This window comes from Vulpes vulpes, chromosome 12 (genome assembly GCF_048418805.1).
Source record: "Vulpes vulpes isolate BD-2025 chromosome 12, VulVul3, whole genome shotgun sequence".
Classification (NCBI taxonomy): Eukaryota; Metazoa; Chordata; class Mammalia; order Carnivora; family Canidae; genus Vulpes; species Vulpes vulpes.
In genome coordinates this window covers 133,614,888-133,829,592 of record NC_132791.1, presented here as the reverse complement: position 1 = coordinate 133,829,592, position 214,705 = coordinate 133,614,888, and the positions used below count along the sequence as shown (strand labels likewise).

Sequence of the window (214,705 nt, the reverse complement as noted above, 5' to 3'; positions counted from 1 at the left end):
AAAAATGTACCAGGGATCCCTATGGCTCAGCAGTTTGGTGCCTGCCTTCAGCCCAGCACGTGATCCTGGAGTCCCGGGATCAAGTCCCGTGTCAGGGTCCCTGCATGGAGCCTGCTTCTCCCTCTGCCTGTGTCTCTGCCTCTCTCTCTCTATGTCTATCATGAACAAATATATAAAATCTTTGGAAAAAAAAAAAAGAAAAATGTACCAGACAGATCAAGAAAAATGATGACAGTAGAGAAGCAGAAGTAAGAAGATAGATGAGCCATTTAAATACAATAATTAGGGGCACCCGGCTCAGTCTGAAGGACAGTGTGGGACTCTTGAAATCAAGGTCATGACTTCAAGCTCCACATAGGGTGTAGAGATTACTTAAAAATAAATACATAAAAAACTAAAAATACAAAAGTAAGTCTACATAACCGGACAGATTATATTTGTAGAAAGAAAGAAAATATTACAAAGCCTGACAAATTAAAAAAGAGAAAAGCCACAACCTGCAGGTAGGATGTCCATAACAGTGGTCTAGATATCCTAAGTAACTGTCCTAATTGAAAAGACTATCATCCCAGGGGTCCCCTGACCTGCTTAATCAGTAGAGCAAGTGACTCTTGATCTCAGGATGGTGAGTTCACGCCCCACGTTGGGCATGGAGCCTACTTAAAAAATAATAATAAAATTTAGAAAGAAAAGACTACAATCCTGGATGAGATATTTTGTTAAAAAACACTACTGAGCTGGCACAATTAGAAAAGTATTCCTACAGAGGCCAAAATGAAGTCAAATCAGGAAGCCTAGTGGATAAATGTAGGCCAAAGTCAGCTTTTCTTCCCAAGGGTTTCTGTGAAACACAAAAGATCTTGAGTTTTGCCTAGATTATTCTTGGATGCGTGGGACAGGGGATAAAGCCCAGGGCTCTGCCAAAATAGTAGTACCTTTCTACATACGGTGGGGACCTCCTACAACCTCAGTATAAAGGCATACAAAAACCAGAACCAAAACACATTACAGGGGACACCTGGGGGGCTCAGTGGTTGAGTGCCTCCCTTCGGCCTAGGGCATGACCCCAGGGTCCTGGGATCGAGTCCCACATCGGGCTCCCCACAGGGAGCCTGTGTCTCCTTCTGCCTGAGTCTCCTGCCTGTGTCTCAGCCTTTCTCTCTGTGTCTCTCATGAATAAATAAATAAAATCTTAAAACAAACAAACAAACAAACAAACAAACACATTTCAGGAAAGGAAGGAGCAAGGGCACTCGCCTGTCTTAACTTTGAACGGAAACAAACAAAAAAGGTCTCTCCTGAGAACCTGAAACCACAACCATATTGTCCTATGGTTTGTCCTCAATTTCATCCCACCTAACTAACCCAAGGAAAACTTTTTTTTTTTTTTAAGATTTTATTTACTTATTCATGAGAGACATACAGAGAGAGGCAGAGACACAGGGAGAGGGAGACGCAGGCTCCCTATGTGGTACTCAATCCAAGGACCGGAGTCATGCCCTGAGCCAAAGGCAGACACACAACCACTGAGCCACCCAGGTGCCCCTACATATAAATTTGTCTTTGCCGATATTTTCAAGTAATCTCTACACTCAACGTGGGGCTTGAACTCACAACCCCAAGGTTAAGAGTCATGTGCTCCACTGACTGAGTACCCAGGCACCCCTCTTTACCAATATTTTCTTTTTTTTTTTTAAGATTTTATTTATTTATTCATAATAGACATACAGAGAGAGAGGCAGAGACACAGGCAGAGGGAGAAGCAGTCTCCACGCAGGGAGCCTGATGCAGGACTCGATCCCAGGACTCCAGGATTGCGCCCTGGGCCAAAGGCAGGTGCTAAACCCCTGAGCCACCCAGGGATCCCCAATATTTTCTTTTTTATTTAATTTTTTAAATTTATTATTTATGATAGTCACAGAGAGAGAGAGAGAGAGAGAGAGAGAGAGAGAGGCAGAGAGAGAAGCAGGCTCCATGCACCGGGAGCCCGATGTGGGATTCGATCCCTGGTCTCCAGGATCGCGCCCTGGGCCAAAGGCAGGCGCCAAACCGCTGCGTCACCCAGGGATCCCAATATTTTCTTTTTTAATGAGACATTGTCATCATGCTTCCTTTTACTTCCTTAGCATAGTTTCCTTAAGTTTTTAATAACATATTTATATTGGCCACTTTGACATCTTTTTCTGTTAATGAAACATCTGGGGCTCTCACAGGCAATTTCTGTTGCCCACTTTTCGTGCTCTGTGCATGGGCCACATTTTGCTGTTTCTCTGAAAATCTTGTAATGTTTTTCTTGAAAAGCGACATTTTAGATAATATTGCAGCAACCATAATTCCCCTCTCCTCTCTCGGGGGATTTTTGTTGTTTTTTTTTCCTGGTGTAGTGACTTGGCTGGACTGTTCTAGGGAATTCTATTCCCACCCCCACCTCCCAACCCCAGTGCAGAGGCTTTGGTGTCAGCCCTTGGAAGGCGCAGGGCTGATGGGTTCACGGTCACCCTGGGATCACAGCAGTTTATTATTTTTTTTCAAGGATTTTATTTCTTTATTTGAGAGACAGAGCATGAGCAGGGGCAGAGGGAGAGGGAGAAGCAGACTCCGATGAGCAGGGAGCCCAACTCTGGCCTCTATCCCAGGACCCCAAGATCATGACCTGAGCCCAAGGCAGAGGCTTAACCAACTGAGCCCCCTGGGCGCCCCGAAACAGCCAGTTTAGCAGAGTGGTCTTTGGGTCTTTCCCCAATCTCTAAATTAAGCTGACTACCCCATTTGGTATCAGATCCGGTTCTTAACCTTCAGGTTAACCAGCTAATTGCTCTATTGTTTTGGACAATGTCCTGGGGGTATAAATGGATCCCAGGTGAGATCCACCAACATTCTAGCTGGGGTAGTTTCTGAGGTGAGTGGTTGAGCTTTGTTTGGAACCCCAGAGAGCTTTCAGCTGTGTTTTCCCCACCCTGTTCTCTCGGGAGAACTACCTGGCCCAGGGTATAGCTCGGGGCTCTTAACTAAAAGGAACTGCTAGACTCCACCTCGTATTTGGTTACTGCCAAAAGGCCCATTGTTGTATTTTTTTTTTTTTAAGAGATTTTATTGATTTATTCCTGACAGACAGAGAGAGAGGGGCACAGACACACAGGGAGAGAGGGAGAAGCAGGCTCCATGCAGGGAGCCCGACGTGGGACTCGATCCTGGGTCTCCAGGATCGCGCCCTGGGCCGAAGGCGGCGCTAAACCACTGAGCCACCGGGGCTGCCCCCATTGTTGTATTTTTTATCTACTTTTTATTTTTTGAAGCAGGCTCTACACCCAGCCTGGGGCTTGAACTCATGACCCTGAGATCAGAGCTGCAGGCTCTACCTATTGAACCGGCCAGGCGCTCCCAAAAGCCTCATTGTTTAAGAGACTGTCCTTAGTCTTGCACATTCTGTTTCAGATAAAGTCAGTTCTGGGCGCCTGGGTGGCTCCACACCTGAGCATCTGCCTTCAGCTCAGGGTGTGACCCCAAGGTCCCAGGATGGAGTTGCGCATTGGGACCCCTGCAGGGAGCCTGCTTCTCCCTCTCTCTGTGTCTCTCACGAATAAATGAATAAAATCTTTTTACAAATAATAAATTAAAAAAAAATCTCAAAAACATCCAGAGAGGGGAGCCTGTGTGGCTCCATTGGTGAAGCGGCTGCCTTGGGCTTGGGTCATGATCCTAGGATCCTGGGATTGAGCCCTGAGTTGGGGCGGGGGGAATCCTTGCTCAGTGGGGAGTCTGCTCCTCCCTCTCCCTTTGCTCCTTTCTCTGCTCATGCTCTCTCTCTCTCTCTCAAATGAATAAGTAAAATCTTTTTTTATTTAAAAAAATTTTTTTTTATTTAATTATGATAGTCACAGAGAGAGGGAGGGAGGCAGAGACATAGGCAGAGGGAGAAGCAGGCTCCATGCACCGGGAGCCTGATGTGGGATTCGATCCTGGGTCTCCAGGATCGCGCCCTGGGCCAAAGGCAGGCGCCAAACCGCTGCACCACCCAGGGACCCCTAAAATCTTTTTTTAAAAAGATCCGTTTAAGAGAGCACAAGCCAGGTGGGGAGCTTCAGAGGCGCCCCTGAATAAATAAAATCTTTTAAAAGAAAAGGCATCTAGAGAAAAATAACATGAGGAAGTAATGATTCTGCAAGTTTATCAGAAACTATGAAAGCCAGAAATCTAGGACATCTTCAAAGCCCTGAAAGATGATACCTAAAACACAAGCGACAAAATAAAATACAAGTGGAACCACATGAACTAAAAGCTTCTGTGTGGCTAAAGAAACAATCAGCAAAATGAAAAGACAGCCTACAGAATGGAAAAAATATTTACAAATCATATTCCAGGGATGCCTGGGTGGCTCAGCGGTTGAGCGTCTGCCTTCGGCTCAGGGTGTGACCCTGGAGTCCTGGGATCAAGTCCCACATCGGGCTCCCCGCAGGAAGCCTGCTTCTCCCTCTGCCTATGTCTCTGCGTCTCTCTGTGTGTCTCTAATGAATAAATAACAACTTTTTAATTTTTTTTTAATGATAGTCACACACAGAGAGAGAGAGAGAGAGGCAGAGACACAGGCAGAGGGAGAAGCAGGCTCCATGCACCGGGAGCCGGACGTGGGACTCGATCCCGGGTCTCCAGGATCGTGCCCCGGGGCCAAAGGCAAGCGCTAAACTGCTGCGCCACCCAGGGATCCCACAACTTTTTAAAAAATCATATTCTGATAAGGGGTTCATATCTAAAATATATAAAGAGTTCATACTCAATGGCCAACAAAACCAAACCCAAATAGTCTGATTAAACAGGGGTAAAGACCTGAATAGACATTTTCCTGAAAATATATGCCTGGCTGATGGGCACATGAAAAAGAGCTCAAAAAAAAAAAAAAAAAAAAAAAGAAAAAAAAAAAAGAAAAAGAAAAAGAAAAAGTGCTCCATATCATTGTAGAGGAGAACTGCAAATCCAAACCACAATGAGTTATCCTGCCATTCCTACTGGAATAGCTATCCTCAAAAAGACAAGAAATTAAAAAAAAAAAGACAAGAGATAACAAGTGCTGGTGAGGATGTGGAGAAGAGAAATCCATCCATAGACTATCGATTATTATCCTTCAGTATCTTCCAAAAGCTTTATATTTGGGATTTCACATCTAGGTGAATTGTAATCTACCTAAAATTGACTTATTTGGTGGAGGAAGTGGTTTCCTTGTTTTCCACATAGAAAACCCATTGTTGGGACGCCTGGGTAGCTCAGTGGTTGGGCGTCTGCCTTTGGGCCAGGGCGTGATCCTGAGTCACGGGATCAAGTCCCACATCAGGCTCCCTGCATGGAGTCGGCTTCTCCTTCTCCCTCTGGCTGTGTCTCTGCCTCTCTCTCTGTGTGTCTCTCGCTAATAAATAAAATCTTAAAGAAAAAAGAAAACCCATTGTTCTGGCAAAATTTATGAAATAACTCATCCTGTTCAAATGACCTTCTCTGACCAAGTCATGTTCATATGTAATTCTGTATGTTTCTAGGTTCTTCTGTTCCTTTGGTCTATTTTCTCTTCCTCTGTTACTACATTATTAATTATTATTATTATTATTATTATTTTAAATTATTTTTGTTTTTTAAAGATTTTATTTATTCATTAGAGACACAGAGAGAGAGGCAGAGACATAGGCAGAGAGAGAAGGAGGCTCCCTGCAGGGGGCCCGATGTGGGACTTGATCCCAGGACTCCAGGGTCATGACCTGAGCCGAAGGCAGCTGCTCAATCACTGAGCTACCCAGGTGCCCTAGGCAAACATTTTTAATTTGGGCAAAACCACTTGAAGAGATTATGAAGTGAATGGGAATTCTTATCTACTGCTGGTGGGATTGCAAACTAGGAGAATCATGTTGGAAACCAATATGGTACCTGGTACACATCCAGGGAACCCGTTGAGCAACTGTATTTCCAGAATCCACCCTGGAAACCATGGCTGTGTGTGCATTGGGCAGGGGCAGGAGCTTTCATGGTGGCAGTGTTGGTAAATAAGTATCTACCACCAGTAGCATGGATAAAGTATGTATTTATTTATTTTTTTCAAATTTTTATTTATTTTTTACTTTTCTTTTAAAGATTTTACTTTTAAGTAATCTCTTAAACCCTGTTTGGGGAGGTTAAGGGCCAAAGGCAGCCACTTAACTGACTGAACCACCCAGGCGCCTGATACAATTGACCATCATCACTATGGTGTGCCTTTCATCCTCCAAGACTTACTTGATTACAGGAAGCCTGGATCTCCCACTCCCCTTCACCCATCCTCTCCTCCCTCTCCCTTCTGGCAACCATCCTTTGTTCTCTGTATTTATGGGTCTGATTTGCTTTCCATTTATTTAATGTTTTCATAATGTATGTTAATGTTGAGGGACCACCTGTCAGGATAATTTCTCATAGAGAAATATCAGTGATACACCACTTGGAATATTTAGGAATTCATTTAATTTTTTTTGTCCTTAAAAAATTATTGCATCTATCACATAGTACGTACGTGCTATGGACTTAATCTTTGTCTCCTCAAAATTCCCATGCTGGAAACTAATCTCTAATGTGATATTTGGAGGTAGGGCTTTGGGGAGGTGCTTAGGTCATGAGGGTGGAGCCCTCAAGAATGGGATCAGTACCCTGATAAAAAACCCCAGAGGAGAAAAAAAAAACAAAACCCAGAGGGAGATTCCTTGGGTGGCTCAGCAGTTTAGCGTCTGCCTTTGGCCCAGGGCGCTATCCTGGAGACCTGGGATCATCTCCAGGATTGAGTCCCATGTCGGGCTCCCTCCATGGAGCCTGCTTCTCCCTCTGCCTGTGTCTCTGCCTCTCTCTCTATGTCTATCATGAATAAATAAATAAAATCATCTTAAAAAAAAAAAAACACCAGAGTTCCCTCACTCCTTCTGCTCTGTGAGGACTCGAGATGTCCATCTGTGAACCAAGAAGCCAGTGGCCTTGACCTTGGATTCCCCAGCCTCTAGAGCTGTGAGAAATACTTGTAAAAAGTATAAACTAGTATAGTATAAACTAGTCTATGATATTGTTATAATGGCCCAAACTCAAGACCATATGCAGATAATCCCATTCTTCTTACACTTTTTTTTTTTTTTTAAGATTTTACTTATGAGAGACATAGAGAGAAAGAGGCAGAGACACAGGCAGAGGGAGAAGCAGGCTCCATGGAGGGAGCCCAACGTGGGACTCAATCCTGGAGATGATCCCAGGTCTCCAGGATCACGCCCTGGGCTGAAGGCAGCACTAAACCGTTGAGTCACCCGGGCTGCCCAATCCCATTCTTTAACAATTTCTAACCTATAATTCTATACGATCAATGCAAGAGATGTCTGGAATTACATTCACCATGTTGATGCTTGTTTCTTGGTGGTTGGATTTGGGAAGCGTTGATGTTTCTTTCCAAAGTGTTTGGGTCTTTTTTTTTAATTAAAAAAAATATTTTATCCATTTATTCATGAGAGAGAGAGAGAGGGAGAAGCAGGCTCCCATGCAGGGAGCCCGATGTGGGACTCAGTCCCGGGTCTCTAGGATCAGGCCCTGGGCTGAAGGCGGCACCAAACCACTGAGTCACCAGGGCTGCCCTGCTTAGGTCTTTTATATTGAACATATATCCTTCTTATCAAAACAAATAGTTTCTTCTTATTTAAGATTTTTATCTATTCATGTGAGAGTGAGAGAGATTGAGAGAGAGGCAGAGACACAGGCAGAGGGACAAGCAGGCTCCATGCAGGGAGTCCAATATGGGACTTGATCCTGGGACCCTGGGGTCACGCCCTGAGCCGAAGGCAGATGCTCAACTGCTGAGCCACCCAGGCAATCCAAGTCATTTCTTTCAAAATAATTTAAGGTGAGTGTTAAATACAGCAAAATGGAATCTATAACCCCCATGATATTAATAGTAACTTCCTATTCTTTGAAATGTTTAAATTTAAAAAATTAGAAACATCCAAAGTAAAGCAAAAAAAACCTGCAGAGAATGGAGAAAGTGGATACCCACATTAAGAAACTAAAGAAAGACAATATGGAATGGCCCCAAACCACAAATTATCCCCAAATCCTTTAACGTCTGCTTTCAAACACACTACTAAGGGCATCCGGAACCTTCTCATGGTTGGTTTGAGGCCAAAACAGAAACTGGTTAGAGGGGACTTGAGAAGCATGTAGGAAAAATACCAAAAGAAAATGTGCCTCCTGGTGGTGGTGTGAAGGACGGTCACGTTCCCGCTTCTGTAGGACACGGATCCTTCCAAACTTTTCCAGATCACGTATTATGAAAATAGAAGTTTAAAAAGCTGTTGTGTTCCACGTTGCTTTAATGAAAGGCAGGGGCCATTCGGGTTTGACCACAAAACTAGTGAAAAGCCACATGTGGCATCTGGTAGGTACTTGTTCAGAGAAAAGCTGTGCGGTCTGCTCTGGGTTGCCAGCCTCTGGCAGGGGTCAGCGGAGGCACCATGGGAGCAGCACCCAGGGAGGTGGCGGGCCACATCTGCCTGCCTCTCAAAGAAGCAGTAATGTAACACGCGTTTGGCCAAAATTAGTAAACTTTATTTAAACTTCAAAAAATAAAATAACAGACGAAAGGCAGCTTTAGCTTTGTTCTCGAGGATCAGATAGATCGCCCCAGAGCAGGAACTACCCCTGCCAAGTTAAAACACCCTTCACCCCCAATCAAGCCACAGACAAGGAGGGATCCTGTATTCGGGGACAGGCCTGGGGTGGGTGGAGTAGGAAGAAGAACACCACAGCCAGGTGAGTGGGTTCTGAGATAGCACAAGTGAGGAACAAGACAAAGAGCCCCAGAGGGAACGGGCCCAGAACGTGGACCAGAAACTCTGTCACAGGAGCTACAGGCAAGGGAGGCGGGCTGGGGACCTGGGCCCCGCAAGGGCACCACCTGGGCTGTCCTGCGCCCCGCTCACCCTCAGTTCTCCTCATCACTGTCATCTGGGCTGATGGCTGGGCTGGTGAGGCTGTAAGTGGGGCTGGTGGGTGAGTAGCCAGGGGAAGTGGGTGAGTAGGTGGAGCCTTTGGGGGAGGTGGGCGAGTAGGTGGGGCTGGTGGGTGAGTACTTGGGGGAGGTGGGCGAGTAGGTGGGGCTAGTAGGCGAGTACTTGGGGGAGGTCGGGGTATAGACTGGAGAGGTCGGCGAGTAAGTAGGAGATGTTGGGGAGTATTTTGGGGTGGTAGGTGAGTAGGTGGGGCTGGTGGGGGAGTACTTGGGGGAGGTGGGGGAGTATTTTGGGCTGGTGGGGGAGTATTTGGGGGAGGTCGGGGTGTACTCTGGGGAGCTGGGGCTGTAGGAGGGACTGGTGGGGGTGTACTTCGGCGAGGTGGGGCTATAGCTGGGGGAGCTGGGGCTGTAGCTGGGGGAGCTTGGGGTATAAGTTGGAGACTGTGGTGTGTATCGTGGGCTTGATGGGGAGTAGCTTGGTGAGGTTGGGGAGTAGCTGGGGGAAGTTGGAGAATAGCTCGGAGACGTTGGGCTGTAGTTAGGGCTCGTGGGCGTGTAGTTGGGACTAGTTGGGGAGTAGCTGGGTGACGTTGGACTATAGCTGGGTGACGTCGGGGTATAATTGGGACTGGTTGGAGAATAGTTAGGGCTGGTTGGCGAGTAGCTCGGAGATGTTGGGGAATAGCTTGGGGATGTGGGCGAGTAGCTTGGGGATGTGGGCGAGTAGCTGGGCGAGGTGGGGGAGTAGCTGGGCGAGGTGGGGGAGTAGCTGGGCGAGGTGGGGGAGTAGCTGGGTGAGGTGGGGGAGTAGCTGGGCGAGGTGGGGGAGTAGCTGGGCGAGGTGGGGGAGTAGCTGGGCGAGGTGGGAGAGTAGCTGGGAGAAGTCGGGGAGTAGCTGGGAGAAGTTGGGGAGTAGCTGGGAGAAGTCGGGGAGTAGCTAGGAGAAGTTGGGGAGTAGCTGGGTGATGTGGGACTATAGTTGGGACTAGTTGGAGAGTAGGACGGAGAGGTGGGGGAGTAGGAGGGCGAAGTAGGGGAATAAGAGGGACTCTGGGGTGTATAGCCCCCAGGGGAGCGAGGCTCATAGGCAGGCGATGTCGGTGAGTAGCTGGGAGACATAGCGCCACCTGTGGGGAAAAATGCGGGAAGGAGTTAAATGATGGCAAGTCAGCCTAAAGGAAGGACCTGGAAGAATTCAACTCAGCCGGCTGACTGACCAGACAGGACAGCTCACCTGGTGAGGGGATGTAGGGGCTGGAGGGGCCCGGTGAGCCCGGTGAGCCCGGTGTGGGAGACCAGGCAGGAGAGTAGCCTGGGCTGAAGCCACTGGCATCTGACGCAGCACTGGGAGAGAAGCCGGCCGCCCCCGGCGTCATTCCGCTTCCTAGGAAGCGAGACAAAGCTCAGTTAAAACTGGAGCTGGAACCTGGTGCTAAACCATTCGTAGACGACCTGCCTCTGGGTCAGGGTCTTGTACGTAGCAGAGTAGCAGAGCAGCTCCCTCACGACACAAGGGTTTGTAAAACAAACAAACAAACAACCAACCAAAAACCTGGAGCTGGAGCCCAATACCTGCTCCCAAGCTCCCCGCCCCTTCAGTGCTCCATCAGGATAACCCTTCACCATCGAGCTCACCCCACCACGCTTGCCCTGACCACCCAGAGGGCCCTCTTCCTGGGCTGGGTCACTCACCGACACTAGGGGACCAGGCACCATAGGCTGGAGTTGCCCCCTGGTTCCAGGGAGTCATGGCAGGAGAAATTCCTCCCATGGGACTAGGTGCCGATCCAAAGAACATGCCAGTGGCTGCAAAGAAGCACAATGACTCGGGACGTGCCCTGGGGACCAGCCCCCCACCCCCACCCCATCATGCACCCCAGCCAGCTGGCAGCAGCCGAGGCCCTCATACTCACGTCCGGCAGCCCCCAGGCCAGGGATGTTGGTGGGGATCTCCATGCCATACTTGCACTTCTCAGCATCAAGCAGGAGATCAAAGCAGCCGGTGCCAGCCGGGGCCAGCTGACCCAGCATGATGTTCTCAGACACCCCCTTCATGGGGTCACTCTCTCCGTGAGCAGCTGCTTCCATAAGCACGTCCACCTGAGCAACCGGGAAACGGGGAAATGGGGAAGCCCCATAAGATGCCTCCACACCCAGTGTTCCAGGGCTGCCTCACTACAGGTGCACCCACCCCACCCTGGCGCACCCTCATCCCACACCTCCCCCACCTCCTTCCACCTGCCCAGTTCCATCATTACCGTTTCCTCAAAGGAGCACTTCATGAGAGGCCCAGTATCCTGACGGTTGACACCATGGCGGGTGATGGCCATCAAGTGGCCCCGGCAGGTCATGGTATCACACAGGAGTGCCAAGTGGCGGTAATTGACGTAGGAGCCATCAAAGGAGATGACGTGGTACAGCTCCCGCTCCAGGGCCTTCCGCACAGCTTCAATGCCCAGCACCTGGCATGGAGTGAGGGGCGAGGTGCGAGGGGTGAGGGCCGAGGAGCTGTGCTCACTCCCCAGCTTCTGCCACACAGACCCACAGAGGGATGGTCGGGAGGCAGTGCCGCCCACGCTCGACAGCAGACTTGGGCTTGGAGAAACCAAGAAGGCAAATGCCAGGAAGGAGGGCAGACGGCCACCACCAGGCAGACACCCAGGGGTCCTGGCGGGGCTCCGCGCACTCACCGTGAAGATCTCCACGATGTCGTTGGACGTGGTACGGACAGGGTCCACGTCCTTCTCGCTCAGCACCCGCATCAGGCTCACGCCGTCCGTCTCAAGGATCCACTCCTGCAGAGCCTTGAATTCCCCGTCCTCAGTGATAATGATCTTCTTCTTGTTGTCCGTCTGTGGCAGGTGCATATACACCTGCAGGGGACAGCATGAGCTGGGGGGGAGGTGGGGCCAGGGGAGAGGACATGGGGGGGCGGGGGGGCGGGGCTGACCTTGCTAATCTGCTCAATGCCCTGCAGGGTCATGTCAGTCAGCATATTGGACTCGATGCAGCGCAGGAAGACGTCATCGTCCATTTTGTCCACCACCTCTTCCTCCTGAGCCAAGAGCAAGGCCAGAGTCCTAGAACCTTCCCCTCTTCCCAGACTCAGCCCAAGTCGCAGCCTCCCCAGGGACCAAAGGGTCAGGTCAGGCCCCAGACTCTGTCCTTTGTTCCTCTGATGTTACTTTTTATCACATTGTTACGATCCTAAAAGAAACCTAAGGGAGGCACCTGCACCCCACCATCCCAACACAATTTCTGCGTGGGTGCTCGCATGCTCCCAGGGCCCCCGACAGCGCCCAGCACCTCCCACACTCGTTCTCACGGACGACCTGGCCAGGCTGCCACTTCCCACACCAATGAGCTTGTTCACAGAGCCGCCTGTACTCTGTGGAGAACCAGCAGTTTCCACATCTACACTCCGACAGCTCAACAGTAAGCTGCCACCTTCTGTCTTGAGTGCCCCAGGCACCCCATCCGTGAAACACATTTTAGGAACCATGCCTGGGAGTGAAGTCACCGGTCTGGCATGGCCTCAGGTCCTGTGGCACCTGCTGTCACACCACTTCCCAGAGGACATGCCACTTCTGCTCTCCGCCCTCCCGCAGGAGCCTCACAGGGGGAGCACCCTGGGATCCCCCACGTCAGCGCCACCTGTGTGTTCCACATAGCTACTTCTTCAGTTTTCAAATGTTTTTGCTGCTCAGGGTTCTGAAAATCACCACTAGCCGCCACTCCCCATGCCCACCCCAGCCGGTGTGACGGGCACCTCAACACTGCTTTTGCTTCAACTTCCTTGACTTTTTCGGTCCCAAACAAGGTTTAACAGTGCCCTACTGTGGACTATCCATTTCCTCTTGGGGTCCCTTTACCTCTTGCATTTTGTTTTCATCGCTGTTCATGATGCGGATTCGGAGCACCAGCTTCTCGGCGTTGTCGTCATTAAAGATGCAGTTCAAGTCATCGCCGAAACCTGCGGGGAGAAGGAGCCATGAGAATGATGGCGGTGGCTGGTCACTGCTCCTCTGCAGCTCTCCCCAACGGGGCTCTCCTCTGGCTTCCCTTCCTTCTCATAGAACCCTCTAGAAAGAGAGGAATTGCGGAGAAGACAGGCAAGGAGCCCAGGCAGGACTTCCGAGCTGGGCCCACCTGCCCCAGCCTCACCAGCATTGATCTTCTCAGCAATCTGCTCCATGGTCAGCTTCCGGTCTGTCATGTGCTTCCGGTCCAGCTCCACCCGCAAGAGCCAGGGCGAGATTCGGGCCACGTCAAAGTCCGGCATCTCATAGTAGACATTCACCCATTCCTGATCCTCTGCCACGACAGTGCTCTGGGGGTTGGGGTCGTAGTAGATGGCTGTGTTGGCAGTCACCTTCCTCAATGTTGTATGTTCCAGACGGCACAGAATGTCCTGGGACAAAGAGGGATTGGGGACACAGGTATGTGGGTGGCTCTAAAGACCTCTCCAAACCCTCCTGTAGAGAGAATTTATTCAAGGGGAAGAGATCTCCTCCTCTTCCTTCTGCCGGGAAGCCCACCGACCCAGGCTCTACCTTGGCTCTCTCAGCATCTCGAGCAGACTGGCCCAGCAGGAAGACAGTAAGTGAAGGCGTCTTTGGCTTCTTGGAAATGTTGATGAGTTCCTTGAGTCGGGGCACACCCAGGGTCACGTTTTTGGCAGACACACCAGCATAGTGAAAGGTGTTCAAGGTCATCTGGGTGGCAGGTTCTCCAAGGGACTGTGCAGCCAGGGCTCCCACCATCTCCCCAGGATGGGCCTACAGAGTAAGGAAAGCCGGCGTCAGAAAAAGCAAATGTGTCCTTTCTGGCGAGTAACAATGAGCTGCCGTCAGGGCAGCGACAGATGCATTGGGGCAAGGCAGAGACTCAACAAAGCAGAGCCTGATTTGTGCGTCCCCTCCTCTGCTTCATTTACGATCCCACATTTGCACCCGGTGTGCTGCACACCCAGGAGGTCCTCTACCACCTGAAACCCTAATTCCTAAAGTTACAAGCTAAGTATTCACATTGTAATTGGTGGGGAGCTCCCCATGAAGCATTATTTTAACTGCGATTACGATCACCTACCGTAAGACCTGACCTCTCAATGAGACTCCTACAGTAACGCGGCTGTGAGGGCAGGCTTCCTTCACTCAGTACTATGTACCAAAGGTTCATTGTGGTCCTCTTACACTTCCCACCTCAGTATCTTTACCAGAATATTCCTTTGTGTGGCTGTAGCAGTTTCATTTCCCCCTCTGTCAGTGGATGGGCATCTGGCGGTTTCTCCACAGCTTGACTGTTACGTGAACAACGGGGCCATGGATATCCCTGTGCCAGGTTTTGTGTGTACAAACCTCCCAGTCTCTTGGGTCTATTCCTAGGAGTGGAACTGCTGGTTCAAATGGTACCTGTGTCTACCCCTCAGAGGAACAGCAGACTGTGACGCCCAGTGGCCCCCCAGTGGCACAGAAGAGTTCCAACTGCTCCATCCACAGCCTTCCTAAACTCAAGGAGCACAAAGCGGTGGCTCACTGGGGCTTCATCTGTATTTCCTGGATGGTGAATGATGCTGAGCATCTTTTCTCATGTGTTTACTGGTCACTTACGTATATTCTTTGGGGGAAGAGGTGTATTCAAGCCCTTAGACATCTTTCTGTTGTCGACGTGCAGTAGTCCTTTATGTATTCTCTACACGTGGCCCTTATCACATAGATGATTTGCAAATCTTTCCTCCTCCCATTCTGGGTTATCTTCTGACTCTCCTGCTGGTGTCCTCGGAAACACAAGTTTTTAATTTAGATGAAGCTGAACTCATCTGTTTCTGTGCTTTTTAGCGTATGCTTTTGGTGTCATACCGAAGACTCCACAGTCTAATCCCAGGTCGTGAAGAGTAGCCTTTGTCTTTTCTTCTAAAGCTTTTTTACAGATTGAGCTCTTATATTTAGGTCTTTGATGCATTTTGAAGTAATTTTTGTATATGGTGTGAAATAGGGATCCAACTTCAATCTTTTGCATGTGGATGTCCAGTTATTCCAGCACCATTTTTTCCCCCAAGATTTTTATTTATTCATAAGAAACAGAGAGGCAGAGACACAGGCAAAGGGAGAAGCAGGCTCCCCACAGGAAGCCCAATGCAGGACTTGACCCTTGGACCAGGATCACGCCTTGAGGCACTGAGCCATCCAGGCATCCAGTATCGTTATTGTTTTAAAGATTTATTTATTTGAGAAAGAGAGCAGCCACGTGAGCATGCATGCTTGGGGGAGGAGCAGAGGAAGATAATCTCAAGCAGACTTCCCACTGAGCGCAGAACCCAACTTGAGGCTCTATCCCACAACCCTGAGACCATGACCTGGGCTGAAACCAAGAGTCGGATGCCTAACCAACTGAGCCCCCCAAGAACCCCTCAGCACTGTTTGTTGAAAAGACTATTTCTAAGCCATTAAGTTCCATTCATCTATCTATGCATCTTCATGTGATAGCACACTATTCAGAGAACCAGAGCTTTACAGAAAGCTTGGAAATCAGTTAGGTGTGAGCCCTCCAATCTTGTTCTTTTTCAAAACTATCTGATTCTTCTGGGTCCCCTGCATGTACATATGAATTTTAAGATCAGCTTATAAATTTCTGCAGAAAAGGCAACTGGGATTTGACAGGCACTGTGTTGGATCTGTAGATCACCTTGGGGATTACCACCATTTAGCAAGATAAATCTTATAATCTGTGAACACTGGATGACCTTCCACTCACTTAAATCTTTTTTCAATCACATTTTACAGCATTCCCTAATGCATTTTAATTATTTAATTAACACAACTGGATTTACATCAAAAGTATTCAGAGGCATGCCTATAATTACAATGCTTCTCTCTTCCTACTACCTTCTAAAATCCTCAAAGACAGTGATGGGGGCACCTGGGTGGATCAATCAGTTAATTCATCTGCCTTCAGCTCGTCATGATCCCAGGGTCATAGGATTGAATCTCATTATTAGGCTCCCCACAAGTGGGGAGCCTGCTTCTCCCTATCCCCCTCTGCCTCTCTCCCTGGCTTTCGGTCTCTAGCTGTCAAATAAATGAAATATTGTAAAAAAGAGAGAGAGAGAGAGAGATATCATTAGGGAATGAAGCAGAAATCCCCCCACATACAGGACTCAGCCCAGAGCAGCCCCTCAGTGATCAAGAAGCATTATGCGGCAGGCGGTGGGCAGAGGCAGGCTGTGCTCAGAGCCCAGAGAAGCCCACAGGTCAAAGGAGGAAAGCAGGGCTGAGGCAAGAACACTACTCACAATGGCTTGATTGAACTTGGACTCGATCTCTCCAAGCAGCCAGTCGAAGGCCTCCCCGCTGAGCCTGAACTCCTCAGCCATGCGGCGGGAGCACAGTGTGGAGCGCAAGTGGATGTTGAAGAGAAGTGTGGCATTCTCCTGAGCTTGCCTGCTCAGGGGGTCATCCCCGTTCACAATTACAAGTTTCTTGCTCAATTCCTTGACTCCTGGGGACCAGAGGAGGTATAGAGATTCCAGAGTGAGACCCCGACCACTCCCGTCCCGCAGCCTGGCCCCAAGGTCCCAGAGCAGCTACTCACCCTCTACCACCTTGATGGGGTGCAAGTCGGAGGGAAGGCGAGGGTTGATGTGGAAGATTTTCTGAGCATTCCAGATCATGCGCAGCAGGTTACAGGGGAGGACGACCTGAGGCGCGATGGAAACAAGAGGGGGTCATGAGCTGGGCACAGCCACTCAGGGACAGCAGCTCTCCAGCCCAGCCTTCTGCCCACAGGCACCTTGCTGTCGCCAGTCGGGAAGATGACCCTGAGCACCTCCCTGTCCTCACGCATGCGCTCGAATTCTCGCTCTAACTCGTTCTGAATGTGCGCATTGCTCAGCACGTCCTTCACCAGGTCCTCCTGCAGAGTGCGCCGCAGGGCCCTCTCGTTTGTGTAGTCAAAGCGGAACCTGAAGGTGGCAGGAGGGAGAGTCAAGGGGCCGCTGGGCCCCAGGGCTTGATCCCTGCAGGCAGCAGAGCAAGGCTCCCAAAGGTGCACAGCCTGAACAACAGGGCTTTGAGGCAAGAATCTAGGGCAGGGAAGTTCAAAGTCTACGCCCCAAGACTGCCTGCCCAGCTGAGCTCACTTTGTATGGTCACCAGGGACAGGGTGCGGTGGGTCTTGTAACTGCTCTACCCAACTGCCACGGCACAGCTGCTGCCACCAGGAGTGGACAAAGGGCTCTAAGACAGAAGGCAGACTGCAAGGTATGCTGTGGGCGAGCAGGGTCTTGGTGCAGGAAGGGGAGTCCTAGGAGGCTGGTTTTGAGCCCCAAGGGTGAGATCCACCCGCCTGCAGCCTCCTCACTTCTTCTCAAAAGCCTTGTTGGATGGCTTAAGGGTAGCCAGGTTCTGGAACTCGACGCTCTCGCCAGCCAGGCCGTCCTCGCCATAGCGCAGCTGCACCACCTGGTTGATGGAGTTTCGCACAGTAGCATCATACTTCACCATCACCGACTCCATGGACTTGATGAGCCGCCGCTGGATGTACCCTGCGGGGAGGTGTCCAGGTTTGGGCCCCAGGGCAGCACGAGCCTGACCTCAGAAACAAGCCTTGCCAGCTGCTCCAGGGCTTTCACCCACCCAAACCTTGGAAGAGCCAGCTACTGCCCTTGGTCCCCGAAGCCCCTCAGTGAAATCCATGCCCCCCACCAGCTGGACCCAGGGCCAGAAGAGTCCTCTAGGAAGCTGCCCCTAGGTGACTTTGAGGATCTAACCCCGGAGCAGGAAGCATTGCCTGGCATTTCCCAGCTTCTGAGCTTCAGCTCCTATTCCTTCCACAAGAGATAAGTTCAAACCCCTGGGATTGGAAAGCTTTAACCTGAGAACCCCCCACCTCACCCCAGGGGGATCCTTGGCCTGCGGCGCCCCTGGCAGCAGCACGAGGGCCTGAAGGCCTACCAGTTTCAGCAGTCTTGACGGCCGTGTCGATAAGCCCCTCGCGACCCCCCATGGCATGGAAGAAGAACTCGGTAGGCGTGAGGCCGGCCAGGTAGGAATTCTCCACGAAGCCTCGGCTCTCTGGCCCATAGTCATCCTTGATGAAATGAGGCAGGGTCCGGTGCTTGAATCCAAATGGGATCCGCTTGCCCTCCACGTTCTGCTGCCCGACTACAGCGATGACCTGGGGAATGAAGGTGGGGTGCACCTAACTCCCTTTGCACTAGGAGTCAGAGCTCCCAGCCCGTTCCCTGCAAACACTCCCTTCTCCCCATGCTCCCAGCCTTCTCTGTGGCCCGCATCTGGAAAGACCAGGCTCCCCACCTGGGAGATGTTGATCTTGGAACCTTTGGCCCCAGACACGACCATGGACTTAAAGTTGTTGTACTCAGACAAGGACTTCTGGGCAGAGGAGCCAGTCTTATCTCGGGCATCGTTGAGAATGCGGTTCACCTGGTTCTCAAAGGTCTGCCGCAGAGTGTTCCCCGGGGTGGGCTCCAGCTCATTGTTATGAGCCTTCTCAATGACCTGGGTGTAAGGGAGGCGGTGGGGCTCAGTGTTGGCTCTGCTCCCCCTCTCCGACATCCGCTCTGCGGTCACCGACATTCCACCCAATGTCTCTGAGCGCCAGTTACTCAGTCTCGGCCTGGCCTTCCTGCTTACCTCTATCACATCCTGCTTAGCCTTCTTAATAGTGTTCTGAATGTCCTGGTAGGTCTTTGAGTCCGCAATGGAGTCCCCAATGCCAATGGTATGACCTAGAGAGAAGAAGCGTCATCAACACCCTCTTCAGGCTTCCCCAAAACCTGCGATGGAATCACAACCAAGAGTTGTTGGAAGGCCCCCAAATCCAAGGAAGAACGAGAAAAGGATGGAAGAGAAACGGTAAGTGGAGGGAGAGGCAAGATTCAAGGAGCCTCTAACTCACCCTCGATGAGAAGCCAGTTGTTAATGACCGTCTGAATGTTGGAGTAGAAGAGACGAGTGACGTCATGGCCCATCTCCAGGTAAGAAATGTGGACCAGCGAGCCGGCTGACGTACCCAGAGATTTCTTACACAGGATGCCCATGATCAGCTCCCCGTTCTCCACCACGACCTGTGCACAAAGCACCCCAATCAAGTCCCCTGCGGTGGCACCCCTGTACAAATCCCGTCCCCACAGGCAGAAGCCAGGTCCTACCTTGGTGTCCCCTGGAGAGATGTGTTTGTAAGGACCACTGTCCTCGTCGTCAGGATGGGTGCTGTGGGTGCGGATGCAGTTGATGTGGCCTGGTATGATGAGGGAGAAGATCTGTTTGCCTGTCCACAGGGGACGAGGCTTCAGGATGGCCGGCTGCGGGACCTTCCCATCCCACGTGGACAGGAACATCAAAAGGTTCATAACTTCCCCCTGTGAGGCGAAGAGCGAGACCATACCTCAGAGCCGCAGGCCTCACTGGGCAAGGTCACCTACCCATGGGTGAAAGCCAGGTTGGGGAGGCAAAGAGATGCTAGGGAAAGTGTTTTCCAAACTTTTTTTTTTTTTTTCCAAACTTTTAATTAAAAATTTATTATGAAAAAAGAAAAAAAAATTTATTATGATAGTGAGAGACTTTGGCTTTCTCTTCTTTTTCTTTCCTATCTATCTATCTATCTATCTATCTATCTATCTATCTATCTATCTGTCTATCTATTTATTTTTATGATAGTCACACATAGAGAGAGAGAGGCAGAGACACAGGCAGAGGGAGAAGCAGGCTCCATGCACCGGGAGCCTGAACGTGGGACTCGATCCGGGTCTCCAGGATCGTGCCCTAGGCCAAAGGCAGGCGCCAAACCGCTGCGTCACCCAGGGATCCCTCTTCTTTTAAATAGTAAGTACAAATTACTTTCAATAATCATGAAATTAGTAAAATTATAACAAGACCACTTCTTTTTCCCTTCACCTTCCCAGAAGTAGCTGAAATTATGTGATGTTTTAAAGCATTAAATGAGGGATCCCTGGGTGGCGCAGCGGTTTGGCGCCTGCCTTTGGCCCGGGGCGCGATCCTGGAGACCCGGGATCGAATCCCACGTCGGGCTCCCGGTGCATGGAGCCTGCTTCTCCCTCTGCCTGTGTCTCTGCCTCTCTCTCTCTCTGTGTGACTATCATGAACAAATAAATAAAATCTTAAAAAAAAAAAATAAAGCATTAAATGAGGGGAAAATAAAATAAAAAAGTAAATGGGGAGCTAAAGCTTTACATAAACTCTTTCGGTCGGACCTCCCTAAGCTCCCCTCTCCTGCCTCACACATGAGTCAGTGTGGAGCAAGTCAAGGCAGAAGTTGTAGCTCTTCCCGCCATCTTTCACCTCACCACCCCAGGTCACTCTGCCCGTCCACACTGGGCTCCCTCCCCAGGAGCACACACCCGCTCCAGGAAGACATCTCTCTTTGTGAATTTGCGCACTGCTGTGAGTGTGTCCTGCACGATGCCCATGACGGGGCGATTGCTCTGGGGGGTGACAATCATGCGCGGCACCATGGCGAGCTCCTGGATCTCTGCCCGAGTCTCCAGAGACTGTGGCAGGTGCAAGTTCATCTCATCCCCATCAAAGTCAGCATTGTACGGAGTTGTCACACTGCAGTGACAGAGAAGCCGGGGTCAGGAAGATACCACAATGACGCGTCAGGGAGTGGCTGGGCCCTACCACCCTCCCTTGGCCAGAGGACTAACCTCAGATTTAAGCGAAAAGTAGACCAGGGGAGGATGCGGACCCGATGCCCCATCATGGACATCTTGTGCAAAGTCGGCTGCCGGTTGAAGATGACAATGTCTCCATCGCACATGTGCCGTTCCACCTAGGGAGGGAAATGAAGAGTCTCAGAGGAAGGAATCTGCTAAGAAGGAAAGTATGACAGTGGAACTGAAATGCTCTACAGATAGAAACATGATAGAATGGTGCTACTTCACGTGGAATACAGATCAACCACTCCCTTCAGGCCAGATGCCAGGTTAAGGCACGGTATCCACCAGTCTCAGGGAACTCAGCTGCAGGAGACTCTACACGAGACCTTCTGTTCTCCTCCCTCGATCTCCCTTCCCTGCCATATACCCTTTGGTTTGTGGGACCCCCACCCTGCAGGCCCATGGCTGGCAGCTACAGCTTGCTTAGGACAGCAGTGGTCTTCTAGAAAAGACCCTACCAAATAGGACAGCATCGGATGGCCTCCTTCAGCTGGCCCGCCCCCGCTCCGGGGAGCTTCCTGCTCGGGGCAGGGAGAGAGGCCCCGGCCTGTTACGTGCCTTATAGCCAGTCTGCAAATGAAGATCACTGGGCTTTGGGTGGAAACGCAGGTCAATGCGATCGCCATTGTCTCGGATGATGTACTTGGCCCCTGGGTACTGGCTGTTCCCCCTGCGCACCAATTCCTGAAGTCTGGGAAGGGCAGAGGCACAGTGAACAGGTGGCTCCCCAGAAGCCCTTGTGGCCACCCTCACCCCCTAAGCTCCAGGTGGAAGCACTCTCTGCTTCTCACCCATTCTCACATGCCCCCCAGCGGCTCTCCAGACAGAGCTCCTAAGGTGAAGCCCACCTGTCGATGTTGAAGGGTGTGACGATCTCTGCAAAGGTCATGTTGGCAGCAATGGAGCGAGGCACACCGACCTGGTCGATGGAAAGGTTGGGGTCGGGAGTGATGACGGTGCGGGCTGAGAAGTCCACTCGCTTGCCCATCAGGTTCCCTCGGACTCGGCCTTCCTTGCCCTTCAACCGCTGCTTCAGGGATTTGAGGGGACGCCCAGACTTCTGCATGGCCTGTGAGGAAATGCAGGGTGGGGGCACCCCCATGGTCAGCACAGGCCCCTCCTCCAGAGCTCAGGAGCCTCCCCCTGAGGGGAGCGCCCCCTCGACCTGTACCATTATCGCGGCCTCGCAACCTGGCCCGTGCCCCCCTTCATTCAGGTGCAGAGTTGGGGGCACACGGACTCACCCGGGGCAGGCCAGGCAGCTCATTGTCCACCATCGTGGCCACATGGAACTGGAGGAGCTTCACATCCTCTGCGATGACGTGGGCCGCTGCACCGTTTTGCTCATTGCGCCGCAACTGATTGTTGATCTTCACGATGTCCGCCAGCTTGTGGGTCAAGTCATCCTGCAGCAGGAAGTCACAGCATCGTCACAGTCCAGCCCCCACTGGGCACTTGGCACACATGTGCCAGCCCACGGTGCCTCCCTCATGCTTACGGCACCTGGCAGACAAGCCCGGTCTCTCACTTCCCACCCACAGAAGAACCTCTGTGATCTTCGACCATGTCAAGGGCCTCGTTAGTAGGCATGGGCACCCAGGCACCCTGCACCCCAACATGGGCTCCTGCACGCCCTACCCCCAGGCAAGGAGCTCCCCACCTCGGCCAACCAGCCTGCTGGCAGGCAGGGTCCCAGAGCCGCTGACCTGGTTGCGGGCAGAGCCCTGCATCACCACGGCAGGCCGCACAGACAGTGGGGGCACGGGGAGCACAGTGACAATCATCCACTCAGGCCGGGCATAGCGGGGCTCCATGCCCAGCACAAAACACTCCTCGTCTGAGATGCGCTTGAAGATCTCATGTACTCGCTCAGGACTCAGCAGGATCTTCTTCTCCTGGGAGTCCTCATTGACGTGCTTCCACTCGGCATACAGCTCCAGGCCTGAGCGCCGGATGCGGGGCTGGTATCGTCCGCAGCCCCCATGGCCCTTCCAGAGACAGAGGGGCCATCAGAGCCTGGAGACACTACACGCGCCCACCCTCCAGCAGTCCCGGACCACCGGATACCTTTTCTTTGGTCAAGTCCTCATCACCCTCGGGCTGCTCCACCCCGAACTTGTTATCCATCTCCTCGCCGCCTTCGCAGATGTTCTTGCCCTTGCACAGGTCATACACATGGGTGAGCCGCTTCTTGGGCTGCCCCTTGGACTTGGCCAGGATGTCCTTGATCTTTGGGTTGTTCTGGGGGCAGACCAGAGCAGGCTCAGTCAGGCCGCTCCTCTGTCCACCCCTCCAAGCCACCCCACCCCCAGGCCAGGGCCCAACTCCACTCACAGAGTCCACAAGCAACTTGGAGCAGAAGAAGCAGACACAGCGCAAAACCTTCATCGTCTTCACCAGGAAGCCCACGTGAAACACGGGCTTGGCCAGCTCAATGTGGCCAAAGTGGCCAGGACACTCTGTCATGTTTCCTGTGGGGACACACACTTCACGGTCTTGTCCCTACTCACACCTCAGAGACTAGTCCCCAGGTGTCCACCCTCAGGCCTGTGGGGACCCAAGCCTCCTGCCCTCCCACGGGCATCCCAGGCCAGGCACTCAGCACTCACCTGCACAGGTTTGGCAGCGGCCAGTCCGCTCAATCACCCCCTGCCTTGGGTCCATCAGCCCCCCAAGCTTGGGGCGGCCTCCCTCCGTCGTCTCGGGGTATTTGATACCGCCCTCTGTCACAGACATTCGTTTCTACAGAAAAAAAGGCCAGTAACAACTAAATTGGATTCCTAGTTTCCAGCCTTCACATACTAAGCCCTCAAAGAACCACAAACTACTTAGAGCAGGACTACACAGGTCTAGCCTGGGGCTAGGGGAATGGGAGGGCTAGAAGCCGAACATCGGGGGTTTTGGTCACTGTCGGGGTCCTGGTCACTGTCTGACTGGGAGAGGGTGCTCAGACTAGCGTGCAGCTGACCCTGGCCTCGATACAAGCTGCCTACTTCTTGGACTCAAACCCCACACGTCCCTCTGGGCTCAGTTCCAGGTCATTGACATCCATAGGATTTAATCACAAAAAGAAATAAGGTGTTCCAAGAAAAAAAAAAAAAAAAAATCCATGCCTTGCTTCTTCCCCAAAACTGAAATCAAGCCCAGAATCAGAGTCTCTGGCAGGGGACCGTACCTCGCCCCACACTAACCCAGCTCCTGAAGCCCGGCACTGCTTGCCCCTGTCCTTGCCACCTCCCCCTTCCCAAGGCCCCAGCGGCCCGAACCTGTCTGTGTTCAGGTGGAGAGCCCAGGCTAAGATGGGAGAGGCAGGTGCCAGAGCAGAAGGGCGCCCAGTACCCCAGGAGTTGGAGGCAGAACCCTGAAAAAGGTGGGGCCAGGACTCCAAGGACCCCCTGGGGGAAGGAGCTGGCAGCGGAAGAGCTCAGAAATAGGAAGGCCAAGGGGTGGGCTGAGGAAACCCTGAGTTTTTGCACACTAAAACCAAGGCTTTGACATGACCTGCATCTGGCCCACTGACATCCCAGAGGGAGGAACTTGAACTTAATAAAAGCTTTGGTCCAGGTGTCACCCTCATGCCGGGCACCAAAAGCACTAAACACACCTCATTTTTCTAAACTGAATCACTTCCCTTCTAGAAATGAGGTCTTGTCACTTAGATGGGAGAAACCCAAGGGGAAGTGACTTGTCCAAAGTCTCCACCATCGGGAGCCAGAAGTCAAGCCCAGCCCTCTCTGGGCCTGAACACACGCCACCCCCCCCAATTCCGGGCTGCAGCACAGATGCTACTCTTACAAGTCTGGGACACAGCCTCTGGTGCCAAGTGCGGCGCTGGCTGATTCGCCCCATCTTCACAGCTCACTGATAAAATACACATTACTGTACCCATTTCAGATTACAAAACCGAGAGGCCCAAGGATAGGCAGCTGATAGCAGTAGAGCCAGGATCCACAAACCCCTGTCCCCGGCATTCTTCCCACCGCTGAGCAAGCAGATGCGGGAGTTGCCAACAGCACAGCACAGCGACTCTCTCACAGTCCCGGAACCACTCCTGATAGACCAGGAGCTGCTACGAGGCCATCTGAGCTGCAGAACTGGGGCACACGGCAGCTGGGGCACTGAGGCTCTTGCACACCCACCTCTTGGGGTACTGTCCTGAAGTCTCCTTCCTAGGCTCCTCTGCCCCTGTCTGCTCTTCCAGCTCTGCTCCTCCCCTGGGGTTTAGCACATCCACATCCTCACCGCATCTCCCTTGCCGCCCCACAATGCCTGCTCTATCTCCATGTCGCCCAGACCTCTGCTTCCAGGCCTCTCCTTTTGTCTGAACTTGGGATTCACTACTGAGCTAGCTACTGCATCAAATCCAACATGTCTAAGAGTAAACTCCCTTCCCCTCACAAATCCATCCTTTTCCCTCGCCCCCACCTAAGATCACGGCACTCAAGTCCGAAAACCACACCTGCCCTTCCTCACCCTTAGGCACAAAACCAAGTACAGGCTGGACCCAGGGCCCTCTGCTCTGCAATCCCAGCTCCATCATTTACAGGCTCTCTAACTCCATCTACCTGCCTAGGCCCAGGACATAACAGGTGGTCAGGAAGGACACCATGATCGGACCATCCATGGGCATGGGCTGTGGCTATCTGCACCTCCTCAACCCCTTGTCTCCACGCCTCTAGCGAATGCCTTAGGCCAGGCCTTTTACTTTTTTTTTTTTTTTTTAAGGTTTCATTTACTTATTTGACAGAGAGAGAGGGAGGACAAGCAGGAGGAGTGGCAGCCAGAGGTAGAGGTAGAAGCAGGAATCTGATGCGGACTCAATCTCAGAACCCTGAGATCACGACCTGAGCTGAAGGCAGACACTTAAAACAACTGAGCCACCCAGGTGCCCAAGCCAGTCCTTTTCTCTGGGCTTCACCACAGGGCATTGCTTAGGTGGCCAGCCTGTCTCTCTCTCATCCATCCACACAGCTGGGGCGCTTTCTAAAATGGAAATCTAGGAGGGATGCCTGGGTGGCTCAGTGGTGGAGCGTCTGCCTTTGGCTCAGGGCATGACCCCGGGGTCCTGGGATCGAGTCCCACATCAGGCTCCCCATAGGGAGCCTGCTTCTCCCTCAGCCAGTATCTCTGCCTCATGAAGAAATAAAATGGAAATCTAATCTTCATGCCCTCTTGTTCTCAGAATGACATCCAAACTCAGCAGGACAGCTTACAAAAAGGGTTTTAGGATGTTTCCACCTTCCTTCCTCTCCCCCATCAGAGGAGAGTCCCCTGCGGTACTCCATTCCCCAGAGCATGTGCTGCCCTCCCCCCATGTGGGCTCTCTCTGGAAAGCACTGCCCCCAAGGCTAACATGCTGTTTTAAGACTCAGTGTAGACATAGCTTCTTCCAGGAAGCATTTCCAGAGCCTGCTCTGTGCTTCCATAACTCCTCTCTCACTGCACATCTCACAGTGCAATGAAATTATCTATTGGGGGGATGTGCCTTCCCTGAAGATTACAAGCATCCCTCGGCAGACAGCCTTTTTCCGTCGTCCAGGATCCCATGGCTTCTGACGAACACTGGGTAGACTGAACTCAACTGCTTAGGGCCCTCGGCGGCAGGGAAGTGCTTTCAAAGACCTTGGAAAAAAGTGAAAAGGCTGTCCCATGCTAGTCGGGCCAGGAACCCCCCCAATGGGTCTGACTAGCCACTGCTGAGCAGAAGCCAAATGGTCGATTGATGCAAAAGGTTCTGAATACCGACAACACTCATCAGAATGACCTGGTAAAGTCTCAAGAAGACGGGGTGGGGGTGACTGAATTTGCAAAGCTGGAACCCCATCAGCTGCATTGTGACTTCCTAGAAATGCAAACTGCTCTGCTCACCTCGACTGAAACTGAAGTGAAGCTTGAATGTGGCTGCCAGGAAGGCCACCAGAGAGGGAGCAGAGGGAAATCCCACTCAAAACTGCACGTCCCTCTGCTCGGAGTCCAAGCCACTCACCTGCCCAGGACTACTCTACTTCTAGGTATTGACGTGGGGCCAGGGGGTGTCCTGGAATATACTGGACTATCTCCCTACCGCAAAGTAATGAACTGTCATTTTGGATTATATATAAACTATGTTAGCCCCCAACCCTTCCTCCAACACTGGTTCTTGCTACCTTAAGAGTATCTTGCTGTTTTAAAACCTTCTTGGCCTGGGTGGCTCAGTGGTTGAGTATCTGCCTTCAGCTCAGGGCGTGATCCCAAGGTCCTAGGATGGAGTCCTGCCTCAAGCTCCCCGCAGGGAGCCCGCTTCTCCCCCTGCCTGTGTCTCGGCCTCCCTGTGTGTATCTCATGAACAAACAAACCCTTTTTGGAATAAGAGTATAAATACATAAAATTATGCTTTTCACAGTAGACAATTGCTTTAAAAAAAATTTTTTTTTTTTTTTATTCATGATAGTCACACAGAGAGAGAGAGAGAGAGAGGCAGAGACACAGGCAGAGGGAGAAGCAGGCTCCATGCACCAGAAGCCCGACGTGGGATTCAATCCCGGGTCTCCAGGATCGCGCCCTGGGCCAAAGGCAGGCGCCAAACCGCTGCGCCACCCAGGGATCCCGACAGTTGCTTTTAAGAGTGGTCAACTTCTTCAAACGTCATCGAGCGCCCATCTCCACTGATTTTGTACCAGCTCTGCATAAAGCTCTAGCACCAACCCTCCTTGCTGCCTCCCTCCTGACTGAACAACATCCAAACCCACCACCGCGTCCAAACACAACAGCTCTGTCTCGCAGCCAGTTTTAAGAGCTCTCAGTACCTCGAAACACAACTTACCCCAAGACTTCTGGAAAACATTCCGCTCTTAAGTACTACCTGTTCCATGAGAGGCTCTTTACCCACCAACCCTCCTACCCAAAGCAGAATTACCTGTTATTCCCTCAAGATATAGGAAGCAGCATAGTATAAAAGGCAAGCAACGCAGGGCAAAATGAAAGCCTCCCATAACCCTGCACACCAGAGACGACCTCTTTTGTGAACAGTCAGCCCTCCACATGTTTTAATAATGCAAAAATGTTCCTGTTTTTACATGAACAGGGCCTCACTCTGCATTCTGGTCAGTAACATACTTATCCAGATCCCTAAACTTCATCAGTCCACGGTGCCCTTAGCATCTCAAGTATGTCAACAACTTTCCCAGCCCTCACTGGGCCAAAAGAGATTCACTTACAAAGCACCCAGGGCTAAACCACTGCATAAATACCTACATCCTATCAACTCAAAGGCCGTGTATAAAAACACACGTACATTGAGAAAAAGACTCTGATATTTTTAAAAAATGTTTTTATTTCCCATAAAACCACAATGACTTATGACACCTGTTGGACCCTGTGCAACCTGACAGGTCATGGGAGTAGACTGGACAGCACCACCCCTATTTCTTGCTCTAGACTGATTTTTTTGCCCTGTAATTAGGAACTGCTTAAACCCAGCTCCCCAAAGATATGACGTCACTGAAAGGGATTTGGCGCCATCTAATGCTGAAAGGCAACTATCAGGAACTCCTAGCTCCCCAGCCATCAGACACAGAGCTGAGCTTCTCTATCTCTTGATAATTTAAAATCTTTCCCTGGGCCCCTGTGAGTTTGCTGCGGTGACTCGGCAGGGCTTCGGAACAGGGGATTCAGCCTGTTGGGAAGATGTTGTCCTAACCTAAGCACACACCCTGAATTACCACCATAGAATTCCTATTAGTAAATATCTGGGCAAATTATAATTTCAAACAATATCACTTTCAGACAATGATGTGTTAAAAACCCTTCTACATTAAAAGATGTACAAAAGGGCAGCCCTGGTGGCACAGCGGTTTAGTGCTGCCTACAGCCCAGGGCGTGATCTGGAGACCCTGGATCGAGTCCCACGTCAGACTCTGCATGGAGCCTGCTTCTCCCTCTGCCTGTGTCTCTGCCTCTCTCTCTCTGCCATCTCTCTGCAACTCTATGAATAAATAAATAAGATCTAAAAAAAAAAAAAGGGGGGGGGATCCCTGGGTGGCGCAGCGGTTTGGCGCCTGCCTTTGGCCCAGGGCGCGATTCTGGAGACCCGGGATCGAATCCCACGTCGGGCTCCCTGCATGGAGCCTGCTTCTCCCTCTGCCTGTGTCTCTGCCTCTTTCTCTCTCTCTGCATGACTATCATGAATAAATAAATAAAATCTTAAAAAAAAAAAGTACATCTTTCTGTACTTTTTTTTTTGAAGATTTTATTTATTTATTCATGAGAGGCACAGAGAGAGAGAGACAGAGACACAGGTAGAGGGAGAAGCAGGCTCCATGCTGAGAACTCAACGTGGGACTCAATCCCGGGTCTCCAGGATCACACCCTGGGCCGAAGGCAGCGCTAAACCACTGAGCCACCTGGGCTGCCCTTTGTGTACTTTCCAATTACTTCATCTACTCATCTAACTAATTCTTATTACATCACGATCATGTGCCAGGCCCAATTTGAGATGCTGAAATTACACAGGTGAATATAGGGTTCCTCATAAAAGTTACATTCTCCTGAAGGAGCAAGAAACAAAAAAACTAACCCTTTCAGACAGTGACAGGCTATGAAGTAAAACAAAGTCAAGACGGAGTAGAGGTCACCTCGCTGGCTTGGTCAGAAAAGTGTATATTCTTGATCTTGGGGTTGTAAATTCAAGCCCCACATTGGATGTAGAGATTACATAAAATATAATACCACAGCAGGGATTAGAGAATGCAGGAGAGATGCTAGTCAAATACAGTAGTCAGGGGACACCTGGGTGGCTCAGTGGTTGAGCATCTCCTTTCAGCTCAGGTCGTGATCGGGGGATCCTGGGATCGAGTCCCACATCGAGCTCCCTGTAGGGAGCCTGCTACTCCCTCTGCCTGTGTCTCTGCCCCTCTCTCTGTGTCTCATGAATAAATAAATCTTAAAAAAAAAAAAAAAAAAAAAGAGTAGTCAGGAAAGCCCTCCTACCAACATGACATCTGAGCAGAGAACGTATGGATGCTAAAGGAGGAATAAGCCTCAGTAGGTCTGGGCAATGTTGTTCTAAGCAGCAAGAAGAATAAATACTAAAGTCCTTGAGGCAGGAATGAATTTGTAGTGTTGGAAGCACAGGCAGGTTGGTGTGGTCAGAGAAGAGCAAAAGAGTTTGGTAATGAGCTGGAGAGGCAAGCAGGGGCCAGATAATGGAGGACCTTGATGCAGGTCAGAGTAAGCAGTTTGGATCCTTTGGAGAGGCTTCCCTGCAGGGAGCAGACAGGATAAAATGAGCTCTCTAGCTGCTCTGCAAAGGGAACTAGGGGCTAGTATTCCCTGGGAAAGATGCTGGTGATGGGGAACATGATGGTCCAGATGGAGATGGTCATAAATGGCTGCATTCCAAGCACATTTTGAAAGCCAGAGCTGACAGACTGGCAGATGGACCAAGTGGAAGTTGTGAGAAAAATCAGACAGCCTTTAGGTTTTTTACTGGAGTCAGTGGATGAATGGTATAGCCACCGTGTGCTTGTGGAACCAGGCAAGACCTGGGGAAGAGCTTGCTCGAGAGGAGAAATTAAGAGTTTTTTTTTTTTTTTTTAAGGATAAATTTTTAGAAGTGGTAATGCTGGACCAAGGAATATGCATTAAACGACTTGAAAGGGCACCCTGGGTGGCTCAGCAATTTAGCGCTACCTTGAGCCCAGGGCCTGATCCTGCAGGCCAGGGATCGAATCCTACGTCGGGCTCCCTGCATGGAGCCTGCTTCTCCCTCTGCCTGTGTCTCTGCCCCCCACACCCTGTGTCTCTCATGAATAAATAAAATCTTTAAAATAAAAATCAAAAAATAAACGACTTGATAAAACTGTCCAACTGTCCTGCAAAAAGGTTATACCAGTTTATTCCTCTACCATCATACAAGCATGCCTATTTCCCAATATTTTTGCCAGCAGAGAGAAATCAAATAAAGGGAAAAACTTTAATTTGCATGTTTTTATTAGTAAGCGGAGTATTTTATTGGCCATTTGTACTACTTCTGTGAACTGCTTACTTGCATCCTTTATCTATTTGCCTAGGTGTGTGATGTCCTTACTGATGAATAAGTGTCCCTTGTGTTTTTTTTTTTTTATTTTTATTTATTTATGATAGTCACACACACAAAGAGAGAGAGAGAGAGAGGCAGAGACACAGGCAGAGGGAGAAGAAGGCTCCATGCATCGGGAGCCCGACGTGGGATTCGATCCCGGGTCCCCAGGATGGCGCCCTGGGCCAAAGGCAGGCGCTAAACGACTGTGCCACCCAGGGATCCCGTGTCCCTTGTATAATAAGAAATCTAACCTTGTCCATTACAGGGCAAATATTGTTTCTCAATCTGTTTTGTAGCTGTCCATGGTGCCTCTGATAAAGAGAAGTGGCTCTGATTTTTACATACTGAAATGTGCCCTGCTTTTCCTTATATATAAATTGCTGGGGCGTCTGGTTGGGCTCAGTTGGTGGAGTATGTGACTCTTGATCTCAGTGTTATGAGTTCAGCCCCCACATTATGGTGTAGAGATAACTTAAAAATAAAATCTTGAGGGCAGCCCCTGGTGCCTCAGAGATTTAGCGCTGCCTTCAGCCCAGGGCATGATCCTGGAGTCCTGGGATTGAGTCCCACATTGGGCTCCCTGCATGGAGGCTGCTTCTCCCTCTGCCTGTGTCTCTGTCTCTCTCTCTCATGAAAAAAATAAAATCTTAAAATAAAATAAAATCTTGAAAGAAAAAATGCTTAGCTCAGTGCCTAGTACATGATAGGCACTCAATAAAATTCACCTGTAACTCATTCATTACCCTTAAAGGGCTCTGCCCCTGGAATTGGCCCCCATAAGCCTTCTATATCTCGCTGGTGCTTTCTAGTTTTGTTTTTTAGATTTAAACCTTAACTCCAGGGATCCCTGGGTGGCACAGCGGTTTGGCGCCTGCCTTTGGCCCAGGGCGCGATCCTGGAGACCCGGGATCGAATCCCACGTCGGGCTCCCGGTGCATGGAGCCTGCTTCTCCCTCTGCCTGTGTCTCTGCCTCTCTCTCTCTCTCTCTCTGTGACTATCATAAGTAAATAAAAATTAAAAAAAAAAAAAAAAAAAAAAGCCAGGGACTTTAAAAAAAAATAAATAAATAAAAATAAATAAATAAACCTTAACTCCAGGGACGCCTGAGTGGTCCAGTGGTTAGGCATCTGTGTTTGGCTCAGGGTGTAATCCCAGGATCCTGAGATTGAGTCCCACATCGGGCTCCCTACAGAGACCTGCTTCTCCCTTTGCCTACCTTTCTTTGCCTCTCATGAATAAATAAAATTATCAAAAATAATAAAAATTAAAAATAAACTTTAGGGCAGCCCTGGATGGCTTGGCGGTTTAGCGCCGCCTTCAGCCTAGGGTGTGATCCTGGAGACCCGGGATCGAGTCCCATGTCGGGCTCCCTGCATGGAGCCTGCTTCTCCCTCTGCCTGTGTCTCTCATGAATAAACAAAATCTTTAAAAAAAAAAAAAACAACTTTAACCCCACCTAGAATTAATTCTTTCGTAGGGCACGAGCTTAGGAGGGCCTAACTCCTGACTTAACTTTTACGTGGCTGTGCCTTGTCCTCCAGCAAAACTCTCCACAAACACAGCCATTGAACTCCATTCTCTCCAACCAACTGGTTCCCTCTAGTTCATCCCACAGGAGTCAGGTCACCAAGAGCTCTGCCCCAGAACTACCCTCCTCCCTCATCTCTCCTGCTCCCTTTCTCAGCTCTCCCCCACAATCAGTTCGTCACAGGGCAACCAAAGTACTCATAGTTTGGGTTTTTTTTTTTTTTAATGTAAACTTGATGTCACTCTCCAGCATATAATTCTCCAAAGGCCTATTAAAAATAGAATTAAATCCAGGGTCCTGGGGCACCTGGTGGCTCAGAGCATCTACCTTTGGCTCAGGTAGTGATTCTGGCATCCTAGGATGGAGTCCTGCAGTGGTCTTCCTGCAGTGGTCTCCCTACAGGGAGCCTGCTTCTCCCTCTGCCTATGTTTCTGACTCTGTCTCTCATAAATACATAAAATCTTCAAATAAATTTAAAAAAAAAAAAAGAAACAAAACCCAGACTCCTTACCATAACTTACAACACCCCACCTGGCCTGCCCCAGTCTCCTGCTTTTCCAGGCTATTTCCGTAACTCTCTTCACCCTTCTAAACCCGTCACACTGGCACTTCTTCCAATCCTTGGGACACATCAAGTTCATGCTTCCCTCAGGCCCTTGCACTTGCTGCTCCCTCTGTCTGAAAACCTCTGGTCCTGGAGCTCTGGCTGCCTCTTCCTCACCCAGGTAATGTCACCTCCCCAGAAGGGGCTTCTCGGACCCTGACACCACCCCGTCCAGAGGAGCCTCACACCTCCTTGGCAACTCCCCTGCGCCCCATTCAAAGCACCTGCCATTAACTGAACTGTCTCCTTGGCTCCTTTGTTTGCATGTATACTGTCTGCCTCCCCTCCCCTTCCCACAGTGTGTGCCAACAAGAGGCAGGGTCCTCCTCCGCCTCGTCCAGCTCTGCAACCTCAGCGTCTGTCGTGCCTATCACACAGCAGGTGTTCAGTTAATATTTGTGGAAGGAGAAAAGGCGGGGAAAAGATCTGGGGTCCGGCTTCGCATCCGAATTTGCAAAGCCCCCCACCCCATCCCATCCCATGCTCAGGAATCATCTGCTTCCGTTCGGCGTCGGTGTCCCCCATCCCACCCCCCCATTCCCGTCCCGGATACAGAGCCGCAGCACCTGGCTCCGGCGGCCTGTCACCCAGGCGGCCACCGTCGGGCCCTGCCCGCGTCACCGCGGGGAGCACGGGGAGGGCAGGGCCGCTTACCAGTTCATCCGGACTGAGGACTCCGAACTGCACCCGCTTGATGGTGCGCAGCGGGCATGCGCTGTCCCCGGAGGGGGGGCCACCCCCGTGCATCGCGGAGGCCGACGCGCTGCGCAGGCGCAAACCTCTCTACAAAAACCCTGCGCCGCCTCCGCCTAGGTGCTCAGACCCCGTCGGGGCGGCCACCGGGAAGGACCTCCCCGAGTGGGGAGGAAAAAGCCGGAGGAGGGAGAGGTGGGGGAGGGAAGGAGGCGGGGAAGCGAGAAGGAGCGAAAGGAGCTCTCCTCCCCCCTTCCGGAAATTTTTCGTCTCCCAAAAAGGAAAAAAAAAGAGGGAGGGGGGAAGGAAAAGGTTTCGGGGGTAGAGGGGGGAGGAAGAAGAAAAAGGGTAACGAATAAATAAGTAACCAGGCTCCTGAACGGCGGAGGTTACGGCAGTTTGTCTCTCCCCCTTCCGGGAGCCGCCTTCTTCCCAACCGTCCCGGCCGCGCTCTCGGCGCTTCTGAGGAGCGAACTGGCCGAATGACGCCCTTTATAGATTCGCCCCTGCATCCCCGCCCCTTCCTTTCCCGCCCTCCCTTGCGCTACGGGGTCGACTGCGCCGGCCTGCACGGAGCGCGCGCTGGAGTCGTTGGTCGGCCCTTCCCCGGTTGGGCGACCTTCCGAAGAGACACGGGGGAGGGGAGCGTGTTCTGCCCCGCCGCCTCCCCGCTCCGGCTCCCGCCGCCCCGAGATTTAAGGTTTGATGGATCGAGGGGAAATACAGGCCGCTTTTATTCTAGTTCGGGCCGTGGTTTCGTCCTCAGCCAAAGTCTCCCTTTAGCATTCCGCACTCCCCCGCCTCCCCCTGGAAAATGGTCTGTCCTGAGAATCGGTAATGAAGGAGGAGGGGCCAGCCAGATCCTCCCTAGAGGGTTCCCGGAGGTGGGGGGGGGGGGCGCTGGGGGCCGTCCCCTCTCATGAATATGCAGTAGTCACGTTGAATATGCATGAGCCGATCAAGATGGCGAGGCCAATGGCTTGTCCGGAAGTAGCTGATGTTTGCCGAGCGGCCTCCTGGGAGTGGTGGGCTTCTCCCGGTCTCCGAGCGAGCGCGGTGCGGAGCTCTGGTCCTGGAGTCCACCCACCCACACACGCCTTCCCGAGCCCGAGCCGCGCTCCGAGGGGCTTCAGCTCGGGGATCCCTCTCCAGAAAGAGGCTGGCCACTGTCTCCGGGAGAGATCACGGGACCGGACAATCCAGGAAAAGCAGATTAGCCATGGGGCGGGACACACGAGTCCTGGGGGATTCAGGGTCAAGGCGGCTGTACGTTAAGAAACCCTACCCGCTTATAGAATATTTGAGATCCAAGATTTGCGGTGGCGGAGGTGGGGGCGAGGAGCGGGGGTTGGGGGCGGGGGGCAGGGATCCCAAGGGATTCTCCAATGAGAGCGGAGTAGGACTTTCACTCTCCTTCCAAAGCAGAGATGACACCAACGGCACAGCCACATTCAGAGTGATCCTTGTTTGATGTCAATGTCACGTCACCACCCGGGGTGGGGGTGGGGGGAGCATAACCGTGAGGGAAGGAAACTGTCGGGGAAGAAAAGGCACACTCCCTCGCCCCAGCTGCTCGCTGTGTGCTCTGTCCTCTTGCCTGAAAGCCCCCAACACTTCATCCCCCATGCTTGTCTCTCTAGGGGAAAAGCCTCCCTTCCGGGGCCGGCATGGCGTGAGGCCAGGTTTGCTGCTCGGATCTCACTTAGCCCTTACTTATGATCCCCCAGCCCCAGCCTAGACTGTACATCTCTGGGTTCTCACATTTGTTCCAGGTCTTCTAGGCAGCCCCTCTCTGCCAAGTCTCGGGGTCACCCTCACCTCCAAGGGGTGTCCTTCTTCCGCACCAGTTCTTTCCAGTCACTTGCTCTCCTAGTGTTTGTATTCCAGTCTCTCCTCCTCCTATTTCCCCCTGCCCACCCCCCCAACCCCCAGGCTCTCAAGTCTGATCTCACTCCTCCACCTGCCCTTCCCTCTCACAGCTGAGGTTCTGGGCGGTGATGATGGCGATGCTGCCCAACACCACCCCTGCCCCCATGATGTCAGAAGGTGCCACTGTCTCATAGAGTACATAATACTGCAGCATGAGGGCCACCACGACCTCAGAGTGCAGGACGGCGCACACCAGGGCTGGGTGGGCCTTAGTGACTGCGTAGCTCACACACACAAAGGAGACCAGGGCCAGGATCCCCACTGCCCCCACGCAGCTCCAACTCAGAGGATCATTGGGCAGCACAGGCGTCTGCAGGACAAAGAGGCCCGGCACAGAGCCCACCAGCCCCACCAGGCCAAACAGGAAGGCCACTGTGGGTAGGCAAGAAGGGAAGTCCAGGGAGCGATACACCAGAAGCCCCAGCGACAGTGCCAGGCCGCCCAGGAACGCTAGCACGTAGCCCAGGGCGGTGTAGAGGCCTGTGGTCCCCTCCTGCAGTGTCCCTAGTCCAGGTCCCACAATGATGATGAGTCCCAGGGTGCTGCCCAACAGGCCACACCAGTCGTAGCCGCTGAGGCCCTGGCTCTCGAGGCAAAGGGCGAGGAGGGCAGAGCAGACGGTGGAAGAACCTTTGCGGACCGTGGCCGCGTTGCCAGCAGGCACCACCTGAACCGCGCTGTAGGCGCATCCAATGCTGAGGACGTTGAGCAGGGCGTGGAGACAGGCCCGGCCCCGGACATCAGGAGGCCCCAACAGTGGGTCACCACGCAGTTTAAGTATCAGGGCAATGGGGAGGTGGAAGAGACAGCGACAGATGAGCAGCTCCAGCGAGGGTAAGTGAGAAGCCTGGTAAGCCATACGGGAGAAGGGGCCCACGAAGCCAGCGGGCAGGCCCCCACCCAGCAGGGCCACAAGCAGGCCCTTGGTGGCATCGGAGGGCCGGCAGCGCTGGTGCGAGGGGAGGCTGGGTGGAGTGGAGGGCGGCAATGGCTGGGTGAAGTCGGGCAGGTTGAAGTAGGGGTGACTGCCAGCCTGTGAGGGAGAAAGGAGCTCGGGCAATAGGGGGACCCGGGCAGGGCGGAACCCAGGCTGGGGTCAGAGACCTTGCAGGACAGTAGCGGGCCAGGCTGCCTTGCTGAGGAGGGCTCCCAGCAGCTAGAAGGGGCCTGTAACTGGATGAGGTGGTACAGTGTGGGCCTTGGGTCTCTCTAAAGCACGAAACGGGGTGAGTGGTCCTGGAGCATCGCGTTTCTCTGGGTATGCTGTCCAGGGGAGAAGAAAGAGAGGACTCAGGGGTGTTCTGTCGGTTTGGGGAAGGGGAGGCAGCCTCAGATGCTGCGTGTCTGTGTGATGTCACAGGTTCCTGTGGGGGGACATCTGGGTACACCATTGTGAGTTTCATTTGTAGGTGTCTCCAGGACAGCCGGGAGGTTTAAGAGGAAGAGACAAAAGGGAGCGGCCAGGAGCTACGGGGAAGGGGGCTCTGCCTCCCTGACCCCCACACTCACCATCTATCCTTGGACTTCCTCCTCGACTCCTGGCTCAGGGGGCCTGGGCCCTTCAGAGCTCCAGCCCTTGTGACCTGGTTGGAGTGGGAGTGGGGTTCTTCCCTGGAACCTTCCTGAGGTGGGGGTGGGAGGTTCTTCCCTGGAACCTTCCTGAGGTGGGGGTGGGCCTCGTTTCTCATTGTTTCCAACCTGGCTTGCTTTGTCTGTCTCTCCAGCCCCACAGTTGGTCTTATTCTCTTTTATGAGTAGCTATGTGATGAGACTCCTTTGGCTTCATATTAAGTTATTTACTTACGTCTCACCTTGTTTCAGAATGCTTTTGCGGGAAGGAGCTTGAGGCCTGGCTCCTCTGTCTCCTGAGTTTTGAATTTTTGAACGCCAGGGAGGAGTCTCTTGGACTGTCCCTCTGGAGTTTCAGGAATGTGTGTTTCTTGTGCGTGAGCTTGCACCTGGCGTTTTGTTGGTGCCCTCCCAGGAGGCACACGCCAGGGCCTCTGCATTTATGCAGAAGTACATAGATGTGGATATTCCTGCCGGTGCGGACAAAATAGGAAGCTGCGTGTCCATCTGCACTGGTAGTCATTTACGTGTGCTTGCTGTGGAGGGCTGGGGCCTGCCTGGCCGCCAGCCTGCTGGGGGGCCCTGTGCATATCTGGGGAGGGAGGGTAGGCATGTGCGTGGATCCAGGGCTGCCCCCTCCCCCGCGCCCCCGTGAGAGTGCTGAGCCCGGGTCTGTGGGTCCCCCTGGGCCGGATCGGATTGTGAGCCTGCCATGTTGTGTGTCTGCGAGAGGGTGTGCGTGCTCAGGGACCCGCCGCCGAGTGAAGGGCGTGCAGGGGGCGGGGGGGGGGGGCGTCCCTTGCCCGGGAGTGGGGGGTCGTGAGGGCCCACGGGGCTGCGGCGGCCAGGCCCACTCGCCCGGTGCCCAGCGGTCCGGCAGCCCCGCGCTCCTGCGCCGTGCCGGTATGGGGATCGGTCTGGGCCGAGGCCGTCGGGCGCGCTTGCCCCGGAGCCGGAGCCCGGAGCCCCGCGTCGGTATCGGCTGCGCGGCGCCGGCCTCCTCTCCGCGGCGGCGGCGGCGGCGGCGGCGGCGCTGGGGGGGGTACTGTTTCCGGGGGTGGGGGTGGGGGTAGGACCGGGGCGGGGGGGGAGCCGATGATGTCAGCGGCGGCGGCGGCGGCGGCGGGGCCGGGCCGGGGCCGGGCGCTGGGGGGGCCGGGGCAGGAGCCGGAGCCGGAGCTGGAGGCGGGCGAAACCGGAGCGGCCGGGGGCGGCCACGGGGATGAGCCGGGCCTGGCGGACGCGGCGCCATCGCAGTCAGGTGGGCCCCGGGGCGAACCGGGCAGGGCCAGGGCGGACCGAAGCCAACGGCCGGGCCCCCTCCACGCTGCCCGGCGCAGCGGGGGCCCGAGCCGCGCCCCGCGCCGGCTCCCCTCCGGGCTTGACCTGGGGGCTCAGGGGTCGGGGGCTGAGCTTGGCCCCGCCTCCAGGCGCGCGCGGCGCGGGGGGCGACTAAGGGGGCCCCGGTGCGGCGTCCGACCCGGCGGCGGCCGGGGGCGCGATCGGCCGGGCCCGGGGAGGGGGCCGCGCTCCTTCCCCTCCCCAAGGGTTAATTCTGCAGCCGGGTGCTCCCCCCGCCCCGGGGGGCAGGTTGGGGGTGGGGTGGGGCGGGTGTGAGCCCGGGCCGGCGCTGCAAAGCTGCTGGGAGGGCGATGGCGTAGGAGCCAGGCAGAGAGGGGGAGGGGTGGTCCGCCCGGCGCCCCGGAGTTGGGGTGTGCGGGGTGCGCAGGGCGAGCGGGGGCCCCGGAGCCGTCGTGCCGTCGGGGCAGGCTTGTGGCTGCGAGTCCTGGAGATTGTGTGTCTCCTGCTGAGTTGTGGGGCAAGGTAAACCTCTCCCGGACACCACTGTTTGTTGGTCTGGCAGTCAGGGGGTCCGGGCAGGGCCCTCCCAGAGCCACGGGGACAGAGAGCCTGATGGAGGGGTGTCCAGTGGTGCGGGGCAGAATTACAATATGTGGCCCCGTGGCTTTGGGTGACAGGTCCGCATTGGAAAGCAGGGCACAATCCATGCGGAGTTTGTCAGATGTGTGGTTTTATGTATGTTTTTTGCCAGCATGTGTTTTCTTGCACGTATGTGTCTTTTGCTGCGCACATGAACTATTTATGAACTGTTGTTTTTTGCATAGCTGGCGTGGTTAATGTGTGTGCTCTGGAGGGCACCAGAGTGCAGCGTGTATGTGCCTCTTCCGAGGGGCCTGTTGTGTACCTTTGGGTGGGAAGGTGTCACGTCCGGGTCCCCTTTCCGTGGCCCCGCCAAGGTGTGGTCTGGTGTTGGCAAGGATGGCCCACAGGATGTGTCTGTGGGTCTGTGTGTTGAGTGAGTTGCATGGAGGCAGCACATCTGTAACTCAAGTCCTGAAGATCTGGGGCCCGGGAGAAGCCCCAGGGTGTGTCCCAGGTACCTGTAGGGCAGCAGGGCACTGCCGTGTGAGGGGCTCCAGGTGGAATGTGCCGGTTGTGTTTATGGGATCGTGGGCAGCTGGGCGAGGGGAAGGTTGTGTGTCTGTAACATTCTCTATGGGATTCTTTTGTGACGTTGTTTGTGGGAGCCTGTCCGTGCTCTTGGACTGGGCAGCGAGCTGGTCAGAAAACACTTGTGGGGAGGGAGGTGGCGTGACAAGGGCAATGTGGGCCTCAGACTTGGGAGATCAGCCACTAGCCGTGTGCGTGCCTGTCTTCTGCGCGTTTCAGTGGCCGTGTGGGGCTGCTGTGGGGCTGTGTTACGAAGGAGGCAGGCAGATAAACATGGGGCAGAGCAAGGGCAGCAGGCGGGAGGCCTGGGTGGTGGCGAGGTGGCCCAGTCAGGCTCTGTTCGGGGTCTGAGTGCTTGCCCCCCTCGAGGCCTGCCCAGCGCGTCAGGGTCACCGAGAGGAGAGGCCTGGTGGCTGCAAGGAAACCACATTTGGACAGAGTGGCTTCTTGGACATGTTTATGTAAAGGCCGGGTGTGACTCTTGTCACTGAAATGGAAAAAAGAAACACGAAGTTTTCAATCCCATCCTCCTGCTTCACCCTCTCTCTGCCCCCCTTCTGAGTACCTCTGCTTTTCCTGCTCCTCTGTGACGCACACGGTACTGCTTCTACCACTGTGGAAGGGTCTGGGAATGGAATTCACTCACTAGGCAGATTGCTCAGAACAGGTTTTCCTCACCTTTACTGCCTGGGCCCTCATGTAGGGGTGTGTGTGTGTGCGTGCCTGCGCACCGCAGTGTGCTGCACCTGGCCTTGCTGGGGGAGGGGTTGGTTATGTAGGGGGATGGGGCTGAGTGAGCCCTGGCTCCCCGTCTATAAAATGGGGCTAAAAAAAAAAAAAAAGGGATCCCTGGGTGGCGCAGTGGTTTGGCGCCTGCCTTTGGCCCAGGGCGCGATCCTGGAGACCCGGGATCGAATCCCACATCGGGCTCCCGGTGCATGGGGCCTGCTTCTCCCTCTGCCTGTGTCTCTGCCTCTCTCTCTCTCTCTGTGACTATCATAAATAAATAAAAATTAAAAAAAAAATGGGGCTAATTCCCTGCCTATCTTCCAACAGGGGTGCAAGTGGCGCCTGGAGTACATACCTGGAAATTAGGTACAGATTGGGGGGCCGTGCCTGTGCCAGCCACTGCGGATCCCCTTCTCAGGGCCTGGCTTGTAACAATAGCAGTAAACCCTTACTGAGCACGTACAGCGTACCAGACACTGTTCTCGGTGCGTTGTATATATATGATCATTCATTTACTCTCTACAGCACGCCGTGGAAGTAGGTGTTCTAATCATCTCCCTTTTTCAGATGAGACAGCTGAGGCCCAGAGAAGTTAAGTAATCTGCCCAAAGCCACTTAGCTGGGAAGAGGTAAAGCTGGATTTGAACCCCCGCAGTCAGGCTCTAGATCCTGTGCTCTCTGACGCTGTTCTCTGTTGCCTTTCTGAATGAAGCCTTGTGTGGGCCTCTCTCTGCACCCACCCCCATGCACACACACTTCTCCCCAGTTTCTGCAGAACTTAGCACCCAGTACCAACCTGTCTCAGAAGACCTGTGTGCTTAGACAATGACTTGGGGAATCCCAGCCTAGGGAGAGCTGGCCATGGGGGCACCAAATGTTGACGAGCCAGGCGCAGGAGAGAATCCCTTGTCCTGTGAGTCAGGGAGAGCCAAGAGGGGGGTGGCACTGGAGTTACATTTTAGAGGGTTTTAGGAAGAGGCTAGGAAAGGTTGCATTTCTGGCAGAAGAGCCAGCACAGGCAAAGACAGGGGAGCTGTGTAGCTGGTTGAGGTGGGAGAACCCTGTGGGTGCTTGAAGGGAGTCTAACTCAAGGCAGGATTGGGAAGGAAGATTGGAACTGGACCCTTGAATGGCTGGCAGAGCGATTTGAATTATATTCCCAAGCGAGTAGGGACCAGGGAAAATTACTGAGCCCAGAACTGATACTGCCTGAGGTCTCTGCAGACAGGGACCCTCAGTGAGTGGAGGGCTAGGGGGTGGGAGGTAGGCCTAAAGGCAGAGGAATAACCTTGGGCCAGGCAGGTGTTAACCAGGGCTTAAGCTAGTCCAGGGGCCAGAGGCTGGTTGGAGGGAAGGCTTCCAGGGCTGTTCCCAAGCTGGGCCACAGATCCGACCCTGCCTGGTGAGAGCTGGCCCTGGGAGCGAAGGAAAGGGCGGAGTCAGACATGACACAGTTAAGGCTTAGCACGTGAGACCTTATGTGGTGATTTCTGTAATCCACCGGCAGGCCATAGGCCCCTTCAGGGCAGGATCTGGTGGTCTGACAGAGGGAAAAGACTTAGCATCTGGGTTCAGACAAGTCTGGATCTGAATTTTGAGCCTGGTGCTCCCAAGCCGTGTGACCTTGAGCAGGGTAGATCCCTCTATGAGTCTCAGTTTTCTCATCTGTGAAATTGGAGTAACATAAATGCCAACTCTGGGTGGCCGTTCTGAGAGACATTCAGCGAGACCATTCAGCGAGACAATCCATGTCAAACCCTGGAAGTATATGAGGCAAAGCGTGAGCCCCCCAGAAGTGGTCATGTCATCCTGCTCTTCCCCAGCTGCTGGCCGGCTCTGTCCAGCACTAAGGGTGGCTTCTTTCCTGAGGGTGGACAGACCCCATGAAGGCTTTGAAGAAGGCAGGTTCATTCGTTCACCAAAATATTTTTGAAATCTCCCATTATGGGACACGTGGGTGGCTCAGTTGGTTGGGCATCTGCCTTCAGCTCAGGTCACAATCCTGGGGTCCTGGGATCGAGTCCCATGTAGGGCTCCCTACTCAGCAGGGATCCTGCTTATCCCTTTGCCTCTGCCTCTACCTGCTGCTCCCCCGTTTGTGCATGCTCTATCTCTCCATCAAATAAGTAAATAAAATATTAAAAAAAAAATAACAGAAATCCCCCATTATGTACCAGGCAGTGGTCTAGGCATTGATGAGAGCAGTGAGCAAAGCAGTGACAACCTCCCTCCCTTGGAGCTTACGTTCTCGAAATAAATGAACACTATGCTTTGCTAAGTGCTAAGGAGGCATCATAGAGGAGAGGCATAGGAAGTTGAGGCATGTGGGGGCAGCCAGGAAGGCCTCCAGGAGAAGGCACCTTGAGGCAAGGCTTATAGGAGGTGGGACGCCGAGGCATGGGGCCATCTGAGGAAAGAACGTTTCGGGGGCAGAGGGAACAGCAAGAGGCAAAGCATGTCTGGTGGCGGTGCTCAGAACCCCAGCTCAGTCACATCTCTCAGATCACATAGCCAGTCAAGGGTGGAGAAGAAACTGTGAAAACAAATAAAAAACTTAAAAAACACAGAACCACCAAACCTACCATAAACCTGATTTCTGCCCCCTCTTCTCTATACCACTTCCCTCCACCGCTTTCCAGGACTGAGTTTCCAAGATAATAATAAGAGCTAGCATTTCTTGGGCACTTAACCAAGTACTCTTTTAGGTACTGCTGGTTAGGAACTGGTTTAATCTCTACAAACAACTGTGCCATGCAGGAACTACTCATTATCCACCCCCCCCCCCCATAGACAAAGAAACTGAAATATAGAGAGGTTAGGAAACTTGCCCAGGATCACATAACTAATGTCTTTACCTTTGTAAAACCCCGTAGGGTTATGACTGTCAGTGATGGGCAGCTGAACTCCGGAGAGCTGGTTCCAAACCCCAACTTGGTTAGCAACGAGACAGGTTGGGGGTGGGGGTGGGGAGGCTGGTCACCCCACCATTGCGTCCTCTCCACTTTCAGGGGAGGAGTTTGGCATATTGAAAGCCTCAGTTTACTCATCTGTACCGTGGGGCAGATGACGGCCCCTGCTGTTGCTTATCTGGGGTTCTTTTGAGTGGTTGAAATGAAATGACGCAGATAAAATGCTTAGCACTATGCTAAGTATTTCATATGTGGCAGCTACAAGGACCACGATGGTGATGCTCCCTGGTGATTTCTAAGGGCCCCGCTGGCCTCGGACCCCCGCAGTTCTAAGGAGCCCTGACAGGCCTTCTGCAGGTGCCTTGGCTGTCAGCATATGGCCACACAGCAGTAGGCGCCAAGCCTAAGCGCCTGTGCAGGTGGGCAGGCCTGGCCAATGGGAGGGGCGGGGCGGGGCCTGGAGCTCACCTGCACAGGCCTGCTACCTGTGGAGGAAGGGGGGCCCTCCTCGAATTTTTTTTCCCTTCCTCTGATTTTCACAAAGGTACTAGATGGGCCAGTGGGCCCCTAGTGGATGCTGTTGAAAGAAAAACAACTGGTTGAAAGAAAAACAACTGGTTTTCTATATTATCTCCTCACAGCACCTGTGAGTGCAAATGGGGGGGGGGGGGGTGAGTTTTGCACACCAATTCTCTGACACCAGCAGGGGATCCTACAATTTGATCTGATCCTAATATCATCTACCTGGGGATACAGTTCGATCCCACAGATTAAGGGGACTCACCCCCATGAGACTGCCCGTTTCAGATGTCCTAAGTCTGGGCCTCCCATACTGCTGACCAACCAGCTGTAAATGGAGGTTTCCCATGACCCCCTCTTCAGCTCAGAGAATTTGCTAGAATGGCTCATAGAATTGAGGGAGATACTTGCTTAGGTTTCCTGGTTATTGCATAATAAAGGATACGATAATGCAGGGGAATAGCCAAATGAAGAGATACATATGAAGTCTGGAAAGGTCCTGAGCACAGGACCTTCTGTCTCTGCGGGTTGGGGTACACTGCCTTCCGGTCACATGGTCTGACCCAGAAGCTCTCTGAACCCCATAGTGTAGAAATTTTTATGGAGATTTCATCCTGTTGGCATGATCGAGTATTAACTCAGTCTCCGGCCCCTCACCCCTGCATGGAAGATGAACTGAAAGCCCCAAGCTTCTAAACATGGTTTGGGCTTTCTGGTGACTAGCCCCCAACCTGAAGCTCCCCAGGAAAACCCCCAAGGTCACCTCATTAAGCACAAAAGATGCTCCTGTCACCCAGGAAACTCCAGAGGATTTAGGAGTTCTATGTCAGGGACCAAGGTCAGAGACCAAATATTAGCACAAAAGATGCTCCTATCGCCCCTATCCCTTAGAAAACACTAAGAGTTTTAGAAGCTCTGTGTCAGGAATGGAGATGAAGACCAAATATACATATTTCCTATAGTATCACAGTACCACAGCTATAAACCTGCTCTTCATCCTGACAGAGCCAACGACACAGGCTTCTAAGTCAGACTTGCTGGTATCAGACCCCAACCCTGCTACTAACCAGTCACACGTCCTAGGGCAAGCTACCTGACATCTTAGCTTCAGTCTGCCTAATTAAAATGGGGAAGCTGGGGCGCCTGGCCGCCTCAGTTGATGGAGCACGTGACTCTTGACCTCAGCGCTATGAGTTTGACCCCCATGTTGGGTGTAGAAATGACTTAAAAATAAGATTTGTTTTTGTTTTTAGATTTTATTTTTTTAATTTTTTTTTTAATTTTTTTTTTTTTTTTTTTTAATTTATGATAGTCACAGAGAGAGAGAGAGAGAGAGGCAGAGACACAGGCAGAGGGAGAAGCTGGCTCCATGCACCGGGAGCCCGATGTGGGATTCGATCCCGGGTCTCCAGGATCGCGCCCTGGGCCAAAGACAGGCGCCAAACCGCTGCGCCACCCAGGGATCCCTGTTTTTAGATTTTATTCATGAGAGACCCAAAAGAGGCAGAGAGAGACACAGGCAGAGGGAGGAGGAGGCTCCTTGCAGGGAACTCAATATCGGAGTAGATCCCTGGACCCTGGGATCATGCCCTGAGCTGAAGGCAAACATTCAACCCCTGAGCGTGTCCCTAAAAATAAAATCTTTTTTTTTTTTTTTTTTTTTTTTTTTTTTCCTAAAAATAAAATCTTAATAGGGTAGTGATGAGGAGCAGAGGAGGTCATACAAGTGAAGCATTGGCTCTTGGGGACCCCAGCAGGAAGGACTGTGCTTATGGGGGTGGGGGAGCTTTCCCTTTCTCCTCACTTTACGACCTGAACTGGACACCAGTCCGCATGAGGTGGTGTTGGGGATGCTTCTGCAGGATTCTCACCCCATCTGTGATCCAGCAACTAAAGGGGTGACACTTGGCCCCGTACTGGTGTGTGCCTACCAGTTAGGGTTGTTAGGACTTCTGAGTATTACCCCTCTTTACCACCTTCCTCCTTCTCCAGGAGAGGAATCAGAGCAGTCTTTTTGGGAACATGAAACAGGCTGTGGCAAGGAGGCCTTCCAGCCCAGATAGTGTGAGTCATAAGCAGGAAAAGAGCATGGTTTTTTAGTGGAGAGGGATTCGTGAGGAACTCCTGATGCAGGGTACTGCAGAGGACGTGTGGCCTGGGGCATTGGGAAGGAGAGCATTCCCAAGTTTCATGAAACGTGGACAAGAGGGGTCAAGAGCCCAGCCCCACTCTGTGAACAGGCACCCCCCTGTTATTACCAGCTGTGTGTGACTGTGGCTCTGGAACTCAAGACCTTCTGCTGAAAAATGGGACCTCAAGCCCTGACTATGCCCACAGGGGAAGTGGCTGTGTACTTTCTGTAAAGTGACCAGCACAACTCAAACTTGGGTTGCCTGCTATTTCTTTCGGATGGGGCCTTCCAGCAAGAGATGAGGTGAGGGGTTGCATGTCCCTTCCCCCTTGTCAAGCCAAAGTCTTAACACCACCAGCTTTCAGAGTAAGATGTGGGATGCAAGCTTCATGCTGGGTCTGGCGGCCTTTTCAGTGCCCTCCAGAGATGGGAGCAAGCTGTCGTGTGTATGAATCCGTGGTCTTTGGTGGTCACCTGGCACCTCCTCTAAGATCTATGGGGCTAGGGTGTGTGTGTAAGTGTGTGTGTGTGTGGGGGGGGGTTCTCTGCTGAATTGACTTTCTAGCAGTTGGGTCCAATAAAAAAGCTCTAGCAAATCTATTTTGATATGTAAATGAGACTATTATAATGAAAGACAACATGCAAATCTTTGATTTTCTTTGAGCCCCGAAGATTGGGCCAAAGGGACTGTGAGAGCGATCCAAGAGGCGTCCCTGGACCTATGGGATCTAACTACGCCTGCTATGTTGTTTTGAGGTGAATTGGGAATATGCAAATCATCTTGTTCTTATACTCCTCTGGCCTTCTTATACTCCTCTGGCCGCAGAACAAGGCTTTGCAATAAAGCGTGTGACCTCCAAGGTGCAACTGGATGCAGCCAAACCAAGAACCCAGCAGGCCCCCGGGAGGGGGTCAGGGTCTGCAGAGCAACTCGGGCGTCCTCTCTCGGACCTCAAGTGCTGTGCCAGCCCCACCTCCTGGAGTCCCTTCTCGCCAGCTCCCTTCCTGAGGACGCGGTTTGTTTCTTCAACAGAAGGAAGAGGCCCCGCACCAGGGAATCACTGAGGCACCCCCGCTCTGCTCCATGTTGGCTGTGCTCTCAGGTGAGACGTGCTGCAGCTGCGGCTGCGGGAAGCTGGACGTGAGACAGGGCAGCCGGTTTCCTGAGACTGGGGAGTCCTGCCAGGTGGTCACTAGTCATCGTCATCCTCATCATGGGGAACTGCTGCTTCCGTCTCTAATCTGTGACTTTGGAGGCTCTGACCCCTTGACCTTCATTGTGACCTGAGCTACCCCTGGCCACCTCCAGTCGCAGACGTTTGACATGCTAGGGCTGGATGCTGGCCAGATTGGTGTGGCTAAGGTTAACCCCTGCCTTCTGTGGCTGGCAGTTTGTCCCTCTGCCCCCAGCCTCTGATCTACAGCCTCCAAGGCCTCTCCCCTCCACCTGGCCTCTGACATGCTCCCCTGGCCTCTTCTCCGTCTAGGCCTGCGCCATGCCCCCCCCAGCGGAGGTGACAGACCCGTCCCATGCCCCCGCCGTCCTGCGCCAGCTCAATGAGCAGCGTCTCCGTGGCCTCTTCTGTGACGTCACCCTCATAGCTGGAGACACCAAGTTCCCTGCTCACCGCAGTGTCCTGGCTGCTTCTAGTCCTTTCTTCAGAGAGGCCCTGCTTGCTTCAGCTCCACTGCCCCTCCCACCAGTTACTGGGGGCCCTGCCCCCAACCCCGCCACCACCACAGCTGCCTCTTCCTCCTCCTCCTCCTCCTCTTCCTCCTCCTCCTCTTCCTCCTCCTCTTCTTCCTCCTCTTCTTCCTCTTCCTCATCTTCCCCACCTCCTGCCTCACCCCCTACATCCTCCCCACCCCGGGTCCTGGAGCTGCCAGGGGTCCCGGCGGCTGCCTTCTCCGATGTCCTCAACTTCATCTACAGTGCCCGGCTTGCTCTACCTGGCGGCGGAGGGGACGGGGCAGCGGTGGCAGAGATTGGAGCCCTGGGCCGACGTCTGGGCATCTCCCGCCTGCAGGGCCTGGGGGAGGGAGGTGATGCCTGGGTACCTCCGGCCCCTGCCCCCATGGCCACCTCGCAGTCGGAAGATGATAGCTTTGGCCCAGGGCCCAGACCAGCCGGGGAGTGGGAGGGGGACAGGGCTGAGGCCCAGGCCTCTGACCCACAGCACCCCCTGCCTCGGCGGCCCCTCCCCTGCCCACGATGCGGGAAAAGCTTCATCCATCCCAAGCGGCTGCAGACCCACGAGGCCCAGTGCCGAAGGGGGGCCGGCCCTCGGGGGCCTGCAGGGCTGGGGTCGGGGGGCCCAGGCCCCAGCGGCCCCGCGGGAGTGGATGCCTCAGCCCTGCCTGCCCCGGTGGGTTTCCGAGGCGGCCCTGAGCACGTGGTAAAGGTGGTGGGCGGCCACGTGCTGTACGTGTGCGCAGCCTGCGAGCGTTCCTACGTGACCCTGTCCAGCCTGAAGCGCCATAGCAACGTGCACTCCTGGCGGAGGAAGTACCCCTGCCGCTACTGTGAGAAGGTGTTCGCGCTGGCTGAGTACCGTACCAAGCATGAGGTGTGGCACACTGGGGAGCGCAGGTGAGTGGCCTGGGGCCTGGAGGTGGGGCCGTGGCTGGGTGGCAGTGGTGGTGGAGCAGTCAGGATCACCCCGCAGGGACCACAGGGGGAAAGAGGGGGCAGGGGCAGGCAGAGCATGGGGCCCAGGGAGTTGCCCCGAGACTGGCCTGCTGGCCCCTTGAGGTCACTGGTGCAACCGCCTCCCTCCAGCCTCGGTTCCCTTCCCCAAGTACCCCTGGGTGCCCAGATGGGGCCTGGTGCCACGGGGAGGGCCAAGGCCGGCGAGGAAGTTGCCCTGCTAGGAAAAGACGGTGGGGGAACACAGGCATGCCCACTGGGTAGTTGGAACATGTATTTCTGCAACATGCCCTTGCTTGTAAACCATTTCCCAGATTCATCCCCAGAGCCCCGAAAGGCGGCTTCATGAGTTAGGCAAGGTGTGTGATTACTCCCTGGTTTGCAGATGGACCAGCTGGGGCCTAGCGTCTCACAGCTGATGGGGGGGCACTGAACTAGCACTGGTATCTCTGGCTGGCAGGATGGGACAAGCAGCATGAAAGGAGGGTGAACGAACAGCTGGGGGAGTCATAGGTGTGAGCGGAGGACATGGGAAGCTGAGGCCCTGGCTCCAGGGCCTCTGACTCAAGTGTCTCTGTCCCCGCCTTGTTCCCTGCTGTCCTGGCCCAGGTACCAGTGCATCTTCTGCTGGGAGACCTTTGTCACTTATTATAACCTGAAGACCCACCAGCGAGCCTTCCATGGCATTAGCCCGGGCCTCTTAGCCAGTGAGAAGACACCCAATGGAGGCTACAAGCCCAAGCTCAATACCCTCAAGCTGTACCGCCTGCTCCCCATGCGGGCAGCCAAGCGGCCCTATAAGACCTACAGCCAGGGAGCCCCTGAGGCTCCCCTTTCTCCAAGCCTCAACACACCGGCCCCCGTAGCAATGCCTGCCAGCCCACCGCCCGGACCCCCACCCGCCCCCCAGCCCGGCCCCCCACCCTCAGTAATCGCTTTTGCCCACCCGGCTCCCTCTGTCATTGTTCACGGGGGCAGTAGCAGTGGTGGAGCAGGGGGTGGGCCGGCCAACACAGGGGGAGCCCAAGCCGCCTCGGTCATCACTTACACTGCTCCCCCGAGGCCCCCCAAAAAACGTGAGTACCCACCTCCTCCCCCTCAGCCTGCAGCCACACCAACCAGCCCGGCCACGGCGGGCAGCCCGGCCACAGCCGCAGGCCCGGCCACAGCCACGGAGGAGGCCAAGGGCCGCAACCCACGGGCTGGAAGGACTCTGACCTACACGGCCAAGCCAGCTGGCGGGATTGGCGGGGGTGGGGGTCCCCCTGCGGGGCCTGGCCGGGGCCCCTCTCAGCTACAGGCTCCACCTCCACTATGTCAGATCACCGTGCGGATTGGAGAGGAGGCCATTGTCAAGCGCCGCATCTCAGAGACTGACCTGCGCCCAGGGGAGCTGAGCGGAGAGGAGGTGGAGAGCGAGGAGGACGACGACGACGAAGAGGACGACGACGACGACGACGACGACGAGGACGACGAGGCATCGCGGGCTGGCGGGGAGGACCAGCTCTGGCGGCCCTACTACTCGTACAAGCCCAAGCGCAAGGCGGCAGCGGGCGCGGGCGGCAGCGGGGTTGGCGCGCTGTCCCGGGGCCGCCGGCCGCCGCGCTGGAGACAGAAGCCCGAGCGTAGGGGCTGGGAGGAGCCGGCGGCCGCCGAGGGGCCCGCGGGCCGCGGCCGGGCCGAGCGGAGGCACCGCTGCGAGGACTGCGCCCAGACCTTCGCCACCCTGCGGAAGCTGCGCAAGCACCAGGAGGCGCATGGCGGCGGCTCGCACGGCGCCCGCGGCGGCCGGCGGTCCTCCAACCGCTTCGCCTGCCCGCACTGCGCCAAGGTGTGCAAGACGGCGGCCGCGCTGAGCCGCCACGCGCAGAGGCACACGGCCGAGCGGCCCGGGGGCGCGCCCACGCCCGTCATCGCCTACTCCAAGGGCGGCGCCGGCACGAGGGCCGGGGATGTTAAGGAGGAGGCTCCTCAGGAGATGCAGGTCTCCTCGTCCAGCGGGGAGGCGGGTGGCGGGAGCGCGGCCGCGGACGGGGCCTCCAAAACCGCCTCCCTGCAGGACCCCGTCATCTCGGGGGGCGAGGAGCCCCCGCTGGTGGCGGCGGGGGGCGCCTACGCGTACCCGCCGGTGCAGGAATTTCCGCTGGCTCTGATCGGGAGCGGCCGTGAGTCCAGCGGTGGGAGGGGGAAGGGGGGTGGCGAGGGGCCGGTGGGCGCCGGGGAGGGGGACCGCGTGGAGGGGATGGGGGCTGCCAAAGTCACCTTCTACCCGGAGCCCTACCCGCTCGTCTATGGCCCCCAGCTCCTGGCTGCCTACCCTTACAACTTCAGCAATTTGGCCGCCCTCCCGGTGGCCCTTAATATGGTCCTACCTGATGAGAAGGGTGGCGGGGCCCTTCCCTTCCTTCCGGGGGTCTTCGGCTACGCAGTCAATCCTCAAGCAGCGCCCCCCACGCCCCCAACCCCGCCTCCCCCCACTCTCCCCCCACCAGTACCCCCTAAGGGAGAAGGGGAAAGGGCAGGGCTGGAGAGAACCCAGAAGGGAGATGTGGGGTGAGCTCTGGGCCCACCTCCCCCTTCACCAGATGCCACCCTCCCTGAACCCCCTGCCACTACCAGCTCCCTGGCTTCCCTGCCCCCTTGGGAGCCCCTCCACACTCTTGTGCAGGGACCTGGGGGCCCCTGGAGCTCAGGGGTCAGGCTGCTTTGTGTGAGATTATAGTTTTTCCCATCTCCTGGGAAGGGATCTTGGGCGGTTCCCCTCTCAGTTCTCCTCCAGGGAATGGCCTCCACGAGGGGCAGGGCCAGCTCTCATCCCTTCTCTAGCCCTCGGGGCAACTGAGCAATATACTTATATGAATCTCTACTCACGGCCCCCACCAGCTCTGAATGTCTAACCCACCCTCCTGATTCATAAACCCCGAGGGGAAACCATCTCTTTCACCTAGTGATCTCCCCTCATTCTGAAGCTTTCTCTAAGCCCCTGCCTAGATGCTTCCTACCACATTCCATTCTTCATGGCCCAGGGCCTGGACCAGACCATTGTGATACCTGACACCTGCCCACCTGGGAGCATGGCTTGGGTTTCCATTCTCCCCAGAAGTGGGTTTCTATGTCCCTCTTTCCTTCACGTCGAGATGCCATGCCTTCCTTGGCTTTCATGCCTTTGGATCTTCCATATTCCTCCTCATTCTCCTGGACTCTGGAGATGGCCTCTTCCAATCCAGGTCAAGGAGGTGTTGAGGGGAGGGCTACCCATCTGTTCCACGGCTGAGCACTTTCCCAGCCCAGGGCAGCACTAATCTTGGCCCTGTCTTGACCCCCAAATCCAGTGAGCCCCAGATTCTTCCAAGGCAAAGGGGTGAATAGACCGCACCTCTTCCTGCCTCTACCTATGGCCTCTTCTGGGCTGAATCAGATTTGGGGGCCAGGATGGAGAAGTTCCGTATGGAATGGGGAAGGGAATCTAATTCTCCGTTTTTTCCTGATGGTTTCTCCCAGACTAGACCAAATAGCCAGAAAAGTGATGGGGGTTGGATGGGTGGGTAAGCCCAATTTGCACATGACCTCCCATCCTTACCTTTACCTCCGTCTTCCCCAGTGTCGCTTCCCTCACCGTTCACTCCAGGTGGTTTTTGGGGAACCATCCTACTCCCTTGGTGGGCTTTGGGGTATCCCCACCGACTTTTCCTCCAGAATAGCACCTTACACCCCATCTTTGACTCAGTTCCCCACACCCAAAGATCCCAGCCTAGGGATGGGGTGCAGGGACCATCAACAGTCCCTAATCCCTAATTTGCACTAGTTAACCCTGGTCAGGGGTCCGTATGTTTCCTTCCAGTGGGGGAGTTGAAGAAATGTTTGCTCCTACTTCTCTTTGACGACCGGGCATCCCCACTCTGTGATTGGATGAATATTTCCTATCCCACCCACTTCCTGCCCTCCCCCCCCCAAAAAAAAAACAGCTCACAAGGGGAGAGCCAGTTTGGGGGAGCAAATCTGATAAATGGGAATTAGAGGAGTGCAGTTTAAAAAGGGGAAAGGCTGCCACCGTTTAGATGAGAGCTTTATCCCATCTACTGTTTTCCGGGGCCGAGATGGCTGCCCTCTCATGCGGCTGAAAGGGCAAGATCATGGCTTTTGGAGGGAGGTGAGCTTGGGTGGGGAAGGACCAGGCATCCTCCTGCCTCCTCTTACCCTCCTCCTCTATAGGAAGGGGGAGGGTTTTGACAGGCTCCTGAATGTTAACCACGGAGGAGTCACTCCTTTACTCCTCCTCTGTCTCTTTGCACTTTTCTTGGTCTTGGCCACAGTCCGAGTGAAGAGTTTCCTACTGAATGTACCAAGTTCCAATTTTTAAGGGGGTAAAAAGCTTAAAACGGGAAAAATGCAAAAAAAAAAAATCACTAAAAAATTCCCACAAATCTTGTTTCTGGCACTTTAGAAAAACTGCGAAAAAAGAACATAATAAAGAATACATATATATATATCTACACACAAATTTTATATATATATACACACACACACACACATATATATATACATACACACACACACACACACGCACGCACACGGCGGAACCACAAGAGACAGAAGCCTTGGAGGCAGGGGGCAGATGTGATGACAGCTCCCCTATATCCTTAACCTGCACTCCTCTGAGGCAGAAAGAAAGGCACAGGGAACAGAAGGAGTTGAGGATGGACCGGGGCATTTGAATTTCAGAACAGGTCAAAATTCCAAAACCATGGACATTTGGGGAGAACTGAGATTGCAGACATTTATTTTTCTCGGGGAAACATGTTTTAGGAAGGTAGTTTCCAGAATTTGGTGGTTCTGGGCAACAAACGAGATTGTGGCAAATTGGAGATTAAAACATATGTATCCAAAGCTGGGGAACGTGAATATTGTGAATTTCAGATGTTGGAAATTTGGGATTTTGCCATTTCGTCTTTTTGAAAATTACTCAAGTCTTGTCAGTTTGTGCCCTTCTTGCCCATGTTCCCTGGGGAGAAGGGTGATGGTGGAGTGGAAAGGCCACTGGTTCTGTGCCACAGCACGCAAGGGTTAGAATTCTACAGACTGTAGCTCTATACGTAGTGAGGACCCAGATTTAGAGAAACTGACCAATATTTATCTCCGCATTTGTGTGTGTGTCCAACTCTAGGCCAATAAACCAACAAGACAAACAAACTGTGCTCTGCAGTGGGATGCCAAGTGCACTTCTTTGCGTGGCTGGTGGGTCGGCTGGACAGGGACACGCTTCCCTTGTCTGCCAGGGATCCTGGGGGCTGTGGCTGTATGATCCCTCTGAGGGCACAGCTTCCAGCAGCTGAGGAGGTGTGAGGGCTTGGCAACCCTGCCTACTTCACGGTAATGGCTGCAGCCACCAGGGCTCAAGCTGACTTTGGTCTGACCTCCAGGCTGAAACATTAACTCAGTCCAGTTCACACAGCCTGCTGGGCCCAAGAGCCTCATGTCCCCCTGCGCCTTAAACCTGGTGCAGCCCCCTCTCCAAATTGAAAAGAAAACAGGTGCAAAATGAGCCACAGTCATGAGACAGTCACCTGTCTTTCTCCACTCCTAGCCTCTCATTGTCTTCAACTCCTCATCCCCCTCTCCCTTCCCCTTGATTCTGTATAATGTTATGGAGAGGCAGACAAGTAAAATGAGAAAAGCTGGTCAGGTGGGTGGGGGCTTGGAGAAATTCTGGTACAAATACCTTGACAGCGTGGGCCGCCACTCATCAGGGGAATCAGGCCTGGTGTCACGTAGTTTAAAAAAATTTTTCTTTTCCCCAGAGAAGCCAGAAATCCAAATTTCTCTGCTCAATATCCAAATTTTTAAAGTGGCTAACACACTAAAAATTGTGCAGGCCAACAACACAGGCCAAACACGCACACCAGCTTACAACCTCTGATGTATACTCTGTACTGCTTTTATTCCCATCTTTTCACATGACCCTCAGACTAGAGGGCAGATACTATTATTAGCCTCATTTTTTTTACAATGGTGGAATCTTACCCCAAGAGTGGTTCAGTACCTTATACAAAGTTTGAGCACCAAAGCTGGAATTTGAAGTTTGTTTGTTTGTTTGTTTGTTTGTTTGTTTTTTTAAAGTGAGCTCTCATTACAAATGCATCCTTTTAGAAATAACTTTTTTAAAAAATCCTATGGATAACACTTATCCGAAAACAATACGTTACAAGAAGGTAAAAACAAAGAGAATGACCACTAGTCCCAACATGCAAACACAGGCACTACTCATTGGTGCATTTCCTTCCCAGAAAGAAAGAAAAGAAAAAATTCCCTAATCACTCAACAAATGTTAAGCACCTGCTATCCTATGGGTCAGGATCCGTGCTGGGCGCTGGGGATATTACAGTGAACAAAACACAGTTCCTGCCCTCATAGGTAGGGCGTACAGTCTACTCCTTGATCTTTGTTCCATTCTACCAGCAACCTAGTGTTACTCTCCAAAGGAACTTCTACAAGAAACCAGAAAACAAACAGTGCATTTCTGGAGGGGCCACGGCTTCGCCCGCCCCGTCCCACTTGGGCGCTCTCCCCACCAAGGCAATGGTGTGGGAGGACTGGATTCCAGGTGGAGCTGTGAGAGGTCCTGGCTCTTGGCCCTCTGTCCTCAAGGAAAAGGGTCCGCAGGGGGCAAGTGATAGGAGGCGTCCAGGAAGATGACGAGGGTCCCAACGCTAGTGAAGATGATGAAGATCCACAGGAAAAGGCGATCCACTACCATAGCCACAAATTGCCAGTCTTCTTTCAGCTGGGGGTAGGCAGTGTAAACTCTTTTTGAGCTCCAGACCCCCAGGGGAAGGCCTGCCCTGTACCCTTGCCCTCGTCCTCCTACGGATCGGATGCAGGGGCCGGCCGCTGGGTCGAGGAAAACGAAACTGCGGCGGATGGACGGAGTGAGGAACCAGTCGGAAGACAGGGGCGGGACCAAAGAGGCAAGCTTCCAATCAGAAGCAAGATTGGGCGATGGGGATGGGGGCGGGGCCATGGCCCCGCCGGCCCCGCCCCGCTCAGCCCTCAGGGACTTACCGCGTCGTGGTCCTCCTGTTCCTGCAGCTGCCGAGCGATATAGCTAATCGAGGAAACGACCTCCCGTAGCTCGGGAGGCAGGCCCACAGCCGGGTTTGGACCATCGACAAGTCGCCGCAGGTCCGGGGCAGACAATTCAGGCTGGAACCTGGAAGAGGCGGGACAGTTTGGCCACGCTCTAGGCTCCGTTCCGACTCCCTCCTCTGACACTCTTAGTAGTTTTCAGAACGTAAGAAGGCCCTTTAGGCTCTCCCCGCCGGCGGCGATCTCTCCTGCCTTCCGCAATTCCTCCCATCTCAACACGTTCCACTGTCCGCCTTTCAGCAAAGTTGGCGGCGGAAGGGATACTACGATTCCCATGATGCTCACGGGCATCTTCCGGGACCTTAAGCCGCCTGCCTCTGCACAGGCTTCTGGGAACTGTAGTTCCCTCTCTCCTTTCCTCGTAGGCGACTGGGAGGAGTGGGTACTACCTGTTGGGTTTGGGGAAGAGAAAATCGTTCAGTGGCTTCCGGATGAAATATTCATCTGTTCCCCGACCCCAGCCACTTCCTGGAGAATCCCTGAGGGCTACGGGAGGTGGCTCCGGCATCAGGTCTCTCTCAGGTTTGGGCCTCTTCAGACCCAGGTATAGAGGGAGTTTGTGGATGAAGATCTGCTGAGTAGAAAGGCGTGTTAGCGGGGGCTCTCATGCTTTCCGACGGGAAGGGAAGCAGCCCACCGGTCCCATCCCCGCACCTGCGTGCGCGCGTCCCTCCCAGCTACCCAGACAAGGAAGTGCAACCACACATCAAGAGCTCCTGAGTGGCCTGGGAGGCGTCCGGGCTGGGGGGGGAAAAAAAAGTCCCGAAGGCTTCCACCCTGATAGAACCTGACCTGAGAATGTTTCCCTGTAGCCCAGGATGGGCAGTATGGACGAAGAAAATATGGGATCTGTGGCATGACAAATGTCAGGAGGGTAAAATTAACTGTGCAAGGTTTCAACACCCAACAGGCCTTAACACTTGAACACTCTACCAGGAATTGTAGTTCTCCCTCAGGTCTATGAAGTTGGTAGGCAGGTTGCAGGAGCCACACCTGCGCAAAAAGACAAATGCTAGGACGGAGGATTAACATGGATTGGAGGAGGACATCTTACCTGGCGGACCCAAGTGGGCATTTGGTGGGTGTGGGGTGAACGATGGTGCAGGTTGAGGACCACAACGCTCAGGATAACGGAGAAAGTGACGAGGATCATGGTAAACATGAGGTACTTGATAATGATGGGGACAGACAGGGAGGTCTCAGGAACTTTGTCTGCCAGCAGCAACAGGAACACAGTGAGGGTGAGCAGGGCAAAGATGGAGAGCCCCATCTTTTCTCCTTGCAGGGCAGAGAAGAAGGCGGAAACATTAGACTTTGCCAGAAGGCAATTTTCGTGGCACAATCGGTGACCGTGTTTCCAGCCCACTCAAGGACAGGCTTCTGGAAGGGCCAACTGCATGCAGATGACTCCTACAATTAAACCTCCAGCCCAGATTTGTTCTCCTAAACTCCAGATTTATAGCCACCTGCTGATCTAAACTCTCCGCTTGGACAGCCAATAGACATCTCAAATTAACACATCCCAAACCTAATCCCCTGATCACCAACCCTTCCCACTGTCTCCCCCATTTCATGAATGAGAAATCCATCTTTCCTGGGACTCAGGCCAAAATCCTGTTAGTCATTCTCCACTCCTCTCTCTGTCTCTCTCATCCCATATCCAATCCATAGCAAACCCTACTGGCTCTATCTTCAAAATATATTCATACAAACAGCCATCACCTCAGATCTGAGTTAGGATGAAGCAAAGTGGAGGCCTTAATAATATTTCCTCCTGCTTACTGTTCTCAACAGCAGCCAGATAGATCCTGCTAAAATGTAAATTAGATCATATCACTTCTCTTCTCAAAACCTTGGAGTGGCCTCTCACGTTCTTTAGCATAAAAGCCAAAGTCCTCAGTGTGGTTGACGAGGCTTTCCCCATTATCTGTCTGACTTGATCTCCTACTGTTTTCCTCTTGCTTATATCACTCAGTTATCCTGGCTATTTCCTGAGTATGTGAGGCTCACTCCCCCTTGAGGGTCAGTGAGGGTCCCTCTCAGTGAGTGCATGCACTGTTAACTCCAGCTGGTACATTATTCCCCCAGATTTCTGTCTGCCAGGGTCATTCACTTGGTCCCGCCCCAAGCAACTGCCAATGCTCCCTTCAATTCTTTATTCAAATATATGATATCTATTTTAAATATTTTATTATTTGTTTGTTTATTTATTTGAGAGAGAGAGAGAAAGCATGAGTAGGGGGGAGGAGCAGAGGGAGAGAGAGAAGCAGGCTCCCCCAAACCCAGGACCCTGAGATCACGACCAGAACCAAAAGCAGATGCTCAACAGATCGAGCCACCCAGGTGTCCTCTTTGTTCAAATATTGATCAAATATTTCCTTTTTATTGAGGCATTCACTGACCACTTTTTTTTAAGATTTTATTTTTATGTAATCTCTACACTTAACATGGGAGTTCAACTTACAACCCCTAGAACAAGAGTCACATGCTCTATGGACTGAACCAGCCAGATGCCCCTGACTATTCTATTTTAATTAATTAATTAATAATTAATTATAATAAAAAATAATTAATTATAATATATAATAAATAATAAATAATTAATTAATTAATGAGAGGGAAGGGGTAGTGGTAGAGGGAAAGAGAGAGAATCTTAAGCAGGCTCCCTGCTGGTCATGGATCTCACAACCCTGGGATCACGACTGAACTGAAATCAAGAGTTGGACGCCAAAAAAAAAAAAAAAAAAAAAAATGTTGGGCGCTAAACCAACTCAGCCACTCAGGCACCCCCTGACTTCTATTTTAAATTGTAACCCTTACCCCCATTCTAATTCTCTATAACCACTTTTCTTGCTTTATTTTCCTCCTTAGGACTTGTCCTCTTCTAACATACTATCAACTAGATATATTTGTTTATTGACCGTCTCCCCGCTAGAATGTAAACTCCACAAGGCCAGGATTTTTGTCTCTTTGACTCACTGATGTATCCCAGGGCCTAGCCCATTACAGATGCTAAACAAACATCATTGCATGAATGAATAGACCAACCTTGAAGCTTTTTTTAGGAACCAAATAGCAATCTGAAGGATCTAAAAATGAAACAAGGTATATAAGGATATGCCAGGTGGCTGATTATTCCTGTGACATACAACAGGCACCACAAACTTCAAGGAAGGTATTGAAATAAAAAAAAAAACAACTTTTATGCTCTGCTCTACTTAAGTCCTATAATATTGAGTTCCAAGATTTGCCCCACTCTGGGAGGAAGTAAAAGTTACATTTGGAAGTGTGTTCTAGAGCTGGATCACTTTCCTTCCCTAGACAGAGAACTTGGTGCCAGAGAGGAGGAAAGCAAGCTTTAAATACCAGAGTTAAGGATTTCAGTCTCTGAATCAGACTGGCACCAACCAGGGTTGGAATGGCGACACAACCTGTCTCTAACATGGGGCAAATGACTTAAACTCTTTCAGCCTGTTTGTCTTCCTCTGTAAAGTGGGAAGACAATTCAGTACACACCTCACAGAGTTGTTGTAAAGATCACAACTGAGTTAACATAGGGGTGCCTGGGTGGCGCAGTCAGTTGAGGGTCTGACTCTTGGTTTTGGCTGGGGTCGCAGTCTCTGGGTCATGAGATCAAGCCCTGCTTCTGGCTCTGTGCTCAACGCAGAGTCTGCTTGAGTGTCTCTCTCTCCCTCTCCCTCTGCCCCTCCCTCCCCTCAGCTCTAAAATAAATAAATAAATCTTAAAAAAGGAAATAAAGGAGTTAATGCATGTAACATGTTAATTGTACTACTTATCGCAAGTGCTCACACATAATAAAACTAATACCAACACTTATATAGAACTTACTTGGTACCAGGTGTAGTTCTAAGAAACTCAATTAATCCTCAAAATAATCCTATTAAGTAGGGACTCATAGGAAGGAATTTGCCCAAGGTTACTCTGTGACTACATTATGCTGCCTCCTGGAAAAATGTTGCTATTATTTCCAAGGAAGATAGGAAGCTAAGGGACTAGCAGGTGGCTGAAAAAATGGGGGAGGCGGGTGGGGAGGCTACCAGGAATGGGGAAAAGGAGGGTGTTCTAACTCCAGGAGTTTGTTGGTCCCAAGGATGAGATCTTAGGATTCTGAAGGGAAGAGTTCAGGAGCTCCCAGGATGGAGAGAAGAGGGCAGTAGAGGGGAGGCCCAGCGTGAGGTGGGAGGGGAAACCTGGATCCCAGGAGGAGACCCTGGTTGAGGGGAAAACCTGGGCAGGATGGCTGAAGCACCACCCTTGATGGCCTGTGTTGGCCAAAACCCTTGCCTGGATTCAGGGTGGAGAGGAAGAAGCTGTACAAGCAGTGAAAAGGCAGGGCTGGGGGCCCCTCCCTCCCTTACCTGCATCTGGCGGCAGGTAGAAGACGAAGATGGCCAGGAGGGTGATGAGGATGCAAGGGGCAATGACGTTGACCAGGTAGAAGAGAGGCTTCCTGCGGATGATGAGGTAGAAGGTGACTTCTTGCCGCTGTCCTTCCCCGCCCCGCCTAGGATCCACCGGAGGCTGCACTAGCCGGGAAGGCTTGTGGATAATTTCCCACTGGCCATTCTCTGCGAGGAAGAAGAGGGGAGGAGGGAAGTCAGGGATGCACATGTGAAACCTGTCCTTACTGCTGCCAGATCTGGCTTTGTTCTGGCACATCCTTGACTCGAGGGGCTGATGTGATGAGGCGTTAGCCTGTGGACACTGGGCTGGGCAGCCCATCTCTGGTGAACTTGAACGAGTCTCCATTTCTTTTTCCCTTTTTAAGATGTTATTGATTTATTCACAAGAAACACACACAGAGAGGCAGAGACACAGGCAGAGGGAGAAGCAGGCTCCCTGAGGGGAACCCAATGAGGGACTCGATCCTGGGACCCCGGGGTCACGCCCTGAACTGAAGGCAGACACCCAACCACTGAGCGACCCAAGCACCCCACATCTCCATTTCCATATCTGCAAAATGTAGATTCTCATCTTGCCCACACCACAGGGTTGTCCTGGGCATTGCTGAAGGAGGATATTTGTCAGCCTGTTAGAAACTGGACATCATAAAGCCCATGGACGTGGGAGCCACAGCCACTCACCAATGAAGGTCCCTTCATGAATGTGCACTTCCTGCAGCTCCTGCCTGTCAGGACCCAAGCTGGTGTGCAGGCTGACCTCTGAGCTGTCATAGCTGTAGGAGCTGAACACCATGGTGCAGTTCTGCCAGTCGAAGGGGAAGTAGGTGACCTGGATGGAGCGGGGAGTCACCAGAGCTGCCAGAGAGATGTTCACGGCTGGGGGCTTTGGGAGGTCAGTAGGCAGGTCACAGGGAAGTAGGGTCAGAGGAATTGGAAGGTTATTAGGGGAGCCCACGGGCAATGGAAACGGGGTGGCTGAGAAACACTGCATGTCAGTGACAGTGGACAGAGAAGATGAAATCACGCAAAATCAGGAGGGCGAGAGCGATGGGAGGCTTATGGGGTTACTGCGGAGTCAGTGTTTCAGGAGAGGCAGGGTGCCCCCCGGGGCACCTGGATGCTGCAGCTGCTACGGTAGAGGCCTGGAGGCTGCCAGCGCACGGAGCCCTCGGAGGACACCACGACGTTCAAGTCCAGAGCAACGTCGAAATTGCCGTCGTTGCTGCGGGTGAGGAAAGGGCTCGGCCTGGACCCGGACCCTCCCCCTGGAGACCCCGCCCACTCCCCCAGTCTCGCGGAGGACCCACTTGTTCAGGAGCACCACGTCTGGAAGCCACACGGATCCAGCCGTGATGCGGAGTGAATCGATACCCTCGTACTCTGCAGGGTCCCAGCTCAGCCTGTAGTCAGTCCACTCCTGTGGAAGCAGAGGCTGAGGGGCAGTCCAGGCTGGAGCCTGGGAGGGGACGTGGGATGTCCAGAGGGAGCTGGGGAGGGAGTACAAAGGAGGGGAGCCGGCAGGCTTGGGCTGTGTGGTTCTGGAAGTCGGAGTTGTGATTCCGGCTGCACGTTTACTCGTTGGGATCCCATCAGCTAATTTCCCCTTCCCTCGAGCTGGGCCCCAAATTTTGGGTCTAAAAACGAGGAGGGTGCACTAGTTAGCCACGAAAACGGTGTTTTTCAAACTGCAGTTCGTGACCCTTAAGTGGGTAGGGAATCAAATTAGTGGCCCCCCCAAAGTGTTAAAGTAGAATAAGAAAAGCATGGGATGCAACTCTCATAGTAAAGATAGGTATTGTTTCCTGAAGTTTCTGTCTCTCTTATATTTTCCGAGGTCCTGGTGCAAGAAAATACTCTTACTGAGGCGGACATTGGAGGAAATTGTAAAGGCAGCGGGACGCCCTTTCCCACCCCGCGGGGGTCTGCATACCAGGTCTAAGTACACTTTTGTGCTCATCTCCTCATCCTTCTCGTTCTAGAAGGGAAAAGTTTAAAAAGAGTAGAGGGGATGTGAATAGAAAGAAATGAAGGGGCTCCGCGGGTCAAGCTCTCACTGGAAATCCCTCTTTTTCTGAGTCCCCCTTTCTTGGCTCCAAGCCCCGCCTCCTGGATGCTGCATGGTGTAAGCCCCACCTCTATCTCAGAAACTTCCGGCGGTCTACACCGCCAGCCAATCCAACTACCAGGCCGCCCGTCCGCACGGCTCCGCCCCGGGCCCCACCCACAGCCCGTAAATCACCCAACCCTGCATCTCCGCCCGCCGTTATTTCCCGACCCGGTTTGGCCGCAAGCTCCGCCCCAGCCTGCGACCCCGACCCGGGACCCGCCCCCCAGCCAGTCCAGGGCGGCAGCCCCGGTTCCACCCGCGGCCGGTCCAGAAGCCACGCCCACGGCTCGTCCATTGGTCCGACGTCCACCCAATGGGGTCTGCTAACGGCCCGTCCATCTCCCGACCTGGCCCCGCCCCAGGCCCAGCCACGCCTCCGCCACGCCCCCCGCCGGTCCTAGGGCCCGAGCTCAACCCCCGCGCGCGCCCTCACCAGGCTGATGAGTTGCGCCAGGCTGAGGCCGACACTGACCCCCACGCTATCCCCCACCTCCCGCGCCGGCCGCACGGAGCTGTCGTAGCCCAAGAAAAGCTTCTCGCGGAGCCGGCCCTCCACCTCCGTGCCGCGGGCTCCTGGAGAAGAGCAACCAGTAAAGCCACAGTACCCGGCCACGACCCCTGCCCGTCACTGCCCCCCGCCGCCCGCCCCGAGAGGCCCAGACGTACCCGGGGCGAGTGGCACCCCCAACGCCCCCAGCAGCAGCAGCAGCAGCGCCCCTGCGGTCATAGCTCAGCCGGTTGGTTGCTCAGTGAGTTCGCTCGATTCACCAGCGGAGGGTGGGGGGGGGGGGAAGTGACGAGGCGCCCAGGAATGTGCACCTGTTGTTGGGGGGCAGCCGCCAGCCCACCCGCCTCGCCCCGCCCCTAGGACTTGGTCCCGCCCCAAGCAACTGCCAATGCCCGCCACCCACAGATGACAGACAACATTTGAGTTGTATAAATCATCTTTAATGGAGAGAGCATGGAGTGGAGACCCTATCATCCCCTGGGAGCGAAGCCAGGAGAGGGGGTGGGGCCTAAGGGGTCTGTGTGGGTGAGGGGAGTAGGCACCCCTCTTGCAACAAGCCAGAAATAAAAGAGCCTGAGGAAAAGTGACTTGCTTCGGAGCCTGAGCCCTTCCCTTTATGGTCTCCTGTCTACCCTGCCCAGGTCTCGAAGCCACTCAGAGTCTCCCTCCTAGTTGACTGGTGGGTTCCTGATCTTTTTCAGGCCTGCCCCTAGCTCTCCATGCTGTTCAGAAAAATCTAGTCAGGCCCCTTTTGGGTACCTAAAACTTAGCTCAGGTTATAGCTGTAAGGTAAAGCAAATTCTATTCAGTTAGAAGCTCTGGGGATATATGAGGTCTGGAGCCCAAGAAGCCCTCACCCTCCTTGGCCTGACTTCTACGGGAGAGGGGTTAAACTTATTGCTGAATTGGGGTCTCTGCATGGGGGGGAGGGGGAGGAAGGTCAAGGCTGTGCCCTGTTTGTTCTTTTCATTTGAGATCCATTACCTTAAAGACCTCAGCTTTAGAAGGGACCCAGAAGGTATTCCTGTGGAGGTAGCTAAGTGTCCATGTCCCTACAACCCAGGCACAGCCAAAACATGCCGTGGTTTGGGCCCCTTGGCCATCCCAGCTTCTCTACTATGAGCCAAGGATTTCTTCCCGGACTCCTCTGCCCTCCTTCAGACTCCGTTTCCCTGGCAGGATCCCAGCTGAGCTGGAGGAGCTAGAAACTATGTGTAAAAATAATGTTAGCATTCTATAGGAAGACTTGAGTTTTTAGAAAATCTAGGAAAAACAAGAGGTGTTTCTTGATTCATCAACAAAGCTCCCCATGAATCAGAACTGGGTTCTTTCCAGAGCTCATCTTTCACAGGTATTACTAGAGAAGGTAGGAGGGTGGGTCTGGAGCTCACTCTATATGGGCATTTTTTTTTTAAAGATTTATTTTTATTTATTTATGATAGACATAGAGAGTGAGAGAGAGGCAGAGGGAGAAGCAGGCTCCATGCCAGGAGCCCGACTCAGGACTCGATCCCAGGACTCCAGGATCACACCCTGGGCCAAAGGCAGGCGCGAAACCGCTGAGGGTTTATACAGGGATCCCCTCTATATGGGCATTGATACGGCTATAGAAGCCCAGGTTCCATCCTGGAGGGAAGGGCTGAGAGTCGTGGTCTATGTCCTAGAGCTGATTCAGAAGGAAGTATGGCTCTGTATGTGTCTAGAACACTGTGCTCTAGAATTGGGTGTCTTTGGGATAAGAAAGTTAAAACTGTGGTGATCTGAGACTGTTCCTAGTTCAGGCCAAGGCCAGCAGCTGGACAGGGCTCAAATCCAGCCTCTCTCTACTTGGAAACCGGGGGTCCAGCTGGGTCAAGGACAGAAGCCTGATGGATCCAGAGCAGAGCCTGGCAGCATGCCAGCATCCCAGCACAGAGCCTTAGTGCAAAAAGGGCCCTGGCTAGGATGCCTGGTATTCCAGAATCTCTCCAGAACAAGGCAGAAGGTGGAGTGGGGCAAAAAGGAAATTAATCCTGAGCTCCTGTAGGGCTATAAATCTATGGCTCAGTGGCAATGAAAAGGGCATAGTGCTCCCGGGATGCACTGAGCCCAGCATGGGGAGTGTTTGTGTCCTGGTTCTTTCTGTCAGTTTGGGAACCCCCCAGCGCCTTCTCAGGAAAAGGCTTTTGCGGGGGCTGTGAGTGTGGAAGGAAAGAAGTGATTGGCCAGGACCATTTTCAGACATCCCCCTCTCTGAAATCCCAGGAGCTGAAGCCTGGAAGAGGCGAGGGGTCACAGCCAGCCCCTTGGCTCCTGCAGGATAGAACATCTGCTGGGGCCTGGCTGCTCAGGGCATGGGTGGTGGCGGCAGGGCTGAGGGCAGGGCTGGGAGCAGGGCTGGGAGACAGGCTGTGGTGCTGGCTAGCTCAGTGCAAGTGCAGGGAGCCTCCAGTCCACAGACTACATTTTAGGGGGCAGGGGGACTGGGAGGTGAAGTCTCAGGGACACTGTGGAGAGAAGGCTCCCGGTACATGGCCACTGTAAAGGGAAGAGAGAGGAGCAGGAAGGAGAATTAGGCACAGAGAGATCGAGAAGGAATCAGAGGCTCAGAAAGGGAGCCCTTCTCCTCCCCCCATCCTCTGCGAACCTCAACCCACAGGAGGAGGGCTCCCCAAACCCTCAAAGGCCAAAGTCTTCTTAGCTTGACTTGTCATAACAGGTGTCCCCCGTCCCCCCCACCATAAGACAAGCAATATACCAAGGTTGTGACAAGGTGTGAACATACACACAAGCTTCGTGCTTGTGAACGAGGAAAGGATCAACAGGTGTCCTCTGTTAACGCCTGTGGCCTCTGACTTGTGTGTCTGCTCAATGACCACATCTAGGTCAGCACCCTCCCATGTGGCCCACCTTCTCTGGCGTCCATACTCACCCTCCAGGAGCTTGGGCACGAAGTGGGCGGCGGCCTTGGTCTTCTTGACTCGATTTCCCTTCATGACTCTGCCCTCCTTGTCCAGGCCCAGGTACCAGGCCCGGCCAGAGCGGCGCTGGCGATAGAGAGCAGAGGCGTACAGGACATAGTAATTCTCAAAGACGCATTCCTTAAAGCGACACTCAGCTGTGAAATGTGGCTGGGGAGACAAAGACCCAGAGAGGCACACACACAGAGACAAAAAGACACATCACTGGACAGAAGGGAGCCCTGGGAAGAATGAGCCAGGACAGAATCAATACATTTTGGGCTGGGAGGGCCCACTTCTCACGCTACGCAGAAACTAGGAGAAAGGGAGCATGGGGGAGAGTGTGGTCACCCCCCCCTACCCCATGGAGGGTTAGAAACCAGATCAGGGTGGTGGTGGTGGAGCAAACCCCAGGCCACTCAGCTTCATCATCTCACCGAGCTATAGAGCAGCCCCTCTGCATTCATGGCCATGTAGTGACCCAGCTTGGCACTCTGGATGGTGACCACACGGAGCCCCACGGGGATCAAGTTGAAGTGGGCTGGGGGTGGAGAGAGGCGGTGTCAAGCCCTGGGGCCTCAGACCCCCAGCCTGGCTCCCCACAGCCCAGTTCTAAGGCTTCCCTTAGGGGGCAAAGAGCCAGAGAAAACAGCACCTGAAGCGGGAACAGGACGGCCCCTTCCTAGCCCCACTCTGTGTCCCTTCCCACCCAGCAGCAGGGTTCCCCTCTCACTAAAGGAGCTGGTGTCCTCTGGGGTGCCCTGGATGCTTCCGTCAGGATTTGCCTGGAGGTAGAAGCCCTGGCGGCAGAACAGTTTGGTGACAATGCCTTTGAGCTGAGGCTCTGGAGAGAGAGAGAGAGAGAGAGAGAGAGAGAGAGAGATTCATCTTTGAATATGACATCTCTTCCCCAGAAACATTCCTACACTTGGCGGGATCAGAGGAAAGAAAGAAGGGAGAATGGGAGGGGAAGCCAAGGGTCCCAGGCCCCCAGCTCTCTGACTCTCTAAGCAGGCTCTCCTCCACCTCTCTCTGCCTCCGGAGGAAGCCCGGGTGTGGGTCCTTGCCGCTTCCTCTAACCCTCAGCTTTCAGTTTAATTTATTGAAATTTTATTTAAATGGCTTAATTCCTACTCCACAGCTCCACCAGAAGTGGGGGAGGGGAAAGGAGGGGAGAGGAAGGGGAGAGAGCCTCCAGGAAGCAGAGGATGGAGGGAAGTGGGCAGGACCGCAGAAGGGACAGGGGGCTAGTGACTGGGGCGGAGGGGCGGGGGGCGCCCCCTCAGAAGTGGGGACGGGAGCGGGCCCGACGCTGACTCAGCACCTGCTGCTGCGGCTGCCGCTCGCTTGGCGCGGGCCTTTGCCTTGGCCCAGTGCCGGCCTGTCTGACACTGACCCATCTGTCTGTCTGTCAGTCTGCGGGCTCGCAGGGGCCCGGCCCTCCGCGAGGCTCGGCCCCTCCCCTGCAGCCAGGTAACCCGCCGGAGGTGGGGGACGCTCCGCTGCACTGAGGGGGAATGGGGGAAGGGGGCCGGGGAGCTAGTGAGGCGGGCGGAGTCACGTGGGGGCCGGGGCCGGCTCCGAAGGTGGGCTGCGGACCGTACCACCTCGGAGGGCCGGCGGCGGGGGGAGGAGGGCACGAGGGGGCTACCCCTCGGGGAGCCGGCCGCAGGCGGGAGCCGGGCCAGAGGGACTCCCGCCGCCCGTGCCTGGACGGGGACCACGCGCCAACCCTCACAACTCTCCTCCCCTGCCGCTGGCTCCCGGCCGACTTCCTCGTACCCCCTCGCAGGTGGTACGACCCCCCAGTCTTGGAGCGGGTCTCTCGGCCGGTGCTGGGTCTGAGTTCCTCGTGGCGGAGGGTCCCCCGAGCGTGTGCTAGGGGGTTTCGGAGTCGCCGGGAGAGGGTGGGTTCTGGGGGTATGGCCGGCTCCCCTCTTAGAGCGCAGGTCACCGAGGAGGGCGCTCGGAGGGGCGGGCTGGCGAGGTGGCTGCAAGGACACCCGGGGGAGAGCTGGGGAGATTGGCGCCCAGCCAGGCGGGCACGGCAAGCAGGAACGGAGACAAGGCGTGGAGGAGCGGGAGAACCGGGGCGGGGGCGGGGCTGCCGGAGCTGCAGAAACCCTCGGGGTGACCCAGGCGTCCGGAACCCCCAGGCCCCTCCGCTCGGCTTTGAAAGAATCGCGAGAGCCGGCACGTAGGCAGAGGACGGTGGGGGTGGGGACTCCTGCGTTGGGTGGGGGGGCGAGCCGGGGCCGCGAGGCTCGGGAGCCCGGACCTAGCCCCTCAAAGCTTTCCCCTTGTCTTCGACAGCAAGGAGACTCGGGGTTATGGGCAAAAGAGAAGGGAAACTGAGGCACCGTGTGGCAGATACTGTGTGGTCCCGGCCCACCCTCCTTGACTTTCGGGGACCACCCCCTCAGTCGGGCCCCATCCTTCGGAGTCCCTGGCCTCAACCTCCCAGGCGGAGAGACCCCAGGCCCGGGGACCCCGCTCCAGCCACTCACCAGGGCCGCGGTCCGGCCGCGCGGGCCGCCCCCCGCACAGTCGCACCTTGGACAGCAGGATGAGGAGCTGCTTCTGGCAAAGGGACTTGGTGCCGCGGGGACACACGCGCCGCTGCGCCGACACCGGCCGGCTGCCCCCCGGCTCGCGGACCTCCCGCTTCTGCCGGATCAGGCTACTGGCCAGAGCCGCCATGGCGCCCCGGGAGGAGACACCCCCAAACTGGCAGGCGCCCGGAGCGCGCTGGGCTCCTCGAAGAGAAGCCCGCTCACCAGGGCATGCTCTTGACGCTGAGGTCCCAACTCACCGCCTCACCCACAGGACCCGAGGATAAGCCCCAGGCCTCCCCACCCTCCAGCCGCTGGCTCCCACCCTTGGGCCCCGTTCTAGCTCCACTCTACCGAGCAGCCTGTAAATCTCTGTCGACCCCACCCTCGACTTTTGGCCCCTACCGAAAATTACTCCCTCTCCTGTTCTTTCCTTCCCCGTCCCCAGATCCCTTAGGCGAACGTGAAGACCCTCAAAATTCCCAAGATGTGGTTCCACTACCCCCCAGGCACCTTTCCACCCTATTTTGGGGACCTGCACTGCCAAAATCCACTCCTATAATCTAAAGGGTTCAAGTCCTTAGCTTTGAATATATTAGCTCAACCCCATCCCTACTGGGGCACTGTCAATGTGAGGGAGGGACCCAACCTTCGTGCCTTTGCCACCCTCTAAATAGAAAGGATCCTCCACTTTTTTTCCAGTTAAGTCCCCCAAAACTATGTCTGGGAAAACCCAGGCTGTCCCCGTTCAGCGACTAGGGGTTCCTGGGCCCTGTCTCTGGACAATACCTTGTTTTCACCAAGTCACCCCCATTTCTAGTGGCACATGGTACAGCTGCTGATCCCCTTTCCTCACCTTGTTACCCTCCACTCCTTTTGAAGTCACCTCCAAATCCACCCTTCCCAGTGGATACACCAGGTGGTTGTCTGGAGGGCCTCTGTCACCTCGAAATAAGGAGCATCCGTTTTTTTGTTTTTGTTTTTTTGTTTTTTTCTTTCCTGATTGCCCCTTAATTTCCTCGGGGACAGCTGGTGCTGTTTAGATCCCACGCCCCCTCCCAGAGGAGTGCACCCACGTTATTACCAGTTCCCGAATGTGAACAGGCCCCCTACGAGTCAGAGTGCATCAGAGCTTTCTGCGACAGGGCTCCTCATCTTCCCCGGGACAGCCTAGAGCACCCCCTCTTCCTTCCCCGACGCCCCTCGACCTGTCCTGTCTCGTTGATCCGGCGACGGGTGGCGCTGGCTTCTGTTCCAGGCTCCTCCCTCCCTGTCCCTCGCCAGCCGAGCTTCCCCCAACGCCGGGCTAGGCGCCCCGGACCCCCAGGAAGGAGGAAGGATGTCTCCGCAGAGCGCCCGGGTCCGGCGAAGTCAGAGCACTGGGCCGGGCGGCTGGACCAAGCGGCGGCAGCGGCAGCGGCAGCGGCAGTGAGGAGCTGAGGCGGCGGCGGCGACAGCAGCTCCCCCTCCTTCGAGAGCCGGCCGGGGGCGGGGCAGGGGGCGGAGACGCCGGGAAAAGGGGAGTGCAGCCGGGCGGGCGGAACCCCAGGGTTCCTCGGAGGCCGGGAGTGGGGACGGTCTCGGAGGCGGGCGGAGCCGAGGCAAAGCCGCCCGTCTTGGGGGTTCAGAGGAGGAGACAAGGCGGTGACTCCACTGAACGGAGCCCTAGATGGGAGGGGAGGTTGGGCTTCGGATAGATGGAATGGCGGACGTTGGGAGAATGGAGAGAGGGTCCCTCCTGCTCGGCTTGGGAGGGCAGAAACGAATGAGGTTAACGGGGTAATAACGGAGTAGGCGAGGGTGGTGGTGAGAGCCAGCCCTGGGCGCAATCCGGCCCTCTCAATCTCCGATTTTGCGTGAGCCAGATTGATCAGTCCCGGGTCTCCACACCTTCCTTCTGCGTCTTGTCAGCAAATATACACCCCCACCCCTTCCCAATTGACTCCTAAGAGAAAAGACCAGAAAAATTGGGGAAGATGGTTGCCAGAGGATGCGCCGGGCTGGGAGGTGTGCTGGCCGCAGATCTGAGTAGAGATGCCAGAAATGGGACGACCTGGGCCAGGAACGGGGCAGGAGGATGGGGAGAAGCCCCGAGGAGGCCTTCCGGGCTGTGCTCTTCGGGCCCAAGGCACTCAGCGCGTGACCTCGGCGAGGGGTTAGCAGCCCCCACCACATCCCCCTGGTCAACAGAAGCACTTGTCCACGCGGGTAGGAGCAGCGCCTTTAATGGGCCCCGCCTCCGACGCCGGCCAAGCCGCCCCCCTTGCGTGCAGCCTTAGCCTCCTCCACCGCGGCACGCAGGGCCCCGGCAGGGTCCCCGCGGAGCCGGGCCAACGCCCCGAGCAGCGCGGCAGCGCCGTCCCCCGCGCGGAGCTTTCGGCCGCTCAGAAAATAGTGGGGCAGTGTCCCGGCCTCGAGCACACGGCCCAGTTCATCCAGCAGCCCGAGGCAGCAGGCGCCCGCGTTCTCGGGCCGCGCGAGATAGAGCGCGGGCAGCCGCTCGCACGCCCAGTAGAGCAGCGTCCGCAGGAGGTAGGGCGCCGCGGCCCGGGTCCCGGCCACCAGCGGGCGCAGCAGCGCCTGGGCCGCCGCGTGCGCCTGCAGCAGCGGAGCGGGGATGCGCGCCTTGAGCGCCAGCTCCTGGCGGGCGAAGCAGAGCTGCCAGCCGCAGGCGCCCGGCGGCTCGGTGTGGCCTCCCGGCACCAGGTAGAAGGATGCCGACTCGGAGGCCAGCGGCCCGGCCCACGAGTGGCTCCGGGCTCCCTCGGGCCAGCCGGCCACGGACACTACGGGAATTAGGTCGAAGAGCAGGAGGTGGCGCGGGGGCCCCGGCGTCGCCAGGAGGACGGTGGTGAACCCCGCGTGGCGTGCTGCGTGGACCAGACGTGGGGCCCCCGGGACCGGGAACAGGGACTCTGCGACCGCGGCCAGTGAAGCGAAGAACCACGCGGCCACCTGGGCGGGGCAGAGTGTGGGCCACGCCTCCCAACGCTCCGAGGGCCAGGGGATGGGGCTGACGACCGCTTCTTTCCTGAGGTCACCATTCAGGGTTTTCAGTGGGGTGGAAAGCTCCAGATCGATTACATCTTGTCCCTCTGGTCCAGATGATTGATCCAAAGACACAGTTGGCTCAGGCTCAGTGCCATCGTGCGGCTGGTCTACCGGGCTTTGCCGGTCCTTGGGACTTTCTTCGCTTTGGGTTTGGTGGACTGAATCACGTCCTCCTGGGGCTGGGGGTCCCAGGCAGTCCTGCCAAGCCTCGCGGACTGAGGTTCCCCGTATCTGCTCTGGGAGGCGTAGCCGCGCGAAACAGGACTCCGCATCCAGTTGCAGCTCCTGCCCAGAGCCGTCTAGCGAAAACACGGGCACTAGTAGTGTAAAGCCGGCATCGTAATGAGGCCCCCGGATGTAGGGGCCTAGGGGTGCAAGTCCCAGATCCAGGGAGCCCTCGCGAATCCCACCACGAAGCAGCAAGAGCTCTGCTTGGGGAGGAAAGCGCGGGTCCCGACGGTGTACGAGACCTACAGGATAAGACGGGTTCGGGAAGGCGTGACTCAAAGCCCGGGCGGGGTGGGGAGGGGCTGAAAGCTGCGAGCTCCCAAAGGCAGGGAGAGTTACTCACCGAGCAAAGAGAAGACAAAGTCCTTGGCCCGGAGGAGGTCTGGCCCCGGCTTGGGCGCGTCACTCCAGCTTTCCTGGACACCCAGCTCCTGGATCAGCTGGGTGAGTTCCTGCAGCTGCGCCCCGGAGCAGAAGTCTATGTCCGTGAGCGGCCGGGCTGGAGCTGGGGGCGGCGGCCCCCACCAGGGCGCACTGCCCCAGACCGCGGAAGCCATGTGGTTCAATCGTTTGGGGGGTAGGGGGACCACGGACCGGGCGGGGTGGGGGGGAGAGACGTTTAGACGGCCGTTCCTCTGCTGCTAAAAGATAGCCGGCGTTCCTCTCTTCCCGAGGCCGCGAGAGTGCCCCAGGCACAGTACGTCAGTGGGTCTGCAACTGAAGGGCTGTGAATAGAGTCTTGAAAACGAACAAATAAATGCTTCCTCCGTCGTCGCCTTTTACTCAAATGCTGGTCCCCGCCCCCAAGGAGCGGCTCACCTGACTCAGCAGGTGTAGCTGTTGGGCCCTTCCTACGGGACGTGAGAGCCAGTCTCCGCCGCCGCCCCTCGTCTCCCTACCCTTACCTCTTCTTCGGAAGAGGCTTGTGGTCTGCGGCTGCCCTCTTCGGGATAGCTGCAAGGGCTGGGAAGGGAACGGACCGAACGATTCAACAGGTAACTTCTTCCTGTAGCCCCAAGGCCACGCTCCCAAGTTGCGGTCACGCCCCTTTCTGGCGCCGGGGGGTGGTTCCGGACCCGCCCCGCCTCCCGCCGGAGCCCGGGCCCCCTCCGCCCCGCTGAGATCTCGCGCTGTCCTGGGGGTTGTAGTTTGTCTTCTGAGCTGCCGGGGCTTTCAGGCCACGCCCTCGCCTCCTTTCCTGTTCCGCTGAAGTAGTGCCTGATGGAAGTTGTAGTTTCTATGGAGATCGCCTGTTCTCTGGCTTTCATGCCCAGGTCAGCCCCGCGCAGACATTCCGTGGGGTTGGAACAAGATGGATCTGAATAGCAACTAATAATGGGAGACATGATTAGGGGCCTCCGCATCTCGTGTGAGTAGAAGAGCCCCGGTCATTTAGATCTAGGAGAGGGTTCGGCCATGCCATCATTAACTTCATTTTAGAGGTGATACTGCAGCCTGCAAAGGTTGCACATGGTAGATCCGAGACAGAGAGGCATTGGAAAGGGGCTCCCAGCTAGGCGGGGAGGCATCTCTTTGGAGTCCGTGTCAGGCACCGCCTAGTAGGTGGTGACCCAAGAATAAACCTCTGCCTCAGGGAAGGGGCATACATCTTGGTGATGCCCACGTCAGACACACAAGCGCTGGCAGGGACACACTTTGGGATCTGCCAGCTCATGCATGGACACAGAAGAGTTATCAGGACTGAAAATCAGGTCCAGGTGAAAGGAACATGATTAGGAGAAGGACATTGCTTTCAGTGATCGCTGCTGTCTGGACACAGCTTTAGTTCGGGATGAGACTAGGAGCCAGACTGAGAAGATGGAACCATAGGAAACCAGGGAGGCTCACAGATCAGACCCATCCACTGCTAGACCAGGATGTCTCACAATCCCTTCCCACACCCCTTCCCTACTTCCGAAGCGAGACAGGCTTAAGTCCATGGCAAAGGACTGCAAAGGAGGGGACTCCCAGAATCCAGAGCTCAATTTGGGAAGCCCTGATCTCAGGGGTTTCTAGTCACTGTCGAAGAAAGCTATTTTCCCTCAGCAACTTCCAGCCCCAAAACACAGCCCGGAACTGAGGAGGCAGGTTTCCATATACCTGGTTGTGACACAAGAGACCAGATGGGGAGAACTGAAGGTTGGGCTCATTCTCACAGTCTGGGGCATCCCTGCATCTTCCCACCTCCCCAGAGGGTGGTCCCTCACGCACACACACCCTGGGTTCTGTGGGAGTTTTGAAGGTGCTGGGTTTGAGTGACAAGGAAAAGGAAAGTTTCTCTAAACTCTAAAGCGTTGCTGTCCAATAGGATTTTCTGCAATGGTGGAAGTGTCCTTAATGTGTGCTGTCCAATATGGTAGCCACACATGGCTATTGAAGACTTCACATGTAGATAATGAGACTGAGGAACAGAATTTTAAATTTCCTTTTTTTGGGGGGCACCTGGGTGGCTCAGTGGTTGAGCATCTGCCTTTGGCTCGGGGTGTGATCCCGGGGCCCTGGTACCAAGTCCCGCATCACGCTCCCCACAGGGAGCCTGTTCTCCCACTGCCTATGTCTCTGCCTCTCTCTACATGTGTCTCATGAATAAAAAAATCTTTAAAAAAATTTTTTTTCTTCTTTTTCAAAGTAGGCTCCATGCCCAATGTGGGACTTGAACTCACAACTCTGAGATCAAGAGTCACCTGTTCTACCGACTGAGCCAGCCTAGTGCCCCTACATTATATTTAATTTAATTTCCATGTTAACAACCATATTTGGCTAGTGGCTACTATATTGGGCAACGCAGCAGTAGGCCTTGGGGATGATGGGTTTCGCCAAGCAGTAATGCAAGAGCAGCCAGGGCAGGGCTAGTACGAGTCCCCATCAGGCCCTGTGGGTGGCCAGCATTAGGAACGGGGCTGGGGTGCATGGGGTCCTCAAAACAACCACAGAACACTTCTATTGACTCTTTATTCCAGATGCACCTTTGTCCCCTCTTTTTCCAAGTTCCGCATCACACACTGATACCCCCACTCCTTGATGGTCTCCGGTAAGTTGCTGGATGCCTCTTGGCGCATGCGCCTGGGAGACAGAGCTTCACACTTGTCCCTGCCCACCGCGAACTGTCTCTGGCGAGCATCAAAGACCACATGCCCTACACGGGTGCCTGACCCAGGGCAGTAGGGCTTCCAGCTGATTTTCGGAGGCACTGACATCTGGCGATAGTTCTGGCAGGCTGAGGAAACTATATCCACAGGACGGTATACCCAGTCTTGGCTACCTGCTCGCCGGGAGGACGGCTGTAGCTCTATCAGCACAGGTACCTCAGAGAAGGTTTGCAGGTCATTGTAGATCATCACCTGAGGCTTAGTAGAGCTGGAGTTCTGACTAATGGGGACAGAAGTCCAGGGGAGGTGCTGTTCCACATCCTCCTTCTGAGGGGCTTCCTCAGGTACAAATGACTTCATCAGGCTCAATGTTGACTTTGGGTTCTGAGGTTGACCCAAGACTTGGACTGAGTCAGTACCTAGAACAAGGCCTGGGTTCCTGTGGTGGCTGGGATTCGGGATGAGGCATGAATCCTTGTGGTGGCCTGATTCCCCAATAGGGCCTTGAGTCTCGGGGAGGCGATGGTCTTGGGTAAGGGCTGAGCCCTTCTGAGGGCCAGGATCTTGATTCATTCCTGGGTAGTTATGGAAGTTTGGGTCTTGGGTATATTCTGGGCTCCTGTAAATTCCAATGTCTTGTGTATGGCCACATCTCCTTTCGACTTGAGTGGCTGATGCAAAGTTTGGATTCTTATGGAGATCAGACTCTTGAATAAGGCCTAGGCCCCTGTGGACTCCAGATTCTTGGAGGAGGCCTGAATTCTTATAGTCTCCTGAGTCTTGGGTAAGGCCTGAGCCCTTATGGAGACCAGAGGTTTGAATCAAACCTGGGCTCCTGTTGACTCCACAGTCTTGGGCAAGGTTTGGGCTCTTCTGTGGGCAAGAATTTTGGGAAAGGCCTAGACTCCTAGAGACTCCCGGCTCATGGACATTACCTGTACTCTTATAACCTCCAGAATCTTGAGAATGGCCTGGGCTATTATGGAGACCACTTGTTTGGGAAAGATCTTGACTTTTATAGAGTATAGCCTCTTGGTTTTGTTGTAGATTCCTATAGACTCCAGAGTTTTGCATAAAGCCTGAGCTCCTCTGAATGTCAGAAGTTTGGGGAAATGGTATGTTCCTGTGGAGGCCAGAAGGTTGGGTAGGACATGGGCTCCTAAAGATAGCTGAATCTTGTGTAGGACCTAGGCTCTTTTGGGGGCCAGAATCTTGGGTAATGACCAGATTCTTGTGAAGTCCAGAGTCTTGGGAAGGGTCTTGAGTAAGGCCTGGGGGCTTGCTTAGACCTGGATCTTGAACAAGGCCTGGGTTCTTACAGAAGTCTGGACTTGGGGTAAGGCCTGGGTTCCTGGCAACTCTCAAGTCCTTTGAAGGGCATGAAGTCCTTTGGAGGCCAGAATCTTGGTTGAGGCCTAGACTCTCCTGATGTTCAGGGGTTTGGGGTTGGATCGGGGGTTGGAAAGTCTTGGAGAACTGGGGAGGGATGGGGAACTGGGAAGAGGGGACAGTTTGAGAAGATGTGGAGGTCGGGGGAAAGGCAGGGGTCTGCATTGAGGTGGAGGGCTTCTGGTGGCCGGAGGGTTGATGAAAGACAAAGGACCTGGGAGACAAGAGAGGCAGAGACAAAGTGCAAGGTGGAGGAATGGCGCTCAGTGAGCTCTGGGTACTGGTTGGAAAATGAAAGCAAGGTTGAGAAGGTGTGGCATCCTTGGAGGAGACCAGGAATTTGGGGTAGACTGGGGTCTGAGAGTCTGTGTTTCTCCTCTCAGAACTGCAAGGATGGAAGCTGAAATAAGGGAAGGTCTTGGGCTGTAAGAACTTGTCTTTGGCATCATTTGAGATCTTCCATTCCACATTCCCCAACTCTAGGTAACCCAGTACGGAGCCTGTGGAGGGCTTGGCACTGTCCCCACTATGGTGTTTTAACGTTGGCTCAGCTGTATCAGAGCCACACAGACCCTGCCCCTCTTGGGGCCTGGGGAGGGTGCCTCCGTCCTTTCTGGAATACCCAGAGTTTGGGGGAGGGCACACATGGCACAAGTTCTGCTTGCCCCTACGGGCATTGTAGACCACATGGCCAGTGGAGAGGCCTTGGCTGAAGGCAGTCAGGGTAGAGGGAATAGGAGTTATGATGGGGGTATGGGTGGTGGCAGAGATGGGAACTGGGACAGGAGTGGTAGTCAGGGTCATGACCAAAGCTGGGGCAGGAGGTGGGGCAGGGGCTGGGGCAGGAGCTGGGGCAGGAATCCTGGCAGGGGTAGACATTGGAGGAAGGGCTGGGGCAGATGTGGGAGCAGGGGCCAGAGTGTGAGGGGCATGGGTATAGGTTAGATGAGCATGGGACAGAGTGCAGGCTGGGGCATGGGCTATTACATGCTCAGGGCTGTGACCCAGGGGATGGGCTGAGGTGTGCTCAGGGCTGTGGGTCTGGGCAGGAGTGTGCTGCTGAGTGTGCTCAGGGGTGAAGCTTGGGGAGTGGGTGTGCACCTGGACTGAGGTAAGATCAGGGACGTGGACCTGGGCGGGGATGTGCTCAGTGGCATGGGCTGGGGAGTGGGTCTGGGCTTGGGGGGTGGTGTGCTCTGGGGAACAGGTCTGGGCCTGGAGAGGGTTGTACTTGGGGGCTTGGGCTGGGGAGTGCATCTGTGCCTGAGGGAGCTTGTGCTCAGAGGCGTGAGCTGGGGAGCAGGTCTGGGCCTGAAGGGTGGTGTGCTCAAGGACATGGGCTAGGGAGGAGGTCTGGGCCTGGGCCGGGGCCTGGGCCTGGGCCTGGGCCTGGGGGGTGGTGTGCTCATGGCGATGGGCTGCGGAGCAGATCTGGGCCTGGGGCTTAGTGTGCTGGGGAGTGTGGGCTGGGGAGCAGGTCTGGGTGTGGGTGGTGGTGTGCTCAGGGGTGTGGGCCAGGGAGCAGGTCTGAGTCTTGAGGGTGGTGTGCTCAGGTGTTTGGGCCAGGGAGCAGGTCTGGGTGTGGGTGGTGGTGTGCTCAGGGGTGTGGACCGGGGAGCTGTTCTGGGTCTGGGCCAGGACATGCTCTGGGGCGTGGTCTGGGGTCTTGGTCTTGCTCTTGTGGGGCAAAAGGAGAGGGGCCATATCCAGCTTGCTCATCCTGGGTAACTGGGAAGGTGCCTCGTGCCTGGAAATAAAGGGGGTCCGGGCCTTTAAAACCGGGACCTGAGGGGCCTCCCCTGCTGCCATCGCCCCCTCCTTCCACAGTCCCCAAGGAGGGCCCAGGGGAGCCCCAGCATGTCCACACTGAGGCGGCATCCAGCAGCACCCAGAAGCCTTCTCTTCATTCATGTCTGGTACCCAGGAGTCAAGGTGGTTAGGGTGCCCATGCAGGAAGCCCGGGCGGCGGTGGAAGCGAGAGCAGACCCCCGAGCACATGTTCTTGGTGTCCATGGAGCAGCGCACGCACATGGGACGGCTGCCTCCGCAGCTGGGTTGCTTGTCTGCCGGGAAAGGCGGGACGGGACCAGGCCTGGGTTCCTGAGGGCCGGGGAAAAGGGGACAGGTTCCACACCCCCCTTGAGGCCCTGGAGGGTGGGGCCCGCTCACCTTTGGGGAAGAAATGATGGAAAAGAATCCGCAAGGAGCTCTTCAGGTGCCTCCAGAGCTGAGAGAAGCAGGGGAAGGGGGAGCCCAAGAGTGGGGTGAGCCCCGAAGCCGCCTGTTCAGCCACATCCCAGCAGCCCTCCCACCTCAGCCTCTTCCAGATCCCGGGGCGCCCCCAACCCTGTTGCCCGGCCACCGCCCTGACCAGAGTCACCACATTGATCCCCACGTTGAGCAAGATGAAGCTGCCCAGAATCAGAAGAATTGAGTCTCCTAGGTCCTGGCACTTCCTGGGGTTGGTGCCAGAGCACACTTGGGCTCCGTGGTGGGCTCGCTCACCCATGGCTGGGGGTCCCAGGATTAACTGGGCCCCCTGGCCCCCACATACTCACTAGGAGCCAGACTTCTCTGGTGCGGGAGGGGGAGAGGGATGGGTCATAATGGGGTGGGTGGTTGGGGTCACAATGAAGGCGGGGAGGAAACTGGAGGGCCTGTGATGGTCTGCCCTGGGAACTGGGAAGATCTGGCCTCAGAGCCCCGGGGGAAGGCCTGGCCCATTCCAGAGCCCTGGGGCTTCTTCCTGCCCTCCTGGCTCTGACCAGACGTTGGAATCTGACCTCACCGTGTCACGTGGGGCTGAGCCTCTGAGCCCGTTTCGAATTGGGGATGGGGGGCAGACCCCCAGAGCCAGTGCTCAGAGACCAGTGGCTGGGGATCTGCAGCCTTCAGATCTTAGAGCATGGTGCAGGACCCGGGGTGGGGGTGGGGGGACGGCCGTGCTGGTGGGATGGTGGGTCCCCATGGCCAAGAGGAGCCTCATGCCAAGGAGGGACGCTGGCTTCTTGCTTCAGGGAGCCAAGGGCCAGGGCCCAGGCTGGCAGGAGGAGTGCCGCTCCCAAGCCACAGAACAGCACAGTGTTTCCTGGACTCTGCTGCTCTTTATTCTTCTCTCCAAGCCCGACCCTGCCACCCGCGTTCCCCACTGGTCAGTGAAGCTTCCCGGTCCGGCTCCTGTGCAGGGAGGGCCTGGAGGCCGAGGTGGAAGGTGGAGGCAGAGAGCTGGCCCTCGCTCGGCTCTCCTGCACCTGTCGCTTCAGCTCCAGGCTGTCATACACCTGGTAGCCTGCATTGCCGCCTGGGTTCCTGCTGAGCGGCATGAAGGTGGGCTGGGCTTGGGGGGGCTCGGGAGCCTGGTCGGCAGACAGGGGCTGGGAAGAGTGGGGGAGCAGGGCCGAGCTGGGGGCTGGGGCCCGTTGGTATGAGGTCTCACCCAATATAGTGAGGGAGGCAGAGGCTGTTAGGGGGTGCCGAGCTGGTAGGGCCTCTGCCCATTCAGCCGCTCGGCGCCGAACCTCGTGGGGATCCCGGGAGCTGTAGCCCAAGTGGCCGGTGGATGGGTGGGGGCTGCGGTTGGGCTGGCTGTATGCATGGCTGGGGAGGCTCCGCCTGTGGGCCTGTGGAGAACAATGCTCCTGGGCCTCGGGCCGGGAGCCCCGGGGCACCAGGGCAAAAGGAGGCTCAGAGCCCTCGGTGCCCCGCCGCCACTGGTCCCAGGAGTCATAGAGCAGCTGGGCAGCCGAGGTGTAAGGGCTGTACCCTGTGGGGGCCCAGGAAGGGTTTGGGGGCAGCCGGCGGAGGGGTGGAGGGGAAGAGCCCCACTGTTCAGCCTCCAGATTGCCCCAGATTCGGGACTGGGAACAGTGGGGCCCATAAGACTGCAGCCTCAGTTCTGACTTGGCCTCCACACGCTTGGGCAGGCGGCGCAGCTCAGGGGAGAGGTAGAGAGAGGGAGGTGGCAGGCTGGCCAGGATCCCCCCCTGGCGGCCCCACAGCCCCAGATTGGAGGGCAGGCCCCTGTGCTGGTAAAGCTCTCTCCAGCGCCCCCAGGGGCACTTGGGGTGTGGGAAAGCCAGGTCATCCTCCTCCTCCAGGTAGGAGTCCAGGTCTTCCCCATCGAAGAAGGGCACGGGCCGCAGCTGTGACATCTTGCGGCTGTGATGGTGGCTATGGAAGCCTGAGCGGTTGTGCCGGACGTGCCTCCCGTTCTTCAGCCCCCACTGGTGGCTGCAAGGGTGGTGATGGTGGTCAGGGCCGCGGCGGGGGCTGGGGCGGCGACTGCGGGGGCGGCGTCGGCTCTGGGGGCGTTGGCAGCAGCAGCGGGAGTTGTGACGGAGGTGGTAGGAGGAAGAGGGGTAACAAGCAGGCGGGGCCATCTTCACCTCTACAGGGTCCAGGGTGCAGTGAATGTGGACATCTTGGGCCTTGGCTGAGAATTCTTTGGGGGAACTTTCACAGGCCTTTAAGATTTCATCTGGGGGTGACAAGAGTTCATGAAGCCCCAAGGCAATTGTCAGAAGATCCCAGGGTGGGGAACCCTGCAGCCTGGGTTGTGCTGATGGCATCAGGGGATGGGGGGACCCCTACCTCTCTTGCTGCCATACTTACTTTTCTGATTAATCCAACAGATCACCTTCTCTAAGCCATTCTGGAGCCCGTGCCACATCTGGGGGTAGGGTAAGGTGGGAGTGAAGACCAGGGGGCTCTCAATCCTTCCCGCCCCTACCCCTACCTGGCTCCCAGCCAAGACCACTCCTGCAGGTGGAGGTGGGCCCCCACCCTCCGCCTTCTTCACCCCTGGGGGCGGTCCCCCGCCATCACTGACCACAGTCACCACGTTGATCCCAATGTTGATAAGAACGATGAGGCCCAGCAGCAGGAGCAGTAAGTCTTCAGGATCCTGGAGATGTTCTTGGTGTTGGTTGCAGCACCCCACGTTGTCATACCAGAGCTGGTTTTCCATGGTGGGGGGGCCCTAGGGCCGCCTGGGCCGCCGCACCCCCCCACCAGCCCGGACCACACTATACTCATCCAGGGACCTAGGGACACCTACCAGCTGGTGAGGGTGCTGGGTCATAATGGGGCACATTGCGGGGAGTCACAATGCAGAGGTGGCAGGTCTTTTATCTGCTAGGCTCTGCCTTTCTATGGTCTTCGCTGACCTTGGCTGCCCCTTGAGGGGGGTCCCGTCCCCAGATAGCCCGGAGCTCAATCTGTCCCTGTCTCCACAGGGGGGGCTTGCTCAAATCAACACCTGATTCCTGATTTGAAGATACAGTAGCTATAGTCTTAAGATGGTCTTCTTCGTAGTGACTGAATCATCCATAAAGAAATTTCTCGGGATCCCTGGGTGGTGCAGCGGTTTGGCGCCTGCCTTTGGCCCAGGGCGCGATCCTGGAGACCCGGGATCGAATCCCACGTCGGGCTCCCAGTGCATGGAGCCTGCTTCTCCCTCTGCCTGTGTCTCTGTGCCTCTCTCTCTCTCTGTGACTATCATAAATAAATAAAAAAAAAATTAAAAAAAAAAAAAAAGAAATTTCTCCATTTCATTGTTCTTTTTTGAGACATTAAGGCAGCTTGTGGGTACTCTGCACCCATGCCTACCTGGGCCAGCAGCTAGGGTGACAGCAAGAGTCCCCTCTGGGGTCTCCCCACTCTGCCATTCCCTCCCTGGCCTTCCTATCATAATTCCTCTAGTGCCTATCCTCCCTACCCCTTCCTGGCAAAGGATTGCAGCCCTATGTGGTGTGGCCACCAAGGCCAGAGCAAGGCTGACTTCCACCACCCAGGTGCTTGCCACCCAGAATGTGCTCCCTCTCCTTCCTAACTACTGTCCTCCCACTGACCTAGCCCTCCCTGTTGGAAAACTGTCAGCTCCCTCCTTAAGAAAACCTCACAAGATGCACAATGCACAAAATAGATGTAATTGTTGATAGGACGAAAGGAGCCTTCGTTCTGAAGCAGATGCATCACTGGGGTCTGTGGACGTGGCGCCCTGGGGACCTCGAGTCATCTGTTTGCACCGGTGAGCAGCTTGGCAGAAATCAAGGAACAGCCAGTGCGCATTTCCCTTCGAGCCTCCAAACACACATAGTAGGTGCTCAATATGTACTCACTGAAGGGAATCAGTCGACTTAAAATTATCACTACCGGTGCTTGCATATAAGGGAACAGAGAAGCAGGCTGATTCACAAAAGGCCTGTCTTTCCACATTCCAGGAATCCATCTGCTACAGAAGGTGGGGTCCAGTTCCTTCGGCCCAGGCACACTCACATGGCTTCTCACTCCCAAGTGCACACGTGTGTGGACATGTGTACACATGGGTGCATGCCCATGTGTGATGCCAACTATCTAGGAGTAGGGTAGGGTCTGTGTATCCCTGCTGTCCATGGATGGAATATTCTGATGAGTTCACACGGCAGACTGAGGAAGGTGAGGAGTCTGATGGGCCGAGCTGACTCAGTGCCCAGAGCGTCTGAGACCATGAAGCTGATGCCTGGTGTCTCTGTGACCACGAATAAGTCACTTGCCTTCTCTGAGCCTTAGTCTCCTCATTGGTGACAGGCAGGTACTAATCAGAGGAGTTGAAGTCACAGAGGGAAGCCCTTGAGGATGTGCTTGGGGTTTGCTCCTCTGCTCCGACCCTGTACCTGCTCATGGGCCCTGGACTGGGGAATTGCGAGGGCCTGGATGCCCTCACACTCCACTAGCCCCCCTCAAAGAAACCAGGGCTTAGTGGAGAAGCACACCACGCCTTGTGGCTGCAGCCCAACTCCGGGCTCTGGCCGAAACCGGGCCACCAAGGGGCTAGGACCACGGGGCTGCTGGGATCTCTGTTCTAGCGCAGGTCTGCCTGAGGATCTGGAAAAGGATTTGAGTGTGGGGCTGCTTCAGGCATGTAAGAAAACATGAGAGTGCCAGGTGGGAACCTCGGGACCCAGAAGGGGCTAGGAGCTAGGGGCAGCTGAGAGGTTGATGAGGGTTCGGAGGGCCCTGGAGGCCCCGTTGCCAGAGGGATCCTTCTCTTGGCAACTGGGGCTCCCTGATGCTGTGTGGGCCCTGGCACCCCCCACACCACCACAAAGCACCTCCTCTCTTCCTTTTATTGTCGTCCCAGTCACCTCTCTGTCAGGGAACGGTACACCCAGTCCTTGCCTATCTCTTCAGCATTGCTGGATCTGGAGCCCAGGGGGTAACAGTGAGACAGGGCCTCCACCTCTCGGGTCAGCTCCTGGAGCCGCCGCCTCACATCACGGGCATCGTACACTACACGGCCCGAGGAGCGGCACCGGGGGATGTCAGGGACGATTGCTGGGCCCCGGGCAGGCGGCGGGACAGGAGGGGCAGGGGCGCATTGCTCCTGCTCGGCTTGGGCCCTGGGCCCTGCTCCGCTGTTCTTGTGGCTCTGCGTCTGAGGGCTTGGGGGCGGGGGATTCACGGGGTACACATAGGCCTCTAGGCCCATCTCTGACTGCATCTCGCCTTTCAGGGGCCTGCCTTCTATGGTCTGCTGGAAGCGAATGGTCTGGGGAGTGGGCTCCACAGCATCCTGGGGCCAGGGACCCCAGAAGCCCTTTGTGGACTGGAAGCCTTCCCAATCTGCGGGGTGATCCCAGTTGTGGCAGCAGGCTGCAGGGTGCTGATGTGGGGACTTCTCCTCGTCGTCAGTGTCAGGGGCCCAGGCTACTGGGCGGTGGGCGCGGCGGCCTGAAGAGCCTCGATGGCGGTGGCGGCGAGTGGGTGGGGGAGTCACAGTCATTTTCACAGGGTCCATGGTGCATCGAAGGTGGACTGCAGGGGTGCTCTGCTTCGGAGGCTGGGTCTGCTTCCCAGGTGAGGATGACTTAGAAGCTTCTGCAGATCAAGGAGAGGCGAGAGGCTGGAAGAGAGGCTGGCTCCTACAGGGATGGAGGGGTAGGGTGCCAGGTGTTGGCGGGGGAGATGCTGCAGCACTATGGTGTCTGAGAGGGGAAAGCGGGAGGGGAAGGGGCTAGCTCAGGGTCAGGGCTAGATGGCCTGGCCTGGTTTCTGCCTCTCTGGTGTTCCTGGCCCCCCACTTACCTTTCTCATAAACAATATGGAACACTTGGTGCAAGAAGCCACGGAGTCTGCGCCAGAGCTAGGTGAGGGAGGACACAATGACTCTGGGCCGGCCCTGGCCACCAGGCCTCCCGCCACCACCGCCATCTGGCCAGCACCCTCCCACTTGACCCCACCCTGACCAGTGTCACCATATTGATGCTAATGTTAATGCAGATGATGAGGCCCAGCAGCAACAGGATGGAGTTGCCCAGATCCTGACAGTTGTTGGTGTTGGAGCTGTGATATGAGGCCCATCCGGGCCGTGGCCGCTCAGCCATGGCCATGGGGGTCCCTAGGGCCACCGGGGCCCCTAGGCCCCCGTCCCACACTGCACACAATATTCACGAGTCTGCCTGCCTGTCCCAGAGGCTCCTGGGGGCAAGCGGGTCACAATGATGCCAGGGTTCTCCCTCACAATGTGCCAAGAGGCAGAGTCTTGGGCCCCTGTGGATGACCCTCCAGCCTGGGCCCAGGCCTTGGCAGAGGCTCAGCCCTTCACCTCGAATGCCTGTCCTGTAAGCCAGTCACTTGGACTAGCCCATGAGCCCTGTGGCCTGTTTGTTGGCCCCCATGAGTCCCAGCCCATTCCTTCGCACTGGGCTCAGGCCCCGGCACATACCTGGGCCCTGATCAGAACTTCCCACACGACCCTGCTACCGTGGCAACCTGACCCCAGCACCCATTCCCCCCTTTCCCTCGGAGCTCTAAGCAGCTCCCAAAATGGGCTGCAGGCTCGGATCACCTCCCTCTCCTCCTCACTGGCTGGAGTGGCCCAAAGACTCGTTTCTCAGAGCCCCCCCACTCCCCTTCCACTCACCCCTACGCCACCCCCATCACAGCAGGCACAAGCCAACAGTTAAATTTTTATATTTACAATATTCTCTTCATCTTTTGCCAGGTTTAAAAATGTGTACAGAGCCGCAACGGGTTGGAGTTAGGGACATGGGATTGTCAGGGGATTGTTCTGGGGAGAGGGGCTGGGCATTGGAGTCCGTGGCTGAATCATGGGGTCCCCCAGCCCCCCTCCCATGCCCCAGTTTGGGGGGCATCTGTCTACAGGGTTCAGGGCCCAGGTCTCTAGCATTTAGAGGGCATGGCTGTTTGGAGAGGAGCTAGACAGGCAAGGGAAGGGGTCAGAAAAGAATTTTCTGTGGGGTAGGTGGCAGAAGGGACAGGAGGCAGAGTTCTGGGGAGCCAAGACCAGGGATTCTGGATCTGGGTGTCAGTGGAAGACAGCACCCCACCCCCTACTCCAGTTTGGCACTAACAAACTCACAAAACACCAGCAGAGGAGGATACTCCCTCACTGGCGTCCCTTAAAACCCTTCCTGACATCGTCCTTCTCCCCAGAGGCCCAGACCCTTTCTCCTCGGGTGGTGTCCTCTCCAGTCACCTCACACATGTCCTTTCAAACTGTCCCTGCTGCTGTCCACCCTAGCCCCGTCTCCCACCACCCCCGCCACCTGTTCCTCGGCACAGCTGACCTCATTCCCCAACCTGTCCTGAGAAGCCTTTGTACCCCCTGCCTCCTCCCCTGTGCCTGCCCTGTGCCCTCCATGCCTCTTTCCTTGAGCTCAGGCAGCTGAGGGATGGGGGCCCGGCAGGGTCCAGGCAGGGAACGGCGGGCTGAGGGGAGAAGGCGTTCTCACATTGAGAAGAGGGAGACAGACATGGGAAGAGGGACACTGAGGCAGAGACGGGAGGAGTGAGACAATGTGGACGTAGGAGAGACACAAGCGAGACCCCCTTTCACTGCCACTTGCCTCCCTGGTATCCCACCTGTCCCTACATTTACCTGCCCTGGCCCAAGACTGGAAAATCCTTGGCACATTTGGGGGGTCTTCCCCCCCATACCCCTCAAACCCACCTGACCCAGTTTGGCACGGATGAGCAATGGTCTGAGAATGGAGGGAAAGGCTGTCCTTAGACCCCAGTGAGGGCTTTGGTCAAGCATGCATGGCCTCTGTGGGTGGCACACCACGCCCCCAAACTTGGCATCTCTTTGGGGAAGAGAGGGGCACCCCTCCCAGCTTCTTCAAGTCTGTTCCCACCTGCTGGGTGGGGAGGACCTAAGTGCTAGGCCTCAGGCCTGGGGCTGCCTGGAAGTGCTGGAGAGGAAGGGACTGTCTTCATGGGGAAAACACACATCCACACACAAGAACATGTTTGCACTCAGAGTGTGTCCTGGACCCACGAGACAACACTTTCCCAGGCTGCACAGGGATGCACGGATCTCCTCCCTTCCCCCCACCCGGCAGGGAATCTGTGTCTGTCTGTCTTGTCTGTCATCTGTGGGAGACGAAGCCTACCCAGAGGACGTGCTTCATCTGACATGGGCCACGGGGGATAAACATGCTTCGCTGGGGGCAGAGGGGGCGGAGGGCTCTGAGCGGGAGGGGGGGGACGGCTGATTTCATCGCTACCTTCCCAGGCACCACCCTGTGTCGTCTGGTGGCCCAGGGTCACTGTCCGCCAACTACGCCACTTCCAGGGTCTCCATGGGGTGTGGGAGGGGGAGGAGGTGAGAGAAGGCATGAGGGAACAGGGGTCTGGGGTACAAATCCCCGCAGAAATTCTTTGAGGGGGCCAACATGTGTCCAGGGGGGCAAAAAAAAACCCTCACCCTGCACATGGGAAAACACACCCCCTTGTGAGAAAGCACACCTCCACGCTGCCACACACCCAAGACTGGTGTCCCAGTGGAGGGGACCGAGTGCCCCCCAGTTGTTCCAAGGCCCAGGTCCAGAGAAGAGAATGGGCCTCTCGGCATGGGAAAGACACCCGTGGTGGTGAGGACGCCCATGTCCACCTGGCGCCCCTCGCCACTGGAGCCACACCGCGGGGTGACACGTCCAGCGCGGTGGCCAGGAGCCTGCGGCGGCCAGTCCTCCTCCCTGTCTTCCGAGCGGCCACCGCCCGCTGGCTGGGGGCGCGGTGGGGGGGCAGGGGGCTGCGGAGAAGGGCCCCCGCCCCCACGCCGCCCCCTATACCCGAGTGGTGGAGTGGGGGTGCGGGAGCGTGTTGTTGTGGCCGGCGGCGGTGGGGGGCGGCGGCGGGAAGGGCCCGAAGGGGTGCAGGGAGGGGGGCGGCGGCGGCGGCGGCCCCAGGCCGCTGGGCAGCAGGGTCAGCGCCCCGGGGGCCAGCAGAGGCACGTCGTCCGGCGCCCGGCGCAGGGCCAGCGTGTAGTCGGGCGGGCAGGCGGGGCGCAGGGCCTCGGCGGGGTCCGCCCCGACGCCCCCTGCGCGCTTCAGCTGCAGCGACACCAGCTCCTCCTCGGGTGGCAGCTCCCGGCCCGCGGCAGGCAGCAGGGGGCCCCCGGCCGGCACTCCCGAGCCCGAGCCCCCCGGGGGGCTGAGCCGCCGGCACCGCAGCTCCTGCCGCCGGTCCCGCTTGTAGTAGAGCGCAGCGAAGGCCAGGATGTTGAGGAAGAGCAGCGAGGCGCCCACCGCCACCGTGACGCTGAGCTCGGTGGAGTAGTCCCGGGAGTCCCCGGGGAAGCGGTCGTAGGCCCGCGGGCCCGGTTCGGGCTCGGGCTCGGGCGGCAGCGTGGCGGGCGGAGGGGGCCGGCGGGTGCCAGAGGCGCCGGGAGGCGGGCGCGGCGGCCAGCGCGTGGCGTAGGGCGGCAGGCGCGTGGTGGTGGTGAAGAGCTCCGTGTGCAGGTTGTGCAGGTGCGGCACCAGCTCCAGCCAGAAGGCCACCTTGTTGGCGCGGTAGTTGTCGCGCACGCGGGGCTTCAGGCCAATGTGCAGGTACTGCTTCTCCTTGCTGTTGAACTTGCTCCACACCACCTCCTCGAAGCGGTTGGGCTTGGTGTGGATGAACTTGGTGTCCTGCGGCACCGGCTGGTTGGGGTCGCTGCGGGCACAGGAGGGTGGGGAAAGGTGGAGTGAGGGGAAGGCTCCGCAGGAGGGTGGGGAGACCCACAGAAAGGAGGCCCGAGAGAGAGAGCGAGTGAGAGCGAGAGCGAGAGAGAGGGAGAGGGAGAAACTGCCAGAGGCAGGCAGGGATGAGGGCAGAGGGGCAGAGATGAAGAAGGGGCAGAGATAGGCAGAGATGAGGGCAGAGGGGCAGAAATGGGCAGGGATGACGGAGGCATAGAGAGAGGCAGAGAGATACCAGGTGAAAGAGGCTGCCTCTGAGATTGAGTGAGATAGACACATTTAGGAACAAAGAAACAAAGGACAGAGACAGTCAGGGGGAGACCAGCAAGAGAAAAGCAGACACAGGGGCAAGAGTCAAGGGAAAGGCAGAGACATCAGTGGATTTGAAGAGAGAGACGTAGAGAGAGTGAGAGACACAGACACAAATCCTCACAGATACACAGCCCAGAGCATCAGATGCAGAGCAGAGTGCCAGGAGAGACAGGGGAGGGAGGAGGGCAGGAGAGACAGACCTGGAGCCAAAGCTACCCAGGGAGCACCCCTCCCCCAACAAGGACAGGCCCCTAGGATCTGACTGCTGAATCTCCAACAGGAAGCTCAGTGCCTGGCACAAAGAAGGTGTCCAGCAGGTATCTGGGTCAACAAGGCAATGATGGAGGAGTGACTATGAGGAGTGAGGGATGGGGCACTGAGCATGGAGGGGGTGTGTGCCTTGGCCTGCAAGTGGAGGGGCCCACCCAGCCCCACCAGCCGCCCTCACCCAGTCTTGGCGAAGTTGGTCCAGTAGGTCATGACCACAGCGCTGAGCATGACGTCATTCTTGGAGAAGTTGCAGGGGAAGAGGTCGGTGGCACCCACCATGGGCACGCCAAAGACATAGGGTAGCTCGTCCCCGTGTGCTGCGTCTGCCCACTCGGGCCGGCCCTCAGCCTGGCAGTGGTGGTAGAAGGTATAAAAGTAGACGGGGGACTGGTAGTCAGCGTGTAGCTTGGCGGTGGCCACAGCTGGTGCCACCCACTGGTGGTCTGTAAAGAGCGCCAGCAGGGTCTTTCTTCGCATCTCGCCATTGTCCCGGTCGGCCCAGTCTGTGTACATGAACTTGATGGTCTCCCGAAGCACATCCTTGCCCTCAGGGTAGCCATACAGGTTGTCCACAAAGTTGGAGACGGTAAAGTCAAAGGCGCTGGCAGACACGCCGTCCTCACTCTCTGCGGAGTCCTCCACAAACTTGAGGCCTTCTCCTTGGTTGACGCCAATAAGCATGTCATAGTTGAGGAACTCTCCCTGCTGCATGAGGATCTCGGGGTCATCGGGGACGACATCACCGTCCACCACGGGCCCAAAGGCGATGTGGTAACTGGGGAAAAGGGGTCAGGGTCTCAGCACCTGCTCCCCGGCCTCCTCTCAGTGCATGGCCTGCCTGGCCTTCTGCTCAGAAGATCCTTTGCACCCCTCGGTAAAATCTCCTGAGTCCTCAGGGTACCTGGCCTCCTGGGAAGTCTTCCCAAAAGTGCTCTGTGGCATCTGCGTGCACTTTGTCTGGGCACCTCCACTCAGGGAAGGCTTCCCAGAGGAGGAGGCAGGGCTGGCAGAGGGACCCAAAGCTCACATCTCCTTACCAAGCGGAATGCCTGTGGGCACCTCTCCCCATTAACCTCCTGGGAACCAGCAAGGGAAGGGAAGGCCTGGCCCCAGCCCTCTCCCACCCCCATACCGGGCGGGCTGTACATCCTGGTCCACCAGCTCCCGGGAGGGCTTCCGGCGCAGACACTCCACGGCTTCGGTGCTGTCCTCACGGTCGCAGCCCACTTTGGCCGCCAGCAGGCGCGTGTACTTGAGTGGCTGGTAGTTGACAGACCAACTGGAAATGGCAGTGCCGCTCTGGGCGATGGCCTTCTGGAACAAGCCTGGCAGGACAGGCAGACCTCAGGTAAGGCCACATCGTTAGCCCAAGGTGGGAAGAGGGACCTGGGAAGGGCCAGAGTGTGGGAAAGGGGATGGGAGGAGGGGCAGGCTGAGGGGTCGCAGGTACCTTCTGAATGGTGAGAGAGGATCAAAAGGTTGACACAGGAAGCCCCTGCCCCAGATCCAAAGATGGTGATGCGCTCAGGGTCACCCCCGAAGTGGGCAATGTTTTCACTGAGCCATCGCAGTGCCTGGATCTGGTCTAGGAGTCCATAGTTGCCTTTTGCAGCCTGGTCCCCGGTGCTGAGAAAGCCTGGAAGCAGACAAGGGAAGGGGCTTCCTGGGGGTGGTCAGAGCACCCTCGCCCCCTTTCTGGGCAGCTCAGTGCAGCCCAGAAGCCATTCTGCTTCTGCTGGGTCTGGAGGAACACCACCCCTCAGGGCCCCCTCCCAGGCTCCAGCCCCGAGGGTTGGCGGCCCACCCTCACCGAGCACCCCAAGCCGGTAGTTGAGCGTGGCTACAATGACGTTGCCATAGGCGGCCAGGACGGAGCCATCAAACATGTTCCCGGTGCCCTCCATGTAGGAGCCGCCGTGGAGAAACAGCATCACGGGCTTCTTCCCCGAGTCCCGGATATCTGCGTGGGGAGGGGGTGGGCGGTGGGCCAGGGTCAGGGGACAAGAATATAGTCAGACCAGAAGCAGCACCACCCAGCTCCCAGGCCTGTGGAGGACCAGCCTGGAGCTCAGGGGACATGTCACTCCCATCCCTGGGGGGCAAGACCGGATTCCCCTCCCTCCCTCCCCATCTAGCCCTGGCCAAAGGCCCCACCCCACCTCCTGCTGGCCTGCCCGGCACTTCCTCAAATGCCAGACAGACCTTCCAAGAAGCTAGAGGTGGGGGGGACCCTCCCCAGGGCATCTGCTGGATCCAGGGGACTCCCTCCCCACACACACACAGCAAATCTCCTTCCTGCTCCTAGGTAGAGCAAACTCCCAATGCTGGCACTAGTGCTAGAGATGCTGGAAGGGTCCAGGCAGTTCCTCAGACTTGGGTCTCAGGTCCATGTGGTGGCCTGGTCTGTGGGTGAGGGGGTGCCAGCCTAGGGTCCCTGGGGGCTTGGTCTCCTCCCCGCCCTAATTCCTTTCTAGGTCACCTCCCCAGTTACCATGGCAACCCCAGCCTAATTACTGTGGCAGGAGGAGACAGGGTGGGAAAGAGCCTGCTTGATAAAGCCAGGGTACAGTTCTTTAGTCTCAGACCCACCCCCCAAACTGGCCTGACCCTGCACTGGGAGCCCCTCTTGCCACGTCCCAAAAGGATCCCATTAATCACTGCCACTGAGGAGTCACAGATTCCAGAAGAGGGTGGGAGTCTGAGTGGGCTTGCCAGGGTCCCCAAGGCCAGTACCCTTTGTTACAGCCCTCCATGATTCAGCCATGGCGCAGGGCTGGGGTCACCCTTGGCCCACTGCCCCTCCTCTTCTTTGACACTTGCAATCTCTGACTAGCCTGGGCATTCAACAAACCAGAGCCAGGCCTAGGCCTCCACGGCCAGTCCCCAACGGCTCTGCTTGCCTCCCTCCTCCCACTAGAAACTTTTCTCCTGCCTGCCTGCTGGGTGAGCCCACAGGATACTAAGACACTCGCCTCCACCCCTGCAGGCAGCTTGCAGCCTCCAGTCTCTTAGGACCTTCTCTGCCACCTCCCTCCACTTGGTGGGCTCCACCCTCTCTGTGTCCTCTCCAAATCCTGCTCTTCCCCTGGTTTCAGAACCTCTGATGGCCTTCCAGCCAGACTCAGGCCGGAGTCTCCTCCCTGCCAGGCCCTCCTTTTGCCTCCTTACTTCTCCCCACTCCTCCCCACCCAGCACCTCCACTCCCGGTGTGGGGGGAGGGGGGGTCGGAAAGGGAAGGAGCAGGGAGGGGACCCTCCCGGGCACCAAGAATTCAAAACCAACAACAAAAAACAGGATCAAGAAAGAAGAAAGAAAGAAAGAAAGAAAAAAAAAAAAAACCCAACAACAACCAAAAAGCCAGAAGCTCTCGGGGCAGATTCAACAAGAAAAGAAAAAACCAAAAACAAAAAAACCAAAAACCAAAAAGATCCGTGTTTTGTTTTGTTTTGTATTTTTTTGTTTTTTTGGAAAAAAAGAAAAAAAAGAAAAAAGTTCTTTGCATTTATTTTTTTGTTTTTCAAAATTTTGTGGTGAAACTTCAAGATATTGGGCCCTGTGTTCAAAAATTTCCGAATTCTTTCATTTGCTCCAAATGTTTGTGTTTTCTGCATCTGACAGGCTTTTGAAATTGTAGCAGGTTTGTTTCTGATGTTTCAATTAGGTCATCAATTTGCCAACTTAAGATATTTTTTTCGAATGTAGTTTTGCTCCGAATTAAAGTTGTTTTGTTTTGTTTGTTTGTCTCAAATGTTACATTTCGCAAGTTTCCAAACAGTCCAAATTGCTGTCAAACTCTAAACATTTTATCCAATTCTTTGGTGTGTGTGGTTTTTGTTTTGTTTTGTTTTATTTTTTTTTATCGGACATTTCCAATTTCTTTTCTCACTTATATTTTTGGCCATGTTTAGCTTTTCTTGTAGATTTGCTAGTGGGTCCAACATTGTGTTCGAATTTCATTTGAAGTTTTGAAGTTTTCGTAATTCTTTTTTCCAATTAGTACAAATTTTTCTTTTCTTTTCTTTTTCATTTTTAGTTGGGAGGGAGAACAACTGAGGGGGGCCTTGAGAGCTGCAGGGGGGCATTTAGTTAGGGGCAGGGCCGTGAGCATCCTCTTTATCAGCAACCACATGCAGCAGCGGGATTTTTAAATCTACCTGTGTCTGGCGGATTGAGCGTCGCCTCGTCACGTTTTTTTGTGAGCGGACCTAAGACCGGGAACACAAAACAGAGAAAAAAGGACAATTTTGTGGGGAAAGATGGGGGTCGGGGGAGAGGTGGTGGATGGGGAGGGGAGGACAGGAAGCAGAAAAGGGGAGGGTGGAGGGCAGAAAAAATAAGCCAAAAAAAGCAAAATTTGTTTGCAAGAAAAAGAAACCAAGAAAAGAGAAAAACGTTTCTACAACCCAAATTTGTTCCCCTCCCCGGAAAAAGTCATGCCCCAAAGAAAAGGCTGGTTTTGGGGGGATGGGGTGCCTGAGTGGGCTGAGGCCTGTTTTAAGACATATTGGCTTGGCTTGTCGAAGTGTTTGCTAATTGCTGGAAATGAAACGGTGTTAGAGGTGGGGTGGGAGGGGAGGGGAGGCCCACCCTGAGCCCTAGGGAGACCAAGGCCAGCTGTGCCACCAGGGCCACCACTCACGCAGGCCCTCTTTTGGCCAGCCCAGTACCTGCCTGCTCCCCCAGGCTGAGAGGGAGGGGCTGGGCAAAAGGACCCATCTGGAGGGCAGAGCAGAGCGCAGGATGGAGTTGCCCCCCCGCCCTCCGCCCTGCAGCTCACAGCCCCTGCTTGCCCTCTGCTCCCCACTGGAGGGCTGGGGCTAGGCCAGCTAGGGCCGCCTGCACGCCCACCCGCCCAGTCTCTCACCCCAACAGCATTCCTCTTCCATCCGCACTCAGGGGGCCTGGCTTCTCACCCCACCTCCCCGATGTGGGGCGAAGCAGGGAAAGGGGTCATCAGGTCTTGCCCTCCATCCACCTCTTCCCTCTGCACCCCCAACCTCATCCCCTACCCATGGCTACTCTCCCCCCACCAAGAATGGTCGGTCAACTTCCCACCAGGGGCATGAGCACCTCTTCCCGACATTGCTCTAATGCCAAAAAGTCCCCCTCCCCAATTTGGGGTTCAGTCCACAAAGAAGGAACAGGAAACACAGTGCCTTGAGCGAGGCTGACACATAAGGTGTCAGGAGCTGCTGGGAGGCACAAACTGTTCCTCTTGTCAAGGAGAGGCCCCAGGACTGGGCTCAGAGTTTGGTTCCAGGCTTCTCTCAGAAGGGGGAATGGGTCAGGGGCCGATTCTGGAACCCAGAAATCAGAGGGGGTCCCTGCTGCAGATTGGTTTCTCTCACTGGCATGGGGAGGGATGGGTCGGCAAGGCCCAGGCCAACCTCTGCCAGGCTTCTCCCAATTGGTGAGGATAGTCCCAAGGGACCATTAGGATTAGGGTCTGTTCTCTACAACAAGATAGGAATGGGGATGAAGTCAGGAGGGCATGCGGTGAGCGTGAGAATATTGTGTGTGTGTGTGTGTGTGTGTGTGCACGTGCATGCACGCGTGTGCGTGTATGCACACGTGCCTGCCTGAGTCAACCTCTTCCTTGCAGAGTTGGTGTGAAGATTTAGTGAGATCACCTGAATGTGTCAGGCCCCAAGCAGGTCTGTGATAAGCGATGGTTAAAAATATAGAAGGTGTGGGCATAGGTGGTGTGGGGGCAGGGTGGACATTGTGTGTGGAGGTGTTGGGCTGGACAGCCCGCTAGGGGGAAGTCCTGGGAGGATGTTCCACATGAACATAAGGGTCGAGGAGATAGCCCCCTGAGGGGGACACAGGCATGAAGAGCCTACATGGAGGTGGGAGGGTGGGTGGAGAGCCCATGAGTGGAGAGCATGGTGATGGACAGTCTGTGTGGAGTCCCTGGGGTGAGTGATTCACCTGCCATTATGAAGCGCAGGCTGTTGGGGTAGGTGGCCCATGAGAGGGCAGGGGGATGTGGAGTGGATGGCTCTCACCTGGAGGGTATGGTGGTACTGGGGAGGCCGTGTGGAGTGTAACGGAGTAAATAGTCTACTGGGGTACTTGGAATCTGGATAGGATTGGAGTGGATGCTACTTCTGTGTGTTGTGGGCAGGAGTTGCTAGGAGGCATGGTTTCCATGGGAGGGGTATTACTGTGTTAGGGTGCATGGCTGGTATGGGGAAGAGAGGGTGGATGGTTGGAACGGGAGGTGCTGGGAGTGAGGCGTTAGCATACTTGATCTGCGGGTTGGGTGTAGGGTTGCTAGGTGTGTTGTCAGAGCATGGGCTATGATACAGGTGATCTCCAGGTAGAGTTGGGTAAGTGATGCTTGGGAAGCGTTGAGGGTGTTGGGTACTGTGGTATGAGTGGCCACGTGCAGGCATTATTGAGGCAAAGGTCTCTGGGTGTTACTAGGACACACAATATATATCTATGGACACTGGGGAGCATGGGTCTATGTGGTGAGAGGGTACACAATTTCAGAGGCACTGGGAATTTTGATACATGGGATGATGGAGCACATGGTCCGTGCATAGGTTGGTTGGGTACATGACCCGTGTGCTGAGAGGTTGAGATTCCCAGTGCGTAGTGGCCCTTTTGTGGTGGGTATTGGGTGCGTACAGGGATTCCTGGGTACCAGGCCTGTGTGTGCAGTTGGCAGAAAATGGCCTGTGGGAGGTGCTGTAGTAGAGGGTCTCTGTGGAGATGTTGTGTTCTGGGGGAGTGATGGGGAGTGTCAGAAGCATAACCTGAGGCCATTTATGAGGCTGGGCTTTGGGGCCCGCTAGAGTCCTGCTGAGTACCTCTGTTGTAGACATCTGGAAGGTACCCTGAAAGATACTGTGTGCTGAAGGTTGGCTAGTGAAGAACTTTCCGGGGGAGTGTGCTGGGGGCCGTGAGCACCGTGGCAGTGACCTGGGGAGAGCTCCTTTACAAGGACAGCGGCTGCTGAGCCTCCTGAAGGGAAGATGTCTTCAGGGGGATGGGCGTGCTGTGTTGTGAATGGAGGGGCCCTCGACAGGGAGCTTCCTTGATTCTTCAGGGGTGCTCATGGGGGCCTAGGGGTCAGAGCTCTCCAAGGAAGAGGTGCTACACTCGGGTGAAGTGCCCTGAGCACAATGTGACAGATGGAAGTGTGCCCATGCACACTTGGAGGAAAGGTGGAGTCTCTGTTGTCCAGCAGGTGTAGAAGAACCAAAGTGTCCCTTGGGGACAAGCCAAGGCCTGGGGCTGGTAGGTGGGGCAGGGCTGGAGCAGGTGTCTAGGCAGAGGAGCGATGCTTCCGGTGCCTGGTGGCCCTTGGGGCCACACCATGTGTGTGCCTTGGCGGGAATGGGGGTCTACACTCCCAGCTGGGTACCTATGGCTCTCTCTGGGGGTGTTAGTCTGTGGACGGGTCCCTGGGGCTGTCCGGCAGACCCCAAACTGCCCTGGGAGGGACTACATCCCACAAAGGCTGGGTTCCGGGTCTAGGCCCTGCAGAAGCCTGGGGGGTCTGCGTGTGCGTTTGTGGGCAGTGTCCACGGGGCCCGGCCCAGTGCCCGTGCCCTTACCGTCCTCGGTGGGCACGTAGAGGTTGAGGTACAGGCAGTCCTCGCTCTGGTTCTGCACGTAGGTGGCGGCAGCTTCCAAGTTGTCGGTGAACCACACAGGCAGCATGATTGAAGGCAGCGCGCCGTGCAGGTTCTGCGGGCAGGCGGGCGGCAGGGTGGTGGCGTTGCGCACGCCGGGCCACGAGGCGGGGGCCTCGGGCGGCTGGAAGCGGCGGGCGCCCAGGGGTGGCGTGGCGTAGGGCACACCCAAAAACTGCACGACCGGACCCAGGATCTCGTTGTTGAGCTCGCGCCGCACGCCGCGCACTCGCCCGTAGGCCGTGTTCACCACCGGAAAGCGTTCCTCCCCGAGGCTGCTGAGGCCCAGGCCTGGGCTGCCCGGGGTGCCGCCACCGGGACCCCCTCCCCCCCGTTGAGCCCCTGCCAGCCCCACCAGACACAGCGCCAGGAGCCACATGCTGATCGGGGGACCCCCCCTCCCTCCCCGGGACCCCCCCCCTCGGAGAGAGAGAGAAGGGGGGGAGAGGGAGGGAGGCCCCCCCTCGCCCCAGTAGGGAGGAGGGGGCGGGGGGAAAGGAGGGAGGAGGGGGGCCGGGAGGGACCTGGGTTAGACTGGACAGAGAAAGGGTCTGTTCCTCTCCATGGAGGGGGCAAGGGGTGGGGAAGGGGAAGGAAGTGGGAGGAGGTGAAGGTAGGCCCGACCTGCAGGGAGGAGGGACAGGAGGAGGAGGGTAGGCCAGAGACAGACAGACGGACAGACAAACAAAAATACAGAGAAGTGGAAGAAGGGAAGGGGAATCGGACAGGGCAGACAGAAGGGAGCGGGGAAACAAGAGACAAGTGGTTAGTGACTTGGAATTCAGACCAAGTTGCCCTCCCTTCTTCCTCCCTCAGGTCCCCTGGCATCCCCCCCATCCCGGAAACAGCAGCCAACCCCCAGCCCCAAAGCAGGGACCCAGATAGAAACATCTAAGGCCAGGGAAAGGGTCAGGATGTGGTAGACATCCAGAACAGAGCCGGAGGAGAAGGAGGACCAGCTCTCCAGATCCATCATCCTGCCCCCCCAACCCTTCCAGCTGCTCTATCCCTCCCAAGCAGGCTCCCCTCCAGGACTCAGGAGTCCCAGTTCCCACCTCTCTGGGAGGGATGAGATAGACAAGGAAGAGAAAATAAAAATACCAAGTCATTAATTAGCAGGAAGTGGCGGGTTTGTTGATATGTGTTAATTACTCCAGAGCTATAATTTCACAGCACTGAACCCCCACCCCAGGCCAGACTCCGGCCTTTCTTGGGACTACCACAGCCTTCCACCTTTTCCTCCTGGCAACAGCCCATTCCCTAAGGATCAGTGCATCAGGGGAGGGGGGAACCCCTTCCCTCCAGGTCTTCCTCATTTCTTCCATTAGAATTTAAGGTGCCTTGAGGCAGGGGCTAGAGTAGGGAGGGGATGCTGCTGGAGGGGCAAATCCAGGGACAGATGCGTGATCCTGCAGCCGGTTGCCGGGCGACAGGATGCTGCCCCGCAATGTTACCTCGGCAACCGGCTGCAGCTTTAACCCTGGAGGGGGGTCTGGAGGAAGAGGGGAAGGGGCTGGCTGGGTTATGGTGTACATTCCGGGCAGGAGGGCAGAGGCCTGAGTCAGAATGCTAGAGTTTTTCCCAACCTTACCATAGAGAAAGAAATGTGTGTGTTGAGGGGAGCGGGAGATTGGGGCATAGAAAACCCCTAAAAGATCCGCCTCTTACTCCTTGTTGGCCAATCAGAGCCTAGCCCCAGTGACCAGGCCTCTGGCTGGGGAGAAGGGGTGCTGAGGTGGGTTTGGAGGGAATCAGATGCAGCCACCGGCTGCCCCCCCCCCCCGCACACCCCTCCCCCGCCAGTCTCCAACAGCCTCAGACCCCAGATGCTTCCTGCACGCGTGGCATTCTGACCCACGTCCTGGGGGCAAGCCTCGGCTTTCTTCTCATCCCATCCCAGCTATTTACCTCTCCTTCCCCGTGCCAGCCCCCCACAGTCGCTGCTCTGATGCCTGGATGCTCAGGACAGCAGGGGCAGGACAAGAGACAAGATCAGACCGAAGGGGCAGACACCCAGGTCATTTCGGCAAGCCCCCCTGCCGTCCCCCCCCCCCCCCCCCCAGCCACCAGAGCTGTTTGCTGACGCGGGGTTTTCAGAGCCAGGCGCCAGCCCGCGGGTGGCTCTCTGCAGGTGTCAATTTATTCCAGAGATGAGGACACAGGAATCCTTACCACACACACCCAGTCATGCCCTCCCCCTCTTCAGGTCCTCTTAAGCTCCTGCCCCCCATCAGAAGGAGGGGGCTTGGGGCTGGCTCCCTCAGGATCTCCTCTGTCCATGCCAGGCTGGGTTCGGCTTCCATGGCCCCCCACCTCTCCCCCTCCTACTAACAGGGTCTGCCTCTGCTTCCCCCCTTTAAGGTACTTTGGGACCCTGGCCTCCTGGCTGCCAGCGTCTCTCCCTTCTTCCCTCCCACTGGAGCCCTCCCCCCATCTCCCCTCCATAGCGCTCCCTCAGAGCATCTTTCCCGGCCTCTTCCAGCTTGCTCTGGCTTCTGCCTTGTCTTTTTCCATCTCTCTCTTCTCCACCTCCCTCCTCGCCTGTTCCTCATCTCTCTCTCTCTCTCTCTCTCTCCTCTCTCTCCTCCAAACCTCTTCCCCACGCTTCTCCCTTAAGCCCCTTCTCTGTCTCCCCTCTTTCCTACCTCTGTCCTCCCCATTTTGTCTCCCCATCTCTGTCTGCCACATCTTGCTCCCCCCTCCTTCTCCCAATCCCTCTGCCTTGCTCTCCCCGTTTCTGCCCGGGGCCTGACTCCCCCAGCCGGGGAGAATTGAGGGAGGGGGGCTCAGGCCGCAGGCCCCCCCTTCCTGCAGTGGGGAGAATGGCTTGGCCAGGAAGGGGAGGAGGAGGGGGAGGGGGAGATGGGAACACACGGGGTCTGTGGGCCCATTCAAAGGATCATTCATGGGCTGGGGAGAGGCAGAGACAAAGAGACCGAGACGCAGAGACACGGCGAGAGCATCCCTAGGCGGAGACACGCAGACAGAGCAGGCTGGGAGGAAACCAGGCTCAGGGAGAGAGATGGGGGAAAGGAGACCCCAGTGGACCACCACGCACCCCACCCCCTCCACCCGGCCCGGCTTAGCTCCTACCTGGCTCAGCCCTGGGGCCGTGGTGCCTCCATCCAGGGCTCCGAGTAGGGGGCGGACGGGCTTCAGGAGGGGGGCGGCGGCCTCTGAGCCCCCGCGGCCCCGCAGGCCCAGCCCCCGCCCGCAGCGCCTCACCGGGCGGGGGAGGGGGATCGCCCCAGCCCCGGGGGGCGGGGCCGGGATCCAGTCGATCCCCGGGGAAAGGAGAGATAGGGGATGGGGTCAGGAGGAATCGAGAACAGGGAACCCCGCAGTGGGGCCGGCGGAGCGAAGAGGGGGCAACGAGGAAGGACGGTATTGGGGATCCACAGGCTCCGTGGGCTGGCTTCGAGGGACCAGAAGGCGGTAGAGGCAGAAGATCCTAAGGGATCGGGTGCGGGAGGAGGTGTCTACGGCAATCCCCAGGGGCCCAGAGCCCGGGAGCGCAGGATCCGCGGTGCAGGGGCAGGGATCCAGCCGGAATCCTCGGGAGGGGGAGGGATCTAGTCGATCCCGAGGGCGGGCGAGAGGGGGAGGTCCAGGGAGTCAGAGGAGGGCGGGAGCCGAGTCTAGAGCCCCGGAGTGGGGGTCGGCAGGGCTCCTAGGAGGGGAACCGGGGGCACGGGGGAGGCTTCGGGTGCCGCTCAGCAGCCGGGAGGCCCGGACTCCTGGCTCCGCGCGCCAGGGCCCGCCCGCCCCGTGTCCATCCCAGCCCGAGAGTGATGATCCGCCGGCGGAGCAGCCGCAGCAGCCCCGCGCGTCACCGCGCGGCCGCCTCCCCCGCCCCCTGCGGAGAGAGCGGCGCACACCCCTCGCTCGCACCCGCCTGCCCGCCCGCCCTCCAGTGTGGTGGGATTGGAGCCGGTGGAAGGGGGCGGGCGCGGACAGGCCAACGGCTAGCCGGTCGGGGCGGCCGGGGCAGGGGGGAGGCCTCCCCCCTCCCGAGGTCGCCCACCCTCCAGGCTCTGGGGGTTGGTGGGCTGGGGCCGGCTTGGAAGGGGGTGAACTCTAGGGGGCGGGGCATCATGTGAAGAAGGCGGGGCCTCGGGTCGGTGGGAGGAGCCATCTCGACAGTGGGCGGGGTTTGCCGGCGGTGGATGGGGCTTGGCTCCCCGAGCGGCCGCCTCTTTTTGGGAGTGAGTCTGGTTTCAAGCTGTAAAGGAGGAGCCAGTGGGGAGAGGGGCGGAACCTTGAGTGGGGACCGGGATCTTTGGAAATGGGCCGGAGGTTGGGGGGGTTGGTGTTCGAAGCAGCGATCAACTTTGAAAGTGGGCCAATCCGTGACGCAAATCCTCTAGTCCCGCCTCGCAGCCCCGCCCCTTCTGCTCCTCTCCTCCGCCTCTCATTGGCTGTCGTTTCTCCGCCCGCCAGACCGCCTCGCCACTCAGCAGAGGTTTTACAAAGGCGCAAGTACCCGAGTGAGGACCTAGACGCCGAAATGAGCGCGGCCCGGATTGGGCACCTGTGGACCTTATTTGCATGGGAGGCCGGGATTGGCTTGAGTCTTGGGCGATCTGGGCGGTGTTGGGCCGGCGCGTGACCGTCCGCTGCCATGGCCGGGTTTGGGGCAGCTTTCCGCCGTTTGGGCGCCTTGTCGGGAGCCGGGGCCTTGGGCTTGGCCTCCTACGGGGCGCACGGTCAGGGGGCTGCGGACGCCGCGGACACTGCGCTTGTGACGACCGGGGTGGGGGGTGTCCAGTGCAAGGGTGGGGTCTGTGGGAAGTGCCAGACAGCCCTCGGAGCCCTGACCCTCTTAGAGCCCCCCAGCCGGGTCCAGTCAGGTTTCCAGAAGTGCCCATGCGCGTTTGCACCAGCCGGAAGCCTCCCGGGGACGTTCCTTCTCTCCGGTGTGCCCCCGGGTCCCGTCGGGCGTTGGGGCGGTGGAGGCGGGCGCTCGGACTGGTAACCTTTGCTTCTCCTTCCACAGGCGCCCAGTTTCCGGATGCCTACGGGAAGGAGGTGAAGTAACTGCTCTGGGGCTTCCCAGCTCCCGGGGCTCCGGGCGCCCAGAGTTCGGGGTCGCCGCAGGGAGTAGGGGCGGGACGGGGCGCGGGGCTCCGGAGCGTGGGTGCCCGTGGGCGAGGCCAGCTGGGACTCCAGCTGGGGGACGAACGGGGTCTAGGCTCCAGCGTTGCTTAGGAAGTCCCCCCGCACCCCACCCACACCCCCACCCCACCTTTCTCTTTTTTCTTACAGCTCTTTGACAAGACCAACAGACACCACTTCTTACACAGCCTGGCCCTGTTAGGGGTGCCCCACTGCAGAAAGCCCCTCTTGGTAATCCTACCCTCGCCCAACCTTTGTCAAGCCCCGCCTTGCCCCCTTTTGGTCCCCTTTTCTGACTCGCCTGTATTCTTCCCTGTGTATCCTTCAGGCCGGGTTACTGCTAGCCTCTGGAACCACCTTATTCTGCACCAGCTTTTACTACCAGGCTCTGAGTGGAGACCCCAGCATCCAGACTTTGGCCCCTGTAGGAGGGAGCCTGCTCATCTTAGGTTGGCTGGCCTTGGCTCTTTGAGCTTCCTTGTATTTGATCTGGGTGCTTCTTTGAGAGTTGGAGCAAGGAGGGGATTAAAAGAGAAAGGCAAATAAAGAACTTGAGTCTTTGTTCATCTTGGAGGAAGAAGGGTAGGGATTGTCAACCTCTGAGCTCGCTCCCTTTCCTAAGACTGAATCTTGGCTCTGGGGATACTGTTCACTTCAAGTTAACTTTTTATGAAGTTCTTAAATCGATGGGCAGAGTCAGAGAGAGTGCTGGAAATAAGGCAGAGTCTCACTGAAGTGCTCTTTGGAGTCTGGGATTCTGTGTTCTGATAAAGCCTATCATGTGGTTCTGACGCCCGCTAGAATTTGAAGATGACTGTAGGGTAGTGGTTTTCAGCTTTGTCTGTCCACAAATTTATTGAGAACTTACCCTAGAAGTCAGAGTGAAGGCTAGGCAGCACAAGAGGAGTGCCCTTAGTTCTAAAATATTTCAGGGTTCAAAAAAAAATATTTCAGGGTTCAATCCAGGGACAAATCAACATGTATGGGGGGGGTCAGGAAATGCTTCACAGTGCTTGAGACGATCCTTAAAAGAGCTCTATTGCATGGAGAAAACTGAATAGAGACAGAGGTGGGGAAGGGAGGAGTAAGGGGCTCCATGATCTTCAGTGTGGGCGGAATTTCTGAGTTAGGTAGGAGAGTGAGAAAAGATGGCAAGGCGGGCTGGAAGAGCCCCCACAGCATGTAAGGAGCTGGAGGTGATATAGGGGGTGGTGCTTTATGAAGCCAGTGCTCATCAAGTGTTAATCGTGTGTCAGACACATGTTACAAGGAAATTCAACCGCGAACAAGGCAGATGCCATCATTTCCCTGTGGCGTTTCCCATCTAGTAGTGGAAGCGAACAACTCAACATACAAATGTGTCATTATGAGTTGTGCTTTGTGCTTGCAGGAAGAGAACAGGGAAGCAGATGGATGGTGAGGGTAGTGGGGGGGTGTGCTCCCTTAGATGGGAAGGCCTCCCAGAGGAGGTCCCACTGAAGCTGGAGCCAAGCATATACAAAGTTGGAGGGGAAGCATAATCTAGGCTGAGAGAATAGCTGGCAAATGGGCTATAAAGGAGCAGTTCAAAGTCCTTGAGGCAGGAGAAAAGCCAGCGAGTTGGAGAGCAAAACCAGTGTGGGGCACCTGGGTGGCTCAGTTGGTTGGGCGTCTGCCCTCAGCTCAGGTCAAGATCCCAGGACCCTAGGATTAACCCCCACATTGGGCTCTCTGCTCAGCAGAGGGCCTGCTTCTCCCTCTCCCTCTGCCTGCCGCTCTCGGCCTACTTGTATTTTCTCTCTCTCTCTCTTTAAAAACCAAAGCAAAACAAGCCAGTGTGGCTCAATGGGTAGTGATGCAGGGCCCCAGATGCTCAGTGCAGGCTTTTGCAGGAAGTGGTAAGCACATGGAATTCATCTGTAAGTCAACAGTAACTTGTTGAAAGGTTAAGGTAAGCATGCTAGGATCTGTTTTATGCATTTCAAAGACTTGGAGAATGCATCAGAGGAAGGCAAGGATGGCTGTGGGGAGACCAGTCAGGAGGCTCAGGTAGGAGATGATGGTGGTGGCTTGGCTTAAGGTTGAAGAGGTGGTCAGAAGGGCCCAATTCAGAATATACTTTGAAGGTAGTACTGATAGGACCCGCTGATGGATCAGATTTAAGGGGTGAATGATCAGGAGACTTCTGGTCTGTACCCCCAGCTAGCTGGAGGCACCATTACTCAGATAAGAAAAACTGAGGGAAGAGATGGGGGGAGGCAGGTGTGCAGGGCAGTTTTGGGCAGGGTTGCTTCTGAAATGCCTGGGATGCATACAGACATATAGCTGGGGAGCTCAGGGAAGATCTGGACTCAGGTGTCCTCAGCACCCCAACTCTAGCCAATCTTCCTTCCCATCTCTTCGCCATAATCGCCCTTGGAAGGATCTCATAAGTCACTAGGGCGTCCTAGTTGCCCGATCCAATGGGTGACTTTCCATCTCGTCTTCTTTGGCCTCTGCAGCATTTGACACAGTTGGCCACACTGTCCTTGAAACACATTCTGTTGCTTCTCTGATGCCACTCCTGGTTTTTCCTCTCACTGTGGCCGCTTTGCCACCGTCTCCTTCACTACCCAGTTTAAATCAATGGTTTTCAAATTTTAATGAAAAAAAGTAAAAAAAAGAGAAAAAAAAAGAAAAAAGTTAGAATATATATATATATATATATATATATATATATATATATATTTTAAATGTCAGCCTTGTTACTTTCCATTTCTGTGTATGTTTCATCAAGTGCATATCTGTGATTTGTTGGAGGTGAATGCTTAATTTTTCTGACAGTCTGCATTCAAAAAAGTATGATTATTTCTCTAAATGAGAAAAATTTTAGGTAATCTCATGGAGCCCCGTATATTTACTTACAATCAGCATACTTTTAAACCTAGGATTTCGGGCAGCCTGGGTGGCTCAGTGGTTTAGTGCTGCCTTTGGCCCAGGGCGTGATCCTGGGGTCCCAGGATCGAGTCCCACGTTGGGCTCCCTGCGTGGAGCCTGCTTCTCCCTCTGCTTGTGTCTCTGCCTCTCTCTGTGCCTCTCACGAATAAATAAAATATTAAATAAATAAATAAATAAACAAACAAACAAACCTAGGATTTCTATCCCACCCTACTGAGCTCCAGAGTCCCATAGCAGCGGCAGTGTTGGCAGAATGTTCTGGGGGGGGGGGGGGACCTGAAGGATGCGGTGATGTGGAGGGGGAGGGCTGTGTTCCAGACCCAGGCAGGAGCTTTCCAGGCAGCCCTGAAAGCAGAAGAGAGCCCGGTGCTTTTGAGACCTGAGAGAATTCCTGGTGGCTGGGCTTGATGGCCAAGAGGGGGCAGTAGTGAAAGATGCGCAAAAGGACGGGCCAAATACTGGATGGCCTTGGGCTGAGGTGTTTGTTAGGCTCTCTTCTGAGGGCAGTGGGCAGCCATGGAAGCATTTATATCCAGGGAGGAGGCATGATTTGAGGTGTATTAGTAAAGCACAATATTTTAGTGAGGACCACAATAGAACCGCAGAGGGAACCTCCAAAGTGGCCCAGAGTGCCAGTGGCAGAGCCAGCACTGAACCCCAGGCTCCAGGCTCCCAGTCCAGGGCTCTTGCTGCATTTCCATCCTTCACCCCAGCCAGAGGGTGTGGGACAGGGAACAACCAAGTGGAGGAGACCCCAACATCCAGAATGGCCACCCTCTCTGTAATGTGATTCCCTAATACCTCAGCTTTGACCCTGCTAGTGGGCAGGGTTCCCGTGGAGCCAGGGTAAATAGGCCTGCTTGGTAACTGGTCCCTATTATTACTGCACAGTGCCTCCAGTTCTCAGCAGTCCTGCAACGTAGGGGGAAGTGAAGCCAGCAGAGTTGGAGAAACTTGTTCTAGATCACAGCTGGGGCTGGTGCAAGCTGGGATTCCAACTTCTGTCCGACTCCCGAGCTAAGTTCTTTCCTTTTTTTTTCTTTTCTTTTCTTTTTTTTTTTTTTTTTTAAGATTTTATGTATTTATTCATGAGAGACACACAGAGAGAGGCAGAGACACAGGCAGAGGGAGAAGCAGGCTCCCTGCGGGGAGCCCAATATGGGACTCAATTCCAAGACCACAGGATCACACACTGAGCCGAAGGCAGACGTTCAACCACTGGGCCACCCAGGTGCCCCAAGTTTTTTCCTTGTTGTAACACAGCAAGACACTCCGACTTGAGCAGTGAAGACAGACCCTGGTAAAAAAAAAAAAAAAAAAAAAAAAGATGATAATCTGATACCATGGGATCAGTGTTACAAGGAGATACTCTGGTGGGCTCCTTTTGCTTCTGGGGACTGGTAAATGTTTCTGTCCATCCGCTGGGTGTCAGTGTGAACAGTTCACCGGGAGAAAAGGGACACACCATAGTGTTAACATGTCAAGAGGGAGAACAGGATGGAGTGGTAGGCAGGAAATGACGAAACAGAAAGAGCAGAGGCTGACTGGGAAGGGCCTCCTGGGCCCACCCTAAGTCAACTTTAGTTTGACTTTTTCTCCCAGTCTGTCTCCAGGCCATCTCCAAGGCCTGTTGGCTGAATGTGTAACCACAATTAACCATTTCTCACCACCTGCATTGCTACCACTCCAGCCCCTGGCCTAAGCCCCAGGCATGTCCAACCTAGCTTTTTGCAAGAATGTCCTTCTGCCCTTGGCCTACCTACAGCCTACTCTGGACAAAGCAGCCTGAGAGAGAGAGAGAGAGAGAGAGAGACCGACCGACTGACCCTGTAACACGGTGGTCCCTCAGCCTTTGCTGCACAGTAAAATCTTCAGGGAATTCTCAAAAAACTCTACTGTCTGCATCTTACCCCGGATAATTGACTTGATTCTAATTGACTTGATAGGACCCGAGGCCCATGCAGAGGTATTCTGTAAAGCACCCAGATGATTCTATCTTGTGGCTGGAGTTGAAGGCCCCTGTTTGAGTATGTAACCCTGCCCAAACCCTGCAACCCTTCCCATCTTACTCAGAGTCCAGTCCAGTGGCCTGCAGGGCTGTATGTGATCTGGGCTCCTGTGACTTCTCCCCTGTTCATTCCATTCCGGCCACACTGGCCTCCTTTTTGTTCATTAAACAAGTAATGCACACTTCTCCCTCAGGGCTTTTGCCTTTGCCATCTTCTCTGCCTGAAACATTCTTCACTGGAAGTCGGCCTGGCTCCATCCTTGACCTCCTTTAGGTCTTTGCTCAACTACCATCTTCTTGGTGATACCTTCCTCATCCATGCTCTTCCGAATTGCGGCCCCCTGCCCACCACTCTGTATCCTATCTTGTTCTATCTTTTTTTTTTTTCATAGCACTTGTTACCATCTGACTTCCAGTGTATTTTACATTATCTGTCTCTTCTCTACTAGAATGCAAGCCCTAGGATATCAGCAACTTTTGTTAATGTTTTTGTTGTTGTTCATTTTTTTTTTAACTGCTGTATATACCTGGGCACCTGGCTGGCTCAGTGGGTTAAGTGTCTGCCTTGGAGTCAGGTCATGATTCCAGGGTCTTGGGATGGAGCCCTTAGTCCGGCTCCCTGCTCAATGTGGAGTCTGCTTCTCCTTCTCCCTCTCCTCCTCCTGCTTGTGCTGTCTCTCAAATAAACAAATAAATATTAAAAAACAAGCAAACAGGGGGATCCCTGGGTGGCTCAGCGGTTTAGCGCCTGACTTTCGCCCAGGGCACGATCCTGGAGTCCTGGGATCAAGTACCATGTCGGGCTCCTGGCATGGAGCCTGCTTCTCCCTCCTCCTGTGTCTCTGCCTCTCTCTCTCTCTCTCTCTCTCTCTCTCATAAACAAATAAATAAGTAAATCTTAAAAAAAATAAAAATAATAAAAAAACAAACAGGACCCTGCTGTATATTCCTATCAAATGCTAACATATAGTAAGTGCTCACTAAATCTTTTTTGAAGAACTGAATTTCTGTATATTTATATGTTTGGGTGGATGCTGGTCCATGGTTTGGGCCACATAGAATCTGAGGTACTGCGATGCCTGGGTGGCTCAGGGGTTGAGCGTCTACCTTTGGCTCAGGGTGTGATCCCAGGGGTCCTGGGATCGAGTCCTGCATTGAGCTCCCTGCAGGGAGCCTGCTTCTCCCTCTGCCTGTGTCTCTGCTTCTGTTTCCCTCATGAATAAGTGAATAAAATATTAAAAAAAAAAAAAAAAGAATCTGAGGTACTGAGGGAAACCAGCAGAGAGGTCAGGCACTTGGGTCTGAAGCACATGATGAGTGAAGCTGTGGGAGTAGGTGACCAGCCCAGAGGAACATGGACATGGGCAAAGGAGCCCCGTACCCCCCAAATTTGCTTTTTCTTGCATTCATCTTGATGGTGCCTCCACCTGCCTAGTCACCAGACAAGTACCAGAGGTCATCCTGAACTCCTCACCTCCACATCTCACCCCTCAAACAAGTTCTCTATTATTGTCTAGGTCTGCCACTTGTGTCTGTACTAATAACACAGCATCCTCTTCTCCTGGCTACCATCAACGACCCAGACCATTGTTCTTCACCTTGCGGCTTAAATGGTTTTTCTAAAACACAAATTTGACCTTCTTTTTGGGTCTTAAAATCATCTTTCGGGGCAGCCCCGGTGGCTCAGCAGTTTAGCGTCGCCTTCAGCCCAGGGCATGATCTTGGAGACCTGGGATCCAGTCCCACCTCAGGCTCCCTGCATGGAGCCTGCTTCTCCCTCTGCCTGTGTCTCTGCCTCTCTGTGTGTGTGTGTCTCTCATGAATAAATAAAATAATTTTAAAAAGAAATCCTCTTTCAGTGGGCTCCCGGCGGACCCTGGCGCCAAGTCCCAGCTCCCACCTGCCTTGAGCACACATGGGCTGGCCTCCGTCTGTAAGGTCCTCTCTTGCCCCTCGGCCTGTGGGTCCCAAGGCTCAGGACCGCCTCACCCCTGCGGGCCTCTGCTCGGGACCCAGCAGAAGCGACTCCTCGGGGAGCAGGCTTTCCTGCTAGCCGCGCTCCTCCTCTGCACCCCCCCAGCCCCACTGCGCGCACACTCATTGTTGACACCGTTTGGCGGCCTGTCACCCACGTGGCCGGGGGCTCCTGCAGGCAGTCCTGTCGTTGCAAGGTGCCCGCGTGGGTGACTGCGGCGTCACGGAGAGGAGCCCGCCAGGCAAGCCTCCGGGGACAGAGGGGGAGCTGGGGGCCAGCCCTGGAAGCCAATGAGGGAGAGGAAGAGTGTTCCGCTGCGTCAGCGGGGCCCCGAACCGCCCTCGAGAGGAGGAGCCTGGGGTCCAGCGCAGCGCCAGCTGCCCTCGCTTCCTACCCAGGGACACGGAGCACTCTGTTCCCGGGGACCTGGCGGGGTGGCAGGGCCAGGTCTTCGTCGGCGGCCCGCCCCAGGCCAGCTCCCCCTGATCCCCCGCGGCGGAGCAGAGGTGGCGGGGACGCCGACCGCGCCCGACATCCGGCGGTCAGCGGTCAGCCGACCCGCAGAGCCGGCTCCCTTTCTGCGCAGGCGCGCCGCCCAGGCCGGGAGGGGCGGGGCTCGGACGGGTCGAGGGGCGGGGTCAGACCCCGGGCCCGCCTCCTCGAGCTCCTGTGAGCCACCGAGTGCTGGGCACCCCAGCTATCCCAGGGGCTTCAGGTGAGCGGGGGAGGAGGGGGCGCCGAAGGGTCAGGAGGCCTCCCTGGAGGTCGGGCCGTCGGTCGGGCCACGGGTCCACCTGCCTTGCCGTCTGTCAACCGCCGCCTCCACGGAAAATGGGAGAACAAAGGGAGGGGGCGGTTCTGGGGCCCCCGAGGGAATCCAGGGTCCCAGGTACCCCGCCCTGCCCGCTGACACTTTCGGTTTCTTCCTGAGTCAGAGGCGCCGCCCGAGGGACCCTGGGTCGGCGCCGGGCGCAGCTGCCTGTCCGCGTCTGCCTGTCCGTCTTTGTGTCTGCCTCTGTGTCTGTCTGGCTGTGCCCGAACTTGCCTCCACCTCTAAAACTGAGCGTCTGGGACCCCGCCATCCCGCCATCTCTCACCCCTCTCCCATGGCAGGTAAGTGGGCGCCGCGCTGAGAGTCCCCGTTATCCCCCCCACGGACTGGGGAGCTGGGCATCGAACACATCCTCCGGGAATGTGCTCCAACTGGCTGCGTGGGGCCCCTCCCTTCCTCCCGGGAGCCGCCGCCTTGCTCCCCCGCCCCATCTTGCTCAGCCTCTGCCCATCGCATTCTCCCCCGCAGCCCCGCAGCCCGGCCATGGCCTAAGGGGCGGCGGGGGGGTGGGGGGAGGATGAGGCCGCGGGAAGCTTTCTGATCCCCCCTCTTTCCCTCCCCATCACAGGCTACTTGCCCCCCAAAGGGCACGCCCCTTCACCCCCGCCTCCCTACCCTGTGACCGCTGGGTACCCGGAGCCGGCGCTGCACCCCGGGCCTGGGCAGGTGCCTGTGCCTGTGCCCACCCATGTACCTGCCCCCGCGCCCGGCTTCTCTCTCTTCCCCTCGCCCGGCTCCGCAGCCCCAGGGCCTGCTGCCCCGTTCTTGCCATTGCCGGGGGTGCCTTCTGGCCTTGAATTCCTGGTGCAGGTGAGTGGGAAGGAGGGGACAGGAGCGATGAGGAGGGGACCCTGGCGTCCAGGCCAACCAGCTAACATTGGCGCCGACCCGACTCTTTCCAGATTGATCAGATCTTGATTCACCAGAAGGCCGAGCGAGTGGAAAGTGAGTGGAAGGAGGAGTAGGTTGGGCCTCATCCCGGGGGCAGAGAGAGAGGGCCCTCGGGCAGGTGCCTGTGCCTGAGCCTCGGCCTGTCACCCCTGGCAGCGCTCCTGGGCTGGGAGACCTGTAACCGGTATGAACTGCGCTCTGGGGCGGGACAGCCCCTGGGTCAGGCAGCGGAGGAGAGCAGCTGCTGTTCACGTCTGTGCTGCGGCACCCGACGGCCCCTGCGTGTGCGCGTGGTGGACCCCGGGGATCGTGAGGTGCTGCGACTGCTCCGCCCCCTGCACTGTGGCTGCGGCTGCTGCCCCTGCGGCCTCCAGGAGGTGGGCGGGAGGGCTGGGGCCAGGGAGGGGTTTGGGTGGGCGGCAGGCCATGATGGGGAGGCCCTTGGGTGGAATCTGGACCACCCAAAATGAGGCGCGGGGTCCAGTGTAGCCCCGGTGGGCGCGGGCAGGTGGAACGCGAGGTCAGCGAGGGGGGTGACAGGGAATGGGAGGTCTTGGCAAGGCAGACGGGTGACAGAGCCCAAGCGGTGAGAGCTTGGGCGAGGGTGCCCTGGCTCGGCAGTCACCCTGTCTGCCTCCCACTCCAGATGGAAGTCCAGGCTCCACCCGGCACTACCATTGGCCACGTGCTACAGACCTGGCATCCCTTCCTCCCCAAGTTCTCCATCCAGGATGCTGACCGCCGCACGGTGCTGCGCGTGGTGGGGCCCTGCTGGACGTGTGGCTGTGGCTCAGACACCAACTTTGAGGTATTGTGAATAAGGGGAGATTCCTGGGACCTTCATCAACCAAGACGGTGGCTTCTGTGAATGAGGCAGGATGGCCAACACTAAGGTCCCTGAGGTCATCAGTCTGAATCCACTGTGACTCCTATCCTGTTTCCAGTGTTCCTTCATTCAGAAAGGGTTGCCCCTGTGGTCTTAAGAAAGGAAAGCTTGGTAAAGAGGGTTTCATCGTAAGGACCAAAGCTGATTGTTACCTGCAACCCTATGTGGAAGGGGGCAAAAAACCTAGGCTCGATTCAGGGCAAGTCCGCTGTGGGCTGGACCATGTGGCTGCTATGCATGACTTTGTGAGCCCCAGACTCTGGAGTAAACAACAATTTTAATTGCTAACATCCTGTGGCTTGCCCTGCCAACCTATGATCCAGTGTGATGTATATCCTTGTCAACATGCATTCTATCACCAGCCTGGAGCCTGGAGCACCCAAGCAGTGACAGTTTCAGGGTGAGGCGGGGGAAGTGCTTTCATTTCTAGAAGACAAAGGCATCTCACAGACACTCGGGTTCTTTAAGGGACCATCAGCAGTGCAGATAAGGGCAAAATAACAGGTGGAAGCCCATGAACTTTCCGAAGCTTTGATGAGGTGTCTGGCCTAAGCCTACTTTTAAAAATCACCTCATCTTGGTAGGTGGGTGGAGGTTCAATGATGGGAAGATCACTGGGTCTTCTGCATGGGAACCCGTAGACTGTGGGGCCCTCCCTTGTACATAATCAGGAAGGGTCCTTATTTGGGGCTCCACTTGGGACCGCAGAGGGCTGGCTGGGAGAGGCCCTGCCTAGCTTGAGACGCGTGGGCAGGAAGTGCCACAGAGCTGTGGGACAGTGGGGGGAAGGGCACGGGAAGGGCATAGTTCTAACCACGGAAGAACAAGCCTAGGAAAAGGACCAGGGAATCCTGTGAATCACCACCTACAGCGGCAGGGCGTTTTGCTGCTGGACCCAGAGAGGCCCATGGAAATCATGGTCCTCACAGGCCACTGACTGCTGCCCTCTCACCCCATTGATGGGTTTGGATCCCCTTTGGATGAAGCTTGCATAACAGATTAGAGGAAAGATTCCTTCCAGGAGCCACAGTCTTCCAGGAGCCTGGTTGGCTGATGGAGCGCAATGCCCCCCATCCCCCCGCAGCCCCCAGGCCCTTTTGACCAGGCTACTTTGTTCAGGGCACCAACTGTACCAACCATGCCTGGCGAGTACTCTGGTAATGGAAACAAAGCTAGCATGCAGCCATCCACTGTGATGAGTCCATTGAGCTTCCATTTCTCCCATCACTGATGATCAGTTCCCATGTATGGCCTCTCAAGGACAACACAACAGAGTCCAAATTCTGAGTTTTGCTATACACATGCAGCGTGACCTAGGGTAACTCAGTTTCTCCAGGTGTCACATGGAGATCTAAGGCTGTTGGAAGGATTAGGTGTACAGACTAGATGGTTCATCTACTCCCATCCACTGTGGGAGTGGACTGGGAGGCAAGGGAGATCAGTCCATCCCCCCCAGCTGGGTCCTGCACCCTCCCACCCCACCAGGTGAAGACCCCGGATGAATCCCGCAGCCTAGGCCGCATCAGCAAGCAGTGGGGGGGGCTGCTCCGAGAAGCCCTCACAGATGCTGATGACTTCGGCCTGCAGTTCCCTCTGGATTTGGACGTGAGGGTGAAGGCTGTGCTGCTGGGAGCCACATTCCTCATTGTGAGTTGGCTGCCCCGCCTCCCCTCCTGCTACTCTGCTCTCACTCAAGGCTGTGTGTACTCCCTGGCTTCCAGCTCAGAGAGGGTCAGGGACAGACTCTCTGGGGGCTTGCGGTGCCTGCCCTGGGTGGTGAGAGCTGAACTGGGCCAGCCCAGGCACGTGTGTTGACGGCACCCTCTCTTCAGGACTACATGTTCTTCGAGAAGCAAGGCGGTGCTGGGCCCTCAGCCATCACCAGTTAGAGGCCACCCGGGGTGAGGAGACCATCACCTCAACCAGGACCCCAAGATGGCCACCTGTCCTGGCCCCTTCTCAGAGGCAGCTCTTTCCCTCGATGTACACCGCAAAGGACAGACAGGGATGCCCGAGAGTCTAGGGTCCACAGTGTCCTGCCGCTTATCCTAATTCTCTGGCCTACTTCACCTTGGCCCCCACAGAAGGGTATGTATGAGAGCCCTTCCCCTGCTACCTCCCAGCACTGTCTCTGGAGATCCCCCAGCACACAGGCATATCAGCTTTCCAACTTTCCCTGCCCTCCCCTTTCTCCTACCCCTCCTAACCTCCCCCCCTGCCCTTTCCAGGGTCTCTGCTCCAGACATGGTCCTTGGAATCCAGGGCCCTGGGGTTTGCTGACAGAGCTGGGGTGGGGAAGGGTACGCAGCAACCAAAGATGCCAGGTATGACTGTGCTCTCCCCCCCGAATCAGCTTGGCCAATGAGTTCAGCCTCAGACTGTGGGGGGCTCCCCACCTCCCCATGAACAGCTGTAGGGCCTATGCTCCAGTGCCAACTTCCCCCCTCAGGCCCTGCCTGCAGCTGGCACTTGCTGCAGCCCCTGTGCCTTACATAAGCACCCCATCCTTCCCTGCCCTAGGAAGGAGACTACATCTTTGTATGTTATATTCATATAAACTTTGTAACTTTTTGGATACTGGAAGATGTATGTAATGGGAAAGAGTAGAAGAGAGCTGGTATGGGAAGAAACCAAGGGATGGATGACGGCTGGGCTGGGTGGGGGCTGGCCTGTTTCATCATCCATGCTGCCAAGACCCAGTGTCCTTGATTTCAAGAAGGCACCTTCATCCATTATGGCTCTGGACCAAGCCAGGGCAGTCTGGGCCACGCACCCCAAGTCAGTACAGTTGCTTCTAGCATCCAAGATGGCTGCGCCCACAGAGTCTGTGTGGGAGCGGAGGGCAGTTCGCAATGGCTGTTCCTGCAGTCCAGCGTGCCCGTTGGCTTGTTCTCTGTAGCAAGTGGAAGCTTCCTGCGAATGTGATGTGTGGCAGCTCTGTCCCTCCAAGTTCTCTTGGTTGGGAATGTGGTAGGCAGACCAGACTAGATCTTTCTAGGAACCAGCCGAGGGAGCTGGAGCCCTCAGAGGCCCAGGGGCATAAGGGCAGGAGCCACTCGTCAGTGCGCGACCCTGGGCTCCTCCTGTTTCTGCCAAGGGCACCATCTGCCCAGGTGGGACATTCTGCCTCCTGACAGGGCCTGTTCTGGTTCTGCTGGTCCCACGCAGCCAGGCCCTTGATCCAGGCTGGTATCCAACCCCCAGGGGCAGAGCTCAGGGCCGGGCTAGGACATAGCGACTGGCAGCCGAGAGATCCCACTGGTAGTGTTCCAGAATGCGTCGGCAGTCAGCTCGGGAGCGGCTACTCAGATGGAAGAGCTGGTCTACCTGTGGAGGTGGGAGGGAGGGCGGTGGCTGCCAGAGGGGAGGGGCTGGAGGGGTGGGAACCCCAGAGAAGGGCCCAGCCTTACCTTGAGGTTCTGGATGGCAGAAAGCACGTCTCCCCCGGTGGCCCTCAGCGCGGCCTGGCACTCCTGGTGGGTGACTCCATGCACGCTCAGCTCCACCTACGGGGCACAAAGCCTGGCTCGGCCCACCGCCCTGGTCCGGAGCCCCCTCTGGACACCAGGCCATGTTGGAAAGCTCTCACCTCCATAATCTGCCTCTGCAACTCGGAGTCTGGCGAGAGGCCTCCAGAGGGGACGGTGGCTTTGCTAGCTCCAGATGCTCCCGAGGGGTGACCGTGAGGGGGTTCTCTTTTGGGCCAGGGAGGCCGCTCCCTGGGGGGCTGGCTGGGCTGAGAAGGGCTGCAGGCAAAGGGAGGTCGGGATGGCAGGCCTGGGGGTCCCTGGGGCACAGCTCTGGCATGGCGAAGTTCGGGGGGGCTTGAACCACCCCCTGTGGGGCGGGGGCCCAGGGACAGAACGGACTCCAGACTCTTGGAAATAACTGTACAGTTGAGAGAAAAAGAGCTTGAGAGGAAGCCAGGATGTGGGGCCCTGCCTTCTCCCCTCTCTGTGGGCGGCTCTCAGGGTGGCCCCCCCGCAAGGGGCCCAGGAAGATGCGCTGAGCAGACGCCAGAGCCCAGGTGGCAGAAGCTGCAGGGAGAGACGAGCTTCAGGAGAGCAGGCAGCTCGTCTGTCAAGTCCTGGACACAGAGGTGGGGGCTCAGGGCAAGGGCAGAATTGGAGGGTTCTAGATGTACTCAGAGACCGAGGAGGCCAGGTCCCCAGTGCCACACCCACCTTTCATCTTCTGCAGGGGCATGTTCCTTCTCTGGCCCCGAGCTGGAGGTAAATCCCGAAGCTTTGCCTTCCCATGGTCCCTGGTGCAGGGAGCAATGATCACCGTCACTTTCCACGCCTCCACCCTACCCACCTGCAGCAGTGTCCCCTTCCCCAGGGAACTCTGCGGGGCTCTCCCCGGGGCAGGCCGAGACCCAGGCAGGAGGCTCCAGCTGGGAGGCAAGTCCTGGCCCCCTCCCTGAGCTCCCCTTCCAAAGCAGTTGCTGGGCTAGCCTCCCCCAGCCCGGCCGTGTCCCCTCAATTCTTTCAGGGGCTCACCCATCTATGTTTCCCTGGCGCCGCTCGCCCTGGGCCGGGGGGAAGACTCTGTGGAGTAGGCGGGGAGCTGGTGAGCCCCCTGAGTCTGCCAGCGTCACTGCTGAGGCTGGGAAGCTCCCCACTTTGAGGGTGCGGCCGTTCTGGCCCTTCCAGGTTGTGGAATCAGGGCTGTGGGAAGAGGGGATAGAGGGGGGCTGGGCTTGGCCCACATTTAACTCACAAGCTGTGTGCACAGAGCTGCATCTGCCTGGAGGAAAGGAAGCTTCCCCCCACCCCCGGAACACAAAAGGGCTCTATGGGCTTGGTGGGCTCCAGTGGGAGCGCTCGCTCAGGGGCCCAGCGGGGAAGATGGGAGGTAGAGGGTCAGGGCTCAAGGAGCTGGGGAACAGCGCATTGGGAGCAGGGTCAGGGAGGCTAACTGGGAGTCCTCATCCTGCGGACATGCGGGAGGCATGAGGCTCTCACCTGCCCTCGATGATGGTGATGGGGTCACCCGTCTGCATTCTTAGGGCACCTGGCTCCATGACATCCCTCACACAACGTCCCTCGGGAGGCCAGGCCTGCAGAGACAGTCAGACGGGTAATCTCGTGGGAGCAGGGAAGGAAGGACAGATGCTTCCCTATGTACCCACCTATCAGACCCACAGCAGTCATGGCCTGTGTCCTGGGCCCAGGGTGGGACTCTCTCCCCCGCCTGTAATCCAGCAGGGGAGGCCTACCTGGAGTCCATGCCACACTGGACACAGCCCAGGGGCCAGGAAGCAATATAGTAGGTGTCCCTGTCAGTATCTAGAACCAAGGGGAGAGTCATCCCATATGCTGCTTGTGCTCCACAAGCAGTTCTGCCACTGGCCAGTGCCTCTGAAATTTTTTTATTTCTTTCCGGCCCCACTGCCTTGACCCTGAGCCAGACATCATTTCCTTCCTGCTTTGCAGCCACCCTCACCTACCTTCTCTTCCCACGTTCAGTATCCTCCCTCCCGTCCCTTCTTGCACCAAGCCAGAGTGATAGAGCATGTAAAGTTGGCTCGTCACACTCCCCTGCTCAGAACCCTCCCATGGCTCCCAGGTGCCCTGGAAGTAAAGACTATGCTTCAACAACAGAGGTTAATGATTTACGGGACAGGGCTCTTAGGTCAACTGGTTCAAATCCCAGCTCCTCTGCTCGCAGTGTGGAGTTAGGCAAACCACTTAAACCTTAACTGCCCCATCTGTAAAGTCCATGTAATAATGGCCTTCCTGGGTTGTGAGAATGAAGTGGGTAATCGTGCAAGAAGGATACTCTTAGTACAGTCCGGTCCACAGATCAAGAGCCTGGTGTAAGCTCTGATTATCTATGGTTCCTTCCATATCCCTCCCTGGGACATCCCTGAGGTCCTGTGCTCTCTGCCCCCCGGCTGCCCGCTGACCTTCTTTACCTCTGCCTGTCAAACACCTGCAGCAGCCTGCTGTGCTGTGTGCCCCCTTCCCTGGCCCAGCCCCAGCTCCTCACCATTCAGCCTGCATCTGTGTACCCCAGGTGCCTCCCTAGGGCTCTGAGCATCCTGCAGATGGAGCCAGAATCTATAGAGCCTTCCCAGACCCCAGCCCAGGAGTATGTTAGTCCTGTGCGAGGGAATGGGGCAAAAAATGGGGAAATGAGTCTGTGGGTCCGTGGGGATGCAGGGGCTCCCACCTCTTGGAGCAGCCCCTCCAGGTTGGAAAAACTAGGCCGGTCGGCTGGGTGGGGGGCCCAGCAGCGCAAGGCGAGGGCGTAGAGAGCTCTGGAGCAGAGAGGAGGCCGAGGCAGCCGGGCCCGGTCCTGCTCCAGCCGCTGCAGGATGAGGTACGGGGAGAGCCTGGCCCAGGGCTCCTCGCCCCCAGAGAACATCTCCCACAGTGTCACCCCAAACATCCACACGTCCGACGCAGAAGAGAAGGCCCCCTGGCGCAGGCTCTCTGGAGCACACCTGCGGAAACGGAGCTGAAACCAGTCCCTCTCCCCCAGCGCGCGATTTCCGCGGCGCCACCGCCCTCAGGGACCTCCTTCCTGAGCCCTTCCAAAAACCTCGTCCCAGCCTCCCGAGAAGGACCCTAGATTGCGCGTGTGGCCCCGCACCGCGCCGAGCCTGCCACGGCCCTCCGGATCCGCCCTCCTCCGCTCCCATCGCCCCGCCCCAGGCGGGGCCCTCACCAGGCGTAGGGGATGGGGCGGGGCCCGCCCATGACGTAGCGGCCCCGGGCACCGCGCAGCGGGCGCACCAGCCCGAAGTCGGCCACCTTGACGGTGCGCGGGGATGCCAGCAGCAGGTTGCGCGTGGCCAGGTCACGGTGCACCAGCCCCCGGGCCCCCAGGTACGCCATGGCCCCCGCCAGCTGCCGCAGGAAGAGGCAGAGCAGGGCCACGGGCAGCGGCGGTGTGGGCGGCGGGGCGGTGAGGCGCGCATGCAGGGAGCCCAGCGGCGCCAGCTCCATCACCTGCCGGGAGCCTGGGCCTGAGCGGGGGGGGGGCGGCGGCGGCGGGGGCGTCCCCGCTGGCCCGCCTGCCCTCCCGTCGCGCAGCCGCCCTGGGAGCCGCTGTCCGGCTGTGCTCACCATCTGCAGAGGCTGGCCCAGGACCAGGCCGTGTAGACGCAGCACGTGTGGGTGCTCCAAGCTCATCATGACTGACACCTCTCGAAGGAAGTCCCCCAGCTCTGTGCCCATGGGGCCTTCAGGACCCACCCGGAGGGACTTGACAGCCACGGGGACCTGGGGTGGGGGGCGCAAAGGATGCTATCTGGTACCCTAGGGAACAGCTATGCAGGCCCAGGGCAGAAGTGGCAGGCAGAACAGGGGGGCAGCTGGCCCCAGCACCCAGGATGAAGAAGGCCCCCCAGATACTCACACTCTGGCCGCTGGGCAGTGTCCATACCCCCCGGTTCACCACTCCAAAGCAGCCAGAGCCCAGCAGCTCCCCTCTGCACACAGCACTGTCTGGGATCAGACACTTGAGCCCCCCTTCCTGCTCAGGGAGGGCCGGGGGGCTGTCTGAAGGTGGGATGGTCTCCTTCTGCTCAGGTGTAAATCCCCCAAGGATCTGAAGCAGGGGTGGGAAATTGAGTATGTAGAACTCTGTGCACTCCTCCCTGACACTCGGCCCACCCCAATCTGGAGCCTGAGCTGGCCCTTTGAGTCCATCGCCCCCACCCAAAAATGCACACCTTGTACACCCAGTTCTTAGTCTTGAGTCCTGAACGGTGCCTCTTCAGAGCTTCGGTGAGTCTGCGCTGGGCTGGGGAAGGGCAGAACCAGGGGAGTGGGGTTACATGGTGGGTGGTGAGGGAAAGCAGGGGGATGCAGAAGGATTTACAGGCAAGAAGAGGGCTGGTGTGGGGGGTACTTAGGAAGTACCAGGCTGAGGAAGAAGAGACCAGGGCTTGTGGGCAGGGGCCTCTCACCAGGCCGGCCCATGCCAATGCCGTCCAGGTCCTCGGGCCTGACAAAGTCGAAGTGCTCTGGCCGGGTAACATTAAGCTCCTCGAGGATGGGTCGGTAAAACTGGGCTAGCTGGATGTCCCGAAGCAGCCACAGCAGCCACAGCGAGCTCGCCTCAGGGAGCATGTCTGCAGAAGGCTCCCTTGAAGGATGATGCATAGCCCACGGTAAGCACCTGAGACCCCGAGACAACAGAAACACGGCCACCAGCTCCACCCACCACCTGTCAGAAACACTCATGTACAGAGGGTGGGACACATCAACAGCCAGGAATCCTGCCACTCACACAAACCCCAGGAAAATGCTCCCCAGACTTGAGACCTACATGCTGTACCCCCCGCACACCTGTGACTTTAGCACTCTGCAGACTTCGGAGTGTTCCTCTGCTAACTCTTGATATTTGATGGCACACTGCTCCCATACACCTAGACACCCGGGTACCGCATACCTACCAGAGATGCCCAGATATGCTAACCACACCATACCTCAGCCCTGCAGACACACACGTACACTGCCTCCCACACTGGAAACGCTGCTACACACACACACACACACGCTGAGACCTACAGACATGCTGCGAAAGATGTCTAAGACACCCAGATACATGGCATTTCAAGTCTGAGACATTCCAGAATGCTGCCATGAAACACCCAGGCTTACTGCCACACAACCGGTGCACTGCCTCCAAGATACACTCCTCCCCATGTCTGAGATGTCAAGGTCCACCTGAATGCACAGCACACGAGACAAGCGCACCGTGCACACACGTGCCTGGACTATGCAGGCCTACTGCTCCTTAGCGCCACTGCCTAGGGTCATTGCCTTTTCTATACCTGAGACAGCAACGCCTGAAATCACATGGGGCAGCTGTGATTGGTGGTTAGGTGCAGGCTGAGCCGGCTCCCAGCCTGTCTACAGAGCCAGGTGCTGTTAGGTGCACACTCCCTTCCACACCCACCTGAGCTCAGCTCCAGGTACCGCGACCCCGCCGGCACACCTGACTCACTCGGTCTAACTTGGCTTCCTGGCAACTCCAATCTTTGCTAACTAAGGCCCGGTGCCCTGGGTGCCAGCTGCCTGCGTGACGCTCTCCCTACGCACACCTGGACCCCTCCCCCTCCCCCCACTTTAGTTTAACCAGGGGGAAGGGTTGAGCACGGGCTTGGGCGCGGGGAGGGGCGCGGAAGGAGGAAGGCCAGGACGCAGGCCCACCCGGGACCGCTTGCAAGGTGAGGACGGGAAAGCACGCAAAGGGGGTCGGGAGCGAAGGCGGCCGCAGAAGGGAGAGAGCGGCGGGCGGTGGGGGAGGCAGGGGAGACGAACAGAGGCCCGCGGACGTACCTCAAGCGGCGGCTGCCCGACCAGACCCGGCCCCTGCCGGCCCCGCTCCCTTGGACCCTCACCTGGCGGAGGCGGAAGCGGCGGTTGCGGAGCCGCCCGGGCCGTCAGCCCTAAATCCCGGGGAGGGTGGGGCCGCAGACCGAGGGGCGGGGCCAGGGGCCGGGGGCGGGGCCTGGCGACAGTCCAGGTGGGCCCCCGCCACGCCCCCTTGCCCCCCCCCCCCCCCCCCCCCGCCCCGGCCTGGCCGGCACTCAGATCTCGCCTGGCCTGCCCTCTTCCCCTCAGCCAGATCCCGAGAACCTGTTCTCCCCTTATTTCCCTCTCTCCTCCTCCACACCCTCTTTCCTGCCTCTCTTTTTTAGGTTTGTATTTATTTATTCACGAGAGACACAGGCAGAGGGAGAAGCAGGCTCCATGCGAGGAGCCCAACGCGGGACTTATCTTACAGGACCCCGGGGTCAAGCCCTGAGCTGGAGGCAGACGCTCACCCGCTGAGCTACCCAGGCGTTCCTCCTGCCTCTTTCAAAGAATCTTTCAGCTCTTCCAGGCTTCCTCCTGGGTGTCCTGTCCCCTGTGACTCCCTCTTACCAAATCTTTCATCTCCCTTGGCCAGAGCCCCACCCCTGAGATGAATAAGCACCAGAATAAGCCTGGGAATAGAAGGCTAAACGGGACATCGTCCCTGCTCCCTGGCAGGGGAGACAGTACCCTAGCCCTCGTATGGAGGAAGGCTGGGTGGCACAGGGCACTCTGAAATAGAGCCAGGACATGGAGGTGTTGCTGGTGCAGGAAGTCAGCCCCCAGCCTAGACAGAGTCTCAGATTGGAGCTGTTGTCGGTTCCCGGCTCCCAACGTTGGTCCAATGTGCTGCTGCAGGAAGGGATCTTATGGGAATCTCCCCAGGGTAGACCACGTGGGAGATATGAGTGGGCTCCTAAGCCCCATCCCCACTTGGTACCTGGCCTTGGTGGTCAAGGACAGCACCCCATGCTTCAGGGCACCCCTCCCCATCACTGGCATTTACCTGGCCTCATTCTGACCCAACCCTCCTTCCCTCACATACACTGCTTCCTTCTGTACACTGCTACCTGGATGGTGGCCACAGGGCAAAGTCCAGAACCTCAGAGAAGGCTCTGAGGAGGAGCATCCCTCTCCCTTTCCCTCAGGGGTCCCAAGGAGGAAGTCACCAGTCTTAGGACATCTGTCCTGTCTCCTTCTGTCCCAAGGAAGGATATGTGATCTGTCCCCAGAGTCCCTTGGAGGAAAAAGCCTACTCCTTCTTGGTAAACACAAGGGATATTCCAGCACTGATGGGAAATTTTTCATAGTTCACAGTTCTACCTGTTTGGTTTCCTTGCCAATTCTCTTGCCCTCCAGTGAGGCCAGTGCATCACACTATTAATTGCTCCCTCCACATCTGTCATCCCTGACAGACTGTGGCTCCATAGAGTGGGGGCTGGATCTGTATTGGTCATCCTGGTTCTTAGTACCTGGGACAGTGTAGGCAGGTAATAGGGGCAGTGCATATTATTTGTAAAGAAATCTGCTTAGGGGGGGATCCCTGGGTGGCTCAGCAGTTTAGCGCCTGCCTTTGGCCCAGGGCATGATCCTGGAGTCCCAGGATCGAGTCCCACATGCCTGCTTCTCCCTCTGCCTGTGTCTCTGCTTCTCTCTCTCTCTATGTCTCTCATGAATAAATAAACAAAATCTTTAAAAAAAAAGAAAAAAGAAATCTGCTTAGGGGATGCCTGGGTGGCTCAGTCCATGAAGCATCTGCCTTTGGCTCAGGTCATGACCCTGAGGTCCTGGGATCAAGCCCCACATTGGGCTCCCTGCTTGGCAGGGAGTCCGCTTCTCCCTCTCCCTCTGACCCTTCCTTCTGCTCATGTATTCTCTCTCTCACTCACAAATAAATAAAAATTAAATTAAATAAAGAATCTGCTCAGTGTAATTATCATTCTTCTGTAGGTGATCTGTCTTTTCTCCCTGCTTTTAAGATATCATTGGTCTTTTGTAGTTCTATTGTCAGTTATCTGGTATCAAATATCTAGGATTCTTTTTTACTTATTCTGATCGGTATATTGTATTTTCTGTATCTATGAATTCATGTCTTTCCTCAGTTTTAGAAAATTCTCGGCTAGTATCTTCTCAAATATTATTTTTCCTCCATTCTTTGGTTCTTTTGGGGACTCTGATTAGAAGTATGCTAGACCTTTTCACTCCGTCCTCCATGTTATTTAAGCTCTCTTCTATATCTTTCAATCTATGTGTCACTGTGATGCAATCCACATCATCTCCCTAGGCATATCTTCTAGTTCACCAATTCTTTCTTTGGTTATGTCTGATGTGCTGTTTAATCCATACACTGGGGCGGGGGGTGTTTGTCATTGTATTCATTTGAACATTACGATACTCTGCATGCTGATATTACTTTATGGAGGTATAATTTTCATTCAGTAAGAAAGACGCTCAGGTTTAACTGTAGAGCTCAATGCATTTCTTTCTCTGAGGAGAAAGATTTTTTTTTTTAAGATTTTTATTTATTTTTTTGAGAGAGAGAAAGAGCATGAGCAGAGGGAGGGGGAGGGATCCCAGGACCCCAGGAACATGATCTGAGGCAAAGGCAGACACATAACCACTGAGCCACACAGGCGTCCCTCACATAATGTTTGTAATTCCATTTGGCTTCTTTGATTCAACACCTTTTTGAGATTCGTCTTGGGGTTGTCCAAGTCCTTGGCAGGAATCATATGGCTCCATGAGCTTCTTTGGGGAAGAGCATGTGACATCTGATTTTTCTCTGAATGTCCAGTGTCTTCGCAGATCAGGGTGCACTAGAGGTCCTCTCGGAGTTGAACACATGAGTGTAGAGCCCGTGAGGATATATGAAGGCAGATGCAGCCAGAGATGTTGGCAGAAGCCAGACCAAGGCATCAATTCATTCTTCAGCAAGCTTTCACTGCCCCAGGTTCTGGGGACCCAGGCGAACAAGCAGACATGATCCTTGCTCCAGCTGGATTCACTCTACAGGGCCTTGGAGAACATAATCAGGAGCGTGGACCCTACCTGAAGGCTCTGGTAACCATGGAAAGATTTTAGGAGAGGAGTGGCAGGACTAGCCTGCTGCAGTGACAAGCTGGGAAGAGGGAAGAGAGAAGGAGCAGGGAGCCCAGAGAAGAGGCTCTTCCCATTGGTCCAGGAGGCTGGCCCTGCTTAGGCCTTGGCAACGGGATGGAGAGGAGGTGAAGATAGGGTGCGTTATCAACTGGACTCTGGGTCGAGATCCTCTATGCTCCAGCAGGAAACCAAACACAGAGATTTTCCAGCAGGAAACCGGACGCAGAGGCTCAGCCCCACCTTCGTCTTTAGCTTGGAAAAAATCCGGGGAATCAGAGTCCTCTTTATCTCTCCCTTCCTCCCTATTCATTTCATACTTCTGGAGTAAGGTGGGAGGAAGCACGGCCTGAGCACCCTTGGAGAGCACCCCTTCTAAGCTGAGATAGGGCATCCTGCTAACCTAGAGGCTGAGATCAGGCACCAGTCCCACTCTGTCTGCCACTCGCCAACCTCTGCCTTGCCCTGAGGGCTCTGCATCCGAGAAGGATGAGCACATTCAGGCCACAGAGCCAAGTCTTTCCTCACAGGACAGGGAACCAGAAGGGTAAACAGAGAGGCCTCCTGGTATCTTCATCTATTGCCTTGGGTTTGGGTGGAGGGTTTCCCTCTGCAGAAAACTCTCCTATTGGGAGCCAGATTAGTGCCCCCTTAGGTCCTCCTTTGCTATTCCAGTCCCTGAGATCATGGGGCTCTCCCCTGCCATCTTGCCTATGCCAACCTCTCAACAGGGGAAAGTACCTCTCTCCCTCTGGGCCTTCCTGTGGCTGTTCCCACTGCTTGGAATTTCTCCCACCCTTATCCCAACCTGGCTAAGTGCAGGAAGCCTCTCCCTCCCTGGTCAGGTCCATTCCCCTGAACCCCAAGATCCCTGTGCTTTCCTGTTATTGCACTCATTGCTGTTGTAGAAATTGCCAGTAACTCGTCTGTCTCCCCTGCTAGATTCCAAGCTCCAGGCAGAAAAAGACTTTATCTTGCCTGGGTATTGCTGTGTCCATTCTGCCCAGTCTAGTCTAGTGTCTAGCTCATGTGATAAGTGCTCAGTAACTTTTGATGAACATATAGGTGAGACTGCATCATGTGGGCTGGGTGAAGCCAATGAGATTTTTTGACATCAGGAGCTCCTTTGTTGGGAGTGATGTGGATGGGAGTGCCCGAACCTCACCATAAGCATTCTCTGGTGAACCCATCCTTATACCTCTCCCTGTTTGGCCCCACATGGTTGGCTCTTTATAGACCCTTGGGTGAAGTCCTCCTGTCCCATCACCCTATGCCCACCCCCCATCTCGTGGGGTCCCATCCTTTCCCAGTTTGGATTTGCCTCGCTAGTTTTTAGAGTCACCAGCCCACCATCCTGTATGTATCTTTTGGTTTGCTTTCCGAAGTGGAAGCACTCCTAAATTCACTCTATTCCTTCAGGCTCACAAAGGAGCCACGAGCCTTTACAGTGTGGTAGTTTAGACCACACCTTGGGAGGCCAACTGCCTGAGCTGGGACCCCTGTTCATCACTTAGCATCCTGTGAATCTGAGCAAGTTATTTCCCATTTCTGTGCCTCTGTTTCCTCCTTTTCAAGATGCCTCTATTAGGAGTATTTACCTTCACTGTCATTGGAGAACTAACTATGTCCACGAGTGTGGTAGCCAAAGCGGAGGCCAGTGAGTCCCTCGCTTGATAGCCTGGCATTAACACCTATGAATTAACTGCCCTGGTGAAGAGGACTGATCTGGGTAATCAGAGGGATATTGCAGAAAAGATGGTGACTTCCGAGCAAGCTCATACACGACAATGTGGCTCCTGCCTTACCCCCTCAAACTCCTCACTCTGGGGAAGCCCAGCCACCAAGCCATGAGGACACTCAAGGAGTTCTATGAAGAAGCTCCACATGCCAAGGGACTGAAGCCTCTTGCTAGCAGCCAACACCACCCTGCCAGCCATGTGAGTAAGCCATCTTGAAAGGTGATCCTCCAGCCCTGGTCCAACCTTAGATTTTTGCAACCCTGAGACATCTGAGTGGCGTCCCTGTGGGAAACTGTGAGCCAGAACCACCCCGTTACTGCTCCTCAATTTTGATCTACAGAAACTATGAGATGTGTTTTGTTTTAGGCAATTAAGCCTTGGAATGATTTGATGCACAGCTGTAGCTAACTGATACGGTGCATGAGATGCTTGGAAAGATGTCTGACACATCACTGCCATACATGTTGGCTATCATTAACATTTGTGTTACAGGTAGGAGAATGGTGAGGGACACACAGCTAGGAAGTGGCACGGCCAGTTATGTCATGAGTATAGGCCCTTAAGTGGCAAGTCCTGGGCTCCTTTTTCTACCCCACTTTTTCAGTTATCTACGGCTGATCAGTAATATCTAGTGGCATAAACCAACCATTTCATCATGCCCCTGGAGCTTGAGAATCTGGAATTCCACCAGGACAAAGTAGGGATAGATTTTCTCTGCTCTACTGGGTCTGAGGCCTTAGTTGGAAAAAGTCAAAGTCTGGACGTGACTTGACAGCTGGGGGCTGTATTGTCGCTCACATGGTGGCAGGAGATGCTGCCTTTTGACCAAAACTGTGGACATGGACTCTCCATGTACCTTGGGGTTCTTCACACCACAGCATCTGGGTTTGTTTCAGAGTGAATATCCCAAGAAGCAGAGGGTAGAAGTCTCCAGTTCCTTTAGGACTTGGCCTGGGAAGTAGCCCAGTGTTACTTCTACCACATTCAGTTGGTTGGCCAGTGATAGAAGGAAGAACATATGGACCCTACCTCTTGATGGGACACATCTCAAAGAATTTAGGGGCCTTTGTTTAAAACTGCCAGACCCCTTTGTTTAAACTGCCTCTCCTACTTGGTGAAGGGCTCAGTAAAACCAGCACTGCCCTGGCAGGTCACACACTGGTGGATTGGCCTTATGGGCACAGAAAAGACACAAACGCCACCAGCCTCCAACACTGCGTGCTCATGAAGAGCTCACATGAGGAGGGCGTATCACAGAACTGCAGAGAAGGGGCTGGAGTTGCCAGGGATGCCTCCTGGTGTCTCCATGTTCCAGGCTCTGGGGGAATGAAGATGAAACCTTAGGGAGTAGCTTTCAAGGGTAACGCATGGTCTAGAGAGAAGATTTTTAAGGACACACCACCATCCGATGTAACAGGTACCACATGAGGGATGTCTAGGGAAGGGACACCCTACTCTGCTTCAGGAGCTCAGAGAAGGCTTCTTGGAAGGGGTGACATCTGGGCCAAAGAAGGGCATTAGGGTATAGGGAACAAGCCCAGGCAAAGGCAAGGATCCAGGAGCAAACAAAATGTTTAGGCAACTCCAAGTGATTCAGTGTGGCTGTGGGGTGGGCAGAGCTGAGAAACAAAACTCCAGAGGAATGTCCACCAGACTCTTTGCACTGCTCTTAGCCCTGAGGGAGATCTCAAGGAGGAGGTGGGGGCAGGGAGGGATGTGGGTTTGGAAATGTTGACTCTGAGAGGCTCATGGGGCTTTGAGGGGGAGATCCCACTTAGAGCTGTGTCAATCAGCTCTGGCATGAGGACCAAATAAGACGTGGGGAGCGGCTGGTGAGAGCCCTGAATATCAGGGTCAAGGGCCAGGTCTATATTCCGTAGGCAGGGAAGAACTGGGGAAGGGTCTCAAGCAAGATAGTGATGGTTAATGCTTAGGGAGGGGCCCAGCGCACGTGGGGAACCGTCCCAAGCCTTGTGTATGAACTTATTTGGACCTCGCAGTAATCCTTTGAGGTCAGTGCTGCTACACCTCATGGAAGTTAAGAGATCACCGACTTGGGACACCGTGTGGCTAAGTGGTTGAGCATCTGCCTTTGGCTCAGGCCTGATCCCAGACCTTCCCCCCCTGATCCCCTTCCTGCTTGTGCTTTCTCTCTTACTCTCTCCCTCTCAAATAAATAAATAAATAAATAAATAAATAAATAAATAAATAAAATCTTAAAAAAAAAAGAGAGATCACCAATTATAATATGTAACATTCTTCTGGGACACATCTTCAACTTAAGATGGATTCTTCAGAGCCATTAAAATGTAAACAGGAAAAAAAAAAAGCCATAGAATCAATGAACTGTATGATTTGCATTTAAAATAAGAGGAAAAAGGAACAGAGAAGTTAACTTGCCCAAGGGCCAGTGAGATGTAGAGCCAGGATTCCAGACCCGACAACCCAACTACAAAGCTCAAGTTCTCAGCCATCCTATGATGCCAGACAGGTGGTCATCAATGATATGGGGTTCCACCAAGACCAGTATGGCCACTGAGGGCTCAGTGGGCGGGAGGGCAGTGGGCAGTCAGGTGGCACCCTTGGGAGACAAGTCCACAGTAAGAGGGTTGTGGACTGGCCTGGGGGTCATAGGATGGGAGGAGGGGACCAGGTAGGATAGAGGTCCTCCAAGAATGGGCTGAACTGGTTGATCCCACTGCATGTTGGGTGTGAAAATAAGGACAACTCCAATGTGTTGAGTCTGGAAAGAGGGTACAGCATCAGGGGGTCCAAGGCAGCTACCACAGACCAGAGGGCAGCCGTGGGGTCCCGGGACTCAGCAGAAGTGGCTTGTCACCCCAACTTGGGCAGGAGTGCTGCCTGGTGCCTGCTGGGTGCTCACCAAGCAGCTGTCAAATGAATGGATAAGTTGTATGAACTTCATGTATGATCTCTGGGTCTCTCTCTCTCTCTCTCTCTCTCTTTGGTGTAAAATGAATGGATTGGACTTGAATGTGCAAAATAAAATGGAAGGTACTTTCCCTTTTAAAATATTTTATTTATCCCTGAGAGACACAGAGAGGCAGAGACACAGGCAGAGGGAGAAGCACGCTCCCTGTGGGGAGCCTGATGTAGGACTCAATCCTGGAACCCGGGGGTCACGCCCTGAGCCGAAGGCAGATGCTCAACTACTGAGCCACCCAGGTGTCCCTGGAAGGCACTTCCTTAGAAGGGGCAAGTATCCCTCTCTCCATCCCCAGGCCCTTCACGGCACCCCAAACCGCGGTTGTAGCCCTGGCTGGCTGTAAGTTAGATTAACTGAGGCCCCATTTGACACCACTGAATTCAGAAGCTCTGGATATAAGGCCCAGAGATGGATAGTTGTTTTGTTTTCTTTTTAAGATTTTATTTGAGAAAGAGAGCATGAATGGTGGGGAGGGGCAGAGGGAAAAGGAGGAGCAGACTCCCCGTGGAGCAGGGAGCCCCATGCGGGACTTGATCCTAGGACCCTGGGACCATGACTTGAGCCAAAATCAGACACTTAATCATTTCAGCCTCCCAGGCAACTGCCGGGATGGATAGTTTCTGAAGCTGCCCAGGGGACTGTCACGTGCAGCAGGATGAGAACTTTTGCCCTGGAAAACCCCAGGGCTAGGGGCAAGTGGGCGGCTCAGTCAGTGAAGCATCTGCCTTCAGCTCAGGTCATGATCCCGGGGTCCTGGGATTGAGTTCCGCATGGGGCTCCCCGCTCAGTGGGCAGTCTGCTTCTCCCTCACCCTCTGCACCCCCACCCCCCGACTCATGTGTGCTCTCTCTGAAATAAATACAATTTTAAAAAAAATTACCCTTGAAAACCACTGGGCTCGATGCAGGCAAGATCCCTTCCAACCTAGGCCCTTGACCTGAGGCTTGTGGTTGGTGACCGGCTAACTCCTTTTATGCTTCATGTTCCACACACCCAACCCAAAACTCCTGAGCGCCAGGGGACCGAATGCTGGGGTTTCTCAACCACACACAACTGAGGTCCTAGACAGGAGAACTCTCTGTTGTGGAGGACTCCCCTGAGCATCGCGGAGGCCAGGGAGGCTGTAGAGGCCCACACCCCGGGCCTCCACCCGCTAAATGCCAGCAGCCCATCCCCCAACCAAAGCCATCAAGAATGTCTGCAGATGTGGCCACATGTCTCTTGGGGTTGAGAACCACTGTGCCACAGCGAGTCTCCCCTTCCCCCTCTGCCCTCCCCAGTCACAGACAGAGGCTAGGCAGGGTGGAGGCCATTTGACAGCAGGTTTACTTCGTCTTGGCAGGAGGGAAGCCTCCCTGGGAGGCCAAGGCTTCACAATGTTAAATGGAGAGATAGCCTGCTAGCAGGCTGACTGATGTGGTCTCAACTCTAGAGGGAGGGCGGCTTCCAGGCACTTATTCCCGGATTCCCAATCAGTCATAAGAGCCCCAAGAGTAGCTTCTGGGGCAGCCAGCCCCCGCTTTCCGAGAATAGACAGGAGGGGGTGTGGGAGGGGTGGTGCCTGGAGGGGATTCTTTCCTTCTGTAGATATTTTCCTGGAATCAGTGACTGCTCCCATCTGATTCGTAGAGGGCTGAGGCGGCGGGGCAGAGGAATGTTCCCCCTGTGGGTGCCTGGGTCCCCCGAGGCCGTCTGCCCCCGGGACCTTGGGGACATTGGGCTTCAGGGTGTGGAAGGCTGAGCCTTCGGGATGGGAGCTAAAGGGCTGGCTGATTCCCTCCAAGGGGAGTGGAGGTGGTGGGCTCCTGCCCTTTAGGAGTGGAGGCTGGGAGGCTGGCAGTGTCTTCACAGGTCTTCTTTTGGTTTGAAGTAATTGGACCTGAGGGGAGACAGAGATGGGAGGCCTGGGCAGGGCAGGGAGGATGGTGGGAGGAGGCAGGAGGGATGGTGGTGGAAGGTACTGCAGAGAAGGTGGGGGGCGCTCAGAAGTGGTGAGGCTGCTTCCACCCTTAGCCTCCCCGCTTTGGGGACTCACTCCACCACGAGGCTCAGGATGCCCAGCAGCAGGGCAGCTATCAAGACAGAGAGGAGCAGGATCCTGGCTTCCCGAAGATCGTGACTTCCTGCAGGGAGCCCAGGAAGCAGTGAGTGATCCTGGGGACCTCACCAGTCATGGGGGGGGGGGGCGCCACCTAATTGCTCAGAGATCATAGCCAGGGGAGGCCAGGGCCAGGGCTTCAGGGGTCCAACCTGGGAAGCAGCGCTTTTTGGGCCAGCAGCGCACCTGGGTGCTCTGGCAGGTGGAGCAGTTGTAGAGGGTGGTTCTGCCCCCTGCAGGAGATGACAGGAGCCGAGCTGGGGCGGGGCAGCCCCAACTCCCTCTGGGGGCTGCCAGGCTCCCCTGGGGTACCCCCGGTGCCCCCGGCCTCACCACCCCATCCTTTCCTACTCACGGCAGGCAGGCGCGCAGAGAGCTGCAACCAAAGACAAGGAGGGGTGTGGGGACAGGAGACGCTCAGCCACCACCACCCACCCCCTGCCCCAGAGCCCCAGCACCCCATCCCTGCCACAGCAGTACCTTCCCGGGTGTACTGGGGGAGCTTGATCTTTTGCAGCCAAAGCTGGTACAAGGGGAGGGAGGAGAAAGACCCTTTGATCTCTGGGGAGACACGGGAGCGATATTGGGGGCGCCTCCCCCAGGGAGGGGTGCACCTCTACCCCTCACCTCATGCCTCCAGGGTCCCACCTTCCTGTATCCACCCCCCTGATCCCTAGCCTCCTCCTACTGCCCCTCCGAGCCCCCCAGGGGCTGCCTTGCCCCTTGACCTCACCCATAACCCTCAGGACTCGGTGAGTCTTTTCTATGACTCTGTTCATGGACACCTCATCTGTGGAGACAGCAAGGATGTGTGAGTCTTTCCCGGCTTCCCCGGGGCCGAGGCAGGTCCTCCGAGGGGAGAGGCCAGTGCATCCAGAGAGGGCTGCGGACCGGGGGTGTCCCACTCGGGGACTGTCCCTGGATGTCTGAGCTCACCTAAGGCAAAGGCCGGAAAGTTCCAGGAGGCCCCACAGTCCTTCCACTTAGCCTCCACTTGGCCGCACATGTGGGCCAGGCGGCCTGACAGGTCTCGAGCTGAGAGCTGGCAGAGGATACAAGCCTGGGTGGTCGCCAGGAACACCCCACCTAATGCCAGCACCCACATGAGGCCTGCTGGGGAGTGGTGGGGGAGCCCACTGAGGCTGGGAAGGCCTCTAAATGCTACAATCTTGGCTCTAGCCCTGCCCGGGGAGTCTAGGGTGTTCCAGAACAGTTGGGGATTCTAGAACATTCTGGCACAGTGCCACCATTCTGTCTCTGGCTGGGGCTAAGGTGGGGCCCAAGGAGCTGAAGACCCGAAGATGACCGGCAGAGAAAGCGGGGCTTGCGCGGCAAAGAGGACAGCACCCCCCAACCTGGCCCGCAGCAGCCTTGACAAGTTTGAGGTTCCAAAAAGCCATTTTATTTTATTTTATTTTATTTTATTTATTTATTTATTTTTTAATTTTTTATTTATTTATGATAGTCACAGAGAGAGAGAGAGAGGCAGAGACACAGGCGGAGGGAGAAGCAGGCTCCATGCACCGGGAGCCCGATGTGGGATTCGATCCCGGGTCTCCAGGATCGCGCCCTGGGCCAAAGGCAGGCGCCAAACGGCTGCGCCACCCAGGGATCCCTATTTTATTTTTTTTAAGGATTTATTTATTTATTTTTATTTGTGATAGACACAGAGAGAAAGAGGCAGAGACACAGGAGGAGGGAGAAGCAGGCTCCATGCCCGGAGCCCGAAGCGGAACTCGATCCCGGGACTCCAAGATCGTGCCCTGGGCCAAAGGCAGACGCCAAACCGCTGAGCCACCCAGGGATCACCACCATTTTATTTTTCTTCTTGTAAATCGTGACCAGTGATAAATAATGAGTGACTTCCCCAGTGGAAGAAGTTGTGCATGAGTACCCCACCCCTCGGGGACCCAGAAATCCCATCCCTTCCCATATCCTCCCCTGCTCTCTCCACCTCTTCTGTTGGTCTCCCCTCTGCCCCAGGCAGCCTGGGGCCTGCCCAGCTATCTCCTAGCAACCATGCCCATGGTTGCCTTGGCAACCAAGAGTTCTATAGCGGCCTCCAAGGCCCAGCTGGGCCCACTGATTCCTCTTACCTTTCACCAGGAAGATCCTAGTGACTCAAAGATCAACGGGCTCCTGCCTACGTGGTGAACACACATGCGTGCACACACCCCCCTACTTGATTACACTACTAATTCTCCATCTACTCACATCCATACCACAGACATACCCAGTGCCAAACACCAGGCAACCACAAACAGGCCTGGACATGCAGAGACCACAGAAAGCCCAGCACACAGATGCTGCCTCCAGCAATAGATGGGAGTCAGGAAGGCGGAGACCCGCACGTCAGTCAGACACACAGGCTGACACACACATGTACGTGAGCAAAGTAAGGCCAAAACCTGCGAAGATGCCTCCTCCACCATCAATATGGGGTCCTTTACTATGGACTACGGGGCTCCAGCCCTATAGTAAATGGGGATTCTCCTAACTCCCTCATGCCAACCTAGGGTAGAGTGTAGCCTTTCCGTCTCCCTAAGTAAGTAACGTGAGAGTGTGAGACCCAGTAAAGGATCCCCTTTCCCATAGTCAAGAATGTTCCAGCCACGGTTTGGTCAGGCCAGGCCATCCAGCTGCAGGAGAAGCCACAGTCCAGGAGACCACGTCACAGCAATCCAGAGTCCTTCACCCACACTTCAGTGTCCCTCCAGGGTCCTGCTAGGCCTAGCCTGAGCATGGAGGGGTCACTACTTCTCTAGAACCTTGAATACTGAGCTCAAACAAGGAGACACTGGAGGCCGCCAGCCTCAGGCAAGAACAAGCCTGGGAACCTTCCCCACCCCTCCCAGGATTAGCACCAGTCCAGACCCTCTGCATGGCTTTTGAGCCCTCAGCGGGCTGGGATTTGGGAATTCCTGCCCACACCTGGGCTCCAGTCAGGTGCAGTGGGAGCCCTGACTCTCACAGCTCCAGAGGCAGAGCTAAGAAGAGGCTTCAGGGGGCCCTTCGTCCCTTTTGCTGTCCGTTCTCTCTCTGCACCCCACTCAGATGGGAGCGCCATGCACTCAGTGCCGCACGAAGCGCAGAGATCGCGAGTTGAGCAGATCTTCGGGGTCAGGGAAGACGGAGTCTAGACGGAAGCCGTGCTCCAGAGCGACCCGCAGCACCTCCTCTAGGAAGCCTGGTGTGCCCACCACCTCCCGCAGCTCTCCCGGCCCCCCAGTCCACAGCGGCTGCAGCCCCAGTCTCCTATACTCCACCTCGGGGAGTTCTGCGGGACAGGGGGCCCACTCCAGACGGAAGTGTGGGCCGCCCTCAGCCCTATCCTCACTGGCCACACCAAAGCGGGCCCGCATGGCACCCAGGCACTCGGGGTCCGTGCAGAAGATGTTGGCTCGGAAGGTATCCACCTGCACAGAGCTCAGCTCATAGTGGTGTGGGCCCCGGCGAGCAGAGAAGTGCACCAGGCGGGGGCTGGCATCCACGTCTGCGTGTAGCAGGGCAGCAGTGGGTACGGGGGTCCCCCGAGAGGCCTCCAGGTCCTGCAGGGCATCCAGGAGGGGCTGGATCTGGTAGAAGTCGGCCTCTGCCCTGAGAAGTGCCGTCTCCCCATACCCACGGGGCAGGTCGAGGCGGCCCAGCCGCAGGAAATTGAGGATGTGCCGGAAGGCCTTGCCATCTCTGTCGATGAAGTAGTGGCCACCTCCCTGGGGGCTGAGGTTGGGGGGTATGGGGGTGCCGGCCCTGAACATGGCCCCCAGCATGGAGTCCGGGAAGCGAGTCAGGGTCTCCAAAGTGGTGGAGTATAGTGTGCCCCCAACATTCAGGGTCACGGGGCCCCCAAAAGAGGGGGGCGAAGAGGGCACAGGAGGCGGCGAAATTTTGGGGACTACGGGAGATACCGCAAGAGAAGAAAAGGCAGAACTGCCTGGGTGTGGGCAGAATTGGGTCATAAAGTTGAGACTGTCTCCGGATTCACAGGTGGGAGCGCACGGCGGTGAGATGCGGGGCTCGCCCAGGCTACGTCGGTAGCGGGGGGTGGTTTCCAGGGACAGACGCGGCCGAAAGCTCGAGAGAACAGCTGAAAAGCGCAGAAGCCAGAGAGGCGGGGAGATTTTGGTCCAGGCGCTCTCGATTCCGGGCGGAGGGTCAGCGGCTCCTCTCTGTGGTCTTCACACAGAGGGTTTCCGGAGTCCCACCAGCAGGTGACGGTGGCGAGCACAGGCCGGCGCTCGGAAGGACCCAGCTTCCGAGTTCTCGGCAGATCGCTGTCGCCGCGGGCGAGTCCACGCAGGGCCCCGGGGGCCAGTCGCAGGCCGGGCCTGGCCCGGGCGCGGGTCTCGGGCGACGGAGGCGGGGCGGACGCGAGCGGGCGGCGGGGGCCCCTACCCGCCGGGGCGCAGGGGATGCACGCTCGACGCGAACCAGGAGCCCCGGAGGACTCGGATGGAAGCCGCCGGGAGTCTCGGGGCCCGGGTGTCGCCGCCGCCGCCGCAGTCCTCTCCGCCCCCAGGAAGTGGCCTCAGGGCAGCGGCCGGGGGGCCCTTTAAGGGAACGCCCCGCCCCCTTGGCGCCCCGCCCCCCACCCCCGCGGGGCTCGCGCGGCAGGAGCGGAGGTGGGAGCCGAGAGTCTGGAACCCGAGAGACGGGGCGAACGGGCCGGACCAGGAACGCGGGCGGGGGTGGGGTCTGGAGGGTGACTCAGGCGAGTCGCTCCGGATGTGGCCGCGACCGCCCCGCAGGCGCCCAGGAGTGCCCGACCTCACGTCTGCAGCTTCGCGCGGGGCCCTAGGCCCCGCCGTCCCGGGCTGGGGGCGGTGCTCACCAGGGCGTTCGCGTCGGGAACTCCCGAGGGGGCGGGTGCTGAGCCGCCGCATTCCGGGGATGCCTCAGGGCCCGGGTGGCCCAAGCCAGCCTCTCCGTCCCGGCCCGACGCCAGCGGCCCCCTATGGGAGGCCGGCCCCCCAGCCCACGCGGGCGGCCTCTCCTCTGCCAGGCCCGCCGCGTCTGGCCATGTCGCCCGAGCCCGAGAGCTCCGCCCAGAGCCGCCGGGTGCTAGGGCTGCGGCCTCCGCCTCGCTGTCCCGGAGTGGCCCCTCGCGTGACTCGAGCTCGCAACACCCCCCCGCTTCCGCAGCCCCGGTCCCGGCCGGAGGGTGGCGCCCCGCAGAGGAATGACGACGGGAAGCGCAGAGCACAGAGGCTTTAATGGCCCAGGGACCGGCGGGGTGGGGCAGAGGGGGCCGGGATGCGGGATCAGAGCGTGTGCAGGTCGTGACTGCGCCGGCTCAGCTTCTCTGGGTCGTCCGACGCCATGAGGGAGAAGTCTCGGAAGATGTCCAGATACGTCTCGTCTCCTGAGGGGAGGGAGGGAGCAAGGGCTGGGCTGGCGAGGCGCCGGCCGGGCGGGATTGGAGCGCGCTCACCGTGGGCACAGCGCCCCGGCCCGGCCCTCTCGGGGTTCGAAGACGTGCGCTCTCACACGCACTCAATACACATTTGTGCAATAAGTAATGAAATTAGTCTATGCAGCCGGGTCCGCGAGGCAGGTCTGCGGGAGCCAGAAGCTCAGCAAGGAAAGCGCGTGGTGGGGCGGGAGGTACTTTACCTGCCTGGCCCTGGGCCGCCTCGACCTCTCTCATCTTTGCCAGGCGTAGCCTGAAGGGGAAGGATTCAGGCACGAATGACTTTCTGTTCAGGGCCCCACTCCCACTCCCCGTCCTCTGAGCTGGGGTCGTTAATTCATCTGTCCCCCTGGGATCCAGTGCTTAAAGGCGTTTACCAACCCCGAAGTCTGTCACTGGGGACGAACTCACCATCCGTGCTCCCTACCCGCCCCCCTTCCTACTCCCCGTCCCGGGTCTACACTCGGAGAACCCTTCCTCTTGCCGGGTCCCGCAGCCGGCCAGCAGCTCCCAAGCCCCGCCCCCAGGTGGGTAGGGCAAGCACTGGCCCCGCCCCCAAACAGCCGCACAGGGTGACGATGTCAGCGTTGGCCGTTTCCATGGCGATCGTCAGGGGGTCTTTGTCTTCGGAGTCCCTAGCTCCCAGGTCGGCTCCTCGTTTCAGGAACAGGCAGGCCAGCCTGGAAAGGACAGACAGGTTCAGCCGGCTACTCACCATATCCGGGCCCTTCTTTCCCGCAGCCATCCGCCCCGCCCGCCCCTACCCGGTGTGGCCCAGAATGGTTGCGTGGTGCAGCGGCCCCCGGCCGTGATTGTCCGCCTGGTTCACGTTCGCCCCGTTCTGGAGGAGAAACTCACAGGCCAGAAGAGAATTCTGCATGGAGAGGTTGAGAACGGGAGAGAAAGTGGCATCTTTAGGAGCAGACTAAAGAGGTTTTGGGCTGGGGTGCAGCTGTGTCAGGCTCTGCTCCAGCCCCTTCCCGGTATGCATAGGTTAAGTCCACAGTACAGCGTCATGCGGTATGTTATCTATTCTACAGACGAGCACACTTGAGGCACAGAGGTTCACAACAGTGAGTGGTGTGAACGTGGATTCAAACCCAGGTTGCCTGCCTCCAAATCACATGACCCCTTAGCAACCCGTCTCTATTGGTCATCATTCCCTAAGGGGGATAGGGGTAAGAGCGGGTCCCTAGTCGCAGTCGGTACGTGGGCAAGACTCACAGCAGCCGTGGCCTGGATCAATGGCGTGGCATTTTCCCGAGCTGCGTTGACCCAGTTGACATCAGCTCCATGGGCGAGGGCATCGGCCATGGTGGGGAGGGATGGAGGGTGCCCAGCAGCTCGAAACAGCAGGGCCCCTGGGTGGAGGCTGCCCAGGTCATCGGAGGGGGGCTCTGGTGAAAAAAATTGGCCGTGGGTCTGGTAGGAAGCCCTAGGCACAGGCCCCAAATGCTCTGATGGGTCATTCCTCAGTTGTGGGGAGGCTCCGTGTGTGTTCGGGACTCCGGGGACAGCAGTGGGAGGTGGGGGTGTGTGTGCGTGCAGGGCCCGCAGGGCAGGGGGCACGGACAGCATCATTCAGCTCCTCCTGTTCACTTACCTGGACCGGCTGGACCGTCACAAGGGAGCCAACAGCCTCAGTGGCTCTGGTTCCCTCTGCTCCAGCCAAGCTCCCGCCCCCACAGTCCTTTTCATTCTCCCTCCTGACTTTTCTTGTGGTTGAGACCCTCCCTGCCTATCCCCAGCCCCATGCTCCTCCCCAGTCTTCACTTAGCCCCTGAAACTCTTGCCTTGTAAAATCAGTGCTAGTGTGGTCCGCCACCAGCATTGGCAAGGGGAGGGCTGGGGCCCCATGCTGTGTGCCTCCTCACCGGGTGTGACATAGTGCTGGGCATGCAGCCCGGCTGCCAGAATGTCCGAGCAATGGTATACCTGGCCTGGCTCTGCAGCTTCCCAGCTGGGACCTGATGGAAGGCTTGGGGAGCACAGGAGGCTGCCCCCTGGAGGGCCCCCGGCCACCTCTTCGCCCTCGAATCTCAGGAAGTTTGGTCAGGAACTTCTTCTCCACATATTTGGCATGAATCCAGGCCTCCTTCTCCTGCCTGGCAGAGTATGGCAGGGAAGAAGGGGGATAGTCTTCCCTCCTCTGGTCCCAGACCCTCTTTCTTCCCCGCCAGTAGGCAGCCCCAGCACTTCCATCCCAATCTCACCGGGAGCAGGTGGGCCCTGGTTTTTTCACTGCCATAGCCTCCACGCGGGCCTCATAGATCTGGTTGATGACGACATTCCCCAGCTCGCACATAAGCTTTGGGTGGCCCAGACAGAGACACAGACACAGACAGACAGGTGGGAGGGGAGGGAGGTGAGTGTCTGAGCCCTCAGGGCGCTGCCGTCCTGGACTCACCCCACCCCACCCGCTTCTCATCATGACACCCCAAGTCACCTTCACCAGTTCTGGCTCCCATGAGTCAAGTGTCAGAGACCTGACTTTGGAGAAGTGAACCCCGAGGCTCCTGGGGGGTCAGAGTGGGAGTCAGGCCCTCTGTGGGGCAGCAGCAGCCAGATGAGCACAGCAGGCACACAGAGGCACTGACCAGGAGGCGGCAGGGCAGCGGGCTGCGTGGCCTGGCTCTGTTCATCCTTCCCTCTTCCCCCTTCTCCTACATTTCAGTGTCAGGGCCTCATTCTCTTCAGCCACCTCCCTTCTCTTGCCCTGCCATTCCCCTCCTTGCACCAGACCGATTCAGATGGAATGCCTCACAGACTTGCTGAGGCCTGGTGACCTTTCCTCTCTCTGCTCATTGGTTCCTTTACCCTCAAGAGCCCCGACCCCATGCCTCCAGTCAAGCCTATAAATCCCTCTGGCCAGACCAGGACGCTGTGCCCAGTGACAGCAGGGCAAGGAGGAGGGGGGAGCCCGCAGGAGGAACTCTATCCTGCCCCCTCCCCAGACCCCAGCCGGAAGGAGTAGGGCCCCACTGGGGTAGTGGGGAGTGACCTGTGGATGCCCGAGCATTGGATGCACAGAGTGACACCCAGGTTGATGCTGGCCCACTCTGGGGCTGGCTCTCGGCAGTCACAGCACTGGGCATTGCCGTCTACGCTCTGCACCTGGGCTGCCACGTGCCCAGCTCCGCCTGGTTCCCTGCCCCTGCTCATCCCGCCACAGCCCAGGGTAGCGGAGGAGCTCATGGCTGGGTATCCTGAGCCCTAGGGGAGACAGAGGTGGAAAGGATGGCTATGGGGCTTGGGGAAGGGTGCCTCATCTCCCTAGGCAGCCCGGCCCTGTACCCTCAGATTAAGGCACCTGGCCTGGCCCCCGGGGGCTGTCCTCGAGGCGAGCCTGGCTGAAGGCCGTGGCGATGCTGCTCTGCACAGCACTGATCCACAGCTGCAGGAGACGCTCCGAGTCAGCCTGCAGGAGGCAGGACCTGGGCAGGAGGGGAGAGCAGAGGGGCGCGTGTGGTGTGAGGCCCCGGGGAGGCTCAGGATAGGCTGGCTTACCTCCAGCTGCTATTCAACCGGTACCCATTGTACTGACATACGAAACACCAGCTGAATAGAGATTTGGCACCAATGGGTCAGATCTTTCTAAATATCCCCCATTGCCTTATCCTTTCTCACCAGGACACCTCCCGGTCTGTCCCCCAATCCAGCCACCAGAAGGTTAACGCTCTATGATCAGCCCTGCCTCCCTGTTGGCAAAGATTTAGACACAGGAATGCCTGTGTGGCTCAGAGGTTGAGCATCTGCCTTCAGCTCAGGTCGTGACCCCGGGATCCTGGGATCAAGTCCCACAATAGGCTCCCTGCAGGAAGCCTGCTTCTCCCTCTGCCTGCGTCTCTGCCTCTCTCTGTGTGTCTCTCATGAATAAACAAATAAAATCTTTTTTTTTTTTGGAACAAATAAATTCTTAAAAAAAAAAAAAAAAGATTTAGACACAGAGGAGCATTAGGAGCATCAATCACCCCTGACTTCTGCACTCACTTGCTGGGGGACACAACCTCAAAGCAAAACCGCCTTTCTGAGTCGGGGCAGAGCTTCACAGTGCAGAGGCGAAGGTCATCCACCACCACGGTCACGGGGTCCTGGAAGGGGAAGGAAGGTGATGAGGGGCAGCCATCCACACAGTTGCAGCAGGGGCAGGGGCAGGGTGTCACCAGGCCCCGGCACCCAGTGCCCAGCCCACCTACCTTGTACTTCTTCTGATAAACCAGTTGGTTGCTCTGAATAGTGAACCAGCGTCTGGAGGAGGTGGGAACAGAGTTGTGGACATGACACTGGGATGCACTTGGGACAGGGACTGCTGAGAGGCTGTGTGCCCTTTGCTCCATGAGGATCTTGCCTAGAGAGCCGTGCTGACCACCCCATCCCGTCAGGAGGGCGCACGGCCTTGTAGGCCAGGACACCCAAAGCGGCACTGCTCACACCTCAGACAACCTAGATTTGATGCATTCGTGAAGACAACTTTCCAGAAGTAAAATGCTTTTTCCAATAAAAATACTCTACTATAGGGATCCCTGGGTGGCGCAGCGGTTTGGCGCCTGCCTTTGGCCCAGGGCGCGATCCTGGAGACCCGGGATCGAATCCCACATCGGGCTCCCGGTGCATGGAGCCTGCTTCTCCCTCTGCCTGTGTCTCTGCTTCTCTCTCTCTCTCTCTCTCTATCATAAATAAATTAAAAAAATTAAAAAAAAATACTCTACTATAATTTTTTAAAGATTAAAAAAAAAGATTTTATTTATTCATGAGAGACAGAGAGAGGCAGAGACACAGGCAGAGGGAGAAGCAGGCTCCCTGCCGGGAGCCCAACGTGGGTCTCAATCCCAGGACCCCGGGGTCACGCCCTGAGCCAAAGGCAGACGCTCACACGCTGAGCCACCCAGGAACCCCAAGGTTTGTTTTTTGTTTTTTAAAGTAATTGCTATACCCTCGTGGAGCTTGAACTCACAACTCCCAGACCAAGAGTCATGTGCTCTCTACTCATTGAACCAGCCAGGCGCTCCTATAATTGTTTTTTATAAAGATTTTATTTTGGGACACGTGGGTGGTTCAGCGGTTGAGCGTTTGCCTTTGGCTCAGGTCCTGATCCCGGGGTCCTGGGATCGAGTTCTGTATCCGACTCCCTGCATGGAGCCTGCTTCTCCCTCTGCCTGTGTCTCTGCCTCTCTGTGTTTCTCATGAGTAAATTTAAAAATCTTAAAAAAAAAAAATTTATTTTTATGTGATCTCTACACCCAATGTGGGGCTCGAACCCAGAACCCCGAGATCAAGAGTCACAGGCTCCACGGAGTGGACCAGCCAAGGCGCCCTGTGTCTCTTGCCACAATTTTGACAGAAGCATCTTAGGGAAAGGCTCAATTTTCTGACTTGGGCCAACGTCCCCGATGGGCTGGCAGTGGCCCTGGGACAGGAAGTAGAGTCACAGTAAATGACCAGCCCGCCCCATACCTGCAGGGGCTCCTAAGTCCCTACAGAAGCTGACAAGGCCCCATGTCGCTGAGCACACCCCCACTAGCTCCAACTTCTCCTTGCCCCACATCTTCCTCCCTCCCTCAGGGCTCTGTCACTGGCTCCTCCTTCTGCCTAGAATATTCTTTCCCCCAGATATCCTTCAAGTCTTCACTCCGAAACCACCTGACCACCCCACCTAAAACCATGACTCACGAAGCCTGCCCTGACCACCCCACCTAAAACCATGACTCGTCCCCAGCTCTTCACACCCTCTGCTTTAGTATTTTTTCTCCTGTGCCGCTCTTCTCTCTTCTCATAACAGAATTCACTGTGGGTCTCTGCGGTGGTATAAAATCTGCGAAGCTGGTGGGTCTTGTCTTTTTTTCTCTGTGCTTAGCACCCTATCTCAACAAATGTTTAGGTGATTTGGGTGGGTGGGGGTGATGGGGGTGCCTTCCCCTCACCTGCTCCAGGTCTTAAATGCGTTGCTGGCCCGTTTGAAGAGGTGTCCTTCCATCACCAGGCCACCAGGCCCTTCCTTTAGGCTTGGCTCTGGCTCCTCCCCACCCAGCTCCTGGGGAGCACAGGAGGGTCAAAGGGCAGCTGAAGTGGGCAGAGGCCTAGGCACCAGGCCCTGCTGCACCCCAAGGATCTCACCTTCTGCTTCAACAGCACGTGTCTCTGCTCCATGTCCCTCCTCTCACGAGCTGAATTCAGGACCAGCTGGTGCAACTGGGCACACCATGGGCATTTCAGATGTTCCCCCCCCCGCCTTCCCCCACTAGGCCAGGACAGGTATCTTAGAGGCCCCTCCGCCCCCACTGGCCTGCTCCCCGGGGCCCCACCTGGGCGCCCAGCTCCCTGCGATACTGGGCCAGCTTGCCCAGCTCCTCGTGGCCCTGCTGGAAATGGATAGCTTGGGCCTCCACCAGCCGCAGCACCTGGGTGACAAGGTGGGCAGGGGGTGGAGCTGACAAGGCACTCTCTGTCTCTCCTTCTTCTCTACTACCACCCCATCAGCAGGCTCCCCTCCACCCTGCCATCACCACCACCGCCACTGCAACTCACAAACTCCATGATGTCAAACTTCCTCTTGTCCTCAATCACGTTGATCTGAAGGCCCCCAAAAGCCCTCAGGTCAGTCTTGCAACCACAGCGCCCCCTCCCACTGCACAGGGGGCCCTTTCCAGCCTCTTAGGGGCCAGAGGCCCTGGGATCCCGAGGCGGGATGGGTTGGGGTGGGCACCTGCAGGGCATAATCCAGGGCTCGTCCCTGGTACCCAGCCCTCGCAGTCTTCAAGGCAGCGCCCGCCTCTTCTGCCTCCTGGGCCCGGCGCCTGGGGACCTCGGCGTTGTGGATAAGAGCAGCCTCCAGGCTCTCAGCCCCCTTCCAGAAATCCCGGCGAGCCTCTCGGAAGCCCCGGAGACCTCTGTGGAGGAGCGGAAAAACAACCCAATAGCTCCCCCTACTCCCAGCAGGGTCCCAGGGAGGCCCCTGTGGGGACAGGAAGAAGGATGGAGGCCTGGTTCCCCTCCCGACTCACTCTTTGGCCAGGGTTTGGATCTGCTGCTGCAGCGTGTGCTGGGTGGCATCTAAAAGCTCCTGAGGAAAAGCAGAAATTGGCAGGCGAGGCCCAGGCCACAGAGGCCGGACACCGGTCCCACCTGCTCTGCTCCCTTACCGCATGGCTGTCCAGCTTGTGGCTGAGGCTCGTGGTGAACTTGTCCAGACACTCCTGGGCACGAAACGGCAGAGAGAGGGTAGCAGACATGGGGCAGCAGCACCTACCGTCTACACCCAGCCCGCTAGGTGGCCTCTGGCTGTGGCCCCAGCCCAGGTTCACCCTCCCCTCGCAGAGGACGTCCATGTTCCAGACTCCAGCCCAGTGTGGCTTGGGCCTCCACCTACCGCCATCATGGGCTCTGGTGGACCCAGGCGGGCCAGGTCACAAATGCCAGCAATGAAGGTGCGGCCAGCGGCCAGGTAGTGGCGCCCACTTTCCAGGAGGCCATTCCCCAGCTTGAGAAGCTAAGAAGCAACAGAGTGACAGAGAGTTGGGGGACCCCACCCTGGTCCCCCTGCTCTGCCCTTCCCCAGGGCTGTGCCCCTGCTGCCCAACCTCACCTTCGCCTCTGCAGCCCAGCTGGGCACCCCCAGTTTTTAACACACCCCTGGTGCTTAACTGCTCTATGCCTGGAAGACAAATCTCCCAGCCTCTCACCACAACCGGTGTCAGCTTCACCTTTGAATTGTCTTTCTCTGTCCCTTGACACGCGTAGCCCCCCAGGCCTGCCCCACCTGCCCGGATCCAGTGCTCCCCAGATACCCCTCCCTTATGCACTATTGGGTCACAGGACAAATGCTCTACCTGGGTGGCACTGAATTCCCCAGTCCTTCCCAGCTGGAGCTGTCCCATTCTGTGCTCATGGCACATTCCCTCGCCAGATTAATCAGCTCCCCTGGCCACAGGGTCAGGGCAAACAAAGATGGCAAGTTAGGGTGCTCCTAGGTCTGATCCGAGGAGGGTCCCTCTGGAAGAGCCAGGCAGCTGAGCCGGAAACCAAAGCGAGGTCTCCTGATCTCAGGCCCTTGCTTGGGAACTGCATTGCCTCTGAGGTGACACCACTTGGTTCGGGCCTGAGTCAACATAGCTGGGACAGAGCGAGCGTCAGTGGAGCCCTTCAGCTCAGCCCAGGGGACAGGAGACCAGCAGGGAAGTTCCATGTGGAGATTTGGGGTGGTGGGGGATCAGAAAGCTGGGCCCAGAGGTTCTCCATTAACTTTTAATGAGTAGAAAGACTTTTGAGGGCTAGTGAAGGCTGCAGGGAACTACAGCTTGCCTTGAAGGTGGCTGACAGGGTCACTAATGGTCAGGACAGCGACCATGATCCAATCTCATATCAGATGTCACCACGAGGTGTCTGTGATCAGGGACCAGGACGCAGACACTCACAACTTCACTTCATAGTGCTGGGGCGCTGAGTGTCCTTTTTTTTTCCTACCCACCACCCTTTCTCCATCTGTGAGCATTCACAAAACTGAACTCATGACAAACTGGCCCATCCATGCGATGGAACAGTGCTCAGCAACACAAAGGAATCAACCGTCCATATGGGAACTACTCATACCAATAGGCAACAACCTGAGCAGACCTCAGGGGCATTATTCTGAGAGGAAAAAAAAAAGAAAGGGCCAATCTTGAGAACTCGCCTACTGTATGGTTTCACTTGTGTAACGTTCTAGAAACGACACTTCGGGAGAACAGAGGGTGGTAACTGCAGGTTCGAGAAGGCAGGGAGGTATCAGGATAAAGGGTAACTCCTTGTGGTGATAGGAGTTTCATCTTTTTTTTTTTTTTTTTTTTTGAGAGAGAAACTGTCCAAGAGTGGTGGTGGGGAGGGCTGAGGGAGAGGGAGAGTCCTTTTTTTTTTTTTTTTTTGTTCATGAGAGACACAGGGGAGAGAGAGAGGAAGAGGGAGAAGCAGGCTCCATGCAGGATGCAGGGAGCCTGACGTGGGACTCCATCCCGGATCTCCAGGATCATGCCCTGGGCTGAAGGTGGCGCTAAACCGCCGAGCCACCTGGGCTGCCAGAGAGGGTGAGTCCTAAGCAGGCTCCATGCTCAGCACAGAGGTGGACAGGGGCTTGATCTCATGATGATCCTGAGATGACTTGAGTTGAAGCCAAGAGTTGGACGCTTGACCCATTGAGCCACCCAGGCCACCTAGGAGTTTTGTCTTTTCTTTTTTCTCTTCTCTTTTTTTTTCCCTTTTCTTTCCTTCCTTCCTTCCTTCTTTCTTTCTTTTTCTTTCTCTTTCTTTCTTTCTTTCTTCTTCCTTCCTTCCTTTCTCCTTCCTTCCTTCCTTCCTTCCTTCCTTCCTTCCTTCCTTTCTTTCTTTCTTTCTTTCTTTCTTTCTTTCTTTCTTTCTTTCTTTCTTTCTTTCTTTCTGATTTTATATATTTATTCATGAGAGACACAGAGAGGCAGAGACACAGGCAGAGGGAGAAGCAGGCTCCACACAGGGGCCAGACATGGGACTCGATTCTGGGCTTCCAGGATCACATCCCGGGCTGAAGGCGGCGCCAAAGCGCTGAGCCGGGCTGCCTGAGTTTTGTGTTTTCAATGTGATGCTGGTTATAAGAACAGAGGCTTGTGATGAAGTGCCACTGAATTATACACAAAGACTTTTTGAAACAAGGGTACAGTCAACCCTTGAACATGGGTTTGAAATGCGCTGGTCCACTTGTAAGTGGATTTTTTTTTAACAAATACACTACTGTACCATAAATGTGTTTTCGCTTCCTTCTGATTCATGTTTTCCAAAATTTTGTTTTTTTATTTTCATTTTTTTAAAGTAAGCTGTACACCCAACATGTGGCTTGAATTCACCACCCTGGGATCAAGAGTTGCGCGCTCTACTGACTGAGCCAGCCAGGAGGTCCTCTTCCTTATAATTTCCTTAATAGTACTTTTCTCTAGCTCCTTTTATTGATGAACACTATATAATACATACACTACACAAAAATGTTAATCGATTATTTATGTTATTGGTCAATGGCAGGCTATAAGTAAAACTTTGGGGGAGTCAAGAATTATATGCCAATTTTTGGCTGGATGGAGGGTCAGTGTCCCTAGCCCCCTTGCTGTTCAAGGGTCAACTGTAAATGCAAACAGGTAAAATCCAAGTACGGTCTGCAGATAGTTCAACGTGCCAACATCAATTTCCTGGTTTTGGTGACGTACTAGTTTTTTATGAGATGCCACCTCTGGGGGAAACTGGGGCATGAGGACGTGGGACCTCCCTGCATGATTGTTGTAACTTCTCCTAAAGTCTATAACTCAAAAATCAAAAAGCTTAGGGGCACCTGGTGGTTCGGTCATTTAAGTGTCTGACTCTTGATTTCTGCTCAGGTCATGATCTCAGGGCTGAGGGACTGAGCTCCACACTGGGGTGGGGAGTAAAGTGGGGGGAGGACCTGTACTCAGTGGGGAGTCTGCTTGAGATTCTCCCTCCCCCTCTGCCTCTCCCCTCCCTGCCACTCGCACATGTGCGTGCTCTCTCATTGTCAAGTAACTAAGTCTTTAAAAAAGAAATTTAAAAAGTGAAAAAAAAACTTTTTAAAAAGATTTTATTTATTCACAGAGAGAGGCAGAGACACAAGCAGAGGGAGAAGCAGGCTCCCTGTGGGGAGCCCGATGCAGGACTCGATCCCAGGACCCCAGGTCAAGAACTGAGCTGAAGGCAGATAGATGCCCAACTGCTGAGGCACCCAGGAGTCCCAAAAGTGAAAAAGTTTAAATAAAAAATATGTATTTGTGAATTGGTCACCTGCTAACCTTCAGACTCTGGTACAGGCACTGGGAATTGAACAAAAACAAAACATAAAAGTCCCTCACAGCACTTAACGTTCTCGTGGGGGAGAAACAAGAAAACAAACTGGCAGATGTGACAGACACACTCTAAGGTGACCCTGAATGGTTCCCTCTCTTGCATCATCCCCACCCCCCTAAGCGTGAGACATGTGACCTGATCCTACCAACAGAACGCAGCAAAGGCCACAGGACAGTGCTCCCATGGTCAGGTTATGCCACGGGGCAAAGATGACATTCTCTGCACCTGTGACTACATTTCGACGTAAGCTGATGCCACGTTGGCGGCACACATGCGAGTGACCCCCCGACCCCATCCCCAACGACAGGCTTGAAGAAGCAAGCTGCTATGATGTGAACTGCCCAGGGATGGGCCCCATGGCAGGGGACTGGGGGGTACCCTGGGCAGGTGAAGGCCTTAGTCCTACAAGGAACTAGCGTCTGCCGACGACCATGCAAGCTGAGAGAGGACCATGTGCTTCTGATGGGACTGCGGCATATGACCCCATGAGTAGAGGACCAGCGGAGCTGTGCTTGACTGCTGCCCCTCTGGCGCCATGCTAACAGGTGCTGGGCTAAGTCAGCACATCCGCAAGGACTCTTTAGGGAGCAGTAGGAAGCTAGCAGGGCAGATAAACACATCACACGTGAGAGCAGGGTAAACGCTAGAGAGAAAACAGAGAAAAGTGAAGCCAAGTAAAGGGGCAGGAGCTTGTATGCGTGCAGATGCACGTTTTATACAAAGTAGCCAGGGAGGGCCTTCCTGTATCATGTTTAAGTGTCTGGCTGGCTTATCTCCCCAAGGCTGTCTGTGGGCTCCCTGGGGGCAGAAGAGTCTTGCCTTCCCCAGAGGGCCCAGCTGACCCAATAAGCCCACAGGGTGTCTGGTCTTCCAAGGCCCTGTGTGCCCTGGGGGTATGGAGCTGCCCCTTCCTTCTCTGCAGCCCCGTGAAGTATTTACCCCGCAGGATCAGCATTCACAACACCTGGAACAATTTCGCCAGCTCCCTCTCTCTCCCTGGCCCCGCCCCTCCCACCTCAAGGCGATCCAGGGTCACCTCTCCGTGTCACCTTTTCTAGCCGGGCCTCCAGCTCTGACACCTCGGCTTCCACCAGCTCGATAGAGGCTCTGGGAAGAGAGGGATGGACGGATGGGGTCACAGGAGCAGAGCTGGGGTCCATCTGATCCGTGCACCCCAGGAGGGCCAGGGTTGGGGTTGGTGGGTAAGGGGACAGACAGAAGGGCCGACCAGTGAAGAAGGCCTGACCACCGTCCTCTTTTGCTCCCTTCCTCTGAGCAGTGTGGGAGCCACAGGGCCCAGGCCACAGCAGGAAGAGTAAAAGGAGGGTGGATGTGGTGAGGGCAGGAAGTTGCTAACCGCCCCAGCAGGTGCTGGGGGAGGGGTAGGGGTCCCCAGGAGCGGGAAGTGGGAATGTCAGCTCTGGAGATAGAGGGGCTCCAGAGACTCCCTGGGCACATAAAGGGGGTGGAAAGCACCCAGGCCTGGGGTTGCACAACAAAGGTGCTACTTTGCCCCCCGCCCTACACCCGCAGGACGTCTGGACAGAGAAAGGTTGTAGGTGTGTAAGTATGTGCGCTGGGGGAAGGGGGTCAGGCCTCACCTCCTGTGCTCCCCCAGACCCGTGCACTTACCGGAAGCGGGGTGAGTCCTTGAGACACTCCTCAAAATCCAGCTTGACGGTCATCTCCACTTGATTGGCCCTGAGGCCAGATGGGTGGTGGGGGGTCCACGTGGCAGCGCTCCCCGCCCCAGGAGGGGTTGATGAGGAAGGCGGAGGGGGTCCTCTCCCGGGGAAGAGCCGGGGTGGGGGTGGGGGTGGGGGCTTGATTCCTTCCCGGAGGGTCAGGGGTGTCCAAGGAGGAGCTCTCACCTCACACTTGCTGGCAGCTCTGGGAGGGGCAGAGGCGGGGCCAGGCGGGAAGCCACAGCCCCACCCACGGAGACTGAGCTGTCCCCTTCCTACTGGGAGCTCTAGTCTCTGCTTCTTTCTCCTTTAGTTGTGGGGGTTGGGGAGGCACATAAGGGGTCAAATACTCATTCAGTCACTGAGAGAGGCGAGGTAACCCTGGGTGAGCTCTCTGAGTCCTCAGGTGCATCATCTGGAAGATGGGGTTGGTAACTTGCTACCCCTCCCCCCGCTGCCCTCCCAGGGTTGTAAGAATTCATGGTGCTATTGGTAAGATTAGGATTGGTGGGTTGGCGGTGCCACACCAATCACCGTCACCCTGCTGCAGATGGGTCTTCTGGGCCTCACAGACCCTTGCTGATCCAGTATCCCAAGCCGCTCCCAGCTCTCTTCTGGGCTCCGCCTGCTGTGGTTTCCTGTGTGCAGAGGTCCCTCGCTCCTCCTGTCCTCACTGACCCAGCAGGCCCAGTCACAACTCACGGCACCCAGACTCCTGCGTGTCTCTTTATTGCCCACCTCAATTGTGGTGAGGGCTGGGAGGGGTTGGCCCCCACCCCATCCCCAGCTGCCTACATTTTCCATTGTCTGGCTTCCTCCTCTTGTGTCCAGCGAAGCCGCAGGGTTTCGTCTGCAGAGAGAAAGGACTGGGCTACTGGCTTTCTTGAAGTGGCCAGGAGATCCGGCCCACGTTACTCCGAAACTCCCGGGAACCTACCCACTCAGGCCCTCTCCCTCCCTGGCCAGCACGGGCAGCCCCTCGCCCTTGCCCGGGCTCACGTCTGCATTGGTTTTGGTGTGGGGAGTTTCGGTTGCTTCCAGGTTCTCTCTCCAAGCTTTCAGGGCTCTGCCAGTTGAGCCCCTTGGATACCAGCCACTGACACCAGCCAGACTCTGCTCTGTCTTTGGAGGACAGGCCGGCTCCTGGAGGGGGGCGGGTAGGAGAGAGGAGTCAGGGAGCAGGCGTGGGGCCAGTGGATAGTGCCATGCTGGAGAGGGCCCCAAATCCTTTGGAGCCTCCCTGGTTCCTCTCTGAACAACACAGGCCTTGCACACCAGGATGCTTGGGACCATGCTTAGTAACCACTGCTGATCCACCGGTATGCAAAGAAGGGGAGCTGGGGGGCTGAGTGCTTGTCAAGAGCTAGACATTGTGGCCTGGTGCCCTCACCAGGCTGTGATGTCACCACTGTCCCCGTCAGGCAGTCTTCAGTGGCCTGGTGATCCTGAACAGGGTTTCCTGTGTGGTCCAGCAGACGGACCTCTGTGCTTATGGGGTTCTCAATCACCCAGTTAAAATTTACGGAGCCTGCAAGCATCACGGGACCAAGATTGGGGCACCCCACTAATCTGCTGGCTACCAGCACCCCCCATCCCAGGCTGACCCAGCCGAGCTCTCACTGTCCTGCTGGTCATGCTCATCTTCTGTGTCCTCCTCAAGCTCCGGGTGTGGGGAGCACCTCAGGTACCTCCCTTTGCTATAATACTCTTTGCGTTGCAGGCCAATCTCCTTGTCTGACATGATGGCGGCTGAAACTGGGCACTGATTTTGGAAGCTACGGGAATCTGGAGAGTCACCCAGATGATGAGTCACTCAATGATCTGAGTCTTCCAGCCACGTCAAGGGTCTAGGACCCCCAGGTGTCCATAATGCCCTCCCTCAGGGGAGAAGCTCAGGCCCCCAATTTTCATCTCAATTCTATGTCCTCCCATGTGAGAAAACCCTGGTGACCTATCCATTCCCCAAGCCTGTCTCAGGCTTCCCGAGGGCCGTCATGCTGAGGACCCCACCTCCTCCACCTTCTATCTTCCCTGGGGGTGCCTCCCATCAACTCCCTCTCGGGCACCACAGCTGACCCTTGACTTCTAAGAGGTGGTTCCTGGTCACCAGGCCAATCTCATCTTTGACTCCTCTGGCCAGTCCTCCCGGCCAGCCTCTCTCCGCAGGCCTGGGCTCTGGGTCCCGCATCATGCCTCGACTGCTACTGCCCATGCTAGTGCTAGCCCCGTCGCTGTGCTTATTACTGGAAGAAGGATTTTTCTGAGCCTTAAGGAACTTTCCTTCGTCGTAGTGTGACTTTCGGTGCTTTTCAAAATCACTGGAGTCTGTGGGCCATTGTGAGAGCTTGGCTTTCCTGCCAGGCTCCCATGGAGGGTTCACTCTGCCTCCCCTTTCTCCTCAGTCCCGACCCCTCAGCTCACGTGTCTTGGAAAAGTTGTCTGAAGACCCTGGGCTTCTGTTCTCATTGTACTGTAGGACCTTGGGGTACAAATTGTCCATTGTTGCAAACCTGAAGGGGAGGGAGACTAGTTGGGGGCACCAAAGGGGAGATCACAAGGGGGGCCTAGCTGGGCTGACTCCCCGATCTTGACCTTGGTCAGTCCTGATAGCAGGGAACTGTACCACCTCTCATTTTGGTGGCCGAAAAAGCAGAACTGGCTCTGACCCCAGGGGTGAGGTTAGGAAGAGGCCTCACATCTCTTCTGATCTCTGGCTGGACTCTCACCTCTCAGCCAGCGCCTCAGGAGTCACTGTGTGAGAGGATGCTCCAGGCAGGTCCTCATCACCGTCCTGCAGCCTGCAGACGAGGGAGGAAGCAGTGCTGGGATGCAGGCATCAGGCTGTTGGGGTCTCTCTGCCTCCCCCTTACCCTCTCTGAATAGGGAAGGTTCTGGGCTGAATGATGCGGGCTGAGGGCTCAGCACCTGTGGTAGGGAGTGCTGGGCTCATCCACCTTCATGAATCCATAGTCCTTGTCAGCAGGGTGGTAGGTGGCCAGAATATTCATCTCATCCCACCGCTGAGACTTTTTCCTGGAATAGGGGTAGGAGCCAAGAGAGGAGAAGGAAACCTTCCAGTGACCTTCCCCTTCACAACCCTCCCTCGTTCCTTCAGTTATTCAAAAACCTTTCTCTTGTATCCTCTCGTGGTCTCAGAGGCGCAGGAGCCTGAGGATGGCGAGGCGAGGGTGCCATACCTGATGATAATCAACATACTGGCCTGACAACGTTTACTGGGCCCCAGCTGCGGCCCCAGAGAGCCTGGAACCCGAGATTTTCCAGCTCACAGCCCTCAGCCGCTCTCCTTCCCAGTTCTTAGGACGCCACCCTCTCCCCTAGCTCCGCCCCCTCCAGTGTCGGGAACCCCGCCCTCCGGGCTCCGCGCCGCTGCCCCCTGAGCCGGGCTCCTTACTTGTCCGCATGGAGGCACTTCTGCATCAAGATGGAGCTGCTGTTTTTTAGGATGCTCCGGGGTCGGTCCTCACCAGGTTTGTGGGAGTGCGAGCAAGTTGACCCGGAGCGCGGTGGACTGCATCCCGAGTTGTACACCCCAGAGCCCCCAGACTCGAGGCCGCAGGTCCCGGATACACTGGTTCCAGGGAAGGGGGCATTGAATCCGTCAGGGTTTGGGCAGGACCCGGCGCTCAGGCCCGCCACCTCCCCAGGGTGCTGGCTGGGCCCGGAACCGGGGACCGATACCCCCGCCGAGGGCCGGCTAACTCTAGGACTGCGAGTTACGATCCCTCCAGAGTGCAGGGGGGGCTCAGAACCGTGAAACAAGGCAGCACCGGAGGGCGGCCCGGCGTCTGCCTCGACTCCTCCGACGCCTCCTAGCGCCCCCCTGCTCGCCCCTCCCGGAGACTCCCCACCAAGGCAGCCAGCGGCCCCCACAGCCTCCAGCTTCTCCATGGCCCCTCCCGGGGGCCCCTCTCAGCTGCCCCGCCCCCACATAACCCCGCCCCGAGGCCCCGCCCCCACCGCGCCGGGCGGGGGACGCTCTGGCAGAGGCCCGGGTCCACTTCCGCGCCGCTCTTCGGGGCAGCGATCCGGGGTTCCAGACTCTAAGTAGGGCCCTCGGGCTGGGGGGTTGCCCTCTGGTTGCCTCTCTCTGTCCCACCCAAAGGCCTTCTTTCTTTGTCTCTGGGATTTGTTCCCGCCCTTCTTCCCCATCACCGCCTTCATCCGAATTATCCAATCACAATCGGGGGTCCCGGTCACGGGCGAAAAGCCTTGTGACGTCACAGCCTTTCAGCCTCAGCGCGAGCTCGCAGAGTTGGGCTGGGGGCTTGTTCCTAGCTCGGGGGTCTTTTTTGGGGGGGGCGGGGGTCAATTCCTCAGCGCCGTTGCTGGAAACCACCTGCCAAGGTTTTACTGGACTCTTTATCCGTGGCTTTAAGATTTAAGGGTCTGGCTGGATGGGAGTTCAGGGTGGGCTTATCTGGAAGTACTGCCAGCCCCTTTAGCCTCCCCCGGCCCTCTCCCCAAAGTCGGCCTGCTGTGCCCCTCACGAGAGGTGTGATACAAAGCGACGAGGTTGCGACAGTGTCGCAAAGACGTAGCCGCTCTCGGCGGGGTGCGGCGCCGAGGTGTTCATTTATAAAGCGCCCAGCTCCCTTCCCCAGGTCCTACGGCCGCTGTTCACCCGCTGCGAAGGCTGTGGCGCGAGGGGAACACACCCCCTCCGCCCGCCGTAAAGCGGCTTCCTAGAGGGGCCGCGTGCCTCGGCGAGGGCGGGGTCGTCGGTGCCGCTGTTGCCAAGCTGAAGATGGGGCGGACCCCCTGCGTCGTAAAGGTGCCTGCGGCTGTCGTTTCCTCTTCTGTCGCAAAAGCTCCCTGTCCCAGCCCGCACGGCTTTGAGAACCTCGCCGTCACCCCGCCGTGCCGTAAAGCAAACCTGTCCGACCCCGTCGTCCTCCGTTCCCACCGTGGTGGGTTACTAGTTCCCTAGCCCGGGATGCTTCCTTGCCCGGCAGTGCCGTAAAGCATACCCGGCCCCAGCGCGGAATCCCGTTCCCTCTGGGTGTCTGTGCGTCGCGGTTGCCACGGTGCCGCCAAGCGCGGCTGTCGCGCGGCTGTCGCGCGGCCCCGGTGTCAGCGGCGATGGCGGCGGGGTCGGGTGGGAGCGGGGGCTCCGGGGGCGGCCCCGGGCCGGGGCCGGGCGGGGGTGGGGGCCCCGGCGGGAGCGGCGCAGGGCCAGGGTCCGGCGGGGAGTTGCACCCCCGCACCGGGCGTCTGGTGAGCCTGTCGGCCTGCGGGCGTACCGCGCGGCGGCAGCAGCCGGGCCAGGAGTTTAACCACGGGCTGGTGTTGAGCCGGGAGCCCTTGCGCGATGGACGCGTCTTCACCGTCCGCATCGACCGCAAGGTGTGGAGCCGGGCCCGCGGGAGGGAGGCGGGAGGGGGCGAGCGGGAGACGCGGGGCGGGACGGCCGGGCTGGCCTCCGCCGCCCGCTGCCGAGAGCGAACCGACACACCGTCGGGGCACCAGGCGGCGGGCGGGGAAGGGGAGAGGGACGGCGAGAGCTTGAGATTGCTCGAGACCCCGGAGCAGGGAAGGGACACAGGACGCTGCCACCCCAGGGGTGGTTAGGGTCCAGATCTCCCGGGATGGTTTCTGGGGAGGTGAAAAGATGGAGGGATGTCGGGGATGTGGTAGGAGCGCAGAACACAAGCCGGGGAAGGACCGGCCGTTGGAGGATCAGCTGGGGCGAAGAGGTGGGTGAGGAGAGACCCTCAGGGGGGCCGAGGGGAGGTGTGCCTGCTTGTGTGCCCCTCGGGGAAGAGGCCAGGTGCACACAGATGGAACTTGGGAAGAGAGAGAACCTGAGTGGAGCAGGAGCCCTGGAGAAAATGAGGCTGGGGGTGGGGGGAATTGGGAGGGGGGAGGAGGGTGGTAGACAGGAGCTAGGAGGATGGGCATGGAGAGCTGGGAACTTGGGTGCTGGAAGGGGGGGGGGGCTGCAGCCAGGGCATGGTGGTGTTGGGGACAGATCCCAGAGTGGGGGCAGAGTTGCTGGGGTACAGCGGGCCCAGCAGCCCCTGAGACAGTCCAGATGATTGCTCACAGGACCACCTCTCTGGAGTCGTGTCTTGGGTCTCGAGAGAAAAGCCAGTTAGCTGTTAGGGGTGTGGAGAGAGGGGGACGCGTGGTTTGTGAAACGTGGTTTCCTAGTGGTTGGGGACCCACGGTAGCCCATCCTGAGCCTCTGTCCACCACCCTTATCACAGGTCAACTCCTGGAGTGGCTCCATTGAGATTGGGGTGACGGCCCTAGACCCCAGTGTTCTGGACTTCCCAAGCAGCGCCACAGGGCTGAAGGGGGGCTCATGGGTAGTGTCAGGCTGCTCGGTGTTGAGGGATGGACGCTCTGTGCTGGAGGAGTATGGTCAGGACCTGGACCAGCTTGGTGAAGGGGACCGTGTGGGCGTGGAGCGCACAGTTGCTGGGGAGCTGCGGCTCTGGGTGAATGGGCGGGACTGTGGTGTTGCCGCCACGGGCCTCCCCGCCCGGGTCTGGGCCGTGGTGGACCTTTACGGCAAGTGCACCCAGATCACCGTGCTGCCCCCCGAGCCAGGTTTCAGCCCCCCTGCTCCCATCCCCACACCTCCCCTCGAGCCCTCTGCGCCCCCTGAAGATTCCGCCTTGACTGAACAGGCGACCTCTGGGGATGAAGGTGAGAACCCAGCCAGGGCCGAGGGGAAGAGGTGGGACAGGGGGAGTGGCAGAAGGCATGGGTGACTAGTGACCATGGAGTCTGGGTTCGGGTAGGGCCACTCAGACCCCAGTCTGCTGAAGGGGAAGCAGGGGCTACAGGAGGGGTGTCCTGGTTGTGGGCCCTGCAGCAGGGGCTGAACCCTCATTCCCCTCCCACCCTGCCTGGTCCCCAGCCTTCATGGTGTCCCCAGCGCAGCCCCGGCCGGAGACGTTTCCTAACAGCCTTGAGTCGCATAATGGTGAGGGCACCCTGGAGGCTTTGGGAAGGGGAATGGGAAGTGAGGCGGAAGGTGAGGGGAGGGGACCCTTAGGAGAGGATTAGGGGGAGGGTGGAGGGCCTGAATGTGTAGAACCTCATTCCGGCTTCCCTCCTCCATCCTGCTGCCTAGACTTTGCCAGCATGGAGCTCTCTGAGGTGGTGGGCAACGCCATCCTTTCTGCCTACAACGGGGGGCTCCTAAATGTGAACCTGAGCTCCCCGCCAGCAGGGGAAGGACTGGGGTCTGGCGGGGCTGCCACCTCGCCCATCCTCACCTCCAACGATGCCCTGCTCTTTCACGAGAAGTGCGGGACTCTCATCAAACTCAGCAACAACAATAAGACAGCTGAGCGCCGCCGGCCCCTGGACGAATTCAACAACGGGGTTGTCATGACCAACCGCCCTCTCCGGGACAATGAGATGTTTGAGGTGTGTGAGGTCCTGGGCCCTGGCTGGTGCCTCACCCTCTGGGAACCAAAAATGGGGCTCGATCCCTGACATTGGAAGGGTGGGGCCGAGGGTCCTCTCTCCACGTTGACATGCCCTCCTCTCCCTCCTGCTGTCGCTCCCCTCAAGATCCGCATTGACAAGCTTGTAGACAAGTGGTCGGGCTCCATTGAGATTGGTGTCACCACCCACAACCCCAACAACCTGGAGTACCCTGCCACCATGACCAATTTACAGTCAGGTACCAGCCCTGGCAGGGCGGGGACACCTTCCCATGGTGAAGGAAGGCCTGGCCTGATGCCGGGCGTCTGCCTTCCCACAGGCACCATCATGATGAGCGGCTGTGGGATCCTGACCAATGGCAAGGGTACCCGCCGGGAGTACTGTGAATTCAGCCTGGATGAGCTGCAGGTGAGGGGTGGGCATGCAGTCTGGGCTGCGCTCTGGGGCAGCCTTGTTACCCAGCACCCCTGCCCGGGCACCCCAGTCTCCGCTGTGACCTGGAACAGGGTCTCTGATCTTTCTCCAAGAGGTTCCTTCTGAGAAGGCACGGTTGCCTGGTAGTTAGGCACTCAGATTTCAGAGCCAGAGGTTTTCTTTTTTTCTGAGGGGTGGTGTGGGGTCATGACTACAGTCAAGAAGCTTGCTCACTATGTTTGGTATGGGTTTCTTTTTTTCTTTTCTTTTCTTCTCCACGCCTGAGATGAGCTCATGAATTGCTTGGAGAGGTGGCTAAGGTGCTGTTTATGAGGTGGCTTCACCCTGTGCCAGACTTGCTGTGAGGGAGGGTTCAGGGGCTCAAGACTCAGGTGCCTTTGGGGCTGTTCCCCTGCGGCCTGGGCCAGAGCCTGATTGGGGGAGGATTCCAAATCTTTGTTTTTCTGCTCTGACTAGGAGGGTGACCACATTGGTCTCACAAGGAAATCCAACTCAGCCCTGCACTTCTTTATCAATGGCATTGATCAGGGTAAGGAGATACCTGAGGCAGGCCATTGGGCTAGGGCTTTCGGTGTTGGGCAGGGGTCTGTACCTTACTGTCCTGTGTCTCTCTGATGCTGGTCTCCCCATATTCCTTCCCTCTCCGCCTTCTCCCCGGCAGGCGTGGCTACCCCACTGACACCCCCAGTGGTGTACGGCGTGGTGGACTTGTACGGGATGGCTGTGAAGGTGACCATCGTCCACAATAACAACCACAGCGACCGGCTGCGTCGAAACAATGCCATCCTGCGGGCACTGTCCCCCGAGGGCGCCCTGCGTCGCGCCACTCCTGCCACCCAGGCAGAGCCTGAGCGCCTGCTCTTCCACCCCAACTGCGGGCAGAAGGCAGCTATCACCCACGAGGGACGCACTGCCCTGAGGCCCCAGTATGGCCCATGGTGTGGGGAGAAGCCTGCTGCAGGGACTCTAACAGGATCGGAGGAGGGGTGGAGAAGCAGGAGGCAGGCGGGGGGCGGGTGGCTTCTGGCCTGGGGAGTTCTTGACAGTATGGGGGGTGCCTCCTGGAGAGTGAAGTTCAGCCATGTGGCTCAGCACCACAGGTGTGAGGTGGGCACTGACGAGCTAAGCTTTGGTGTGCTCAGAGTTACCCATTCGCTGTGCCCTCAGTGCCACAGATGACTTCAACCATGGCGTGGTGCTGAGTAGCAGAGCCCTGCGGGACGGAGAGGTGTTTCAGGTGCGCATCGACAAGATGGTGGACAAGTGGGCTGGTTCCATTGAGATTGGTGTCACCACCCACAACCCTGCCTACCTCCAGTTGCCCTCCACCATGACCAACTTGCGCTCTGGTGAGCTCCCAAGGAGGGCGGGGCCAGGATCGGGTCCTAAGGGGGAAGCTGCCCCCACAGCCCCGACGGAGCTGGCTTGTTCTTGTTCTGCTGCGGCGGCCTGCCACGGGGGCGAGGAGTGCTGTGGGGGCTGCAAAGGGCAGGGGTCCCGGGGCTCACTTATGTCCTCTGTGTTTCCTCGTCCCCTAGGGACCTGGATGATGACCGGGAATGGGGTGATGCACAACGGAACGACCATCTTGGACGAGTATGGGCACAATCTGGACCGCCTCAAGGTGGGGGAGCAGGTGTGCCGCCCAGGCCTGGTGATGGGGGGTAGGCCCAGCGGGGCTGCTATAGGACTAGCCCAGGCGGGAACTCTGCCTGACTCCTCACTCCAGCCCCCCTTCTTCCAAGGCAGGGGACACGGTGGGCGTGGTGCGGCGGGAGGACGGGACCCTGCACTTCTTCGTCAACGGGATGACCCAGGGCCCTGCGGCCTGGAATGTGCCCCCAGGCGTCTACGCTGTTGTGGACCTCTATGGCCAGGCAGCCCAAGCTACCATTGTGGACGACGTGGGTGAGGGCTGGGCTGGGTAGGAGCTGGGGGGTGCTGGGGTGGCCTGGGGGGGGGCCTTGGAGACCACTGGAAGCCTAACGGGTGATGACCACTCTCACAGAGGTTCCCCCGGCCCCTGAGCCCCTCCCTGAAGGGAACAACCAGGTGTCTCCCAGCTCCCCATCATCAGGGGCTGGGGGCTCTGACCTGCGCTTCCACCAGCTGCACGGCAGTAATGCAGTCATCACCAACGGGGGCCGCACTGCACTCCGGCACAACTGCCGCAGCGAGTTCAATGACGCCATCGTCATCTCCAACCGGTCAGTGTTGGCGCTGTCACGGCCCCAGCCTCCCGCCGCCCAGCCTCGGCCACCCAACTGGGGCCTGATTGCCGCTGTCTCTGGCAGGGCCCTGCGGGATGGAGAGCTGTTTGAAATCGTTATTCAGAAGATGGTGGACCGCTGGTCAGGCTCCATTGAGGCTGGTAAGGGCACCTGTGCATTTCTGCATGCGTGCATGCACGTGTGTGACAGACTGTGTGTGCTGGGGGTGGTGCTGGCTGCCCATTGCTGGAGCCTTGGTTCTGATCCCTTGCTGCTACCTCCTAGGAGTGACTGCCATTCGGCCGGAAGACCTCGAATTCCCCAACACCATGACAGACATTGACTACGACACATGGATGCTGAGGTTAGGCTGCCTGTGGGGACAGCCAGCCTGGCAGGGTCAGGTGGAGCTGGTGAGGATGAGGGAAGCCAGCTTTGGGGCCTTCGGTGGCCCTGGACAACGACAGGTCCAAGGGATCGGGTCGCTCTTTTCTTTCCATTCTGGGAAGTGCTCCCATGTCACCACGCACCCCACGGTGGCCCAGCTTCCTTTTCTTCTCTTATGGCAGCTCCCGCTTTTCTCTGGGTGGGTCCCCAGAGGTATGGGAGACAGGATTGGGTCTCAGACCCCAGATGAAGATCCTGATGCAAGGCACTGGAAGGTTCTGACGATCAGAGACTGCTCAGAGGCCTGTGTGGGGAAGAGGCAGGAGGCTCAGCGGTCCTTCTGTCCTCTCTCCAGTGGCACGGCCATCATGCAAGACGGGAACACGATGCGCAACAACTACGGGTGTGACCTGGATGCCCTGGGCACGGGTGCACGCATCGGCATGATGCGAACAGCAAAGGGTGACCTGCACTACTTCATCAACGGCCAGGACCAAGGCGCCGCCTGCTCAGGCTTGCCTCCGGGTAAAGGTGACTGCTCTGTGCCTTTTGGCCCGCCACCCTCATGCCAGATCAGCCCGGGCTCTCGGGCTTCTGATCCCCTCCTTCTCCATCCAGAGGTGTACGCAGTAGTGGATCTTTACGGCCAGTGTGTCCAAGTGTCCATCACCAATGCCACCGGCCCCATGGACAACAGCTTGGCAACCAGCAACACCGCCACCGAGAAATCCTTCCCTTTGCACTCCCCAGGTTCAGCGGGTGGGGAGGGCGGGTGGACTATGCTTGCAAGCTGGGGGCTGGAGGGACGCGGTGACAGCGGACGGGGATCTGCTCAAGGACAGGGCAGCCCCCTCAGCTACAGACCCAGGGGAGGGAATAAGCCAGGGTAGGAAGCCACCAGGAAGAGGTTGGAGTTGGGCCAGGATGCTGGAAGCTGCTCATGTGCTTGGGGATTGGGGCTGGCCGTGGTGACCAGGGTGGGAGGTCGCACGGCAATGGCAGTCGGGGCCTGAATGGCAGCTTCACAGTTCATCTGAAAGCCTTGACCCCAGTCCTGCCCCTTCCTTTCTCCGCAGCGGCTGGCGTGGCTCACCGATTCCACAGTACTTGCGGCAAAAATGTGGCCCTGGAGGAGGATGGCACAAGGGCGGTACGTGCGGCGGGCTATGCGCACGGCCTGGTCTTCAGCACCAAGGAGCTCAAGACGGAGGAAGTATTTGAGGTGCGCGGGAGGGCCCTTGTGGCAGGGCCAGGCTGCTTCCCATCCTCCTGCTCCTGCTAGTGCCGGCTGCTCTGCTCTCTCTCCCTCTCTTTTACCCCCTTAGGTGAAAGTAGAGGAACTGGATGAGAAGTGGGCGGGCTCCCTCCGGCTGGGGCTGACCACACTAGCACCCGGGGAGATGGGGCCTGGTGCAGGCGGGGGCCCAGGGCTGCCTCCCTCCCTCCCGGAGCTCCGGACAAAGACGACTTGGATGGTGTCCAGCTGTGAAGTGAGGCGTGACGGGCAGCTCCAGAGGATGAACTACGGCCGGAGCCTGGAGAGGCTGGGGGTGACACTGTTGGCTCCAGGGACAGGGTGGAGGTGGGCACGTGGGTGAGGGGGGTGGGGGGCTGAGCATCTGTGCTCGTGTCACCTCGATCCTAGGTGGGGAGCCGCGTGGGCATTCGTCGGGGCGCAGATGACACGATGCACATCCTGGTGGATGGAGAGGACATGGGGCCCGCAGCTACCGGCATTGCCAAGGTGGGTCTGAGACGTTTCTTGGGTTTGGGGGTGTAGGCTGGAGGCCCCCTGCAGGTGTCTAACTTCTGCATCTAACTCCTGCCCCCAGAATGTGTGGGCCGTGCTGGATCTCTACGGACCGGTACGGAGTGTATCTGTGGTCAGCTCCACGAGGCTGGAGGAGCCCGAGGGCACCCAGCCTCCATCTCCCAGCTCAGACACGGGCAGCGAGGCCGAGGAAGATGACGATGGGGAGGAGCACAGCTTGAGAGTGAGAGGCTGTGTGGGGCACACAGGGCATGTGGATGGCCACTCAGTGGGCCGTCGGACACCGGGGTGTTCTGGGGTTCTCTGATTCTGCCCCAGGTCGCAGGGGTGTAGATGCAAGCTCTGTGTCAACGCTGGGCAGAGGGCGGGGTGAGGCAGCTGGGCCTCGCATGGACAACCCCAGCAGCCCATATCTGCTCCATGCCAGGGTCAGAGTCAAGTGGCCATGATGTCGACAGCGCTGGAGTTCCTGGAGAACCATGGGAAGAATATTCTTTTGTCCAACGGGAACCGTACGGCCACACGCGTAGCCAGCTACAACCAGGGCATCGTTGTCATCAACCAGCCCCTGGTGCCCCAGCTCCTAGTCCAGGTGGGCTTTTGCTCCTTAACCTACTGCAGCTCTTTCTGTGTGGGGTGACCCAGGGCCAACCCTCCTGGAGAAAACCTTTCCATTTGAAGGCAAGGTGGAGGCAGCCCCCTTGGATGAGTTTCATGGGCTGTGATTCGTTCATACCCCGTGGTGGGGTTCGTACGTGGACTGTGTGGAAGGCCCACCTGGTAGCTGGTGAGGGAAGCAGTGGGGATGGGCTGGTGGGGTCCCAAGAAAGACACTTGGTACTATGTGTGGGTGCAGAGAGGGCTTTCCAGTGGAGCAGGCCTTCCTGCTACAGGAAGGAAATAAACGAACCCGCCGTTTGCAGTCCCTCCCTGCCTCAGAAGGGGGGCATTGCAGGGCTCCCCCCCGGGAGGTGCCAGCCTCCGTCCCTGGCTGGGGTGGGGAGCCTCTTCCCAGAGGGCCATGATCCCGGAGTGGCCGCCTTTCCCTTCCAGGTGCGGATAGACTTCCTGAACCGGCAGTGGACATCTTCCCTGGTCCTGGGAGTCATCACCTGCCCGCCTGAGAGGCTCAACTTCCCTGCTTCTGCCTGTGCCCTCAAACGGGCAGCCTGGCTGCTGCGGGGCCGCGGCATCTTCCACAATGGTCTCAAGGTGGGTAGGGAGCAGGGGGAGGGGAGAGGGCCAGGACTCAGCGTTGGGCGGGGCTGGCCCACAGGTTGAAGTGGGGCCTCCAGCCGTGGTGGTGGGGCCACAGGTATAAAGGTGCACTATATGGGAAGACTATGGGGTGGGGGACCAAGAGCGGGAGCATCATCATCGGAATTCTGGGGCGTCCTGTGTCTTTTTGCGTCCTTGCCATTGAGAATGTTGTAGGGGAGGGCAAAGGGGAGCAGACTGTAGGTATTTGAGAGATGGGGTGGAGCCTGGGCAGACGGTGAGCATGGTGTCAAAGCCCTGGCATTGGCAGTCCCAAGTAGGTGAAGGGCTATGTGGACTACAGTGGGCAGTGGACAGCCGTGGCTGCCGCCGGTGGGAGTCTGATCTTTGGGAAGACAGTAGGTCTCTCTTCCCAGATTTGTGAGAAGTTTGGGCCAAATCTGGACACGTGTCCTGAAGGCACCATCCTGGGGCTGCGGCTAGACAGCTCTGGGGGCCTGCATCTCCACGTCAATGGGATGGACCAGGGGGTGGCGGTATCAGATGTCCCCCAGCCCTGCCATGCGCTTGTGGACCTCTATGGGCAGTGTGAGCAGGTGAGTGGCAACAAGGGCCCGGCGTGGGGCAGTCTGTGATCTGGGAGCCAGTTAGCAGGCCCTGGGGGCTCAGTCACACTCATCACACCCTCTCCGGCAGGTGACAATCGTGAGTCCCGAACCAGGGGCAGCCAGTGGGAAGAGTGCTGGAACCCAAGGGGACATGGAGAAAGCGGACATGGTGGATGGTGAGCCAGCCCACAGGGCCGAGCCCCTCCCCAGCCCTGTCCCACCCCATCGCCCCAACTCCCGTGACCCGTGTCCCCCTTTGTCCTGTCAGGTATCAAGGAAAGTGTGTGCTGGGGCCCCCTGCCAGCTGCCAGCCCTCTCAAGAGCTGCGAGTACCACGCCCTCTGCTCCCGCTTCCAAGAACTGCTGTTGCTTCCTGGTGAGTGTCTGGGTGAGTGCCCAGTCGTCCAGAGCCTGCCTCACCCCTTGGACCATTGCTGGGCTGTGCTCAGAGCCCCGGGAACCAGCAGGAAGGGGCTGTGTGCTGGAGGCCCAGGGCGGGAGCTGTAGCACCCACACTGCTCCTCACTATTCCACAGAGGACTATTTCATGCCTCCGCCCAAGCGGAGCCTGTGCTACTGTGAGTCTTGCCGGAAGCTTCGAGGTGACGAGGCCCACAGGCGCCGTGGGGAGCCCCCCCGGGAATACGCGCTGCCCTTCGGCTGGTGCAGGTTCAATCTCAGGTACACGCAGGGCAGGGTCATGCGTCTGCTTTCGTGCTCTTTCTTCCTTGACGAAGGAGGCTCCCAAGAGGGTGCGTGGAAGAAGCCACAGAACCTTTTCTGGTCGAGGGGAGGATCTTTGTCCAGTCTGCCCGGTCTACACCCTAGGGTGAATCCCCGCCTGGAAGCTGGAACGATGACTAAGAAGTGGCACATGGCATATCATGGGAGCAACGTGGCAGCCATCCGGAGGGTGCTAGACCGAGGAGAGCTGGGAGCAGGTCCGGGGGCAGGGGCAGAGAAGGGGCAAGCCAGGCCTGGGCCAGGAGGGCGGCCCTGACTGGCTCTCCCCGCAGGCACTGCTTCCATCCTGAGCTGCCGGCCCTTGAAAGGCAAGCCTGGGGTGGGGTTTGAGGAGCCTGGCGAGAACTGCGCCCCACCCCGGGAGGAGCAGCCCCCTTCCGTCTTGCTGTCCCCTTCCCTCCAGTATGCTGGGGCCGAGACCCTAGCGTCCAAAGTGCAGTGAGTACATGGGGGCTGGGGCTGGGGTCTCCATGGCTTGCCATTGGTGTCCCCACTGTGACACTTGGGTCTTGTCTCACTCTAGCACATTTACTGTTGAAGGTGACTAGTACTGTGGAAATAAAAGTAGAGTGGGACGCAGTGGGTCCCAGGTGTGCTTGGCACAGGCACACAGTAGTCAGGGTGGACATGGTGACGAAGGTTAGGTTTGGGCAGAGGCCTGCAGAGAGAAGCCAGGGAGCGCCCTGGAGAGACCCCAGCAAGCAGGGGTGCGGCCAGAGCCAAGCCACCCCTCTCTGGGAGGTGGGAGTGACACCCCCCCCCCTGCAGGCAGCCTAAGGAGGAGCCCTGGAGGCCTCACGGCTGGCCGCCTTCTTGCCCCACAGATTCCGGGATCCCAAGTCCCAGCGAACGCACCAGGCCCAGGTGGCGTTCCAGGTGTGCGTTCGCCCGGGCTCCTACACTCCCGGACCCCCTTCGGCCACCCTCCGAGAACCTCCCGACCCTCACTTCAGCCCCGCAGAACTCGAGTGGGTAACCAAGGAGAAGGGGGCCACACTCCTCTATGCCCTGCTGGTGCGGGTGGAGTGAGGGCTGGCCTCTGGACGACAAGCACAGTGGGGCCCCCGGCCCTGGCTCAGCATCCCCCGCCGCGGCGGGTGCTCCCAGAGCCCCCGGATCCCCCAGAGCCCGACGCATCTCCGGAGCAGGAACGCATCTCCGCGTGCAGGGCCCACGCCTCCCACTCGGGGCCGGCAGTCTCCCCTCATGCACTGACTCGGGGAACACGACTCCCTGGACTCCCTCCCCCGGATCACTTAATTTATTTCCGTTTTCGTTCCTGTTACTGTGAATCCCGAGGAGCCTCCCCGGGCCGCCGGGCGGAGTGGGGGCGGGCGCGAGGAAGGTGGGCCTCTGTACAGTTGTTACGGACGCGGGTTTCCAAGGAGCCAATAAACGCCGTCCCAGAGCGCGCGCCTCGGCCTCTCTTTCTCATTCATCCCCCTCTCGCACCGCCCCCCCCCCCCCCGCCACGAGCCCCAGGCCTGCTCAGCTGGGGGCGCCCGGCGCGCCGACGGAGTTTGGCCCCCTGCGGCACCCGTCGCAGCCGCTTCCGCCCTTCCCTGCGCCCGTCCCGCGAGGCCGCCGGCCGCCCCGGCTCCGGAAGGACTCGGCCCGGCAGCCGGATGTGACGCGCGGCCGAGGCGCACAGGAGCCGCGGAGAAAGCGCAGCGAAGGCGGGTAGGGAGGGGCGGGCGGCGCCGAGGCCGGAGACCCCCAGCCCGCCGGCGCACGCTGAGCACAGGCGCACCCGGAGCACCCGGGACCGGCCGGGCGGCGGAGGGTGGGCGCCGGGCACGTGACCGGGGCGGCGGCGGCAGGCGGGCTTCCGCCTCGGCCCGCGGGCGCGACCCTCCTAAGCGCCCGCTTCTCGGCAGGCCCGGCCCAAGGTCTGGCAGTCCGTGACAGAGCCGGGCGCCCACGGCCCGAGCGTCCCCCGTGGCACCATGCCCGCGCTCCTGGAGCGCCCCAAGCTTTCCAACGCCATGGCCCGGGCGTTGCACCGGCACATCATGATGGAGCGGGAGCGCAAGCGGCAGGGTGAGCGCGGCCGAGGGGGAGGACCCCCAAGCCCCGCACCATGGGCACAGCGCCGCGCCGCGGCCGCGCGGGAGGAGGGGTGGGACGGCCCGCCACTGGTGGAGGGAGCTGCAGGCTGGGTCAGGGCTCCAGAAGACTCGGGCCGGGAAGGACCTTGGAGAGCACCTGACATACCCTCCCTCCCAGTCCCCTGGGAGGAGGGGAGCAGAGGGAGCACTGGCACCGGCAGGTTTCCCCGCTCCTCCATCTGTAACGTGCTAGTGTTTTAACCACCCTGCGTTCTTCCCATTCTACCTGCTTCTTTCTCCAGAGGAAGAAGAGGTAGACAAGATGATGGAACAGAAGATGAAGGAAGAGCAAGAGAGGAGGAAGAAAAAGGAGATGGAGGAGAGAATGTCACTAGAGGAGACCAAGGAACAAGTAAGCAGCCCCCTGCTCTGTCCCAGCTTTTTCCTCCTTTGGCTCTCCTGCCATCAGCTCCTCTCCCCTGCCTTCTCAGATCCTGAAGTTGCAGGAGAAGCTGTTGGCCCTTCAGGAAGAGAAGCACCAGCTCTTCCTGCAGCTCAAGAAAGTTTTACATGAAGAAGAGAAACGGAGGCGAAAGGAGCAGAGGTGGGATTGGAGAGCTAAAAATAAAATTGAGCCCCGCCTCAGCCCCAGCCGGCCTGGGGAGGGGGGCAAAAAAAATAAAAATAAAATTGAGACAGTAACTGGGATGGGTAACACCAGATGGGTGTCTGATGGCAAAAGAGGGGGCACTTGTCTTCTTTCTTGGTTTTGACCTGCCTGCCTTTCACTGCAGTGACCTGACCACTCTGACTTCAGCTGCGTACCAGCAGAGCCTGACGGTCCACACTGGGACTCACCTCCTCAGCATGCAGGGTGAGGAATGAAGAACTCTCTTGTTAGAATGCACCCTCCCGGGGGTTGCAGCCACCCCACTGCAGCCTCATGAAGCCCGTCTCCCTGTCTAGGGAGCCCTGGAGGACACAACCGCCCAGGCACCCTCATGGCGGCCGACAGGGCCAAACAGATGTTCGGACCCCAAGTGCTTACAGTAAGACAAGTATTCAAGTCACCAATGTCCAGCACTTGACCAAATGGTGGAAAATGGGGCACATACAAGGCGCTTGGGGTTCTGCTTTGGAGGAGTTTCCAGCAGCAGCCAGCGCTCCTCTTCCTTCCTCAGACGCGACACTATGTGGGCTCCGCAGCTGCCTTCCCCGGGACCCCGGAGCATGGCCAGTTCCAAGGCAGCCCCGGCAGTGCCTATGGGACCGCGCAGCCCCCGCCTCACTACGGACCCACACAGCCGGCCTATAGCCCCAGTCAGCAGCTCAGAGGTGAGCCGTGGGGAGGGAGGGGGGTGCTTCCTCCAAGACCCAGAGGCCGCTGGGCCCAGGCAGGCCCGAAGGAGGCTCGACAGGCTGTGCCTCCTGCCTCCCTCAGCACCTTCGGCGTTCCCGGCAGTGCAGTACCTGTCGCAGCCGCAGCCACAGCCCTACACGGTGCACGGCCACTTTCAGCCCACCCAGACAGGTGAGGATGCCCCCGCCAGGGCCCCAGGGCTGAGCATCCTCCCCGCCTCCGCGTTCCACACACCCGTCCTTCCCTTTGTAGGCTTCCTCCAGCCTGGCGGTGCCCTGTCCTTACAGAAGCAGATGGAGCACGCTAACCAGCAGACCAGCTTCTCAGACTCTGTGAGTACAGAGCCTGGGCAGGGCAGGGGCAGTGCTGGGCCCAGGGGCGCCCCAGGCCACCTTGGACCCTGACTCTCTTCTCCGTAGTCCTCCCTGCGCCCCATGCACCCACAGGCTCTGCATCCAGCCCCTGGGCTCCTCGCCTCTCCTCAGCTCCCGGTGCAGATGCAGCCAGCAGGAAAGGTAAGGCCAGGGGTCGGACCCGGCTGGGGCCCTACCCTTCCGGGGGGAAAACCGGGCTGTGTAGGAGAGGCGGCGCCCACCCCTCCTCTCCCATTTCCTCCTGGGGTGGGGATGGCTGGGAGTTCGGGTGTAGATTGAGGGGCAGGGTACACACCAACGAAGTCCCCCCACTTCTGCCACCAGTCGGGCTTTGCAGCCACCAGCCAGCCTGGCCCTCGTCTTCCCTTCATCCAGCACAGCCAGAATCCACGATTCTACCACAAGTGATCATCAGATTTTATCTTCAGCCTCAGCCCCAGCCCCTGACGTGGGTGAGGGAACTCGGTGTCCCAGTCTAATAAAATTTACCTGCCTCTGCCCCTCTGCTGCCGTGTGCGTCACCTCCCTCCCGGGCTGGGCCAGGGCTGTGTGGAGGGTGAGGGGTGACAGGCAACTAACAGGCGAAGCTGGGTGGGTGGGTAAGAGGCAACTCTTTGGCATAGTTGTTTATGTGTAATTTCTAAGTTGACTTTCTAGTCAGCAAATACCCATTTAATTCAAAGAAGCAACTGAGTTGGGGCCTTCATATTAAACTTGTAGTTTTATTCAGGTTTGATTTTAACAAATGTGTCGGGGAGAGAGCCCACAGGAAAGGGTAAAGCCCATGGGGGCAGGGCCCTCCCAGATGCCTGAGGAGGGGGCAGGTCCCCTCCCCTTCTCCTCCTCTTCCCTCCCCAGGATAAAGGAGAGACTTAGGCAGGGGAGGGGGCTGGTCCCCAGTCTGTGGGGTGGTGCTGGGGTACAGGGCCATGGGGAACAAGGGACCAGAGCAGGGATGAGGGGGAGGGCACAAGGACCAATCGCCAGAATCCACAGCTTTCTGATTCCAGATTGAATTTAAAAAAAAAAAAAAAAAAAAACCCACTAAACCACAAGCAGCACCCGCCCCTTCTCCCCTACCAGGGCTGTAGTGCGAGGGGAGAAGAGGAGGGCAGCTTCACCAAGGCCATGGACCACTCACTCCTGGCCAAGAGAGCAGGATGAAGGGCAGGGGCTCCCCGACAGATTGAGGGGGTGTGGGGGAAACCAAAATAAAACGTCAAATAAATTGTGTAGGAGGAGTCCAGCCAAGCGCTGGGCCAGAGCTGGGCCAGGCTGGGGGAGGGGGCCTCTGCAGGCTGAGGATCGCTGCTGCCACCACCGCCACCCTGGGGAGGAGAGAGATCAGTGAGACCAGGAGATGCCATCAGGACAGGGTGAAGCCCACGCCGCAGCCAGAAGCCAGCCGAGAACCATCAGGGGCTAAAGCAGGGTTCTGATGGGGATGGGGCCGTGTCAGTCACCTGGGAGCCAGTTATTTTGCCATGGCCTTGATTGCAACAGCTGCCTCCTCTGTCATGGCGGACAGCACCGTGATCTGAGGGCACAAAGGGCAGAGTCAGAAGTGAGCCAGAGGCAGGGACACGGAGTAGGGCTGTGCATTGGGGGCAGGAGGGTATGTACCAGGATCTCTTCTCCACAGTCATACTTCTGCTCGATCTCCTTGCCAAGATCTCCCTCAGGCAGACGAAGGTCCTCTCGCACCTCTCCGCTGTCCTGGAGCAGTGATAGATACCCATCCTGGATGCCGATCAGCTGGGGGCAGAGAGAAGGGAGCTGAGGGTGGGCCCAGGGGTGTCGGGGACAAAAGAGTGGCCAACTGACCACACCAAACTCCTCGCCATCTCCCTACTTCTTTCAGCACAAGCTCTTCTGGTCAGCCTGTGCCCCCTCCCCCACCACCTACCACCCCCACTAAAAGGCTAACCCGTCTCTGTACCTGGAAGTCATTCCTTTTGATGTTGGGGACATCCATATTATGAGTTGACGGGCAGATATCTTCATATTTCTTGCCAGTAAAGATGTCAATACCAACCAGGTGGACCTACACATATACATCACATGAAAGAGACACCCGACCAAACTCTAGGATGAATGAAAAAAGCCTCAAGGTGCCCCTAAGCAGTGAGGGAAGTCAAACTAGGTGGTTTGGGCAGAACCAGGGGAGGTGGAGCTGAACCAATGGACTCAAGGAAGAATCCTGGAAGCCTCTGGCATCTAGCAAGGGCAGAAGAGTCCCACTGAGGCTAGGGTGACCGACAAGGGCAACAGTAGTGAAGGCTTGCATTGGCCAGTTACCCCGAGCCAAGGGAACACTGACCAGTGAGCCTGGGGAGCGGGAGGCGGCCAGTAAGAGGTTTCAGAGAGTGTCTGGACACCCACAGGAAGGGTGCAGAACTTGGGCAAACAAAAAGGAATGAGAGGAAAAGAGCTGAGAAGAGGAGGACTTCAGGGAGGACTATGCAATAGGAAAGAACGCAGACAAATACCTAGATGACCCAACAAGACAAACCAACTAGGGAACAGAACCGTAAGATATTCAACAAGGATGAACCAGGTCAAGTTTGAGGGGAGAAAAACCTTAACTGACCTGGAAAGCACTAGCAAGAATGTTAAGAGTCCAAGAAAGCGAGGGAGCGGCTCAGGGAGCCAAGGGGAGGGGCAGGTAGAGACGCAGCCTGACGCCGCACAGATCCAAGGGGAAAGCTGGCACGGACTGTGGGGCAGCAAGGTGATTCGGAAGCTCAGAGGTCTGCTAGCGCCCTCCAGGGAAGGCTGCCTTCGGGATGCGGCCTGGAGAAACCCCAGCAGCTAAGACTCAAGGGAGAAGAGAGAGAAAGTGAGAGCCAGGAGAAAGGACGGAGCAGCTGAACAGAGCACCAAAGAAGTTAGGGGCTCACACCGGGTGGGGTGGGGTGACCAAGCCTAAAGGAAGGGAGGGGGCTGGAGACACCTCGCTGCCAGGAGACCCAGGGGCCCAGGCGGTACAGGGAAGGCAAGATGGGAGAGGTCAAGTTCTAACCTTGGCATGGCCGTGCTTGCCAGTCTTGGAGGTAGACATCTCCACGATCTTACATGGCCGGCCTTTGAGCACCACAAAGCCGTTCTTACGTAATGCTGAGCACTGCATTGGGAAGGTGGCTGAGGCCCCTGCATCTCCTGTCTCGAAGTCCAAATCATCTGCCATTTTAAGAGGCTTCGATTCCAACTGTAGTCAAAAAGAGAACACCAGTGAGTCAGGATGGATGGAGGTCAACAGAGGTCTCAATATACCCCACTCCTCTCTGAAACACTCCCTTCCCCCCCAGCCCTTTCTTCCATCACCGACCTAAAACCAAGCGCCCAGGTTAGGTACTGATCGGGACCACAAACACTCAGGAACTGGTGTGTGGCGGGAGCTGGTGGGGGACAGAAGCTGAACCCCCAGCACCCATGAAAGCTAAAGGGGGGTGCTTGAGGAAGGAAGGCTCCGGGGAGTAGGACCTGCAACCTCAAAGATGGGCAGAGGCCTGATTCCTGGGAGACTCAGGTGCTCCTTGCCACTGAAACCAACCACCCCTCTTCCCCACACACAAGCAGGGCTATAATTAGGTGAGCAGCCATGAGCCAGCAAAAGGGCGGAGCTACCGTGGAGGGGGGAGAGGAGGGTGGAGACCAAAGGACGGGGCCCCACCCGTCTCTGTTACACCCCCCACCCCATCCACACACGGGCCAGTCACTGGGACAGGAAACCACAAGGCCTCTTTGGGGGATTCCCGCCTCTCCAGCACGTATTTGCAGACGCGGCTAAGGGAGAGAAAGTCAAGTTGTTTTCTAACTTCTCCCCCGGCCAAGCACCTCCATCTCGTTTCCCAAAGGGAACCCAGGAGCCCAGCCTCTCCTCGAGGGCCCTCCCACTTTTCCCAGGATGCACCGGTCCTGTCGGCTTTTCAGGCCGGGCCTGTACCCTCAGTGTGAAGTGGAGGAGCGGGGAGTGGTGAATGACAATAAAATGAAAGCAAAAGGCCGGTGCTCGCCGAGAGCCCGAGATCTGCTGGGCTGGCGGAGCGAGGACTCCCGACCCCGCACGGCGGGGAGGGCGCAGATCGCGGCGGGGAGCTGCGGTGCCCGGGACCTGGAGGCGCTGTCGGCACGACCCGCAGAGTTGGGCTGCCGTCCAATTGCCCTCGGTCCCCCCATTTCTCCAGCACCGAGCACGGGAGAGAGCAACTTATACCTGACGGGCCGCCTCACTTCACATCAGAGTTGGGAAGAGAGCTCCGGGGGCCCATCGGGCGGGGGGGAGCCCTCACATATGCCCGAAGCGGGCTCTCCGCGGTGACCAGGCTTCTTCCCCTCCCCGAAATTCCAAGCCCCTCTGGGCGCCCGCGAGGACCACCTCTCCCCGCGACGGGGGTTGCCGGCTCCCGCCCACCATGTGGCCTCCCGGGGCTTCCGGTGGCCGGGATCTGGGGGGGAGGGGTCCCCGCGCTGCCATGCGGCCCCCGTCCACGTTCAGCCATGCGGCCTCCGACCCCGAGGGCAGCCTCCGGTAGGGGACACTTCCGGTGCCGCCGCCACCCCCTCCTCAAAGGCCGCGCCTGGCCCGAGCCACGCCGCCTCCCCTCCCCCCCCGCGGCCGGCCGCCACCCCCCCCAACATGCCCTCTCACCGAATAGCCCCCTCCCCCACCTCACGTGGCCGCGCGGCACCCGGTTTTCAACGACCCAGGTTCCTTTGCCCCGGCGGGCCAATCTGGCCCCCGGCCCTCGCACCGGCGTGGCCGCCCGGCGGCCTCTCCCGCGTGGCGGCCTTGCGGCGCGCCGTCCCCCGCCCTGCGTCGCTCCAACGTCACCCGGCCGGCCCCAACCGTCACCCCGCGCGCCAACCGGGGCGCGCACCCGCGCCTCTCCGCACCTCGCGCGGCTCGGGGACCGAACCCGGCGCGGCGGCGGCGGCCGCCGCTCCCCTCTGCCCCCTCCCCGACCCTCGCGCAGTTCCATCTCCACTCCCAGGCCCACGCCGGGGTTCCGCGCACGCGCGCCCTGCCCGCTCTCACCTCGCGCGACGCACTGACTCGACCCCGTCCGCTCGCCGCGAGCCCAACCGCTGCCTCCGAGCCCGCTGCCGCCGCCGCCGCCGCCTCTACCGCCGCCGCCGCTGCTGCACACGGGTCTTAGTACGCAGGCGCCGACTCCCCACTGACCAACCAAGCAGCCCTCTGACAGCCGCGCAAGCGTGCTATCTATCCCCTCCGCCCTCCACCCCCGCACTGCGCAAGCGCACAGATCCTCCCCGAGCTCCACCCTCCCTCCCACCTACCCATCCAATGACGCGTACGCGTGACTCCGCCCCCCACAAACCCGGAGCTCTTCCCACCGGTAGGCAGTGCGCAGGCGCACCCGGTTTTTTAAGCCCTTCAACCTCTTTTTCCCTTCCCGTGATAGACCACTAGCCCTACCGGACAGCACTTGCGCCTGCGCAATGAAGAGCCCTGCGCTCCACACCCTCTGGAGGAAACGCCTTGGCCTCAAAGCGCCTGCGTGCTGGAGATCCTGCCCGCCCCTTCCACCTCAGACGTCTCCTGTACGCCGGGCGTTGAAAAGACCACGCCACTGTATGGCTGGTCTCGGCTAGGACGCATGCGTCTGAGGAACGCCCCACCTCGGCTTTAACTGGACTTGAACGACTCACACGTTTCAGAAAACTTTCACTGCGGGGTGGGCCCCTGGTCCCCCAGTCCATCCCCCCGCTGCGGCCCCACACATGCGCGACGGGGCTCTTTCCGCTCGCACTTCTAGCGCGCCAGTATGGTCGGGTGACCGCCCCTCTTAGCTTCAGCGCGCTGCGCGGGCGGCCCAGCCGGCCATAGAGTTCGGCGGCGAGCTAGAGCGGCCGCGTGGCGGCCACCATCTTGTGGGAGCCCTGGGTCTGGCCAGCTCCGCTCCCGCGGCTCCGGGGACGCTCGCGCTCCCTCCTCCTCCTTCCCCCTCCGGCCCGCGCCCGGCCCCCAAAACAGGCATCCGTGAGCGTCCTTTTTAAGGCACTCTGGAGACGAGGGGCGCGCTCTCGGAGTCTCGGCCGGGGGCCGCCACGAAGCGGGAGGCAGCCGGCCGCCCCGAATGTCCTCCCCGGCCCTCCTCGTCGGGGGGGAGGCGGCGGCTTCCCGGACACTTGGTGGTGGCCTCCCTCCGGCTCCCAGGTTTGCTGCCCGGCTGGTGTCCGTAAGCCCGGGGCGGAGCACCGCAGTGGAGACCAGACAGCCCGGATCTGAAGAATCCCGGGACGAGCTGGGCGTGAACTGCAGGCACGAGCCTGGAGTAATAAAAGTTGGTGTGGCATGTTCTGTCATTCCCAGGTCCCTCCACCCCTCTGTCTGGAGTTTCTACTTTTACCTTTAAAAAACGGAAAACCCCCAACTGTCTGGGCGCATTGTTCATAAAGTCCCAAACCTGCTCTTCTTGCAGATGCATTGTCCCTATAACCCAACAGTTGCACCCCTAGGTGTATATGCCACTCCTCCCCCCCCCCCAATCGTGAAAAACAGGTACTCAAATCCTTGCAGGGGAGTATTTACAGCAGCGCTACTTAAAGTAGCCAAAAGGTGGAAACAACCCAAATATCCATCAACAGATGAACAGATAAAGTGCGGTGATATATATGTAATGGAATATCATCAGATCACAAAAAAGGAGTGAAGTACTGGTACATGCTGTGACTGGATGAACTTTAAAAATCTCGTGCTAAGGGAAAGAAGCCAGACATAAAGGTCACACATCCTATGATTCGAATCATATGAAATATCCAGATTAGGGGGACTCCTGTGTACCTCAGCTGGTTAGACATCTGCCTTCAGCTCTGGTCATGATCTCAGGGTCCTGGGATCCAGCCCCTTAACCCGGTTTCCTGCTCAGCGACGAGCCTGCTTCTCCCTATCTACTGCTACTCCCCCTGCTTGTGTGCGCTCTCTGTCAAAATCTAAAAAAAAATAAAATAAAATAAAATCCAGATTAGGTAAATCCACAGAAGCAGAAAGTAGATGGGTGGTTGCCAGGTACTAGGGTAGGTGAGGGGAATGGGTACTGCGGTTAATGAGCACAGGGTTTTATTTTAGAGTGATGAAATGTTTAGGAATTAAATATGGTGGTTGCCCAACATTGTGAATGCATTAAATGGCACTGGATTGTTCATGTAAAAGTGGTTAGTTTTATGTTATGTGAATTTCACCTCAATTTTCAAAACAAAACAACCAACCTCATAGAGGAATGCTCAAAACAGCATTATTCATAATAGCCCCAAAGTGGAAACTACACAAATGTCCGCCAACTGATGAAAGGATAAATAAAATTTGGTCTATCCATACAACGAAATATTCAGCAACAAAAAAGGATAAACCTTGAAATATTCTGCTACATGAAAGTCACAAAAGACCACATAGTATATAATTCCATTTACATTTAATGGCCAATTTACAGAATAGGGGAATCCATGGAAACAGATTAGTAGTTGCCTAGTATTGAGAGGTTAGAGAGAGATGGAGAGATGGAGAGTGGCTGCTGATGAGTACCAGTAAAGGGGCAGATGATGACTTTTGGGGTGATGAAAATGTTCTAACGAAGCAACAGTCAAATTCTTCAGATATCAAAAGCACTGAATTGTACACTTTCAATAATTGAATTGTACATTATGTGAATTATATCTCAATAAAGCTGGTCCTTAAAAAATACTGTCATCTTTGTATGGTACCTCTCGTGCATATGCGACAGTCTTGGTTCATTACCCTGAGACATTGGCGAAGTGTCCCAGCTGACGTAAGGCACAGCTCCATGATATGACAAGGACACTGAGTGAAGATAACCCCTAAAAACTTCCATTCAAACTAAAAAAGGCACAAATAATCTTGCTAGAAGGCTGAGTTATACACACTCAGAGAAAGAAAGCAAAATACTGTACAGTATTACAGAGCGTTGAGGTAGTTGGTATCTGTGAGAACCAGTGGAGCATGGTGTGTATTGTGGTGACAATCCAGTGGGGACAATCCAGGGCAGAGTCCTCAGCTCTGGAAGCCCTAACTTTTTTGGTTGCCAGTGAAGTTTTTTTTTTTTTTTTTTAATTTATTTATTCATGAGAAACATAGAGAGGCAGAGACACAGGCAGAGGGAGAAGCAGGCTCCCTGCGGGCAACCCGATATAGGACTCGATCCCAGGACCCCAGGGTCACTCCCTGAACTGAAGGCAGACGCTCAACCACTAAGTCGCCCAGGCATCCCTACTCAAGTTACTTCTTTTTTTTTTTTAATAATTTTTTTAAATTTATTTATGATGGTCACACAGAGAGAGAGAGAGAGAGAGAGGCAGAGACACAGGCAGAGGGAGAAGCAGGCTCCATGCACCGGGAGCCCGACATGGGATACGATCCCGGGTCTCCAGGATCGCGCCCTGGGCCAAAGGCAGGCGCCAAACGGCTGCGCCACCCAGGGATCCCTCAAGTTACTTCTTGAAGGAAACTTTTCCTGACCTGCCAGGCTGAGTCAGCTTCTCACGTTATATGTTCTCATAGCAAACATCATAGCATCTATCACATACTGTTGATACCCATTTATTTGGGTAATGGCTTTGCTAATGTCTGGCCTGCTCCATTACAATATAATCTCTGTGAGGTTGGGAACCTGTCTGTTTTGTTCATTACTGTGTTCCCAGCCCCTAGAATTGTGCCTGGCAAATATTGTGCTGTAAATATTAATAATTGTGCTGTAAATATCAATGTATTGTTGCATAAAAGTACACCTGGCTCAAGCTAACCAGACTCACAATAGATCGACCCCCCCCCCCAAAAAAAAATGGTGATACCAATTCATCTATAAATGAACTGAAATGGCAAAGGGCAACAGAATGTCTATTTTGGTCGGTCCATCTCTCCTTCCTTTTCTTTAAGAAAATATAAGTGGAAAAAAGAAAATCTAGTCAAGGAATCTTGAAATCAGGCAAGGGAATTAACTGCATGTACTTCATGACTAGTACCATCCAGCTCGAAGAGCACAGTGCATTCGTCTTCAGTGTGAAAGAGGCCAGTCTATCTCTCCTTCAAAAAGAATCCTATAGGGGATCCCTGGGTGGCGCAGCGGTTTGGCGCCTGCCTTTGGCCCAGGGCGCGATCCTGGAGACTCGGGATCAAATCCCACATCAGGCTCCCGGTGCATGGAGCCTGCCTCTCCCTCTGCCTCTCTCTCTCTGTGACTATCATAAAAAAAAATAATAATAAAATAAAGACCTTGAATCTTCCTATAAAAAAAAAAAAAAAGAATCCTATAGAGGCACCTGGGTGGCTCAGTAGGTAAAGCATCCGACCCTTGATTTTGGCTCAGGGTCATGAGATCCAGCCTTGCATTGGGCTCTGAGCTCCGTAGGAAGTCTGCTTGATATCCTCTTCCTCTCCCTCTGTTCTGTCAACTCTCTCTCTCTCTCTCTCTCAAATAAATAAATCTTAAAAAAAAAGAAAGAAAGAAAAAAGAATTGTGGAAGAGTCGTAATCCTGGATCAGGACTCCCCTGAAAATTATTGGAGAACCTCTCTGGCTTTTATTTATTCATTTACATTTTACTGAGCATCCTCCTTTAGTTCACGTGGAAATTTCTTTCTTGAGAACTGCTTCGAATACAATCAGTCAGATCCCATGTTGATGACTATCCACATTTCTTTCCCACCTTTTGTGGTTACACCCGTTCACCAAGATTAAAGTTCAGACATTTGGAAGAACTCTCCAGCGACCCTTCTGTAGATTTTCAGTGACTTTGGATGCTGCCCTGTCAACCCATCTCATTAAGTATTTTCTCCTTTCTTTCTCAGAGGGTACTCGTTTGGAGGGCACCCATGTTCTGCTGAAAAAAGCTTGCCAGGTGAGTTTATATCTACTCCGGTAGACTTTCTAAACCTTCTATTTTGAAATAATTTTAGAGGGATCCCTGGGTGGCTCAGTGGTTTGGCACCTGCCTTTGGCCCAAGGCGCGATCCTGGAGTCCCAGGATGGAGTCCCGTGTTCGGCTCCCGGCGTGGGGCCTGCTTCTTCCTCCTCCTGTGTGTGTCTCTGCCAATCTCTCTGTGTCTATCATAAATAAATAAATCTTTAAAAAAGGAAATAATTTTAGATATGCAGAAGAATTGCAACGGTAGTATGAAGAGAACTTTAAGGAACACCAGCGAGGTTTTGAATGGGAGCCAATGGTGTGGTGGAGGTAGCTTGTATATCTTTTTTTTAAAAAGATTTTATTTATTTACTCATGACACACACACACACACACACACAGAGAGAGAGAGAGAGAGAGAGAGAGGCAGAGAGGCAGAGGGAGAAGCAGGCTCCATGCAGGGAGCCCGATGTGGGACTCGATCCCGGGTCTCCAGGATCATACCCTGAGCTGAAGGCAGCGCCAAACCACTGAGCCACCCGGGCTGCCCAAATAAAATCTTTAAAACAAAAAGGAGGAGGTGGGGGAGGTACAAAGGGTGCAATTCTGCTCAAAACATACTCTATGTCTCTGCCTCTCTGTGTGTGTCTCGCATGAATAAATCAATAAAGTTAAAAAAAAAAAAAGAACCAGTTGTGCATATCTCTTCCTAACTGCACGTTCAATACTGTCTTACTGGTAGCTTGGAACTGGTTGTGACGGGAATATTTATACCATGGAAACTGACAGATGCTGTTGGCTGAAACAGGTGCCCGTCTATCCAGAGCTGGTTGTTAAACATGGAGCAGCACAGCATGGAGGGGCAGGGAAGGTGGTTCTGATGTATACAGAGTCGTGTTAGATCCAGATAGTTCAAGGTGGTTTGAGAGGTGGGTTGAAGAAGGGCTGGACCCCTAGGTCCGACCCTAGGAAGCTGTCATGTGGTTCAGATAGCAAGCAACGAGGGTTTGGTCCAGGAGTCCTCAATGAAAGCAGCATTTTAGTAACTGGACCTTTAAAAAATGGGTGGAATATGGGGGGAAAGGTAGAAACAAGAATCAAAGGTATTCCAGAAAATGGGAGCCGTGAGGAGGGCAAAGGCATGGAGGAACATGTGCAGAGTGAAGACAGAAAGAGAATCATGTTGGGTTACCTGGGTTGAGCATCTGCCTTCAGCTCAGGGTGTGACCCCTGGGACGGAGTCCCACATTAGGCTCCCTGCATGGAGCCTGCTTCTTTCTCTGCCTGTGTCTCTGCCTCTCTCTCTCTCTCATGAATAAATAAATGAAACCTTAAAAAAAAAAAAAAACAAGAGGGGCAGCGATGTGGCTCAGTTGGTTAAGCATCTACCTTTGGCTCAGGTCATGATCCTGGGGTCCTGGGATCGAGTCCCACGTTGGGCTCACAGCTTAGTGGGGAGTCTGCTTCTCTCTCTCCCTCTGTGACCTCCCTTGCTCTCACTCTCTCTCAAATAAATAAATAAATAAATAAATAGAATCTTAAAAAAAAAGAAAAAGAATCCTGTCAATGGTTCGGGATGGAGGCCAGAGATTGCAAACAACAGGTGGGGGCTGGGAGGAAGGGAGGCCTGGACCAGACCAGAGTCTCGAATGTGTGCAAAGGAGCAGGGTCTTCCATCTGTAGGGGATGACAAGGCAATGCCAGCCACTGCCGTCACTGTGCTCTAGGGAGCTCAAGCAGCCACTGTGGCTGACAATCCAGGTGAACAGGCTGCACACAGAGAACCTCCAGAGCATGAAGTCATCCCATATGGTCCTTATATGTTTGTCCAAACCCAAAGACTGGACCTCACCAAGAGCGAGCTGCGGTGTCAACTATGAATTCCATGCGATGGCAATGCGTCAAGGTAAGTATATGGATAATAACATGCATCCCACTCTGCTGGGGGATGTTGAAGAACATGGAAGCTCTGCATGTGTGGGGGCAGGAGGTACATGGGAAATAGCTGCCAATACCTTCTGCCCAGTTCTGCTGTGAATCTCAAACTGCTCTCAAAAATCAAGATATTAAAAAGATAAAAAGAAATCAAGATATTATACTTGGAGGGGAAATGAGCTGGACTGGAGGCAGCAGACCCATAGAGCCTGTCACGGTAGTTCAAGGGAGCAAGAATGAAGACCTGGATCAAGACACTGGTAGTGAGGCAGAGAGGAAACAGTGAACATCAGGGACATACTGGACCTAATAGATGGAACTCAGTGGTCAACCCAATGAATATGTGCTCAGAGTGTTGAGTCAAAGGTGCCTTCAGTGTGGGGGGCTGGGGAACAATTATCAATCCAGCCATTCCTGAGGTGCCTGGGTGGCTCAGGTCATGACCTCAGAGTCCTGGGATCGAACCCCGGGTCGGGCTCCCTGCTCAGTGGGGAGTCTGCTTCTCCCTCTCCCTCTGCCCCTCCCCTCTGCCCATGTGCTCTCTCTCTCTCTCTTCCTCTCTCAAGTAAATAAAATAAAATCTTAAAAGAAAAGATTCTGGGATTCTGAGATTCTGGGAAGCCAGCTCAGAGTTTAATGGGGTGTGCACTTTAGTTTCAATCCGAGACTTGGCCTGGGAAGATGGGTAGGACTGGAATTGAGGACAGACCAGTGTGTCTGGAAGGGGCTCCAGGTGTGTCAAGAGGAATAGCTTTACCTGATGGAAAATATTCCGTCAAATTTTCTTCATTATTGAAAATAGCAGTCTTTTGTAAAAAAAAAAAAAAATTTGGAAAATAAGAAACAAATGGACCATCAACCCAATACCCACAGGCCATGGCTATTAATGTTTTACCACATTTTCCTACAAACTTTTTGCCAGGCCTTTTAAAAGATGCATCTGAGATCAATTGGGAACAGATTCTGTGTCGCATGTGAAGGTAAATTGAGTTGATGGATAGAAGGAATCCCCAGATAGAAAGAAAACAGGCTGGATGCCTGGGGGGCTCAGTTAAGTGTCTGCCTTAAGCTCAGGTATTGATCTTGGGGGTCCTGGGATGGAGCCCCACATCGGGCTCCCTGCTCGGCAGGGGGTCTGCTTGTCATTCTCCCTCTGCCCGTCCCCCCAATCCTGTGCTCATGTTCTCTTTCTCTTCAAATAAATAAATTCTTTTTTTTTTTTTTTAAGATTTTATTTATTCATGAGAGACACACAGAGAGAGAGAGAGACAGAGGGAGAAGCAGGCTCCCAGGATTACCACCTGAGCTGAAGGCAGATGCTCAACCACTGAGCCACACGGGCATCTCAATAAATAGAATCAAAAGAAAGAAAAGGGGAAGGAAGAAAGGAAGGAAGGAAGGAAGAAAAAGAAAGAAAGATGGATGTATAGCCACGCTGTCTCCTAGAACTCTCTGTGGGGACAGAAATGGCCCATGTCTGTGTTAAAACCTCATCCACTAGCTACGTGTGGACTTTGTGTTTTATATTTTATTTCATCTTAACCTTCTTTCAAGAAAAAAAAAAGAAAGAAAGAAAGAAAGAAGAAGAAAGAGAAAGAAGAAAGAAAGAAGAAAGAAAGAAAGAAAGAAAGAAAGAAAGAAAGAAAGAAAGAAAGAAAGAAAAAGAAAGAAAGAAAAAGAAAGAAAGAAAACAGGCAAGGGTTAGAGTCGAGGTGGGGGTTCCCTGACCGGTACAAATATTTCACAGTAAGAATTTATTCCAGTCAGGGCAGGCAGGGACTATTTTATTCTTCTTCCACCCTCAAGGATTTGCATAAGAGTCAACACTCCAAAGGAACCTGAGAATGGGCAAAAGGGTAACCCTTTGGGCCAGGGGGTCTGGGACCTTCTCTCACAGCACCCAGAGCTGCTGGAGTCATGGCAGAAACTTTAAATTCCCTTACTCCTCCATTCATTCAGTGAATACCTACTGAGTCTCTTAAGTACCAGTTACTCAGAGACTCGAGACTCGGGGGTGGTGAGCTTAACGGTGCAGTCCCTTCTCCGCAGTTGGGAGGTGGAGGTTACCAGATAATCAAACAAATATACAATATCAGTCTGAGTGCTCAGGCCAGTACCTGTCCAGCCCTTGGAAGTGACAGGTTTATGAATGGTAGTGGGTTCGAAAGTAGGAGCAGCTCCTGAGAAAATGCCTGGGCAATCTTTGTGATTTTGACCTTGTGTCTCTGGAATCTAAGAAAAAGAGGGAGGACAAAAAAAAAAAAAAAAAAAAAAAAAAAATTAAAAGGGAAGATGTATGGAAGAATGAGCTAGGTGTGGGTCTGGGCCTGGAGGGAAAGCCCTACCCCAAGGCTCTCCTCCTCTGGCATTCCCACAGCCCTTGCTGAACTTGGGTGTTAGAAAAAGAAGTCCTCAAGTTTCCTAGAACTGGGCCATGGGTGTGGGAAGCAGGGCTGGGGACAGAGTACGGACCCTGCTCACAGAGAAAGGAAGCTCAGGGAGCTGGTGTTCCCAGACATCATTCATTTGCTCCTTCATTGCTCTCTGCTGGGCCCTGCGGCCAGGGCTGGATGGGGAGGGAGCCCAGCAATCCCAGACCAGAGTGACAGGCCCTGGGAGAGGGACTGAGTGAGCACCTAGGTCAGGCCAAACCCAGCCCAGACGCCTGGCAGGTCTTTGGGCAAAGGGAGACATGGGAGCTGAGAACTCTGAAGCAGGACTGGCCCTCAACAGGATGAGGGAGGGTCTGGGAGTTCTGTGCACAGGAGATAAAGAAACGGTAGCTGGGTATCCACCCTTCTGGGCTGCTCCAGACCCTTGAAAATAATATCTCGAGATGGAAGAGGTGAGGTGAGGAGCAGATGACATCCGTGCTCAGAGAAGAAAGATCCCAAGGGCAGACGGGAATGCTGGCCGCCTCGGGGGTCCCAAGCCTGTTCACCTGTCCCTGATCCCAATTCCCATCCCATTCCTATCAGTCTTCTTGTCACCTGGCCTGAGCAGGGATCTGGCTCTACCTCCTTATGGGGCATCTTCTCTGCTTCCCCCCTCTGGGCTCACCCCTACCTAGCACTTGTCGCACAGACCATGTGGCTGTGTCCCCCACCAGACTGTGACAGCAGGGTCTTTCATAGCGTCCATCATAGAGCTGGCTCTGCATGTTTTCAGAAGGAATGAATGGGGGTAGGGGAGGGCACCCAAGCAGGAGGAACTGCCGGGTGCTCAGAGGGAATCTAGAAGGAAGAGTGTCGTGAAGCAGTGAGAGGGAATTTGAAGCCACAGGTTAAAGGATGCACTGTAGGCATGTTCTGGCCACCTTGTCCTGACGGCCCAGGAAACAGGCCCCAGACCTGTGAGCCCTCCTCCCTCCCCTGCGGCCTCCTCCATTCTGCAGGATGCACAGTCCTGCTTAGAATACCAGAATCTGGGGTGCCCAGGGGGCTCAGTCAGTTGGGCGTCTGCCTTCAGCTCAGGGTGTGATCCCAGGGTCCTGGGATCATGTCCCACATCGGGCTCCTTGCAGGGAGGTTGCTTCTTCCTCTGCCTATGTCTCTGCCTCTCTCTCTCTGTCTCTCATGAAAAAATAAACAAAACCTTAAAAAAAAAAAAGATTTGAGAGAGAGTATCAGCAGAAGAGGCAGAAGGAGAGAGAAGACTCCATGCTGAATGTAGAGCCCTACGTGAAGCTAGATCTTAGGACTCAGAGATAATGACCTGAGCACGAACCAAGAGTCGTATGCTCAACAAACTTCACCACCCAGGCACCCCTACCTGAAATCTTTTTAGAAGAAGACTTGCAGGGCAGCCCCGGTGGCCCAACGGTTAGCACCACCTTCAGCCCAGGGTGTGATCCTGGAGATCGGGGATCGAGTCCCACGTCGGGCTCCCAGCATGGAGCCTGCTTCTCCCTCTGCCCGTGTCTCTGCCTCTCTCTCTCTCTCTCTCTCTCTCTCTCTGTCACAAATAAATAAAATCTTAAAAAACAAAAAAAAGAGGAAGACTTGCAGAATTGCCAACAAGCACTGCAATCATCATTATAGCTCCTGGTGCCCTTGTGCTCCTTCCTCTCTGGCCAGAGGAACGGACCCAATAAATGTCCATGAAATTAATTCAAAGTAGGAATCCCTGGGCCTGGAGGGCGGATATCGTATTATGGAAGTTGGGAGCTCAAGAGGTGGACGTGTAGCCACGCTGTCTCCTAGAACTCTCTGTGGGGACAGAAATGCCCCATGTCTGTGTTAAAACCTCATCCACTAGCTACGTGTGGACTTTGTATTTTATTTCATCTTAACTGAACTTCAGTTGCCATAGGTAGCTGGTGGCTGCTATGTTGAGCCATTCAGACCCGAGTCAGGATGAGTGCTTGGGGCTCGAATGGGTGGGGAGGGGTTCAGATGCAAGGGCTCGATCTGGATCTTAGGTCTTGAGAACTCATTCAATCTTGGGTCTTTGAATTTTACCAAACGAACCATTAATGGGAAGTCACTGAAGAGTTTCAAGCAGGATGTAAGTTCCAGAGGCCCCTGGGGGGCTCATTTAAGCATCTGCCTTCAGCTCAGTTCATGATCCCAGGGTCCTGGGATCAAGTTCTGCACGGGGCTCCCTGCTCAGCGGGGAGGCTGCTTCTCCCTGTACCCCTCCCTACTACTTGTGCACGCGCTCTCTCTCTCTCAAGTAAATAAATAAAATCTTAAAAAAAAAAGAATAGAACGTTTCATTCACTCGATCATAAATTTGCTTAGTTTATTTGTTGACCTCTCTCCCCATGTCTATCCCTTCCCTTCTGTAGGCAATCCTGCTACTGTAAATCTTTTTGTCTTTATATATTCTAACAAGACATAATTTGTTGTTTGTGGGACTGTGTCTCTTTTTTTTTTAAGATTTTATTTATTTATTCATGAGAGACACACACAGAGGAGCCTGATGCAGGACTCGATCCCGGGTCCCCAGGATCACACCCTGGGTTGAAGGCAGGCGCTCAACCGCTGAGCCTCCCAGGTGTCCCTTTTTTTCTTTTTTCTTCTTTCTTTCTTTTTTTTTTTTTTTTTAAAGAAGGACTGTGTCTTTTTAAGTGAGATTGATATTTCATTTGGTTTCTTATTCTTTTTACTTAATTGCTGTGTTGTTAGGTTCCATCTATGCTGCCACAGAGTGTTGAACCTGTTTCCCTTTCTTCTTCTTCTTCTTCTTCTTCTTCTTCTTCTTCTTCTTCTTCTTCTCCTTCTCCTTCTCCTTTTTCTTCTTCTTCTTCTTCTTCTTCTTCTTCTTCTTCTTCTTTTTCTTCTTCTTCTTCTTTTGAAATTTGAAACAGAGAGAGAGTGCAAGCAGAGGGGAAGGGCAGAGAGAGAAGCAGGCTCCCTGCTGAGCAGGGAGCCCAATGTGGGGGCTCAATCCTAGTACTGAGATCATGACCTGAGCTGAGGGCAGATGCTCAACTGACAGCCCCCCAGGAGCCCTGAGCCAGTCACTGCTAACTGCTGCATGATACTCTAGGTGAATGCCTACCACAATTTACCTGGCACACCCCCAGCAATGGGTGCCCGGCTTGCCTAACTTCTCACTTCTTCATTCCCATGCACACCCCCTTGCAGACCTGTAAAAGAATCTCTCTGGGTCATGTGTCCAGTGGATAAACTGCTGGCCATGGAGAAGGTGTATACTGAAGGTGCCTCAGAGGGGCACCTGGGTGGCTCAGTCGATTGAGCCTCTGACTGAAACTCCAAATCTCTTGGTTTCGGCTCAGGTCCTCATCTCAGGGTCATGAGATTGAGACCCAGGTGAGAGAATCTCTATTTGAGATTCTCTCTCTTTCTCAAATAAATAAATACATCTTTGAAGGTGCCTAGGCATTGCCAGGAAAAAAAATATGCATTTCAGAAAGATGTCTCTGTCTGCCTTCATTACTTCCTTTACAAATATTCACTGTTCAGCTCCTAGATGTTGGCTACAGTTTTTTTTTTTTTTTTAAAGAGCACTGCTTTATTTATTTATTTATGATAGTCACACACAGAGAGAGAGAGGCAGAGACACAGGCAGAGGGAGAAGCAGGCTCCATGCACCGGGAGCCTGATGTGGGATTCGATCCCGGGTCTCCAGGATCGCGCCCTGGGCCAAAGGCAGGCACCAAACCGCTGCGCCACCCAGGGATCCCCGGCTACAGTTTTAAGAACTGAGAAGAGAGCGGTAAACAAGACAGATAAGATCTCAAACTTACACAGCACAAGAAACTACAAACAAGAAAATATCAGGTATGGGGATCCCTGGGTGGCTCAGCAGTTTGGTGCCTGCCTTTGGTCCAGGCATGATCCTGGAGTCCTGGGATCGAGTCCCACGTTGGGCTCCCTGCATGGAGCCTGCTTCTGTCTCTGCCTCTCTGTGTGTGTCTATCATGAGTAAATAAATAAAATCTTAAAAAAAAAAAGAAAAAGAAAATATCAGGTATGGATAAATACTGTCCTGGAAATCAAGCAGGATGGGAGGACAGAATGTCCCCAAGGCTATTTTGCTGGCGAAGTGCTTTGTGCAAAGTGGACTCCAGGGGGCAGTCCCAAGGGCGGGTGAGGAAAGCAAGTAGGCAGAGGCTTCAGAAGTGAATGCAGGTGAGAGCCTCCCATGGTGTGAACCCCATGGGGACAGTAAGGCTCATACGTCTGTGTCCGGATATAGGGGAGCCCTTTGCCAAGATAGGGGGCCCGGGGGGTTCCCAGCTGGCAGCTGGCTATCACGGGTCTGGAGCTCAAGTGATCTGGGCTGGGCACAGACTGGGGGGAGTCCTCTGAGATTGGGCTGGCCATTGGCACCCTAGGACTGCCGGAACAAAGTGCCACAAACTATATGCTTAAGAAGACAGAAATCGGGGCACCTGGGTGGCTCAGTGATTGGGTGTCTGTCTGCCTTCAGCTCAGGTCATGACCCCGGGGTCCTGGGATCAAGTCCCACATTGGGCTCCCTGCAGGGAGCCTGCTTCTCCCTCTGCCTGTGTCTCTGCCTTTCTCTGTGTGTCTCTCACAGATAAATAAAATCTAAAAAAAAAAAAAAAAAAGAAATTGATGCTTACAGTTGTGTAGGAGGGAAGTCTGAAATCCAGATGTTGGCAGGACAATCCTTTCTGCTAAGCCTTGGAGAGAGCTGGCCTCTTCCAGCTGATGGCCGCAGGTGCTCCTTGACTTGCAGCTCCTGATGCTTGGGGCTCTGCCTGTCATCGCCGGGCCCTCAACCTTTGTGTCTGCCTCTATGGTGGCTGTTTCCAGTTGTGCCAGATTAGGGGCCACCCTAGTGATGTCATCTGAACTTGATTACATCTGCAAAGACCCTATTTCCGAATATGGTCCCATTCACAGATGTGGAGGTTAGGACTTCAACATGTGCTCCTAAGGGGACACAAAATTCGACCCATCACAGGGTCGTATATGAAGCCATGGGAGTGGGTGGGCTCTCCAAAGGAGAGGTCACAGAGTCAGAAGACAAGAACAGCTAGGGACTCTGGCCTTTAGGAAGGCTGAGGAGTCCAGGAAGAAATCCGAGAACGAAATGGTCTCCAGGTACACCTGCCACATAGGCCAAGGTGGAGGAGGAAAAGGAAACAGGGTGTCCATTGAACTAGGTGGTCTGGCAGGTGTCTGTGTGTTTCCACAATACTAGGCCAAGAGAAGAAGCAGGGCTTGGGTAATGCCGACAGGCTCTCAAGAAATGTGACTTAGAAGGAAAAGCGTGACATATGGAAAGAACTAGAAGGATTGAAAAAGAATGGTCCCAGCACAGTGGAAGGAAGGAGGGTGGTGACTGATTTGCCCTGGAGTTGGGCTACTCTGCTTGTGGGGCCCCCCTGAGTGCATTCCGCAGCTGTGTGGTCTTGGCCTGGTTGACTCCACCACACCTCAGTCTCCTTGTCTGAAGAATGGGGCCAACTCCAGGACCCACCTCTCAGGGCTGCAGTAAAGAATTCATGATTGAGGGTGCCTAAAATGCTTAGCACAGCGTGTGGCACATAGTTAAGCACTAAATAAATATTAACTCTTGTTACCATCTGGTTAAAAAAAAAACCCACAACCACCACCACCCACAAGACAAGGAGGAGGTTTCGAGGAGGTGGTAAGTAATATCAGAGGCAGCAGATGGGACACGGAGGCAGAGGGTAGAGGAAAGGTCAAGGATTTGGCAGTGCCTGCAGAGCTTGGAAAGCTGGAACAGCCACTCAAGGGCCATCAGGAGATGAGGTGAAGGCTGTAGGTCCGCGGACTCTTGGCTGCAGCTGAGAAGACAGAGCAGGTGCTGGAGGAGAGAAGATGTAAATTCTGGTTTGGGCCATGAGGAGAAGGTGTGTGTGTCGGGGGGCGAGGTGGAGGTCATTTGGAGTATCTTAAATCTCAAGGGTCTCCATTTGGGTGATTCCACACAGTGTCACCTTTGTGGTGCTACACCTGGGTGGCCAGGGGGCCTCCTGCAAGTGAGTGATGGGCCCCAGAGAACCATCGTGTGTGGGCACTGGCTCAGGGAGCAGTGGTGGGAGGGAGGCGAATGAGGAGTTTACAGGCGGGTTCCTCCAGGGTCAGAAGCCTGCGTGGAGGGGGGGTGACCAGCTAGAGGGAGTGGGCTCTGAGTCTGCTAGGAGGTGGGAGGGGCTGGGCACACTAGCTTCAGAGTCCTCAGGAGCAGGTGGCCGCCCAAACTAGGAATAGAATGACCTGGTGGCAGGAGAAGACAGTCCAGAAAGGACTGAGGCTGGTGGAAGAGGATGAGCCACAAAAGGAGAGGCCTGAGGGCATGGTGGGAGCCACAGCAGGAACACTTGTCCCGACTGAGTAGAAAGAGAAGCAGATGCCAGGCAATGACTGCCCCCATCAGCAAGGGCTCTTGGACCACTGCTGAAGACAGCTGGGGGGCGGACACCAGATCTGGGGTGGTGGGGTACAAAAGACACAAGAGGAAGTAGACACCACCCTAAAGAGTGCTTTCAGGAAGTCTGGTGTTTCTTTGATAGAGCTGCAAAGGACAACATTTAAGGAGGGAGGGCTTGGGATCCCTGGGTGGTGCAGCGGTTTGGCGCCTGCCTTTGGCCCAGGGCGCGATCCTGGAGAGCCGGGATCGAATCCCACGTCGGGCTCCCGGTGCATGGAGCCTGCTTCTCCCTCTGCCTGTGTCTCTGCCTCTCTCTCTCTCTCTCTCTCTCTGTGACTATCATAAATAAATAAAATAAAAAAGGAGGGAGGGCTTTTGCTTTAATGTATTAATTTTTAAAACAGGGAGCATGGGGTGCCTGGGGGGCTCAGCGGTTGAGCATCTGCCTTTGGCTCAAGGGTGTGACCCTGGGGTCCTGGCATCGAGTCCCACATCGGGCTCCCCGCAGGGAGCCTGCTTCTCCCTCTACTTGTGTCCCCCTCTCTCTCTGTGTCTCAAGAATAAATAAATCAAATCTTAAAAATAAATAAGTAAAACAGTGAGCAAGTCCAGCAAGACTGTGAACTTAGGTGGACAGGAGCTAACGGGGAGGCAGTGACAGAGGAAATAGTCTTTTGGCTAGAATGGCCAGGAGCCCTTGCTAGTTCTAGCCCTGAAACATATTTAAATCACTGGGAAATCACACCTGCAAACCCTCCAACTGAACAGGCACATTGACTGCTTGTCGCTGGGGCATCTGATAATTCCTGCCCGTGGATATAGACAGCACGTCACTGTTTCCTGCCTCTGCGCTGTCGCAGGGCGCTTGTCCCTCGTTGCCCCACGACGGGTAGGGAGGTCCTCTTGACATCTTTTTACCCCTATCATAGACAGGGCTCACCCTTCCTGGGGACTTCCTCTCATCTCACAGTTCGGTTAACCAGTCCGCGCCCTCTGCACCTCCTGCGTGCTCCCTCTGCCGCCCGGGCCCCTCGCCGTGGCTCCCGCTTGCCTCGCCCGGCCCTGCCCTCCCGCTTCTGCACTCCTCGGGCTCCTGGCTGGACACAGGTGCATGGGTCCTTAGCCCAAGGGAGGGGTGGTCCTCTCTGCGTCCATCCCGGCCTTGCCTTGCGACTTAGTCGTTTTCTTACCTATCCCCTGCCTTTTGTGTCCGCGCTGCCCAAGGCGCTGGGACAGAGGACAGTGGCCTCGGGAAGGGCCGCAGGGCTGGGGCGGGCGGGGGAGCAGGTGGCGACACCGCGGGGGACTGGGGGGGTGGAGCCGGTGCCTCCGGGCGCGGCCGGCAGAGGGCGCGCGGGCACCGGGATTGGCCGCGGCAGCCGAGGAAGAGCGGCCCCCGGGACCGGAGCGCGTGCGGGCACAAGGGCTGCTGGCGCGCAGAGGCCCGGCTAAAAATACGCGCGCGCCGTCCAGGTCGCGGGGCCGAAGAGGGGGCGGCCCTCGGAAGGAGCGACCTCTGCAGCCCGGAGGGAGAATGCAGCTTTGGGCGAGCCCGCGGGGCTCCTGAGGCACCTGGGGAGAGCCTCTCCCAGGCCTCAGTCTTCCCGTCTGCAGGATGGGGGCCATGTATTTCTCCAAGAAACAGTGAGTGGCCGCTGCGGGCGTCAGGCGCGCCGCCGACAAGTTCTTACAGCCGTGCGGTTCGGCGTCACGGGGCCAAGGCGGTGCGGGGGGAGAATAAACGGGCAGGTGCAGGAGGCGCTCAGATGTTCAAGCACGGAAAGAGAAGAATAAAGGATGATGTGCCAGAGAGGAGGCCGCCCGGAGAAGCACAGAGGCGCGTTCCAGGGGGAGGACAGTGCCCCTGCAAAGGCCCAGAGGCCGCAGAGCCTGGCCGCTTGGGGGAAAAGATGGAAGGTGGAGGGAACGGCCCGGGAGCCGGACGGAGCGACCGGCACCCAGAAACCGTCGGGGTCCGCGGGGATGTTGGGGTGCCTGGAAGGGGTTGAGGGGAGCTCTGTTTGACCGCGGTGTCGGCAGCACGGATAAACGGAGTCGTGCATTTTGCTCCGTGGATTCTACCTCTGATGCAAAAGGGAGCACAGCTACGAGCTGGGCAGTCATCCTTGTGCGGCGCGGGCGGGTACGCGGCTGGGGCGTGCGGGTACCCCGGGGACAGGCGGCGTGCGGGCACCCGCCGTCTGGAGGGCGAGGGCAGAGAGGAACGGGGCCGACCGCAGCCGGAGCCGAGACGGTCGGCGCTAGCCCCCTCCTGGGTCGTCAGGGGCAACCCTGGAGCTGCGCCCCCCGCCCCGCCCTGCGCGCAGCAGCCAGGTGGCGGTTGGGGCGCGACCAGCCCGTTTGATTTCCCGCGGCCGGTGGAGAGGGGGGGAGGGGGAGGGGCGAGGGGCCGCCGGCCAATGGGATGTGCCGGCCGCTGTCACGTGACGGCCGAGGGGCGGGGCCCAGGTGTACTTACGGGGCGGTGAGCGGGGGGCCTTGGCCTCCGCGCGAAGTCCGGGAGGCGTGGCCGGTGTGCGCGCCGGGGGAGCTGCTCCTCTCCAATTGGCCCGTGGCCGGGAGGCGGGGCCTGCGCGCGCCGCGGCTGCGGGTTGCTATTGGCCTCGGCCGGAGGCCCGCTGGCGGCGTGCGGGCGAGGCTCGGGGCGCGAGGACCGAGCCGGGCGGCGGGTTCGCGAGCCGGGGGGAGGGGCTGGGGCGGTGGCGGTGGCGGCGGCGGAGGAGGCGGAGGCGGCGGCGGGGGCCGGTACCGGACCCGGCGGGATGAGCGAGGCGGAGGCGGCAGCGGTGGCGACAGCGGCCCCCGCGGCGACGGTGCCCGCGACGGCGGCAGGGGTGGTAGCGGTGGTGGTGCCGGTGCCCGCGGGGGAGCCACAGAAAGCAGGCAGCGGGGCGGGCGGCGGCGGGGTCGGAGCCGCCTCGGGCCCCGCTGCTGGGACCCCCTCGGCGCTGGGTCCCCGCACCCCTGGCAACCCGGCGACGGCAGCCTCGGGGACCCCCGCGCCCCCGGCCCGGAGTCAGGCGGACAAGCCGGTGCTGGGTGAGGGGAGGGCGCGTGCCAGAGCGGCTCTACGGGGTCGACGGGCTGGGGGAGGGGCGTCGTGGAGCCCACGCGATGCAGGAAGCCGCCAGAGGCTGGCCTGGCGCCTGAGGCTCAAAGGACTAGCTGGGCCAGGGGGCGGCTGACCAGAGTGGGTTCCCCTGGTGGGCAATCCTGCCGTGCCTTCCCGACTGGTGCCCTGGGCACGCCCCCTGCGGCGGGAGGCTCGGTCTAGTCCCAGCCGAATCCCAGCCTGGGAAGCAGGTGCACTGGGAACCCTTTCTTTGGGAGGGCAGGAACCGGTGGGCCGGGTGAGTACCTGGTTCTAGGTGAAGGGCTGGGCTTTGTAGCTCAGGAGAAATGTGACTTAGAGTTGGAAGGGTCTCGAAAGCCTGAGCCCCCTCTGTGTGGGCGCCTCTGTTTGGTGGACCTGAGATCAGAATGCCTTAAAGCTAGCCACTGGGTGAAACCCGGTGGCTTGAAGTTAAGCTTAATAGGTAAAGGGAGGTAGATTCGATTTGGAGTGTTTCCAAACTGAGCCCAACCCCATCTCTTCCCCCCACCTTACTGCCCCCACTGCATCTCTGCCTGGCAGCAATCCAAGTCCTGGGCACTGTCAAATGGTTCAACGTCCGGAATGGTTACGGATTCATCAACAGGTATCTTAGAAACCCAGGGAGGGGGTGGCAGGGGTGTCTTCCAATCTGGCCCGTGGGACTGGACACCTTCCCCACCTCCTCTCTACCCCTGCTGAGGCACATGGTTGCAATGTCCAGCTGACGCTGATTCAAAGTATTTAACCGCCGCACAAATGGGGGCAAGATGAGCCTCCTCCACATCTCTGAGGGCAGCAGAGAGTTAATGATCTAGGAACTTGGCAAACCTGGCTCGGAGCCACCTGGCTTGCCTGTCTCACCTTGTGGTTTAGTTTGCTTCGCCTTTGGGGCAGAATGTACCTGCTGTCTGCGCCTCAGGGCTCTGGGCTGGAATCCTCCCTCATTTCCTGTTTGGGGCGGCTGGAGGAGCACTCCCCTGACTCATCTCCCTTAGAGGGCTGCTGGCTTATTTGAATCCCCCCACCTGACAGGGCTGTGGGCTGGTGAGGGGGGTGGCTGTTGGGGAAGGAAGCCAGCCCTGCCGCCCTACCGGTTCCCTTCAGCTGGGCAGCCCCAATCCCCCCACCCCCATCACTACTGGGAGGGGCTGTAGTGGCAGATTCTGAGCAGAGCCAGGGCTCCCCCAGTGGGCCCTTCCCCATGCCGGCCGGCCTGGCCCAGCCCTCCTGGGAGGCCCTGGTTCCCTCTTAGCAGCCTGACCTTTGTGCAGCTCCAAGTGCTTTAAAGCTGGAACATTTGATCTAGGGAAGGATCCCTCTCTAATTCTGGAAGCTGAGGGCTCCTGGGACATTCTGAAGGAAAACCTTCCCATCCCCCCACCCCTGCCATGGGGTGCTGGGATCAAGTGGGGTAACGAGCAAGTCATGATAGAGAATGGCCCGATACTCTTTCTCACCCTCAGTCTCTCGGTTTGTTGAGCGCGGGGCCTGCCCCTGGGGGCTCACCTCCGGGCTGAGGGTGAGAAGCAAGTCCTGGCGGAGTTCCGAGCAGGATCGTGCCAACTTGTCCCATTCTCAGACTTGTTCTGCACCCCTATCCAGGCTGCTCTTTATCCCCCTTTCCTGACTGCAGAAGGGAAGGGCTGAAGAGGGATTTTGCAGCCATGGTGGGGGGTGGGACAGAGGGGTGTCGGCCTGGAACAGTTAGACTGAGCACTGCCAGGCTCTAAGGTGCCCCAGGGGCAGAGGGGCGAGTCCTCAGCAGGTGCAGAACTTCCCCCGACTTCTTCAAGGTGACTTTGCCTGTCCTCCACCCTTAGGGAGCTCAGGGCTTTCGCTGAGGTTTTTGGTATACTTCTCACCAGTCTCTGGCTCTTGTCACTCTGGGCCCCGTCTACCCCCAAGGAGTCAGGGGAGGCTGGCGAGGGTGGGCCTGCTGCTTTTAGGGCCGGGCTGGGAGGCCTCACCAAGAGCACCCCGTAACCAGCCCCCTGTTCTGCAGGAATGACACCAAGGAGGATGTCTTTGTTCACCAGGTAAGAGCTAGGTTGGTTTGGGGAGGGTGTGGAGGGAACCCACCCTCTCTCTGAAGGTTTTTGCTGTAATCCTTAGCAGCACACAGCGTTTTCCTGCTCTTCCCCTCACGACAGCATGGCCAGGAGAAATGGCTTCCCCTCCCCCTCCATCAGGTGCCTGTATTCCCCACCATTGGCCCCACTTGTGTCAGGTTGTGTCTGTGAGGAATGAACTTGTTGCCCTCTGGCCGTGGCATGCTCACTACCTACACCGGGACCTGGTAACACAAGGATGAGTCCTAGGCAGCATGCGGAGGGAGCCGACACAGGCTAGAGATACTTGGGTGTGGTGTCCCCAGCGGCAGCAGCATCACCTGTCGTGCAAACTCTCAGGCCCCACCCCAGACCTGCTGGCTCAGGCCGACTTGGGGCGGAGCCCAGCAATCTGTTCTAACGAGCTCTCCAGGTGATGCTGATGCAGGCCCCGGGGTGAGAACCACCACTCTGGTGGCAGAAGCTCTGAGGTAAGCAGCATGGTGCGTTTTGCCGGCTTTGCAACTTAAGACTGTCTCTGCCTTTTGTTTCGCTGAGTTCCTGTCTCTGGTCTCCCTCTTCAGAGCCTCTGAGGGGTAAAGGGAGGAGGGAGTGTGTTCTGGGGACCCGGCTCGGGGCACCAACGCTGGGAGGTGCCTCCTGGGTCTTGGCTTATCCCCTACTAAACTTGGCCCACCTCCACCCTCACCCTCGGGCTGGGCCGCAGGGATCGTCGCTGGTGAACCGAATGGAGCAGGGTGGCGGACCCAGCAGGGGTGAGGGAGGCTCCGGGCTCCCTGCCCTCACCTTTCTCCTCGCCTTTCCCCTGCCAGACGGCCATTAAGAGGAACAATCCCAGGAAGTTCCTGCGCAGCGTCGGAGATGGGGAGACGGTGGAGTTTGATGTCGTGGAGGGAGAGAAGGTTCGGGCTGCCGGAGATAGCCCCCCCAGAACCCCCTTCCTTGGGCCAGTCAGCCCAGGCCATGGGAGGACAGCACTGCCTTCCCCACCCTGGTGTCCTAAGGACTGAGTCCCTCTGGTCACTTGATGACGTTTGGGTTTCTTTGTCATGCACCAAGCACTCCCAGTCTGTTCTCCACGTGCCATGTCCCCTAAGGGTCCTGAGTCCACAAGGGTCCAGTGGCAGCAGCTACCCTCCTGGAAAGTCCCCTGGAGGAGGCCAGGAGACAGCAGCTGAGGAGGAACTGAATGGGGGCCTTGGTTGGAAGAAGGGGAAGCAGGTTTGGGGAGGTGTGTGTGGCTGAGTGGGCACTCACTGTCCTCCCCACCTGCTTTCTCCCCAGGGTGCAGAAGCTGCCAATGTAACTGGGCCCGGGGGCGTGCCAGTGAAGGGCAGCCGCTATGCCCCCAATCGTCGCAGGTTCCGCCGATTCATCCCCCGGCCCCGTCCAGCTGCCCCGCCACCCATGGTGGCAGAGGCTCCATCAGGTGGGACAGAACCAGGCAGCGAGGGGGAGCGAGCTGAGGACTCTGGGCAGAGGCCCAGGCGGCGGCGCCCACCTCCCTTCTTCTACCGCCGGCGCTTTGTGCGAGGCCCTCGGCCCCTCAACCAGCAGCAGCCTATAGAGGTGGGAGTCCTGGGGCGCAGAAGCTGCTAGCACACCTGGGGAGGGAGGGGGCATCCGTGAGGACAGAGACCTCTGGGGCTCCCGAAGAAGGGGAGGAGGGCCAGGATGGGTCCCCGAGGCTGGGATCCTTGGCGACGGGTGTTGCCCCAGCTCCCCCAGGTCTCGTGTGTTCCTAGGGCACCGACGGGGTAGAGCCCAAAGAGACCGCTCCATTGGAGGGAGACCAACAGCAAGTAGATGAGCGGGTCCCCCCTTCCAGGTTCCGGCCTAGGTACCGAAGGTGAGACCCCCTTTCTGGGCCCAGCTTCCCCTTGCCTTCCAGGACTGGTCCCAGTGGGAGGGGGCATAGCAAGTCTTGGTGGCAGTGGCAGGGGCCTGGGCAGCTCAGTGGTGGCTGCTTAGGTGCCCAGGGAGACGGAGAGCAGGCCAGGCCCCCTCTGCCCGGGAAGCCCTGGGAGGGAGATGGAACACACGGGCTCCCTGCCCCCTCCAGGGTCCCCCACTTGTTTCCCCAGGCCTTTCCGCCCCAGGCCACCCCAACAGCCTACCACGGAAGGTGGGGATGGTGAGACCAAGCCCAGCCAAGGCCCCACTGATGGTTCCCGGCCTGAGCCCCAGCGCCCACGAAACCGTCCGTACTTCCAACGGCGGCGGCAGCAGCAGCCCCCTGGACCCAGGCAGTCCACAGCCCCAGAGGTGAGGGCCTGGGCTGCTAGGACTGGGGAGTAGGAGTAAAGGCCCTGCCTGTTCCCCACACATACACACCAGTGAGCCAGGTGGCCTGGTCCACCACATCTAGCAGGCGCCCCCCCACCCCCAGACACCCCTCTCGCTCTCCCTGGAGTCACGGCCCCAGTTGTGAATGTGAACTAGGGAGGAATGGGAGGAAAAAGGTGGGAGAACACTGAAGTTGGGGGGTGTCAAGAACGAGAGGGTCTCAGGTGACTCCCCCCCTTCTCTCCAGACCTTGGCCCCCATCAACAGTGGGGACCCCCCCCCCACCATACTGGAGTGACTCCAACATGAAGGACCCCCAGAGCTACCATCTGGTGAGTTGCTGTGCCTGGGGCGGGCTCAGCAGAGGGGGGCCCTGGGGTGCAGGGAGGGGTCACAGGCTGGGAGCCTGGGGCACACGGGGGCCGGGGTCCTCCAGTCACATTAGTCCATGTCCTTCTCTCTCTCAGGTTATCTGCCAGTTTTTCCAGCTGCCCTCTACCCGACCCAGCACCCCCTCCCCCTTCCCAGAATTCATGACATCAGAACACCGGTTTTCCCCTTTTCCTTGAGACTCAGGAGGGCCGAAGCAACAGCCTTTTGCTTTTTCTCTCTCCCCTACCAAGGGGTGAAGGAAGGGATCCATCCTATTGTTCAGAGGCACCAGCTCCCTCCCCTAAATCAGGCTGAGAAGGAACCAGCCAGCTCTTACCTCCTCCTGGTTGTTTTCTTTCCCATCCCAGTTTATTTTTTGTCTCCTCCCCCGCCCCAACCCCAGCCCCTACCTCTGAAGCCATTTTATGAACTGTCATGTGCCACCTGAGCCTCCAGTAAAAACAAAAAACAGGCTTTCCCCGTGGTCTTGGTCTCTGCCTCTTCTCTGTGGAGAATTGTGGGTAACTCCCTGCTGAAGGGGCTGGCAGAGGATGGGGCGCAGTGGTGGGGGGCAGGAGGCAGGGGCAGGGTGTCTCTAGGTCTGCAGCTCTGGGCTGTGAGATTCACTTCTCCCAGCTGAAACCTGGGGCTGACCTTTCCTCTGCAGAAGGAGGGTTCTGGAACGTGCCCAGGGCAGCTTCTGCCACTTGGGGCTAAACTTACTGAGCATTTACTGTTTTAACAAAAGCAATGATCAGGGGCACCCAGCTGGTCAGTTGGTGGAACACGCGACTCTTGATCTTGGGGTCGACTCTCAATCTTGGGGTCATGTGTTCAGGCCCCACATTGAGTGTAGAGCTTAGTTTAAAAAGGGGGGACTGAAAAAAAATAAAAAGGGGGGCTGACTAGAAGCATAAGTGGGGCAGAGTGAGCACATCCAGAGGCTTCTTTGGCAGGTGGGGAGAGACGCTGTGGTCCATTCAGCCCCTCCTGGGTGCCTCACAGCAGGATGCCATCACGTACAGTGATTTTATATATCCATCTATACATATATATATACATTTAGTACAACAGACCTTTGGTTTCTTCTCCCCACCCCTTTTGCAAACATATACAAAAATATCTGAAGGCTCCTCCTACCCCGTGTTTACAGGCAGCCTTTCAAATCCTCCTTTCCCTTAGTTGGTCAAAAGCTTGCGGGCTGCACACCCTTCAGGAGGGGCGAGGGGACAAGAGCGGGGCTCCCCCTCTGCGGCCTGGGGGAGCAGGTCCTCTCTCCTTGCGTGGGCATATGGCCCTCCAGTTGAGCGAGAGGGCTAAGCCTGCCAGGAGGAGTGAACTGAGGCCTTGGGAGGGTGCGGCCTGTCAGGGGTCAAGACGGGACCCCCTTCACCCAGAGTCTATGTGGCAAGAATTCAGAGAAAGTGCCAGAAAGTAGGAGGAGCCCAAGGTGGCAGGAAGCTGTTTGTCTTCACCGGTCCTGCTCCCTGACCAAAGAGTCGGCCCTAAGGCCTCTCCTCCCTGCAGCCCCCTTCTCTAGCAAGGGGCGAGAATATTCTGGAGCTGAGGCCGGGTGCGGGTGGGGTGGGCTACAGAGGAGGAAGGGGATGAGTGGCCAGAGTGGTCCACCCTGATGGCCACAGCCTAACCATGACACATAAATAATCCAAGAAGTCACACGAGGGGAATGAGGGGGTGCTGAGACCACCCTTCCCTCCGGCTTCCCAGTTCAATCAGGAAGTAACAGGGAAGAGAGGGCGAAAGTGCTGCATAGGAGAGGTCTCCGGTGGGGGGCGGGGGGGGGGGGAACGAGAGCATAGCCCTCCCACCCCTGCCCTGGCCCCTCAGTCATTCTCGTCGTCAGGTCCTAAGTAATCGAGTTCCGTGCTGGGCTTCACCTCCTGCTCTAGAAGAGACGGTGTCCGGCGGAAGTCAGCCGAGATCTGGTCAAAAGTCCGGCCTCGGGTTTCAGGCACTTTTAGGAAGGTGAAGATGAAGAAGGCGAGCAGGAGAACCGCGAACAGAAGGAAGACATAGGGCCCCATGGCCTCCTGGGACAGGTGGAGAAAGAGGTGTTGAGGAAGGGGAGGTCCTGGCAGCAGGGGGACTCCATAGACATCTCCACAGGCAGATGGCTCCTCTGTGGGGCAAGGGAGACCCCAGGAACAAGGGAAGAAAGGCATCACCCTCCCCTGGCCTTAGAGCAGTAACCCTCCGCAGTACAAGTGTGCAGCTGGTAATTCTGGTCTGTTCTGGCACAGTGGGTCTTGAACACCCCTCTCTCAGTAGCCCACATACTTTAGCCCCCTTCCCTCCTTCCATAGTGGTCGAGCAGGTGGTTTTCAGGGTCCACAGGGCCCACCAAAGTGATCCCCAGACAGGAGTGGGGAAAGCAAGTGGGCTGGCTGTGACTTGCTGCCCTCTGGCCTACGGGGTGGGAGTGGGGGACACGGGCCAGGGCACCTACCGCGACATACTGGAAACCCATGCCAATGATGAAGTTGCTTGTCCAGTTGGAGAAGCCAGCCACGGCCATGGCGGCTGGGCGGGGGCCCTGGCTGAACAGCTCGGCCACGATGAACCAGGGAATGGGGCCCGGGCCAATCTCAAAGAAGGCCACAAAGCCAAAGATGGCCACAATGGAGACGTAGCTCATGGCTGGAAGCCGCTCCTGGGGCAGGCAGGGAGGGAAAGGACTTCATGTCATATCTCTCTGGATCTTAAGTTGCCCTCAGTGCAGAGACCTGAAAACCCCTCCCAGCAGCTCACAGAGGAGCCTGCCACCCTAGGTGACAGCAGGCCTTTCAATGACCAGTTCTGAGTGTTGACCCTCAGCTGGCTGCCCTATTGCCCTCCTCGGGGCACAGGCAATGTTAACACCCTCTTGGATGTTAGGATGGTCAGTGCTCTCTTGGTTCTAAAATTGGGTCCCAGGGGCGCCCAGGGGGCTCAGTGGTTGAGCGTCTGCCTTTGGCTCAGGTTGTGTCCCTCACAAGGATTGAGTCCCGCATCGGGCTCCCCGCATGGAGCCTCCTTCTCCCTCTGCCTGTGGCTCTGCCTCTCTCTCTGTCTCTCTCATGAATGAATCAATCAAATCTTTAAAATAAAATGAAGTTGGGTCCTTAGGAATGATTGTTTCTGAGACTGGACACTGGATCTCCTTCCTGGCTGCCAGAAGTGTGCTAGAGCTTTCTCCTAGAGGGGGCAAGAAGTGCAGCCTGGGACCCTCGGGAGCACACAGGCCAGCCCCAGGATCAAAGGCATATTCCAAGGACACAGCCTCTTGGGGTAGTTCCCATGGGTTGGGCCTTTGGTCCCTTCCCGCTCCCCAGGCCTCACCAGCAGAAGCAGGGCTATGGTCATCAAGATGGCACAGCCACACATTCCTGCCAGGCCCAGGAGATGGAGTGTCCGACGGCCAGCCCGCTCAACCAGGAACACCTGCAGGGAAAGTCAGGGCTTGGCAGGGGCCTCCAGGGCACAGGAAGTGGGAGGGACTGGGAGGGGCAGCCAGGGGATGTGGAGCCAACAGTGGGTGTCAGCAGTTACCGAGACCAAGGTGAAGACTGTGTTGACCACACCAGCTCCTATGGTCGCATAGGCTGGCTGCCCTACCCCTGCCGTCTCAAAGATGCTGGTTGAATAATAGAAAACCTATGGGGGGAGAAGGAGAGGGGATGGTGGGCACGTCCCTTCCTTGCAGCCACAACAAGCCCCACTGACCCCGACTCTGGACAGAGGAGGCTTGCTGCCTTTTCCCCATCTTTGGGGCCGTCCCCCCACCCCTGCCCCAACCCGAGGCTGCCGCCTACATACGGCATTGATGCCTGACAGCTGCTGGCTCAGCTGCAGCACGACGGCGATGACCAGAGGCTGCCGGTGGATGCGGCTGCCCAGGAGCTGTAGCAGGGACAGGGGCCGCTCCCGCTCCAGCTTCCGCTTCTCCTCCTTCAGCTCAGCCAGTGCCCCAGATACATCAGCCCAGCCGGTCAGGCGCTTCAGACCTGCAGGGGAGGAGAGTCAGGGCTGAGAGGACAGAGAGGGCGCCAGGCAGGACAGGAGCTTGCAAGATGGGGTGGAAGCTCACTCTTTCTGGCGGGCCCCTCTAGGTTCCGGATTATGTAGAGGTAGCGAGGGCTCTCTGGGCAGAAGGGCAGCAGGACCAGCTGCAGGAGGGCAGGCAGCACTGTGATGCCCAGGAGGAGTGGCCATAGGGTGGTAGTGCCCAGCATGGACTCTAAGCCCAGCACCTGTGGGAGAAGCATGGGAAAGAGAGCAGGCCACTCAGCCCCGAGCCCTACTCAACCCCCTGCCTAGCCACCCAGAAGGCCAGGCCCAGTTACCTGGGCGATCAGAATGCCAATGACGATGGCCAGTTGGTTGAGTGTCCCCAAGGCGCCCCGCAGGTGAGTGGGGGCGATCTCCCCCACGTACATGGGCACCAGCCCAGATGTGAGCCCTGAGTAGAGGGAAGAAGAAAGGGCTGTGGGCAGCTGGCCACTCCCACCCCCAAGCTCAGTGCTGGTGGAGGACAGCAGGATGCTGGGCAGGGCCATGCTGCCCGTCGGTACCTGAGTAGGCGCCAATGAGGAACCGCCCAAGAATGAGCATCTCGTAGGAGGCAGCAGCATGGGCCAGGCCCATGAGGGCACCCCCCAGCACCGCCAGGACGTTGTTGACCAGCATTGCCCTCTTCCTGAGAGGCAAAGAGCGAGTGGGAGAGTTCGGGTGCCATGCAGCAGCCCCCCTCCTGCCCGGCCCACCCTCACCTGCCAGCCCCATACCTTCCCAGCCACTGAGAGATGATGCCAATGAGGAAGGAGGAGATCATGCCACCCACAGAAAAGATGGCCACTGAGAGAGCCCAGAGAGTGGTGAGGGTGCCCGGTGGAATGGAGCTGGGCCCCTCGGGCCCCTGCCTCCCCAGCCATGTCTCATTGTAGCTCTGTTCAATCACCTGGCGGGGGTGGGGAGACACGGAGCAGTGAACACTTACAGGGACATCCCTGTCTGCTGTCCCCTGCTGTCCCCAGCCCACTGTGCCAGCCGCAAGCCCCTCACCTTCTGTGGCGCATTAATGACTCCGATGTTATAGCCAAACTGCAGGGAGCCGAGCACAGCAGAGAACACGGCAAGGACCAGGGTCCCAGTGACTCGCTGCTGAGGGGGTTCCCCATCCTGGGGGGTCAGAAGCAGAGAGGAGGCAGGTCACACGGAATCAAGATTTCTTTCCTCCATCCCAGGGGCCTGGGCCCAGCCAGAGCCTGAAGATGCTGGGTTCCATCCAACACGTTGGGTGAGGGAAACTGGACCATATTAGGAATCGAGCAAGGATCTCAGTGTAAACAGGAGCCGGAAGCACCCAGTAACCAGGCTTGAAGGGGAAACTGGATGTCTGAGTCCAGCAAGCTGGGAAATCTTTGAGGGCCTTGGCCTCACCATTTCTAGGTGACCTTGGGGGCTGGCTTGGCCTTAAGACTGGAGTTCAGATTTGTGTGACCTTGGCCAAGTCACTTCCCAGCTCTGGAGCTAGGTTTCCTCTGTGTTAAGGGAGGAGGTAGGGGTGGGCGGTGTTGCCTGCTTTGTGTAGATGTCTGTGCAAGTGAGAAAAATCAAAACCCAATGCTAAGTGTATTCCTGATGGCAGTCGATTCCTAAACCTGCCAGTGCCTTATTGTGGGGGCGTCGGTCTTCTTTCCTCCCCTCCGGCTTCACTCAGCGCGCCACCGGAGGCCCCCAACAGACTCAAGAGAGGTACTTCTTTCCGAAAAGGACATCGCGGTCATTCCTCCCCGCATTCAGCCCTTGGGGTGGCCTCCCGTGTCTCCGCCCCGGCCTCCCTTCCCCCTCCAGGCTCCGACGACGCAGGGCGCGGAGGTGGGGGGGGGGGCTTCTGCCCCGGGAGCGCCGGTGCCCAGGGGATGGGGGCGGTGGCGGCGGTGGCCGCTTGCTGGCGGCACAGACTGTCTCCAAGCGGAAACCTGAGCTGGGGGGTGGGGGTGGGGGCTGCCACTCCCCTCAGCCCCTCCACCAACCGTGGGGCCAAGGGAAAGTTCAGTGTCCTGGAGGACCGCCAGGGGTGGGGGTGGGGGCCCACGGGTGCCTCCGCTCCTCGAAAAACTTCCCGCGAGCTGGGACACACGGGCAGCTCCAGGGGGACAAGAGTGTCCTGGACCTGCTTTCTGCAGCCGGATCCAGGGGGCAGAGTGTCCCCGATCCCCGTGTGCCGCACACTGGAGAAGGGGGCGAGCCCTGGATTTGGGGAATCCCGCGGCTGCCCGTGACCACGGACGGCCCCCCCAGACCCACTCAGCCTTTTCGAAGGATTGGAATCGCACAGTCACGGGTTGTCCAGCCCGGGTATAAATAGCCAGGCCCCCATCCCCCCCTGCCCCCCGCGCCTGCGCAGGGACCGCCCCCTAGCTGACCCCAGCGACGACCCCAGCCCGAGAAAAGTGGCCCTGTGCCCCCGTCCCGCCCCCGCGTGCTGAACCCTACTTCCGAGCCGATCTGCTGGAAGCCCGACGGCATCTTGTCTTAGGGACCCGATGCGCAGGGACCGCGGTTAACAGGGAGGCGACTGCGAGGTCGGCGGCCCGGGCCTGGCGGGCAAAGGGCGCGGGGGCGCCGGGCGTCCTGGAGCGGCGTGCGGAGGGCGAGCCTGGCGGGACCCACTGTCGCGGGCCAAGGATCCAGAGAGCGGCAGGGCTCCGGGGGATCTGGCGGAACCGGGCTGGGGGGAGAGACCCGAAGAGCCCCCGCTGCCCCCACGGGCCACGCCCTTCGCAACACCCATTGGCCAGGAGCCCGCACACCCCAGGAAGCCACGCCCCTCCCCGCTCTCGGGGTTTGGAAATTTAGCACCAGGAGGAGCGGGCCCGCCCTCGAGGCCACGCCTCCCCAGAGATCCCGGGGAGACACGCCCTGCGCGCGCCGGGCCGCCTCCCGCGGCGAAGTTTGGGGACAGGGGTCTCGGGACCCAGGAGGCCCCGCCCCACCTCGAGTGCACAGGGGCTCGGGCCTGCGGAGGCCCCTAGAAGGTCAGGCGCGGGGGCTGGGGGGGTGCGGGGTCAGAGAGGAGGGGATGCGGCAGGTCCGCCGGCCCCGGGAAGATTCGCGCGAGGTGGCAGGGGAGCACTGGCCTGGAGTAACCCCCCGCAGCTATTTTTAGCTCCCACGTTGGGAGACGCCAAATGTCAGGTCCCGGGTGTCCCGGCCTGTCCCCGGGCGGGGGAGGGCAGGGCGACGGAGCCTTAAAGGGTCCGAGACACGCTTCCCACGCGGGGCTGGCCCCGGGGCACAAGAGATTCCGTTCCCAGCGTCTTGGGCGTCTGGGCTCGGTGGTCCTCCCTTCGTGTGTCCGTGCTCCGGGCCCTGCCCATCTGTCCCTTCCCTTACATGCGTTCCCCACGCTGGTTCCTGGGGGCGGCCGGAGAGGCCGCTGCTCACACCAACCACGTCACCAGCCTGAGGTCCCCGAGCTGCCTCGAACGTGCTGGCCGCGTGGACCACTTAGACACGCTCTCTGGAGGCCGCTCCGGGTCTGAGCCTGCAGCGAGGAGGGCGCGACCTAAGAGTTGGCGCGTCCTGAGCGGAGCGCAGCGCTTGGGGCGGCCAACCGGCCTCCGAAGCGCGGGACTGTGGTGCCACCTGGAGGGAGAGCGCAGATCCGCCGCGGATGAGGGCAGAGTCGTAGGGTGAGGGGAGGCATCCCTCCCGGGTCCTCCCCGGCAAGGCTCCCCTACGTGCTCCATCTGGAGCTCGGGATCCCAGGGTTGGGCTGCCACCTGCACCCGGCAGCTCGCGTGCGCCGCACGTGCGAAACTGTTCCTCCTCCTTAGCGTCCTCACACCGGTGGATGTCCCATTGGCCACCCTGTCGCTCCTGTGAGAATACTGGAGGTCGAGCTCCACTCCTCTCCTCTTCCACCCCTGCCCCCCATCCCCACCCTTATCCAGTTGTTAACCGCATCGGCGTGCTGACCTCCTAAGCTCACGTTCATCTGATTTTCTCCACCTGTACAGCTGCCACTTGGATCCAGACCACTATGACCCCCTGCTCCTTCCTTCCCCTTAGGAGGAGGGCTGAGTTCAATGTAAAAAAAAGTTCAACCTCATCACTCTCGCCCCAAAAGTCAATGGTTCTTTGCTGCCCCTACTGTCAAGTTCAAACCCATTCGGGCGCCTGGGGGGCTCAGAGGTTGAGCATCTGTTTTTGGCTCAGGGCATGACCCTGGGGTCCTGGGATCGAGTCCCATATTGGGCTCCCCTCAGGGAGCCTGCTTCTTCCTCTGCCTGTGCCTCTGCCTCTCTCTGTGTGTCTCTCATGAATAAATCAATAAATTTTTTTTTAGAAAAAACACCCCCAAAACCAGTTCAAACCCCTTTTCAGAGTGACCAAAGCCTCCTGCCTTCCTTGTCCTATCTCTGCCTCACCTTCTAGTTCTACTCAACACCTAACTCCTTATACCCAGAACACACTATGCCATCTCTCTCCTGGACAAAGAGAGATGGCATAGTGCCTCTGATGGACAAAAGCCTCAGGCTGGAATACTGGAGGACTCCTATTCACCCTTCAAAACATGCTCATGCCCTTTGTGAAATCTTTGTTGGCTTCCTCCAGGAGAAAGGAAGAAAGAAAGAAAGAAAGAAAGAAAGAAAGAAAGAAAGAAAGAAAGAAAGAAAGAAAGAAAGAAAAAGAAAATAAAGAAAGAAAGGAAAGAAAGAAGAAAGGAAAGAAGAAAAAAGCAAACCATGTGTCCCCAGTGTAGTAGAGTGTCACCATTTCTTTCCAATAGGACAGCCTTGAGAGAAGGTCACTTTGTTTACCGCTATGGACCCAGCACCCAGCCTAGCAGTTGGCACCTAGCAAATGCTGAATGGATGAAATGAGGGGTCTGGTCCTTACAGCCAAGAGAGCAGGTTGGGGGGTGATCACACAACGACCCTTCTAGGGGTTTAACCCCCTCCCCACCCCACCCCCAGAAAAGTAGAATCAAAGAAAGTAAGTCAGAGCCAGAAGTAGATAGATAGGGTAGTTTGGAAGTGATGGGGAAGTAGAAGAGGAAATGAGAGAGAGCAGGAGAGCTGGCAGGGAGGAGGAAGAATGGCCTGGAAGGTGGGAGCGAGGGTGCTGATAGAAGATGGGAAGGGAAGGAGAGGCACAGGATGCAGGGCAGGGAGGGGTGGTGAGGTGAGGACCTTGCCTGGGGTCCGGGGGTGTGGATCTTGCCGAGTGATCCTTGGCTCATTCAATGGAACCAGCTGCAGCCCTTCCTAAACTCTGCCTTCTGCCCCGGGGGGCGGGGGAGGGCCTCATCCCCTTGGGCTTTTGTCTGCCAAGCTCCTGGGACCACTGCGTTCTGCTCAAGGCAGGTAAGAGATTGGCAGGGGCCGGCGGGAGGGGGGGGGTGGGCAGCAAAGCGGGGGACCCCTACAGGCACACTGGCTCCAGCTCCTACTCCACAGGCCCACTTTGCTTCCAGGTCCTGTAGGGCGACCTTGCTTCTGGACTCCAGCAATGCCGCTGCCCTCCTTGTCTCTGCCTCGTGTTGTCTCTAGATCAGGGTCTTATCTGCAGAGGATCGAATTCACGACACAGTTCTTTGGGCATTGTGTTCTCTGACCTGTGTCTTATTTTATTTTATTTATTTATTGGTAAGATCTTATTCATTTGAGGGAGAGCACACAACGGGGGGGGGGGGGGGGCAAAGCGAGAGGGATGAGTAGACTCCCCGTCAAGCAGCGAGCCCAACGCAAGGCCAATCCTGGGACCCTGAGATCATGACCTGAGCTGAAGGCAGATGCTTAACTGACTGAACCACCCAGGCATCCCCCTTATTTTTATTTTATTTATTTATTCATGAGAATACACAGAGAGGAAAGAGAGAGAGGCAGAGACACAGGCAGAGGGAGAAGCAAGCTCCATGCAGGAAGCCTGACGTGGGACTCGATCCCGGGTCTCCAGGATCACGCCCTGGGCTGTAGGTGATGCTAAACCGCTGAGCTACCGGGGCTGCCCCTTATTTTTATTTTATTTTGTTTTATTTTTTAAATTTTTTTAAAATTTATTTATGATAGTCACACACACACACACACACACACACACACACACACAGAGGCAGAGACACAGGCAGAGGGAGAAGCAGGCTCCATGCACCGGGAGCCCAACGTGGGATTCGATCCCGGGTCTCCAGGATCACGCCCTGGGCCAAAGGCAGGCGCTAAACCACTGCGCCACCCAGGGATCCCCTTATTTTTATTTTAAAAGAGATTCTCGGGGATCCCTGGGTGGCCCAGCAGTTTTGGTGCCTGCCTTTGGCCCAGGGCGTGATCCTGGAGACCCGGGATCGAATCCCACATTGGGCTCCCGGTGCATGGAGCCTGCTTCTCCCTCTGCCTCTCTCTCTGTGTGACTATCATAAATAAATTAAAATAAAAGGGATTCTCTTTTGGGGTTCTGGGCTGTCTCAGTCAGTGGAGCAGGTAACTCTTAATCTCAGGGTTGTGAGTTCAAGCCTCACATTGGGCATAGAGCTTACTTAAACAAAAACAGGGACACCTGGGTTGCTCAGTGGTTGAGTGTCTGCCTTTGGCTCAGGGCATGATCCGGAGTTCCAGGATCGAGGCTTGTGGTGAGGAGCCTGCTTCTCCCTCTGCCTGTGTCTCTGCCTCTCTCTCTCTCTCTCTCTCTCCCCCTCTGTGTCTATCATGAATAAATAAATAAAATCTTTAAAAAAATAAAAAATACAAAAAACCCCAAAGTAAAAAAGCCTATTTTTAAAAATTTCCATACCCATTTCCCACTTGATCTCCTGCAAAAGGCAACCAACTCAATGCACATCATGCTTGTTTTTGTTTGAGCTCTTGCAAAAAACATCGTTTGTTTTGGGCACATGGGTGATTCAGTACCTTAACCGTCCAACTCTTGATTTCAGCTCAAGTCATGATCTCAGGGTCATGGGATGGAGCCCCACCTCTGGCTCCCCCGCTCAGCAGGGAGTCTGCTTGGGATTCTCCCTCCCTCTGTCACCTGCCCTCAACTCACACTCACCCTCTCTCCCCCTTCAAATAAATAAATATTTTTTTAAAAATCAGGTATTTTGTTAGCAACTATTTCTAATTTATGTAAATAGCATCATATGTTTCATTCTGGTCCTCCTTACTGTCAGTAAGCACTGTGGTTTTAAAACCTCAGCCGTGCTTGGTGACTATCGAATTCGTTGCACGGTACCCGACGGCATCATTCACTCCACGTTTCAGTTGCTTGCAATCCCCCCTGTGAGCACCCACGTTGCATCCCCTGCAGTCTCCCACCTGTGACACAGGATGTGGGAACACGCATTCCATACAAGGTTTGTTATGGGCTCCTATGAGAACTTCTTTTTTTTTTAAAAAACATTTTTTTAAAATTTTTATTTATTTATGATAGTCACAGAGAGAGAGAGAGAGGCAGAGACGTAGGCAGAGGGAGAAGCAGGCTCCATGCACCGGGAGCCCGATGTGGGATTCGATCCCGGCTCTCCAGGATCACGCCCTGGGCCAAAGGCAGGCGCCAAACCGCTGCGCCACCCAGGGATCCCTCCTATGAGAACTTCTTTGGGAGATCCATCTCTGCCTATGCGCATGTCTATTATTATCTCTGTCTGTCTCCACAAGTGGAATTTCTGAGTCATAGGGCATACTTATACCTAATTTGACTCAGTACTACCAGCTTGCTCTGAAGAATGACTGTCCCTGTCTCCACATCCGTCAGCAGGTGACAGTATCCTGCTGCCACTGCGGACTCTCAGCAACAGGCCTGAGGCAGCAGAGGGAAGAGTATGGTCTGGGCTCCCACAGCCTGAGTTTGAGCACCTGCTGGGGCACTTACTGTGCCCTTGGGAAAGTTTCCTAGGCTCTCTGCCTTATTTATCTTATCCTTAAAATGAGAAGGTGAATAATGTAACACTCATAGGGATTTAGAGGACATTGAACTGAATAAGTTTTTTGTTTGTTTGTTTTGTTTTAAGATTGTATTTATTTATTCATGAGACACACAGAGAGAGAGGCAGAGACACAGACAGAAGGAGAAGCAGGCTCACTGCGGGGAGCCTGATGCGGGACTCGATCCCAGGACTCCAGGGTCATGACCTGAGCTGAAGGCAGATGCTCAACTACAAAGCCAACCAGGCGTCCCTGAATAAGGGTGTGTGTGTGTGTGTGTGTGTGTGTGTGTGTGTGAACAGCTTTATTGAGGTGTTGACAAACAATAAACTCCACATGTGTTCAAATGTACAATTTGGTAAGTTTTGACAGATGTCTACACCCATGGAATTGTCATCAAGAGAATGAGCATATTCATCTTCCCCCTGCAAGTTTCCTTGTATCTCTCTGTAATCCCTCCCTACCGCCCTTGCACCCCACCCTAAGCAGCCAGTGCTGTCCTTACAGAACACTTTGCATTTTCTGGAATTTCATGCAAATGGAAACATACAGAATTTACTCTCTCTTTTTAAAAAAGTTATTTATTTTAGAGAGAACAAGAGCACGAGTAAGGGGAGGGGCAGGGGGAGAGAGAAATCGCAGCAGACTACCCATGGAGTGTGGAGCTGATCTCAATCTTGGGCTCCATCCTACCACCCTGAGATCATGACTTGAGCCGAAACCAAGAGTCAGCCACACAACCTACTGACCCGCCCAGGGGCCCCCAGATTGTACTGTTGTCTGACCTCTTTCACTTTATGGATTTATTTTGAGATTCATATGTGTGGTTGTGTGTATCAAGAGTTCATTCCTTTTTATTCCTGAAGATTATTGATTCAATTATCAATAGTAGCCAGTCTGGTTACCCATTCACCTGTTGCTGTCATTTGGGTCACTTCCAGGTGTAGGCTCCTATGGATAAAACTGCCAGGACCATTCGGGTACAAGTCTTTGTATGGACACTGTGCTTGCATTACTCTTGGAAAAGAACTAGAACAACTAGATTATATTACAGACATATCTGTAAATTTGTATGAACCTGTTTTCCAAAGTGGTTGTACCATTTTACATTCCCCTCAGCAAGGTGTGAAAATTTCCGCTTCTTCACACTCTCACTAACACTTGGGATGGTAAGGCCTTTAAAAGTCAGAATGGGGGGGCCTGGGTGGCTCAGTCGGTTAAGTTTCTGACTCTTGGGGATCCCTGGGTGGCTCAGCGGTTTGGCGCCTGCCTTTGGCTCAGGGTGTGATCCTGGGGTCCTGGGATCAGGTCCCGCATTGGGCTCCCTGCGTGGAGTCTGCTTCTCCCTCTGCCTGTGTCTCGCATCTCTCTGTGTGTCTCTCATGAATAAATAAATCAAATCTTAAAAAAAAAAAAAAAAGGTTCTGACTCTTGATTTAGGCTCAGGCCATGATCTCAGGGGTCATGAAATCAGCCCCACATCTTGTTCCCTGCTGGGCATGCAGTCTACTTAAGGTTCTCTCTCTCTGTCTGCCCCTCACTGCTCACATGCTCTCTATCAAAAACTAAAATAAGTAAAATTAAAGAAGTAAAATAAGGAATCCTGGGTGGCTCAGTTGCTTGGGCGTCTGCCTTCTGGCTCATGTCATGGTCCTGAGGTTCTGGGATCAAGCCCCTACATGGGGCTCCCTGCTCTGTAGGGAGCCTGCTTCTCCCTCTCCCTCTCCCTCTGCTGCTCCCCCTGCTTGTGTTCTGTCTCCCTCTGGTGGTTAAATAAATAAAATCTTTATAAATGAATAAATGAATGAATGAATGAATGAATAAATAAATAAATAAATAAATAAATAAATGCCAGAATGGAGTATGAGATTTTAATACAATAAATGAAAATTTCTTTGGATTTGTAATATTTTTCAGTTCAATGGATGAAAGATATGTCTTACTGCAGTTTCATCTGGTAACTCATGGTTTGGAAAATCTGTTGAAACACTTGTTAGCATACTGGCTTTCTTCTCTTGTAAATGTCCTTGTTGTATACTCTGCTCCTTTTCTCTTGGGAGTTTTTTGTTTTTTAAGATTCTATCTATTTATTCATGAGAGACAGAGAGAGAGAGAGAGAGAGAGAGAGAGAGGAAGAGAGGCAGAGACACAGGCAGAGGAAGAAGCAGGCTCTATGCAGGGACCCCGATGTGGGACTCGATCCCAGGTCTCCGGGATCATGCTCTGGGCTGAAGGCGGCGCTAAACCGCTGGGCCACTGGGGCTGCAGTCTTGGGAGTATTTTTCTTGTGACTGGCAAAAAGTTTTTTAAAAATGACATCAGGGGATGCTCAGATGGTTAAGTATCTGCCTTTAGCTCAGGTTATGGTCTCTGGGTCCTGGGACTGAGTCTCATGTGGGGCTCATCAGGGAGCCTGCTTCCCTCTCTCCCTCTGCATCTCCTACTGCTCATGCTGTGTCTCTCTCTCTCTATCTCAAATGAATAAATAAGATCTTTTAAAAAATGACATCTGTCCTTCATCAGATTTGGTCTTTGCAAATATTTTCTCTCATTCTGTCATCTGCCCCTTAATTATTCTTTGGTGAACTTCAATATAAATCCTTAAATAATAGATTTTCCCCTTATGGTTTGTGATTTGGAAAATTTGCAAATGTTTTGTTCCATCTCTGTACCACAAAACTATTCTACTTTTGCATTTTATTTCAACAACTCTGCAGTTTTAGTCTTCATATTCAGGTGATATTTATTTATTTATTTACTTACTTACTTATTTTTAAGTAACCATTAGGCTACACGTGGGTCTCAAACTCACCATCCCAAGATCAAGATCGTGAGTTCCATATTCTTGGATGCCTGGGTGGCTCAGTGGTCGAACATCTGCCTTCAGCTCAGGTAGTGACCCCGGGGTCCAGGGTTTGAGTCCTGCATCGGGCTCCCCGCAGGGAGCCTGCTTCTCCCTCTGCCTGTGTCTCTGCCTCTCTCTATGTGTCTCATGAATAAATAAATAAAATCTCTAAAAAAAAAAAAAGAAGAAGAAGAAGAAGAGTTGCATACTCTGCCAACAGAGCCAGCTGGGCATGCCTGTATTTGGGTCTTTTAAATCCATCTAGAGTGCTTCCTTGTTTTGTGTGCTAGGGGTCCAATTTATTTTTCTCTTACTGAGCCACATTTACCACAAATTCTGATAAAGTGTCTACCTCTGAACTCCTACTGTGTTCCACTGGTGTATCCTTCCTTTCTTGCATGAATACTACACAGTGTTATTATTGTTATTTTTCATGATGCTTTGTAGCAAGTTTAAATTTCTGGAAGCCCAAGACCTTTCTTGTTACTCTTTCTTTTCAATGGTTATTCACCATTTGTGGTCTCTTACTGCTCCATACAAATTTGAGGGTAAAGTTATTGAGATATATATATATATATTTTTTTAAAAGATTTATTTATTTATTTATGATAGTGAGAGAGAGAGAGAGAGAGAGAGGCAGAGACACAGGTGGAGGGAGAAGCAGGCTCCATGCAGGGAGCCCGATCTGGGACTCTATCCTGGGATTCTAGGATTGCGCCCTGGGCCAAAGGCAGGCGCCAAGCTGCTGAGACACCCAGGTATCCCCTATTGAGATATTTAAAAAAATTTTTTTTAACTTTTCAAAAAAATTTATTTTTTTTTTTGAAAAGAATTTATTTATTTAGCCATGAGAGACACAGAGACACAGGCAGAGGGAGAAGTGGGCTCCTCACAGGGAGCCAGATGCCGGACTTGGTCCCAGGACCCCGGGATCATGCCCTGAGCCCCATGAGGCATCCCTATTTCCCTGTATTATTGGTCAAGACCTCTGGGACTTTGTCCAAACAAAAGGGATAACAGTGACCTTCTTTGTCCCTTTACCAAAAATAAAAGAGATGAGTCTAATACTTCTTTATCAGGTATACAAATTTCCTTTCTAATCTTTGTTTGCTAAAAGTTCTTATCATCAGTAGGTGTTGGACCTTATCAAATGCTTTTTAAAATTACCAATTGAGGGGATCCCTGGGTGGCTCAGCGGTTTAGTGCCTGCCTTCGGCCCACAGTGTGATCCTGGAGTCCCAGGGTCGAGCCCCACATCAGGCTCCCTGCATGGAGCCTGCTTCTCCCTCTGCCTATGTCTCTGCCTCTCTCTCTCTCTGTCTCTGTCTCTCTCTCTCTCTGTCTCTCATGAATAAATAAATAAAATCTTTAATTATTATTATTTTTTAAATTAATTTATTTATTTATGATAGTCACAGAGAGAGAGAGAGAGAGAGAGGCAGAGACACAGGCAGAGGGAGAAGCAGGCTCCATGCACCGGGAGCCCAATGTGGGATTCGATCCCGGGTTTCCAGGATCGCGCCCTGGGCCAAAGGCAGGCGCTAAACCTCTGCGCCACCCAGGGATCCCAAAATCTTTAATTAAAAAAGAAAATTATATGGTTATCTCAATTGGTAATTTTATTTTTTTAGGCTTACTTTCCTTATTTCCCAATTTATATCCACAATCTAACACATAAAACCTTCTCATGCAAATATATTAAATCATTTCTCTCTGTTCTTAGCAAAATCCCAATCCTGGTTAAGTTCGCCCATCCATCTATTTGCTCCTTGAACCCAACCATTCACCTGAAGCTACTAGAGCAAAACAACCACAGTGATGTTGACTGGTCACACTTTAACTCAGTGGCTCTTAACTGGGACCCATTTTGCCTGTCCCTTCATTTGGACATTTGGCAATGTGTCTGGAGCCATTTTGGGTTGTCACACTGGGGCACAGAGGAGGGTTCTATGGCATCTCATCAGTGCAAGTCAACGATGCTGCTAAATGTCCTATAATGCACAGGACAGTCACCTACAACAAAGAATTATCTGCCCCTGGGGCGCCTGGGTGGCTCAGTTGGCTAAGCATCTGCCTTCATGCCTCAGCTCATGATCCTGGAGTCCTGGGATTGAGCCCCACATTGGGCTCCCTGGTCAGGGGGGTGTCTGCTTCTCCCTCTGCTCCACCCCACCTCATGCTTGTGTGTTCTCTCTCTCTTTCTCAAATAAATAAATAAATAAAATCCTTTTTAAAAATTCAAAAAAAATTATCTGGCTACAAATGTCAAAGGTACTGGGGTTGAGAGATCCTGCTTTAAATTAATACTACAAAGTTGCAAAGGCTAAATTGACATGGGATCCCAGCACTTGGACATTCCCTTTACTTACAACATGGTTTTTTCTCTCGGCTGGCTCCTTATTTTATGGTGACTTCCTGGGAAGTTCTCCCTGATGTCTAGAGTGGACCCAACCTTATCACACTGCCCGTCTTATTGCCTTTAAAACATGCACCATGTTCTTTTTGTCCCTGTGGTCTGTTTCCTCCCTCTAGAATCTAAGTGACATGAGTGCAGTGTCCTCATCTCTCCTGTTTTGGCGTCAAGCATGGTGTCTGGTACGTTATCCAGGAACACGGAAAATATCTGCTGAGCAAGTAAATGAAGATATTGTTCACTTTTTGTTTCTTCATTCGTTCATCAAATATTTATTGGCGATAAACCCAGACACATCAACAGTGGGAGACTGACATTGAATAAATAATCACGCAGAGTAAATAGTCTGAAACCGTGATATGATAAGAATTTTGAAAGTTAAAGCTGGAGTAGTGGTGATATGACTCAGTCTGGGGCGGGTGGTCAGGCCAGGCTTTCCAGGAGAAGTGATATATGAGCTGATCCCTCAGGGATGAGTCGGGTAGAGGAAGGCAGGTCAGGAGCACAGAGAAGAGCATCCAGGCATAGGGAACAGGGTGTGTGAAGGGTACTTTGGTGTGTGGGAAAGTAATAGATGTCATGAGTGGAGAGAAGGCCAGTGGGGCTGAGGCCCGGTCTGATAAGCCACAATATAGCCTTTATTTGCCAAATCCGTGGAGCAAGAGGAGCAGAGGCATGACATTGGAAGATTTTAAGGATTTAAAAAAAAAAGATTTTTATTTATTTGAGAGAGAGAGAGAGAGAGCAAGCAAGCACAAGTAGGAAGAGCAGTACCAGCTGAGCAGGGAGCCCCACGTGGAACTCGATCCCAAGACCCGGGGATCATGAGCTGAGCTGAAGGCAGATGCTTCACCGACTGATCCACCTGGCCACTTCAATTTCAAGGATTTTAAATTTCTTTTTTTAAAGATTTGATTCATTTATTCATGAGAGACACACAGAGAAATGCAGAGACACAGGCAGAGGGAGAAGAAGGCTCCCTGCGGGGAGCCCGATGAGGGACTTGATCCCAAGACCCTGGGATCACGCCCTGAGTTGGAGGCAGACACTCACCCACCAAGCCACCTGAGTGCCCCAATTTTAAGGATTTTAAATTGAAAGTAGCAAGACCTAAGTTTGAAACACACACACACACACACACACACACACACACACACACACAAGTTTCCTTCCGGATAATGGATTTTGGAAGGACCAGCAGGGAAGCAGGGATGCTGGTTTGGAGGCACTTGTGGTGCGCAGGCAGGGGGTGACAGTGGGTGGGCCTGAGGTAGTGGCAGTGAGCTTGGAGACAAACTGGATATAGGATGGTAACAAGAAACATATCATTTTGGAGCCGGAAAGCACCTTAACAAAACCCAACTCACCATTAATCAAAAAAGTAGAAAAATAAAAACGAACAACAAAGAACTCATCGAAGTCTGCATTTTGTAGAAGTGCAGGGAGATGAGCTCAGTCCCGGGGCCCTTTAATATTTTTACTGCATAAAAGGAGAGCCTTATGGAGAAATGTTTCAAAGGGGAAGAAAAACGGAAAATGGGAGAGAGTGGAGGTAAAGAGAAAGAGAAATGGAGAAGAAGATGGGAAGGTGTGAGTCCAGGAGTGGGAGCAGAGGAGAGGAGGGTGCGGAGGGCTCTGGGCGAGGGGGCAGGGGTGTGGTGCGGCTGGGCTCCGGAGAAGGGGCTCCAAGGGCGACTCAGAAGGGTGCGGAATGGGACGGAGGAAAGGCAGGCAGGGGAGATGACACGAGCTGAGGGCGGGATGAGCGATTGGAGACACTTGGTAGAGATGTCCACAGGGTGGTGGGGGCAACAGTCTGGGAAGCGTGGGAACAGAAGCCCAAGGGCCACCTGGGGTTCTGAGGGCAGCATCCAAGGCCACCGGGGAGCTGGGTGTTAGGGAGACAGTGCCGCCGGAGGATGGGAAGCGCGCAGTCAGGTCCGGGCTCGAAGGAAAAGGAAACGTGTAGTAGGGCTGGAGGGAGGGGGAAGCCAGAAAGTGGATGGGTTCTGGAAAGATTCCAAGGGAGGGGAATGACAGGTGTGGCCAAGAATCTGACCCAGGCCTTACCCTGCTCCCCACCCTCTGCTGAACTTCTGGCCTCCGAGTTTTTGTCCTTTTGCTAGGAAGGAGCTTCAAGGCAGGGAGGACGGTGATCGCTGGTGGGGGGGGGGGGGGGCGCAAAGGGCCCAGGCAAGAGTTGTGTCAGGGATAGAGATTGGCTCGGAGAGCCACGAAGATGGGGGTATCGGGGCGCCCTGCCTGGGAGCGGGATGTCAGCAGGAGGGCAGCACAGAAGGAGGTGGGCAGCGGGTGCAGGGCGGTGGCTCTGGGCATGGAGACTCCCAGGAGGGTGCCGAAGGCAGCAGGGTTCTGAGGATTGGAGCTGGGGCTCCTGAAGCTGGGGACGCTTGGGATAGCCAACTGAAAAAAAAGAGCAGAGGGTGGGGGTGAAAGTAGGGCAGGGCCAGGAATACACCTCGAGTAGAAACCAAGAGTACCGGCGGGAGGGGGTGCGGTAGGAGGAGACGAGGAGCCCAGAGCGTCCCTCCACAGCTCTGGTTCCATAGTACCTAGGCTCA

The 214,705-nt window shown here is 56.2% G+C and overlaps 22 protein-coding genes and 1 long non-coding RNA gene across 61 annotated transcripts; 7 read left to right on the top strand and 16 right to left on the bottom strand.

Moving 5' to 3' along the window:
• Positions 1-8,561: 8,561 nt before the first annotated feature.
• Positions 8,562-34,871, bottom strand: POLR2A (RNA polymerase II subunit A). Of its 2 annotated transcripts, none has more exons than XM_026005393.2 (29): positions 33,535-34,871; positions 23,297-23,429; positions 23,022-23,158; positions 22,755-22,928; positions 22,394-22,675; positions 21,932-22,093; positions 21,536-21,756; positions 21,246-21,378; positions 20,676-20,800; positions 20,370-20,580; positions 19,161-19,370; positions 18,908-19,076; positions 18,643-18,737; positions 18,304-18,507; positions 17,941-18,163; positions 17,348-17,531; positions 16,778-16,949; positions 16,580-16,685; positions 16,281-16,486; positions 13,543-13,767; positions 13,154-13,400; positions 12,862-12,962; positions 11,940-12,044; positions 11,680-11,862; positions 11,248-11,451; positions 10,903-11,089; positions 10,682-10,795; positions 10,224-10,373; positions 8,562-10,116 (listed from the first exon to the last, which is right to left on the bottom strand). In XM_026005393.2, the coding sequence occupies exons 1-29, from the start codon at positions 33,625-33,627 to the stop codon at positions 8,960-8,962; spliced, it is 5,913 nt and encodes a 1,970-aa protein (XP_025861178.2). In that variant the 5' UTR covers positions 33,628-34,871; the 3' UTR covers positions 8,562-8,959. The 2 variants fall into 2 exon arrangements, with proteins under 2 accessions (XP_025861178.2, XP_072586238.1); XM_072730137.1 differs by having other exon boundaries at positions 23,297-26,309; positions 33,535-34,037.
• Positions 34,872-35,229: 358 nt separating this feature from the next.
• On the bottom strand, positions 35,230-36,747 carry SLC35G6 (solute carrier family 35 member G6). Its single transcript, XM_072731952.1, has 2 exons — positions 36,721-36,747; positions 35,230-36,592 (listed from the first exon to the last, which is right to left on the bottom strand). The coding sequence occupies exons 1-2, from the start codon at positions 36,745-36,747 to the stop codon at positions 35,522-35,524; spliced, it is 1,098 nt and encodes a 365-aa protein (XP_072588053.1). The 3' UTR covers positions 35,230-35,521.
• Positions 36,219-53,668, top strand: ZBTB4 (zinc finger and BTB domain containing 4). 5 transcript variants are annotated; one of them, XM_072730143.1, is made up of 4 exons: positions 36,219-36,336; positions 46,865-46,934; positions 47,319-48,421; positions 49,088-53,668. In XM_072730143.1, exons 3-4 carry the CDS (start codon positions 47,328-47,330, stop codon positions 51,033-51,035), a joined length of 3,042 nt encoding a protein of 1,013 aa, XP_072586244.1. In that variant the 5' UTR covers positions 36,219-36,336; positions 46,865-46,934; positions 47,319-47,327; the 3' UTR covers positions 51,036-53,668. The 5 variants fall into 5 exon arrangements, with proteins under 5 accessions (XP_072586244.1, XP_072586241.1, XP_072586243.1 ...); XM_072730140.1 differs by lacking the exon at positions 36,219-36,336 and adding an exon at positions 38,195-38,332; XM_072730142.1 differs by lacking the exon at positions 36,219-36,336 and adding an exon at positions 38,745-38,895.
• A 724-nt stretch (positions 53,669-54,392) lies between these two features.
• Positions 54,393-63,031, bottom strand: CHRNB1 (cholinergic receptor nicotinic beta 1 subunit). 7 transcript variants are annotated; one of them, XM_072730146.1, is made up of 12 exons: positions 62,819-63,018; positions 62,586-62,725; positions 61,976-62,020; positions 61,353-61,462; positions 61,159-61,267; positions 60,727-60,874; positions 60,001-60,210; positions 56,676-56,899; positions 56,276-56,362; positions 56,011-56,192; positions 55,538-55,685; positions 54,393-55,259 (listed from the first exon to the last, which is right to left on the bottom strand). In XM_072730146.1, the coding sequence occupies exons 1-12, from the start codon at positions 62,877-62,879 to the stop codon at positions 55,119-55,121; spliced, it is 1,605 nt and encodes a 534-aa protein (XP_072586247.1). In that variant the 5' UTR covers positions 62,880-63,018; the 3' UTR covers positions 54,393-55,118. The 7 variants fall into 7 exon arrangements, with proteins under 7 accessions (XP_072586247.1, XP_072586245.1, XP_025861177.1 ...); XM_072730144.1 differs by having other exon boundaries at positions 54,393-55,386; positions 62,819-63,002; XM_026005392.2 differs by lacking the exon at positions 56,276-56,362 and having other exon boundaries at positions 62,819-63,031.
• Positions 63,032-63,078: 47 nt separating this feature from the next.
• On the bottom strand, positions 63,079-70,002 carry FGF11 (fibroblast growth factor 11). Of its 2 annotated transcripts, none has more exons than XM_026005389.2 (5): positions 68,107-70,002; positions 66,333-66,443; positions 66,037-66,140; positions 65,572-65,770; positions 63,079-65,177 (listed from the first exon to the last, which is right to left on the bottom strand). In XM_026005389.2, exons 1-5 carry the CDS (start codon positions 68,297-68,299, stop codon positions 65,107-65,109), a joined length of 678 nt encoding a protein of 225 aa, XP_025861174.1. In that variant the 5' UTR covers positions 68,300-70,002; the 3' UTR covers positions 63,079-65,106. The 2 variants fall into 2 exon arrangements, with proteins under 2 accessions (XP_025861174.1, XP_072586251.1); XM_072730150.1 differs by having other exon boundaries at positions 65,572-65,686; positions 68,107-69,581.
• A 358-nt stretch (positions 70,003-70,360) lies between these two features.
• On the bottom strand, positions 70,361-72,483 carry TMEM102 (transmembrane protein 102). Of its 2 annotated transcripts, none has more exons than XM_026005386.2 (2): positions 71,774-72,483; positions 70,361-71,672 (listed from the first exon to the last, which is right to left on the bottom strand). In XM_026005386.2, exons 1-2 carry the CDS (start codon positions 71,985-71,987, stop codon positions 70,375-70,377), a joined length of 1,512 nt encoding a protein of 503 aa, XP_025861171.1. In that variant the 5' UTR covers positions 71,988-72,483; the 3' UTR covers positions 70,361-70,374. The 2 variants fall into 2 exon arrangements, with proteins under 2 accessions (XP_025861171.1, XP_025861173.1); XM_026005388.2 differs by having other exon boundaries at positions 70,361-71,501; positions 71,774-72,415.
• A 1,942-nt stretch (positions 72,484-74,425) lies between these two features.
• Positions 74,426-78,417, bottom strand: SPEM3 (SPEM family member 3). Its single transcript, XM_072731951.1, is given in 5 exon segments — positions 74,426-74,464; positions 74,466-76,720; positions 76,913-77,971; positions 78,078-78,135; positions 78,280-78,417. Coding segments are annotated over 5 exon segments (3,549 nt in total).
• A 590-nt stretch (positions 78,418-79,007) lies between these two features.
• Positions 79,008-80,961, bottom strand: SPEM2 (SPEM family member 2). Its single transcript, XM_026005187.2, has 3 exons — positions 80,737-80,961; positions 80,520-80,577; positions 79,008-80,385 (listed from the first exon to the last, which is right to left on the bottom strand). Exons 1-3 carry the CDS (start codon positions 80,872-80,874, stop codon positions 79,061-79,063), a joined length of 1,521 nt encoding a protein of 506 aa, XP_025860972.2. The 5' UTR covers positions 80,875-80,961; the 3' UTR covers positions 79,008-79,060.
• Positions 80,962-83,028: 2,067 nt separating this feature from the next.
• Positions 83,029-84,295, bottom strand: SPEM1 (spermatid maturation 1). Its single transcript, XM_026005206.2, has 3 exons — positions 84,134-84,295; positions 83,973-84,030; positions 83,029-83,765 (listed from the first exon to the last, which is right to left on the bottom strand). Exons 1-3 carry the CDS (start codon positions 84,275-84,277, stop codon positions 83,029-83,031), a joined length of 939 nt encoding a protein of 312 aa, XP_025860991.1. The 5' UTR covers positions 84,278-84,295.
• Positions 84,296-86,440: 2,145 nt separating this feature from the next.
• Positions 86,441-96,622, bottom strand: NLGN2 (neuroligin 2). Of its 2 annotated transcripts, XM_072730136.1 has the most exons (7): positions 96,025-96,622; positions 92,611-92,661; positions 90,267-90,416; positions 89,907-90,092; positions 89,589-89,781; positions 88,635-89,231; positions 86,441-87,848 (listed from the first exon to the last, which is right to left on the bottom strand). In XM_072730136.1, exons 1-7 carry the CDS (start codon positions 96,479-96,481, stop codon positions 86,978-86,980), a joined length of 2,505 nt encoding a protein of 834 aa, XP_072586237.1. In that variant the 5' UTR covers positions 96,482-96,622; the 3' UTR covers positions 86,441-86,977. The 2 variants fall into 2 exon arrangements, with proteins under 2 accessions (XP_072586237.1, XP_072586236.1); XM_072730135.1 differs by lacking the exon at positions 92,611-92,661 and having other exon boundaries at positions 96,025-96,603.
• A 4,046-nt stretch (positions 96,623-100,668) lies between these two features.
• Positions 100,669-101,767, top strand: TMEM256 (transmembrane protein 256). Of its 2 annotated transcripts, none has more exons than XM_026005385.2 (4): positions 100,669-100,808; positions 101,099-101,130; positions 101,368-101,448; positions 101,546-101,767. In XM_026005385.2, the coding sequence occupies exons 1-4, from the start codon at positions 100,724-100,726 to the stop codon at positions 101,687-101,689; spliced, it is 342 nt and encodes a 113-aa protein (XP_025861170.1). In that variant the 5' UTR covers positions 100,669-100,723; the 3' UTR covers positions 101,690-101,767. The 2 variants fall into 2 exon arrangements, with proteins under 2 accessions (XP_025861170.1, XP_072586234.1); XM_072730133.1 differs by having other exon boundaries at positions 100,686-101,018.
• Positions 101,768-108,333: 6,566 nt separating this feature from the next.
• On the top strand, positions 108,334-113,300 carry PLSCR3 (phospholipid scramblase 3). Of its 4 annotated transcripts, none has more exons than XR_003235965.2 (9): positions 108,334-108,831; positions 109,048-109,229; positions 109,517-109,758; positions 109,851-109,893; positions 109,996-110,216; positions 110,486-110,647; positions 112,211-112,372; positions 112,558-112,813; positions 112,954-113,300. XR_003235965.2 is itself a non-coding variant. In XM_026005382.2 (8 exons), exons 1-8 carry the CDS (start codon positions 108,407-108,409, stop codon positions 112,612-112,614), a joined length of 1,494 nt encoding a protein of 497 aa, XP_025861167.1. In that variant the 5' UTR covers positions 108,339-108,406; the 3' UTR covers positions 112,615-113,300. The 4 variants fall into 4 exon arrangements, 2 of the variants coding, with proteins under 2 accessions (XP_025861167.1, XP_025861168.1); XR_011995897.1 differs by having other exon boundaries at positions 108,563-108,831; positions 109,052-109,229; XM_026005382.2 differs by having other exon boundaries at positions 108,339-108,831; positions 112,558-113,300.
• TNK1 (tyrosine kinase non receptor 1) lies at positions 113,259-120,152 on the bottom strand. 6 transcript variants are annotated; one of them, XR_011995895.1, is made up of 13 exons: positions 120,025-120,140; positions 118,647-118,825; positions 118,410-118,480; positions 118,094-118,285; positions 117,802-117,957; positions 117,401-117,684; positions 116,903-117,176; positions 115,693-115,787; positions 115,228-115,395; positions 114,910-114,989; positions 114,315-114,812; positions 114,136-114,231; positions 113,259-114,052 (listed from the first exon to the last, which is right to left on the bottom strand). XR_011995895.1 is itself a non-coding variant. In XM_072730131.1 (13 exons), exons 2-13 carry the CDS (start codon positions 118,807-118,809, stop codon positions 113,939-113,941), a joined length of 1,992 nt encoding a protein of 663 aa, XP_072586232.1. In that variant the 5' UTR covers positions 118,810-118,825; positions 120,025-120,152; the 3' UTR covers positions 113,259-113,938. The 6 variants fall into 6 exon arrangements, 3 of the variants coding, with proteins under 3 accessions (XP_072586232.1, XP_072586233.1, XP_072586231.1); XM_072730131.1 differs by having other exon boundaries at positions 114,315-114,613; positions 120,025-120,152; XM_072730132.1 differs by having other exon boundaries at positions 114,315-114,613; positions 118,647-118,858; positions 120,025-120,143.
• On the top strand, positions 117,468-125,247 carry LOC140594719 (uncharacterized). The gene is made up of 2 exons (XR_011995898.1): positions 117,468-117,561; positions 122,837-125,247. It is a non-coding gene; the product is annotated as an uncharacterized lncRNA (long non-coding RNA).
• Positions 125,248-129,844: 4,597 nt separating this feature from the next.
• TMEM95 (transmembrane protein 95) lies at positions 129,845-131,096 on the bottom strand. Its single transcript, XM_026005186.2, has 6 exons — positions 130,859-131,096; positions 130,656-130,712; positions 130,403-130,483; positions 130,278-130,298; positions 130,075-130,155; positions 129,845-129,947 (listed from the first exon to the last, which is right to left on the bottom strand). The coding sequence occupies exons 1-6, from the start codon at positions 131,025-131,027 to the stop codon at positions 129,856-129,858; spliced, it is 501 nt and encodes a 166-aa protein (XP_025860971.1). The 5' UTR covers positions 131,028-131,096; the 3' UTR covers positions 129,845-129,855.
• Positions 131,097-132,842: 1,746 nt separating this feature from the next.
• Positions 132,843-134,387, bottom strand: KCTD11 (potassium channel tetramerization domain containing 11). The gene has a single exon (XM_026005381.2). The coding sequence runs from the start codon at positions 133,879-133,881 to the stop codon at positions 132,994-132,996; it is 888 nt and encodes a 295-aa protein (XP_025861166.1). The 5' UTR covers positions 133,882-134,387; the 3' UTR covers positions 132,843-132,993.
• A 728-nt stretch (positions 134,388-135,115) lies between these two features.
• Positions 135,116-148,060, bottom strand: ACAP1 (ArfGAP with coiled-coil, ankyrin repeat and PH domains 1). 3 transcript variants are annotated; one of them, XR_011995892.1, is made up of 22 exons: positions 147,816-147,965; positions 147,233-147,290; positions 142,699-142,818; positions 142,472-142,525; positions 142,334-142,392; positions 142,036-142,219; positions 141,858-141,902; positions 141,635-141,730; positions 141,447-141,521; positions 141,254-141,363; positions 139,529-139,580; positions 139,323-139,423; positions 138,643-138,766; positions 138,334-138,545; positions 137,779-137,848; positions 137,546-137,640; positions 137,268-137,437; positions 136,557-136,729; positions 136,097-136,206; positions 135,744-136,012; positions 135,536-135,585; positions 135,116-135,284 (listed from the first exon to the last, which is right to left on the bottom strand). XR_011995892.1 is itself a non-coding variant. In XM_026005376.2 (22 exons), exons 1-22 carry the CDS (start codon positions 147,866-147,868, stop codon positions 135,184-135,186), a joined length of 2,223 nt encoding a protein of 740 aa, XP_025861161.1. In that variant the 5' UTR covers positions 147,869-148,060; the 3' UTR covers positions 135,116-135,183. The 3 variants fall into 3 exon arrangements, 1 of the variants encoding a protein (XP_025861161.1); XM_026005376.2 differs by having other exon boundaries at positions 135,902-136,012; positions 147,816-148,060; XR_011995893.1 differs by lacking the exon at positions 135,116-135,284 and having other exon boundaries at positions 135,902-136,012; positions 136,191-136,206.
• A 306-nt stretch (positions 148,061-148,366) lies between these two features.
• On the bottom strand, positions 148,367-152,808 carry LOC112924830 (uncharacterized). The gene is made up of 10 exons (XM_072730127.1): positions 152,511-152,808; positions 151,281-151,457; positions 150,794-150,901; positions 150,595-150,666; positions 150,290-150,378; positions 149,489-149,653; positions 149,259-149,396; positions 148,868-149,011; positions 148,664-148,718; positions 148,367-148,541 (listed from the first exon to the last, which is right to left on the bottom strand). The coding sequence occupies exons 2-10, from the start codon at positions 151,304-151,306 to the stop codon at positions 148,367-148,369; spliced, it is 972 nt and encodes a 323-aa protein (XP_072586228.1). The 5' UTR covers positions 151,307-151,457; positions 152,511-152,808.
• Positions 152,799-164,072, top strand: NEURL4 (neuralized E3 ubiquitin protein ligase 4). 11 transcript variants are annotated; one of them, XM_026005367.2, is made up of 29 exons: positions 152,799-153,232; positions 154,096-154,540; positions 154,755-154,820; positions 154,971-155,269; positions 155,417-155,528; positions 155,610-155,698; positions 156,182-156,254; positions 156,387-156,663; positions 156,893-157,074; positions 157,264-157,361; positions 157,471-157,633; positions 157,734-157,932; positions 158,020-158,096; positions 158,221-158,299; positions 158,678-158,853; positions 158,941-159,072; positions 159,399-159,544; positions 159,648-159,872; positions 159,968-160,066; positions 160,155-160,316; positions 160,521-160,685; positions 161,147-161,305; positions 161,728-161,907; positions 162,008-162,095; positions 162,188-162,295; positions 162,456-162,600; positions 162,748-162,860; positions 162,936-163,101; positions 163,488-164,072. In XM_026005367.2, exons 1-29 carry the CDS (start codon positions 152,969-152,971, stop codon positions 163,690-163,692), a joined length of 4,692 nt encoding a protein of 1,563 aa, XP_025861152.1. In that variant the 5' UTR covers positions 152,799-152,968; the 3' UTR covers positions 163,693-164,072. The 11 variants fall into 11 exon arrangements, with proteins under 11 accessions (XP_025861152.1, XP_025861157.1, XP_025861156.1 ...); XM_026005372.2 differs by having other exon boundaries at positions 152,856-153,232; positions 156,387-156,651; positions 157,264-157,349; positions 158,678-158,847; XM_026005371.2 differs by having other exon boundaries at positions 152,856-153,232; positions 156,387-156,651; positions 157,264-157,349.
• Positions 164,073-164,172: 100 nt separating this feature from the next.
• GPS2 (G protein pathway suppressor 2) lies at positions 164,173-166,944 on the top strand. 2 transcript variants are annotated; one of them, XM_026005365.2, is made up of 11 exons: positions 164,173-164,343; positions 164,541-164,703; positions 165,014-165,123; positions 165,203-165,315; positions 165,506-165,585; positions 165,678-165,760; positions 165,893-166,046; positions 166,153-166,242; positions 166,324-166,403; positions 166,491-166,586; positions 166,770-166,944. In XM_026005365.2, exons 2-11 carry the CDS (start codon positions 164,610-164,612, stop codon positions 166,851-166,853), a joined length of 984 nt encoding a protein of 327 aa, XP_025861150.1. In that variant the 5' UTR covers positions 164,173-164,343; positions 164,541-164,609; the 3' UTR covers positions 166,854-166,944. The 2 variants fall into 2 exon arrangements, with proteins under 2 accessions (XP_025861150.1, XP_072586227.1); XM_072730126.1 differs by having other exon boundaries at positions 164,322-164,446.
• A 195-nt stretch (positions 166,945-167,139) lies between these two features.
• EIF5A (eukaryotic translation initiation factor 5A) lies at positions 167,140-171,984 on the bottom strand. Of its 3 annotated transcripts, none has more exons than XM_072730129.1 (6): positions 171,886-171,984; positions 169,468-169,653; positions 168,385-168,489; positions 168,069-168,200; positions 167,909-167,982; positions 167,140-167,773 (listed from the first exon to the last, which is right to left on the bottom strand). In XM_072730129.1, exons 2-5 carry the CDS (start codon positions 169,630-169,632, stop codon positions 167,920-167,922), a joined length of 465 nt encoding a protein of 154 aa, XP_072586230.1. In that variant the 5' UTR covers positions 169,633-169,653; positions 171,886-171,984; the 3' UTR covers positions 167,140-167,773; positions 167,909-167,919. The 3 variants fall into 3 exon arrangements, with proteins under 3 accessions (XP_072586230.1, XP_025861151.1, XP_072586229.1); XM_026005366.2 differs by lacking the exon at positions 171,886-171,984 and adding an exon at positions 171,484-171,733; XM_072730128.1 differs by lacking the exon at positions 171,886-171,984 and adding an exon at positions 171,117-171,264.
• A 17,762-nt stretch (positions 171,985-189,746) lies between these two features.
• YBX2 (Y-box binding protein 2) lies at positions 189,747-195,418 on the top strand. Its single transcript, XM_026005677.2, has 9 exons — positions 189,747-190,159; positions 190,755-190,818; positions 192,217-192,250; positions 193,096-193,185; positions 193,568-193,852; positions 194,029-194,132; positions 194,368-194,548; positions 194,817-194,901; positions 195,037-195,418. The coding sequence occupies exons 1-8, from the start codon at positions 189,883-189,885 to the stop codon at positions 194,865-194,867; spliced, it is 1,086 nt and encodes a 361-aa protein (XP_025861462.2). The 5' UTR covers positions 189,747-189,882; the 3' UTR covers positions 194,868-194,901; positions 195,037-195,418.
• Positions 195,419-195,951: 533 nt separating this feature from the next.
• Positions 195,952-201,779, bottom strand: SLC2A4 (solute carrier family 2 member 4). The gene is made up of 11 exons (XM_026005362.2): positions 201,440-201,779; positions 200,003-200,119; positions 199,726-199,898; positions 199,513-199,637; positions 199,285-199,400; positions 199,029-199,191; positions 198,758-198,945; positions 198,491-198,595; positions 198,281-198,382; positions 197,409-197,612; positions 195,952-196,992 (listed from the first exon to the last, which is right to left on the bottom strand). The coding sequence occupies exons 1-11, from the start codon at positions 201,470-201,472 to the stop codon at positions 196,786-196,788; spliced, it is 1,533 nt and encodes a 510-aa protein (XP_025861147.1). The 5' UTR covers positions 201,473-201,779; the 3' UTR covers positions 195,952-196,785.
• Between the last annotated feature and the right edge of the window lie 12,926 nt (positions 201,780-214,705).

What these genes read in the sequence shown, in the direction of transcription:
- NLGN2 (XM_072730136.1), bottom strand. Translation starts at nt 96,481, where the DNA reads ATGTGGCTCCTGGCGCTGTGTCTGGTGGGGCTGGCAGGGGCTCAACGG. An exon ending in CTACGTGCCCACCGAGGACG is followed by an intron (nt 92,662 to 96,024) that starts GTAAGGGCACGG and finishes TCCCGGTCTTAG; the next exon opens with GTCCGCTCACAAAAAAACGT. An exon ending in CCTCTCTCACCATTCAGAAG is followed by an intron (nt 89,782 to 89,906) that starts GTACCTGCGACC and finishes CTGTCCTGCCAG; the next exon opens with GCTTGTTCCAGAAGGCCATC.
- SLC2A4 (XM_026005362.2), bottom strand. Translation starts at nt 201,472, where the DNA reads ATGCCGTCGGGCTTCCAGCAGATCGGCTCGGAA. An exon ending in TTGGCATTCTGATCGCCCAG is followed by an intron (nt 199,192 to 199,284) that starts GTAACTGGGCCT and finishes CTTCTCCCACAG; the next exon opens with GTGCTGGGCTTAGAGTCCAT. An exon ending in TGGGTTTCCAGTATGTCGCG is followed by an intron (nt 196,993 to 197,408) that starts GTAGGTGCCCTG and finishes CACCTGTCCCAG; the next exon opens with GAGGCCATGGGGCCCTATGT.
- NEURL4 (XM_026005367.2), top strand. Translation starts at nt 152,969, where the DNA reads ATGGCGGCGGGGTCGGGTGGGAGCGGGGGCTCCGGGGGCGGCCCCGGG. An exon ending in TATCAATGGCATTGATCAGG is followed by an intron (nt 156,255 to 156,386) that starts GTAAGGAGATAC and finishes TCTCCCCGGCAG; the next exon opens with GCGTGGCTACCCCACTGACA. An exon ending in ACCCTAGCGTCCAAAGTGCA is followed by an intron (nt 163,102 to 163,487) that starts GTGAGTACATGG and finishes CTTGCCCCACAG; the next exon opens with ATTCCGGGATCCCAAGTCCC.
- TMEM102 (XM_026005386.2), bottom strand. Translation starts at nt 71,987, where the DNA reads ATGGCTTCCGCGGTCTGGGGCAGTGCGCCCTGGTGGGGGCCGCCGCCC. An exon ending in CTTTGTCTTCTCTTTGCTCG is followed by an intron (nt 71,673 to 71,773) that starts GTGAGTAACTCT and finishes CTTATCCTGTAG; the next exon opens with GTCTCGTACACCGTCGGGAC.
- TMEM256 (XM_072730133.1), top strand. Translation starts at nt 100,724, where the DNA reads ATGGCCGGGTTTGGGGCAGCTTTCCGCCGTTTGGGCGCCTTGTCGGGA. An exon ending in GGGGACGTTCCTTCTCTCCG is followed by an intron (nt 101,019 to 101,098) that starts GTGTGCCCCCGG and finishes CTCCTTCCACAG; the next exon opens with GCGCCCAGTTTCCGGATGCC. An exon ending in ACTGCAGAAAGCCCCTCTTG is followed by an intron (nt 101,449 to 101,545) that starts GTAATCCTACCC and finishes TGTATCCTTCAG; the next exon opens with GCCGGGTTACTGCTAGCCTC.
- GPS2 (XM_026005365.2), top strand. Translation starts at nt 164,610, where the DNA reads ATGCCCGCGCTCCTGGAGCGCCCCAAGCTTTCCAACGCCATGGCCCGG. An exon ending in TCACCTCCTCAGCATGCAGG is followed by an intron (nt 165,586 to 165,677) that starts GTGAGGAATGAA and finishes CTCCCTGTCTAG; the next exon opens with GGAGCCCTGGAGGACACAAC. An exon ending in CTTTCAGCCCACCCAGACAG is followed by an intron (nt 166,243 to 166,323) that starts GTGAGGATGCCC and finishes TTCCCTTTGTAG; the next exon opens with GCTTCCTCCAGCCTGGCGGT.
- SPEM1 (XM_026005206.2), bottom strand. Translation starts at nt 84,277, where the DNA reads ATGGCCATGGCTGAGCGGCCACGGCCCGGATGGGCCTCATATCACAGC. An exon ending in GCATCAATATGGTGACACTG is followed by an intron (nt 84,031 to 84,133) that starts GTCAGGGTGGGG and finishes TCCCTCACCTAG; the next exon opens with CTCTGGCGCAGACTCCGTGG. An exon ending in CCATATTGTTTATGAGAAAG is followed by an intron (nt 83,766 to 83,972) that starts GTAAGTGGGGGG and finishes CTTGATCTGCAG; the next exon opens with AAGCTTCTAAGTCATCCTCA.
- ZBTB4 (XM_072730138.1), top strand. Translation starts at nt 46,553, where the DNA reads ATGGGATCTAACTACGCCTGCTATGTTGTTTTGAG. An exon ending in CATGTTGGCTGTGCTCTCAG is followed by an intron (nt 46,935 to 47,318) that starts GTGAGACGTGCT and finishes TTCTCCGTCTAG; the next exon opens with GCCTGCGCCATGCCCCCCCC. An exon ending in TGGCACACTGGGGAGCGCAG is followed by an intron (nt 48,422 to 49,087) that starts GTGAGTGGCCTG and finishes GTCCTGGCCCAG; the next exon opens with GTACCAGTGCATCTTCTGCT.
- POLR2A (XM_026005393.2), bottom strand. Translation starts at nt 33,627, where the DNA reads ATGCACGGGGGTGGCCCCCCCTCCGGGGACAGCGCATGCCCGCTGCGC. An exon ending in ACTTTTCGCTTAAATCTGAG is followed by an intron (nt 20,581 to 20,675) that starts GTTAGTCCTCTG and finishes CTGTCACTGCAG; the next exon opens with TGTGACAACTCCGTACAATG. An exon ending in TCCCGACTGGCGACAGCAAG is followed by an intron (nt 16,686 to 16,777) that starts GTGCCTGTGGGC and finishes ATCGCGCCTCAG; the next exon opens with GTCGTCCTCCCCTGTAACCT.
- KCTD11 (XM_026005381.2), bottom strand. Translation starts at nt 133,881, where the DNA reads ATGACCCAATTCTGCCCACACCCAGGCAGTTCTGCCTTTTCTTCTCTT.
- FGF11 (XM_026005389.2), bottom strand. Translation starts at nt 68,299, where the DNA reads ATGGCGGCTCTGGCCAGTAGCCTGATCCGGCAGAAGCGGGAGGTCCGC. An exon ending in GCGGCCGGACCGCGGCCCTG is followed by an intron (nt 66,444 to 68,106) that starts GTGAGTGGCTGG and finishes CTCTCTCTCCAG; the next exon opens with AGCCTCAGCTCAAAGGCATT. An exon ending in AGGGGCTGCTCTATAGCTCG is followed by an intron (nt 65,771 to 66,036) that starts GTGAGATGATGA and finishes TTGTCTCCCCAG; the next exon opens with CCACATTTCACAGCTGAGTG.
- PLSCR3 (XM_026005382.2), top strand. Translation starts at nt 108,407, where the DNA reads ATGAGGGAGAGGAAGAGTGTTCCGCTGCGTCAGCGGGGCCCCGAACCG. An exon ending in TCACCCCTCTCCCATGGCAG is followed by an intron (nt 109,230 to 109,516) that starts GTAAGTGGGCGC and finishes TCCCCATCACAG; the next exon opens with GCTACTTGCCCCCCAAAGGG. An exon ending in GCCCCTGCGGCCTCCAGGAG is followed by an intron (nt 110,217 to 110,485) that starts GTGGGCGGGAGG and finishes CTCCCACTCCAG; the next exon opens with ATGGAAGTCCAGGCTCCACC.
- ACAP1 (XM_026005376.2), bottom strand. Translation starts at nt 147,868, where the DNA reads ATGACCGTCAAGCTGGATTTTGAGGAGTGTCTCAAGGACTCACCCCGC. An exon ending in TGGAGGCCCGGCTAGAAAAG is followed by an intron (nt 142,819 to 147,232) that starts GTGACACGGAGA and finishes GTTGCTTCTTAG; the next exon opens with CTTCTCAAGCTGGGGAATGG. An exon ending in ATCCAAACCCTGGCCAAAGA is followed by an intron (nt 142,220 to 142,333) that starts GTGAGTCGGGAG and finishes GCTCCTCCACAG; the next exon opens with AGGTCTCCGGGGCTTCCGAG.
- CHRNB1 (XM_072730144.1), bottom strand. Translation starts at nt 62,879, where the DNA reads ATGACCGCAGGGGCGCTGCTGCTGCTGCTGCTGGGGGCGTTGGGGGTG. An exon ending in CTCTTCCCCAAACCCAACAG is followed by an intron (nt 55,686 to 56,010) that starts GTAGTACCCACT and finishes CGCCTCTTCCAG; the next exon opens with GTTCCAGCCTGAATTGTCTG. An exon ending in AACAGGAGGACCACGACGCG is followed by an intron (nt 55,387 to 55,537) that starts GTAAGTCCCTGA and finishes CATCCGCCGCAG; the next exon opens with TTTCGTTTTCCTCGACCCAG.
- LOC112924830 (XM_072730127.1), bottom strand. Translation starts at nt 151,306, where the DNA reads ATGCAGAAGTGCCTCCATGCGGACAA. An exon ending in CCCAGCACTCCCTACCACAG is followed by an intron (nt 150,667 to 150,793) that starts GTGCTGAGCCCT and finishes CCTCGTCTGCAG; the next exon opens with GCTGCAGGACGGTGATGAGG. An exon ending in AGTGGTGACATCACAGCCTG is followed by an intron (nt 149,012 to 149,258) that starts GTGAGGGCACCA and finishes GCCCCCCTCCAG; the next exon opens with GAGCCGGCCTGTCCTCCAAA.
- EIF5A (XM_072730129.1), bottom strand. Translation starts at nt 169,632, where the DNA reads ATGGCAGATGATTTGGACTTCGAGACAGGAGATGCAGGGGCCTCAGCC. An exon ending in GCAAGCACGGCCATGCCAAG is followed by an intron (nt 168,490 to 169,467) that starts GTTAGAACTTGA and finishes GTATATGTGTAG; the next exon opens with GTCCACCTGGTTGGTATTGA. An exon ending in TCAAAAGGAATGACTTCCAG is followed by an intron (nt 168,201 to 168,384) that starts GTACAGAGACGG and finishes CTCTGCCCCCAG; the next exon opens with CTGATCGGCATCCAGGATGG.
- TMEM95 (XM_026005186.2), bottom strand. Translation starts at nt 131,027, where the DNA reads ATGTGGGTGCTGGCATTAGGTGGGGTGTTCCTGGCGACCACCCAGGCT. An exon ending in CCGAGTCCTGAGGGTTATGG is followed by an intron (nt 130,484 to 130,655) that starts GTGAGGTCAAGG and finishes GTGTCTCCCCAG; the next exon opens with AGATCAAAGGGTCTTTCTCC. An exon ending in CCCCCAGTACACCCGGGAAG is followed by an intron (nt 130,299 to 130,402) that starts GTACTGCTGTGG and finishes CTTTGGTTGCAG; the next exon opens with CTCTCTGCGCGCCTGCCTGC.
- SLC35G6 (XM_072731952.1), bottom strand. Translation starts at nt 36,747, where the DNA reads ATGCTCCAGGACCACTCACCCCGTTTC. An exon ending in AGGACCACTCACCCCGTTTC is followed by an intron (nt 36,593 to 36,720) that starts GTGCTTTAGAGA and finishes CTCTGACCCCAG; the next exon opens with CCTGGGTTCCGCCCTGCCCG.
- YBX2 (XM_026005677.2), top strand. Translation starts at nt 189,883, where the DNA reads ATGAGCGAGGCGGAGGCGGCAGCGGTGGCGACAGCGGCCCCCGCGGCG. An exon ending in GGTTACGGATTCATCAACAG is followed by an intron (nt 190,819 to 192,216) that starts GTATCTTAGAAA and finishes CCTGTTCTGCAG; the next exon opens with GAATGACACCAAGGAGGATG. An exon ending in ACCAGCAGCAGCCTATAGAG is followed by an intron (nt 193,853 to 194,028) that starts GTGGGAGTCCTG and finishes GTGTGTTCCTAG; the next exon opens with GGCACCGACGGGGTAGAGCC.
- SPEM2 (XM_026005187.2), bottom strand. Translation starts at nt 80,874, where the DNA reads ATGGAAAACCAGCTCTGGTATGACAACGTGGGGTGCTGCAACCAACAC. An exon ending in GGATCAACGTGGTGACTGTG is followed by an intron (nt 80,578 to 80,736) that starts GTCAGTGATGGC and finishes CCCTACCCCCAG; the next exon opens with ATGTGGCACGGGCTCCAGAA. An exon ending in CTGTTGGATTAATCAGAAAA is followed by an intron (nt 80,386 to 80,519) that starts GTAAGTATGGCA and finishes TGTCACCCCCAG; the next exon opens with ATGAAATCTTAAAGGCCTGT.
- TNK1 (XM_072730130.1), bottom strand. Translation starts at nt 118,923, where the DNA reads ATGAGTGTTTCTGACAGGTGGTGGGTGGAGCTGGTGGCCGTGTTTCTG. An exon ending in CTAAGAACTGGGTGTACAAG is followed by an intron (nt 118,286 to 118,409) that starts GTGTGCATTTTT and finishes CCCCTGCTTCAG; the next exon opens with ATCCTTGGGGGATTTACACC. An exon ending in GCCCCTGCAGAAGATGAAAG is followed by an intron (nt 114,614 to 114,909) that starts GTGGGTGTGGCA and finishes TCAACTGTACAG; the next exon opens with TTATTTCCAAGAGTCTGGAG.